Source organism: Ursus americanus, chromosome 33 (genome assembly GCF_024610735.1).
Source record: "Ursus americanus isolate L20-20 chromosome 33, mUrsAme1.1.p, whole genome shotgun sequence".
Taxonomy (NCBI): Eukaryota; Metazoa; Chordata; class Mammalia; order Carnivora; family Ursidae; genus Ursus; species Ursus americanus.
The window spans coordinates 2106466-2331929 of NC_142159.1; the positions used below are offsets into that span (position 1 = coordinate 2106466).

Here is a 225464-nt window from a genome sequence, read left to right on the forward strand (position 1 = left end):
CTACAGGAACAGCACCAAAAACAAAAAACAAAAGTTCCATGGTTTAACAAATACACGTTCATTTCTCTGGGGCAGGATGGACTGTCCAGACGTGTTGTCCCTGGACTCCTCCCCCATGCTCCTCTGGTGAGAAGCCCTGCCATCTGGGTGCCTCCCACTCTCAGGGACACTTATGAAGGACACCCAACGTGAAAACAAATAAAAGTAAATCACCCCATCAGAGCTATAAGTAATAATCAATAATTCAAAGCCTTGATAAAGTCTTGCTGGAGAGCGCTTCAGAGAGAAGGCACGGGCTGAGTTTCATGGTTAATTCAATGTCAATTAGCTGATTGCTAACTTCCCTCCAGCGAAATCGCATGCAGTGCAGGGGAGAGAAATCAAACGTGCTCTCGCTTTAACAAGCCTGGTGTTTCAATCATTCATCTCTGGCCGCGGGCTCAGAACCAACGCCAACAGACGTTCCTTCACAGTTTTATCAACCATTTCTGCGTGTCACTGTGTTTTCAGCTGCCCTTAATTGTCCCAGGACCATCTCTGGGAACCAGGGCTTCTTGAAATCCAAAGTCAGGAGAGCAGCTTTCTGCTTTCTGGACAGCTCCCAAAACTCAGTTTCCCCAAGATAATCTCTTCCTCCAAGGGATACTGTGATCAGTCAGTGTGACAATGCAGGTAAAGAGCAGACAGACTGGTACCTAGTAGGTGCTCAATTAGGGTATTTTTCTTCTGCCCTCATTCAAATCCTGGGGTGGGTACGTGGCTCACCTCCATACCTCCAAGCCCCTGTAGAGGCCATGGCCGCCTTCAGCACCATGGCCAGAGTCTCTGCCCAGAAGCTGGAGAAGGGAGGGGAGGAGCAGGATGAGAAGATGCTGCAGGGCTCAGAGCTGGAAGACCCGGGGGGAAAATCAGTGTGACGGGATCCTGGGAATCACTGAGGCACACTGCTTCCTTTTGCATAGGAGAAAACAGGCCAGAGAGGGTGAGGAACTTGCCCATAATCACAAAGATGCCAGGTCTCCTGGTTCAACATCTCCACATCTCATGCTGTCCTACAGATGGAAAGGTCAGGATTCTGAGTCTCCTTCTCCTTCCTGGGAATCCCTAGAGGGTAGTACCCAGGAGGGGAGTTATTGATGTACAGGGAGACCCAAGAAAGGGCTGCCTGAGGGAACAGATGGCTGCAGGAGACCTGGACTCTCCCTGGGGCTTTAGCCCTGGTCCAGAATTCCTGGAAAGCGTCCTTTGCTTATCTCTTCTCCCCACAGTTCTGAGCTGGAGCTTTAATTGGTCATTCCCATGCCTAGCACTGTGCACAACACTGCAAAGTAGTTAGAAAGGCTCCTGACACACATCCAGCCCCTTCTCTTGGGAGGCAGACATGTATCTCTCACAAGTGTGTAGCATGCTGTGATGGTTAGTTTTATGTGTCAACTTGACCGGGCTAAGGGATGCCCAGGTAGCTGGTGAAACACTATTTCTAGATGTGTTTCTGAGGGCGCTCCCAGAAGAGATTAGCATTTGAATTGGTAGAATAAAGAAGATCATCCTTACCATGGTGGGGGGACATCACCCAACCCGTTGAGGGCCGGAATAGAACAAAAAGGCAGAGGAAGGGCAAATTTTTTCACTGGCAAGCTCAGACATCCATCTTTTCCTGCCCTCGGACATCCATGCTTCTGATGCTCAGGCCTTCAGACTTGGACTGGGACTTCCACCATAGGCTCCCCTGCTTCTCAGGCCTTTGGGTTGGGACTGGAACTACTCCACCAGCTTTCCTGGGCCTCCAGTCTGCAGATGGCAGGCAGGTCATCAGACTTAGCCTCCATAACTGCATGAGCCAACCCTCCTAATAAATCTCTTTCTGTATACCTATGTATATCCTATTGTTCTGTTTGTCCAGAGACCCCTGACTAGTACACGTGTCCAAACCTTGTGGACTGTGCCCAGGTGTGCAATGACTGAGAATGTTCCTTCTGTGACGCACAGGTCGTCCGGACCCTGTTTCCTTCCCCCGAGGTGCAGGAAGGCCACCCTCCCCAATCTCCTCTCTCCCAGGCTGCCCTTGGGTTTGGATCCTCACTCCACCATGTACTAGCTGTGAGATGCTGAAAAGCTACTGAACCTCTCAGAGCCCCAGATTCTTCATGTAAAACATGAGGATCATGATAGTACCGAAATCGTCAATTGTTGAGGGCATTAAATGAGATAACCCATGCAAAGCGCTTAGCATGGTGCCCAGTACAGAGTATGTCTTTCATAAATAGTAGTGACTTTTTTTAGTGAAAGTTTCTCTTGGAAAAATTCCAAGCCTTCAGCGTATCCCAGGAGTCCGTCCACAGCAGAATTAGTATGAAAACACTCAAGGAGCCCCTGGGCCCCAGGCCCCCCCTGGACCAGTGTGAGGCTCAGTCTGAGGCCATGTTCAGGGGTTTAGTGCTGGGCCAGGTTCAGAGCCAGTCCAGGCCTGGGCTAGGGCTCCGTGTGAGGTCAGAGTTCAAGCTCAGGTGGGGCCTAATCAGTAGTCCCCTGCTGACTCATAACACAGCCTTGGGAAAGTGTCTTCCCTATTAGCCTCAGTTCCCTCGCCCATAAAATGGAACAACAATCCTGGCCCAGCATGCCTCACGGAGGTGTTAGGAGGGTGCCATCAAATCTTGCACACAAAGGCTCGTGTAACCTCGGAGATCAGCTTCACTGCTCCGTGTCACCTGTGTTTTTCTGGACCCCAGACCTGCTGGGTGGGAGATTGCTCTCCTTGTTTCCATGCGTCCATGGTGGAAGCCATTCCCAGGATCAGAGCAATAAGGCAGAGGACCGGGGTGCAGGGCGGGGGCACCCCCAAGGCTCTGCTGCTCTTCCCAGGAGCTGGGAACAGAAGGCTTAGAATTCACTGCACACATATTTGCTGACTTCTCTGCACTCTGCCAGCTTCAGGCATTCACTTCCCAGAAGTTTATTTGAGGAGACGCAGATGAGCCGGATTTGGGTTCAGCAGACCTGCCCAGACAAACAGGCTGAGCCTTTTCTCACTCCCTCTCTCACACACATTCCACCTCACTCAGTTTCTCTTTGTCTGTCTGTCTCTCCTTGACGACCTGCTGCTCGGTCTCTCTTGCTCCTGGTGCTGTTTATTCTCCATTTGATCCCCTGCTCCAGATTCAATCCCTGCCCTTCTCAGCCCCGCTCTGTGCCCTGGGAGGCTGACCCCGGCAGACTGCATGGCCCGGGTGCCCCTTGGTGGCGTTCAGTGGGCGGGAGGCACTGGCAGAGATTACTGGGAGGGGGAGGAGGTCAGGGATTCCTTCCCCACTCCCTCTCTCCTGGGCAACATTTTTAGCAGTAGCTACGTTTCTCCATGACTACAGTTTGCAGCAGGCATCCATCCTCCACAGCACCCGCCCTCGCTGGCTGCAAGAGCACCATCTCGCCCCATCAGCCCTAAAAGGGGTTAGGGCTTCAGACTATTGCCAGCCTCTGGGGCCTCACCATCCCCTGCTGCTCCCTAAACTCCACCCATGCCTTGTAAATAATCCATCCAGTACAGTCTCTACAGTAAACCATTTGAGGTGAATTCTGCTTCCTGCCAGGACCCTAACCAAACACTCCTCAACCCCATCCTCACTTTTCAGCATCCTCAATATTCCTCACCTTCTCTCCGTTCAAGTTCTCCTGAACCCAGGGTGGGAAATGTTAAGACTGCTTCTTCTGTCACATCCCTTAGTGGAGGCCACCCCAGGGTGGTCCCTGCCTTTACACACACACACCGCCCACAGAACCAAGAGCCCCTTCTCATCTTCCCAGCAGGTCAGAGAGAACTAAGGACAGCTTGGAACTCAGAGTCAGAAGAGCTGGGTTATAGCACCCCCTTTGCCACAAACCAGCTAAAGCGTTTAATAACCTCCATCTCCTCCCATAGAACATAAAGAAACGCACACTTCTCAAGCTGTTAGAAGATCTGGTGGGCTGACAAATGTGTATGTGGTTTGCAAACTATAACCACGAAACAGCAATGAGAAATTATTACCAAGTCCCCACAAGGAGCCAAAAGGACTTCAGCCTCTGTAAGTGGGGAAAAGGACGGCAGACCGACAGGACAGCCACCATCTGGTGACCATGGCTGCTCCCTGCCCCATGGGCAAGAAGGAGCCACTGCTCTCCTATGGCTAGTGATCTTGAAGTTAAGGTTGGAGCTGGACCAAGCTGCAATTGGGGGTGAGGCGGTGCTTGAAATTCAGGCTGGGATCAGATTTAGGATGGGGCTGAGGTCTGGTTAGTGAAGCTGAGGTCAGTGTTGGATGTGCGTTCTAACTGGGGCTGAGATCCGAATGAGAGGTGGGGTAGGGGCTGTGGCTGGGGCTGGACATTGAGCTGGGTCTGGGGGTGAAGAAGCTGAGACTGGCACCGAGCTGGGGCCTGGGCACGAGCTGCCGGAACCCTCCCTGCCCACGCACGCACCCACAGGGCTGTGGGACTCTAACTGCCCTGCACAGTGGAGATGTGGGTATACTGACAGGTCCTCCTTCCCCACCCCCCACCCTGGGGTGACTACTTCATTCATTTATTATTCCATTCATCCATTCAGTGAAAAATGTATTATTTATCACCTGTTACATGCTGAATACTGTACCAGATGCTGGAAACGCCCTGGTAAGCCAAGCAGATGTGGCCACTACCCTCTCAGAGCTTACAGTTTAAAAGGGAAGAAAGAGAGTAACCTGACAACCACAGAACCGGATATATAATGACAGATGAGCGAAGGGCTATGAATCAAAAGCCCAGGAAGCCATGTGTTAGAGATCACAGCATGTGAAGGGCCATGGAAGGCCACTGAATATTGATAAAAATGCCCAACATCGTTCAAAGTTCATACAGGGGAACAGACGACAGAGGGATTGACTCCAGCCAGTAACCAAGGAATGCTTCATGGAAGAGGCTGCATTGTGCTAGGTTTTCCATGGTCTCCACCATCCATGAAGCTGGGAGGCAGTGTATGCAAGGGATCTGAAGTCAGTCATCCTGGGCTCAAAGCCAGACTATCTTAGGTACAAACCAGTTGAGCTGGGTAGCCTTGGACAAGTAACTTCCCTCTCTGAGCCCCCATCCTATTCTGTGTGGTGGAGACCATAGTTCTGACTTTGTGGGCTTGCATGAGGATTCAAGATGGTATGTGTAAAGTTCCCAGCACGTGAGGTGCTCAGTTAATGTTATCTCCTTCCCCCTTTCCAAGGCAGGGAGGACAGCAGGAGCTCAGTGCAAGCAGCCGACACCCCACTGGCGGCCACTCCGGGTCCAGATCTGCAAGCTCCAGCTGTCACCCTGACAGACCCAGGCGTGATTTCTCCCCAGAGTTCATGCTCCCCAGAGTGCAGGCGTGATTTACACAGCCATCGGGACAACTCCAAATCGGACTAAAACCTAATGACTGGAAACGAGACGAGTAATGAAATTCTACACAGAAAATTTACAGGGGAGATTTATGAGGTAGGTTTTATTTACGATGCTGAGCACTTAGGGCTTGGGGTGGGGTGTGGCATGAGAAGAATAAATACGGTCCGCATACCCCCAGCCGGCTTCACCTCCCCTCAGCTGTCCTAGACTCCTGATAGGTAGGAAGCCTTGCAGCAACCCCCGCACCCACTGAATTCACAACCTCCCCTCACCTGCCAGGCTCTTTCCTGCTTTACGGCCTCGTCTCTGTCCTACCAGCCTCTCCAGCCCCTGGATCTCTCACTATCTTCGGGAAAACAGCTGCATCGTTCTGGGGCAGGTTGTGCCTGGCGGCTGGACCCTGGAAGCACAGAGGGGAGTGGCTGGAAGGCAGAAGCTTCGGCGCTTAGCCCCTAATGAGCCTGATCTTGGAACAAGTCTCCCCTGAGGTGCAAGGTGGCAGGCAGAGCGGGCAGCAGAAACCCAAGGAGAAGGACCGTGCCATCCCAGACCAACCGTGGGCAGGACTTTCTTGCGGTCGGGATGGGGGAACAGCTGGTAGGAGTTTAGAGGAAAAACAGGCAATTCTGTGCTTCATCTGGGTCTACAAGGTGCCAAAAAACCCAGTCAAGACTGCAAGACCGTGGTTAGCTACAGAAAATGGAGTCCTCTCCCGCTGCCTCTCCTCACATCTGTCCCCCTCATAAGCAGAGGGCAAAGTCTGCCCCCTCTTAATCCTCTCTGTGCCTCCTCCTCAAACACTCCCCCCAGCCTTTTCTTTCCTCCACCTGCTTCTCTAGACTCCAATAACTCTGACCTATTTTCCCCTCCATTCACCTTACTCCAAGCACAGTGACCCCCTTGTTGCTCAAACATGCCCAGTAAAATTTCTGCCTCAGGACCTTTGCACTGCTCTTCCCTCTCCCCCAAGAAACAGCATAGCTTGCTCCCTCACTTCCTTAAACATCACCCTCTCCGAGAAGTCTGACGGGTTCCTGACTCATCAAAATTTCAACCTCCTCCTGGACGCTCCCCATCCCCCTTCCCTGCTTTATTTTTTTCTCCTGAACATGTATCACTAAATGCTTTATATTTCTTTATCTTGTTCACTGTATGCCTCCCCCATGAGAACATAAGCTCCAAGAGGACAAAGATTTTTGTCTGTTGTGCTTGCCACTGTCATCCGCAGCTCCCAGTGCAGAGCAGGGCATATGGAAGGCGCCGGTACAAACTTCGCTGGGTGATCGCACCTCGCCCCTAACAACCATAAAGGCCCCTTACGGAGTGCGCAAACAAGTATGTGGTGTGCCGAGCACTGTGCCAAGGAGTCCCTGTGACCTCCTCCATGCGTGGCTGCTCCTGGGCCAGGTCCTGGGGGCACCAGGTGAATCAGACCCAGGTACCGTGCCCAAGGAGCTCCCAGTCGGGGGCGGGGGGGGGCAGGAGAAATCCAGACTTGAGAAGAGCAGCCCCATGTGTTCAAAGCACAGCCCCTGGGAGATGACAGAGGAAGTCAGCCAGGGAGGCGCGGGTGCCGAGACAGCTAGAAGGACTCCTGCAGGAGGCAGCCCCCAACAGCCCTCACAGCCGCGCAGAAGCGCTCTGGGAGCCGACGGCAGCGGAGGCCACAGAGCCAGGTAGGGGTCTCAGCTCTGCCATCTGCCAGCTGTGGGACTTCAAACGCTCCTCCACCTTTCCGTACCTCATCTGTGAAATGGAAACAAGGCAGCGCCTACTCGTTGCATGACTGTGAAGATGAATGGAGTGAGTAAAGCTCTTTGAACAGACTGAGAACATAATAAGCACACAATAAATGCTGGCTGTCATTATCACTGCTTTTAGTATTGTTAATGACAATTGACAAAGTGGAAGAGAAAAGAATTCTAGGGAGCAACCTGAGCAGAGGTCAAAGTCAGAAGTACAGGCATGTTCAAGGTGAGAGAAGAGCCTCCCATGCCAGCGTCAGGACTACGCTGGTAAAAGTCTACCCATGTGCTCTGGAGGTGGGGAGGGGGGCCTGATTTGCAACATTTGCCAATTTCTGTCGGGTAAATGCTCCCACCAAGGCCAATTTCAAACTACCAAGTGCCATCACCAAACGGGAAGCTGGGAAAAAATGCACAATGGGGCCCCGCAGACCCACGCAGGGACCTCAGCCTGCAGAAGCATGGCCTCTATCCACCCCATCCCACCCCAATCCCTGGCAGGGCCGGCTCCATCGGCACCCTGCCCTTGGCCCTGGAGTTAGGCTCTAGAAGGGAAAATGAGGAGGCTCTGGGGTGGGGGGCAGGGAGAGACCGGCTCCGATGTGGCCTGAGGTCCATGTGTGGCTGGACCTGAGAGATGCCTGCTCCAGGGAATCTTGGCAAGCAGTGCATGAGCGTGTGTGCGTGTGTGTGTGTGTAAGACACAGAGAGACAGGAGACACACACACACACACACACACACCCCACCCCTGAATCCTCAGCCCTGAGCCCCATGCCACCTGGCTATGAGCACATCTGCCTCTGGGGAGGCCAAGGTGATTGGAGCCCTTGGAATCCTAGAGGAGGCAGGGAGGGGTCTTCCCAGAGGCCCACCTCCCACACAAATTCCCCGCAGAGGGCCCTGGTCTCCACTCATGGGCTTAAGCTCTGGAAAGCAACTTCAGAGGCTGGGGGCTGGGCCAGCCCCCGCAGAGCAGCTCTACGGACTGGGGAGGGGCCCCGGAGCTCCGGCTTGCCACCTTACTCCCTCCCTCCCACCCCTCCCCAGCAGGTTATCAGCGTGAAAACAGGAAGGCTGGCAGTGCTATTAATAATACATGAAGCCAGCTCTGCCCCCGATCAGGCAGGCGGGCAGGCAGAGGCGGGCAGGCAGCTCCAGCCCCCAGGGAGGGAGAGCGCCAGGCTGCTGGGGGCCTGCCGGGCTGGGCCACGGGGAAGGGTGGGGGGGAGCAGGGGCAGGGGGAGCCGCGCTCTTCCTTCTCCCATTTGCTTTGTGTGTGTCCAACACTCGAGGCCAGGCATGGGCCCTCCCTCCATTTTGCTGACTGTCATTTCCCTCCTCAGAAACACTGCCTCGGTCCTGCAGAATCTGCAGCCAGGGGAGAAAATCTCCTGGTCTGGGAAACAGGAGACCCGGGTTCTGGGACTTGGGAGGCCACAGAGGGTCAGAGGAATAACGCAAGCGCTGGTGTCAGACTGATCCGGATCTGAATCTTGGCCCAAGCCCTCCTACTGCGTGACTTCAGAGAAATCACTCTACCTCTCTGAACCTCTGATTCTTCGTCTACAAGATCAGAGACTACTAAGGAAGTGGTGAGAATAAACAAAAGGATGGTGCGAAAGCGCTGGCTCAAGGTAGGTGTTCGATACACGCAGCTGGACATTATTATTTCTATGCCCATGAACTTGGGCAAGTTTCTTTCTTGCCTGAGCCGTGATCTTCACATCTATAAAATGAGGAGGCTGAACCAGGTGATCTCTGAGAGCCCTAAAAGTGCCGGTGGGATTTCCGTGACTACAGGGTGGGAAACCCCAGGCCAGAGATGGGGTCAGAGGCCCCCAACACACCGCAGCCCTCTGATAGCCCCCTCCCTGGAAATGCTATCCCTGCCCCGGAATGCACCTGCACTAAGACCCAGGATGTCTGGTGTCTGGTCCACTCTGGCCTCCGTTTCCCTGGCTATGATGCAGGGACAGCAATCCTGTCTCAGCTCCCTAAGGAAGAGGTGAGCAGAAGGCAGGTCCAAGGGAGGAGAAGAAAGAGCCAGAATGTCCTGGGAAGACAGAGGCCTTGATTCTGAGTCATCAGCAAAGAATCACAGCGAGCTCAGGGCTCTGGGATCACCAACACTTCCCACCTGCACTCACTCATTCATTCATTCCGCACATACCTCTGGAGCCCCCTCAAGGTTCTGGGAGCAGCTCTCTGCCCTGATGCTCCCTCCGCCTTCTGTTTGTCCCTCTGAGGCTCCTTCGTGAGCTCCTTTTCCTCAACTAGCCCTTTAAAGGAAGGGGTCCTGCGAGTTCTGTTCTTGAGCCTTTCCTCTTCTCACACCCACTCTCTCCCCGGACCTTCTCCTCGCCCACACAGACTCATCTCTCAGACCTCCTTCCCTGGAGTGGATTTCCCTCCAGCTCCAGACCCGTGGATGCAAGTGCCCACAGGCCATCTCCATGCCTTCACCTCCAACTCGGCAAGACATGAGTCCAACTCACTGCCTGCGCCAACCTCTCCCTAATCCGGTCTCTCTGACCGGTCCACCTGCACCCCCTGAGCCCTCCACACACCCCACGCTTCAGCCTCAGGGCTCCCTCCTGCACCACCCGGCTCCCCACAGCCGCCTGCAGACTCACCCCAAGTCTTGCCCATAGAGAAGCAAAGGTTATGTCCCCCCTTGGTCCCATAACGCAAGGGAACCCTGGCCTTGGAATCAGAAGATAAAGGTTCAAGCCTGGCTCTGCGCTTACTAACCCTGCGGCCCAGGGAGCCTCACAGTGCCTCCCCTTCCACACATGGGCATGAAACACACATGCTGCAGGGTCCTCGTGAGGCTGACATGACCAGCTGCGGAGGAAGCATTTCACACGTGCCAAGAACACATCCACAGACGTCAAGTCTGACGACGACGATGGTGGTAGGGAGAGTCTTCTCACTACCGAGCCTCAGGCTGGAAACACAGAAATACACACAGGCCTGGCCCTCGAGGAGCTTACAGACAAGCAGTAGAGGCTGTCGTACAAAACAATAATAATAATAATAATAATAATAATAACTACAAAGCAAGCAATGAATGCTCATACACTTGTAGGACCAATGAGCCATTTGGGTGCTCAGAGGAGGGTGGAACGAACTGCCTGAGAGTCAGGGGCTCTGCACAGGGAGAGGGCATTCGAGCTGGGACCAGAGGGATAGGTAGGAGTTCCCCAAGCAGAGAAAAGACAGACCAGCTTCCCAGGCTCCAAAGGCCCACTCATTCTGCACAAGGTGCCCCCTCTAAGGAATACAGAGGCTAGAGAAACTAGTCAGAGCCCAGAGAGCACTCTTACCCGTGGGCAGATGGGTGGGCAGGTGGGTCAAAGGCAAACTCAGCACAGCCTGGGCTGCCCCAGGTGCCAAAGCAGCAGAGACCCTTCCAAGGTGGCTCACCAGGCAGAGGGCTCTGCAATTTGCTCCAGCCCCCATGTCAAGTTTCTAGGGTTCTTCTCTCCCTTCTGCTGTCTTCCCAAACCTAAGGTCTGTGAGGTTTGCTCTCCTCACTCCAGGTCAGGACCTGCTCCCTGTGCCCCACACTCAGCCCCAGGCACCATGCTGAGCAGTATCCTAGCCTAGAAGCACAGTGCTCTTGCCTGAGCCCTGGGAAGACCATACCTCCATTCCCCTACAGTCTCATTTCCCTCCACCCCTACCCCAGGGTCTCCTATGGGCCTGTGAGTCTGGAAGCTCAGGGGAGGGAACAACCAACAGACAGCTGAGTGCCTGTGCGTGGAAGTCTCCAGCACTCAGAAAATCAGAGAAGCCAGAAAACCAGTCTCCTTCCTCTTCACAGCCAGTGCCCCTCTCCCCAGCGTGACAACTGTGTTTCTAGAATGATGGGACCAAATGGGGAAAGAAAGAGGCTGCAGACAGGACGGGTAGTGAGCAGAGTGTAGATTCTGGCTTCAAACAGTCCTCAGCTCTTCCCAGCTAGGTCCCTGCCTGGCTGTGTGACCTTGGGCACAATTTTATCTTTCTGGATCTGAGTGTTGTCATCGGTAACTTTCAGTCACTCGACCAAGATTCGTTGACCATCTGTTCTATTCTGGGCCTAATTCTAGGAACAGGGACTATTTTGGTGAGTAAGACAGACCAAGTTCTGGCTTCATAAGGCTTACATTCTTTTTTTTTTCCCAAAGATTTGACTTATTTGAGAGAGAGAGAGGAGAGAGAGAGGGAGACAGCATAAAGAGGCAGAGGGAGAAGGAGAAGCAGATTGCCGGCTGAGAGGGAGCCTGAAGCAGGGCCCGATCCCAAGACCCAGGGATCACGACCTGAGCCCAGGCAGACACCCAACTGACTGAGCCACCCAGGCGCCCTGATAAGGCTTACATTCTAGCCGGGAAAACAAACAATCAAAATGTAACCAATTGAATAGGTAATGTAATATTACATGAGGGTAAATGCTCTGCCCAAGGAATTAGAGAGGACCTGGGAGGCATGTGTTTTAGCCAAGGTGGACAGAAAAGGCCACCCTGAGAAGGAGACACTAGAGAAGAAATCTGAATCAAATGACAGAGTGAGCATATGAAGAGCTGGGGAAATCACTCTTGGCACAGGGAACAGCAAGTGCAAAGGCCCTGAGGTAGGAATGAGCTTATTAGCACGTTTAAGGAGTTCTAGGGACGGCAGTGTGACTGGAACAAGGGAACAGGGAATAAGGAGGACAGTAGGATGGGTGTTTACCCCAAAGATACAGACGTAGTAAAGAGAAGGGCCATATGCACCCCAATGTTCATAGCAGCATTGTCCACAACAGCTAAATCGTGGAAGGAGCCGAGATGCCCTTCAACAGATGACTGGATTAAGAAGTTGTGGTCCATATATACACTGGAATATTACTCAGCTATCAGAAAGAACGAGTTCTCAACATCTGCTACAACATGGACAGCACTGGAGGAGATAATGCTAAGTGAAATAAGTCAAGCAGAGAAAGACAACTATCATATGATTTCTCTCATCTATGGAACATAAGAACTAGGATGATCGGTAGGGGAAGAAAGGGATAAAGAAAGGGGGGGTAATCAGAAGGGGGAATGAAACATGAGAGACTATGGACTCTGGGAAACAAACTGAGGGCCTCAGAGGGGAGGGGGGTGGGGGAATGGGAGAGACTGGTGATGGGTAGTAAGGAGGGCACGTATTGCATGGTGCACTGGGTGTTATACGCAACTAATGAATCATCGAGCCTTACATCGGAAACCGGGGATGTACTGTATGGTGACTAACATAATATAATAAAAAATCATTTAAAAAAAAAAAAAGGAGGACAGTAGGAGAGAAGATCTGCAAGGAAGCAAGAGGATGGTTCCTCCAGGGCCCCGAAAGCCATGCTGAGCACTTAGGTTTCACCCTGTGTGCGAGGAGAGCATTTAAAGGGTGCAAGCAGAGGAGGAACATGACCCATCCAAGATTTTAAAGGATCCTTCTGGCTATTGTGGCAACAACAGACTCTGGGGCAGTACCGTCCAAAGGAAATACTGCAAGCACACTTGTAATTTCTAATTTTCTAACTGCCACTGGCCAAAAAAGAAACAGGTGAAGAAACAGGTGAAATTAATTTTAATAATATATTTTATTTCATCCAAAATATTATCATCTTAATATATCATCTATATTAAAAATTATTAGAAATATTTTATATTCTTTTTCTTTTCATACCAAGTGTCTGATATCCAGTGCATACTTAGTACTTGCTGCTTATCTCAATTTGGACTAACCACATTCCAAATGCCCACCAGCGACACGGGGACACTATGAGGGACAGCGGAGCTCTAGAGGGTCAGGAGTGAAAACAGGACGGCCAGGTACGGAAAGGCGGGGCTTTGAACTGAGCGGCAGCTGTGGAAGGAGCTAGATCGCTGGGCTCAGTGCCAGGGGCTACTCCTTAGAACCTCAGTGACCTCTCCTCTCATCGCTTAGAGACCCAAAGAGGCCAGCCCCCGGCCCCCCACGACAGAACCGGGGTCAAGGGTATGATCTTGGAGCAGGCGTCACCTCTGAGACAGTCCCACCCTAAGCGAGCACAGCCCCACTGTCTGCAGATGCCTCCAAGACTGCTGGGACATGTCCGGTCCCCTGGCCCTGGACCCCAAGATGGGGGAGAAAAGAGGTTTGAGCTCAGCCTAGGAACTGGACCCCAGAATCTAGGGCTCCCTCAGCCCAGAAGCAGCGTGTGGCTGTGGGCCGCCCCCTGGGCCGTGTCTGCAAAGCAAGGGGCTTGCAGAGCACGAGTTCCAGGCATGCGGGGCACCACACGAGACCCCTTGCTGACCTAAGGAGCTAACTGCTTGCCTCCCGTGTGTGCGCCTCTTAGACGCGGGCCGTACGGTCGCACCGGACTGCAGGATCAGCTGTTCTTCTACGGAGAACATAAATAATACTTAAGATAGCGAACATTCACCGGCCACCTTGTGTCCCAAGTACTTTCACATATCTGCTAGCCCAGGTCTCCCTTATCACCCAAGGTCACCTGACCGGCGGGGCTGCCATGTGAACCGGGTGTCCGGCTCCAGACCCTTAACCACCCTGCTCTCCTGCCTCTCTGATGACAGCAGACAGGCACCAAAATCATCCTCTTCAAACCCGCTGAGTGCCTCCCCTGTGCCGGGCACGCTGGGGCCCTGGCCCCTTTGAGCTTACCCACAGGAAACAGCCTCCCTGTGATTTTTCTCCTGGGGGTGGGCAGAGAGTTTCTGCCCAGGATGGAGGTGGCTGGACGGTCAACCCCTTCTGCTTCTACTTCTCCCAGATCTACACGGACACCCACATGCAGACTCCAGCCTGGTCCGATGGGGATGAGGATTAAGACAAAAACAAGGCTGTTGGGGAGTAGAGCTGAGCTGCGCCCAGGCTGGAGCCCAATGGTTAGAACTAGCGCCCCAGGTCAGATTCCCTGGAAGTGCTCCGAGGCTCTGAGCTTTGCACGAAGGAGATCTACTGTCCTGTACTCTTGGTAACAACAGTAAGGCAGGAAAGCAGCACCGGGCAAAGAGAGAAACTCCCATGCAATGTACTCACACCACAGGAGAGGGGCGCATGGGGGGCTCTAGAGCTGGGACGGCCCTTCACGAGGGTCCCGAGTTGAAGCAAGGGGACCTGACCTTTGCACGCCCCTCACCAACTGTCCAGCCACTCGATGCAGGCGGCCCCCGGGGAGGGGGCATAACTTCGGCCAATGCGCCCCCTTCCACCAAATCACCAAAGGCAATTCCCAGAGACAGATTCAGCCAGCAGCCATCAACAGCCCACATGACTACAGTCAGGCAGCCTGGGGACAGGAGACAGGGGCCAAGAGAGAGGCCTCCTGACCTGGACGGCTTCTTCCTCCTTGGACGAGGAGCAATAATGTCGTGGTGGCAGGAGCCTCAAGCACCAGCCAGCCAAGTCCGTAAATGGCCGCTGAGCACCACCAGGGAAGCCTCAGTCACTGGAGGGACCCAGACCCCGCCGGGAGCTCAGTCTCTAAATAGCTCACCACCCCCTACCCTGAGGGGCCCCTCCTGGCTGGTCCCAGGTCCTGATCCCAGCTTTGCAGCTCCCCTCCCCCCCTGCTCCCCACAACAGAACACATCCCTGCCCCCATCCGAGTCCTTCTCAGCGGGCTATTGTGAGGCTTGAATGAGCTTAAGCAAGTGGAAAAGTTTTGTTCACTGTCGGTGCTATCCACATGGGAGGGGGCTGCTATGAAGCCCCACACTTCCTGCCTTTGGAAGAGCTGTTCCCCTGGGCCCACAGCTTTCTTCCCTGGCCTTCCCTCCCCAGTCATTCTCCTAGCCCTTCAAATCTTCCTTCTCCCACCTGATTCTGTCTCTGTCTTCCTGACTATCTCCGAACCTCAATCTCTCTATCCCTCTGCCTCTCCGTGTCACTCTGTCCTCCTTTGGGTCTTTGTCTACGGCCCCTCCTGCCACAGTTTCACCTCCAACCAGGGCAGCTCAGAGCCACCCCACAGATGTTTGCCGCCCCACTCTCCAAGCCCAGGTCTGCGGGGGGCAGGGGAATTGGTCTCAACTCTTGGTTCCATAGCAGCTCCGAGCTCAGCTGGCCGCCTCTCTGAGTCCCCACTTCCCCCCTCGGCTCCTGCTCTTACCGACAGGGCAACCAGCCCCTGACCCTGGTTTCCCAGCCTGTTTGTGTAACTACAGTAGTGTGGAGAGGCCCCCAGCCACACAACTTTCCCACTCCCAACGCTCAGGGCTGGCACGGGGCCAGCAGCTCCTGCAGCAGCGCGGGCAGGCTGCCAAGCAGCAAGGCCCCGCCCCTGGAGCAGAACAGCATCCTCTAGGCTGGGCCACAGCGAGGGTCACAAGCCTGGCCCAGCAGGGGTAGGAGCAGCACGCAAGATCCCCCTTCCCCTGGGCCCCAGGGTGCCCAAGCCTGGCAGCTGCTGACAACCCCACAGCCAAGACAGAGCTTTTCCTTATTGGCTCAATAGCAATGGGAGCCCCACTTCTCAAGGAGCTCCTCTAAGAACCAGGTGGGGAGAGGAAATAACATAAACAGAAGGGTCACAAACGTATAAACACTGAAAAGCTCTCCAACAACATGCACTCGGTAAGCATTACTGAGCCAGTGACTGTGCAGGCCTTCAGTCTGCAGTGTGTTGCATAGATGGGGGGTGCGTATAGGCAGGCAGATGAGTGGATGAGGGGACGAATGGGTGGGTGCGTGGGTGAGTGGATGGATGGACGGACGGACCGACGGACAGACGGACGGATGGATGGATGGATGGATGGACGGACAGCTGGGTGAATGGGGGAATAGGTGGATGGATGGTTGGGTGCCTGGGTAGGTGCATGGATGGGTGGGTGGGTAGATGAGTGGATGGGTGGATAAGTAAATGGATGGAGTCATGGTTTGCAGGTTAGCAAGCCCATCGGTATCAGACCTCCCTTTTCCTTCGACCCACCCAGAAAACCCCCTTTGCCAGATTTCTTTATTCACCAAAGACTGACTAAAGCACCAGACTCCCTCCTTGGCCTCTGAATGTCAAGCAACTTTTCTATTTCCTCTTCTCTGTCCCCTTTTCTATGGGAGAGAGTGAGGAGCCCAGATCACAGACACGGGTGGGTGGGTTGTGAGGAGCTAAGAGGCCCACTATGGCTGACGCCTGTACCCTGACTATCTTAAGGAAAGGACAGAGGGAGCCAGGTAGGGTAAGCAGCACCCATGCTGCCTCCAGCAGAGTTAGCAAAGCACACGGAGTGTTTTGGGACGGTGCCATCAGACAGCAGGCATGGACCCTTGTTTTCTCCCTGCCAGGAGCCTCAGCCTCAAGCTGAGACTGGGCTCCCTGAGCAGAGCCCCAAGGACAGGGCTTGAGCTATGCAGGGGCCTGGAGGGAGCCAGGAGCTAAGGGGGGACAGACAGGGAAGATGTGGCTGAGAGCCCCAGGGAGAGGCAGGCCTGGCTGGATGGGATTAACGGAGGCACCCCACCCTCTCTAGCTTCAGTTGGCTGGGAAGCTTCCAGGAAGCTCAGGGCCTGACCCTGAGCAAGGCCCAACCAGAACACGAAAAACTCTGGAGCAGAGAAGTTCTCAGGACCACCCTGCCTCACCCAGCGTGGGGATCCTGGTGTTTGTGGGTGGCAGACGCCAGGTGTCCCGGTATGGCCGGGGGATGGGAAGAGGCTGGAGAAATCAAAAGGAGCCCAACTGGCTTCTCCCCAGGCTTCCCCAACTCTTGTGTTATCGTGGAGATTTAGAAAGTAAGACATGTGAAACACTTAGAAACAGAGCCTGCGCTCAGTAAGTGTTCAGCCGTCAGTATCTAGGATGGTACTTGGCACGGTGTGGGCACTAACTACTTGTTGAATCAATGTATACACGGAAGTAGACCTTGAGGACGTGATGTTAAATACAATAAGTCAGACAGAAAAACAAAAACGAAATGGTTTCGCTTATATGTGGAATCCAAAAAACAAAGCAAACGAACAAACAAAACTCATAAATACAGAGAACAGAATAGCGGTCGCCAGGGGGTGGCGGTGTTGGGGGTGGACAAAATGGGTGAAGGGGATCCAGAGGTGGAAGCTCCCAGCTATAAAATAAGTAAGTCGCGGGGATGTCACATACAGCAGGGGGACTATAGTCAGTAATATTGTCGTGCCTATTTGAAAGTTGCCAAGAGAGTAAAATCTAAAAGTTCTCATCACAAGAAAAACAAATCGTAACTTTGTATGGGGGTGAATGGTAACGAGACTTATTGTGGTGATCATGGCCCAGTATATGCAAATATCAAATCATTATGTTTCGGAAACGAATATGTTATATTTAAATTATGTCTCAATAAATAAATATATATATATATATGAAATTTTCTGTACTCGCCCCTCAAAACAAGTATGAATGAGTGAGTGAGTCTCGCCCCCACTTAGCTACTCTACCTCAAACACTAGAAGATACAAATCAATATCGGCTCTATAGCTACCAAGAAAGATGTACACATTAAGCTCATTCCAACCCCAGGGCCTTTGCACTTGTCCCTTCTGCCAGGAGTGCTTTCCCTCACATCTTCACATGGTTCACACCCTCACTTGATTCCAGTCTCTGCTGCTGGAAATGAGAAAGGGCCCTTATCACTGTCTGCTCATAGAACTCTCCCCTCTCCCCAAAGTTGTCTCTCCTTCCCCAGTCAAGGACTCTCACCAAGCGCACGCGTGCACACACACACACACACACACACACACACACACACACACACACATCTACGCAATCCTAGCTAGAGAGTTTCAGTGCCCCTACCCTATCCAGAGCTAGAACTTGAGCCATAGGGACTCTGGGCTGGCAGAGGATTCCTCCCACGCGCTGGTGACCATTTGTGGCCATGAATGACAAGGGCTCACCCAACCCACAGAGGAGGTCACACTCTGTCCCCAACCACACCTCCCCTCCCAATTAGCCTTGGCAAAAAACCACGGTAGCCTGCAAACAGCAGAGTCCAATGGACCAGGATTTAAGACTCCTTGCTCTACCACTCAAGAAAAAAAATATATTTTATTGAGCACTTACTGTGCTAATCTCTTTATTAGCCTCTGTGCTCATCTCCCTACACACCTGAGCGCATTTAACCCCCATAACAATTAGGCAAGGTGGGTGTTATCTTTATTTTATATCTGGCTGAGGCAGAAGAAACTGGCTAAGTGCTGGGGCTCTGGAATGAGGCAGAGCTGGGTTCAAATCTGTGCTCCTCCACTCACTTGATGTGTGGCCTTGGGCAAGTCACTGCAGCTCTCTGAGTCTCTGCTTCCTCCTCTGTAATGAGGAGATAAGACAGTCACTGCCTTTGACCCTCAGGAGGATCAAAGGTGGTAATGCATGAAAGTGCCGCGTGGTGCCAGGCATGCAGCCTTCAGTCAAGGTTGGGGCCTGCCCTTCCCTCCTTATCTCGCCAGCTCCCCTGCCAAGGTTTGCAGGCTGGGACTGGTCTTCCCCACGGTGCCAGGCACAGGGCTGGGCACAGCCAGCACACAGAATATTCTTGCTGATTGGCAGATTTTCCCAAAGTCTTGACTGCAGAGAGCACTGCCTCTCCAGAGCACCCCAGCAGGGGACTCTAGCCAGGGCAGCACCAGGGGGAGGGACTCTGGAGGGAGGCCCCCTCCCACCTCTGATCCTCTGCCTTGTTTGGAAGCCCTCCACCACCATGTGTCCCACCGTGAACCCCAGATCCTGCCCTAGCTCCTTGGGTCTGAGTTGCTACCTAGAAAGCTTGGCTGGCACCCTGGCTTCTCCAAGACGGTGGCCACCTACAGGTTCACCAATCACTCACCCCAGTGCCTGGAGCTCTGACCCTGCCCCAGCCCCTCAGCCGGACCCTGCCGTATGCTGACAGACACCCCCACTCCTACCAGCCACCCAAATCACCCACTCCAGAACCCTGGGCTCCCGTCTGCCCACGACTCAAACCTCTGGCCTCCACCCACCTACCCACAGCTGTCCCTTTCATCCCACCCAATAGGCCACACATGCACACTCGGAGCCTACACCCAATCCCCACCAGCCATGCCCTCGACAGGACCCTGGAGCCTGGCAGAAAAAGCACTGAGGCACTCTGACATTAATCAAAGACACTCATAAATAAATATGTGCAAATCACATGCAAACCAAGGTGGGAATTTACATCTTTCATTGCTGGGTCAGCATCTCCCAGTACCAGGGAGGCTGCCTGTGGCTCAGGGGCTTTGGAACGACAGCCCTCTCATCTAGGGGTCCACTGAACAATCCCAGATTCACCATCTGAGATTCTCAAACTTCCAAGTCAGGAGTATCGACCACCATTTACTGAGCGCCTACTGCATGCATTCTCCCAGATGCTAGCTCGCGCAGACACCGAGACGGCATGTGAAGTGCTTAGAGTAGCACCTGGCACCCGGTAAGCACCCACCGCATTTGGACGACGATCACTAATACCCTCTTGAAGCCTCAGTTTCTTCTGAGTGCTTTGGTGAGGCTGCAATGTAATGAACCCAGGTAGGAGCACGTAGCACGCACGGTTCCTGTGCATAGTAAGCACTCAATAAATCTTAGCTATTATTATTAAATAACGTGTGTCTATGCAAACACATTCTGGAAAGACATAGCCAGTAGGAGTAGTTATGAGGGGTGAGGCAGAGAGATTAATGGAGGGTTTCTACTTTCTGTTTCATGTATTTCTGAGGTAAAGGATTTTTACAAATGAGGCTGTATTGCTTTTATCATCAGCAAAAACTGTAAAGATGTTCCGGAATAAAAGCTATGAAGGCAAAGACCCTGTCGTGGGGGCATTCACTTCTCAGCTACCTCTCCACCGTTCTGCACCCCTCTCTACTCTCCTGGCAATCCACATCCCTCCAAACCTGGCAGGCGCCAGGTAGGTTTGACCAGGGGGAGCGGTTTGTTCCGGACACGATATTTATATCCTTATGTGACATCCCCCATCTGGCAGGACAAGTGAACCTAGGAACCCTGGAACTTTCCCAAACACCAGCTAAGCCAGGCCTTGGTTCTCCCACCTGCCATCAAGGATTGGGTCTGGGCAGAGGACTCCCTGCTTCGATTCAGTCCCAGCCCCACACTCCACAGAAAGGCTGTTGCGTCTGGGTTCACCTTTGCGGCTCTTGCCCTCTCCTCTCAGCAGGTCACGGACAGAGAACGCTGGGCAGGAGCAGGCCCTTGTCCAGGGTGCCCTGGGCCTAGTACCCAGCACCCCGTAGCTTCAGTCAGCTCGTCAGGTACGAATAAGAAGATACGCCCTCTTCCCTGAAGCCCACTTCTTCTAAGACTGAAAGCCAGTGTCTACTTCCTTCTGATACTAAAAGCCCGAATCCACCACTTCCAAACCCCCCCTCCGCCATTTGCAAAAAGAAGGAAACGAGATCACGGTGGCACAACCACGTGCTCATTCAGCAGACGTTCTTGACTGGTACCACTACAGACCAGGAACTGGGCTGGGTGCTGGAGAGACTGAGACAGAGCCAGCTGCCCCCAGGAGCTCCCAGCCCCGTAAGATGGACAGACGTACAGAGGGGAATGACGGTGCAGACCCGGAAATGCTAACGCCGAGGTGGTCTGCACAATACAGCGTGGAAGGAGGGCCGAGGTCATGACTTTGTCTAGAGTGAGAGCAAGAAGACTTCCTAGAGCATGGGACCCTTGAACTAGAAGTTGAAGGATGGGGGGAGGGGGCATTCCAGGGAGAGGGAACTGCATGTGCAAAGCCAGGGCGCCATTAGGGTCCTGTTTGTTTGTGGGAACAGAAACTCCGTGCTGCTGGATTCAGAGGGTGGGCAGAGGCAGGACCCCTGGGGACTTTGGACCATGCACACAGTAAGGAGCAATGGAAGGTTTCTCAGGAGGCAAGTGACATGTCCAAGTTGCCTCTTGGGGGAGCACTCTGACTTGACTCAACACAGAGACTGGAAGAAGAGAGACTCAGCCTAGACATCCTAGACCAGTCGCCAGACTTTATGACCTATCCACCCCCTTACACATTCTTTCAACATTACGTTCCTGGAGCCATGAGGGTGTAGGCTTTGGCTCTCTCTTGAGGTGCCCAGAGCCAACAGGTCAATGGGCCTACGAATGGAGGTAAACTGAGGCACTCTACCTAAGGGTCCTTGCCTGGTCGAAAGGAGAGCAGGTCTGTGAGTCACATATACTCTTTTCTCAGCCACAAACCAAAGTTGAGACTGGAGGGTGATCTTATCTGCGATGACAAGTCCAGCCCCAGGCTCAGACAGGTATTGTTCCGGGCTCGGCAGACATCCCCAAGTCAGACAGATGTCCAGGGCTCAAACAGACATTGCCCCCAGGCCAGGAAGATGTTGCACCAGGCCCAGGCAGATGCTGTGCCAGGTTCAGACACATGTCCTGGGCCCAGACAGAAGCTGTCCCGGGGCCAGATAATGTGCTGGGCTCAGCCAGGTGTCCCAGCCTCAAACAGATGTTGTCTCGAGCCCAGGCAGATGCTACCCTAAGCTCAGACAGATGTCTGCCACCAGACATACATAAAGATGCTAAGAGGTCCCTGGGAAAATATAATTCGTAAATCCTCCTTCGCCACTTCCACCCTCCACCTGCTACCCTCAGGAAAGCCGAGGACAGCCGGCACTGAGCCCGACCAACTCTCTCCGGAGCCCCCAACTTGTAACAGCCAAGGAGCCCTATCATTCTGTCCCTCCCTCGGACTCCAGGCTAGTCTACTACACAGAGGCGAGGACGGCACACACAGCAGGGCGATGAATGGGGTACAACGCACAGGCGTATAGGGCATGCGTGTGTGCCATGGCCGACAGTCATGCCCAGGCTCCCCGAGCTGATTACAGGCAGAGAGGGTGGGGGGCTAAAGGAAGGAGTAGGTGGATGTGAGGACCAGGCCCACTAAGTCCTACTTCTCACCCACACTCTGAGCCTGGCTGGAGGGAAAAGGTCCCATGACCTCATCCCCATACCCCTATCTCTGCCTGACACCTACAAATGTCATTACTCTCTCATTTGAGGGTAATTACTTACTTCTCCAGAGCTGGGCAGCATTAGGCTAGGGAGAGGGGCGTAGGAGGCTGGGCCAGTGAGGACATAAAATGAAAGACGGTCCCATTCATCCACTTGGTCTTCCAGCTTGGCTGGAAGGATGACCCTCCTCCAAGAGCTCTTCACAGGGGCACCCAGGTCAGGAAGGAAAGGGACCTTTCCCCTCACAACCACCCAGCTCCGGTCAGGACCTAGACTTGTGTGTTCTTCAGCTGTGTGGAAGGTGGGTTTCAGGAACCATGGGGTGCTGGATATTCCTGGTCCATGGGTCAAGGAGGCAGCCACTAGAGGTGGGATGGGGAGAGGTGTTTCAGCGAGATCCTTACCACCCCATTTGCCCCGGAGAGGGTGGGGTGCAGGGCTGGGGGCTCCCTCCGGACTTAGTCACTCAGAGCAGAGAACTAGGGACCCGAGTGGTTCATGAATATGTAAATTAACCTTGAGCCAACCCCCAGCAGGTGAAGGTGGGAGCTTCCTCCAGCTCTCAAGAGCTATGTGGAAGCTGAGAAGGGTGAGGGGCGGTCTTCAAAACCACTCTCACACAGAAACACTTTCTGACACAACTGCAGACGCTAATGCACATGCATGAACGCCAAGCAAGCACAGGCACCCTGCCACAAGCACACAAGTGCGTCAGTGAAATCTATTAAGTACAAACACACGGATTCATCCACATTCAGCCGCCACACACACAAGCACACCGAACCCCCAACACACTATTGTAAACACTGTGCCACACCAAACACAAGGGAACCCCCTTCCTGCCCTGCACCCCACCCAAGCTACCCACTCCCCAATTCAATCAGGGCACAGAGTCAATGCCCGGCCAGGGAGGCACCCCACTCTGCTGATGCAGGGGACAGGGACTTCAATTATCATTCACCGCTCCCACCCCACCCTGTGGTGGTGAATTTTGCAGCCATCCAGATAAAAAGTGTGTTTAAAAAAATTTAAAAAGAGAGAAAAAGAAAGAAACTCAAACCCAGCCCCAGCCTTTCAGAGTGATTAATCCCCGCTAATGATTTACCGATCTGCAGGGAGCGTGTTCTGCATAACCGGATTGTGGGCATTAACACCAGCTCAGAGGCTGCCATTCCCCGAAAAATGAAAGTAAATTTTAAGAGCAACTGACCACCCCTAATTTGAATATTCTACTGATGCACTGGGAGGACCCCCACCCCCACCCACAGGCTTAGGGACTGAAGCAGGGGGAAAAAATGCAAGGAAAGGTTCATCCCTAAGAGATATTCCACCTTCCATCCCTCCTTCCCTTCACTCAGACTGAGAAATAGGGAACCTTAGATTAAATTGGCAAGGCTGCTGCTTCCTCCTCTGCCACAGACAGCAGCGCCCCTCCTGCCCCTCCCCTCCTCTTCACCAGGCTCTCGCCAGCACAGGCGGGACAGAAGGGGTAGGTAGACACCTGGAGGGCTTGAGTACAGAGGGGAAGAGGTGAGGGCTTGACAGCTCAGAACAGTGATCCTATCCCACGTGGGAGAACTTTCTGGATGGTAGCAGGCATCTGTCTAGCTGGCACCAACCTGCACGGAGGCAGCGGATGGACACAATGACGCCAGCACTGCCCCAGGTGGGCAGCTGTGTCTGCAGGACCCTGCCAGACTCTTTCAGTCAAAAACACAATAGGGCCCAGGAAGAGCAGGGTGTGGGCGTGGTCGCTCCTGACACTGCTGAGCAAGAACTGGTTGGGGAACAGGCAGGTTCCGCTCCTGCTCACACCGCCTCTTACTCACCCCAGGCAGCCGGGGAGAAACACCAAGCCACACTTTCCAAATTTCCATCTGGGCGGTGATCTCATCTCGCCTTCACAAGCAACCCACCAAGGACTGCCCTGCCCAGGTTACAGATGAGAGTACTGAGGCTGAGACCGGTCCAACATTATCCAGCAGGCCTGAGTCTGAGCCAAGATGGAACCCAGGACCCTTGACACTCTGAAAACGCAGCATCCAGGGCGTGAGGAGAAGACCGGCAGAAGGGAAAGGAGGTGGCTCTGAGTGCTGGCTTCATCCTGTCCCCCCACTTCCAGCCGGGCCTGTCCCCTACCCCCCAAAACCTCAAAGCCCATGCACACAGAAGGGTGTCCTAAGACACCTGCTCCCCAGTAGCCCTCCCCGTGGGCCCAGTTCTGCCTCTCCTTAGCTCTTCCTGGCACTCGTGACTTACGGTAAGGAATCCAGGGGGAGGGTCCTAGAGCCTGTCTTCCCCCCAGCAGTGAAAGTCCTTGGGACGCATCTGCTCTCAGCACTTCCAGAACTGCAAGTACCCGCTGCCCGAATAATGAGACACCGCACGGGGATTCAGAGGCCAAGGGGGGAAGCAGCCAGACCCAGCCGCCCCCTCTTCCTCCCTCCCAGATCTTGCTCGGGGTGCTGTGGTGTTGGTCCGCCCGTCTGGGACGTGTGTCTGGAAGATTCCAGTGCCCGTGTGGCCGCACAGGTGCTGATGGGGAGTGGGGCTGTCTTCTAGAGGCCATGTCTGAATCTCTCAGGCGGAGTGTGAATGTAGATCACAGAGTTGGTGTCTGTGACTCAGGACTTTGCAGAGAGAACACGTGGGGCTAGAGCTCATCCCTGCAGAGCCTCCCCTGCCGGCGCGACCCCCCACAGTGAGGGCCCCATCTGCTGGAGGCTCGGTGACCTGTGTCAAATGAGCAGGCGCTCGGTCACACTCCAGAGCCTGGAGGAGGCCCACACCGCTCTGGGAAAGCCCGGGCAGCTCCAGGGCTGGGGGCAGGCTGAGCAGGGGCCCCGCTGGGGAGGGAGGCCCATGAGCCTCTAAGACTGGCGGTGGCCTGGCTGGGAGCTGCCCTCCATAGACAAGGAAAGTGAAGAAAAAGAAAAAAAAAAAAAAAAAAGAAAGAAAGAAAGGGCTTCCCTGCTTCTGTGGGACCAGCACTGCTGCTGAAGGGCATGGGCCAAACTCTGAGCTGGGCATGGGCCCTCCTCTGCCTTCTGATCCCTTGTGCAGGATCTGTTAGTTCCATGGGGGGGGGGGGATACATCTATGCGTCTCTGTGATATGCAGGGTTGGCCTCTTTGTATCTGAGCATGGGGTGGGGGGGAGAGTGTGAGTGTGTCGGTGTGTTCACGTTTGCGAAGACCAGTGTGTGCCTATTTGTGGGAACTGGGCTGCCACGTTAGAGCTTCCATGCTTGGGACCCCCAGGCGTGCAGGTCTCCCGTATTTCTGTATCACTGAAGGAATGCCTAGTCGAGCCTACCGCAGCCTGTGCGCACTTTCTGGGTGCGTTTCCTTTGGGATGCACGTCTGTATTTACCGCTGTGTGTTAGTTCGTGTGACTATGACTTCCAGCCCAATGGGATGACTCCATGTGTCCCTACTGTGAATCTGGATGTTTGTCCCTAGGCTAAATTGCATGTCTGTATCTGTGTGTTGTGAGTGTGAATGCACACCCATCTGCATGCCTAAACCATCCGGCGTCTGCGTGGGTCAGGTGGGCATCTGACTGCCGTGCCCCAATTTCTCCCCCGGCTCTCTGAGGGTGGGGCTCCTGGAGAGAGGGGCTGTTGAACTGCAGGCATCCCTGCCGATGGGCATGTCATAGCCCCCGGGGGTCCTACCCAGAACCTCCAGGAACAGAAGCAAGGAGGATGTCAAGACCTCTGGGAGGAGCCTAACTCTCAAATACAAGAAAATATTGACTCCAGACTAAATCCATGCATTGTAGAGGGTCTAAAACTTCCAAAACAAAGGAATGTTATCCTTCCCTAGTCCACACTGCCAGCCCCGAGGGTGGTATCTTACACTAGCACTTCGGAGCCATCCTGAGAAGCAGGCACTGCTGTCCTGTTTTAAGATGACAAAACTGAGGCTACAATTGGCAAAGCAGCCAGCCAAAGTCACAGGGCTGTTGGGGGGGACAGGGGGTGGTGGGGAATTGGGAAGAAGTCTTGCTGGCTGACAAGCTGGTCACTAGGAGCCTGGCTTTGCGGCAGACACCCCTCAATTCAGCACATACCTGGGAACCCAGCTTCAGAAGCCCCAGCTAGCCCTGGCCTGCCCCCAGAGAGCTACCAGAGATGGGGCTGTGGGTTCTCTCTGCTGCGACAGCCAAAGCCACTGCCCCCACTGGCGCCCGCCCCCATCCCACAGCAAGGGTAGCAAGCGCGATGAAGTGTGGGACCTTTGTAGGCTCTGCAGCCTCCGACAAGCTTGATTTCTTCATCTCCACCCTGGGGATAATAATCTCAGGGCCCCTCTACAGGGCTGAGAGGTGCAGGTAAAATGTGAATGAATGCAAAAGCACTCCATAAAGCATCGTGCCCATGGTCACTGTTCTTCAAGCCTCAGTGGCAATTCAAAGGCTGGGCATCGTAACACCTGACCACTGTCCAAACACTTCCCTTCCTCCAGTAGGAGCTGAGAGATTCAGAGACCATCACAGCTACGAGGGACTGAAAGGTCAGCTGGTCCAAACCTCCACCACCCCACTCGACGGATAAGCAAACTGAGATTTGTTTAGAAAAGGGAAGTAACATGCCCGTTCACTGGGCACTCACAATAGAAACAACCAGAGTAAAAGCCCTTCCTGAGAGCTTTTCACCCCCATTGTTCAGACCACCCTCTGACTCCCCTAAGTGAGGGCGGGTGGGCTGCCTATGGTACTGTGAGTCCCAATTTACAGGGAGGAAAACGAAGAGCTACAGAGATTGCACTAGAGTTGTTCTTGCCCAGAAAGATGGTAGCAGATCTAGGAAGGAAGTCCCATGTTGGCCCTACCTCCTGGGCCTGGGGGAGGGGCCAGGAAGGCCAGTGCTTTGTGATCTTATGAAAGCAAGGTGACTCAAGGTGACCACGTCTTGGGCCAGAGTCCAGGAAAGCCAAGCGTCCCTAGCTGGGTTCTGACACAGAGCTCCATCACAGCCCTTGCAGCAAGGGTTGTCCCCGGGAAGACTGCTCAGGACAGTGGCCAATGGCCACACAAGGACCCTGCCTCGTCCCACTCCATCCCCTGAGGGCTAGCCAGAGGCTGGTCTAGGCTGTTCGGGGCCTGGAGGAGCAGTCTATACCCAGGATGACCCCTGTCACTGTGGACTCTGCCCCAGCCACCATGCCCACTGCAGCTGCCATCTGAGCCCCAACCCCCCTTATTCATTCACTGAGGCTCTATTCTACAGTCTTAACTTGCTCAGTATGGTCTAGCTGGTCCCCCAGCTCAGTTCTGTGATCTGGGACCCCAGGGCCCTGGAATCTATGGATCCATTGGAGGTAAGACCAGAGGGGAAAAAAAGAAGTGAGCTGTCAGCTGGAAGACTCCCTGGGACCCAAGCCTCAGTGCAGGAAAGAGGTGTAGGCTACAGCCCGCTACACTCCGCCTCCAGCCCGGTGTGGGGCTTAGAGGCACAGAGCAGCTGCGCTGAGGTCCAGGTCTACTCAGGACCTTTCAAGGAGTCCTCAAAGAGCTGGAGAGAAGAGGTGATAACCGAATTGCACACCTCACCTTTCTAACAAGGCTTCCTCGATCTCAATTCCCTTTTCAAAGCTGGCCCCCGGCAAGTCCGTGAAACTCCAGCCCAGGGCTCCAGGCGAGGCTGGACAGCTCCCGGCCTGCACGCAGTTTCCAAAGCGCCAGCCGCCCTTCCCCAAGTCCATGCCACTCCTCACCTGGAGCAAGTTTCGCGTCCGAGCGTGACCCCGTCATGACCCCGGCCAATGAGCCGGTCACGCAGAGGGAAGCAGGGAGAAGGCGGCAGAGGCGTGGGACAGATACCCATAGGCCCAGGATGTCCACCATCCCCGTCGGCGGCGTTTCCCCGGAGCCTCGGTCTCCACCTCGAGGTCCTCTCACTCGGGAAGCGCGGAACGCGGCCTGGTTACGGGAGCTCGCGTCTACCCGCAGCATCGCTGCCGCCGGCCCTGCGGACCCCGAGCCGCCCGCGCGGTACTCACCTGGTCCGCGGAGCCCAGGAGAAGGGGAACCCGCACGAGGCGGGAAGCCAGGGCCGGTCGGACTCGGCCCGCACCCGACGAGCTCTCGGGGCTGCGTAGGTCGGCGGAGTTGCGACGCTGGGTCTAGAAGGAGAAGAGGGAAAACGAGACGGGCCAGGGAGGCGCGCAGAGGACAGCTCGGTGCCGGTTGGAAGCCGCGGGAGGCGAGGGGGCCGAGGGGAGCAGCCACGCCGGAACCGAGCCGGGACCCGCGCCGCCTCAGGCTTGCAGCCGCCGAGACCCGCGGGAATCCCGGCCCGCCGGCAGCGGCACTGCGCAGGGAGGAGCGCGGGGCTGAGCTGCTTCTCGGAGCCCGAGCGCCTCCCGGAGCCCGCAATCCCCGCCGCCGCCTCTTGGCCGCCCGGGCAGGAGACGGGCGGGAATTCAGTTCGCGTGGAGTGTGGGACCTGCCGGGCTCCGAGTCTCCTGCGCCGGGGGTAAGCGGGGCCCACGCAGCCAGGACGAGAGGGGGTGCGGTCCCAGTGCCACCCCCGCGCCACTCCCCACGTGGCGGCCGCGCCCCCGGGGCGTGAGTATGTACGCGGACGGTAGGGGGGCCGTGAATGAAGCCCCAGCGGCCAATCAGCACGGCCGGCGCGCGGGACCCCGGGAGCGAGGCCCAATGGCGAGCTCTGGGCGGCCGGGCCGGGCGGCAGGCGGACGCGGGGGGCGGGGGCCGTGGCCGGGGGGCGGGAGGCGGCTCCGCGGGCAGCCAATGGGCGGCAGGTGGGGTGGGGCTCCGGAGCGCCAAGCGGGTCGGGGCTTTAAGCCGGCGGAGCGCGGCGGCGGGGCCCGCAGACGGAGCGGAGCGGCGGCGGCGGCGGCGCGGCGCAGGGCGCGGGGCGGCATGGCCACCACCGCGCAGTACCTGCCGCGGGGCCCCGGCGGCGGAGCCGGGGGCACAGGACCGCTTATGCACCCGGACGCCGCGGCGGCAGCGGCGGCAGCAGCGGCCGCCGAGCGGCTGCACGCGGGGGCCGCGTACCGCGAAGTGCAGAAGCTGATGCACCACGAGTGGCTGGGCGCGGGCGCGGGCCACCCCGTGGGCCTAGCGCACCCCCAGTGGCTACCCACGGGAGGAGGCGGCGGCGGCGACTGGGCCGGGGGCCCGCACCTGGAACACGGCAAGGCGGGCGGCGGCGGTACCGGCCGAGCCGACGACGGCGGCGGCGGAGGAGGAGGTTTCCACGCGCGCCTGGTGCACCAGGGGGCGGCCCACGCGGGCGCTGCATGGGCGCAGGGCGGCACGGCGCACCACTTGGGCCCGGCCATGTCGCCGTCCCCAGGGGCCGGCGGGGGCCACCAGCCCCAGCCGCTCGGGCTGTACGCGCAGGCGGCCTACCCGGGGGGCGGCGGCGGTGGCCTGGCCGGGATGCTGGCGGCGGGCGGCGGCGGTGCGGGGCCCGGCCTGCACCACGCGCTGCACGAGGACGGCCACGAGGCGCAGCTGGAGCCGTCGCCTCCGCCGCACCTGGGCGCCCACGGACACGCACACGGACATGCACACGCGGGCGGCCTGCACGCGGCAGCGGCGCACCTGCACCCCGGCGCGGGCGGCGGTGGCTCGTCGGTGGGCGAGCACTCGGACGAGGACGCGCCCAGCTCGGACGACCTGGAGCAGTTCGCCAAGCAGTTCAAGCAGCGGCGCATCAAGCTGGGCTTCACGCAGGCCGACGTGGGGCTGGCGCTGGGCACGCTGTACGGTAACGTGTTCTCGCAGACCACCATCTGCCGCTTCGAGGCCCTGCAGCTGAGCTTCAAGAACATGTGCAAGCTCAAGCCGCTGCTCAACAAGTGGCTGGAGGAGACCGACTCGTCCAGCGGCAGCCCCACCAACCTGGACAAGATCGCGGCGCAGGGCCGCAAGCGCAAGAAGCGCACGTCCATCGAGGTGGGGGTCAAAGGCGCGCTCGAGAGCCACTTTCTCAAGTGCCCCAAACCCTCGGCGCACGAGATCACGGGCCTGGCCGACAGCCTGCAGCTGGAGAAGGAGGTGGTGCGCGTCTGGTTCTGCAACCGGCGGCAGAAGGAGAAGCGCATGACCCCGGCGGCCGGCGCCGGCCACCCGCCCATGGACGACGTTTACGCACCCGGCGAGCTGGGGCCGGGCGGGGGCGGTGCGTCGCCGCCCTCGGCTCCCCCGCCGCCCCCGCCGGCCGCGCTGCACCACCACCACCACCACACACTGCCCGGCTCGGTGCAGTGACCCCGCGGGCCAGGCTCCCGCCGGAGCGCGGCGAGGCGCCGCGCGGCCTGAACTCTTTTTTGTTCGGTTGCTTTGGATTTTACAAAAAGCCCAGAAACTTTCGAACAAAACCAAACACCGGGACGACCCTCTCTGGCGAGCGGCGAAGACGGCCGATAGGCTGCGTCGCCCGAGCCCCGGGAGAGAGGAGCGAAGATCCGGAACACGCCAACTCACCCCGGGCATCCTGCCCGCCGCCTGCTCCCTGCCCCCATCCCCTCGACGACCCCCGCCCCTGCCCCCCGGGCTGTTCGGGGCCGGATCCCGGCAGCGGCCTCCCCACAGCGACAGGTAACGCGGTAAGGGGTTAGGGATTCCCCGGGAGAGAGGACGAAGAGAGGAGGGTTCCCTATCCCTCTCCCCGGCGCGGACTCCCGAGCCTGCGGGTCGAGGGTGGGGGACTGTCGCTTAATTCGCTCCACGCCTCTTCTCTCCCACAAGGATGCGCCCCATCCCCCTTACCCTTCCTCCGGGCTTGGTTTTTTACGGTTTTTATTTATTCATGGAGCCTCCCGGCTCCTGGGGTCCTTCTAACTCCGCCCGCGCCCTTAATTTAAATCGCTGTATACTGTATTTATCGGGGCCCCGGAGGGGAGGCCGCGAGAGCCGCGTCTGTGTATAAAAGCAGGAAATAGCCAAAGCTTTAATCTAGCCTAATTTATTTTTTCCCTTACCTTCCCCTGCCCTACCCCCCCCAAAAAGCAAAACAAAAACAAACAAAAAAAAACTAACAAAAAAAAATTCGAGTGTTCATTTTTCGTTTCGTTTTATCCGAGCTGCGATTCGGTTCCCGGCCACGCGGGAGGGGTCTGCGCTCCCACACACAGCCCACGGGAAGAGGCTAGTGCCCCGCTGCAGACTGACCGCTGCACAGCAGGGCCCCCGCTCCCCGCGGGGCCCTGCCCTCCTGGCCACCGGCAAACGAAACTTGAAAAAGTTGGAGATATTTTTTAACCAGCTGTAGAAATAAGCTGTTCCCCTGAGAACCTTCTGCCTGAATCCCTGCAGCTTCCGCCTGCTCCCTTTCCAGCCCCACCTGGGATGCGGGATGCTGGGGCGGCCAGGAGAGAAATTCCCCAAGTTTGGGGTGAGGTGGGAACCATGTAAATATGTGAGATATGTACACACATTTTGTGCTTGGTTTTTATTTTTGGTTTTTCCGGGCTGCCCTCCATCCCCATCCGAAAGGATTTTGTACACCGAATAATCCGAAAAAAAAAAATATTTTAATATGATTTCCAGATTTCTGACCCATCTCTATTTATTTTCTGGATGTGTTTGGAGCTTCCCCCTTATCCATTTCTTGTTCTGTTTATTACAGTTTGGATTTAAATTTTGTTATTTTTATTATTTTTCGGAACAATGTTTTGGTGCATTCTTTGTATCTTTATTGCAAAAAAAAATAATGTAGACTGGGAAGTTCCCTTTATATTTATGTTATAGTAAATATTTTATTACTCACATAAACATGTACCCCAGGGCTGTGTCCTGTCCTTTTTACTATCAGGGTTGGGTCGGTGTGCGGGGAAAGTGTTGGGATACCCTGGCTAACCTCCCCTAAAGTTCTGGCCACACTATCTTGGAGGAAGGTGACCACGCAGACCTTCTTTCAGGCCAGTATGAGGACTGTCTGCTACTTGGGCAACAGTTGGGCCCCTGCCTCAGGCAAGTGAGCCTAGGGAGGATGAAGCTGCCTCGGTTCCCCTCCCTGTAGACAGACTATCAGGCCCTCCGACACTGCAGACACCACACTGAATTTGGGACAGCCGTTCCTCAGGCACAACTCCACTGCTTCTTGAAGAAACCTGCCTCACCTGGCCCACCAGCCTGGCATCTCTGTATCCCCCACCCAAGACGCCAAGCCCTGGCTTCGGTTTCACTCTGCACTCCATGTGTGGAGTCCAGGCCAGCTCTACCCTTCCAGGTCATGGGGTGGTTGGAAGCAGGGTCAGGCCACACCAGCCTGCCCTAGCGGGCTTTCCACCCACAAACGAATGGTGCCCAGACCCAGCCTGGATCCACTGGGAGTCCTAACAGCTTCCAGAGTGGTCCTGCAGGAATTAAGTGGGCCCGGGGAGGGAGTCCTGCCTGCCTGCTCAGGCAAAGCCGGTCCCACTCCTCTGCAAACAAGCCACCTGGCCCAACTTCCCTCTCGGAGGAGTGAGGGCACCAACAACTATGCCCCCACAAAGCCCTTCCATCTCTCCAGGGGTGGGTCCCCAAGGAACCCCCCACTCAGGGAGTGATGCGTATGCCTAAAGAAAGACTCGTGACTTGGGGGCGAAGACATAGTCTCAGACATCTCCCCACCCAAGCTTTCAGCAGCAACGCCGCCCCCTCCCCAGAGTCATGATGGTGGGGGCAGATCTGAGTTCCAGGGCCGAAGCCCAAGGTTACCTGTGCCCCGTCAAGATCCTCCTTTTTCTTTAAAGCAACTTTTAAAGATACGAACAAAATAGCTCTTCCTGCTTCCTCCCTAGATGCAGTTCCTTTCCCTTCTCGGGAGAAACCACAGGAGGGTTCTCTCAATCTTCGTGGACACCAAGCCTGAAGCAGCACAACCACTTGGTGGGGGAGAAAGTTGTGTCCCTAGTGAATGTGTGTGTATGTGTGTGTGTATGTGTGCGTGGCCCCCTCCTGCCAGGGAAGCAGCCCAAGCCCAGGGCTGGGAGAGGCCTTGGCTCCAGCCGGCGCATCTTGGGCACCCAGACAGGTGTTCCCAGGCTGCCAAGTTGGTGGTCCCCGGCCAGGCTGAGGCTTTAGGATGATGGTACCGTGCTGAGAGTTTCCCGTGACTTTCTGGGCTCTGACCCTCCGTCTCAGGAGGAATTGTCTCTGCAAGTACAAAGGCCGCCAAGATTTTCCAAGGCTCAGCCTCTCACTCACCGCTGCTTTCTTTTTCCTCCTTCCTTCAGTCCAGCCTAGTGGGCAATGAGCCCTGTGATTGGCATCCCAGCCATTGCCCACCCTGGCGGGCCCGTGAGCCTCCCCAGGCTTAAACACCGGGCCGGGATATCACGGCCAGGTGACAGTGTGGCCTCCATTTCCTGCTGCACTAAGTACAGAACTTCAAATCAGTCCCACACTCCCCCACACTCTCTCCTCATTTCTCCATTCCTGGATTTGTCCCAACCTCAGGGCCCTGAAATGGAAGCAAGCAAAGCTCGGAGCTCCCAGCCGCCTGCACCGCCCTGAGCCTAGGCAGGTTTGGAGGTTGGAAAGGCAACAGGGAAGACGGGGGCCTTTCACTGGCCTCTGCCTGCAGCTGACACCATTTGATTGATTGATTTCCTAATTGTCTGCTTAATCCCGTACAAGAGGCTGGATTTATTATTTAAGCAAGTCAACTCAAAAAACAGCAAAACAATGTGGCCTCCCAAGAACCGGTGGCAGCTGAGGAGTAGAACAAAAAAAATGGGGGAAAAAAAAGTGGAAAGCAGGACGGAAGAAAAGCTTCCACTTTGCGAAGATTTTACTTAATGAGACAGCAGCCTGGGATGGCTACCCAGTGACCAACCTGTTGGTCACAGAAGTCACCAGGGCTCCTTTCCCCAGTCTCCAGCCTGGGGTGACGGTAGGAACCGCAGCACTTTCGACTGTGTAAGGAGAAAACACAGGGAGAGAGGATTTGCCCTGGAGTCTTCCTCCCTGGCCAGAAGAGGGTTTAGGAAAGGTCTCTCCATCCTGCAGGGTTGTGGAGCTGCCGGCTCCCTCCCGAGAGCTTCAGGCTCGCCCTCATTCGAGAGAGGCAGGTGGCCCCGGCATCAACCTGCAAGGAAGCCCAAGCGTTCCCCAGCAGATCGGGCCTCCTCTGGCCCCATCTCTCGCCCCTTCTCACGTGAAGAAAATTCTTGTCTATGATCATGTGGCCACAGATTGTGTTCGTTCAGAGAGCGTCACTCTCCCAATGGGAACCTCTGTGTGTTGGTGTGTGGAGTTGTGCGTGGACCACTGTGTCTGCAAATCCAAAGCCACTCCCAGAGACAGGGAAAGGAAGGCCGCGCTGCACCACGAGCGCCCTGAGCCGGGAGAACGCTGGTAGTGTGGGGGTTGGCTAAAACGGGAAGAAGGAAGGTGGCCGTTGTGGTCACCTGGGCTCGCCAAGGCAAACGCAGAAGGTGCTTGGGCCTAAACCTCCAGGACGGCTGTATTCTCCCCTACCTCCTGCCCCAGGAAGTTGTGCCAGCTCGTGTGTGGCGGGGCTTAGGTCCTGTGCAATCACCCCTTGACCCCGGGACCCGACAGGGTATCCACAGGACTAGCTGACTCCCAACCACAGCTACCCGCACCTAGAGCTGTTGGGAATCGAGTTTCCTCTGGAGAGGCTCTGGGCCTGTGTGTGGGAGGGTCAAGATCCCAATGACGACCCAGGCCCAGGTTTTTCCCAGCATGGCTCGAGCTCCAGAAAGCTCCAGAAAGCTCCAGATACAAAACCTACCTGAGCAGGGGTAGGAATGAGAGGAGGTTGGTTATCTGGCCCAGCTGCTCCCCCTAAGTATAGCGAACAGAAGTCACCTGCGTTGGTGACTGAAGCCAGCGGAGCCGGAGATCTTGTTCCTGCCTGGCATATTCGAAGGCACTGGAGCTAGCGTTTGGCTGGCCCTTCAGGGCTCCATGTGGGAGGACTGCCCTCTATTGGTCCCTGAGCTGGGACATGGCCGCAGTCACCAGGGCCAACCTCACAGCTGAGCATCCCCCCAAAGTTCGGCTTCAAGTTGGCTACTCTATGGGGGTGGGGCGATGCCAGGTAGAGCAGAGGCAACTGTCACCTCCAAGAAAGCAAGCCTGCGTCACACACACACACAGGCTTGCCCACACCCTTCCTTCACCCACCACCCCGCCCATTCCCCCAGCCATTCTCAGGCATTCGCCATCACACTCCCTCCTGTCTCTCTCCCACTCACACCCGACCCCAGCCCTCCTTCCCTCAGCCAACTGAAACCCCGAGCACGCCCTTGCCAGCTTGCCCCCTCACCCACATGCTCACACACTCGTGGTCACACCCATAGCACCGTAATGCTGCCCGGCACCGACCCTGTGGTCTCTGGCACCGAGCTCTCCAGAGCTACCTGGCACTTGTAAACATTCAATTTAACACACACAACCATGCTTTGCAGCATTGGACCAGGGCCCTTTCTCTGAGAATTTGCAAGCACTTACCCCACAAACTGCTTTCCAATCCCTGCCCATCATTGTTCCTGGCTCCTCCCAGATCTCTCCTGCTCCCTTCAGATAATTAAAGTTAGGCTGTGTGTTTGTATGTATGTGTGATCTTATTTTTTAAACACACACCCCCACACGTACATATGCGTGTATATATACAAACACACACAGCAATTAGATCTATCCATTCCTGCCGTCGTCCCTCTTATGCAGTAAAACCTCAGCTACGCACATGTCCCCACATCACCACTCAATGGACCATCACCTAGTCATGGGCTCCTGATGTCACTCACTCACACACACACACACACACGCATGCACACACGCACACACGCATGCACTGGCACTTCACACAGTCACACCCACCCCCAGCTCCCTCGTGTTTCTCCAGGGGCACGACCCACCTCCCACCCACCTCCAGGGCATCTGAATGGGCTCCCTTCAGATGAGCTAAGTACCAGGAGGGCTCTGCTTCCACGCCCCCCACGCACACACCCAGTGGACATGTCTTTAGCTGAGCCTGACCAGGGTGGGTCTGGGTATTATTAGGCTGCAGAGACAGCACGGAGGCATATGGTCTCGTACACAAGAAATAATGTTCATGTTAAATCAGACCTCATGCATAATGCATGGTGCCTGATCTCACATTATTTTGGGTGTTCGTCAAAATCAGTGTTCTTTCTTGTGAGGGCTCCTGAAAAGAAGGGGGAAAGACGTTTGCTAATTGCACCCGCAGCCTGGACCCAGGGAGCCCTGAGTGCCCCGGGAGCACCCCTCTGGCCCCACGTCACCCGCCAGTGGGGTCTCGTCCCTCTGTCCCCTCCGTCTTTCCCCTTGGAAGGAGGGGCTGACTGGGGTTTGTAGCAGGCGTGAGGCCCCGTGTTATTTTTATTTCTTTTCTCTCGGCTCTCTGTCCCCAGAGGGTTCTGGGGAATAGCAGTGGCTCTGTCGTTCTCACACCCGATTCATTTGCCATTTTATGAACTCCCCGTTGATTCATCGCCTCCCTAAGTCAATGATTCACTCCTGATGGCTTTTCAGAAATTCTTCTTCAAAGGCTCCAGATTATTCAGCTCTGAACAGGAGCAGACCTGGACCTTGTGCGGCTACTGTTCTCCTTACTTCGGGTAGGAAACTGGCACCGTCCTTGGCCTTTCTCTGGGGCTGGCTGCCCTGAGAGGAGGGAGTGCTCCCTCCATGCGGAAGCTGCTAGAGTTGACGCCAACAGCTTGTGGGCAGACCTGGCTCTCCAGGAAGGCCCCCCTCCAGCCGCTGTGGGTCACCTGCCTTCTCCCATTGTCATCAAAGTCCCTAGGAAAGCTCTCTGCATCTTACGGGAGGCAGAGAGCAGAATGGTGACGCACACAATCTGTAGGACCAGACATATCTGGGTACAAATCCTGGCTCTCCCTCTTTTCAGCTGTGTGACTTTAGGCCAGCTACTTACCCTTTCTGTGCCTTGGTTTCCTGATACGTTGACAAGGGCAATTTCTACATCATAGAGCTATTTTGAGAATTAAGTGGGATGATGTACATAGAGTGCTTGGCATAGGTAGGTGATGAATGAAAGCTGTTTTATTGTGGGGCCTATGCAGGGCATTATACAGAAACAAGTGAACGGGAAAGAAATCCAAAATGTGATGAACTTTGACCACGGCCCCCACTCTGTCCAAGGCATTCTGCCATAATACTTATCCAGCACTTACTTCGTACTTACTTTCATTATCTCTCATCAATTACTCCTTTTTTGCAAATGAGCAAACTGGTGCCCAGAGAGTTTTAGTGACCTGTCCAAGGCAGCAGCTAGTTAACAATAAAAGCTGGAATAAAACCCATTCCCCTAACACCTGGGTCCATGTTCTACTTATACTCCCTGCTGGGGCAAATACAGCATCCTGTGCTTGGGACAAGTGCCCAAAGCAGAGGAGGTTCCAGAACTCAAGACCGGGCCAGAAAGAGCAGCCTGGGGACAAAGAGTGTGGGAGCTAATTGACTAGGATATGCTCCCCTCTCCACCACCTTGCCATCAGGTAAATCCCATGAGGCTCTGGGAAGTCGGACACCTTGCCTGGGATCACCCAAGAGGTCAGGAAGCCCTCCTGATGGGTCCATTCAGAGAGCTGGATCCTGAGCAACCACATATAGTGGCAAAGAAGGTGGGCCCTGGTATCTGCCCAGGCTTTCATTCTGGCTACGCCACCTGCTGCTGGGACCTCGGGCAAGCTACTTATGCTCTCCGTACCTCGGTTTCCTTATCTATCAAAAGAAAATGATAGTACTTGCCTGGCAGGATTGCTGAGAAATTATGTACATAAGCATTTAAAAGAGTGCCTGGCATGTTGTAAGTACACATTAAATGTCAGCTGTAAAATTAATTTTATATGTACAATATATATGACTATATTATTGCTGGGCTGAATCAGTGTGGAAAAAACCATGGCTAGTGCTTTCCCCCCACCCCAGAATTATTGCTCTTTGTTCTCAAAACCACTCTGGGAAGACAAGTTCAAGCTCTTCAATCCCACTCCACAGATGAGGAAACAGAGAACCAAGGACGTTGAGGGATTTGCCCAAAAGGAACCAGAAAATTAGTAGCAGGTACAGTCTCCCAACTTATCCCCCACTTCTGCCTCTTCATGTCCCCACGAATGTGCACTGAGCCCCTTCTAAGGCTCTGTGTAGGATCTGGGGAGACAGCACCCACATGGTCAGAGAAAACCTCATAGATGGTGGTACCATTAATTAAGCTGGGTCATGAAGAATGAATAGGGGTTTGCCTTGGGGCTCCCTGCTCAGGGCCTGGTCCCAAGGAGGCAAAACCACTCAGCCCCAGTACCCTCAAGACCCCATCCATTGCCCCTTCCTGAACCTTCATGCTTCTTGCTGCCCTGCCCAGACCCTTCCACCAGTGGGCTCCCACCTCCTCCTCTGATCCCCACACAGAAGACTCAACTCAGAATTAAGGCCCCTAGACCCTGTGGAGCCACCTACCATGAGACTAAGTCTGACTATAGATCCCTTCAGACCTCAACTCCTGCTTCTACTGCCACCCTACCCAGAGGTTGACCACCAAACTATGCTACAGGGCATCCTAACATCAAAGGTGGGGTCCAGGTCCCTGAGTTCAGGCCTCACTCCACTGTCCATCTTTGGTATAACCCAAGTTGGGTCATCCCTGAAGTTCAATATATGAAGTGGGCATTCCCTCATTTATCCATCCATCCATCCATTCATCCGTCCATCCTACATCCATCCATTAGCTCATCCATTCATCAATCTACCCACCCATTCATCCATTCACCCATGCAACCCTCAACAACCTCTTCAACTACCCACCCATTCATCTGCCCAACCATCCACCATCCATTCACTCATCCAATCATCCAATTTAACAATCAGGCCCTATGTTGAGCACTGGGAACATGGAGATAAATCAGACCAGTACCCCTGTCCTTAAAACACTCCTGGATTAGTTTCTTCCCCTCCCTACCTCTCAGTCATGTAGGGTAGGCATGTGAGGGCCCAAGTGAGATCATTGTTTGGGAGGAAACAATGAAGTCGATTGTTATATCTATGTATCTTGTGTATCAGAGCACCGAGAACCTCCATGCCCCATTCATTTCTTCAGGGCCCCACAGAACACGCAGTCAGTATAGCTTCTGCATGGCCCTAGGAGGCCCTTAGCTCTGAATTCTACTCCAGGGATACCAAATGCTGACCCGAACTAGAGAGATTTCAAAGGAAGTAGAGGACAGGAAGGCGCTTACAAACCTAAGTTCTACAAAGGCCAAAGATCACCACTGGGACTCAGTTTTTCTACCAGAAATAGCAGCAGCATCTCAGCACCAGGCACATATGGAGAAATGTTCTGGTCCCAGGCCTGTCACCACCTCGTTGTGTGACCTTAAGCAAGTCCCTGCCGTTCTCTGGATCTCAATTTCCCCACCAGTGTAATGTAAGGGGTGGTCTACGGGTCCTCTCATCTCTGAGGTGGCCCCTTAAATTATTGCTTCCCTTCTAGCCTGGGCGGGCCTGCCCCTCTGACAATGGGGCCTCTCTGACCGGCCCACACATGAGGAGGTGTAGGGGATGACGTGGTTGGTGTCCATGGCCCAGAGTCCTCTGACTATTCAACACCCGCCACCCCCCCAGACACAAACAACCCTTAGTCGCCTCCCCCTCACACCCCCCAGAATCTGGGCACAGCTGGGGCTTGCTATGCCCTGGCCACCCCATGAATCACCCCTCTATGGTCCCATGGGGGAGTGGTCCAGGGAGCATCCTACGCCCCCCATGGGGTGAGGGCCAGAATCACAGCCCTCAAGTAGGCAGTGTCCACAGGAACAATGGGGGCCTGTGGCTCACAGCAGGAATGCAGCCATTGTCCTGCCCTGGCCCCCAACCCCAAGGCCTCAGGTCCCCAGGCCAGGCAGGCTGGCGTGGGTCGGTGCGTCAGGCACTCGTGTGCCAGGGCCAGGACACACGGCCTGCCGGTTCTCCTCTCTGGGCAGGCGGGTGGGTGGGCCAATGGGCCAGACCCCATCTCCACACCCAGCCTCACAAAGGATCCTGAGCACAGGGTGAAGAGAAGCAAGACAGGGCCCAAAGAAGCCAAGCCAGCCTCCGACCCACCCATCCCTGGGGTACGTGGAGCAGACTCAGAGACGGGGCCTCGCAGCTCTGAGACCCAAGCTATACATCACAGTGGGGAGGGGGACCACATTAGAATAATGCAGGATGCGAGTGGGGTTGCTATAGCGACGTATTAGGGCAATACATCTAGGGAGCCCCGGCCCCTTGGTGATGTATGACTCTGCTTAGCTGAGGGGAGCAGGGGGAGGGGATCTATCGGCCCCTCCAAGGGGAGAGCAGACACCAAACATTCTCTTCACTGGGGGAGAACATCTGCCTTGGACTCCAAAAATAGGCTTCTCAGAATCCTGTCAAGACTGAAAGAGATGCTCTGCCAACCCAACTTCCAACAACCCCACCTCAGTCCACGCTCTACTTGGCTTCAGCTTCAATCCCAGCTCCAACCTCAGCCTCAGCCCCGCTGTGCCGTGTGCCAACCTCGGCCCCAGCCTCTGTCCCGGCCCTTCCAAGCTCTGTCCTTTCTGCTTCAGTGCTAAGGACCATTCCTGCATTACCTCGCCAGTATCCAACGGGATTAGCAGAACTATATGGGGGGGGCGGGAGTGGGGGGGCCAAAAAGGGAATAGAGGAGAAGGAGGTAGAAATGTCCAGAAATGCTCCTCAGCCAAACCACTCAAGGCTGTTAATTTGAGAGATGTCTAGAGAATAAGTCTGAGGTCACACATGCCGTCCCCTTCTCACCCACGGGCCTCCTCCTGCCAATATCTGGACACCCACCCCCCCATCTAATCCCAGGTCTGGAAATTTAACTTGCCTCCACATAGTACCAGGGCCACCAAGGGGGTGCAGGGTAGAGTAGCCCTAGGGAAAAAAATTGTATGGGGCTCCCCACAAAGGAGAGCTCATTTAAAAATCTTCTCGTAATGTTTGTAATGTTATTTGCCAAAGTCAGGCCGTGGGCTCCCTTTCAAGCACTGTATCAAGTCATTTGCAGTGGCTTGCCCCAGCTCAGAGGCCCTGGCCCTCAACCCCTCGGGGACTTCGGGGAAAGACTCTCCTGAGATGGCCCCTTTTGCTATATCCGCCTGCGCGTCTTGGTGAGAAAGAGGACAGATAACCCCATTTAAGAATCAGAGGTGTGCCTGTGAGTATCTTCCTGTCTCTCTCTCTGGACCTTCCCTCCGCATACCCTTGTCTGTGTGTAGCTCTTCCAGTGCACATGTGTACGTGTGGGTGCACACGTGTGTGTGTGCACGCGCCTTGCCTCCTCACTGAATAGTCGTTGTTCGTTAACTCCATTGATCATAATAATGGCTCCACCCAAAAGAAGTCTTCCTTTTTCCTTCGGAAAGTGACCCCCAGGCCCTGGGCCAGAGGGAAGGATATGGCTCCAGTAGGACGCGGAAGATGCTGACCAGGGAAGTCACCCCCTCTCCCACAGGCGACATAGGTCATAGGGCAAGCCAGGGGAGGCAGCATTGCCCTCTGCATGGCCACACGCGTCCACCCCGCCCATGAAGACACCTGCATGGACACAGGCATGCCCACTTTGGCCCGATGCTGGTGTCTGCACAGCAGAAACTAGGTCCATCCTTGACTGGAAAGAACCCACAAAGTGTGTTTCTTCTTTCACTGTCCTTCATCCTCCAGTGCCTCCTTGCTCACGCTCGCACACACATACCTGCTCGCACACAATACACACACACACACTCACACACAAGTGAAGCAAAGAGAAAAGGAAGAGACTACAAGAAGGTAGGTGAAGACAGAGTGTGTGTGCCCAGAGGGCAGTGCCTGGGGCGGGGGTGGCAGGGTGCCCAGGGCACTGAGTGGGCAGGAGAGCTTCATGGCTTCCTCTCTTCCCTAGCCAGCGACCAAAGGTCAGCCCCGGCGGCTCAGCCACGTGCGGTCCATCCACCCCCATCGAGTCATGTGAGGCTGGGACCAAATCCTCATCAACATGCCATTGTCCTACAGGGCCCAACCTTGGACTAAACTGGACCAGCCCCCTCCAGCCAAAGACTAGTCAGTGCCCCTCCAGAACCCATGGTCTCCACCTAAGGGAACCCTTTGAGGGGGGTCTATCAGCCCCTACCTTGAGGACAAGCTGGGTGATGCTCCCCGGGACCCTATCCCTCTTTGGGACTTTCCATCCCCTTCTGAGAAATGGGAAAAAGCTGGCTTTCCATTTGCACTGAGAGTGCCTGAGTGGGAGCCATGAGTAGGGGGAGGAAGGGCCCTCTTTCTCATGTTCCCTCCGAGGAGCACATACACCATCCCATGTCACCCCCTCCCTGCCATTCCCCCAAATGTTCTGGAGGGGAAAGAGAGTGAAGCAGAAAGGGTTGAAGAGTTGCCCTGAAGGTCATCTTGCACGTCAGCACTAGGAGGGGCCCCAGAGCCCCTTGTGCCCTGGCTCCCAGCCTGGACCACAACACTGGCTCCATTGACTCCTGGGCACCCTTTTTCCCAAGATGCATGCAAAGCCGTGGGCTTGTGGTTCCTGCCCACGGGCCCCTGGGCCTACAGGGCTCCATGGAGCCTGGCCCCACAGGACCCACCCAGGGAAAGAGGGCAGGGCTGGCTGGCTGGCTGGTTGGCCGGCCATGGGTGGACGCAGCTCCCAAGGGGCTGGCCTTCTTCCGAAGAAGGAAGGGATGGATACGGCACCAACACGAGAAACTCTGGGATCTGGGCTGAAGGCCCTCATGGCCCACCTCCAGACCCTGTCCTACCCAGCCCGGCACAGAGCCAAAGATATTGGGGACATGGCTAGGACAGATTCTTCACCGGCACCACCTGTACCCGCCCCTTATTCCTTGCAAAAACAGGGAAGTCCTGGCCCCCCACTGAGACTAAACCTGGAGCAAAGCCACCCTGGCCCACCCTCTGTCTCCTGAAGGGAAGTCCAGGAGAGAAAAGATGGTGTGTCTGGGGGAGGGGGATTGGAGGAAAGCTGGGGCCAGGAAGGGGAGGGCTGTCCCAGCAGGATGACAGAGAGATGATTAAACCCACAGAGAAGATTGATAAGGGAGCTGAACAGCTGCAGCTCTGCAAGGTGGGCTGGGGACAAATCTCATCTTGTCCTGGCAGCAGTCAGAGCACTGGGGGGCTGGGCCAGCCGGGATGAGCTCATGACCTCCACAAGCTCCCAGGGTAGGGATGGGGGGCGGGGTCTGCTCCCACCTTCTTCCCCTCAAGGCTCTGATGGTGGCTTCCAGAACCCAGCCCCCATTCCTGCCACCCTAGAGCGCCCTCCCCACTTAACACCCCAGTGCACCTGGGCAGTGTGCCCCTTCTCACCGGCGCCCCCTTCACCCACAGCATCTCTACCACAGCTCTCACTCTCGTTATTATTAGATGTGATTTACAGCGGAAACGCTGAGTCAGACAAACCAAGACTCCCCAGACAGAAGCAGTGGCAGAGGCCAGTCCAGGGGAGGCAGCCCTCTCTGGACAACGTCCTCAGAAGACAGTGAGGAGGTGGGGTCCGGGAGGAGCTGGAGGTTCATCTCTCCCGTTTCTCCCGTCTGCACCAGGCTCAAGATCCTCACTTGGGTCCCTTGGACATCCGGACCCCTTTTCCGACCCCCACCCAGCCTCTTGGCCTAATCCTGTCAGCCCAGATCTGCCTTGGCAAGTCTGAGAGAACCGCCCAGGGATCCCGAAGTCTTAAAATCCAGGTAGTTCTACTGATCCATTTCCTCAAACCAGGGCTCGTGGTTCAGAAGGCAGCCCCTGATTCCCAGAGATAGAGACAGGCAGGAAAAGTGCACTGTTGGGGTCCCAGCCCCCCACTCTGCAAGCAGCGAACACGGGCACGGTGCGTTCATCTGGGCGTCCAAAGGCACAAGAACACGTGGGGAGCACACGCTCCTGCTTCCACCTTGCTCAGAAGAGCTCAGTGGGCAGGTCCAGCTTCACTCCCTGGGTCTCTGACTCCCTGGCAGGGAGGAACTGGGCATTGTTGCCAAAAATAAACGTTCCCTCTCCCGCTCCCTGGCTCTCAGCTCCCACTCATTAGGATGCGTGGCGTTTGGCTGCGGTCCCACACCTTGCAGCTCATTATAAATATGCAGTCGCTGCTGGCGCTACCCCAATCATCTCTGCAATCAGAGCTTTTAATTAGGTTAATTAAATTGTATCAAATCTCGCAGGGACGCAGTTCACTGATGCTGATGAGGCAGCCAAAACAGACCCCAGCTCCTCCGCTAATGAAGGCCGCTGCCTGCCTGCGCAGTGAGGGAGCCCGAGCGCATAATAAACGGGTGAGTCCTCTGGGAAGAGCCGCTGCCCAGGCCCAGCTCTGGGGACCTAGCAGGGGGTCGGCCTCCAGCCCACCGGGCTCCAGCAGCAGCAGAGACTCCCACCCTGGGGACCATCCCCTTCACTTGAGAACTAACTGGGGCAGCTTTGGGAGCCTGGGCAGGTGGGCAGTGTCAGGGCCCCAAGCACCTGCCACTTCTACACGGGAAACTGAGTGTGCCCCCAAGATGCACTGATTTCATCTGAGGTTCCCTCTTTACCTCTCCCCCAGAATGGCCCAACAAGGCCAGGACTCCATCTCTGAAACACACACACACACACACACACACACACACACACACACACACTTAGCCCTATCACTGCCCCTCTCGATTGTCTTATTAGCCAGAGAGGCCAGGCTGGGACTGGAAAGCTCACCCAGCCATCGCTGGCCTGGTCTCCATCTGCCATGGAGGCCATCTGCCCCTGTCAGGGGGCAGGCAGGGAGCAGTTTATAATGCTACCAGCCAGTTACAGGAGGGAGTGGCCCCCCAGTCTCCATGTGCCAGATGGATCTTGCAGCTTCCCACCTACCATTCTACCTAAAGAGCCCTCTCTGAGGGAGGGACTTGCCCTCGACCTCTTGGGATCAAATTAGCTAGAGATGTGAGATGGCTTCCTTCCCCAGCCCCTGCCGCTCCTGAGCTGACCAGCCCCGTCCCTTGGCAATACTATTGGCTCCAGAGCCAGGACTCTGCAAAGACTCTCCCCTGCCTTTAAGCACGAAGGCAAATGCTGCCACCTCCAATGGGGCTGTCCCCAACATTCTACACGCCCCAGCTCCAACCCCCACCTCTAAACCCCTCCGTCACTGGTCTCTGTGGCTGAGCAGCTGAGAGGGGACGGGGAAATTTCCAGCGCTCTCGGGACATGTTTCTGCTGTAAAAGCTGGGTTTTTTTTGGTTTGGAAAGGTTTTTTTTTTCCACTCAGTAATGTAAAAACATGAAACCTGAAACCAACCCCCCACATTTGTCACCTCAAAAGAGAAGCCTTTGGGGTAACTTGGAGAAAGCTGTAAATGAGTCAGGCTGATTCAGGGCAGGGGGGGCTGCCCAGCTGCCTCCGGGGCACCACAATTTCATTAACACTTATGATCTGAGCATGGCCGTCAGGTGACAGACAACAGGAGGAACAGAAAGGGCTTCCTTCCCACCCTTAACCCCAAACACAGCAGTCCCCAGATAAACTCCTCTTGCCTAGAAATAGCCAGGTCCTGGGCTCTGTTCTGGCCCGACGTCTACTACCACCAAAGCAGGGGGCTCAGGACAGTACCATGGTCCCCGCACCAAGCACTTGGTTCCCCTGACATGAGAGAGGACACTGGCTCTCGCCATTATCAGGGCTATCAAGTCAAGCAGACAAGACTGGACAGAAACGACTACGTAAACTTCGGTTGCGAGAGATACAAAGCACACAGCACTCTCCAAACGTAACGATGGTGGGTCCAGGAATGAGGAACACGGAGATTCCCTCCAGGGAGTCTCTGAAGAAGCAGGAGATTTTTTTCCCCTCCTCTTCGACCAGAGCAGTTTAGGAACGAACAAGCAGAAGCTGGACCCAGGCAGCCTCTTGAGCTTCCACACTCTAAGGGGTGGACTTGGGAAAGTCAGCTCTGCCTCTCGGGGTTTCGAAGCTTCTCTCCAATCCCTCCCTGCACTTTCTGAGACAGACCCACGGAGCTGGGTGGGAGCCCCGCCAACAGGGAGGCCCGGTGACCGGCTCGGGGAGAGAGGGCGCACCCTCTGACCCCAGGAGGCAACCGCCCAAGCCCAAGAAACCCGCCGGCTCAGCCCCGACGGTACTCAGGTTCCACCCCCAGTTCCTCCACTCACCTGGGGCTTTGAGCCAAGACTCCCACCCAAGCTTCAGCCCCCCCTTGCCCAACACCCTGCACACAAGGCTGTGAACGGACGCGCTGGGAGAGCTTGAGGAAGGAGGCCAGCACCGCACACCCACTTGCCTCACCGGTTCAAGTCCCAACAGGCCCTGGCCTCACCGGCCTCCACAGGCAGGCAGGGCAAGTCTGCGTCTGCTGGCTGCCTTTCCTGCTGGAGGACGTGCAGCTCTAATTGTTCACTGCCCCACAGCCAGCAGCAGGGGAGTCAGCGAGCTAGACACAAATCCTCACAACTGCACGTGGGGGGACCCCTACCATTTCCCGGTGGAACCACTCTCCACGTGGGACTCAACGATAAGCTTACCCCATGAGCCTCACTAGAAATGTGAGGGGAAAGCCCTTTCCTGCCCAGTCCTTATCTTGGGGACACACTAATCTCAAAGTGGGGGAGCAGGCGTGGAGAAAATCTTTTTTCCCAAGAGTTCTCTCCTATGGCATTAAATCCAATAAATGAATAGGCACTAAGCACCAATGGAGCACAGGATGCTTCCAACAGAACCAAGAGTGCTAGGAGGGTAGACACCAGCACCCAGAGAAATAGCCCCAGCAAAGGGGCAGCAGCTCCACCTACTGGGCCTTTTCCTACCCTGTTGCCAGGAATCACTTCCCTCCAGAGTTCAAAAACATATTTAATCCAAGAATAAAGCTAGGGCTTGACACTCTCCTGCTTGAGTCAGAAGGGCTCAAAGAAGTGGCAACAGAGTAGGACTAAAGCAGGATAGTTGGGTTCTCCGCTGGGGAGACCTGGGTGTTCCACATCAGTATTGTAGCGGATACTCTGGAGACCTCATCTGTACAAGAGACCTGAACCACACAAGTTCTGACTCAGAGAAATGCTTCCCACCTCCGCAGGCTGCCCACATCCCCTTGGCCCAGACAGAGCAGGTTGCCACCAAGACCCCAAACCAGCTTTTGGGCCTGGACGGGTGGATCCTAAGGAAACAAGAGTCTTTCCCCTTCCCAAGCAATAAGCCAGGAGTCTGAGGTCCCACTGAGCCCCAAAGCATAAAGTCCTGGCCTGTTTTCAGGACCCATGAGGCTGGAGCATCTGTCTTGGGTTCATCACAAGGCACAGCCAGTCTCTCCTTGGGCCTCAGAGACAGCCCTCAATGTGACAGCAATTCAGGACACCTAGTGTTATCCTCTTATAGTTCCCTACGTCCAACCTTATGGTACTCCAAGAGGATGGACTTTCCTGCTCCATTTGGCCTGTGCACATGCCTCTTCAAGCCTCACTGTGTACCTATAGCACACGTGAGGACTTCGCATGTCACCTGTGGGACGTGAAACCTTGGTGGTGTGTTCGTGTACCAGAGGGTATATAGATGCGCATGCACCTGTGTTTATGAGGCCTGAGCTGTACGCATCTTGTATGTCTATTAACGTGAGACCCAATCAAGTGTATGTACCTTTGTATAAACGTAAAGTTCAAGAGAAGGCACTGGGTATACTCCTTACCTCCTACCCAGCAGGGACAAGGGATAGAGACAGAGCAGCAGTGCCAAGCTACTCTGTGCCAGGAACAGAGTGCTGCTCGGTCTGCCCACCCCTCTGTCCAACATCCACGGGATAAATCCCTTCCCTGGCTCAGGACTCAAGACCCCCAGACCCCTATGTCATAAGACCATCAACGTTTACTTAGCTTACCATCTCCCCAAGAAGTAAACACACAGACTGGGAAGCACTTCCTTCCTTAAGGCAAAAGCTGCTAGCTTCTATTCCCCAGCCCTTCTTATTTTCCAGGGCTCCCAGATCTAAATCCCACTGGGTACACCCTAAGCAAACAGGCTTTCATTTTAGGCTTTGTACAGGAGCCTAGCAGTCATAGGAACATATTAAGTTTTAATGACGGTTTTTTGTTTTTTGGGTTTTTTTTTACTGTTTAAAATCCAGGCACAGCTGTTCCCCCTCCAGGGGGTGAGGTGTAAGCAAGCCTCCCAGAACCCAGTTCCTCCCACATTTGCTCCAAGCATGCTCAGTCCTGTCTTGACAGCCTCAGCCTACCACCCCTACATGGGCAGGGAAGGGTGAAACTCTGGGAAGAAAGCTGCTACACATGCCCTGGAGTCCTCTCTCGAGGGCAAAGGCCTGTACCAAGCCATTTATAGCCTTGGAATCATGAGTTGGCCAGAAGTGCAGAGGGCAGGAACAGAGAGCCAGATCTGTCTGATTTGAGCTTCATCAATAAGGAGGTGCCACTGTGGGTTCCTAGTCCCAAGGGTTTCTATCTATAGCTATAAAGTGTAAGAGAAAAAATTCCTCCTTGGCTAATTTATGAAGCCATCTGAATATCCAATAAACACAGAAAGAAGGAGAGTAAAATCAGTCTACCCACTAGATAAAACATGAAAACAATAAAAATATTTATTTAACTTTTACTATGAACATATATTACTTTTAAAAAATTTAGTGACGTAACAAAATGGAAGGGCTAATTTAAGTAAAAAAAAAAAAAGAAGAAGAAATTATTTGCTATAATTATAACTACAAAACAAAAAAGTAAAGCAAAAAACCCAGTACATGCCTTCACTGAATGGAGGAAATAAACCAGAACGTTCACAATAATGTTCACCTCCAATGCCCTAGCTCTTAGCACTAATAACTATTTGGTGCTCTTCAGTATTGGGATTAGAGATGAAGACCTTTTTTTTTCCAAATTTGCTGTAATGAGATTATATAACTTTCCTCGTGAAGAAAATATATAGGTATATAAAAATAAGACTGATTTCATACCCAAAAACAGTAAGACAGGGGAAGGGGCTTTAATGTTGTTCACAGAAAGATATCAAATGCAGATCTATAATAAAGTTACAAACAGGAAAAACCATGTCATTCAGACTAATGGAATGTGAAGTTACTGGGGAAAAAACATAGGCTTCTTTTCCATGTGGAATGACAAAGCTTATCTATACCACTTCAACGTTTTCGACGACTCTGGAATTTGTAAATAGCTGGGGAGTTCACTGTTTGTTTCTTCACCTTCACCTTCTGAGTTTTGTCCTACAAGAGAATAAAAAGGTTACCAGTAAATAGCAGGAGAGGGTTTTGTAAAACAAGAAGGTTAACAAACTACGTATTAGAAAGGCCCTAATTCAGCCCTTCTCAAAGTGCAGGACAAAGCCCGTGTACCCTCAAGTATTCCCAGATGCAATGAATCATTTTCTTCCCTGGGAATCTAGAACACTACTAATCTGTAGAAGTTATTGGAAAAACTGAGAAGAGAGGTACTCAAATCATTGGGGGGGGGGGGCATAGTCTCACACAGAACCCTAGCTGAGAAAGGCAGATCTGAATGATCTGCAAAGCCCAAGAATCTGACATTTAAAGGAACAATAAGAATACGAACGGGGCATCGTATAATCCTTAGCTGTGCTATTTAACTACACAATGTTGTCTATTTTTAAACACCAATGAGTGACACACACAGTTTTGTTAACCTGTTTAAATGTTACACATAGCTGCTCATAAGCTATAAAGTTCACATGCTACCTGATCCTCCCCTTTGCTGTCCCAGAGCACTGACTAATAAGCCCCTTATTACCCTTCCTAATCAAGGAACATTTCAACGCTGTCAGAGTAACAGACACTGGCTCAAACCACTGCCCCTGAGGAGCAGACATTTTCACTGGGGTTGATTTACACACAGCAGAAATCCAGTTTCAGTGAAGACCTTTACAAGGGGAAGGGGGGAGGGGGGAAAAAAAAAGGAAGGGCCTAAGGCTCTCTCTCCTCACCAGAAGATCTTTGCGTGTTTGAATTTTCTGTGCAATAACAAACAATTTCTTCTCGCGTTCAATCCGCTGTGTCAGGCAGTTATACTGCTTTTGCCTTTCTCTAGCTATCCGCTGTGGAAGAAACACACATTTTCAATAAAGTTAACAAGATAAAAATGAATAAACTGCTTTTTAATCCACTTAAGTCCAAATGCATAAATGGTTTCAACTCCCTTCTTACTCAGAATCAACACAAGGGACTATAAAACTGTCCATTTTAGGAACACTACATTCTAGAGCTAAAGAGAACCTTGGAGACTTGCCTGGGAACACGTGGTTCACCTGGAACAGAGTCAGAACTGTCCCGCGAGTCTCACGGATCCCAGGAATCTTTCCACTACTACACTAAGCTGTTCAACCCCTGTGTGAGCGTCCCGGTTACCTAAGGCAATGCAGGAATGAGCCAGTCCTGGAAACCCTACACAATGTGAACAGAGGACAGAAAGGCCACTGGACAGTGTGCGGGTGTCTGAGAACCACAGAACACAGAGAGAAGTTCTTTTCCAGTGGAAGCAGACCTGAGAATACTCCCTGCTGAATACTCCTCGCAGGCCAGTAGCCCTAAATCTGGGGGGATCGTAAACCCCTGAGAAACTCATGAAAGCTTTGGATTTTTTTTTTTTTATTCTTTCTTGAAATAAATATGCATGTGTGTTGGCACAAATCTGTGCAAACATATATACCTAATCATACAAAACATCAGTGTAGAAGAGTGTTCACAGACTTCCTAAAGCCCATCCACAGATTGCCCAACACTCCAAGTTACAGGTTAAAAATTCCCTTGCAATCCACCCACCAGCAGTCTTAATGAAAACATTTCTGCTCTCCACAAAACAACTGAAAGAAACAATACCACTCAACAAAAATGGCAAGATCCAAACCTTCCCAACTTCTCAAAACACGTGTTGGTGACTATTCTGTTTGGAGCACTGATCTCTTTAGGGACTACCACAACACTTGAGACGTGTTAGTGACACGGCTAATTGAAAATACAACTAATTGACAAACAGGGTTATCGCGAGAACACTAGTCAGCCGGCTCCTCAGCTGGAAGTGTTATCTACAAGAGAGGACTATTACTGGGCTTCAGATTTAAACAACTCACCAATTCTAGCATAGTCTCACAGCAGTGGTTTCAGACAGCTTTTGTTTTCACTTTATTACACAGACTGTCAAATTTATGGGATTACCCAATATAGTCAAACTAATTAGGGGTATTTATATTACTACAGCAAGTTTAGCTGCCTCTGAGCTAGAGAAACTGCTGTGAAATTAAACATTGGAAGCAAAGCTGATGCGGTGTAAATGATTCAAATCAAAACAGAACAGCTGTCTACTTGAAACACATTGACAGCATTTTTTAAATGAATCAGTCAGAAGTGAGAGTTCAACTCCAGAAGGCTTTGAGAAAAGCGTGTCTTCTGCACAAACCCAGTTCCAGCGATGGAAAGCACCATAAGGAAAAGTCAATACAAAATTTTGGTTACAAATGCATAATATGTAAAGATTTTTTGAGATATGTATTTGCTGCTAAAGGTTCAATATCAGAATATACCAAATCCCTTAATCTTCAGTGTCCCCTCCTCTCTCTGCATCGGTCACAAGCCTTAAAAGCACAAAGCCCCCAGTGAGAGGCGGGATTCAAATGTAAATCTAAAACCAGACCCAAAGCTGCTGACCACTAGGCCACAAGTCCTCCAATCTTAAAAACCAAGGAACCCTCCTCCACTCCCACCCCCATTATCAAATCTTCCTTCCACTTTTCTAAGGGAACTTCATGAGTCATGAGTTTTCCTCTAATTATTATAATAAATGCAGTGGGGGGGGGCAATCAAACAAACAAACCCCAGATTCTCATAAGCTCAGACCCGAAAAACAACGGAGGAAATTACCTTCAATCGAGTCTGCTGGGTAACGCCCTTCACTTTCTCCTTCTGCAAGGTCTCTACTGTGGGTCTGTTAAAGACTCTATCAACTAGTTCCGGGGCTGTTCGCAGGTGAGTGGCGACATCAAACTGCTCAACTGAAAGCCAAGACAATTCTCAAGGCGCCGTCTAACACCGAGCACGGACCAACATGCTGGACTGTCCCGGAAACCCTCAAACATTTCATACCTTCCTTTTTGGTGTCAAAAAAAAACACATGCTTATTCTGCTGCTTCCCCTCGAAATCCAGCAGATGGAGCTCTGATTTTAGTCTTTCAATTTTCTAGAATACAGAACATGATCTCACTTTACATTGGGTTCATCCAGGGTATCAGAAATTAATGTGCAGAAGTTTAAACCATTTCATATCATTATCACAAGCCACCAAAAAATGTGCTTCATTCTTTTAAAAGAAAAAACTAAAACTTACCAAGCACCAATCACATATCAGGTACTGGGCTACATATTCCACAAAACTCACTTATTCCCGTGAGATAGAAATGAGGAACCAATCTCTCAAAAAGGTTAATTTGTCCATAATCCTGGGGCTAATAAATGGCAGAGCCAGAATTCAAACTTAAGTGAGTCTCATTTCCAAACTTGAACTGTTTCCACTCCACCATACTGACTATACTTCTAAATCATTATCATCATCAAGAAGTACTTTAAGTCAGTAAGTGCCAGAAGAAATCAACTTATAATTGGAAAGCAGCGAATTTATATTTCTTTTCTTAAACAACAAAAATACAACAGAACAAATGGTTTCACTTATTACCTTAGCTTCTGCAACCCTTTTCATTTCTATGTATTTGACATCCTGGGTTCTCATCAGTTTCAGTTGTTCTGGAGTTACTTCTTCCTTAGTCTCCTTAATAACATGAACTCCATCCTAAAACCCAAATTTAAAACATACATTCCCTATTAGATTAAAATCACAAATAAGTCATTAACATAGCTCATGACTGGAACAAAGACAACCGAATGCCATATGCAACAGCGGTCCAATGCACTAAGCCCCCGAGATGCATGTTCAATTTAGCACCTTGTCATCCATTCTCATCCACTCTAAGAACAGCTCCAGGTATAAGACAACTCAGATTCCGGAGCAGAAATGCACGCTGTTCATGAAGGGGCAGTTTGCCTTGGATACTGACCAAGAACACCTGGACCAACTGGAGAAGCACTGAATAAAGGCCAACGATCCTTCCTCTCCATCTCTTCCACCATACTTATTTTCTTTAATGAGGTGGAGCTCAGAATACCAACTGATCAATTAGGCACCCACCTGGAGTTTAACCCGAGTCATTTTATAGTAGAATTCATCTGGATTTTTTTCAAGAGCCTTCTTCCGGAGAGCTCTGAGGTATTCCTGCTTTTTCCGGTAGTCACTAAAAGTTTAAATCAGGTTCATAGCAAAAACAAAAACAAAAAAACCCACAATGAACAAACTTTACAAGCATCTAAAGTTTACACAAAATGAACCCAAAAAAGCCAAAGCAATGACCAGATTTGATCCAGACTCCACAGTCATTGACGTTGAGCTACTGTCTCTGTAGGCTCCTCTCCTATCCCAAAACTCACCTGAAATTAACATCTCACATGGTTTAGTGCCATTTACCTCATTACAGGGAAACACCAACCAAAGCAAACATTAAAGCTCTTTAGACAGAGTTCTAGGGGCGCCTGGGTGGCTCAGACGTTAAGTGTCTGCCTTCGGCTCAGGTCATGATCCCAGGGTCCTGGGATCGAGCCCGCATCAGGCTCCCTGCTCGGTGGGAAACCTGCTTCTCCCTCTCCCACTCCCTTTGTTTGTGTTCCCTCTCTCGCTGGCTCTGTCAAATAAATAAATAAAATCTTAAAAAAAAAAAAAAGGACAGCGTTCTAAAGCGAGCTTGGGCACCAAGTGACCAAATTAGATTCACAAACTCCACAGTGCAATATAGCATACTGACTAGAATTGTGGACTCTGGAGCCAGACTATCTGGATGAAAACCCGGACTCCACCACTTCTGGCTAAGTAATCCTGGGTATGTTAGTTAACCAATCTGTATCTCAATTTAATCTGTAAAATGGGTGTGATAATAATAGCATCCTAGAAGGTTGTTGGGAGGAATACGTTTTAAGTGTAAAATTCCAAGTCTCCCAGAACACTGCCTGGTGCAATAATAGCACTCAGTTATCATTATTAGCCTTAAAAACTCTGGGACTCAGAGCAATCCACTTAATCCATCTCCATCTGTACCAGGAGCACAAAAGGACCTCAGCTGACAAACATGGTTAACAAACAATTATAAAGTATTCTGCAAATAAAGTGCTACAGGAGAAGAATGGGGGTAATTGTTTTATAAAATGTTTTCAGAGTTCATTATCACCCACGCTCAGTCTTACGAATCCATCTTTCACATCTCTTCATTCCACACCACACACGCAGTGATGTAAGAGACTCAACAACTGGAATTTTAGATTATATCTTGCATTTCAAGAAAAGAAAGAAAAAGATTCAGCTTTTGGCTCAAACGCCAAGGCAGGAGCAAATCAAAGCCACTCTGAGAAAACTATCTAGAGCAACATAATAAAAAAAAAAATTTCACAACACAACTACAGTTAAGTAAGTTACGCTCTGCCCAAACAAAGAAGTGCAGGGTCACAGACAAGTATGTGACAGGTTGCCAGTTCTGGCCATTTTATCAATGGCAAGAAATTATCCCCTGTCGGACACTTGGGCAATTCAGCTGCAGTGCAGGGAAGCTGTCAGCTTTCTTGGCAGCACCTCTACCAGAAAACTGAACTCACTCTGCACGAAGTTTGTAATCTTTCTTTTTCTCCAACAGGCCCAGATGTTTTCGAAAGCCGGGCTAGAAGACAAAAGGAAAAAAAAAAAAGTGCTTAGTTCCCTCAGCAAACACATACCCAAATCAACATGACACCTGACAGGAACAAGTGTCTCTGGAGTGCTCAGTAAATCCATGTTCTTGGAGCCAACTTGCTACCCTGTTCCCTCCCCTCCCCCAACTGGGCTCTGCCCAAGGATGAGAGGTACCATGCAGACGCCAGAGAGGTCACAAGCACTGCCATAGTAGGTTTCCTGGCCTATTAAGGACAGAGAGAGGCAACAATGACTCGGCACTAAGCAAGCAGTTGCCAGCTGTACTAAAATTACTACAGACTTAATCCAAGGGTTTATAAAATACTATGAAGGGAAAACATAATAACAAGGAGGCAACTGTGGCAAGGGCACTAAATTTAGTCTGGAGAATGGGGTTCAAATCCAAGCTTTACCTCTTAACATCCTGTGACCTTGGGCAAGTCACTTAACTTCTCTGAGCTGCTGTTTCCTAACTATAAAATGAGAATAATAGTACCTGTTATCACGGGGATTAAATGAGCCTCTGTGAGTGGTAGTGCCTACACGTGGCCTGGTATAAAGCAGGTCCCCAGCATACGTTTACTGTTATTATTATACCTTTGGAAAGAAATACGAGAGAAAAAAACCAAACTTTTCCTTGGATAGCATGAAAGGCACAAGGATTATATCTTGGTATTATCTTTCTATAAGCTATTTGTCGAGCAATTAATACATGTCAGTGTCTGTGCTAGATATTTCTGCCCACATCATAACAGGCCAAGCTTATTAAGCACTTACTCTGTTACAAAGCAGGCCAAGTTTATTAAGCACTTACTCTATTACAAAGCAATCTATACAATCTCATTTAATCCCCACAACAAACAAGGGAAGTAGATAAAACACACAACTGTTATCCCAATTTTCTAAAAGCGGAACGAGGTTTAGAGAATGGCTTGCCCAAGAACACAGAATAACTGGCAAAGCTAGAACTAGAACCCATTCCATCAGGGCCACAGTCTGTGTTCTTCCCCAACACACAAGACCACATACTCTTCTGCTCGGAATAATCTCAATTTCTGAAGAGGTGCATACACTTCTCTACGTTTAAACTTGTCTAATAATTTAGATGAGATTTTTAACAGTCACATCTCTTATCCTTGAAATGATGCAATAACTAACTCAGTAATTAAAATAACACCAAAATTAAAAAAAAACAACAACAAATAAAACACAAGAATCAGGAGTTGGTGAGGATATGGAGAAAAAGGAACGCTCCTGCACTGTTGCTGGGAATGCAAACTGGTGCAGCCACTGTGGAAAACAGTACGGAGGTTCCTCAAAAATTTAAAAATAGAACTACCCAATGATCGAGGAATCACACTACTGAGTATCTACCCAGAAAATACAAAAACAGTAATTCAAAGGATCTGCGTTATAGGAGATCTGGCATTGCATCTGAAATAGCTCACCTAAGTACACCTACACCCCCATACAAAACATCTCTGGTAGCTTGCCCACCACTCAGTGAAGGACCTACAGGATAAAGTCCAAACTTGACCTAAATATGAAGTACTCTTGTCAACATGCCCACCCACCTCACCAGCATGGCCTTCTCCTCACCTCTCCCAAAAAGACCCACTATTCGTACTCAGACATGACCATGTCATGCTTATGGCCAGCCGCAGAAGCCCTGTCTTCTCTGTTAATCCAAATCAACTACTTATAACCATGACTTTGGACACACTATTTAATCTCTTTAAGCATCAGAGTCCTCACCTGGAAAATGAGGATAACATCCACCTCACAGACATGCTGTAGATTTAAAAGACATAATCCCATACAGCTGTTGGGCTATACCTAGCATACAGTAAGTACTGGAAAAGCTATTATCACTGCCTTCCAAGTCTAGCAAGTTCCATCGTGATGCTTTCCCTCATCATCTCTACTCTTCCCATTAAAATTCCTCATTTGGCATTTTTCGTGTGCCATCTCTTATTAAGGTGCCTCTTTATTCATCTTTTAGTGGCCCCTGGATTCAAAACATGCGGCCTGATTCCTGGCTTTGCTGCTTGCCAGTTACAGCTTTGCGTCTTTGGGCAAGTTAACCAATCCGAGCCTTAGTTTCCCCATCTGCAAATGTGAGAAAATAGTAATACCTACTTCCACACAGTGTCGAGAGTTAGATAATGACAGTAAAGCATTCTGCACTTTGGCTCTGTCACACAACAAACATTTCTATCATTACTTTTACACAAGTCCACAAATAGGTTCAAACAAGGTGACAAATTACACAATTGCTCCCAGCACACCCCTGAGCACACAGTAAGTGCACAATAAATGTCTGATAAATGCTATTAAGGAGGAAGATCGAACTGCGGTTAAGAGGCCTCAGTTCCATCTCATCAGCCAGCAACACAACTTTGGACACGTCCTTCTCCTTCTCTTCCCCAAGTGCAAAATGAAGTTGGACCAGATGTCCCCAAGGGCCTTTCTGGATCGGTTATGATGTGATTTTTAAGCACAGTGGAATGGATACACTGATTCTTCATATGCTAAACTAATTTCTGCTCAACCTACCCAACACAGACACACCCTCCACAGAAGTCCTGCAACTGTTTATCCATCTGAATTTGGTGTTTGTGACTGGGCAAGTCACTTCAGCTACCCGGGCCTCAGTTTCCTCATCTGTATAATGGGGATGGAAAACATCAACATTACAGTGTGACACCTAAACAAAAAGCGTATGTGGCAGATCTTCATGGGTTTTGCACAAAGCGCACGCCTGACCGTGTTAACAACGTTATCACCAATCTCCTAAATCACAGGCCCCCTACGCAGTGGGCAGGGCCGAGCGCAGCTGGGGGTTCCAGTTCCAGACGGTGTGCGCTTTGACCTCACCTTCCCCCCAGAAGGTCAAGCACTTTACACAGAGCGTCTCACCCAATTCCCTCACTGAAATCTGGCTAGGCAGGCAGTGCTCCTCCCCGAAAGAGAACGACCCCCCACTTCGCCAGGCCGCGAGGCTCCGCCCCAGGCACGCCGGCGTCGTTAGCATACATTTGCGTTTATTTACATGCCCCCCCTCGACGTACAGAACCAGGGCCCGCAGGTGGAGAGAGGGAGGGGGCGAGGGTAGCACACAAGGCCACGGGCCGGCGCTCGTGGGGCCTGTGCGGTCCTACCTGGCTTCGCTCTCGGTGTTCCCGCTGCCGGGATTTAGCCGCCTTCCGAAAAGCTGCCGCCATGTCTGCTCACGCCTGAAAAAGCTCTGTAGACAACGCCCGTCCCGCACCGCCTCAGCCGCCGCGTCCGCTGATCCTACCGGAAATAGGCCAGGGCGCCAGATGCTTAGAACGGCCCACTTCCTCTCCGCAGCCTATCCGACGCCTGCCTTTCCGGAACTACGTCCTCCAGCAGAGGCGTCCAGCCCCAAGCTGCTTCTGGGAAGTGTAGTTTCCCAGGTCTAGTCCCGTGACTCTGCAAGAGTCGGTTCTCATTGGCTAGGACTTGTGCACGTGTACCGAGATCTCGTTTTCGCGCTCGGCTCCGCGTTGGCACCTGGGAACACGTGGCTGGCACTGCCCTCGGGCTGAGCTGTGCTTGGAGTGTGCGCATGCGCAGTCACCTACCTCTGTGCTCCACTTAACCCTATTTACGCGGTGCGTTTAAAGGTACGAGTCGTGTGAATTTTATCGTGTGCCGGAAAGAGCACTCTATAGACAAATGGGAGACCTTAAACCATGTTTGGCTCCGCCACTTACCGGCTGTGTGACTTTTGACAGGTCTTTTGACTTTAATGAGCATCATTTTTCTCGTCCATAAAACAAGGATAATAATAGTGTGCTCCGCTTGCTTCACAGGACCGTCAGGAGGCTCACAGCTGAATGGAGGAGTTCTATCCCGGCAGTAGTTACAAACTTTGAGTCCCTCACACCCTCAGGGGAATGGCAGGCTGACAGAATGAGTGTCAGAGGCAGTACGATGTAACGATTAGGACCAAAAACCATAGAGGTGTGTTCTGATCCTAACTGCCACCAGCCAAGGCAAAATTAGCTTCAATGAACCTCGATCTCACCATCTGTAAAATGGTAGTAATAATACTATACCCACGTAATTGTAAGGATCAAACGAACTAATAGGTTTAAAGTGCTTAATGCTGTGTTCACCCCTTAAAAGAGTTCACAATCCATTGGAGCAATGGTTGTTTTTGTTCCTACTAAACCTACCGGTAAGGATAGAGAGAGGGTTGGGCACAACAGAGCACTTCAGAGGCACTTGGTTTCTTTTCCATCCCATGAAGGTAACCCTCAGCGAGTTCTGTAATCGCACCCGTTTGTCCTGACAGAGCTCACCCCTCCAGCTGAGGCGCTCTAAGGAAATCCTCTCCTCAGTCCTCGGAGGTGCTAGTCCAGTAGACGGGTGGGCATGACAAAGCTGAAAGTAGCTGAGACCTGCCATGTGAAAAGTTTTTTCCTGCCTCCCAGTCTGAGTCTTTTGCCCAACTTGGGTCACAGACATTAACAAACTTCCACCTCATTTGTGACTTAATGAGTCACATTAAGACAAGGAAAGACAAGGCCCTTCATGATTTGGCCCACCTTTCCAGCCCCAGCTCAGTTATGGGGTCCCAGGAATCAGCCTTGGATTTGAATCACACATCCACCACTATCAGCTTGGATTTGGGGCCACATTGTCAAATTCTCTGAGCCCTGCATCCTACTCTATCAGATACTGATAATAATATAACCGACGTATATGGCTTTTGTGAGAACCGAAGGAGGCAATGACTAGCACTTAGCATGGTACCCTGCATGTAGTGGGCATTTAACAGGTTAACTCTTCCCCCCTCCCCCTGCTTGAACCCTGCATACTCTGTGGAAGTCACTCACTTCACCCTCTACACCCACAGAGTATTGCAAGGCTTGGGGTCACGAGAATAGTGTTTCTGGGCAAACTGAAAGACGGTGTCTGCTAAACCATGAAGTCTGGCAGGGGCTATAGGCAGCCCAATGGGTAAGAGTGGGCAATATGCCCAGAGAAGGAAGGAAGTTTTCTCACTGGGGAAAGGAGGGCTTGTGATCACAAGCATTAGGGAGTGATTCAGCACCCAGAGGAAACCATGAGAGGCCTGGCAGTTGTCACTCAGGGCCTCCTTTTAAAAAATACTTCCAAGGTGAGAGAACACCCAGGAGACTTGGAGCAAGCCCCCTTCCACCATGAGATAAGGAAGGGTGTGTGGGGGCTTCCTGGGTGGGCAAAGGGACAGCCAGATCCCACTCACCCAAGACTAGTCATCCAGCAATCAGGCTCTTCTTCCAGCTCCGGCTCAGACACACCTGTTCCCTAGAGAGGGGGGAGGACTGATGGGAAATGGGAACAGAGAGTCCACATGGCTGATCCCTAGACCTCCCTGGGGCACGTAGTCCTCCTGGGCCAACGGAAATGTGAGCCCACTGGGGAGCTAGAAATGGGGAGGGGAAAAGGACATAGCCCCTGCCCTATACCAACCAGCATCCCTCCTCCAGGCTGGGCCAAGCCAGAAATCTAATTTTCTCTGGCCTCCAGACTTCCAGTCCAAGCAGCAGAACCTTAACACTTGACCGTGAAAGGGAATGTGTTGGGCAGGGTGAGGCGCACATTCCCCCATACTCAATACCTACTCTGTACTCTCCTCCAATACTCATGAGAATGCTGTGAGACAGGAAGTCAAACACTCTTCACGGGGGTGAGCTGACTGAGGCATAAAGAGCTTGAGTGACAAAAGAGGCTGCAGGGCCTGCCAGTTAAGCCCTCTTTGGCATAAGGAGCTTTGACATTTGATTATGTGGATTTGAATCCAGCCTTTGCCATTATTAGCTGTGTCGCCCTTGGCAGGTTACTTAGTCTCTCTGTACGTCCATTTTCTCATCCTTAAAATGGGGATAAGAATACACATTTCGTACAGTTGTTGGATAATCAAGTACATTAATATATGCAAAGTGCTTGGCAGGGACTGGTGCAAAGAACTCGGGAAATCCTGGCTCTTATTAAGGCCGTTCAGCAGAGATTCAAGCCATGAGGAAATACCAGAGACCCCAACTCTACCTTTGATCCAGCACCTTCCTTACTCAGTCATAATCCCTCCTTCTCTTCTCGGAAAGCTGCTCATCTTTGCCCTCCCCTCACCCCAGAGCAGACCCCTCCTTGTCATCTACTCCAACCAGGCAATCTTCCCTGCCCAGCCCCAGGCCTAGGAGTCGCCTACACCTATAAGACAAAGCCCAGAGAAAAGGCCCACCTGTGGGCTGGCTGCTCACTCCCTGACTCCCGGTAGCAGGTACCTGTGGTCCAAACTGGGGTGGAGGGGAGTTGAAACCAAAGCAGTGTCTGTCATTCATTCATTCATCAGATATTTATTATGTGCCAGACTTCAGAGTAGGTACTGGGAATGTGGTAGTGAACAAGAAGGACCCAGTCCCTGCCCTCATGGCACTTACAGTCTAGGCATCAAGAACAATAATAAAGCAATTAGTTTGTTTTTGGAAGGAACCCTGCCCTCGAGGTTGACTTGGGACCCAGGAAGGCAAGCATATGATTCAGAGATGGGAGAGGAAGGTATTCAGGAGCCCCAGCCTGGGAAGGAATGAGTCTCTGCTCTGAGAACTTGGTTGGACCCAGCCTGGGGGGTGGGAGAACCTCTGTGGGCACCTGAATCTCGACTCTAGATGCTGAGGTTATTTCTAGGGTTGGTTTGTTGTCTCTTGTTTTGCAAACACCAGGGCAGAGCCTCCTCCTCCCTCCCCCACCCTTCTAAATCGAGTCTATTTATGCCTAGTGACAAGCCTGAGGATCCCAGGGGGGTTGGCCTCAAGGACCTGGAGGGGCCTCGCGTCCCTGGCAGGCGCCAGTCCTCCCTCCCAGGCACAGGGAGGAAGCCAGAGGATTGGAAACTGTAGAGGTTGGAGGAGGAGGGGTTCCCTCCACTTCCCTCCACCAACCCTGCAGTGCCCCATCCCAGCACTCGCTTCACACCCCTCCCTGAGAAACCCAAAAACCATGGGGCCAAGGATTAGGGTCTCCCCTGGGCTTCAAAGGTCAAAACTATTCGTGGGCACTGTGGAAAACAAGGCCGAACTTCTCTGTCCCAGGGTGCAGCTGGAGGTGAGGGGGTGGTTACTTCTGTTTTTGCCACTCAAGAGTTGTGAAACCAAGCCCTTTGAAGGTCAAGGCCCTGTTGGGGGTCCTCTCTCCACTCCTTGTTTCCAGAGAACAACTTGGTTCCCACCGATAGGGCCAAGACAGCAGATTCAAAAGCACCCCCTCCTCCAGGCTTGATTAAGTCCTCTTTTACAAACTCGGTCAAAGTGTGACCCCGGGGGGGTAAGCTGGAAGGTGGGGCGGGAGGGGGAGAGACACGAAGAGGCCATGAGGACTCTTGGTCCCCCAATGGACCTTGGTCGGCTGGGTCCTGTACCCCTTGCTTGAGATCGAATGCAGCAGTCTCCCGCTGGCTGCGGTGGGAAGGGGTGGAGGCAGGGGGAGAGGACGGCGAAAGCTAGGAGGGGACGGGGGCGGGGTTCTGGCCGCCCGGGAAGGTTGGGAGAGCCAGGTTAGACAGAGCCGGCCGAGGGGGCCTGGAGCGGGCTCCAGCCCAAAGAGGAGGGGTGGGCGGGGTCTGGCCCCCGGCCTCTGAGATGCGGGGCCGGGGCTGGGTCCGCACCCCGCGGGCAGGGGCGGCCGGGGGCGGGGTCCGGGCGGGGCGGGCCCCGCGCGCACTTCCTCGGGGAGGGGTTGGGGCCGCGCTCCCACTCGCCCACACAGTCCGTGTGCAGCCGGCACCGTCGCCGGCAGCTCGCTCGGCCCCAGCTCTGCTCGGCCCGCAGGTACGAGCCGCCGAGGGACGCGCGGCCCGCCTTCCCCGCTCCCGCCGCCCGCTTCGAGGTGAGCTCCCCGCCGAACCTGGCTCCGAATCCCAGCTCCCGGCCCGCCGCCCCCTGCTCCCCACTCGGGTCCGGCCGTGATGACCGGGGGGGGGGGGCGCTGGGAGTGGGCGGCGCGGGGGCGCTGAGCCCCGGAGGGCGCCCCCCTGATCGTACCGATCCCGGCCGCCCGGCGGGGCGGGGGCTGCTCCGAGACTTGGGCGGGGGAGGGGGCCAAGTTTGAACGGAGAAGCCAAAGTCGAGCGAGGGACCGGGAGGGTTCGAGAAACTGAGGCTCCCAGAAAGCCCGGTGGAGCGAGACCAAGACTGGGACACGAGCGACAGGTTTAGACAGGAGGCTGCAGGGATACCCGAGGAAGGGAGACTTGGCCGTAGAGTCACCGAGAGGCAGACGCGAGGCAGGAGGACCGACCCAGGTTTTGTGGAGTGAAGCATTTGAAGGAGAAGCATACATTGACCCCAGTGAACACGTTGTAGCGCCCTTCCCGGGGCTTTGCAGGGTCCTGGGCAAGTGAGGGGCCCTGAAGCCTAAGCTTCGTTAGCCTCGTGATAGATCAGCTTCTGTGAGGCCTATAGACCCGTCCAGAAACTGGAGACAGAGACACTCAGGGACCCCTTGGAGACACTCAGATACCAAGATTTGGGTGTACAGAGGTAGAAATCCGCAGACGGGGGCCGTTGGGAGATAACCAGCCAGAGATACACGAAAAACATAAAGACAGCTGAAGTGTGCAGGGACACAGACACGCTGAGTGGGGCAGAGCTGGCTCTGATGGAGGCACACTGACAGCTTCCCAGACAGACCCGGAGAGACTCAGGCTCGAAAGACTGGGAAGCAAGGATGTGGGGAAACAGAAACTCTGGGCCAGCCGGGCCCCTGTGAGGCAGAGGACCTGAGACCAAGATCAAAAAGGAGCCCCAGGCATATACCAAGACAGCCCCAACTTATTTTTAAACTCAAATCTTGGACGCACTGCTTCAGCCCTGGGGGACCTGGGGTGAATGAACTGTTCCTCTCCTGTCCCCAAGGCAGCTGCTGGATCCTGCTTCCCACCCCCCTTCCCCTAAACTGCTCTGACTCCCAGGCCCCATGGGGGGGAGGGAAGGGGAGAAGGGAGAGTTTGGGGTTGGTGTTTGATAGCAGGAGGTGGGGGGTGGGGGGGTTAGGTTTCTCCCCTTAAATCTCCTGTCAATTCCTGGGAGCTGGGGGAAGGGTCTGATCTGATCCTGACTCACAGCTGTGGGGCCTGGCCAGGGTCCTCCTGGACAGTGCAGGGTGGAGGGGGGCAAAGGAGTTGAGCGGTTGGCATGGGTAGTTGGAAAGGCTTCTGGGTGTCTTCCAATAGCAGGGTTAGCAGCTGGGGGAGAAGAGTGAGGTTCCTGTGCTAGGGATATCACCAAGTATCTCCCGTACCCCTGCTGTTAAATGTTGACCATCCCCTTTACCACCGCTGCAGCATTTTTAAAGAGAAAAACAGGAAAGGGCTCCAGGCTGGGAAGCAGGGAACCTGGCCTCTCTGAGACCTGAGTGACCTTGGGCCTGACTTGTCCCTGGTTTCTGTTCTCAACTGTAAGATGGGACTGATACCCTTTCCTGCCTGCCTATGTGAGATCTGGTGAAATGGTGGATGGGATGGCACTTCATGAGGGACAAAGCGGCACGCAGGTGTGTACGCCTGTGCACCTGTGTGAGGGGTCTCACTGGGATCAGGCTGGCCCCACTGATCTCCTCAGCCAGCCCCAGCGCCTGGGCATCTTCACTTCCCCCAGCAGAAGTCGGTGGGAGGGGGGTGTCCCTCTTTGTTCTATCCCTGGGTCTAGCCTAAGAATGTCCAGGTCAAAACCCAGGCCAGCTCCCTGACCCAGGCCTGGCTCCGAAACTTGTCTGACCCCTGTGTGAGTGAGGGGCTAATAATAAAAACGCCGATGGCTACCATTTACTGACTCCTCACTTTCTGCCACGTGCTTTCCAAGCACCAGCCTTTCAGCCTGACAACAACCCCAGGAGTAGGAGGTAGGCTTAGATAAGAAAACAGGCCCAGGGACCTTAAGTGACTTGCCCAAGATCACCCAGCTAGTAAGGGAAGAAGTCAGGATTCAGACCCACATGCCACATTCGGACCTCTATACTCCACATGCCCCAGCCATTTACCCAGCCATTCCGAGCTCTGGGAGGTTCACTGGGATGTGCCAGATATATGTGTCTGGGTCAGGTGTAGGGGTGTGTGTGTGTGTGTGTGTGTTTGTGTGTTTGTGTTGAGAGCCCTCTGGCAGACTGAACAGTCTCCCCTGCACCTCCCCCCGCCCTGACCCCACCAGCCATGAAGGAATATAAGACTGGCTCTCTTTAGTCCCTTAGCCCTGCCAGGGAGAGTGGGAGGGAGGTGGGGAGGAAGGGGGATGGGCAGGGACAGGTGGGCCTTGATAGTGCCCTTCACTCTGTCCTCATTAGAGCCCAGCTGGACAGACTAGGCAACTGGGGGATTCTGGGAAGGAAATAGAAGCCATGCCCATACCCTATTTGGGGCTCCCCTGTCTCAGAGTGGTGACTGCCTCCCAGGGGATGGCCCCAGGGCTAGCCTGGGCCTGGGAAGGTGATGGCTGCTGTGGGCCAAGCCAGGAAGGAAGGAAAAGACTCGGGCACTCCCGGACAGACCATGGCCATGTGCTCCACCTGTGTGGCCCCCTGCTGCCCAGTGGCTAACAGCCCAGGCAACCCTCAGATGTTGGGCCAGAGGAAACCTAGGCCTGACTGGTGGGGAGCGGACCAAGAAAGAGGGCTACCCTTTACCCTACAGCACAGCCCTGCCCCAGAATCACCTCTCTGAAGACCCCAGCTCCCGGAGGCCTCATGGCCTGGCCTGGGGTACGAACTTTGTATCTCCCCCGTTGTACAGAAGGGCAGCTTTGAGTTCACAAACCACCCCTTCAAGAGCCAGGCCCTCCAGGCTTGGGGCGTTTGCTGGCGCCTGGAGTCTGAACTCCAAGCCAGAGCAACGCTTCTTGGCCAGAATTTCCCACTGGGGGTGGCTGAGAAAAGGAGCACTTTTCCTTCAACTCGAGCCTGGGCAGGCTCTGGGGACTGCCAGTCACTGGGGGGTGTGTGTGGGGGGGTAGTGGGTTGGTGGGTTCCTTTGTCCTTTCCGGGCTCCTCTGCAGCTGTGAGAACATCCCCTTCCTATGAGTCCTGGTGATTCCTCTCCACCCAGCCTGGGATCCCAGCCCTTAGAGAGCAGGCTTCATGATGGAGGACGTGGGGGGTGGGGAGCTCTGAATCTGGGGCTAGAGACTGGAGTCAGGGGCAGCAGAAGGGACTGGGAACCCCACTTCCCTGCCCCCCCACTCCCCATGCTCCTGTTCCAGAGGCAGCTGTGTGGATGACCTCATCCCGCAAACATGCTTTGTTCCTGAGAAAATGGAAAGTGTCTGAGGTTTGGTGGGGGCTGGGTGTCTACAGCAGCAGCTCTCAGGGCTCCCCCTTGCCTGACTCCCCACCCAAGAGGGGGCCTGATTGGGGAGAAAATGTCTTCTGTGGCTCCCTCTCTCTCACCCTCCACTCCCCCTACCCCAAACCCTCAGAAACCGGAAAAAGCTGGGGAGAGGCTGTTTCTCCAAGAGGCAGGGGGAGGGAAATAATGACCCAGGGGATTGGAAAGATCTGCCAGGAGTGATGCCTGGTTGGAGATGGCAGGGGCATGCTGCGTAATCCCTGTCTTTAGTTCCCCTCTCCCTCCCCAGGCTTCTCGGTTCCCTTTTCTCTCCCGTTGCTGGCCAAACCTGACATCTGGCCATCTGTGCTGCGACAGCTGTTGCAGATGTGCAGGCCAAGGCTGCCCAGGCTGGTGTGACCAGAGACCCAGCAGGGGCTGCAGGGGGCTGAGGGCAGAGGGTCCAGCTGGGGAAGCTTGGCTGTGTCCCGCTTGCAGGATTTCCTTCCTGCTTAAACCTAGCCTGAGCCTCTGAAGTCCTTGCTTGAGCTGATTCTCCCGGACGGAGGGAGGCCCGAGGTGACTTCCACCTCCACCATTCATGGCCCAACATCCCTCTAACATTCCACTGGCTCTTTGACCGGGAGAGGGCGGGCACAGCCCATTCACACCCCTAAGCTCCTCACTCCGGAGCTTTTTCCATATCCCTAGGGTCCCTTCCTGGGAGTCAGGAGAGGGTGGGAGTGCTGTTCATTTGGGATAGAGAAAGGGGTGGCTCCCTGCCCCTGCTCTTGTCCCCTTGGGGACAGTAGGGACAGTGGAAGCTAAACTCAGGCTGGGGCAGGAAATGAGTCACTGACCCAGGAAAAGCCCCCTCCCCCCAGATCTGCCAGGGCCCAGATAAGAAAACAACTTCTGCTTCCTGATTTTTTCCTGACCCCTTCTCTCCCCTGCCGCACACGTCATTAAATACAGAAATAAACATGCAGGACTCCTGGGTTTCCAGAAGCACCCCTGTCCTCATCGCCTTCTGTTCAAACCTGGCATTTCTTAGGCCTGGTCTCTTGCTCTTTTTTTTTTTTTTTTTTTTTTTTTGACGCAAAGGGCTTTTGCAAGGGGCTAAGCCACAGCCCCTTCGGGTGACCCGTGCCCCACTTTTTGTGCCTGGCAGGGCTCACTCACAGCCACCATGAGCGAGGCCTTTGACTGTGCAAAATGTAGCGAGTCCCTGTATGGCCGCAAATACATCCAGACGGACGATGGCCCCTACTGTGTGCCCTGCTACGACAGCACCTTCGCCAACACGTGTGCCGAGTGCCAGCAGCTCATCGGGCACGACTCCAGGGTAAGGACTGGACCAGACCGGGCAAGGAGTGGGTGGAGGCTGGCAGAGGGGCAGAGGTGCCAGCGCCCCTGCCATGCTCCCTGCAGGAGCTGTTCTATGAAGACCGCCACTTCCACGAGGGCTGCTTCCGCTGCTGCCGCTGCCAGCGCTCCCTGGCCGACGAGCCCTTCACCTGCCAGGACAGTGAGCTGCTCTGCAATGACTGTTACTGCAGTGCCTTCTCGTCGCAGTGCTCCGCCTGCGGGGAGACCGTCATGCCCGGTACGTCCCCAGGGGCCTGCCATGCGCATGCCGCCCAATGCCTGGCCATTGCACAGGCTTCGTGCATGGACGAGGGACTGGCACGTGTACGGTACATCCAGGGAGGCTTAGTATTGTAAAGACCTGCACGCATGGCCTCTTTCTGGAAATCGAGCGCATATGGGATTGGTCCTGCCTGTATGCTCCTGGGAGATTAGCACGCACGGGGACTGGCACGCCCAGGTATACACATGACAGCTTAGCACGTGCTGGAACAGACATGCTTGGTATGTTCCTGGGGGTTGAGCGTGTGCCGGACCTGGTATACACCTGTGGGCTTACCATGTGTGGGCAGACTGACAAGCTTGAGACACACCTGGGCGCTCAGCTTGTATGAACTCCCGCATGTGTGGTACATATAGGAGCAAGGAGGCCGATGAGACCGTCATGCTTGGTGCATCGGGGCTTGGTGTGTGTAGAGATGGACAAACAGGGCCTAACATGTATGGTGACCTGCGTGCCTCCTAGATATCTGAGGGCTGAGGACATGCAGAGAATGACGTGATTAGGAGACACCACGGCTTCACGTGTACTGAATCCATCACATCCAGGGCATTAGACCTTTGTGTGGGCAGAGACTTGCTTGCCCAGGACACGTGGGGTCTTTGTAGGTGCGCTAAAACCATCATGTCTGGTGTATTAGGGCTTCTCGGGTACTGAGTCGTCATGCCTGTGACATGGAGACCTGGTGTATGCTGACACAGTCATATCTGACACACGTGGGGACTTCACATATGCCAGACCCCTGCATCTAGATTATGGGGACCTAGCATGTGCCCAGCCATGTGCATAGCATGTGCGGTGTTGGGGGGGGAGGGTCGCATGTGCCATATAGGTGGCGAGAGTCCTGCTGCATGTGCGTGAATGCCACCCTGCTTAGGCTCAGGGAACAGCGGGGACTCTCCACAGGGGGTAGCAGAGGGTGGCACTCAGGAGCTTGGGACACAGCCTCTGAGTGGGACCCCTGTTCCCCACAGGGTCCCGGAAGCTGGAATACGGAGGCCAGACGTGGCATGAGCACTGCTTCCTGTGCAGCGGCTGTGAGCAGCCGCTGGGCTCCCGTTCCTTTGTGCCCGACAAGGGCGCTCACTACTGCGTGCCCTGCTATGAGAACAAGTTCGCTCCTCGCTGCGCCCGCTGCAGCAAGGTGGGGGCTGGGCCAGTGGGGTGGGGGGTGAGCAAGGCTCCGTCCCGGGGTGGGGATCACCACTCTCCCCTGCTGACAGATGGCTGCCCCCACAGACGCTGACACAAGGTGGCGTGACATACCGCGACCAGCCCTGGCATCGAGAATGCCTGGTCTGCACAGGGTGCCAGACGCCCCTGGCAGGGCAGCAGTTCACCTCCCGGGATGATGATCCCTACTGTGTGGCCTGTTTTGGAGAACTCTTTGCACCCAAGTGCAGCAGCTGCAAGCGCCCCATCACAGGTGGGACAAGGGTCAAAGAAGAGTGTGGGTAGGGTGCAGGCGAGGGAATGGGATCTGGTATGGGGCGAGGCTGAGGGGACAGACCGCGCTCCAGATGTCAGAGCTAACCTCCAGCCTCCCTCCAGGACTCGGTGGAGGCAAGTACGTGTCCTTTGAAGACCGCCATTGGCACCACAGCTGCTTCTCCTGCGCCCGCTGCTCCACCTCCCTGGTGGGCCAAGGCTTTGTGCCCGACGGAGACCAAGTACTGTGCCAGGGCTGCAGCCAGGGAGGGCCCTGAGCCAGGACTCCTGGGCCCAGGGCCTCCCAAACCAGGGCTCCAGGACTAAGGCTCCTTTTCCACACCACCTTTGGGACCCAGCCCCTCCCCAAATTGGGGCTCCTCCTGGGCTCCAGGATTCAGCTTCCCTGCTCCAACATCCCCCAACCGGTACTCCCTGACCCAGGGCCCCCAGACCTGGACCCTTATGGAGCCTCCATGATTCAAATCCCTTTTGCAAGCCTGGATTCCAGAATTCAGCCGTCTCCCCACAGTCTGGTTCCCAGACCAAGCCCTCTTCCCAAATCAGGGCTCTAGACCCAACCCTGCAAACCTGGACTCTGGGACCCAGGCCCCCTTCAATCTAGACTTCTTTCCAGAGACTTTAGGTCTTCTGTGGGTGCCTGAGGAGAGTCCTCAAAAGTGGACTCTCCTCAGGCTTGATCCTCCCCACCCCCATCCCACCCTATCTCCAGGGCTGGGGCTCTCTGGGCAGCAAATCGGGGGATCACTGTTTAAGGGGATCCTAGAGCACGAGGTTTTGCCAGTCCATGTCTGTCGAGTGTTTTCTCATTTCATTTGAGCTCCATTTTGCCCAGAGATGGGCAGAGGGGTGGGATTGGTTCATTTTCCCCCCTTCCCGATTCTGCAATAAAGCAGTGTGAGGAATCGAAGGCCTCTTTGTGTTTGTCTGGGGGTGGGGGTGGCGAGGGTGGTGGGGGAAGGAAGGTTCCCTCGCGGACCGGGAGACTCAGGCTCTTCCAGACCTCCTCCGTGCAGGGCAAAGGAGGAAGCTGCTGGGCCACGGGGCGGGAAATCTCCGGAGAACTGGGATCCCTGCCGCTGCTACCGTCCCTCTCAGGCTTAGCCAGCCTCCCCGCTGCTGGCGAAGGGCTTTTTCCTCCGGGTGGGGGAGGGAGGGGTTTGGGGGAGGTCTCGGACGGGAGTGGAATTGGCAGTGGGTTCCCCCGTACAGTACAAACCTACCCCCTCTTTCCAAATCCCGCAGAGCACCCGGTACGGATTCCCAGTCTGGGCCCAGACCCCCAGCCCCCTTCCCCCTCTTCCCGAGGATTAGCGGAGGCGGCCCGGGATCCGCTCGCGGCCGCACGTTTTTTGCCAAAAAAGGCAAGGATGCAGCTGCACGCGCCGCGGGAACATCTGGATCCGATTCCCGGCATGAATGGGTCACGGCCCCGCCCCCCCCCCCCCCGTGATTCAGGGGCGGAGGCGGGAATGAGCGAGGGGGGTTGTCCCCCAAAGTGGGGAGATGGGGCGGAGCGCTGCTCCCCTCTCCCAGCGTCCGACTCCCGCTGCCCCTGCCCCGCCCTCGGTCCCCGACAGTCTGAGGCGCACCGGTGCGTACTCGCGGGCCGCGCGGCTTGGGGAGCTCCTGATCCCGCCCGCTGCCTCCTGGGGCGGGGATCCGCGCCAAGGTGCGGGTGGACCCAGGCGTCCCCTGGGGGAGGACCCTGGCGTCCCCTGGGGGAGGGGCCCTACGGTCCGGCGGACCCGCGTGATCATCTGTATCTCACACTAAATCCTCCTAGAAACCTTATGGGGCGGGCATTTTTCCATTTCACAGAGGTGGAGACTCCACTTGTCAGTTCCCCAAAATCACCTAGGTAATCACAGGTGGATCCCTTTCAGAATGCCTCTCGGGCTTGATTTGAACCCTAAACTTTCTGGGGCTGTGGTTGACATTTTCAACAAACCTTTACAAATACCAACCATGTGTGCTTATAATGAATAATTACATGTTTACATTTTTGTCTTTCTCCCACCAGCTTCTAGGAGAACTGGGCTCGCGCCTGCCTTGCTCACCCTACTATTCTCAGGTCCCGGCACTTACTACTTGTTCAATAAATACTTGTTGGGAAGAGTAGTCCAAGCGTAGAAAACAGCTGGTGCAAAGAACGGGAGGCCTGAAAAAAACATATGGCGCTTTGGGGAAGCAGCAAATAATTTCATTTGGAGGAAGTGCCAAGAGACTAAAATGGCAGGCAGAGCCCAGGTCACAAAAAATCAAATGCGGAGTTAAACAGACCTCACCCTGCAGGTAAAGCAGCCAGTGGAAATGTTTAAGCAGGGGCATAAGGTGATCACTCTGACTACAGCATGAAAAATGGATTGCAGGGGTAAGATGAGCAAGTTCTGTTGGAAGCTGGTGCACTGGTCGAGGAGAGAGATAAAGAGGCCAGTGGCATCAAGGGTGGAAAAGAGAGGACTTGGTGACTGGTTTGAGGGACTGGAGAAGGAGGTTTTAGGGGAAGGAAGGTGAATGCTTTTGCTTAAGTGGTCCACCCCCCTAAGAGGAAGAGATACACAGTTACCATGTCATTGATTTCAAGAGAAATGTTTTTCAGATTAACATCTTGGAAACCCAGATGCATTGTATAATAGAAGATGTGACATAGTTTAACAATTTTTTCTTTCTTTCTTAGTGGAACATAAAATAATGGAGTTAACATTTGATGGCATCTCATATTTGATGAAATAAGGTAGATCCCAAACCCTACCACACACACACTCGCGCACGCACACACACACGCACACACACGCACGCTCTCCAATCTTGAATGGAGATTTCCCACCTCTTTCTGATGGGGGGGGGGGGCCTCTGGTGAGTTTTGCCAGGGGTGCTCTCTCTAATGTTGAGATCTTGCTTAAATTTTTAGGTATAAATATAACCCTCACAACACCCCATGAGCAGGCAAGACAAGAGTCATTACCCCTGTGTTATTTTTCAAACTTCAAAAAACAAAAAGCAACGCATTCTTATTGTAGAAAAATTGGAGAGTTACAAAAAGTAAAGAGAATAGGTAAATCGCTAATAATTCCTTGACATATTTATAGCCTCCTGGTTCTTTTTGTTAAGCATGCATGCGCATATATGTATTTTCATTTTGAGTTTTAAGTTTATTTTTTAAAATGCAAAAGTAATATATGTCTATGTTAAGAAAAAACCTTTCATGATGGTTATACACAAAGAAAAGTTTCCCTCCTGCACCAGATCTTCCGGGGTATCTCCTCATGAGCAACCAATGTTTACTGTTACTTGGATATCCTCACGGAAATAATCTCTTTGTGCGTCTGTTTCTATACACATCATTACACATCTAAATCTTTTTCACTTTGTGTGGCCATCTTTCCATTGAGCTCATACAGATTTTTTTAACAGCTTTATTGAGGGATAAGTTACATACCATAAAATTCACCCACTTCGAGTGTACAATTCAATTACTTTGCGCAAACTTAATAGAGTTGTGGAACAACTATCACCACAATCCAATCTTAGAACATTTCTATCACCACCAAATTTGCTGTCATTTCCAATCTCATTTCCAGCCACAGACAACCACTCATCTACTTTCTGTCTCCATCGATTTCCCTTTCTGGACATTTCATCTCAATATACCCTATGTCATTTTTTGTGTACGGTTTCTTTTACTTAGCATGATGTTTTCATGGTTTGTCCGTATTGTAGCATTCCTTTATTGTTAAGTGATACCCCACTGTATGGATATCCTACATTTTGTTTAACCATTCATCAGTTAATGGGTGTTGGGGCTGAGACCAGTTTTGTTGATTATAAATAACACTGCTATGACCCTCTGAATATATAGACATGTGTTTTAATTTCTGTACCTAGAAACGTGCTTCATTCTTTTTTTATGGCTGTATAGCATTTCGCTGCTTGGATGTACCATTTATTTAACCAGTCCCCTTGCTTACAAACAATTGGGTTTTCTCCACATGTGCACTTTTTTTTTTTAAAGATTTTTATTTATTTCAGAGAGAGAGAGAGAGAGAATGCGCCCGCTAGCAGGCATGAGGGAGGGCAGAGGGAGAAGCCGACTCTCTGCTGAGCAGAGAACCTGATGCGGGGCTCTTGGGATCATAACCTGAGCCAAAGGAAGAGGCTTAACCGACAGAGCCACCCAGGCGCCCCTCCATGTGAATTTCTTTAAAAAAATTAAAAACACAAAAAAAAAGATTGCTTACAAGGACAACGAGGTCTAGAGGTCTAGAGAAGGGAAAAACGTTGACAGAAGTCACACTGAAAGCTAAGGACTCAAGGTCCAGTCACCCAACTCCCATACAGGTTCTTCAACTACTCCTCAGTCTTTAACGTCCCTGCCTGCCCCGCCGGCCTCACAAAACCCCAGGAAGCCGGCCCCTTAACCTCAGATTCCTGAATTTCTCTACGCCCCCTAGAGGCACCTGGAAATCGCTCTGCATCCCTCCACTACACCTCCGGCCAGCAGAGGGCACCGCTGCCACCTCGATAGCGCAGACTGTGCTCACCTTTTGATGCTCCCTTTTCTTCGAGTCCCCGAGGCACTTCCGGCACCCGCGGAACTTTGGTGCAGCCGGACGCTCAGCGTGGGGCGCGGGCGCGCAAAGCGGCAGGAGTCGTTTCCGGCCGTGTCGGTGGTCTGAATCGAGGTGCAGCGGCGGAGGAAAAATGGAGACAATTCTGGAGCAGCAGCGGCGATATCATGAGGAAAAGGAACGGCTCATGGACGTCATGGCCAAAGAGATGCTCACTAAGAAGTCCACGGTGAGTGGGGCCTGGGCAAAGGGTACGTCGAGACTGGGCCCCATCCCGGGGTCTAACCTCGGAGAGCTTGCTTTGGCCCCGAGACCTTCCCGCGCCCCACCCCCGGGTCCCTCCCTGGTTCCCTCTCTGAGCTCCGGCCTTGGTAACCGCCCCTTCGAGGCCTAGCGCCCGCCGAGCCCTCGGCTGCTGCGGCGGAGACCTGGACGGGTAAGCTCCGCCCTCGGGCGGCCTTTCCACCTTCAGAACTCCCGCTAACGGCGCCTGTGTCACCGTTTGCTTTTCTCCAGCTCCGGGACCAGATCAATTCTGACCACCGCACACGGGCCATGCAAGATGTGAGTGCCCCGTTGTCCGCTTCTCTTTGGGTCGGGATAAGCTGGAAAAGAGAGGGGAGGCGGGGTGCGGGGTCTCAACATGAGCCCTGGCCAAAGGTAGCCAGATGGACCAGTCTCGGATTGTCCGCCTGGAGACGTCCTCATGGCTGCCAAACCCGAGGGTGCTGAACTGCCCTTCCTCGCCTCTGTGAACGGGACCTCTTATTCATACCATTCTTTGCTCATGATGTGCAAAGAATAGTTACGAGGAGTCAGTGGCTCAGGCACAAAAGGTACCATCCCCTCGCCCTCCCCTCCCCAGAATGCTGGGTATTAGTGTTTACCTCCTAGAATACCGTTTTGAAGTATTTTTACCTACAAAACTACCTTTGCTTAGTAATAGTTCAGTTTCTTACTTTTAGGAAATGAATCAAAATACTTACTGCTGAATGATAGGTAAATGAAGGTTCATTATACAAAAATGCTCTCTATTCTTCCATGTATTTGAAATCTGTTTAGAAAGGATTGAAAGACCTAATCAGAGTTTCTGATTTGCAGGAGATAATTAGTATTATTAGCCCCTAGTTCCTTATTTAAATTCCCAAATTCAAAATACTGTGAAAACAAAGAGTTTCTTTGTGGGTTGGGGGGTGTTGTAATTACTTGGTGACAAAATCTGACTTGATCTCATTTGGCAGGAAAACCCTGATCTTAACAGATAAGCTTTTTATGGTCTTTATCCCACTTTGTAAATAATGCATAATTTTCACTGCAGAATTATTAATATGTGTTCCAGATCCCAGTAGGGATGTTACATGATATATAATACCTTTCCCAACTTAAAATTTTTGAATTCTGAAGCAATTCTGGTCCCAAAAGTTTTGAAAAAGGGACTAGGTCCCTGTACTATCTTGAGTTTGAATTCAGAGTTAGCTGTGAGATTTTATTTAGCTTGTGCACTCAGTTAAGCTTTTTCAAGTAGTGAAAATCATCTTGGGCTACTCTTCAATTTTGAGGGTCTTAGGTGGGAGTGAGAACTGCTGTTTAGGAGAGGGTGACTCTTACGTGGCTGTGTAACTCTTCTGGAGACAATTAAGTATCAGTAGTAAATATAGGAACACTCCACCTTTCAAGAGGTGTCACTTAGGTAGTCTTCACCTTGACCTGTTTTAAAAACTAACCAGTACTGTCTATTAAAGTTACCAGAAGCACAGAGACGTGTTTTTTTTGTTTTTTTGGTTTTTTGGTTTTTTTTTTTGAGGAGGGTAGGGGCAGAGAGAATCCCAGGCAGGCTCCATGCCCAGTGCAGAGCCCAACACAGGCTCGATCTTACAATCCTGAGATCATGACTTGTGCCGAAATCAAGAGTTAGTCGTTTAAGCGACTGAACCATCTGGGGGACCCCAGAAGCTACAGGAACTTTTAACACCACATCTCTCAGGGTTTCCCTGGGCTTTGACTAGTGTACCCTGTTGGTTGCTTAGCCCTATAGTTGTACAGATTGCTTTGTTCTGATGGGTTTTGTGTTTGCCTTTCAGAGGTATATGGAAGTCAGCGGGAACCTGCGGGATTTGTACGATGATAAGGATGGGTAAGTGATAGTCACTTCTAGTCCAGGAGTTAGTGCCTCTGAGGAGCCATAATTAAAGGACTGATTTTGTGCACTATGTTCTTTGGATTTTTCCTGAAATTGCAGGTTACGAAAAGAGGAACTCAATGCAATTTCAGGACCCAATGAATTTGCTGAGTTTTATAATAGACTCAAGCAAATAAAGGAATTCCATCGGAAACACCCAAATGAGGTACAGTACTCAAAGTATTTTTTCCAAACCTTCCTGAAGAGCATACTAAAGGAAAGACATAAGGAGAATGGAGATACACCATTCAGATGTCCCTTCAAAAGAACCTGCCGGGAGCATATTTAGCTGACATCCTACAACTCCAATGCTTTCAGTTTCCCCCTCATCTTTAGGTCAAGGCCATACTCTTCCTGGGTAGCCCCAGCCAGTGACTGAGCACAAATGAGCATACTGTGGCCTGGCTGTTTCCATTCAGTGCAAGACTCTTGTAATGAGTAGTCTTTGCTCCACAGCTCCCCGTTGGGAAGGTAAAGGCTTTGTCTGAATCACAGTGTAGGCTCTCCCTGCCCAATCATGCTCTCTCCTGGTTTTTATCTTTCACAGCATTATCCCCAATAAAGTCCTTGCACTCCTAACTCTGTCTTGAAATCTGCTACCTAGGGGATCCAACTCAGAAAGAGGCTTCACTCACTTGCAGTGATCCTCACACCATCAGGGTTTAGCCCAGAGGCCAACTCTCTCATAAAATATCTTTCCTAGTCCACTCCTCCCTTCCAGTGAATCTTTATGATCTGATTGTATTTTATGACCAAGAATGTGTACCCCACTATATTGTAATAGTATAAGGAGCAGGGATTATATCCCAATTATCTAGAAGCCATTGAACATCTTGAACAGCTGACCAGAGTTCAAGGGGGGAAAGGAGTTCTAGGGAGAAAGGGAGCAAGGCCATGGCTGCAGCGTGTGTGGAGAGGGATGGGTCATAGATTATTCTGAGCTTTCATGACTTTGTAACTGGAAAGTTGTTTGTTCCCTTGGGGAAAAAAAAGAGGTAACCCACTTGCAGTGGGAATGAATTTTTATATATGTAGTTTTTCAGGTGATGTTACATAGGTAAAAGTGTCCTGTGAGAGAAGTTAGGTGACTGGGGTCAGGCAAGAGATTAAAAAAAAAAAAAAGCTTATGATTTAGATCTGAGAATTGTCTCATAGACTTGGTGGTTGAAGCTGTGAACCGTGGAGTTCTGGGAAAGAGACAATGCGAAGGTAGACTCAGAGCTTCTCCATGTGCCGTGAGGGTATACTGACGACGACAAGGTAACTTGAGTGAAATGGAGCCTGGGAGTACTTTCATCACAGAGATCTAACGACAGCTCTAGGTAATGTCTTACTGAAGCTAAGCAAAACTGTTTCCGAGAGGAGGCCACTGGCATCAGCTGTTGACTGGTAACTGCCAGGATTGCTCCCTCATTGAAGCAGTGGGAATGGAAATGTGGTTACTGAGCCAAAAGTGGGTCATAGGGAAGCAGAAGTATGGATGGGGGGACAGGTATTTAAAAGCCTGGCAGAGAAAAGGAGAGGCAGGAGGATCATGAGGAAGCTCAGGAAGATGTGCGTGTTAAGGGTGCAGGTAGAGAGAGGAGGAGACTGGAAATACCAGAAATAAGACGTTGAAGGTAAGGGAAAGGAGAAGAGGGTGCATTCTCACGCAGGCAGAAGTTTTCCCCCCTTCGCAGCATCAAGTGTGAAGTCTTTGCTAGCCAAGAGAGTAGACATGAGTACCGTTCGGATGTATTAACCTTATTCCAGCCTTGATAGAAAGGTGATGAGAAATACATTTTAAAAAATGATTGGAAGGCTGCCCAAGATAAAATAAATGAGAAAGAAAAGTCCAGTTATGTGAAAAAATGAACACCTTGCATATGCCTGTATGTGCTTGTACATACGCATATATTTAAATATCCAGAATAGCGGTTTGCAAGTTTTGCGAAAATGTGTTTGAATCCTCCAGGGATTTTTATTTTTTAAAGATTTGATTTTTTAAAACACTCCCAGGTGATCCTAATGTTGAGCAAAAATTGGAAACAGGTGGTATAAAAAGGTCTCTTAACAGTGCTTACCTATTTGCAGCAGAAAGGGGGACTTTGGTTTTCATTTTGTGTTTTTGAGCTTTTGGGAGCATGCGTTACGAGAGGAGTTTTTAGGCAAACAGTACAAAAAAAGGAAAAGAAAACAAGGTAATTGCAGAATAATAGTAGGCTCCTAATGAAAAACCAAGTCTCAAATGTCAGAAGTCTAACTTAGCATACAGCCCATTTCTGCAACATTGCAACTTTTTTTGTTAAGAATTCACCTGACTTTTTCTTTTTTCCCTCAGATCTGTGTGCCAATGTCAGTGGAATTTGAGGAGCTTCTGAAGGCTCGAGAGAATCCAAGTGAAGAGGCACAAAGTAAGTAGGCTCAGCATCTTAAGCACTAACGAAAGGAAGGTTAATGACAGAGCTCAGATTTTGCCGCAGAGCCCCAGAGAAATTTATAGCCAGGTTCTCCCTTTGCTGGTTCTGGGCCGGATTGACATCCTAAATTGGCCTTGGACAAAATATTCATTTTGTACTACCCTTGCTCAAATTCAGTGGTCTGGAAAACAGGTCTGTTCACTTCGTGAGCATATGGGTGACATTTGGGTGAAGAACTGTGTCATGAAACAGAAAACTAGTAATCCATTCGAAAAGCTACGTCCAAGAAAGTGGTCTTTAATGTCTGAATCACTGGTATCTTTGATTCTTTCAGACTTGGTCGAGTTCACAGATGAAGAGGGATATGGTCGTTACCTCGACCTTCATGACTGTTACCTCAAATACATTAACCTGAAGGCCTCAGAGGTAGGGCCAGTGGTGGCGAGGTGGGAGAGGGCACACGAAATGACAATGGTTCTGATTCTAGGGGTGGGTCAGGACGGCAGGCTGGGGCTTCTGGATAGAGAGCAATTAGACTACCTTCCTTGTGTTTTGTGACCATTACGTAAATATAAGGAAGTAATGGGCTTTCTTGGAATGAAACAGTATGTAAAATGAAAGGTTTTTATAGTGAATGCAAGAGCCTTATTTTTTTAAAAATATTTTTAAATTTTTAAAAAATATTTATTTAGAGAGCGAGCACATGCATGTGTGCATGCACACACAGGGTAGGGACAGAGCTGAGCTGAGCACAGAGTCTGACTCGGGGCTTGATCTCACAAATTTGAAATCATGACCTGAGCTGAAACCAAGAGTCAGACACTCAACCGACCGAGCCACCTAGGTGCCCCTATTTATTTTTATTTTTTTAAGTAAACTGCACACCCAACATGGGCCTTAAACTCACGACCCTGTGATCAAGAGTCACATGCTCTATGGGGCGCCTGGGTGGCGCAGTCGTTGGGCGTCTGCCTTCGGCTCAGGGCGTGATCCCGGTGTTCTGGGATCGAGCCCCACATCGGGCTCCTCTGCTGGGAGCCTGCTTCTTCCTCTCCCACTCCCCCTGCCTGTGTTCCCTCTCTCGCTGGCGGTCTCTCTCTCTGTCAAATAAATAAATAAAATCTTTAAAAAAAAAAAAAAAGAGTCACATGCTCTAGGGGGTGCCTGGGTGGCTCAGTCGTTAAGCGTCTGCCTTTGGCTCAGGGTGTGATCCTGGGCGTTATGCGATCAAGCCCCACATTGGGCTCTTCCGCTATGAGCCTGCTTCTTCCTCTCCCACTCCCCCTGCTTGTGTTCCCTCTCTCGCTGGCTGTCTCTATCTCTGTTGAATAAATAAATAAAATCTTTAAAAAAAAAAAAAGAGTCACATGCTCTAGGGACTGAGCCAGCCAGGTGCCACAAGCATACTATTTTATTAACGAATTTTATTGCTTATTAATATAAGCATATTTTGCTTTTATAAACATAAAATAGTGTTTTAAAAAACTCAAAAATACATATCGAGCTCCTGTGTTAGGCACCCGTAGTACTAAGTACGTGAAAAATGTAAAAACATAATCTCTGCCAGCAAAGGCTACTTAGTGTCTTTTATCACAAGAGTTGAGATTGAATGTGACAGTCTCAGAAAGATCACAGGAAGTGTATGATTAAGTTCCTCATGGAGTTGTGAGGAAATGTCCCAAAAGTTCAGTGACTGTACTTTAAGCTCCAAGAGGGCCGGTCCTGTTCCTGTCTTGTTCTCATCTGTATCCATGTACTTGGTCCAGAGAGGCTCAATAAGTGATGGCATGAGTGAACAAATGGCACCTTCAGGACCTTAGCCTAGGATGTAGTGCGTGTCAGAGCCTTCTACCTTGCCTGCAATAGTGTTTGACAAATGTTTCTTTCGTTTATTGTTTATTGATTTGATCTTTATTTTGCAGAGTTAGTTACATGTCTAATAGTCTACGCAGTGCAGTGGAATTAACACCCCAGGTAGTGTAGGAATTAAATCATGGGTGGGGAAAAAAACTAAGACCCGCCGGGCCTTGTTAGTTTATTAGACAACACTCAGTTTTGATCTCATTCATTGGAGACTGTAGTGAAACTTGGTGCAAACCCCTAACTGGCGCTCTTGTCATTTCTCTTTCAGAAGCTGGATTATATCACATATCTCTCTATCTTTGACCAGTTATTTGACATTCCTAAAGAAAGGAAGAATGCTGAATATAAGAGGTAGGCATTGCTAGCTTCCAGGCCTCTCCTGGATTTGATTAGAAGGTTATTTAATGTAAAGATTTCATGGCAGAGTTAACAAATTTTATTGCCTGAAAGGACACAAGTGACTTCCAGGTTTATTGGAGGATAGGGATTTTGAATGCCGTAGTTTTAAACCTTTGTAATACTCTGGCTCTGGAAGAATGTGCATCTTCTGGCACATCTGTGATCTTAACGCCCATGGTGTTCTTAAATTTGTCTCATATAGAAGGTAGTCTCAGGGATCTGTGTCTTTGGAGTTTAACAAGAAAAAGATTAGCATTTCTCTTGTGAGGGACGTAAGGTGCCTGGCTCTGATGTATAGATGGAAAGTTTTGTTTGTGTTTTTATGCCTGTGGTTAGTGATCTGTACTACTGACTTTCTCTATTTTTCTCATTTTCTTTTTACCTAAAATCTTTTATTTGAGTTATTTAAGATTTTAGTATTTGAAATTAGGTCATGAGGATGAAATGAGATCAGAAAGGTCAGAATCAAGATGACAGGAAAAAATTCAGTTGCAAGCTCATTCTAAAAATTAGTATTATTACTTTTAAAAACTGGTATTGCTGAAATTATATTTTACGGGGCATAACAATATATAAAAAATACAAACTCTGCTTTCTCTGTATTGTTCCTCTGTAGATACCTGGAGATGCTGCTTGAGTACCTTCAAGATTACACAGATCGAGTGAAGCCCCTCCAAGATCAGAATGAACTTTTTGGGAAGATTCAGAATGAATTTGAGAAGAAGTGGGAGAATGGTACCTTTCCTGGATGGCCGGTGAGCTCCAGTGGGATTGGCGAGAGGACGTGCAGATCCCTCGGGATCGGTTGTGACTGTGAGGTGTCCAGCTCTGCCACGTCTGTCTGATTTTCTTCCCATGCGTACTTTGGAATGAGATTTGTCAGGGCCTCCTTGCCATTGGCTGAGCCCAGCATTTTCGCCAACTGTGTCACTACTATTGTGTGGTTCCTACTGACCCAAAACTGAAAAGATTATGTGCTAGAATCTCCATCATGTATTTTTACTCCTGGTGATAAACTTGAGTTTTCCTGAACTCTCAGAGAGAGAATGAACCATCTTGTCTTTGGCTCTGCTCTTAACAGGAATTTGATTCATAGTCACGCATGCGTATAAGAGGCCATCTGCCACTTGGTAACATAGGTGGTAGATGGCTCCCTTGTCTTCATTCTAAACCTGGATCTTACTGTTCTTCTTGCCAGAAAGAGACAAGCAGTGCCCTGACTCATGCTGGAGCCCATCTTGACCTTTCTGCATTCTCCTCCTGGGAGGTATGTTTTCTTTAGCAACTGTACTGGTCTCGCCTGTTCATTCCTCAGAGAAACCTCTCAGTCTCCTGTTTCTAATGCCATGGATGTATTACGATAAGACACCAGTTCCTAGAACCAGACATCTACAAAGAACAGGCAAAGGTAAAGCTAAAAGAAAAAAACTTAGCCAACTACTTTGGAAACTGTAAAGTATTTTCTAACTATATTAAACGATAGTGGAGGTAATCACTACCAGTCTGGTTACATACGAACTTGACCACAGGGTCAGTCCTTTAGAGAGGTTGAGCTTAGTGCTAGGTGTTGGCTGTGGAATATATGGTTTTTTCATAGCTTCAAGAACATCCACACACCCGCCTGCAAAGACCTAAGCTTAAGCATTTGTTGTTTCTCAAATCTATTTATATGAAATTGTAACTTGGCTCTTTTTTTATAGGAGTTGGCCTCCCTGGGTCTGGACAGATTGAAATCTGCACTCTTAGCTTTAGGATTGAAGTGTGGTGGGTAAGAGACTTCTTTTTCTATCAGAACTGTCCCATTTTACTGTATGTTTGCACAATAACTGACTCTGATTCCATTCTTTCCATTATCCCACACTGCACAAATACGCAGACCTGTATGGTAAGAGTAACTCTGAAACCCTTTACCCCTCCTATCTCCTTAGGACCCTAGAAGAGCGAGCCCAGAGGCTCTTCAGCACCAAAGGAAAGTCCCTGGAGTCACTTGACACCTCCCTGTTTGCCAAAAATCCCAAGTCAAAAGGCACCAAGCGGTGAGTGGCTGGGGTGGCACTTCTGTGGACAGTTTTAAGATTTTATTCCCATGCAGAATTTTTACCACAGCAACCTGTTTTACTGCCACTATTGATTCAGAGAGATCCAGTGTCGGCACTTTTTCTCTGCATCCGGTGGAGAGCGCCGTCGCTGTTACACAGCAAGGGCGGTCTGTGCTCCGGTCATTGAGAGCAGGTCAAGCCTAATGTTGAGACGGCTCAAGGGACTTTTTGGTATCTTGGGAGGCTATGGAGGCTAAATAGGTTCCAAAATTTTTTTCTAAGTTTATTTTTACTAGTGACAATTTAATCTTCTTTTAATTGAAGTATAGTTGACACACAGTGTTACATTAATTACAGTAGTTTGAGATGTACAGTGTAGTGATTTGACAAGTCTGTGCGTTATGCTGTGCACATCACGAGCAGACCTACTGTCTGTCACCATAGAACAGTGTTAGTGCCATTGGCTATGTTCCCTATGCTGTAACTTTCATCCCTGTAGTTGAATCTCTTTTGAGCCACATGTTTGTACAGGGTTTTTTTTTTTTTTATGTGTCCTTTATAATTCTGAGAAGTAGTTGTTACCCTGATTTTTTGCAGATAAGGACTCAGAAGAGTTATGGAATGTGCCCACTATTCATAGTTACTAAGTAGCAGGTCAGGATTTGGGCCTAAGTCTGCCTGTCCCAGAGCTTGTCTCCTATACCACATTTCCTTTGTAGATTGTAATGATGGATATTTAAGTATCTTGATGTGTTTTTATGTCTTCTAGAATGAGGTCAGAAAGGAAGCATGCATTCCAAGAAATAACCTTAATACTTATGTCAGCAAGTCCTGAGCTGAACAGAGCATTTGTTTTCACAGCAAGACATTTGTCACATGCTTGTAGTTTTTAATGCACCCTTGGAATAAATGTTCCCAGACACAGGGGATGAGGCATTGGGTAAAAGAATCCTTGAGTGATACAGCTTGTTTTCTTGTTTCCAGAGACACTGAGAGGAACAAAGACATTGCCTTCCTAGAAGCCCAGATCTATGAATATGTAGAGATTCTTGGGGTAAGTAATGGACTCTGCTTAGAGCAGTAAATACTACAGGGTATGGGAATCAGAGAAATGTGAACTCGTGGGATTGTTTTTAGGAGCGAAAGAGGAAGGGTAGGCGTTAAACTGGTTCAGCAGAGCATAGGGTTCTCTCAGGCACTTGACCCTTCAGTGAGGTCCCGTTCTGTTCATAGGTGCCTGTTAGGTGATGTTCCCAAGGTTGCCCAATTTCCACAAGGCCAAGCGGAGAGAATAGACTCCCCTCTCAATGCGGTATCCAGAATGGTGTAGTTTCTTTGCGTTCCAGAATATACCTAGAAGTTCCCAAATGTACCTAGAAGATGGAAGCATATACTCAAAAGGCATTAGGAGAAAGTTTGCTCACAGCAGCTTTTCAGGTATAACTTATTACGAAAAGACATTACGTAAGCGTTCAGAAGATAACGAATTTGCTAGGGCTAGAATGTTAGTGGTACAAAGCTCGCTACAAGCCGCTGCTTGAATATTCTTTCAAGAAGGAGCTGAAGGGTGGGTTGGGAGTGGCGAAAGGCCTTACCAGACAGGATGCTTATCTCAGAAGGAAAGGGGGAGGAATACAAGGGAAATCACTCTTTCAGGGAAGAGAAGGTAGAAGAAAGGGCAGCACTCATCCAAAGAAGATGGCCAGTGTCTCTGGGAGTCCTGCAGAAGATCAGCCTTTCAGAGAGTGTCTACTTTGTACAGTGTTCATCTGCTCTCATAGCCTTTCCCTTTATAGATGCTCAGATGGCATTTTGAGTGATGGTTCTGGCTCAGATAGCTTGTTTACATGTCTCTGTCAGTTGCATGGATGTTTTTGTTCTGCCTTTGTGTGAGGACCGTGCGTATAATAGCTATAAAACTAGTCACCTTTTGGTTCCCAACTGCTTTCAGGAAAGGGCTGGCTAGAATGTTGGACACTGGGGGCACTAGTTAATTTCCACAGTGAACTTGGCTGTGCTAGTATGGACAGCAGTCTGGGTTGCTAGTCCTCTGAAGATGATTGGGAGGCTAATTTGTACCCATGACCTAAGATGTACCCTCTACTTTCTCCCTTCTTTGAGAGCACTTTGCCCTCCCTGCCAGGAGGTGGCACCACTCTCTAGAATTCGGCCAGAATGGTTTTCAGAAGTTGCTCCTATTATGCGCTGATAAGACTTTTACTATTATCTCACCATTTATTGATACCTGTTGGTTTCCAGACATTGTGCTCAGTCCTTGGATACGATAGTGAATATGAAATGCCTCTTGACCTTGAAAAGGCCACTTTGTGGTTGGGGAAAATAAATGACCACGGCACAGTCTAATGCATGCTGTGACATACTGAGACTGAGTCTTCTAAGTAGAAAGAGGGAGAAAGAATGTTCTAGGAAGAAGAAACAAGAAGGGTGAAGGTAAAACATCATGGAGAGAAAGTGGATACTAAGAAATAATGAGAAGAAAACCAGTGTGTGTGGAGGGTGCCTTATAAGGGAGGGAATGGTCAGAGAATAATTTGGAGAGTTATGTTGGAGATTTGGACTTTGTTCTTTAAATAGAAGAAAGACGGACGCCTGAGTGGCTCAGGGGCGCCTGGGTGGCTCAGTCGTTAAGCGTCTGCCTTTGGCTCAGGGCTTTATCCCGGCGTTCTGGGATCGAGCCCCACGTCAGGCTTCTCCAGTAGGAGCCTGCTTCTTCCTCTTCCACTCCCCTTGCCTGTGTTCCATCTCTCTCTGGCTGTCTCTGTCAAATAAATAAAAAAAAAATCTTTAAAAAAAAAAAGACAATAAAAAATTTTTTAAACAGAGTGTACCATTAGATGGGGGTTATTTAAAAGTACATAAATTTGGGGAAAAAATGGAAGTTGGCCTGGAATGAGGAGAGACTCAGGGTAAGTTAGAAGGTTGTAATCTTGGTGAGGAAGGAGAATAAAGGACTGGGTAAGGAAGTATTTTTAGAGACAGAAAGGACTTTGTTTTCTGTTGTTCTGCAGTAGTCCGTGGCCTCAGATGAGTATCTTAGGCAAGTGACCTAAAACCTTTGGCTTTTTCCTTCAGGATCAGGGAGAGCCTATTGATAAGGAGTTTTGATATGAAGGCAAGATTTGCCCTTTGTTGTACAAGTAAGAAAACCGTATCCTTGGAAGTGAGGGGTCAGCAAGGGTTGTAGAAGATTGCCCTTCTTGGGGGCGCCTGGGTGGCCCAGTTGGTTAAGCGTCTGCCTTCAGCTCAGGTCATCCTCTCAGGGTCCTGGGATCGAGCCCCACATTGGGCTCCCTGCTCAGCAGAGAGTCTGTTTCTCCCTCTCTCTCTGACCCTTCTCCCTGCTTGTCTCGCCCCACCCCCCTCTCTCAAAAAAAAGAAAGAAAGAAAGAAAAAGAAAATTGCCCTTGTTCTGCACTACTTTCCTCTGACTTCCCTTTTCATCTCTGGAACTGACAGGAACAGCGACATCTCACTCATGAAAATGTACAACGTAAGCAGGCAAGGACCGGGGAGGAGCGAGAAGAAGAAGAGGAAGAGCAGATCAGTGAGAGTGAAAGTGAAGATGAAGAGAATGAGATCATTTACAACCCCAAGAACCTGCCCCTCGGCTGGGATGGCAAAGTATGTGCCAGCATTACCACCTTCCTTCCCATCGCCTGTTCAGGAAGCAGATGCAGACACGAGTCTAATACTGTTTCTTATCTGATTTCTTTTAGCCTATTCCCTACTGGCTGTATAAGCTTCATGGTCTAAACATCAACTATAACTGTGAGATTTGTGGAAATTACACCTACCGAGGTCCCAAGGCATTCCAGCGGCACTTTGCTGTAAGGAACTCAGAGCCATTTCTCCTGGAAATTGAAGCGTGAAACACGCAGCTTTCAGAGAGGAGCACTAGCGTCCAGAGCTTAAGAAGCAAGAAGGAGTGGATCTAAAGTCAAGCACATGGCATTTGACCTTTGGCACCGTGCTAGCCTAGAATAATGCCTAAGATGGTTTCTGGAGGCATTCTGGCACTCTGCTATTTGAACTTCATTTCCTTTTGCTCTTGCTTGTTCATGCATTTCTCTCGTTTTACCTTTCTGCCAGCATCTTAGACCATCCTCTGAATCCTTGCTCACTTCTCTACCCACTGCTAGTACACAGGACCAAAGAAGGGACTGACTGCCTCCTCTTTTGTGTCTTAAATGGGCCTTTTCCTCTTTGAAAAATAGGAACTAAGGGTAACATTTATTAAGTCATTCTTGAGACAAAGCATTATGTGGGTAGTAATCCAGGAAGTAGATTCACCCTTGTTGAGTTTCCCCCTTTGATTCTTAGTACTCGGAAGGAAGTTTTACAAATGGAAAAGATTTGCTAGACTAAGGGTAGAGATCATGTATATGAACTTCTCCCTTCCTCCCTCAGACATCCATATCACTAACTGATCCTGGGTCTTTTCTGTTGGGCCCCTGAGTCATCTCTGAATTTTTCTCAGTACTACCTCCAGTGCATTGAAATTTGTGGGCAGGATAGAGCCCATGCCATTTGCCATCCCCTAGCCCAAACTGTCGTTGTCTGTCCCTGCTATCTTTCACGTCCTTGCTTATACCTGTGAGCAGTCTTCCCCCTTACTTACAGAAGTGACCTGCCATCAGTGATGCTTACTCATGCTGGAGGTGGGGGCTGCGTGGGAGGTCACTGGTTAATTAGAGTTGTGGTGTTTTTCTGTGGTCTTGACACAGGTCTTGTCTGGACTATTATTGGATCTGGATCTTGGTTTGAGAAACCAGCCAAGTGAGGAAAACAATGCAGTGCTGCTTTGAAATAACCACCTCTTATCAGTCGTGGCCAGCTGTTTACAAACGTGAGCCACAGAAGGAATGCTACCATTAGGCGGAGTCTTTTTCAAAGGGTCAGGTTAGGGTTTATGAACTGAATGGAGTTTGTGCTCTGTATGCAGTTATTCCCATTTCACATGGTCCTTCTCTTTCTCTCCTCCCAGGAGTGGCGTCATGCCCATGGCATGAGGTGTTTGGGCATCCCGAACACTGCCCACTTTGCTAACGTGACCCAGATCGAAGATGCTGTCTCCTGTAAGTATGCTTTGTTTACCGTTCCCTAGGCGCTAGATCACGTGGCCGCTCCTACGGCTCACTGCCCGCAGCGCCCTGGCGTACCCAGGTCTCGGGGCAGCAGGCTGTGGAGATGGAAAGGCTGCTACAGTCACACAGTAACTACATTTTTGAGGGGCGTGGGTTGGTCAGCATACTGATTGTTTCCCTCTTGACGAGAGCCCTTCGCTGACTGCAAGACAGGCCTTTTCACTGGGGCCTTTGAGCTCCTCTGTATGCAAGATTTTGAGTGAATGGGTATATATGTTTTTCTGAACTGATTTAATGGTTAGGAACTGCAGATATTAAGGGAAAAATAGAAATGGTCTCAGTAAGCTTTTTTTTTTTTTAAGATTTTATTTATTTATTCGACAGAGATAGAGACAGCCAGCGAGAGAGGGAACACAAGAGCAGGGGGAGTGGGAGAGGAAGAAGCAGGCTCATAGCGGAGGAGCCTGATGTGGGGCTCGATCCCATAACGCCAGGTCATGCCCTGAGCCGAAGGCAGACGCTTAACCGCTGTGCCACCGAGGCGCCCCATCAGTAAGCTTACTTCTGAGGTGACAGGGCAGATGCACGGAAACGGGGTAGCAAAATAGCTTTTGCAGAAAGAACAGAGCAGAGTGCATGTCAGGAAATGTGTTGTTAAAGCACTCCGGGACCTCAGTCATGCTCCCTGTTGGCCTGGCAGCGGTAACTTTTCCTGCCATTAGCCATTATCCTCTAAAACTTTCTGTTTCTTTCTAGTTTGTCTTTTTGTCGTGTTTTCGCTCTCAGCTGGCTAGACTGAGAAGAAAGGAGTACTACCACTCCGGTTTGTGAAATTTTGGGCAGTCCCCCCCCAGGTGCATATCACATTGCTCAGCTGGTTGGCCAGCTGACTCCTTTGGCCCCTTCTCTGGGGTGGTTCACGTCCATTACAGAGGCAAATTAGAAATGACCACCTAAAGCTCCCTGAACAGTGGTGACTGCGCTTACCCGTGGTGCGCATTGAGTGACGCAGAATTGTCGAATCCGTATGTCGTACACCTGAGGCTAACAGCATGTCGTATGTCAGTTATACAGTTATACTGCAGTCGTACCAAAAAAAAGACCTCCCTGATACCGGTTTAACCTGTGGATTTTGGGGACTTTCTTTATTGAGTTTTTTACGTGCAGTCAGCTTTGGGGACTTCCCACTTCGTCTTTCCTTACTCATTTGCAAGTCAGGATCATAGAGTAGCTCCAGTCAGAATTACACTGTGTTTCATTATCAGATCATCCAGTTCACTTCTAATTTACTTTTATTTTTGCCCTTCACTATTTTGGAGGAAATTAAAATAGTAATGAAATGTCTAGAATCATAACACTGTATTTCGAATGCAGTCTCATTTTAAAATGTATTTTCCAGATGTGCGTACCCCTAGTAAGTAGGGTCACAGTTCATGTTTTGTGTATTTTTTATGTCCTGCAGTTGGCCTCAGTTAATTTATTACTTCTGATACCTTGAGATTGGTGTTGACATCATTTTAAGCTTACAGTCATGCCAACTGCTAAAACAAAAGTGATACTTCTCTTAGTTTTGTTTCGTGTTTGTTTGTTTTGTGGATAGTGTCCCAAGCATTTCCCCCAAGTCTTATGTTAAATTAAATAGAAGTAGGTGCCAGGTCATCCTTACCTGGCTGCTGTTTTCAGAGGAAAGGGTGCTTGTACATCTACACTGATGTTAAGATGGGCTCATGGTTTTATTAATCACATTCCACGAGAGACAAGATCGCATTTTTACCACTTTTTCTTTTATTGGGCATCGGGTTAAACAGCATTCCTAGATACTTTCATACTGGTAGATACTCTTTTAACGTAGTTATTTATCCTATTGTAATTCTATTCAGAAGTTTTATATTTATGTTCATAAATAAAAGATGTGCTTCTTGTTTTCCTTCGAATCACTTGTCAGGTTTAGGGATCAAATCCGTATTTAGACGTAAAATGGATGGGATTACACGCTACATTCTCTTCTGTCATTTGAAACTGTTTATATTTAAATAGAGATTACTTCTTCATACAAAGGAAGCAGCCTAAAAAGATTCGCCAGTTAACCCATACAATTTCTTGATTTATTATGACAAAGTGGAAACCAAGTGCTTCATTTCTCTTCTGTTTTCTTTTTCCTGCCAATACTTCTGTCCTCGTAGGGTTTTTTTTATTCCTTTCTTAAGTCTTTAGATGAGAACTTTCTTCTTTTTGTTTCTTTATTCTTTGTAATACAGGCACTTAGAACGTTATTCTTCTAGAAATTCATTAAGTGTATCCATTATTGATATATTATATTTAGAGCTTTATTAAAGAGGTTATTTCTCATTTTTAAGAAATTATTTAAAAGGGTATTTTTAATTATGTATAGTTGATTAACCACCTTTGAACTCTTTTATTTATTCCTATTTTTCTTGGCCCATGCAGTAACATAAAGAATTTCTACCTTTACAGTATACTGTATCTTTGTATCAGGTATATAGTCTGATTCATTAAAGATTTCTGTACATCTGAGAAGGGGGTGCTTCTCTCCACCCATGGGCTATTTAATCTTCTTGCCGTGTTCAGGCCCTTAATTTTGTTCTTATATTTGTTTCACATCCTGATAGGGATATGTTGACATTCTCAGTTACAATTAAATTTGTCTCTTGCATTTCTACCAGTTTTGTGTTTATTTTGTGGTGTTTGAGCCACATAAACGCAATATTGTATTATAACCTTACTGATTACTCCCATTTTCTTTTTGAAATTGCCTTTATCTGATAGCTTGTTTGTTCTCTTGTGATGGCCTTAGAACATTTCCTATTATCAAAAGTTTGGCAGCAGATGTGGCCATTTTCTACCCCGGTCATCAGTACTCACCACTGTATAGGCATGTTAAGGCTTTTACATTTCATTGTATTAATTGATCTATTTGTATTTAACTCCTTTGCTGGAAAGGTTATCTTATTTTTTGTTAGACTGCTCATTTACATGGATTAAATAGTAGACTTGTATCTATTCCTTTTAGACAGATGTTTTCCTAATATTTCTAATTTCAGGTTTTAACTGATAGTTTATTTCTATTACAAATTTTTATTAGCTATTATAAATATAATTTAGTCGTATTATTTATAGGAGTTGATCAGATCTTGATGGCCTGAAGCGCTGAAAATTTTATACTTATTTCTTACTCTCATAATGATCCAGTGAGCAGATTTTATTTTGTGTCTTTGATCTTATCCTGTTTATCAATATTCTTATCACCTTGTTTATAAAAAGTGGCTTTTCTGCTTTCAGATTTATGTCATCTCTTGTCATGATCTTTTACCCTGGGACTTGGTTGATTGATTCTGTCAAGTTCTTTACGTTTTGGTATGTTCCACTTCAAGGGTAAGGTTGGTTCAGAACCACATTCCCAGTGTAGCTTCTTGCGGTGGTTAAGAGTGCAGGAGAGGTAACATGTCAGTGTTCAAATCGTGGCTCCACCACTTGCTAGCTTATGGGACACCGGGCAGGTTACTAACCTCTCTCAATGCCTCCGTTTCCTTATCTATCAAAAGTGGGTGATAATAATACATCCGCTTAACAGAGCTGTTTCGAAATGAGATAATGTAGGTACAGTGCTTACAACCATGGCTGATGACCGTGCAGAGGATACTCTGTGAGGAGGCATAAACCACCCCCACCCTCATCAGCTCCCTTTGGGGGCGCCTCTGCAGGTCCCGAGGGAGGGATCCAGTCACCTTCACCTTTTCACTCAGGGTTTAATTTTCAAATTGCTAGCTACCATTTATCAAGTGCCCCCTTTGTGCCGGGGAAATGGGAGGTATTTTACATTCATTGAACTTTGAGAACAAGCATTGAGGTAGTAGGTCACCCACATTTTCGGAAGAGGAAAGTTAGGTAACTTTTTCAAGGTCCCGTAGCTTGTAAATGGAAAAACGCCAGGGATCGAACCCATGTCTGTCCTACAGCAGAGTCCTTTCTCTTTCCACAATGCTATACTGCCTTTCAATCAGCCTCACCAAGTAGATTTTTTTAGAGTTGACCATCAGGGCACCTGGCTGGCTCTCCGTCAAAAGAGCATGTGATCTCGGGATTGTGAGTTTCAGCCCCCGTTGGGTGTAGAGATTACTTAAATAAATAAATAAATTTTTAAAAAATGAAAATAGTTGATCATTAAGCTGATTCCAGGAAGAAATGCCATGCATTCTCTCCTTGGCCATACCTAGATTTTTATAAAAACTTATTTTTTTCCAGAACATTGTTGGCAGTTTCATCATTCTTCCATTCTTCCATTATCCAAATTATTTTCAGATCTACCTCTTTTTTTTTTTTTTTAGAGAGAGACAGTGCAAGTGCTGGGCCGGGGAGGAGGGTGGGGGGGGGCGTCGGGCAGAAGGAGAGAAAGAATCCTGAGCAGATGCCGTGCCCAGTGCAGAGCCCAATTCAGGGCTCAGTCTCCCGACCCTAAGATCATGACCTGAGCCGAGATCAAGAGCTGGATGCTTAGCCAACTAAGCCACCCAGGCGCCCCCAGAATCTCTCTTCGATTCCGACGTCTCAGTTAATCAATTTCTCTCATACACATTTGATTACTGCCACCTCTTGGATCATTTCCATCCATCATGACTTTTCTTTAATATTTTGTTTCTCTGTGTAACATTTATACTTTTACTTTTATCTCAATATCATTTTGTCCTTTCACTTTCTTCCCCCACCCTCAATAGATCATAGATTTACTACAAATTCATCATCACCTCTCCCCTCTCATTTCCCCAGGCATTGTTCCTCCTTTTGAGTATCCTAGATTAACTCTCCGGCTTCCTTTCAGACTTCCATAGTGGGTCAGTGATTGTACACATACTGGTTCCCACTGGATTGTGACAGGCTTTATCTCAGGTGTCTCACTAGTGGTAAGCAATTAATTACTGAATGGAGGTTAATTCTGTTATGGCGTAGAGTTTCTGAAATTTTTCTTCATTTCCTGTTGGAAAGCTTTTATACTGGATTTACTTGTTGGTTTTTGTTTTAGATCATTCTGTTGAAGTTTTTCTTTTGGAGTTTTTAGACAGGAGGGAGGGATTCAGCACTGTCATTTAAACTATAGTTATTTGTTTTTAATCTAACTTTTATTTTTATCATTATCATTACTATGAGAGAGAGAGCGTGCATGCACACAAGCACGTATACATGCACACACGTTGGTGGGGTGGGGGTAGAGCGAGAGGAAGAGCGAGAATCTTAAGCAGGCTCCGCACATGGAGCCCGATGCGGGGCTTGATCTCAAGACCCTGAGATCATGACCTGAGCCAAAAACACGAGCCAGTCACTTAACCAACTGAACCACCCAGGCTCCCCTATTTTTGTTAAGTTGGAGAAAAAACAGCTAAGAAAGATCCCTGTGAAATTGCCACCAGGGTTCCCCATGAGTTAGGTGGGTGGTCACCGTTGACTAGTATTCACTAGGTATAAGTTTATCTAACTGATAAACTAATAGCATCAAGGTCAGTTACCACCATGTTGTCTACAATAATAGCATAAGAAATTTAAACGTTGTAGTGAACTCTGTGGACATTGCCAATGAGAGCAATGACTTTGCTAAAATCATGATATCCTATGTCTCTGGCTTTTTACTGGGTCAGCTAGCTCATCAAAAACAGGAAATTCAATTCGTTCGCTTCAGTTACCCTTAGTGAATCCACACTGGCGCCCAGAGGTGATCCCATTCTTTTCTAATTGTTTCCAGATCCCTCTGAAAAACAGTATCCCCCTTATTGCTCCAAAATTTTCTACATCCATTTTTTTTCCCTTAAAACAAAAATCATGACAGCCTCAAAAAAAGAAAAAGCAATCACAGCAGCATTTTCAATCTCCAGTATTTTAGTACCAGCCTGATTGAATTCCTGAGTGGCCTGGACATAGACGTGACAAGACTCTGCTCTGGTTCCTTGCAGCACATGATAAATTTTCTGTTTGCTTGTGATGTGCATATTGTCTGGGCCTGAAGCCTTAGCTCTTTTGAAGCAGTGAGCAAGGAAGGAAAGGGTGCTGGGGCGAGCATGTGTACACCGGGCACAGAGCTAAGCACTTCTCATATATCATCTGCCTGTTTCATCCCCATCATAGGATGTAGCTTGCTTTCTGTGGTATTCTGTTCTTGTCAAGTATTTTTTTTTAATATTTCAAGTTTTTATTTAAATTTTAGTTCGTTAACACATAGCATTAAAGTAGTTTCAGGAGTAGAATTTAGTGATTCATCTCTTACATATAATACCCACTGCTCAGCACAATATAATCTTGTCAGGTTTAGAGTTGCTCCACTTGATGGGAACTCTGGAAGCATTTAGAAATCAATATTCCTAATACTGGTAATACTTTACCTCTCTCCCTCAGTGGACCTGTCCTAGCTGTTCTGTGTGGATCTCTGTTCTGAGAGTGCACCTTCTGACACCAGTCTTACAGAGTTAGGTCTCTCTTTCCTGGTTCAGTGCCTGTCCTGCTTTGTGTATGTGTGAAGCTGTGGTCATTTCTGGAAGCGTCTGCTCCCTTTCATCTTTGTAGGGATGCTTTTACTGAACTGTCAGAGTTCTTGTTTTAATATCTCCAGTGTTCGTTGAGCCAGACATCTTTCGGGTTCTTTGGCTGTGATATTTCACCTTTTTTTTTTTTTCCTCCTCTGAAGCTTTTGAAATCTGCACACCAGGCTTTAAATAAACATACTTGACCATGCCTAGTATTCCCTTTCTCTTCTGTAATGAACGTTAAGACCATAAGGTCACTTTCTCCCATAATTCCGTTGGGTTGTACCACATTAACTTCTTTCTTTGAGGGTATATCAGTTCTCTGTTCCAAGAGGTCTCTGGTTATATTTGGTCCAACTTTTCTTTTACAGCAAAGCAAAGATTATGGTAAGTTTTGCCATGGAGGGGGTTTCTGTCTGTAGGTGGTCCAGAACTGAAATTCTAGTGTGGGGCAGGCAAAAGTCTAAAGCACAGGGTCATCCAGGGGGATCTTAATGGGGACGGGAATGTTGTAACACTTGTCTGCCTGATGGATACTCGGGCCAGTCTTGACTGCTGCTCATTTCTCTTCCTGCAGTGTGGGCCAAGCTGAAACTGCAGAAGGCATCAGAACGATGGCAGCCTGACACCGAGGTGGGTGCTCGTGTAGCGTCATGGGAGTGTCAAGTGACTGCTCCCTCACCCTGTAGACGGGAGAGGAAAGGCAGTCCCCTGGTTCACTGTAGTGGCCAGTATTATGTGCCAATATCTGAATTGGCTCTTGACATGGAAGCCTAGTTTATTTGTGATATTACATGTGTCAGACTTGAAATGTGTGTCTTAAGACAGGTTGTATTCTGCTCTTGAAATGCTGAAGCGGCAAGCGGGAGTACCCAATGTCTTGCCCTGTGTGAGGACTCATAGGCTAAGGAGTTGTGAATCCATATCATAGGTTGGGTCTTCTTAGAGGAAAGCATCCAGTGAGAGAGAAGCCTGTCTCATGGGGTGGGGAGGCATCCTTGTTGGTCTAGAGATAGTCATCCCAAAGAGCGGATTTCAGAGATGAGGAGTGACACGTATGTGAGGTGTGGTAACTATCCCTCCCACTTTTTTTTTTAAAGCAGCAAAAAAGCCCTTTACAAACTGTAATGTAGAATTCCGGTATATAAAATACAGGAGAATTTTACTGGAAATGAGGAGGCTCAGCCTTCTTGGCCTCTCCTTTCAACTCCTCAGCAGCCTTGGGTAGAAAGGACAGAAACCTAGGGTCTTGGGAATTTGAGAACTATTATCTTAGGTCACCCTTTCTCAACTAGCGTTCATCATTTTAGACACAGAGAGTGATTGGAACCGACTATTTTCTCAGGTGTCCTAAAGATAGGTCATAAATCGTACCATTCTCGATGCCTAGGATGTGTTGGTTCATGACATACAGTGGATGCCTTAGAGCAGTCAAGTTTGATTCTCTTGCAGAACCCCAGTTGAGAAAGGTTGTCTTAGATGAATGCCGTGAAATCAAGCCAGGGTGAGCTCAGGTACCCAGAGGCTGGTTCCAGACATTTCTCCCAGGAGGCATAGCTGATAGTGTTCCCCTTTCCTTTCAGGAAGAATATGAAGACTCGAGTGGGAATGTTGTGAATAAGAAGACCTATGAGGATCTGAAAAGACAAGGACTGCTCTAGTGTTCAGGGACGTATCTCAGCTTTTGGGCTTGCCCAGGCTTACCTGAAATCTGCTTTTTCTATTTCTCCCAACCAAATGCTCCTAAAGACTCTGCTACTTAGTCTTAAGGTCTAGCGTGCATCTTGTAAAAAAAAAAAAACAACAAGGCATGCTGGCAGATTGCAGGGTTGAGATGTGTTTTATCTTTGTTTTATATTAAAAGATTCTGTCAGAAAATAAACCCAGCCCTTCTTGAGAATGTGTTTTATTCTGAAGCCCAGTATTATGGACTAACTCAGTCCTTTAGTTCTTAATACTTCCCTACCTCTTTCTCATCAATTTAAGTAGCAGCCAAGGTTTGAGGAGCACTGGTTATGTTACATTTATTCTCTTAGGTGGATCTGACCTAACGTCTTTCCCCAGGCCCATTTGCTTCGGTGCCCCCAAAGGCTCATCACCCCAGGATATAAGTCCTGCCCTAGTTGAGTCAGCCAGTTATGCACGTATTAGACAAAGATGGGGAGGGTGAGCCAGGGCCTCTGCTAAGGACAAGATTGTGGCACCAAGATTTGCCTTCTTTATTTGCATAAAGGAAGGAGTTGAGCTGTTCTGGAATGGGCCCCATGCCTCAGCAGTGTGGCGTACAGTGGTTCTATGACCACCTGTGACTTCACCTGCTTGCTTGTTCAGAACAAGTCTTTGGTGATCCTGTCTGTTTCTTCTGCAAGATCCCTACTTGACTAAGAAGTGGCTAATATGCTCGTGTACACCAACCCCTGGTAGCCAAGATTTGGATGGCGTTGAGCAGCTGCCCTGAGATCTGGATCTGGTATCCCAAATGGAAAGACCTAGGGGAGCCAAGGAGGCCGTGATCTGCCCACAGGCACGATTGTCTGAAAGCCGGAGCCTGCTCCGAAACAGGATTTCTCCGGAGGCCTCCTTTGGCCCTCAGCACTCAGACCTTCAATTTGTCTGTCATCTCTCCGCTTGTAAAAATCCCAGCTCCGGAACTGGCGGTTTCCCTCTCGTTCCTGTGTTGCCCTGGTCATCTCCACAGCAGTAAGCTCTAACCACCCCTGCCCTAGTGGCACGTGACTCTGGGTAGGTGTTTTCCCTTCCGGTTTAACCATCCCTTCGGGCAGCTCCTCAGCCATTCGTTTGTGCTTTGACGACTCCTGTTCAAACCCCAGTTAGACAACCTTTCCAGGGACTGAGCTTCTGAAGCACAGTGAGCAGATAACTAAATCTAATGGAGCAGCTAGAATACCAAAAACTGGCCCAAAGTGCAAGGAGACCCTGCCATTTGGGAAGATAGTGGAACAAAGCCTTGGGAGTGGGAAACGTGGGGAGGGCGTGTCTGTCCAGCCTTCCTGTTGGCGCGGTAGCGGCATTGGGGCTCCCAAGGGATGTACCTGCTATTTCCAACTGTCACACCCCTCAGAAGTGAGTGTGCGGGTACCTCCTCCTTAGGGGTGGGTACCTGGATTCCGGGGTCGGTGCAAGAACCTGTATTCTACCGCGTGGAGGGGAGGCGGGACCAGGTTCTGAGGAGTCCTGCCGTCACCCTCGCCCAGGTAACCACCGCCCAGCGAACTGTGCACCACAGCGGCCTTGGAGGAACCCTGGGGCTCTTCCCTATCACAGCCAAGGATTCTTTTCTTTTTTGTTACATTCGTTCAAATATTTCTTTAGTGCCTTCTGTGTCCCAGCTGGGTTTAAAAACCTTGAGGATTGGGTGGACGTGAGACAGTGAGTGGGAGCAGAACCAGAGGTATGGAAGCTCAGTGAACCTGGACAGGGAGAAAGCCCTCCAGCCAACTCCACCAGGCCCGAAGGGCACGGAGCTATCAGCGGAGGTGCAGGCAGACTGGCAGAAGTGGTTCTCCCAGAGGTGACTCCGTAAAATCTGGACTTCAGGGGCTCTGCCGTAGCAAGAACAGGGTTCCCACTCAGCGCCCTGACAAACTCGGGCAGGAGCACATGGTTCCTTCTCGGCTTACAGAAGCAGTAGTCCTTAATTTTTCCGGGATCCTAGATTCCTTTGGAAATACAAAGATAAAAATTGTGGACTTTCTCCTCAGGAAAATACATGTGCACAGATACTTGTGCATACCATTTTAAGGGTTCATGAATGCCCAGAAGTCCATTCGTGGTTCCTGAGTCTTAGAATCCCTTCCTTGGACGTGGGGTCTGAACCTCCACCTCCTGGTGGAGACCAGGGCGCTTCCTGCTGAGAGCAGGTGACTCAGCTCCCCCTTCAAGAAGAAAGGCTGCTCTTCAGGGAAGGAAGGCCAGGCAGGAAGCTGCCAAGGAGTCATTCCTGGGCTTGTCCCCCAGACTGGTCCTGCTGAACCCAGAGACTGATCCTGGGACGAAACTCCCAGAAACAGGAGTCTCCTCAGTCCCACCTCTGAGAGGAAAGCCCACTGATGTGTATCTAGACCCAACTGGCCATCCCTTTCCTCCACTTTCCTTTTGTTCCCTTCCCTGAGGTCAACGTGAGCCGGAAGGCTTCACAGAGAAGAGTACCCTAAGTGTAACCAATGTGTTGGGAAGTGAGGAGCAGACGTAGCGCTGGGATTTTTCTCCTCCCTCTGCATTATTTTATCCTTGGGACGATGGCTACCCCTCATGGTTCAGATCCTGCTAGCAGGCTCGCCTCAGAGTTCTCATGGTGGGAATGGACCTATGGCTTCTCCCTGCACACCACCCTTTCTATTACCAGCCAGCCTGAGTTCTCCCATTCCGGGTGGGTTCTGGAAGGACACGGCCTCCCCTCCTTTCTGTCCCTCCTGAGAGCCCTCTCTACCTGCCAGATTTCTGATCTACACAAATAGGCATGTCCCGCTGGGACCTTGGGATGGGGGTCCTTCAATCCGCCCACACTGCCAGTTGGCTTTAATTTCTCCCTCCGGCTACGGTCTCGACATCCTTCGGCTGTGCTTCCTTTCTGTGTCTGTGGCCCCTGTGTGTGCCCAGTGGCGGCAATGTCGGAAGGAATTCCCAGAGCGGACAGGTGATTCCAGGGGCTGCCTCATGCACACATGCTCCCTGCCCTCCATAGCCTCAGGTGTGCAGCTAGGTCCGTGGCTGGGAGAGTGGTGGGGCACAGGGAATATTGGGAATGTTCTCTCTAGCCATGGAGAGGTGCACAAACTAAAGTGGATGGGCAAGAGCCGAGAGTAATGCTGATTAGGAGCTAACCAGGGAGGCTTTCTGATTCCGCTGAGTGTCTGGCCACTCATACTCTCGAGCTGTCCCACCAGCCTCATCTACCCAAACAGGGAGGAGAAAAAGAGGCTTATGTGGGAGGCCCTCCCTTTCACATGGACAGACGTCTGGAGAGCCTTTGGGCCCTTCTCTTGACCTTTTCACTTTTGGAAACAGTTCCCCTTGGAGAGTTGTCGATGGGGGAACTGCTTCTTGCTTGTGGTTTTGGAAGGGAGGGAGCAACAGAGGGGCTGAGGCGCCTGGTGGTAAGAAGAGGGGAGAGGAGGGGCAGCTGGCTGGCTTAGTACCCAGAGCATGTGACTTGATGTCAAGGTCGTGAGTTCGAACACCATGTTGGGAGTGGAGATGACTTACAAAAGGAAAACAAAATTACAAGGGGTGAGGGAGGGACGTGTGCCCTACGGCCAAGCCTCACGTCAGCACCTTGGACCCCAAGCACTGCCCCATTTGTGCAGCCCTCAGCTGCATCCTTCACTCTCTGGCTCCCGTGGCACCTCAGCAGAAGATGCCTGTGGCCAACAGTAGCCAGGGGACTGCTTTGCTCAGAAGTGGCTGTCCTCAGCCCAGGGACCCCAGTCCTTCCTGGACTCTCCGATCAACCCTAACTCATGACTCGTGCTGGACCCTGGACTACCCCTCCTTTTCCCTCACGTCATAACCTCTTTCACTTGGCCTTTCCTTGACTGTGACCCTTGAGCTGGTTGCTCCCTGCAGTGGTCCCCTCTCTTCTTTTCCTCCTCTCCTGCTGATCTTACTGGTAGCCCAGAACCTGGGGTGAAGTCAGCTGACCCCTGCTCCTGTCCAGGAGGAGAGAGCCTCCTGATGCCTTCACCCCATGGGAATGGAGCCACAGTGGTCACACCTGTCCGCAGATATGCACAGCTTCTACTGCTTCGGAGAGATGTGGTAGCAGGAGGCAAAGTTCTCCAAGCATGCAGCAGAGCGCGGGGAGCATGGCTGCCAGGGGAGGGGCGACTGTGTGCAGTAAGGTGCTGGGAGCGATGCTGAGCAGAGGGAGAGGAGTCAGTGGGGTTGGGGCAGGGCGTTGAGCTTGGTCCAGGCTGGCTGTCCCTACTCCTCCTACACTCCCAGCACTCTCCTCTTCCAGCTGATTCGACTCAGTGCTGCCCACTATGCCGCCCACAGTGCAGCCTCAGTTACGACAGGGAAATAGAAACCAGTCCCAGCTCTTGCCTGCAGGCCAAAAACTGGAGACAGGGAAATAGAAACCAGTCCCAGCTCTTGCCTGCAGGCCAAAAACTGGACCGCCAGCCCAAGCCCTTGCTCTCTGCAGGGCTGCAGTGGCAGCCCACTCTGCTTGGCACTTAATGCTGGGCAGCCCCACCAGCCTGGGGCCAGAGCCCCTCCTCCACTGCCCCGACCCTGACTTCTCCCATTGGCCCCACCCCGCTGCTCCCCAGCCCCCGAGCCTTGCTCACCCACTAGCTCCCAACTCTAAACCCCCACTCTGAAAGGCCCTCAAGTCTGAGCTCAGTTTTCACCAACGTTCAGCCTCTAGCAACACCCTAACCTCAGCCTGGTCAGGCTGACCCTTACCTTTGAGATCTACTGTCCTCATCACTCCCCAGGTCTGTGTTTTGTACCTTTGGTGCCCCACCCCCTCCAGATTCCCCTCCCAGCCCCCCCTGTCCCCCTCTCCCCACCAGCTCCACAGAAGCTGAGCGAGCTCCAGGGCTGGTCCAGGGTGGCAGCACGGAGGGGAGTTTCAGGTTGTGATTGCCCCCCCCACCACACACGAGCCATTTCTGGGGTGGGGGCTGGGACTTTGCAGAGGGGTTCCCACCCCACCCTACTCCCCCTGCAGCGGAGGTGTCACAGCACTTCCCCAGGCAGCCCTGCTCTGCTCCCAGGCCACCCGACCATCCCAGAGGACAAGCTGCTTCCCATTACACTCCTGGTGACCACCACCCTGCCAGCCCCCCAGAGGAACGTGTCTCCTTCACACCTGCCTGCTCTGGGAGGCAGAGGCAGGGACAGAGTGGGGGCCAGGACCAGTGGACAGACACGTGAGGCTCCAGCCTCGCTTCTCCGCAGCATTCACTCCCTGTTCAGTCTGAACAGAGTTCCCCGCCCCTCTGCCTGCCCTCCACTTTGTCTTGCAGGGGAAAATCTGTGCCACCTTCTCCTGCTAAGGTAGTGACTGCTTCAAAGGGCAGAAAGCTGTGACCATGTGTCCTGAGGGCTTGGACTTCTGTGAGGTGAGCCCTTGGAGTGCTCCAAAGATTGCGGTGCTGTCCTTCCTCAGAACTGCATGCCTTTCTCCTCCCATCTGCACAGAGCAGGTCAGCAGCTGAATCTGGCTGCAGTTAGACCTGCCGGGAGCCAGGCTGCTTGGGGTCCAGCATGCTTGGCCCTCTCAGCTCTGCATTATACCAAATCCGGGGCAGCAGATGGGATTTTCCAAGTCTCCATGACATGCTTCCTTGTTTCTGGTCACCCTGTATGTTCTCTGGGGACTGGCCAGCTGACCTAGTGGGGAGGGAGCTGGGGGTCCAGGGAGGTTCAGCTCAGCCTATAGCCCACTTAACACTTTATGCCTCGGTGAGTGGGGGGCAGGGGCAAGTGGAGTATGAATGGTCCCATCTCTTCTTGCAACTGAACTGGTCCAGCTCAGGCTACAGTGCAGGCTGCAGCCACGCCTGCATGGCAGGGACCCCCAGGGGTCCCGGGGCTGTGGCTCAGCCTTGCTACCAGGAGTGCTGCCAAGCGTCAGCCTCAGGCAACTGCCTCCAGCTGGATGCGAATCTTCACTAGGAGCCCCCTGCTCTGGGCCATGGCTGGGGCCAAGCTGCTGCTCCTCCACCGTGCCCTGCTCCCTTCCCACTCTCCTAGCTGGGTCCAGCAGAACCTGTAGGCTCTGCAAGCCCCCAGTCCCACCGCAGCTCTGATTCCCGCAACTACATCTTTAGTGAAAGGGATTTATCGAGTCCGCAGCCTGGGTTCCAGGATCCTCACTTCTCCCTCCCAGGGCCTGGGCCTGAACTTGGTGCACTCCCAGGGGGCAGGACCTCAGCCCCAGTCCCAAGGAGAGGCTGGGGTTCACCTGGAAAAACAGAACCTCCCTCCTGACCCCCATCGAATGGGAGGACTCCAAAGTCTGGCCCCATCCACTTTTCCCAGATCTTCCTCTCCAGCCTTTATCAATAATGGGGCTGGAATTGGGGCTCCCCTGCTTTCCTGGTGACCCCAACCCCTTTATCTCTAAGGGTCTGAATCAATTCACTTTCTCCTCATCCCCCACGTAACTTTGAAACCAAATTCAAATAAACTTGAGCTGCGTTTGAGTTGTGGATTTCTGGCAAAAGGAGAAGATTGAGAAGAAGGTGCTGTTTCTGGAAGATGTTTACATATGTAGAGTTGGACTGGCCATTAGGGCAGCAACTCCCAGCTTAGTGAAAGAGAAGGTGGCACTGGGTTGAGATCACAGTGGTCACTCCTTCCCCAGGACTGACCCTTTAGTTTGGGTCAAACCTCGAGAGAAAGTGTGTTCATTAAGACAATTCATTAATTCACTAATTCAGTAAATACATTCTGAGGGCCAACTCTGCCAGAAACTGTGCTGGGTGATGTCGAAAAAACCAGCCCTGTCCTCAGGGAGCTTACAGGGACATAGCCAATAGGGTGAGCGACTGGTCCTGGACTCCCGTATCGGAGCTGGCCCCTTTTGTCCATCTGGGGCAAGCTCCTTATCTTAGACGCAGAAATCAAAGCCCAAAAGGAGAAAGTGGGTAAATCAGGAGAGGGGGCTTGAGAGCAATAAAGTGCACCCTCAGACTGTCTTGAGAGCTGAGGGGCCCCCTCCCATGTCCTCTCTCCTCCCAGAGGAGGGGTAGAGGGAAGAGGAGAAGGAGGACTGGGTCTCTGCGTCAGTGCACGGGAACAGTGTTACCCCTTTACAGAGCACACTCACATCCGTTGTCTTCAGCCGTCCCATGAGGCAGGCAGGCTCAGGTGCTCCCGTCATGCACACGTCACACATCACACACGGGGAGAAGGGAAGAAAGGTGACCGTGTGTGGCAGGCTCAATGCACAGAAGCTGGAGCGAGACTTCAGCTGAGCCCCGTGTAGCCCCTTGGTAGCTGCAGGGCCTTGGTCACACTGTTTAACCTCTGTGATCCTGTTTCTCCACCTGGGAAACAGAGGCGATGGTTCTTCAACAGTGCTATTCTCCTTTAAGCCAGGACAAGGTAGTTCGGTGCAGAGAAAGCCACAGTTGGCCAGCGTGGATGAGAGGAGTTGAGAATGGAATACAGGAGAAAATGAAAATGCATTCTTTTTTCCCTTAAGGCAGACGTGGCCATCTTCCTTCCGGGCCCTGGGCGGGGAGCTCTGGCCCCATGACTTGGAGGGCCGGGGTGGAGGTTAGAGCAGTCATTAAGAAAACCTTTCCGGGGGGCGCCTGGGTGGCACAGCGGTTAAGCGCCTGCCTTCGGCTCAGGGCGTGATCCTGGCGTTCCGGGATCGAGCCCCACATCAGGCTCCTCCGCTATGAGCCTGCTTCTTCCTCTCCCACTCCCCCTGCTTGTGTTCCCTCTCTCGCTGGCTGTCTCTATCTCTGTCAAATAAATAAATAAAATCTTAAAAAAAAAAAAAAAAAAAAGAAAAGAAAACCTTTCCGGAACCAGTCGCCCAGTGTAGCCCAGGACCTAAGGAGTTAATGGGGGTGGGGAGCCCCCCCCCCCCAGCACCCCTGTGATTGGTCCAGGCATGCTGGGACTTGCAGGCTGGCTGACCATCCTGTGGCGCAGAGGCTGCTGGGAAACGTAGTCACTAGCCAGCCAGGGCCGCGGTGTCCCACAGTGTCCCACGTACCCAGCGGTGACAGCTCAGGAGGTAGGCAGCAATGGCAGGGGGCTGGGAGCAGGTGTGGAGCAGGGAAGCCGGGGAAGGACTGGGCAGGAGTGAGTGGGCAAACTGAGGGCTGAGACCCTCGTCCTGCGGCTGTCAAAACCGGACACCCAAAACCGGACACCCCCTGGCCTATGGCTGATGCAATGAGGCCTGCTGGGCGGGGGTGAGGGCCAAGGAGCAATGGGATGTTTTTTCCTGTCTCCAAGGAGGTGGAACAGGACTGGGGTCCTTGTCCAGGATGAGACACCTCCCTTCCTGAGAACAGGACTTCCCCCCCCAAACCCAAGCAGACACACCACTGACACCTTCCAGAGAGGTGCCAGCAGGACTACTACTGCTCCCCAGGAAAGGAGGCAGAGCCCTTTCCCAGGGGCCATGGGACCGTGTCACCCTCTCCGGTAATGGGACAAGGCACCCACCTTCCGACTAGTTGACGGGACCCCCCTCAGAAACAACTGGATGCCCTTCCAGATGAAAGGTGGTACAATAAATTGTCCATTCCTCCAGGGCCAAAGGGATGGCCCCTCTCCCTAGAAACTAAAAGGCCCATCTAAGGAGGAGGAGGAGGACGGTCAGGCCTCCTCCACCCTCTCCTGTACAAGGGCCCCTCCTCCCAGCCCCCAGTCCTCTGAGGCAGCTCCATCACCTCCTAGGTAACTTGTTGACCAAAGGGGGCTCCCATCTGCTGTCTCCCCAGGGTGTGTCTACTCGGCAGGGCCCAGCATGGACCAGTCCATGGCGATCCAGGAGACCCTGGCTGAGGGGGAGTACTGCATCATCATATCCTTCCCAGCACTGAGCTCCCAGCCCCAGCGCCCGCCCTGGCCCTGGGGGGTGGGATGGACCATGTCTATGTGTCTATCTGCTCTCCTCCCTCTCTCTTTGCTGTCGGGGGAGAAGGAAACCAGTAGTTACTAAGTACTTGCTCGGTACTGGACTCTGCCCAGTGCTTTCAATACTCTGTTGTCCCAACCTCCTGTGACGCTGGGGGTTATTATCCCCATTTCACGGATGAGGAAGGGTCAGAGAGGTGAAGTGACTTGCCCAAGGTCACACGGTGAATCTGGGTGAGCCACGGAAGGGCAGGGAAGGTGGGCTGGGCTGGGCTGGCAGAGGCCTGGCCTCGGGTGTCGTTTTGGTTTCCCTTGACCCTACCCATCAGGCAGTACAAGGTGTGCTGTGCGAGGGAGACAGCAGGCAGAGCCGCCTCCTGGGACTCGTGCGCCACCGCCGGAAGCGAGGTGGCCAGGAACATGCGTAAGTGAGCGGTTTGGTCCTTGCCTGTCGGTCCTTGGGATCGTTCTTCACTGTTACCCTCCAGCTGGACTTCAGCCATCCCTCTGGGGCCGGGTCTAAGTCTTCTAGATTATTTATAATGATACTTAATATTGTTTGAACACTATATGCTAAGCCGTTCATGTGTTAGCTCATTTAATCCTCAAAATCTGATGAAAAAAACTCCTCAAGCGTAGAAGACTTCATGTACTTGTCCAGACCTTGAGTTGCGTGGTCTGGCTGCCTGGGTTCAAGTCCAGGTTTTATTACTTCTGAGCCACATGGCCTTTTTTTTTTCTTTTTGTTTTAGAGAGAGAGCATGAGAGCAAATGGGGCGGAGAGGGGCAGGGGAGAGGGAAAGAGAGAATCTTAAGCAGGCCGCACAACATGGAGCCCCACGCAGGGTTCTATCTCTGAGAGCATGACCTGAGCCAAAATCAAGAGTTGGATGCTTAACCGCGTGAGCCATCCAGGTGCCCCCTGAGCCACATGATCTGAGCAAGCAACCTCTGTTCTTCAGTTTGTCCAGATTAAAGATTAGAGTGAGTGAGTCCATGTAAAATGTTTCAGACACCGTGAAGGACATAGAAAGTTCCCAATATTGCTCATAACGCCTTCATATTACACAGAAGCAGAGAGAGAGAATGAAGACTAATCAAAGGTCTCAGAGCCAGAAGGTGAACCTCACGCTCTCAGAGCTGGGAGGGAGGGGCATGAGACACTTTCTAATCTACCACCCCCACTTTACAGAGAGCAAAACGGTGGTCAGAGAGGGAAAAGGGTGGCTGAGGTGGTGCCGTTGCTGTCACACACAATGGATAGATCGCGCACGTGTTTTACTCACAGAGCAGGGGCGCCCCAAAACGAGACACGTTCAGCTTTGAGGACCTATCTGTAGAATTATGGTCTCTGATGGGCACCGTGGACAGAGAGGGCACGAGGATTGTGCATAGCTGGGCACCACAGCACCATCCTAGGGACCAAGGAGGGAATGTGAGCACCCAAGGCCTCCACAATGGGCCTGAGGGACGGCCAGTGGGCCCTGTCTTCACTGCTGCTTCCTGCCCTTAGTCTCTTCCTGTATACGCACCGGAGGATGGCCATTACGGGGGACGATGTCTCTTTGGACCAGATAGTGCCGGTCTCGCGGGATTTTACGCTGGAAGAAGGTGCCACAGGGCCTGGGTGGTATGAGTCCCTCTCCTTTGGGTCCCTGGGTCATGTCTGCCCTTGCAGGGGCTAGGGTGCTCAGTGGCTAAGGGCCTTTTCTTTTCCCTCCCCACAGTGTCCCTGGACGGCGAACTCTACATTCTTGGTGAGTGGTCCTTTCAGCGTGAGCCCCAGCTGGGGCAGGGGGTAGAGGAGCTGCAGAGAGAAGAATGGTGTGAACTGAGAACACGCTGATGTCCTTCCTGTGGCCTGCACGACGCTGCAGGGTCAGGCCCGCCCACCTCTCTGGCCTAGGTTCCATCGTTCTCCTCCTTGCTGTACTTGGAATCCTCTGGATGGCTTCCATCACCTCAAACATGACACAGCCTCCCCACCGAGCTCCTGCACATGCTGTTCCCTCTTCCTGAAAGCCCCCCCCCCCCCCGGCCCAGCTCCTTTCACTTAGCCAACTCATCCTTCAGGGCTTCAGTTCACACTTTGCTTTTTCCAGGAAGCCTTTGTCGAGCCTCCTGAAACTGTCTGAGCCTCACTGATACCCGTTCCCTTTTCTCAGCCTCTCCAGGTCTCTGTCACTCACATTTTCTGTCGGTGGTGAATCTCTTTAACGCTTATCTCCTTTGCTAGACTACAGTGGTAGTGGCGGTGGTAATAACAATAGAAATGAGTATTTAATCCCTGGTTGTCTTATGCCAGGCCCTGTGCTAAGAGCTTTACAGGCATCCTAGGCCGCTTTCCTCACAACTCCGTGAGGTTATCACCGTTCTCATCCCTATTTTGTGGGTGAGGTAACCGAGGCCCAGAGAAATTAAGTAACTTAGTAACTGGTGGAACCAGGCTTCAAACCCAGAATCCAGACTCTGGAGCCCACACTCTTGATCACTGTGCTGCAGACTGCAGGTCAGAGAACTCCTTCTCTTCCAGCCCCGCCTAGCACTCTTGTGGCGAGGCTTCCTGACTGTTAAAGCCTTGGTCCGCCCCCTCCCCTGAGTGAGGACGTTGTTCATTCGGAGCTCAGGGTGCAGAGATTCCCTTACGGCCCAGTAGCAGCCTTTGGTGAACTGCTTCAGGGCCGTAGGAGCTTTGGGATTTGGGGCTGCTGACTCTCCATTCTGGGGCCACCAGCCGTAGCACTTGGTTCCTGGAGGCCAAGGACTCAGTTCCCACCTCCTCTGTGCAGGCTCAGATGTGACCGTCCAGCTGGACGCAGCAGAACTCAGCCTCGTATTCCAGCTGCCCTTTGGTTCACACACCAGGATGTTCCTCCAAGAAGTTGCCAGGGCCTGTCCAGGTAGGTAAGACCCCAGGCTCTCTGGGGTGGGGTGGGGGCGTTGGCTGGGCACTGACTTACCCACTGCCAGTTGACTTTCCACCCTTTGGCCTCACACCCCACAGTTTCTGTGCCCTCTCAAAGCTGCTGGCATGAGGCCACAGTGCCCTCAGGCTGTGAGCCAACCATGTGTTTGCATTTCTGGTTTCCCATTTCCAGACCTGAGTTTTAGCTCCAGCAGAGCTCCCTTTGTCCTCCTGGTTCTGGGCAGGGCTGCACAGGGTAGGCTGTGATTCTGATGCAGGATCTTTTACAAGTTAGCACGGTCAGCAGCTTCTAGAGGCCCATCTTCCTTCTCTCTGGCAACCACAGCTAGAACCAAGAGAAGTTCGGCACGTGGGCTCTCCTGCCCTTGAACCCTGCTCTCTCCCACTGCAGCTGAGGAAGGAGTCTAGCTTCGGCTTAGCAGTGAGAGGTTAGCAGTTTCTGGGGCAGAATTTGTTTAGATCAGGATTTCAGCCAGGCAGGTAAAGGCGAGTTTGTACAGAACAGAGGGTTAGCCACAGAACATGCAAATCCGAGGTACCAGGTGCTGGGCTTAGGTGTCACCCAACACTATTACGTGTTTCCTTTCCAGCCAACGCCTTGTCTCTGTGGGAATGGGGCGGGGGACACCTCCCTTCCACCGTGGTCTCACCACAGAGACTGAACATGCAGGGGGCTCCAACTTAGCTCACCTGGAATGCCAGGAAGGAGACTGGCTCTGGGCGTAGCCTGGCATAAGTGGGGAAAGGAAGTAGAAACAAGAATACAGAGCCTTGAATGCCTGGTTAAGGGGTTTAAAGTTTGTTCTATGAGCAGGGGGAGATTTGTCTCCAAAGCTTCAACTAATAAGGATAACTCATCTTATGATTATTACTAGTAGGTGCAGGAGGGGTAGTAGAAGTCCAATGCGCTATCCATTGCGCTACAGAGCCTGTAGGAGGGGTAATAGTAAAGAGCAAAGAGCATGGACCTTGAAGCTACACAGCCCCTTGCCTTTGAAACCTACCTTTGCTGATCCCTAGCTGTGTGTGACTTGGGGCAAACCACCTTACCTCTCTGAACCTTGGCTTGTAGACTTGTGTATGTAAAGAATATCTTCCTCATGGAGTTGTGAGAAAGAAATAGCATAACACATATGAGAGCACATAGTAGGAGCTCAGAAACTATTTCTTCCTTCTGTACAAGAGGGTCCATAACTTAGCTAACATTCATTGTTGACACAATGTGTGTTCGACCTCATTCTAGGAACTTTTCACACATTATGTCATTTTCCTTACCGCAGACTTACAAGGTAGGTATTAGCAACATCTCCATTTTGCAGATCAGGAACCTGAGGCTCAGAGAGGGTAGGTGTCTTGCCTAAAGTCACAGCTGGTAAACCATGGAGCCAGGATGAGACAGGATGAGATAGTCTCCTCCAGAGCTTGAGCTCTTATGGGTTTCGTTTGCTTGTTTGTTTTAAAGATGTTATTTATTTATTTGAGAGAGAGACAGCACAAACAGGGGGAGGGAAGCTGAGCATAGGGAAAGGGACAAGGGACAAGCAAACTCCCCGCTGACACAAAGTCCCATGCGGGGCTCGATCCCGCAACCCTGAGATCATGACCTGAGCCCAAGTCAGACGCTTAACCAACTGAGCCACCCAGGCGCCCCGAGCTCTTATGTTTTGATGCAAAATCTTTTACAAGTGCTTCCTAAGCTCATGCCACCCTATCCCATATAAACGGCTCTGTGAAGAAAGACTTCATGGGGGAAGTGATGTGTAAGCTGAGAGCTGAAAGATGAATGAGGTTTTTCCCAGGCAGGCAACAAGGGGGAAGGGCGGTTAGAGGGAAGAACAGGTTGTTGGGTGGGATTGAACGTGGGGTAGGAGGGTATGGAGGGAGCTGAGCCAGGGGAGGCCAGCACAGCAGCCCGGGAAGGGTTTTGAACAACCAACAGGGACCCTGGACTTTGCCCTACAGCTTGTGGGGAGCTGTAGGAGTTTTAAACAAAGCAATGACAAGGTAGGATTTGCCTGTAGGGAAAGTTCCTCTGGCAACTGGTGCTGAGGCGGAGAGCCTAGAGCAGGGAGGTCAGTGGAATTGTATTTCAGGGGTTTAGGTGTAAAAACTTAGGCTTGGAGGGGCTCCTGGGTAGCTCAGTCAGTTGAGCACCTGGCTTTTGGTTTCGGCTCTGGTCATGATCTCAGGGTCGTGGGACTGAGCCCCAGGTCGGACTCCATGCTCAGCGTGGGGTCTGCTTAAGATTCTCTCTCCCTCCACCCCACCCCCACTCAAGTAAATAAATCTAACAAAACAAAACAACAAAAAAAAACCCCTGAGGCTTGGGCTAGGGCCTGGTAATGGGGATGGGGAGGAGAAGGTTCACCAGAGAGCTCAAACTGGAGGAATGAAGGTGCCACGGGGGCAGTGAGTCTGGGCCGTGTTCACAACTTTACCCCCAGTGGTCGGAACAGTGCCTGGCACTTAGTAGATACTTCATGGGTATGTGTTGAATGGAAGAACAGAGCTTGAGGCCGGCTGTGAGTATGGAGAGAGAGGAGTCAAGGCTGACTTCCCTCTTTTAGGTTTAGGTGTGTGTCTATCGGTTGTCTTCCCTGCTCTACCTTCTGGGGCCCCACTTGGGACAACCAGCAGGAACCTGTACTGAATCAAGTTCTTCTCTGAGCAGTTGTCCTGATGTGAACTTCCTCAGGGAGGGGCCCGGGGAAGAGGGGACTCTCACTGCTGAAGGTGCTTGGGTGTCTACCAGCCCAACCCTCGTATTTTACAGATAAAGGGACTGGAGTCCAGGATGAGGCGTGAGGTGAAAGGTGAAAGGAAATAGGTTTTCTCCACCTAGTGCTTGGTGGATAATGTGCAGCACAAAAGGGAGTAGAAGTACCTTGACCAAGAGACCACAGTCAGAGGAAAGAAGTAACCCGAAATGAGCACTTACTACCACGTCTCAGACATTTTTCTAGACATCTAGACAATGCACTCCAACCACGTTCTCCTGTTCTGTCTTTTGAGCAATAATAAAGAGTAGATATCCTGTTTTATAGATGAGTAAACTGACATAGAGAAGGTAAGTAATTTACCCAACATCATTCATCAACTGAAGTCGTATGATGAGGTTTGGAACCCCGGATTCTAACTCATGTCCACGGGGTCCAGAGATTTCAGTTCAGATCCCAGCTCCTCCACCTCCTTGTTGTGAAGGTGAACAATATATATTTTATTTCTTTAGGCCTTGGCTTTATCATTTGTACGATGGAGATATGAACCTGCCCTCTCTACTACTCCAAGAGTTTTGTGAGGATCAGATGAGGCCCAGGATGGGTTAACAGTATGTAAATGCTGAAAAGAATTTAAAAGCCGTGTCTGGTGGTGCCACACTGGGGCCTGGAACCCAAATCTCTTCATTTATGATGCCCTTGCAAATCTAATTCAGTTCGGTCGGGTTCATGCAGTTTTACAAGAGCAGGCAAAAGAGCATAGGAGACCAAAAGCGTTTGGGGCTCAGACAGACCTGCGTTTGAGTGAGAGGCAGAACGTTCAAGAATTTCTAGGAGGGAGTGGCAGTCTGGTTAAGGGGGAACCGGAGGACTTGCCTTTGAGAGGACTTGTCTTGAAGGCATATCTCATAGCAAGCACACTGCTTTTACTTAGCGTGTGTGTTTATTTGGAGTAGTTTACAAGTCGCTGACGGAGGTTATGGGCAATTAAAGCACCCAACCCACTCCCTCCTACTGACGGCTATCAGTGACCTTAGACTTTAGGTCTCTGAGCTCAGCTGCCATGGGGTAATAGTTCCCTACCTGTGAGGATGAAGGAGTAATACACGTATGAAGCACGGACGTTGGCACATGGTTATCACGGAGGAAGGGCACTTCAGTTTTCACATTTGTTATTGCATTTGAATCTGAAACGCACCGAGTGCGCAGGGAAACACGCTTAGAGACTCTCCCGGGAGGCTGAGCGACTTGCTCACCGGCATACAGTCACGCGGAGGTGGAACCGGCTCTTCAAGCCCATGGCTCAGCATTCCCTCCATGTCCCCGCCACAGGTTTCGACCCTGCGACTCCGGATCCTGAGTTCCTGTGGCTGTCTCGGTACAGGTGCACCGGGCCGGAGCCCGAGCCGCCCACGCCGCTCGGTTGGAACTCGCCTCCAGGCACGGGGCCGCGATGCGCGGGAATTGGCGGAGGCAGGTATCCGTCTCGAAAGGGGTGGTGGGGATTGGAAGACGTGCGGCTACAGGGGCGGGCTCGCTTCCGCTTAGGGGCGGGGCTATGGGGAAGCTCGGCCTTCGATTGGCGGAGGTGACATGCGGGGCGGACCCCTCTGGGGGCGGAGCGGGCGGGGCGGTGCGGTCGGCGTGATGAAGAGCTTGAAGAGGCAGGCAGGGAAATGTCCGCCGCCGCCGGCTCTCGGGACTGCGACTCTGCAGGTCTTTGGCGGGCTGTGGGTAGCTGGGCTGGGGCTCTGGACGGGGGCGCGGTGCCGGGACCGGCCTGCGGGTGGGCACGGTCTGCGGTTTGGGCGGTGGACGCTCGGGGCAAAGACCAAGGTCCTGGCCCTTCGCAGGTGGGGACGCTGGGACTGAAGTTCCATGGGGATGTTATTCTTAAACGGCGTGGTGAGGGCAGGCGGATGGCTCTGTGGTACTCAGAAATCTAGAGGCTGGGGTTGTATTAAAGCTCCGTTCCTGACTCGCTGTGTGACCTGGGGCCAGTCGCTGCCCCTCTCTGAGCCTCAGTTTCTCCATCCTGACCTTCCGTGTTTGGCTTGTGTTGGGGGTGCGCTCGCCATGACGGTGTCTTGCTTTGCGGGACGAAGGGTGTGTGTAGTGGGGCTGCCTGGCTCTCTTGTCGGTCTTCGGCCCGTGTGATAGGTGGGGCTATGCACAGATCTGGAGCGGCCACCCTGGCAATGGAGGCCAGGATGAAGTTACAGGTGAAAGGGACTAGATTTTTTAAACCGAGCCCTTAATGGGGAACGTTGTGCAGCACAAAAGGCCAATTGTTGAGCAGGAGGTTTCGGAAAGCCAGAGGCCCAGGGCTGAAGTTTGCGTCAGTCTGGTGCTTTGGGAGGACCTGCAGACCTGGATTTTCTATCCGGCTCCTGGATTTTCTGCAAGTGCTCTCTGGTATGTTCTTCTCCTGGGTGTGCCCATGCGGCTGCAGTTACGTGTGAGCTTTGGCATGACCACTGGTACCCATTCGTGCCCCTTTTCTCAGCCATTTGTGAAAGATGAAGAGTCTGTCAAGTAGCGGTGTAAGTGTGGGCCAGCACTCCACTTGCTCTTATAAGGCTTGGAAACTCTGAGGGGCTGGGGCAAGGGGGGTGGGGATAGCATGTTGCACAAAGTTTGTAAAATGAGAGGAAATTGGGTGAGCAAAGGACTTCCTCAGTGCTCATGCTTTTCCTTCATTGCAGCTGCCACAGTTGAAGCGCCTGATGGGGCTGATAGTTGGCATCTTTCTTGGGCTTATCTCTTCTCACTTCAAGTACTGATCTTGAGACAGCTGTTGCTTCAGTTCCCGTGACATTCTGGGCTGTGGTGCTGGGACTGGTGAGAGCCTACGGTTGAGAACGGGCCCAGTGGCCCCAGGAAGAGGTGGGCTGTGTTTTCGCAGCCAGCGTGCCAGCGCCAGGTTGCTGGAGTGCTTCGTTCCCTAAGTGGAGCGAGGTCTTCTGGGAGAAATCAGGACAGCTCTGAAGCCAGTTGTCTGCCCCTGGGTAATAAATGCACAGGGATCTCAGAATCTTTTGTTTCTGTTCAAAAAACAAAACCTGGTCACATGCTGGTGAGGAATTATTGTCAAGGTTTTGGTTTTATTTTTGGTTTAAAATGATCTAGCCCCATGACAGCACCTACAGAAAGTGGGGTTACGCTCTTCATTGCTCAGTTGCTCGTGTTAAAATTGGTTAAGAGATGGCACCACGCGGGGCGCCTGGGTGGCACAGCGGTTAAGCGTCTGCCTTCGGCTCAGGGCGTGATCCCGACGTTAAGGGATCGAGCCCCACGTCAGGCTCCTCCGCTATGAGCCTGCTTCTTCCTCTCCCACTCCCCCTGCTTGTGTTCCCTCTCTCACTGACTGTCTCTATCTCTGTCGAATAAATAAATAAAAAAAAATCTTTAAAAAAAAAAAAAATATGGCACCACGCCCCCAGTTCTGTCTCTCCTCTCTGTTTCCAGGGTTGCTGTGGCCTCAGAGGAGAGTCACGCTTTAGGCCTCCTCTGGATGTTCTGGACAGTCCAGGCCCCAAGGGAAACAGGTAGTGGGTTTGGTTCTTCCAATATGCATATGATCAAAATACCCACTTCCTGATAGCCTGAGGAACCAGCTCGAGGCACAAGGCTGCTTTAAAATGCTACTGGTGTTGCACTTCAGGAGAAATGGGGCTCCCTGAAGGAGCTGACAGTCTAACAGAGAGGGGTCTGATAGCCCATACATAGAGGTAAGAGAATAGCCCAGCAGGACGGCGGTCCTTGGAGGGTGAGCCAAGGGTAGGAGCACCTCAGAGGCCTACTAGTTTGGGGGCAAGGTGAATCTGGTCTTCCCTCCTTGCCTTTGTCTTGGTAGAGAAAGGAAAGACCTCACTTTGTTGTTTCTCTCTATGTCCATGCTCTGGTTTGTCTCTGCTGCATTCAGGGGTGTCAGGCCAAGTTTGGTAGGCGTTGTAGATTGCAGTGCGTGCTTTCAGGTTCAGAGTGGTGTCTTTGAGCTGAGTTGTGATGTTGAAATGTGATGCGCTGCTGGTGGAGTGGCAGCCTGTTCATCTGATCCTCTCGGGCTAAGGCATCGATCGCACTGGCCTCAGACGAGCAGCTATCACAGGTGGGGGCTTTTCTGCCTTTTCGCTTATTTGCTCTTCTCTATGTAGCTTTTTCTTTCCTTGAAAAGAAATAAGGACAAATGCCTCCTTATTCCTACCCAGCAAGTGAGGGTGCTCTTACCCAGAAAGCCCCTTGGGGGATCCTGCATAGGCCTCCGTCCTCATCCCTGTGCTTCTGTAAAACGTTCACCTGCATTTCATCCTGGGCACATGCAAAGACCCGGAGCTGTGTTCTGGAAGATTCTGAGGTATGCGCTAGAAAGGAAAAGAACTACTCAGAAGTTGGGGCTCTTCGGGGCTGATTTAACAAAGTGGTGATGACAAACAAATTTAGTCTTTTGAAGTGGTTTTCTTATTTCCATGGTTGATTCAAAGCGCGGCAGCTTTGTAGTAACTCAAATTTCAAATGAGATGTGCTGTGAGTATTTTTTCCCCTGGACCCAGGAAACAAAGCAGTAAAGTCTGTCTGGCCTGAGAAAGGAAATGAATGCTATTTATATCTCAGGGCAGCCTAAAGGGTAACCTAGATCACTAGGGTAGAGAATGTTGGAAAAATAGCCCCTGGGATGGTCAGTCCCCCCCAACCCCCTCTCTTTCAGTAAGTAAAATCTGTGTGACCAACATATCCTTTTAATGTGGAGAAAAGGCATTCTCTTAGATGTTTCTGCAGGTAGGAATACCCCATCCTCTCTCTTTACCTTTGTGGGAAGCTCTGTCGGCTCCTAAGCAAATGAGTTTGAATCACTTTGTTTCTTCAAACAAAAGAGAACTGTGTGCTCCTTTTTCTTCCTCCTTTTGTTGTTCACTTCTCCATTTTCCCTCTTTGTCCCATTTAACCTCATGTTTGTTTCTAGAACAGGAGAACCCCCCCCCCCAAGACTTTTCTTTCCCTCAGAAAACAGTTTGTGTTGGAATTCTACAATGGGAGTCTAGAGCAAGAGAAGTGACCCACAAACATTCATTCAGAAGTAGAGCTCTGCACAGAAAAATCCTCAGGGACGGAAGGTTCAGGAAGAGAGGCATCAATATTTATTAGAGGGAAGACAGTGTTGGAATATAGAAGCTCACTGACTTGAATGTTTTCTTTGCTGCTTAAAATATACTGTAACAAATTTGTAGACTTTACCACCGATGATGCTTAGGCGAGCTGAAACTGGATGAATGATGAGGATTTGAAGAAAGTGTGTGGCTAAGTGGCCTGGAATTTTTTTTCCCTTATTGCACGTTGGTACAATATTAGATGTGTCTCTTGACTTTCCTTTCTTCCATCTATACAAGGAGAGCGAATGTTTGCCTCCTAAAAGGTCACCTCTGAATTATTTATTTCACAGAGAGAGTGCAGGAGCAGGGAGAGCAGCAGGCAGAGGGAGAGGGAGAAGCCGACTCCCCGCTGAGCAGGGATCCTGATGCGGGACTTGATCCCAGCACGCTGAGATCATGACCTGAGCCGAAGGCAGATGCTTAATGACTGAGCCACCCAGGCGCCCTACTTAGTTATTTATTTAAAGATTTTTATTTATTTGTGAGAGAGAGCATGCGACTGCACCTGCACAGACACACACACACACACACACACACACACACACACACACGAGTTGGGGGAGGGGCTGAGGGAGAGGGACAAGCAGACCCCGCGCTGAGCGCAGAGCTGGATTCCAGGACCCTGAGATCATGACCTGAGCCAAAGTCAGATGCTTAAGCGACTGAGACACTCAGGTGCCCCTTTATTTATTTACTTTGAAAAATTTGTTTATTTATTTGAGGAAAGGGGAGAGGGAGAGGGAGGGAGAGAACCTCTGAATGATTTAGAGGTGCTTTCATTTGGGAAACGCATTCAGGAATTGCAAATGCCCACTTCCCAGAGCTGAGAAACTGCCTGCTCTCTTCAAGGCCTGTCCTAGGCTGATTTCTTCCAGGGTAACTACCCATCATCTCCCTTCTGCCCTCCCTTTGGTTTCTTTTCTCTTACTGAAAACCTCAGTCATCCTGGACTCTTCCCTCTCCTCTTCTAATAGCCACATTCTGCCCATTCTTTTTCTGCAATTTTAAAATTTTTGGAAAATTAAAAAAAAAAATTGAAGTCCCATAGTTGTGGAAGTAGCCTCTTACCTGCACGAACCCAGTGGCTTCCTTACAAGCCTTCCTAACCTTAAGGCTTCTTCTCCCTAGGGCTCTCCTTAGACTCTAACTTTAATCGTACCCTACTATTTTGTCTGTGAACTTAAATGTTGTGCCACTCCCTGGTGTCCACCGAATAAAGGTCAGATTCTTTTGCACAGCAGTTCAAGTCCTGCACAGCCTGGCTTCAGCCCCCTCTTATCTTATCTAGTCTTGTCTGCCCCAGCTCCCCTTCATTTCCTCTTACTTCAAACTCTGACCGCTTGTAATTTTTGGATAAAGCCCTTTGCATTTTCATCTTTGTTGACTGCTCGTTCAGCTACATTTTTACAAGCTTGAACTTGCTGTTCTTAGCATTTTTGCATCCTCTCTCCCCCCTTCCAAATGCCAGTCTGAATGCCTTGCACATAGGTAGGTGCTCAAAAAAGGTCTGTGGCTTTGAGCTGTAGAGAGCCATGCGGTTCAACCCCTAAAGTGCCTAGTCGCGCGAGCAGCTCCTGCCCCCTTCCTCTCTGGGCATGCTCTGAACTCCTCTCCCCTCCCTTCCTGGTTTGCTCTTGCCCGCTTCTCTTTCAGCTTTATCAGCAGACCACAGACAGGTCACGGAAGGTCCAGCGAAGGGAGACCTGGAGGGAAAAAGTCTGTCACCACGACAACCTGTTGCTGTGAAGTGGTTGCCCTGGAGTCTTCCTCCCGGAAAGCTGAACTGGGCATGGTTGGTCCTTGCCAACCTAAGTCAGATTTGCACAGGGTACAGATGGGAGTTTGAATCCAGGGCTTATCAGTTTGCAGGACGCAGAATGTGTTTTTAGAGAAGTCTAAAGAAAGCAAAGAAAAGAAGAGAAAACTAAGAAGCATGGTTATTCAACTTTTAAGAAAGTAACAGAACTGTTTGGGTGGTGGCCAGGCTGAAAGGGGAAAAATTGATTCTTTCCGTTGTTTGTAATGCTGGGTGCCCTGTGTTATGGGCTTCTCTCCAGAGTTCCCTGCATTGTGCGCTATTTACTTAGCTCCCCCCGCCTTTTTTTTTTTTTTTTTTTTTTCTAAATAGACTCTACACCCAACATGGGGCTCAAACTCATGACCCCAAGATCAAGAGTTGCCTGCTTTTCCAACTGAGCCAGCCAGGCGCCCCTAGCTCCCCTTTATCATAGAATAAAATCCAAACTCTACGTGGTGTTCAAAGTCTTACACTTTGGCCATTTATTACTAGTATATATGTATTACTAACAAATCCTTTAAAATAAAAATTTGTTTAAAAAATGTATTACTGTGAACTATTATTAGCCGTTACCATTTATTTTTATTTTTTTATTATTTTATTTTATTTTTTTTTTTTTTAAGATTTTATTTATTTATTCGACAGAGAGAGACAGCCAGCGAGAGAGGGAACACAAGCAGGGGGAGTGGGAGAGGAAGAAGCAGGCTCATAGCGGAAGAGCCTGATGTGGGATTCGATCCCGTAACGCCGGGATCACGCCCTGAGCCGAAGGCAGACGATTAACCGCTGTGCCACCCAGGCGCCCCGAGCCGTTACCATTTATTAAGTGCTTACTATGGGTCTGTGGGGCTCACATTGTGGCACAAAAGTTCAGTAAGAGGATGTCCATTTCTCAGATGGAGAGACTGAGGCTCAGAGAGGGTGGGTAACATGACTGTGATCACTCACTGGTCTGAGACAGAGTTGAGAATAGAACTCAAGTTGTCTGTTTGAATCAAATGCTTGAGCCCTAAACCTTTTGTATCCCCTAATGCTTCTCAAACAAAACTTTTCCTTTCTACTTGTTTTTTGTTTTTGTTTTTTAAGATTTTATTTATTTATTTGACAGAGAGAGAGGCAGCAAGAGAGGGAACTTAAGCAAGGGGAGTGGGAGAGGCAGAAGCAGGCTTCCCACTGAGCAGGGAGCCTGATGTGGGACTCGATCCCAGAACTCTGGGATCATGACCTGAGCCGAAGGCAGACGCTTAACGACTGCGCCACCCAGGCGCCCCTCCTTTCTACTTGTTTATACTACTTATTATTCCTTTTTTCTGAGGATACCATAATGCCATGTCTTTGTACTGAAATTGTTTCTTCTGCCAGAAATGCTTTCTGAACTTCACATCTCTCCAATAGTTAATATAGTTTCCTGGTTAAAAGCACAGATTCTGGACCCAGACTCCTTCGGTTTGAATCCTGGCCGTGCCATTTACTATCTGTGTATTCTGGGGCAAGTTACTTAACCTCCTTCTACTTACCTTCTGGGTAAAGTGCAGATAACAAGAGCACTTCCTGCTGAGTAGCTGTGAAGGTTGAATAAATGTAGAGTGTTTAAAACCATGCCTGGCATGTAGAAGCCTGAAGTATGCACTATTAATGTCATTCACAGTAGTAGTACTGTCACTGTCATTGACACAGCCTGACTTGGATTCTGGGTGGCTGGATCTGGATCTGTGTATCTCCCTGTCAATTGAATGTATCTCTCGCTGGTATGTGCTGCCCTGTCTTAGGTGCGAGAGCGCATGGCATGGCCCCTCTGTGTGCACAACACCGTGTCACTGGTAAGCACTGACCCACCTCGCTTACTGCTGCCAGTTTGAACCGTCAGGTATTTTGCTCACATGGTTTTGCCGGTTCGTCTAGTGTGCTGGAAATGGAATGCAAAGGCCAGTGGCTGAGAAGATGGGAAGAGTCCTCCCAGACCTGTCTAGTAGATGCTCAGCAAGGGTAGGACATGGTCTCCACCCAGCAATGACAGCCACATACCCACACACCCTGTGGACACCACGGTAGTACTTTTGCTTTGTTATCCAAAGAGACTCATAGAGTACTTACCACTGGGCGTTGGTAGTTTCATTGAAGATGTTGTGCTCGTGCCTGCAGAGGGGGAGACTGTGGAGTCAGGCAGATCTGGGTTTTAATGTCACTTGTGCCATTTACTGGCTTGGTTCTGTGTCCTTGGGCACATCTGGTGCTATCTGCTGTGGGCCTCAGTATCCTTATTTGCAAAATGAAGCCAATAATTGGAAATAACAGAGGAAGCACTTAGGAGAATCCCTAGCAATTAGAGGGTATTTGATGAATGACGGTCTTTATCTTCAGAGCAGGGGGGGATTAGGAGTGTTAGAGTTGGGGAAAACAGTGGTAGAGGGAAAAGAGCTAACAGTTCCTGCACGTCTGCTGTGTACCAGGCATTGTGCTAGGCTCTTGACCCACTTAGATTTCATTTGGTTATTCTTTTGGCTTCTCTGTAAGTTCGGTGGTGTTATCCACATTTTACAAATGAGGAAACAAATTAAGTAATTTGCTTAAGGTTTCATATGCGGTAATGGATGGAGCCAATTAAAGAGCCAGGTCTGTTTTATTACAGAGCCAACGTTCCTTTCCCCCAAACACTCTAATTTCTCTTAAAGTGCCACACAAGTTCTGTGGACGAGAGGACCTTCAGAAGTTGGAGAAATGATGACCGAGGACTAGTGTGGCGGTGGGCGTGGAGCTTCGTGGGGGAGGGCATAGGAGTGGAGGCTGGCCTTTGCAGCAGGGGTGGCCGGCACATGGGAGGAGCTTCCCCTGGAGGCGGGAGTGAGGGTACACGTACACGGTGAGCCTGGCCATTTTATCTGTTTTGATCAGGCTGTTTTTAGGTGGTGGATCGGTGAGCTGGGCCAGGAGGGCCAATTTGCAAAGGGCTTCATCTGCCAGTTCGCCCAGTTTGTATCTTAACCTGCAGGGAGCAGTGCAACGCTGAAAGCTTTAGAGCAGCGAGACAGGAAATCAGAGTTCAGTCTGGCCACGTCCAGACACAGTGTTGGGTAGGGAGAAGATCCTGTAGCAGGAGAGTCTTGCGGTGACAAGCGAGGAGAGGATGGCCTGGTGGAAGGCAGCCGTGGGAACAAAGTCAAAGACATCGGGGGCCCACCGGCTCTGGGGGCCCAGCGAGAGGGGTGAGCGGATGGCAGGATTGCACACTGGGCTGGCAGGGATGGGGCTGGTGCAGGTGACAAAGGGAGAGCTCAGGGAGAGGGCCCGGAAGTGAAACCACAGCTTTACCTGGGACGGATCAACACAGAATGTCTGGCGGAAATGTAGGCAGTAGACAGCGGCAGGACTGCGCTCAGGAAGAACTGACAGCCCGTTTGGAGCGGACTCTGAAGACTGGGGAGTCTTGTAGAAGAGGAGCGTGACCTAGACCAGTACCGCTCACTGTGGCGGCCACATACGGCTATTTACATTTAATTTAGGTAACTAGAATAAAAAGTCCGGTTTCTCGTTCGCTCTAGAAACATTTCAAGTGTTTCAGTGTGGCCAGTGGCTACTCTTCTCAGGCAGTGAAGTTGTAGGACATTTCTGCCATCACAGAAAGTTCTGTTGGATAGCTCTGGTCTAGATCTTGGGGAGTACCTACAGATACCTAGGGAATCTGCAGGGGGAAATGGAGCAAGAGGAGGAGACAGAAGGAACAACTGAATTAAGAAATAGTGTTGCTGGGGAAAAGAAAGAAACAAAGAATTTTGTTGCTTCTCGGATAATTCTCGAAAGAAGTCAGGTACTTGGATTTGGGTTTGAATTTACTTTTTTCCCTTTGTGTGATGCCCTGTTTGAGAAAAAGCCCCAACCCCAAGTCAGTGATAGGCCTGGTTACAAGATATTGACCCACTGGTTTCTCCCCTTCCAGGCTTTCCAATGCGTGTATGTATGTGTCTATAAAATGTATAGGTATATTTATAAACATGTTTTATACGTACACACATACACACTCTAGTCCTTTCTGATGTGCCTAGCTATGTCAGGCCATGCTCTTAACTGCCATCTTCAATCCCTTATCAGCAGTTCTGAAGTCCTAAAAGCTCCAAAGACTGAAAATTTTGTTTTTGCAAGTTTGGCCCAAGCTCAGTTTGGCAGTAAGACTCGCTTGAACTGACATGAGGCTATTTATAGGCTTTATTTATTCCACCACATATTACTACTCCTAAGTTGCACTGCGGAAGTATTAAAGTGATTGATTCCTGGCGTCGCCTCTGACTCTGCCGGGGGTGTTGTATTATAGACAGCGTAGGTAACGTACTAGCTCTCTAAAATCCCTCCAGTTCTGGGGCGCCTGGGTGGCTCAGTAGGTTAAGTGTCTGCTTTCGGCTCAGGTCATGGGGATCAAGTCCCACATCAGGCTCCCTGCTTAGTGGGGAGCCTGCTTCTCCCTCTCCCTCTCCCTCTGCCTCCTGCTCTGCCTACTGCGCTCTCTCTCTCTCATTCTTTGTCAAATACATAAATAAATAATCTTAAAACTAAATAAAATCTCCCACATTCTGAATTCCAAATTACACTTGGCTCCAAGGGTTTCAGATCAGGAATTTGGGGATCTTTTTAGGCTCTGTTGCTGCTTGGGGTAAGGAAGGGGCCTCCAGGGGCAGTGTCATCTATTTAGCTAGACCTGGGAGAGGGGTTTTGGTTCTGTAAGCTGTATGGCGCAATGTGAAGAACTTGCAAGAACAAAAACACTTATGCAGTTTTATACATGCAGACCAAGCTGCTACTATGGTCGACCTACTTCCTCCGTAGGCTCTTACAGGGACATGGTTTCACTTGTAGGCGTGAAAGGTGGTCATCAAGAAAGCACCTAGGGGGCGCCTGGGTGGCTCAGTCAGTTAAGTATCTGCTGCCTTCGGCTCTGGGTCATGGGATGGAGCCCTACATCCTGCTCCCTGCTCAGTGGGGAGCCTGCTTCTCCCTCTCTTTCTGCCCCTCCCCCCACTCATGCCCTCTCTCTCACTCTCTCACTCTGCTCGCTCTCTCAAACAAATAAATAAAAATCTTTTTTTTTTTTTTTTAAGATTTTATTTATTTATTTGACAGAGAGAGAGAGGCAGTGAGAGAGGGAACACAAGCATGGGGGAGTGGGAAAGGGAGGAGCAGACTTCCTGCTGAGCAGGGAGCCTGATGCAGGGCTTCATCCCAGAATGCTGGGATCATGACCTGAGCCGAAGGCAGACGCTTAATGACTGAGCCACCCAGGCGCCCCTAAATAAAAATCTTCAATTAAAAAAAAAAGAACTGAATTTAAATAAATAAATTAAAATAAAAAAAAGCACCCAGAAATGACACTGAAGTTGATCTCTGCCCTGTGGCTGTTTGTTCAGTGTGTGTCTGCTGGCTTCCTGATATGTTCCATAAATTTTGGTAAATCGAGGGCCACAGAGAAATGGATCAACTCCTGCTCCTGAGAAGCTTGTGGTCTAGCTAAAGAAGGAAGAAGGCAAAAAGAGTTAAACACAGTTATGGTTCCATTATGATAAATGCCTTGACAGAGGCAAACCCCATGTGTGTGAAAATACGAGGGCTGAAGAGACCTTTTGAAGGAGGTGAATCTAGAGCTGAGTCTGCAAGGATGACCGAAATTCACCCCCATGAAGGTGGGATTGCGGGATGGTTAGGGTCAGGGGAGGGGGATGTGAGGAGGCAGCATCTAAAGAGAGAAATGGTTTTGCTGTGACTGGATTGGGGGGGGGTGGCAGGAGATGGGGCTGGAAAGGGAGTCTGGGCTAATTACAAAGGTCCTCGTATGTAATACTCAGAGGTTTGGGGTTTACTGCACAGGTGATAGACATTGTGGGATTTGAGGCACAGGAAGGACCTGCTCAGATTTGAGTTTTCTTCTAGATGGTGGCAGAATGGACTGGTGGGGGAAGCAGGGAAATCACTGAATGTGCTTTCCAGAAATAGTAAGGGCCTAACCTAACGCATGACCGTAGGGACAGGGAAGACGGTCAGGTATAAAAATATTTAGAGAGGATTTATAGGACTTAGTGGACAAACATGGGAAGAAAGGAAAAACCCAGATGTCAGCTGTTAGATTGGGTGACAAAGGAATGGAGGTCTGAGGTTGGAAAAAGGGCAGAGTGGGAGTAGGGAAGCAGGAGAGGAGGAAGGACAGGAAGCTGTGGTCAAGAAGGAACCATGGGGCTGCCTGATGGTAAATTTGGTAAAAAGCTGCTAACAGCCAGCTTCCGTGCTAGATTCAGGGGAGAAGAGATTCCGAGAAGACTGCTCTGTGGCTGGAAATCCCCCAAATCATGCCTTAAAGTTTCCATGCACAGAGTGAGGAATGAAGATATTCTTGTCCTTGCTGGACTGGGTCCTGCGGCAGACACAGTGATGTAGGTCTGCAGGGCGATTTTCCAGTCCACTCATGGACGGAAGCTGAATCCATAGGGACACACCACTTGTCCCCAGGAGATGTCCTTTCGGTCTGGCTGTTAGTAGGAACTGCCCCCCCCCCCCCAATAAGATCCTTAGAAAGCACTGATATAGGGACCGAGCTCTTACCTTTAGTCCTTAATTTGCCTTTGCTCATCATAAAGCCCCATGAGATATTTATACTGAAGTCCCTACTTTGTAGATGAAGAAACTGAGGCCCAGGGGCGCCTGGGTGGTGCAGTCGTTAAGCGTCTGCCTTCGGCTCAGGGTGTGATCCCGGCGTTCTGGGATCGAGCCCCACATCAGGCTCCTCCGCTGTGAGCCTACTTCTTCCTCTCCCATTCCCCCTGCTTGTGTTCCCTCTCTCGCTGGCTGTCTCTCTCTGTCAAATAAATAAATAAAATCTTTAAAAAAAAAAAAGAAAGAAAGAAAAGAAACTGAGACCCAAAGAGAAGAAGGAACTTGTCACACAGGAAGATAATGGTACAGCTAGGCTTCAGCTACGTTTCCTGATACTTGCTCACATTTAACACATCGAGTACTTAATATAAGCCAGGGGCTGCTCCAGGTCCCCAGGAAAGAGCATGAAGACAAGACCCCTGCCTTCCAGAGCTTACCTTTCAGCGGATATAGCCTCCAATTATCTGAGGAATACTTATGAGATATAATATTAAATGGTATTAGTACTAATAGGAAAGCTGTAACAAGACTGTGGCTCTCCGGCGCTGTGCAGGGAATTCCCGGGCACGGTGGGACATTTCAAAGTTCAAAAGGAAGTACAGAGATACTTGTCAGTCTGCTGGAACACCAACTCTCTGGCTCGAGGTAGTTCACAGTTTCAGCATTAGATGGTGCTGCATTCCTTTTGATGACCTAGTATCTTTGCGAAGCTGGGTTTTGGGTGGTTGCTGGGATCAAAAACAAGTACGGGGGTCCCTGGGTGGCTCAGCCGTTAAGCATCTGCCTTTGGCTCAGGTCATGATCCCAGGGTTCGAGCCCTGCATCGGGCTCCCTGCTCGGCGGGAAGCCTGCTTCTCCCTCTCCCACTCCCCTTGCTTGTGTTCCCTCTCTCGCTGTCTCTCTCTGTCAAATAAATAAATAAAATATTAAAAACAACAACAGCAAAAACAAATACCATGCAAAAGTCAATGTGACACATCGTATGTGGTGTGCCGTCGGATTCCAAGGTTTGCGAGGGTGCGCAGTACCCAACAGACACACACATCTCATTAGCCGGTAATTGTGGTTATATCAAATGAAATAGAAATAGTATTTTTCCTTCTATTTATGGGTATTCATTTTCAAATTGCTACTTAAGTTGTTAGGACTTAAACTTAGTGATTTTATTTTGGCCCTAACTACTCTAACGGCCCTGGTAGGTATTTCTTCTGACCTAGAGGCTCTTTGGAAAAAATCACTGAGACAGGGTGCTGTGAACAGAGGAATTTAGGGAGCCCTGGAGTAAGGGGATAGAGTGACGTGGGGGTGGTGGGGGGCTGTTTAGATAGGGTGGTGAAGCCTCTGACATCTGAGCAGAGGCCTGAACAAAATGGAGTGAGTCATGTGGAGATCTGAAGGAAAAGCATTCCAGGCAGGGGGACCTGCAAGAGTGAAGTTCCTGACTTGGGAACGAGCTTGACACGCTCTGGGAACAGCAGAAAAGGAAGGATGGCCAGAACAGACTGAGTGAGTTAGAGCGAGGTGTATGAGGCCAGGTTAGGGAGGGCTTTATCAACTCTCTGAGGGGGCCAAATTTCATGCTGAGGTGTGAGAAGTGCCTTGAAAGTTGTAAGCAGGGAACTTAATTCATGTGGTGTAGGGATACACCTTCTTTTCACTGTAGCTGCTCTCTGGGAAACTGAGGACAGGAGTGTGTAAGCATGGAAGTCAAGAACAGTTAGGAAGCCGCTGTTGTGAGAAATTCCAGGTCTATTTCTGAAGGTAGAACTTGGCTGAATTGCTGATGAATTAGGTGTGGGAGTAAGGGGAAAAAAAGAGGAGTCACAGGTGAGTTGTGGATTTTTCTCCTGCGCAGCTGGTCCAATGATGGTGCTATTTACCGAGTTGAAGAAGCCTAAGCGGGGAAGCCGCATAGAACAACCTGGAGCTCAGGTGAAAGGTTGGAGCCTGGAGATTGGGAGTGGTCAGCATGTGGGCGGTTTTTAAAACTTGAGACTAAGTGAGATCACCTAGCTGGGAGAGAGTGGAGCTGGAGAAGCAGTCTCGTGCCAGGACTTTGCCTGGACTCATTCCCGGGGGTGGGGGTTGGGGTGCGCGGAGAAAAAAAGGAGCCTTCAGAAACTAGGGGAAGTGTTTACGAGGGGAGAGAGCAGTTTCTATCAAGAGCTGCCGAAGAGCTGCAGTGGACTTAGCCGAAAACTGGGAACTGACCACTGGATTTGGCAACATGAAGGTTATCAGTAACCTTAACACAGCAGTTGCAGAAGAGTAGTGGGGAGTTAGGCTCCACCTCTTTGAAGGCAAGAGTATTCACCTGCATTATTTGGAATTCTTCACAGGAGATTTGTCTTTTTTCCTCCATTTATTCTTTTTTTTTTTTAAGATATTTATTTATTTATTTATTTCACAGAGAGAGGGAGAGAGCACAAGCAGGGGGAGAGGAAGAGAGAGAAGCATGCTCCCTGCAGAGCAGGGAGCCCGATGCGGGGCTCAATCCCAAAACCCTGGGATTATGACTTGAGCTGAAGGCAGACGCTTAACCGACTGAGTCATCCAGGCGCCTCAAAGCAAAGAGTGATAGTGAAGTGATAGTACAAAGCTCCCGAATTCGGGTCAGGGGACCCAAGAGGGTTGCCTCCATTTATCTTTTTACTCGATTATTTATAGCAGTATGGATGGTGGATATTTCTTTTATACTTTGAATTATAATCCAGTAGTGCTTTATTCCGTTGCTCAAATTGTTCCAGCTGTGACCATTGGAGCTCTTTCGGTTGGCTCCTGTGTCCGTTTGACATACCCTCATCATTGTGGGTGTTTTTATTTTTGGGCCTTTTTTTGAGTACTTTCTTGTTTTCTGGCACTAGAAAATGCTCCATCTTGTATATTTCCTACCCCAATTCTAAAATCTCAAGGAGCCCTGGTTCCTTTTATTGGAGAATGGTATTGGAAACCAAGATTGGGCATTAAAGAGTGGTCCTTGCTACTGGTGTGTCCTTGCTTCTAGGCCCTCTTAGCTGATGGAGCAAGGAAATGTATGTGTGTGTACTTATTTGTATGTATCTCTATATTTCTGTATGTAACCATATGTATCTATATTAGGTAAACATGAACTCATGCTGACATCACCATCTCTAACCCATTACCACATGGATCATTCTAGCCTCTTCCCCTTGTTTATCTGGAACCTCCCACTCCAACAATGAGAAACCTGGTTCCCACAATCCACTCTCCATTTTCTCAAGTGTTAAATTCCAGGATCCATGTGTAGTGGCTTCAGAATTGTTAACCCATATCCCTGTGGGAAACGTTACCAGCTAGAGTATAGTGCTTGCCAGCAGTTCATTTTGCCTTTAGTCTTACAGATTCCGCTCATTTCCCAAACTATTTAGGTCAGCAGTTTTTTCTTCTATCCCCCCTCAGTGAGGCTGTTTTCATACATTTGTAATATAGTTAGATTCTTTTGTCATTTTCTGCATTTCATTCCAGGATCCCTTGATCTCCAAAATGATTTTTTTAAAAATTTGCATACAGTACTCTGTTCCAAAAAGTTCTGTGGGTTTTGAAGCCTATGGATAGTGTCAGGTATCCACCATTACAGCTTCTCACAGAATGGTTTCACTGCCCTAAAAAGTCCCCCGTGCTTCACTTACTAAATCCTTACCCACCCACTGAACACCTGGCAACCGCTGATCTTCTTACCGTCTTTTTACCATCTTTAACCATAATGTTATATAATTGGAATCCCACAGCATGGAGCCTTTTCGCGATGACTTCTTTCACTTAGCAATATGTATTTAAGATTCATTCATGTCTTTTTGTGACTTGGTGACTCATTCTTTTTTATTGCTGAATAATATTTCATTATACAGATATACCATGGTTTGTTTATCCAGTTATCTATTGAAGGACATCTTGGTTGCTTTCAGTTTTTGATGAGTATGAATAAAGGTGCTGTAGGGGCCTGTGGGTGGCTCAGTCAGTTAAGCATCTGACTTCAGCTCGGGTCATAATCTCAGGATCCTGGGATCAAGCCCCGCATCAGGCTCTGCGCTTAGCGGGGAGTCTGTTTGTCCCTGTCCCTCTTTCTCTGCCCTTCTCCCCCCTCATGCTCTCTCTCTCTCTCCCTCTCTCTCTATCAAATAAATAAATAAAGTCTTTTCTTAAAAACAAGTGCAGGTTTTTATAGGGACATAAACGTTCAGATAGATAAATATCTAGGAGTGCGATTATTGGATCATATGGTAAGGCTACGTTTAGCTTTCAAGAAACTACCAAACTGCTTGCAAAGTGGCTGTCCCATTTTCCATTCTTACAATCAGTAAATGGGAGTCGCTGTTGTTCCACATCCTTGCCAGCAATTGGTGTTGTCAGCTTTTTGGATTTTAGCCCTTCTTAAGTGTTTCCTAGTATGCCATTCACTAACACAAGTACCTTGGTTCTCTAAGCTTTAGAGTTCAGTGAGAGTAAAGCAAGAGAGGTAGAATATAGTTGGGGATTTGGTTCTCAGAAATAATTCGGTTAACCATGGAGCCGTAGAATTCTAGAAGCAAGTTCTGCCTTTCTTATTTCTGTTGGATGCTGAAGACAATGGGAGAATGGCCTGAAACATTCCAAAAGAAGGCTACAGACTTGAGCTTCGATGTTACGTATTTATATAAGACACATAAGGAATCCATGTTCATCCAGTATTTTCTATTGAATTGTTGAGTGATTGAACTGCTTATTATGTGCTGGGTGGCGTGCTGGATGATGGGGATGCAATGATGAACAAATCAGACATACTCTTGTCCTCAATAAGCTTATAGTCTAACTGGGGGACAAACATTATAATACACAGCAGGTGAGGCTATAATGAGATGTACAGAGAGCTGGGGGAACACCAGTGGCAGGGCATCTGATCTGATCTAGGGGGAGTTAGAGAAGGCACCTTGGAAGAAGTGACCTCTGAGATGCGGTCTACAGCAGGGCTTGGCTAAGTACAGTCCATGGGCCAAATCCAGCTCACTGCCTGCTTTTTTACAGCCTGCAAGCTAAAAATAGTTTTTATAGTTTTAAATGTTTGAAAAGAATTAAAAGAGATTCATGTTTTGTGACATTTAAAAATTATGTAATCTTCAGATTTCAATGTCCATAGATAAAGTTTTACTGGAACACAGTCACGCTCTTGGCTCCTTTACGCTATGACAGCAGGGTCAGATCGTTGTGATAGAGACAGTACGGCCTGCAGAGCCTCGGACATTTACGCTCTGGCTCTTTGCAGAAAAGTTTGCTGACCCCTGGCCCTGAGATGGATGGGAGTTAGCCGTGTAGAGCAAAATGAAAAAGAAGCAAGTGGGTTTCTGATGGGATTGCGGTATAACTGCAGTAACTTTAATATACAGACTGTGGCATTCAAGGGGCTGGGGAGCCAGAGGGCTATGTTGAGAGATGCAGGTGGGCAGGTGGGCTGGATCTAGACTGGAGGGAGACTTGGCTGCTATACTGGGAGGTTTGAGTTTATTCAATGGGAAGCTTTTAAAGGTTTTAAGTGATGTGATTAGCCTGCCTTTTTCAAAAGAATCCTCTGGCCACAGTGTAGAAATTGAGTCAGAGATGGTGGGCCAGGAGATCAGTTTGAAGTCATTCCAGGGAGACATTGGTAACGTGGACTAATAGGGTCACATTGGAATATATTGATTTGAGAGGCATTCAGGAAACAACATCGATTGATTGGAGGCATTGAAATGTCATTATTTTCATGTTTCAAATTTGTGTGTGTTGTGTTCAGGTTCCTGTAAATGCATGGTTGAAAAATCCATGTTTAGTAATCGTCTTCAGGGCAGAATTCTTTCGTGATGGTTCATGCCTGCAGTGCTCCTTGTAACTTGTGTGATGAAGCAGCCCCTTTCTGTGGCCTCTCCGTGCTGTTTTCCGTGGACAAGAGATTTGGCTTTTAAGAAGCAAAGAAGCTATTGGCAGATTACTTTTCCTTTTCAGGTTTATCTTGGTTTAACAGCTGTCCTGAAGTATTTATTTATTAAAAGTCTTTGGTTTGCTCTTTGGTTTTGGAGGCAATTGGTTAACAATGACAAGCACTCCCCATTCTCTAGAGCACTTAGACCCTTTCCAGTGTGAGATCTCTGACCCTTGCCTCTTTCCTCCTTGAACTTGAAGTCCCACTTGGAGTAAATGGAAATGAGATCACTATCTTACATTTCATAATATGCTGTATGGCTTCCAAAGTGCTCATTCACATGTCAACTATTTGATCCCAGCAATAAACCTATGAGAAGGGCAGGGCAGGTCAAGTCACCGAGCTAGAGAGAGGTTGGATGACTTGTCTGAATCAGAAGGTCAGTAAATAGTGGGGCTGGTGATGGAATTTAGGTCTGCAGATGGCACAGTTTTATTCTTTCTGTAATGTACTGTCTCTAAGAAAAGGGAGTCAGACCAGCTAGGATAGTTACTTTTTCAGAAGTAAAGATCTCTGGATGAAATGCTTGGTTTTTTTTGCCTTCTCTCTTGTGCTCTGCTTAGACACCACCATCGACCTTTCCTCTGCTTTCAAGCACTATGTGCACAACCAGGGATTCCTAGACAACAGTTGGAGAAGCTGTGGTCTCTATGTTAAAGTCTGTGTAAGCATGTTTTCATTCCTCCCTCCTCCCCTTAGGTGTTTCTGACTTTGATGATTCGAGGTCAGATAAGAGAGGCCTGCTTGTGGACCCAAGCTCTTGGGGTCAGGATACACCAGACAACTTGCTCCCAAGGTAATGCAGCTGTCCCTTCATTTGTACTTCATAGGACCGAAGTTTTCTTCAGTATAGAACCGAGACCATTAGTTTACATGATGTAAGCTGTCCCAGGGTAGCTGGTTTAAGAAATGTTGGACATTTATTGAGCATTTACTGTGTATGCCAGATGCCATTCTCTTACCTGGGTTATCTTATTTTAACCTGAAAGATAGGTACCATTATCTTCTTTGTTTTACAGCTACAGAAACAGGTGAAGAAAAGACATTACATAATTTACCCAAGATCCAGAACTAGCCAGTAGCCCATCTAGGATTTGAAACTGGCAGTCTAACTCTACCTTAGAAATGTAGATTAGAAACATTTTTATTTCTCCCTCCCATTTTTTTAGGAGTTTCCTGACTCTGAAGATACTTCTTTTTTTGTTTGTATTTATTTATTTATTTATTTTCCTGTGGAACTATTATGTTTAGTCTGTACGCCAGTGCCCCCTACTGCTCATAGCCAGAATCATCTGGTCAAGATAAAAACTTGCTTGTTTGTCAGTATTTTTATGAATTAAGCAGCAAGGAACAACCCCTGAACTTTAAATGTAGCTAGATCTGTCCTTCTCAGTTCACTTTGAGCCTTTTTGGTAGACAGAGATACATTTTTACATAGCTGTAATTAGTATGTACTTGATATAATACCAGATACTTATGGTCTTTGTTCAGTGCCTGAAGTTGTTGCAAGGGCTTCATATATCTTAATTCATTAAGTAATGTTCAACAAAAGTTTCTCGCACTTTTATTAGGATTCTGTTAGATAAATGTGTCAAATTTTAGATAAATGTGTCAAATTTTAAATTTTAGATAAATGTGTCAAATTTTAACTTTAAATGTTGGCATTTAAATAATTTTTAGTTTGACTATTGAAACTACACAAATAATGAAATATAAACTTTCGTTGCTCCTCTTTTATTTCAGATTATTCCTGTGGAATAGAGATATAGTAGAATTGTCAAGTCAAAAGATCTGGATAGTCTTACAGTCTCGTTACGTGAGGCAGTGGGGTCTAGAAAGAGTACTGTCAAATCTGTGTTCTAATCCACACTCCACTGCTGTCTGACTGGGTGGATCATTGATGATGCTAGATCTCATTTTTCTTATTTGGAAAAGGAAGGGATTAGACCAGAATGTCTTCAAGGTCCCCTGTGATCTGAGATCTTTATCAGAAAGTCTCCGGACCAATGTGCTATACAATCGACAACATATAAGTTTACTTAATTGCACATAGACATAGTGGGTTTTTAGTAAATACATTTGACTTTGGCCTCCGTTCGTCTTCTGGGACTCAGACACTTGTGTGTGGAAACCTCTAGCTTCGCCTTCATGTATGTTGTCATGGGGGACTCATCAGAATATGATAAACTTTTGTCCGTTTGTTTTTCTAGACAGAATAAATCCAAGTGTGAGATCACCGACATGGTTCGCTCCTCCACTATCACGGTATCGGACAAGGCTCACATTTTATCCATGCAGAAGTTCGGGCTACGAGATACAATAGTGAAATCACGTCTCGTGCAGAAAGAAGAGGATTATACCTATATCCAGAACTTCAGGTAGCTGACTGGGCGGACTGTTTTCAAAGCAAAATGATCATTCAGCTCTCTGAAATTTCAGCACTTCCGCCCCATACCCTGGATTTGGAAGCAGATCCTTCTACAGAATCTCACCCATCATTCTCTAAACGATCATTTCCTTTCACTCTTCATGAGTAGCCATTTATTCTGTGTCTTTTCTGGCCAGGCACGGTGGTAGGTGTGGTCTAGCGGGAGTCACACAACTTGCAAATAGTTATAGCAATATTTGAAGGGATCTGTGGGGCAGAAGGAGGAACGATATCCTGAAATTTGTGTATCTCTTAGTCATTCTTCTGGGCCTTTGAAGAAAGTCATTTAAACTGAAGTTAATGAAGCGAAGTTAGTGTTTGGTAATCTTTTCAGACAGGATTACCAAAAGTTAAATGAATAGAGGTTGTAGGATTCTTTTTTTTTTTTTTTTTTTAAGATTTTATTTATTCGACAGAGATAGAGACAGCCAGCGAGAGAGGGAACACAAGCAGGGGGAGTGGGAGACGAAGAAGCAGACTCATAGCGGAAGAGCCTGATGTGGGGCTCAATCCCATAATGCCGGGATCACGCCCTGAGCCGAAGGCAGACACTTAACCGCTGTGCCACCCAGGCGCCCCTCTGCTAGATCTTTTTAAATCAGTGCACAGGGACTGTAACACAAAGTGGCATTGCTTCCAGGTGTATAAACAGCCAGTTATGGTGAACACTGCTGTTGCTTTCCTTCTGAAGATAATTACCAAGGTACTTTTCATTTTTCTTTCATTTCCCTAGCACACACAGGGTAAGGAATCATTTTGTGGTTTATGGCTCTCTAATGGCTGCCAAAGCCAAATCGGAAAGTTCACAGTAGGCTTATAGTGTTTGAAGTTATCACAAAAGCAGCGGATATCATGGCTGACTACAAGTCACCCTTTGGTGCCATGGTCCTCGGTTGAGGTCAGGTGTGACATTTCTTAGGTCTTAAAATTTGACTCCAAAAAGACTGAAACCGAGCAGAGCCAGCATAGGATGCCTTCCCCTGTCATCGCCATCGTCCTCCCAAGTGACTGACCAATTTTCTTTGCTGACAGGTTTTTTGTGGGAACATACAACGTGAATGGCCAGTCCCCCAAAGAAGGCCTCCAGCCCTGGCTAAGCCACGGCACCCTGGCCCCAGATGTGTACTGTGTGGGGTAAGTGCTTCTCTTCTCACTTCTGCCTCTCCATCTCTAGAAAGTATAGCTGGGTGGAAGGGACAGGGACATGAATGTGTAACTGAGTCTTCACAGCAGGTGAAGGAATTGACAAGCGTGTGCATAATAACAGCTTCTTCTCTGATGTTCTTCCTCGAAGTAAACAAATTTCTGTCACCATTAAAGTGACGTGCTTGGCATTTAAATGCTATTATTTAATTTTTAGTGCAGCCCTCTGTTAAAATCACTACACCTCGAGCTGACTTTTATCACTCAGACATTCAACACTTTGGTCACAAAGCAAAAATATCTTTTGCGAGGGAAGGAAGGTTAGCTTTATTTATTTATTTTAAAGATTTTATATATTTATTTGACACAGAGAGAGCACAAGCAGGGGGGAAGAGCAGAGGGAGAGGGAGAAACAGGCTCCCCGCTGAGCAGGGAGCCCGGTGTGGGACTTGATCCCAGGACCCTTGGGTCATGACCTCAGCCAAAGGCAGCCACTTAACCGACTGAGCCACCCAGGCGCCCCACCTTTATTTTTTTATTGATTTTCAAAAATTATTTATTTAATTTAAAAAATAAAAATTTTTTTTTTAGAGAGAGAGAGCATGCGAGTGGGGAGGGACAGAGGGAGAGAGAGAGAACCCCAAGCAGGCTCCATGCCTAGTGTGGAGTCTGATGCGGGGCTTGATCTCAGGATCATGACCTGAACGAAAATCAAGAGTCGGGCACTTAACCAGCTGAGCCACCCAGGTGCCCCAGAAGGTTGGCTTTAAAAAAGAAAACAAAAAGCTCTATCAGTCTGTCATTTTTTTCTTCCATACATATTATCTTCCTACCACTGTCCTAGGCACTGTGAATGGGGAGGAGGCAGCAAAGGAGCCTGTATCGTAAAGTGGGAAGGGCCTAGAATTTGGAATTTATATAGACGTAGGCTTGGCCCCCAGTTTGCCATTTGGTGCTTGTGTGAACTAGTCATCTCCGGTGTAAAATGGAGATGCTTCTGACCGCTTCATGGCTGGTTCTAGAGAGGAAATGGGGGGCTGCTTGGGAAGGCGCTGGTGGTTCCTTAGCATTTAGTCCCTTGGCTCCACATATTGATTTTTCTCCCCTCTCGACGGCCCTGCAGTTTAGCTGGAAAGCGAGGATATACGTGCCTAACCCAATCTGAGGACGTGTGGTCGTGCACATTATTCTTCTCTCCCCTCTGACTGCTTGCTGCTTATTATAGGTTTCAGGAGCTTGATCTGAGTAAGGAGGCCTTTTTCTTCCATGATACCCCAAAGGAAGAAGAGTGGTTTAAAGCTGTATCAGAAGGTCTTCATCCAGATGCCAAGTATGCAAAGGTACACGAGGGCTCAGTGACCCTTAATTTTATGTTGCTGTGCAAGGAGATTCTAAGACCTGTGACCTTTATCATAAGCCTGTCCGAATTTTGTCAATTCCAAGTCCTGCGGAAGAGGTGCTCTGGGTAGGAAAGGTGCAGGTCTGGGCACCGGTAGGCCGTTCGGGTTACCGCGGAGCTGCGCAGGGGATCACCGTGTGTCCTGCTGCAGAGAAGGAAACATGGTAGCGTCCTCAGCCAGCTTTGAGACCGCTTTTCCTCTGGGATATTTCTTCTTCCTGTTTTCGATTTCTAGCTCATGCTGTGACCGGACTGTTTGGCTCTGTTGTCCAGGTGAAGCTCATCCGACTGGTCGGGATCATGCTGCTGTTGTATGTCAAACAGGAGCATGCAGCACACGTGTCCGAGGTGGAAGCTGAGACCGTGGGGACGGGCATCATGGGGAGGATGGTGAGTTCTTGGTCGGTATGCCTGATCCCTCAGGGTTTGTTTGTTTGTTTGTTTGTTTAACATTTTATTTATTTATTTGACAGAGACAGAGAGAGAGGGAACACAAGCAGGGGGAGTGGGAGAGGAGGAAGCAGGCTCCTAGCAGAGGAGCCTGATGTGGGGCTCGATCCCAGAATGCTGGGATCATGCCCTGAGCTGAAGGCAGACGCTTAACGACTACGCCACCCAGGCGCCCCCTGATCCCTAAGGTTTTGACCCTGCCTCTTATGATACCGTGACTGCGTGTGTCCCAGTTGGAGGGTGCTGGGGTGACAAGATGAACGGTGCCCTCAAGCAGAGCTAGATGGAGCGGACTGCTTAGAAATCGTGTTTCAGGGAGCTGTGGCTGATTTAGCACATATCCCTGTGTCCACGCCACACCAGAGCCTCCAGCTGATCTGCCTGTTTCACCCACAAAATAGGTTGCAGAAACTATGTTGGGAAACCGAGATAAAGAAAGAACGCAGATAATAGGTTTGCAGTTTCCTCTTCTTGAGGCTCCTAAAGTCCTGCTTTTAGGTTCTCTTGCAAGAGCTTCACTTCCCATGTGCTTTGCCTGTGATTTAGTGAAAAGTGGACTCGGCTTTGCCATGGACTGGCTCGTCACTCTGCTTTCTTGGATTTGTTTCCCTACCTGTTAAAATGTGGACAATATAGGGGTGCCTGGGTGGCTCAGTCGGTTGAGCATCCGACTCTTGATTTCGGCTCAGGTCACGATCTCAGGGTGGTGGGATCCAGCCCTGCGTCGGGCTCTGCGCTCAGTGGGGAGTCTGCTGGAGATTGTGTCTCTCCCTCTCCCTCTCTAAAAAAAATTTTTGAATAAATAAAATACGGACAGTAGCACTGCTCCACTACTGTTGGGATTATTTTGAAGAGAAAACTTGTTGAAAGCATGCAGAATTAAATGGCTGCCACAGTGAGGTTGTGAATTGGATTCTTTCGGGCTCTCTTCCGTAGGGTAACAAAGGAGGCGTGGCCATCAGGTTCCAGTTCCACAACACGAGCATCTGCGTCGTGAATTCTCACCTGGCAGCCCACACAGAAGAGTATGAGAGGAGGAACCAGGACTATAAAGACATCTGTTCTCGAATGCAGTTTTGTCAGATTGACCCAGGCCTTCCTCCTCTCACCATCAGCAAGCACGAGTGAGTCTGGGCTCAGACCCCAAGCTGTTCACCGCTCTCTTGCTAAGAGAGTTGGGGCCTCTCTGTTTTGTCAGGGAGGTGGCTGGGGGAGGCTTCCCATTGCCTGAATGGGAAGTGCAGCCAGCGTTCACTTACACGCAGATTATGTCTCATGGAAATATTCCGTTTCCTAAGTTTCTAATCGGGCAGACCTCTAGAATGTTTCTCACATGTCATTTGTCCCCAGAAAATGTATAAGACTTATTTTAACGTGGGTCTGCCCTGATTAAACATCACGAGGAAAGCAACCAAAGAGTGAGCATCTCAAGTCCAGGTTTCAGAAGTATATTTTAGGGTAGTATATGTCTGTTCTTTCCAGAAGCACATGTGATTGAGATTTGGACTCCCGGGGTCCGCCTTCACTTAGTCTCTTCCACCTCTTGAGTCAACATGACAAAGCTGCAGTGACAGCTGCTCGGAGCGTCTTGTGCTAATCTTTTGTTTTCTTTGTTTCATTTATCTCTAAAATGTTCTGTATGTCTAAAATCAAGGCATATTAGAACTGCAGACTTTACAGTAACACTTGAAGCTTGTGCCACTTCTTTTAGAAGAAGGAAGAAGCCGCTGAGGCCGTGGTGTCTGCCAGGGAGTACACAGATGCAAGCCTCTCTCCTCCCACCTGCCGCGGTGGCAGAACGGTCTTGAGCTCACTGGTGCTCTGGAAGCTGACAGGATGGCTTTCCTTCTCCAGGGAACCTGGCAGGGAGTGTGTCTTCCGTTCTGCTGAGCCGCGAGCATCCTCGCTTGGGAGGCCGCCGCTTGCATGTCAGTTTGTCCGCTTCTAGCTTGTGGATGCATTTATTTTGGTGCGTGTATTCTGCTGTGCAGGTTCTCGAATGACCTGTCTGCTGGCTTCAGATAGCGCAGTATTGGACTTTATGGGCTGTGCGCTGTCGTCTGGAATGTTCAGTTACCCTTCTCCCGAAGCAGCAGGTGTGATGAAACACCTGTCACACTTTGCAGAGAGCGCCAACCGATGATACAGTACAGACTCCACTGTACAGGTTGAGCTTTGTTTCAGAGGAACTCAGTTCTAGAAACAAGGGTTGAGAGTGTGTTTTGTGGACTGTCATGTGCATGGAGGCGACATCATGGCATCATCTGGTTTGGGGTCCCCGAGTGATTGACCTGACTCCCAATATTTGATCTTTTGTGCCTCTTCCCAGGAATGAGGTAAATGGTTGTCTTGCTTTTAGATCTTCTTAGACTGTCTTTCCAACCATACAGCTTAAAACAGTCCAGGACAACTCAAGGCTGTTTTCTGATGAACCTGGAGCAAAAGGTCAGAGTAAGCAGCATGTTAGCCATGACGTGAAATGGGTGGCAAGAGAAAAGATTTCCCAAACAGCAGAGTCACTTCCTTCCCAGCTCCCAAGAAGCTGAGCCTCAGGGGTCTTCTGTCAGAACTACGCTGGCTAGGATGAGTGAAGTCCCTCCTCAACCTGTGACCTTTGTGTTCTGTCCTCACAGTGTCATCTTGTGGCTGGGGGACCTCAACTACAGGATAGAAGAGCTGGATGTGGAGACAGTAAAAAACCTCATCGAGGAGAAGGACTTTCAAACCCTGTATGGGTATGATCAGGTACAGATGGCCACCCGTGCCTTGTTCGGCAGCTGTCCCCCCACTGTGAGGGCAGAGGAAGGCCTGGCTTCCCAACCGTCGGCCTCTTCTTCCTTCGCTGGGTAGGCTTGCCCGGGGAGCTGATGGCCAGCTGTTTCTCCTTTCATCTGCATTCCCTCGTCCACGGCGGTCCTCCCGTGGCTCTTCCCTTGAGGTGCCACGTCCCCCTGGGGGCCAAGAGCATGTGTGTTCTCTGTCTCAGTCTCCCTCTCTCTCTCACCCCCTTTCCCTGGTGCTCATTCATTCATTCATTCATTCCAGTAGGGGCTGAAAGGGTACTGAGCTTCTTATAAAGACACTTGGTATGTTTAAGATGATTTGTTAATTGTTTTCTGAGTGAGCCTGCCTCACCCCCTCCTGCTCTCACCAGACTTGTCCGGGGTAAATGCCCACTCTTTTTCCTGAGCGGCTTTCTTCACGTCTGACAGGAACCAGTTCTGTCCGCTGCCACTCTCCACCTCGGTTTGGGTGTTGCTCAGAGCATTTGCCACAGGACAAGAGCAATCTGTCTTGCTGACTTTCATCAGGCTACCCCTTTCAGTCAGTTTCAAAACTTCAAGTGGTCAGGATCGTTCAGAATATTAAATTCCCTTTTCTTTTTAGTCTGTAGCCCCCTTATTGTCATCAGTCTGAATCTTTCTGTTAACCTTTTTGTCCCCTGGTGCACATCAGTCAAAGGGATCAGTCAAAGGGGAAAAAAACTCTCAACTTTGTTACGTCTTTCTTTATGGAATAATCTCTTTTTTGGCCTATTTTTCTCGCCAGTTCCTTTCCTTGGTAAATTACCTTTTTTTTTTTTTTCCTCTTTAATCCCCATTTCAGCATTAAGCCAGTCTGCTCTATAACTGTCTGTTTATTGCATCTGTATTCTGGAGTGAAGCATTCTGACTTCCCTGATGGTTTCATACCCACCTCCTCTTGCCTTCTTTTCTGGTCTTTCTTCAAGTAACAGTACCTGTTTGGTGTGTTCTCTACTTCCCAGATGGTTTTAAGGTCTACATATACCGATTTAAGAATCATCCTACGTTAATACCTACATTTTTATTATTTCTGTGGCTTTTTCCTTAATAGTTTTTCTTTCTTTTTTTTTTTTTTTTAGGAATTTGTATTTTGGGGAATTTGGCAACTCTTGTCCCCTGAGTAGCTGCCCCCTGTCTCCAGTGGTAGCTGACAGTTCTTCATCAGTCCACACAGGGCCGAGCTTGGTCCTTCAGGGAGGAGGAAGGAACACCTGTGGTTGTTAATCTTGCTGCGAGTGTGATCTGGAAGGCGCTCCCAAAATGAGTGCAGTAGGAAGAATGCTGGCTATTCTCAGAATGTGCCAGGCGCCATTCTAAGTCGGCAGTGCTTTCCAACAGTCCTGAGAGGCAGATTCTGTTACAAACTCAAAATTTACAGATGGGGGAGATCAAGGCACAGGGCTTCCCCTAGTTCGTATACTTCACTTGATAAACTCCTTTAGAAAATTGTTTAAATTTAATTCAGACTTGTTCTGGTATACTTCTGCCACTTATTTTTAGATACCTGGAAGTTCCCCCTTTGCTTTTTGGACTGTATCTTCCCAGGCCTTTTTCTGCGTAGTTCTCTCTCTGTACAATGGGAACAGCTGTGTTACACAGATGAAATAGATACCTGGAAGGAAAAACTCTTTGTCTGATGGTGTCTGATCCTCTTAGGGACATCTCACCAAGATGGTACTCAGGCCCCGTGGATGCAGGTATCCTCTTTTAAAAGAGCCTTAAAAACTGTACAATAGGCAAAGGAACGGTCAGCTCACTCCCCTTCCTGGGATTTAGTTCTCGAGATTGTACAGGATAGCTTTCTCATGGGCCTTTCCCTTTGGGTTAGGGTTCAGATTCCAGATTGATTTTCTTTCCTCTGCTAATTCAAGGTTTGACTTTTTTATTCTGAGGTTTTGTTTTGTTTTGTTTTTTCCCCCTCCTCTTCCATCCTTCTGCATAGCTGAAAACTCAGATGGCTGCCAAGTCTGTCTTTGAAGGCTTCATTGAAGGCGAGCTCACGTTCCAGCCCACCTATAAGTATGATACTGGCTCCGACGACTGGGATACCAGGTAGGTAGGGGCTTGCTTCAAGGGGGCTGAGCAAATGGAAACCTCAAAATTTAGGGAAGCACTTGTCCCCATGGGCCTAAAGAAGGAGATAGGATTCCGTGGACTTCCCCGTAGGAGATAGGATTCCTGTGACTTCCCTGTGTTTCGCACTCTGGTCAGACATTTTCTGTCAGTGTCTGCTCATTCAGCAGCTCTGCCTTCCTACATGTTTTTTTTTGACCGCCTTAGCCTTTGTTCCATAATAATTTACTTTTGAGCTATGCTTAGGGTGATAGGATGATTCCAACCCGTTTAGCTTGTACTTGGTCATTACACAGGTGTTTTACCACTTTTCTTGAGTGCTTCTGGTATGCCTCACGTGATTTCATACACTTTACCTCTGTTACCTCACTTGATCTTCTCAACTGCCAGCTGAAGGAGGTGGGATTTATTATCCTCAGCTTTTATTTTTATTTATTTATTTATTTATTTAATTTAATTTTATTTTTTAATTTTATTTATTTATTTGACACAGAGAGAGACAGCCAGCGAGAAAGGGAACACAAGCAGGGGGAGTGGGAGAGAAAGAAGCAGGCTCATAGCAGAAGAGCCTGATGTGGGGCTCGATCCCAGAACACCGGAATCACGCCCTGAGCCGAAGGCAGACGCTTAACCGCTGTGCCACCCAGGCGCCCCTATTATCCTCAGCTTTTAGATCGGGGAACAGAGGCATGCAAAAATTAAAGAGCCTTCCAAGGGGCACCTAGCTGTCTCAGTTGGTGGAGCGTGCAACTCTTGATTTGGGGTGGTGAGTTCAAGCCCCACACTGGCTGTAGAAATTACTTAAAAATAAAAAAATCTTAAAAGGAAAAAATAAGAGAAAGACCTCCCAAGCAGGCTAGTATAGAACCAGGATTATAACCGAGGCAGTAGGAATTCAGAGCCTATTTCAAGCACCATCTTTTAAGGACCGCAGAGCACTTAACTTCCAGATTGCCTTTTTCAGCTCCTCCCCATAGGAGGCTAAAGAACAGAGTCATTCTGAACAGTGTTTGGCTTGGAGCCCTCATGGCTGTTTTGGGTGATATGCTCAGGGTATATCCCATCCCCTGGCGGGCCCGCATCACCGTGCCTTCTTGGACCCCTGGGGCCGCATGGGCTTGAAGGCTCTGCCCCGCCACCCCCCAGTGGTGCCGGGGTGCTGGCCAGGGCAGTGGGGGCTGCTGTGGCTGTGCAGGCCCCCAGTGTGGACTTTGCATTTCAGTGAGAAGTGTCGTGCTCCTGCCTGGTGTGACCGGGTCCTCTGGAAAGGGAAGAACATCACTCAGCTGAGTTACCAGAGCCACATGGCCCTGAAGACCAGTGACCACAAGCCCGTCAGCTCCGTGTTTGACATCGGGGTAGGTGGGCAGCTGACACCTGTCGTGAGCACTCTATAGGGAATTGGTTCTCATAACCAAGACCACTTTTGTCGTTCTGGTCTCCTCCCCTTCACTGTGTGAGAAAGCTTTTAAAAATTGTTTTTGGGGGCACCTGGCTGGCTCAGTCCGTAGAGCATACAACTCTTGATCTTGGGGTTGTGAGTTCAAGCCCCATGTTGGGCATAGAGGTTACTTGAAAAAAAAATTTTTTTTAAGTTGTTTTAATTTAAATGAAATTCATAATTATTTTGGCATACTTCTACTATATATTTCTATGTCTGGACGTTCCCCTTTGCTTTTTTGACTGTATCTTTCCAGGACTTTTTCTATGCATTTACAAACATGTTAGTATTCCATATACAACATAGAGGATGTTTTTTCTTTTTGTAAAGAGATCATAGTATACCTATTGTTCTGAGAGAACATCTTTTTTTTTTTCCCTACTGACTATGTCTTAGGAGATCTTTCCATGTCAGTAAAGGTAGAGCTCCCTCCTCCTCCCACTTCTGCCAACTGTATATAAGCTTGTTTCCCACACCCTGGCTAATATTGGATTTTACCCAGCTTGAATTTCTGCCAACCCAGTGAGTTAAAGAAAGAGATCTTTCATTATTTTAGATCACATTTCTTTGATTGCTAGTGAGGTTGAACATCTTTTTGCTTACTCTCTCTTCGCCTGTGATTTCTGTTTCTTTATATTATACATTCTCAAGGGGTCAGGAGGAGGCATATCAGAATCTGTGAGGGTGTGAGCAGCTTGAAAAAAGCCTAATGAATATTACAGAGTTTTGTTATTGGAAAGTGACAAACATTGTGTTTATAACTCACAATACAGAAGGGAAACCCTGACAAAATCTTGGCCGATGGAGCACAGGTTACAGAAACTTGAGAAATGCTATTTGAAATCAAACCCTAGAGGTTTCTCGCCGCAGGCCTGTGGATAGCAGTAAGCAAAGTAGAGCTAGTCACGGGGCATCTTTCTGCCCTGGGGCTGCGACCGGGCAGAGCTGCCCACCAGCCGTGCACCCCTGCATCTTCTCCCTGCTCATCAGGAAGCGGTTGACTTCATCACAAGCTCAGCCTCGGGAGGACCCCTTCCGAGTCTGTCGTTAATTCATGAAATCTGTTTTGTCTTCACTTTCTGTGTGGCCACCAGCTGCTCTTGCCCAGTGCTGTGCATGTCCTCTTTCCTGAAAAGGAGGAAATGGGCAGAAGGTACTCAGGCTCCGATATTTCCCCCCCAGGTGAAGGTGGTCAACGAAGAACGTTACCGGAAGACTCTAGAGGAGATTGTTCGCTCCCTGGACAAGATGGAAAATGCCAACATTCCTTCTGTGTCCCTTTCTAAGCGAGAGGTAGGAAGGACATGCTGAGAAGATTGGCAACAGGCTCTTCTGTTTGTAGAACTTAAATTCCATCTTTGAGGTCTCGGAAATCCATGAGCCCCCTGTCTGACCCCTGGACTTCAGTCTTTTTGACAGGCCGCCCCTAGTTACAGTGAGGCTGCTGGTGTTAGCTGAGAGGAAGGGGGTTGTTGGTTTAGATTGTGTTCTCCTCCTGCTCTTTTGAATCAGCAGCCTTGAACCTTTGTGGCCCATGGGTTTCACCCACACATGGGCATTCATGATTTAAATGATGGCACAGATGAGCCCAAAGGTATTTTGTTTGATTTTAGTGTAGCTGGTCTGTATTCTTACAGGGGGTTGTCTTCCTCCCGATGTTGTGCTTTGATCAAGATTAAGTTGAGTCAGAATTTCTTGGGTACACAGGTATTGGTGGGAGGGCAGGCAGTGTAGACAAGGGGTGGGCAGTGGGAGAAGTCAATTAGGGCAGAAGATTTTTCATGGAAGAGCTTACAGCATGGATCGAATGACCAAGAAGCCAATCAAATGGGGATTTATGGTGTGGGTATTTTTTAATGCCCTAGATGTCCAGCCACTTGGAAGGATGTGCTTGGTCTTCATGTTTGGGGGTGGAATTTGTAAAGGGTATTTTGGAAATGGTCTTTGGGTATAGAAGATAGAAGGTTCGAACTTTGATTCCTTCAGGAAATTTACTTATAAAACAACCTCAGTTTTGGGTTTCTGGGTTAAACACAGACCTTGGGTCTTTAATGGAGCTGCGGCCTCCCAGGTAAATACTTAAAGCAGAAACATGATTTGAAAGAGGTGGTCCTTCATTGTCTTTCCAGAAAAGGCAAAGATGGCCCCGTTGGGGTGGCTGGGCGGGTCGCCGAGAAGAGGGCACTGATCTGACTGGTCCCGGGCCTATCCCCAGTTCTGTTTTCAGAATGTGAAGTACATGCAGTTGCAAGTACAGTCCTTTACCATTCGTAATGGGCAAGTTCCCTGTCAGTTTGAATTCATCAACAAGCCTGATGAAAGGTCTTACTGTAAGCAGTGGCTGAATGCCAACCCCAGCAGAGGCTTCCTCCTGCCAGGTGAGGCCTCCGTTCCCAGGTTCCTGGTTGCTGGTTTGGGGAATGCTCTACCCCGACTGCTTATTTTTCTCAAGTAAGCTTTTTTTCTTTCTGAGTGTTTGTTGTCTGATCGAAACTTCTAAAAGCCCGGTGGGGGAACCATCCATAAATAAGATATGAAACAGGAAGGGGCACGAGTTCAGCTTGAAAAGCTTTCTCAGCCACGTGTGTGTTCCATAATTTCACAGAAAGAGAAGACAGAAGACCGCTGGGAAGCAAGCACTGCCCTTGAAGGTCCCATTTTCACTGTCTGCCTCACTATAATCCGCTCCCAGCGTCTGCTCTTGTAGGGAAAGATAACGGGGTGGTAATCCAGAAATTCTGTCTGGCCCTGGAACGTACCGTTCGTGTCTTTCCCCTGACTTCTTTGCACTCTGCGTCATGCTGTGTGGCAGATGGATGAAGCCTGTTCTGTGGACAATTCACAGGCTGATACTTGCATTATATTGTCTCCTGGATCAGGTGTCTTCATCTGACCTGGCCCGGGACAAGCTCTTTGATCCATGCCTTCTGATTGTATTAATAATTCTAACTTGTGCTGTGCTCCTTCGTACTTGAATTTCATTGCAGTTGCCTCTTCACATGGTTTTGTTTGTTGTTTTCATGTCCCCCCTTGGACTATAAATTCCTTGTTCATGTGTCCTCTCTGAGTGCGGAGCACCTACATCCTTGTTGGTTGGCTGATACCTCTGATGCCCTTTCCCAGCCCTTTGTGCCTGATCCTTGTCCCTGCTGTCCTCTTTCCCCCTTTTCCTCTTGGCCTCCCACCAGCCAACGTGACTTTTCATGTTTTTCTTCAGATTCTGCCATTGAGATTGAGTTGGAGCTATTTGTAAATAAGACCACAGCTACAAAGCTCAACTCAGGTGAAGACAAAATTGAAGACATTCTGGTTTTGCACTTGGACAGGGGAAAGGATTACTTCTTGTCTGTGTCTGGGAACTACCTGCCCAGCTGTTTCGGATCTCCCATTCATACATTGTGCTACATGAGGGAGCCGATCTTGGACCTGCCACTGGAAACAATTAGAGAGCTGGTGAGTTACATGCCGTATACATGTCATATGGAAGCATCTAGAACTATAACAGCTGAGCCAGTGAAGCAAGGTATTCTCAGTCTTTCACACATGGTACATTAGAGAAACTCAGCCATGGATACTAAGATATGAAGCTTCCCTGGCCCATGATTTTATTCCTGTTTTTTTGTTTTAATCATCACTTGGTCATCATCCTGAACTAAATTTTCTGAGATGTAAAAGACTCCTATGGGGACAATTTGAATACAAAGACTCTACTTAAGAGCGAATTTATAGTAATATGCATATCTCCCCCCTCCCCCGCCCCTTTCCAATGTACTTTTTAATTTAGGGACTCTTGATTTCTATCCTCTCTGTTATGTAAGATAAAAACAGAGGCCCAGTAAGGAGTGATTGGTCACAGGTCACAGGTGCGTTAACAGTGGACCTGGCCCCTACATTCAGGTTTTTGGACTCCCAAGTCTCTGCCCTTACCGCACCAGACCACACTGTCTCCCTATTTCTGACAGTGAAATGCTGTTGGCAGGATGTTTTTTCAAAGAAGATGATGCATATTTCACCTGATTTATTGAAACTGCTTGCCATACCCACTCCTAATTCTCAAAATCACCTTCTGTACATTGACTGTGCCACCTAACTTCATTTTTTTGCCTATGGGATGTTTGCTTAGGGGATTGAAGTGCTTCCCCTCCTCTGCGGGTTTGCTGCCCCCATTACCGTATATTCTCCCGGAGCCAGCCCGTCAGAAGGTCCATTGGTGGGCCTTCGTATTATGCTTTTTATTTCTTTTCAGACTCTGATGCCCCTACAGACTGAAGATGATGGGGTTCAGTTGGAGAACCCCTTGGGAATCCCCAAAGAGCTCTGGATGATGGTTGATTACCTGTACCAAAATGCCATCCAGCAGGTGGGTGGCACTTAAGCACTAAGACCTGACTGAGGCCAGACTGCCTTGGGGAAGAGCATCAGCCCCAAGAACTTTTGGTGTAAGAAGCTTTTACCCCAAGGAATCTGTGGAAAGCTGTCCCCCAGGGAGTGAGTGGGGGACAGATAGGTTCATGTTTCACACCCCCATGAGACCTTGCTGTTACACAGAGCACTTGCTTACCCCTAAGGGAAGCAGCCTTGCATAGGATGGCCTTCGAGGCACAGCATGTTCCCTCCCCTGGCCTCTGGGGTCCTCCAAGTAGAAAGCCGTCTGGATTCTTCTCAGGATGTCAGCCTGTTAGCCTTGCCAGTTTCTGGGAATGGGAGGGGCTAACTTGTTGATAAGCCAGACGGAGGCTGGAGACCAGATAGAGCCCCCAGGCCATGAGTCAGGAGGCCTGATTCTCGAGTGATTTGGGCAAGCTTCATGAGATCAGATCAGTCAGTTTCACTGACTCATTCATATAGGGAGACTAATACAGACTGTAGTCTGCCTCAGCTCTACCGCTGGGGAGCAACATATGTTCTTACGACATTCTCTTTCTACTCCCCCTGCCCCCCACACTTATTATTACAGTGTCCCAAACACTATTCTAAGTGTTTAACAGCATTGCCTCGGTTCATTCTCAGGATAGCTCTCAGATGAAGAACCGGAGGTACAGAAGGCTAAGTAACTTGTCAAGATCCCAAAGCTGATAAATGGGCAGGACAGGGATTTGAACCTAGGCCATCTGGCCGTAGAAGTCACAGGGGCCATGCTAATCTCCTCTGTATCGTCCTAAGCGAGCACAGCAGTCCCATTCTTCAGCACTGTGCTGGTCGTCTACGTGCTCCGCAGAGCTCCTTTCAAGTGTAACTTGAACAATACATAGAATATTATTATCCAGTTATGTGGCATTAAGTCATTTAATAAAACAAATGAATATAAAGCATGCCAAGGGGGCGCCTGGGTGGCACAGCGGTTAAGTGTCTGCCTTCGGCTCAGGGCATGATCCTGGCGTTGTGGGATCGAGCCCCACATCAGGCTCCTCTGCTGGGAGCCTGCTTCTTCCTCTCCCATTCCCCCTGCTTGTGTTCCCTCTCTCGCTGGCTGTCTCTCTGTCAAATAAATAAATAAAATCTTAAAAAAAAAAAAAAGCATGCTAGGACTAACAGAAATACCTTTATTGCCATTATCTTGTTTTCACAAAACAGGGTGGTGTCTTTTTAACTTTCTCCATCTTATAAATGACAAATTTTCTTCACGTTTTTCTTTTTCCAGTTAATCCTCTCACAACACTGCAGGAAACATAGTTTTAAGTTTTCCTTTATTGTTGTGAGTAGTATGCCCTACCTATAGTTTATAATAGATGTTTTATCACTTTAAAGACGGGTCATGGGAGCATGCTCGGGAAGTCCTGCCAGGTGAGTTAGCCACATCAGCCCTAACTTTATCAGCTTGTTTACCAGTTGATTCAAAGGCCTCACCTCACTGCTCCCTTTTTGCACCTTGGTGGTGATCATATTTCTAGGTTAGAAGATCATGGTTGATTTTCTGAGCATGTAATTATTTGGTGACTTTCTTTTTGCAGGAAGATCTGTTCCAGCAGCCAGGCCTGAGGTCGGAATTTGAGCATATCAGGGACTGTTTGGATACTGGAATGATTGAAACCCTCTGTATCCTCAGATGTTCGTGCGTGCGTGCGTATGTGTGAATATGATTAAGAAGTGACAGAAAACAAAGAGTATTATTTTATGGCTCAAAATCAGATCTGTGTCTTCAGCTATCATATTTTTCTTACTTAAAGTTTGCATAGAGAAGACTTTACAACTTTAAGCAACCAATACGCAGGAACTCAGGGGGGCTCAGCTAAGCTGACAAACAGCTTGGCCCCTTCCCTATGTCAGTTTGGCATCCTAGCTCTCAGCAGCGAGCCTTACTGGGCAGACAACACGTCTGGCATGTGCTCGCTCCTGGGCCTTTTCCTAACCACGGCACGGCATCACCAGTTCCTTAACGATGGGCCAAAAGCCGCCAGCAATCATTCTGTAGCTGAAGCCTTGCTGCTTTTCCTGGAGAGCCTGCCAGAGCCTGTCATCTGCTACAGCACCTACCATAACTGCTTAGAGTGTTCTGGCAACTATATCGCGAGTAAACAGGTGAGGAGAAGCGTTGAGCATTCACATGTTGTAGCCCCGGGCCTCATGGGGCCTGAGGGAACAAAGTGGGCGCAGTCCCTCAAACGCAGTGTCCTAGCAACTCAGCTCCACAGCTTTCCTTCCCAAACCTGTTCTTCCTCTCGTGTCCCCTTGTCTTTTAATGGCTTCACTGTGAATTCCAGTGACTCAGCCCAGAAACCTGAGTCATTTCTGAGTCGTCCTCTGCTTGCCTCCCACATGCCGAGTTCCCTTGATCTGTCACCCGTCTTCCATTCTCATCTACTCACCTTGGTTCCAACCCTGCATTCAGGCTCTCCCTCTGCTCATTTTTTTGTACACTGCCATCAGACCACATGCTCTAAAGCTCTCATAACATCACTGTAAGGTCAAAAACCACACTTGGCTCTCCATTGCCAGTTAATGATCTTCTTGAACAAATATTCAAGACTTTGAACCATCTGGCCTAATGGTTCACACATATAACAGGCCATAGCAAAATAATCTAGAAAACTTGCTAATAATACAGGTTCCAGAGCCTCACCCCACATCCCCAGAATTAGAATCTCTCTTGGAATATGTCTCGTACAAGCTTCCTAAGTGATGGTGATGATACGCAGATAGCTGGAGTACTCATTGAATTCTAGCCTGACTGACCCCTCCAGGCTTAGTGCCTGTTCAAACAGGGGCGCTCCTGCTAAAATTGACTTCTCAGTGTGTTCTCTCTCCTTATCTCACGGTTTTTCTTCTCTTGCCTTTTTTACACCTTCTTTTGCCCTGAATGCCCTAGTCCTTACCTCTGCAAGTCCAGTCTTGTCTTATATTCAAGACCCAGCGTTAAATGTCTTCTATTCCCATAAACCTTTTGAGAACACATAGTTAGGCTATTGAGCTCCAAATTCACAGAGCGCTTGATCTGTGCTTCTCCTTTGACACTTGTGCCAAGTGGTAAGCGATGACGATTTCCTCTGCACAGTCTTACTCATGTCCTTGGATCATGTACTCAGCTCCTGGAATATAGCAGATGTCTGACGAATGAATGAATGAATGAAGAGACAAATCCCGATTCTCCCTCTTACAGGTCATTTCTACCCTCCCTACGTTCCACCAAAATGTCTTCAACTACTTGATGGCGTTTTTGCGAGAACTGCTGAAAAAATCAGCAAAAAATCATTTGGATGAGAATATTCTAGGTGAGCAGTCAAGTGTCTGTGGAAAGCCTCTCTGCATACTGAGAGATTCATTATGGGAAATATGCTTGAGGAAGGCCCCAAGACCACTGCAGTGGAACTAAAGTATCCAGCTCTGGGCCAAGTTTACCCTCACATAGCTTTTTTCAAGCAGAAAATAACGCTTTGGGGCACTCCTCCCATCTCAACAACACAAGAGTAAGTAGTTTCTTTTGCTGAATCATTTGTCTTCTGTGTTTTTCATGCAGCTAGCATATTTGGCAGCTTACTGCTTCGAAACCCAGCTGGTCACCAAAAGCTCGACATGGCAGAGAAGAAGAAGGCTCAAGAATTTATTCACCTATTCCTCTGCAGCTCACCCTGAGCCTATCTCCTCTCCTATTTTACTCGAGGCAGCCACTTACCAGCCCCACCTGTTTAAGATCAAGAACTACCACAAGAAGATGCAAGGCCTCTTGGAAGCAAAAGCGGCAGCTGCCTGTTTCCTGAGCCCTGACATCCCCCACCATGGCTGTCACAGTCCTGTCACTCTGAGTTCTGAAGACATGGGGGAAATCCGCCACAATAAAACTGACAGTCAATGTTCAACTTTTAGTTATTTAACACAGATCTATTTTTTTAAACTTTAAAGATGTTTAAATAACTGTATTTCTTATGCTTACTCAGCCTGCCTACGGGTATAGTCCGTGCCTTCCCTGTAGCCTGGGCTGAGCTCCCCATGACCAGATATTTGAACAAACTTTGGGGTCCTAAAGGGAGAATGAATTGGACAGCAAGAATGCAAGTGGAATCTGCTGAATAAACAGGTCACAGCCACCCCAGATGCTTCCAGTGCTCTAAGGACATGTTTGTATGTATATATAAACCCTACCACCTTTCCTACTCAGATGTGGCTCAACAACTCTGGGGCTGGCCACTCAGCTTCTGAGGGCAATACAGTGGCTTGAAAATGAAGCTACCGAAGAAAGTGGTGTTTGGTGAAACAAATGGGATTTTCTGGGTCAACAAATCCTCCAAACTGTGTATGATGCATTCCCTCTCTCATATATGTAATATATTTTAATGATAAATGTATTTTTAACAGTGGTGGTTTGTATGTTTTTATCTCTTAAGAGATGGCTGCTGGACCTTTTGTGGCTTAAGCATTGGGGCAGCTGGTCAGGGGACAAGGAGGTAGTTGGCTGGCCGTCTGGTGGGTAACAATCACTATTCATCGTTTTCAAGCAAGAGATGTACAGGCATGGCCTGAATGCCTTGACCCTGATCTAGTCTCTGGGAGTTGTCCCACTGAATATTTCAGAGAAGTTGCTTATGGGAAAATCAGGCAGTGGCTGCTGGGAGATTCTAACAAATTTAACAGTCATTTAAAAAGAGAGGGACGCCTGGGTGGCACAGGTGGTTGAACATCCCACTTTTGGTTTCGACTCAGGTCGTGATCTCGGGGTCATGGGCTAGAGCCCCACATCTGGCTCCTGGCTCATGGGAGAGTCGGCTTGAGATTCTCTCCCTCTGCCCCTCCCACTCATGCTCTCTCTGAAATAAATCTTAAAAAAAAAAAAAAAAGAATAGGAAGGCACCTACAAAGTCGCTTCTTGGGCATTGGGACACCAACACTGCTTGGCAGTATGAAATATGACTCAGATGCAGACTGATAACGAAGACAACGTGAACGGTCAAAAAAGGAATGGCAAGTAGGTGGCGCTGACTGGCCCGGGAGGGAGTCCCGTGGAAGCCGGCAGTCCTCTGCAGGGGGAAAAGTTGGAACCGACAGCCCGGGCAGAAGAGTGAGGAAGGAGTGGAGCGTCTTGTGATTGCAAGTTGGCGGGGGGTGGGGAGGGGAGGCGGCATCTTCTGGCTGGGACTGGAGTACTCCTTGGTTCTGCCATTTGGATCCCATCTTCCTTTCTTGACCCCACCTGCTACATTAACTTTGGTTGGTCCCAGCTTCCCCTCATCCCAAGAGGGAGAAAGCCGGGAAGGTCACAGTCTTGCAGGCTCCCCTTGAGAGTCCGAGCTGCAATTCGGATGGCTAACTGGGGTCCTCCTTCCCGTTGCAGTTGTGGCTGCCGCGGCGAGGGCGGCCAGCGCAAGTCGGGCTGAGGCTACTTTCGACTGACTAGTGGTTGGGGAGTTTTGACCCCTTTTCCTTGCGTCTGGCGCCACAGAGCAGACGCCCGACAGCCGGCCGACAGCGGCCGCGGCGGCCGCTTCTCAGCGCGGGACGAACTTACGGCCCCGCGTCCTCTCGGCGGCGCCCCGCCCCTCCTGCTCGCCAATTGGAGGCTCGAGCTCAGCCCCCACACCGCTTAAACCAACTAGAAGCGCCAGGGAGAGGCGGGGCCGGGATCTCCTCCTTCCTCCGGAAAGCGGAAGCGGAAGTGACGTTCGGGGAAGGTGGGGGCAATCATGGTGCCGCTGGGGAGGGGAGAAGCAGCCGCTGCCGCCGTTGCCGGGAGCCGCGGAGGTAAAAGGCGAAACTAGACGCGGTCTGGGCTGGGGGCTTCCCGGGGGGCGCGGGACTTAGGTTCCCTCCTGAAGCATTTCGCAGTAGAGACCCCAGTCTGGTCACCATGGGACCCCACCCCTCCTCCGTTTCCATGGGGATGGGTATCCAGCCCCCCTTCCCTGTTTCCATGGAGACCCGGACCCTGCCCCTCTTCGCCTGGCTTGGAGCCCCCCAGCCTGTCTTCAGATTTTTCTGTGTAGTCCCGTGTGGGGGCTATCCCAGTCAGGTTCCTTTTCCCAGCCTTCTCTCAAGGGTGCTCCGTTTGTACTCCTCGTATGCCAGCCTCAAGCCTCCTGGTCTTGTTTGTTCCGGACAGTTGGTCTCCGCTTAGCCGCTGATGGTGCCGGGGAAGCCCTGTGGGGCCTCCGGTGCTCTTATCTCTCTTCAGATGCAGCGAAATGTGCATCTACCGGGTTGCGTAAGCCAGAGCAAGGGGTCGGGCCGGTTCCTCCCGCATCTGATCCCTTGGCCTGTCTCTGCTAAAACCTCTCTGTCTAGCCGCCCCATCTAAGTAAAGGTTCACTTTCTAACCCAGGGCAGAAGAGAAAAAGTGCAAAGCCAGACTGGAAACTAAAAGTGGTGTGCTGATTATTTTAAAATTCTGTCCTGCCTGCCAAACCCACATTTGTAGAACCTGTGTGTTTGCAGCTAGTCCAGAACAGGAAAGGTTCAAATTTGGTATTTTCCCCAAGAGAACATATCTTTCCAAGAGAGTATGTCTTCCCAAGAGGGTATATCAGCAGGTGTTTCATTCATTTAGCTGATATCTCCTGAACTCTTGGGGTCATTGTATTGTGCTAGGGACAGTAGAAACAAAAATCAGATTGACCATTCCCTCACTGCAGAGAGCACACTATGCAAGCATAGGTTCTAGTAGACACCACATTGTTTTAGAAGATTAATGGATATAATGATCTTCATTGAATATGCCTGACTAGGGATCAACCACCCTACCCAGAAGCTGAAACATCTGTTCTAGGAAGGAGGGAATGAATTCACACTTGTTTTCCCTATTATTATCAGACTTTGCGCCTTGACATACATTATCTCTTTTACTCTGTGTAACAACTTTGAGGGAAGGAGCTACCAGTCCCACCTTACCCATAAGAAAAATGGTGCACAGAAAAGTTACCCGAGTTGTAAGTGGCAAAGCTGGGATTTGTGGGTGGGTGACCCTGCCTCCAAAGTTCTACTTCCGCAAAAGACTGCACTGCCCCATGGTCTAATCTGGGGGATATGTGACTGGGGTTTTCTTACTTTAAGACTTAAAACAACTCAGCCTTGAAGTAGTTTGCCCTTTTATCCCCTTCAGGAATTGTTTGGTAGTAAGGCATGTTTGGAAGGTCTTAAGAACTGCTACTTATTTCTTCAGTGTTTTTTGTTTGTTTGTTTGTTTGTTTTTTAAGGCATTGCTTTTCCTTTAAAATGACTTGATGGTTTCAAAGTTAAACTTAAAAAAATTATTCCCAGGGAAGACGATTTTCATTTATTTTGGCCTAATCTTCAAGTCAGAGGAAAAATGAGCCCTGTGGTTACTGAGGAGGTCCCTGGGTATGACTCTAACTCTGGCTTTGTCCTGTCGCAGACAGGTCATTACCTTTCCATTTCTCACAATTGGGCTGAGCACGATTGAACCATGGGGGAACACAGTCCAGACGACAACATCATCTACTTTGAGGCAGAGGAAGATGAGCTGACCCCCGATGACAAGATGCTCAGGTTTGTGGATAAAAACGGACTGGTGCCTTCCTCATCTGGAACTGTTTATGATAGGACAACTGTTCTTATTGAGCAGGACCCTGGCACTTTGGAGGATGAAGATGACGATGGACAGTGTGGAGAACACTTGCCTTTTCTAGTAGGGGGTGAAGAGGGCTTTCACCTAATAGATCATGAAGCAATGTCCCAGGGTTATGTGCAACACATTATCTCACCAGATCAGATTCATTTAACAATAAACCCTGGTTCCACGCCCATGCCAAGAAATATCGAAGGCGCAACTCTCACTCTACAGTCGGAATGTCCAGAAACGAAACGTAAAGAAGTAAGTAAAGCTGTGGGTGAGGGCCCGGTTTAGCTTTGGAGAAAAGTCCTTACACGACTTGTGTTCACAGTTGTAGCAGGGGAATAAAGGAGTCCCTGGAACGAGTACCTACAGTGGCTTTGCTTGTCAACAACACATATGCTTCATGTTTTGTTGTGACTGCTTTCTGGAACTTTGAGTTTGTATGGCCACATTGAAATTTGGGGAAAGCTAAATTATAATGTTTCAAATTTTCCTCCCCAAATCATAAATAGAATAGAAATTTCACTGAGGTAAGTCCATGTTTCTGTTGCTAAAATAACTAGATTTGGCTTGTTTCTGAGGTGTGGATAAATGATTTGTTTTGGAGATGAGTATCTGCTAGAATATGCTTTATTTTCATAGTGACTATTTGGTGAATAATAAGGCCTCGCTTTCTCTCATGAGAAATTCAGGCAAGAGACAGTAAATGAGAGCAGGTTATCTAAAATAAGTGTTCATGCTCATACTTAGCTACTGTGAGTAAGGTAATGTATGTCACGATAGTTGGAAAACCGTAAAGCATCGTACAAATTATACTGCTGTGGTGATCATTAGCAGAATGAAAGATACGGTTTAAAGGTAGTGATAGACATTATCTGGGAGTTGATTACAGGTCAATTAGAAAAAAACAGATCCCTGGTAGTTGCCATGTCAGGGACTAAATTTAAAATGTTCCCAAACAGACATAGGGTAAATCGTTTAGCAAAATATTTCTCTCTTACGCTGTAATTAAGGTCTTGGAATTGGAGAATTTTATTATTTGTGCCATATGGCTTTTCCACTGCTAGCCACAGAATCTCAGAGCTGGAAACAACCTGAGAGAAACCATCTCATCCTACCACCCACCTCAGGCAGGAATTTCTCTACGGCATTTCTGATATGAGTTCATCTGGTCTCTGCTTGAACCCTTGCAGAATGACGAGAGCATGGTGTTTCACCTCCCAGCCTCATACATTTGTTGGCCAGCTCTGATTGATAGAAAGCTTTGACTTGTACAGAGCCAAAAACCTGCCTTTGTGCAGCCGCTGCCCACTGGTTTGGCCTCCCTGAACAAGAGCAAGTTAAACCTTCCTCCGACAGGACAATAGATATTTAAAGATCATGGCTTTCTCTTTATCTTGTACAGACTAACCACCTTGATTTCCTTAAATACTTCTCTGTGACATTCTTCCCTAGTTTCTCATCAGTCTGGTCGCTTTGGATTGTATGAATTCCAGTTACCCACAGTCTTCTTAAAATTGAGCACAGTTGAGCACAATCTCCCAAGTGTGAGGCAACCTGCACTGAATACTGTTCGATTCTTATCTCTTAATCTGGACACTGTACTACAGTTGCTGTATAGTTTATATTTTATTAGCAGTGATATCATACCCACTCTTAGCTTGCACTTGGAAATCTCTAGAATAGTGATTCTTAACTGGGGGCAGGTTTGTTCCCCATAAGACATTTAATATGTGTGGAGACATTTTTGGTCATCACACTGGGGAAGTGCTACTGGAATCCAGTGGGTGGAGGCCAGTGACCCTATAAAGCATTCAGCAATGTATAGGACAGCCTCCTGCAACGAAGCATGATCTGGCCCAAAATGTTGATTGGCTGTTTTCCAACAAAACTTTATTTACAAAACAGGCAGTGGGCTAGATTTGACCCACTGCCTGGAGTGTGCCTACTCCTGGACTAGAACATAAGGAGCTTAGGGAGTAGTTGAAAATAAGGATGGAAATGTAGCAGAGATCCAGACATGGAAGGCAGTGATAACATGCTAAGGGGTTTGGACTGTGTTCTCGAAATGGTGGGAAACCATCGAAGGTGTCTGAGCCAAGGAGTGATGTGGTTCGGGTAACATTTTAGAAATCCTGCTCTGGTAGCAGTGGTAGCTTGATTGCCAGTCAGGAGGTAGTTGTAGTTTAGATTTGGGGTTTCATTTAAGTCTGATGAAGGATAATGGCCTTATAAGTGGAAAGAATCCAGAGCTTTTGTTGAAGTATAAGAGAACTTCGTATATTACTGGCGTTTGAAGAATGAGCCATGAATTGGGTATGATTCAAAGGATTCATCCGTTTTTCCAACTGTGTCAGGTTTCTTCTCTGTCTTAGCTCAGGGACCACGCAGAGGATTGATGGAGGTTCAAGACTAGGAAGCATGTTGAGTAGTTAGAGTAAACTGTGATATGTACTTTCACAGACACCTGTTTAGACTGCTGTGTCAGGCTGAGGAGAAAGCGGTGGACTCTTCTCACCTCACTGTCTGGGAATGGTGAGTTCATTAGAGGAATCAGGAAGAGGAGAAAGTTTGGTGGGACAACTGATGAGCTTGTTTGGAGTATAGTGAATGTATAGTCCTCGAGGAAGAGTGAAGTGAACAAGTTGAGAAGCTCATTGGAAATGTGGATCTGAAGTCGAGCAACTGACTCAGGATTCACGAAGGGTTCAAACCATGGGCAGTTTCCTCAAGGGAGGGGCCGGAGTTGGTCTCAGAATGTAAAGGCTAAAAAGATAAAGAGGAACCAAAGATCACACAAAGAGATGGGTGGAATATGGTGTTGTGGAAGGCGAGGGAAGAGTGTCAAGGGAGTGTGACTGTTCCTCTGTGACCCTGCAGAGGGATCGAGGGGCTGAAGAGAAGCCATGGTTCTGGTATCTGTCCATTGATCACACCATGAAAAGACTTTCTGTAGAGCACTGGGGGCCGAAGCCAGATTTGCAGTGATGGAGAAGTGAGTGGGTGCTGAGGAAACCGGAGGCAGGAAGTGTCAAGTTGGTTTGTGTGTGTGTGTGTGTGTGTGTGTGTGTGTGTTTACTATGGTATTTGGAAGAAGAGTGATGAGGTAGTAGCAACTCAAGGGGGTTGAATCATTTCTTCACAGAAAATGTGAACATGGCTTAGAGTCTAAACTTTAAGCCGTCCTCAGTTAATGATTACTGTGTGAAAGTGCTTTGAGAGCAAATGTTTGGGAAACATTAAGTTGAATCGAGACAGAGGCTTATTACAGAATTTCTCAGAGCTTTTGATGTGTTAATAACTGTGAAGGAAGCAGATGCAGACTTCTCCAAATATTTTGAACTCGGGAAACCATTTTCAGGTGTCATTTCCAGGCTCAGTATTTTGTGGAACCCATTTTGGGAAATGCTGATCTAGGCAGGAAAGGAGGAGATGGTAGGGAGGGGGGATTGTGCAATCGCTTATATGAGCTGTCACTTTCCCACTCCGTGCTCCAGATCTCCTTGGCTCATGGTGCGGTTATGTCTCTATAAACCCATCAGAAGTTGAAAATATCATGGAAAGTGCGTAGAGGACACCTAATCTGTCGATCTCATAGCTTAGCCCAGCCTGCCTTAAACATGCTCAGAACTCTTACATTAGCCTGTAGTTGGGCAAAATCATCTAACACAGAGCCAGTTTGGTAGTAAAGTGTTGATCAGCCTATGTAATTGATTGAATACTGTGCTGAAAGTGACAAACAGAATGGTTGTATTGGTACAGAATGGCTAGCAGTATATAGGTTGTTTACCCTCATGATGATGGGCCTGACTGGGAGCCATGGCTCACTGCTAGTGCCCAGCATCACGAGAAAGTACCCTACCTCATATCGCTAGCCCGGGGAGAGATCCAGATTCACAGTTTGAACTACAGTTTCTCCTGGATGTGTATCGCTTCCTCACCACTGTACAGTCGAACCATCATTAGTTGGGGACTGTACTCGGAAGCCTGGTTTACCATTCATGGCTTCAGGTCTTGATAATCATATTGTGTAGATAATGTCAAGGGTACTGTAAACACCTTGTTCAATCTACTATGGATTTAGCTCACTGCACTTTCATCCCACCATATCTTTCCAGTCTCTCCATGAAACCTACATGGAAGATTCTAGAAACTTTAAAAAATCAGTTGGTATGGAGTTTGTTGGAGATTGAGGGAGAAGCATCAGTGGCTTTTAGTCTTTGAAAATGTTGCTTAACGTCTAGGCATTCAGGAGACTTACCTTCCTGAGGCACCATCTTACCTTAGCTTTTGCTTTAACAGTGATTGGGGTGGGGGTAGGGGCACTTAAATCCATTTAATTGGCCTGAAGAGCCCAGTGTTTATGACTGTTTGATAATACTTTTCATGATTTCTGTACGCCCTCTTTTCCCCTTTTTTAAAAACCTGGTCTTTTCCCTCCATCTCCATGTCCAGGTGTTACTCTTGAGAAATTAAATCATTTGATAACTAATTAGTCTTTTTGGCTTCCCAAGCAGCTTATTTTCTGAGTCAGATTTTAGCCTGATTTTCCTGTTTACCCTTGATTGTTCTATTGTTTCCTATAGTGTGTAGTTGGCTTACCTGTTACTTCACTTTCTTCCCTTGTGCTTGTCTTGCGTAAAAATAAGCCAGCCAGAACCTTGCTACAGATACTGTCTTCTCCTCCTTCCACAGGGCCACTGGTCATTCTGACTCTGATTTCATGTCTTATTCTCAGACTTGCTGTCTTGCCACCATCCACCTGCTGGTAGCTTTGAGAAATCTCCAATCAAAATCTGTCATTCTACACAAGATCAGCATTCTAAAGGGGGTTGCTCCTTTAATGCCCTGCCCTGGGTTTCTGAGCAGCTGTGTTTCCTTTAGTTGGTTCATGTAGCCCACGATTTCCCAAACTCTCTTCACCCATCCCTTCCTGAGAACCTGCCGGGACTGTCTAGTTTCCTGTGCATCCACGTCTGTACGAACCACACTGGAGAACATAACGTACCCCTGTGGCTAACTGACCTCGCCACTTTTCTGCTCAGTAGTTGGCCAGGAAGTATGAAGGAAGCCAGGAATCCCTACCAAGTATGTTCTTCCTGACGCGCCAGAGAACTCCGGTGCGTTGATTGGGAAAGAATATCTCTTTTTTCCTACCAAGAAGCATAGTTACAGAGATACTTTGTGGATTAGGCTTCTTGCTATATTAGTCAGTGACACTCCAAGAGGAGTTTTGTGGGGGGTTTTTTCCCCCTTAGTGTGACAGATTTTAAGTATAAGAATAAAGGGAAAAATTTGACTCTAGTGTTTTGCAATCCGTCCTTTACTTTGGGAGACCTAGTTCCAGTTTCATTCCTCATTATCAGCCCCTCAGGCAGTGGAATGATCCACTCTGACAAACCTGGATATTGCTGACTCTCCCAGAGGGGCCCTACTTGCTTTTAGTCTTTGCATACTGTGATTACATTTCCTCCCAGGCTCCCTTCTGAACTCCCACGGAATTGCCATTCAGAACTAGGACTGTTGCTGCTTGAAATTCTGGTGTTAAGGATCCATTCACTCTTTCCACAAGCTTTAAGCTTTTACTTAGGGAGTACCTACTTTTGTCAGCTCTCAGGAAGGACAAAGAAATAGTCCCTGCCCTGAAGGGCTGGGATTCCAGCAGGGAGACTGCTAGAGGCTTTATGTGCTGGGGTCTGTAGGAACCCAGCGCAGGAAGCATTCTCCATTTGCCACGGGGAGAAGCCATTTATGCTCTTTCCCGCATGGCTGCCTGCATGTTAGTACCTCTCCATAGCCGTCAGCACCTCCAAAACTAAGGTCCCCTGGCCTGGAAGAGGGACAAGGTGCTTTTGTGTGTATATTGGCTTTATACCATGGTGCTGCAGGAGTTAACAGGTCTCAAATGTACATTTTATATAAGCTGTACCTATTGGGTATTGCTAACATTTTGGTAGTGTAGGACATTGGAGAAAGAGCCCAAATTTTAATGTTTTTCTCTTACTTAAATCAAGCCTGTTCTTGAAATTGTTTCTTCTGTGATGTGCAGAGGGATAATTTAGACTTAGGTTCCATCTTTGCTCGTGCTTATTCTGTGTGGCCTTGGACAAGCTGCTCTGTTTCCTCTTCTGTAAAATTGAAATAAAAATATCCGTTGCATTTCGTGAAGATTAAATGAGGTTTGTTCCTACACAAATACACAACAGTATGTGCATAAAACATTGAGCACAGTGTCTGGCTCACTGTGCTTGTTCAGCGAGTGCTCGTCTACTCTCTGTCCCTTGTAGGCCCACGCGGTTCTTGAAGGAGGTTTGGAGGTAATCTCCTGTTTAAGAAGAGGTTAAAATGGCCTTTGTTAGGAACTCTTTGGGAAGCATTTTCTCCTTAAAACAAGATTATAAATTGTGGTTGGGTTCCAGGACAGCCTGCAGAAGTCCCAGTAACCCCCAATGAGCTGAGCTGCTGTATTAATATGGCTGTGGAATGCGAACCACCATTTATAATCAGGACAACATGTTTGTAGTTCTCTGGGGTTCTATGAACACCAGCCCTTGCCACAGGTAATCTGTTCCCTTTGACTTCCTTAGCACCCGGCCACTGAAAGTTACTTCCATTGGTGGGCAGTTGGAGCACCAGGCAAAAGCTGAGGGCTCATTTAAGAAAACACCACCACCTTTTTTACTGAGAGATAATCGACCTGTAACAGTATATTAGTTTCAGAGGTACAACGCAGTGAATCAGTATTTGTGTGCCTTGTGAAATGATCCCTACAATAAGTCTTGTCACCACACAGAGTGGCAGGTCTTTTTCTTATGATGAGAACTTTAAGACCTACTCTCCTAGCAGTTTTCAAATACACAATATGATACCATTAACTGTAGTCATCATGCTGTGCGCTACATCCCCATGACTTATTTAATTCATAAGCCCAGGGCCCTTAGAGCTACAGAATGAGGACTCCGGATATGCTGGCAGTGGTGAGAGGGTAAGACGGCTAGCATCCGCTGAGTGCCTGCTGTGTACCAGTCACCATGTTAGGGGCTTCAGCATAGCTTTGTATTCGATCTTCATAACAATTTATAAAATAGGTACTGTTAGCCCTCATGTTACAGATGAAGAAAACAGGCTTAGAAACAGACAACTAGCAAGTGTTAGAAATGAGGTTTGAACTGAGGATGTTCTGGATGCCAAAGCCTGTGCTGTTCTGACATTACACACCACCTTTGTAAAGACAGAGGGGAGACTCAGCCACCGAGGCCTGTTAGCCGTGGAAAGGGGCAGCAGGATGGCGTTAGTTCTACGAGTGTAAAAGGCTGAGGTGTGTGAAGTGCTGTGTGACCCCGGCTCTGGCGGTGGGCAGTGGGAGGCCTGATGAAGAAATGGGGTCAGTCAGAGCTCTTAAATGTCCACTTTGAGCTCTGTGGCTGCACATTGTAGAGTAGAAGAAATGAGATCCCTGCCAGCCGGGGAACAGAGTTGGTATCGGGGAGAGGGGTGGGAAGTCTCCGGTGTTGGGGGGAGGAGTGGGCAGCTCCCACAGCCATCGAGCGAGGCCAGGCCAGTCACTGATTTGTGAGAAAGTTCATGCACTAGGTGTGCAGGACCACAGACCCCCCTTCCTCCTCGAGTATGGGGCTGGTAAGGAGGGTCAAATCTAGTTCTCTTGGGCTCTCTTTCTCCTCCTGCAGAAATCCAGCCTTTTTTCTTTTCTGAAAAAGTTTAAGCTTTTTGTCTCCTGGAGCGCAGTGTTTAATTTTCTCATTTTTGCTTGTCTCATTTGCCTTTCTTCTCTGATTCTGCTGACTTACCCAGACAGTCATCTTTGTTAAATATTTCTCTATTCCAGAACTACTCAATACCTTGTAAACCAATATCAGTTCTCTGAAAGCTCATGCTTCTTGCCCATTATAACATCAGGCCCCATCCTCAGTGAGCCTCCCTGCACCCCCTCGGTGCTCCTTTCCGTAGTGATCAACAAGTGTTAGAGACCACACAGGAAAGTTAAAGTGAGGCAATTCTTCCGCTCTTCCAGAGAAACACATTCTTTGTTATCCAGTGGAATCGTCAGTGACATTCTATTCATATTATACATAATGCTAGGTAATTTTGAGAGGTGAATTATATGTCACCTCTTTCTCAAGTTCTTTCGATTCAGCTTGAGCATAACCTCCTTTGAGAAGCCTTGCTCAGTGGTCCCCAAGTCTAAGTTAGATGGGTTTTCCCTGTACTTCTCTTCTCGCATCCATTATCAGCACTTCTCCTACCATATTGGTCTTGTCTGTTTGCTTGATTCTCCTCTTGACATTGAGCCCCTTGAGAGCAGGCACTGTTTTTTCTGTATGCTGAGCACCTTGGACAGTATAAACCCTGAGACATAATTTTTTGAAAGCATGATAAACTTTACTTGTATTTAAATGTACCATGTGTTGCAATACCTCTTCTCTGTAACCATGAAAACTTGCGTGTTTTTTGCAACTTCCTGTTCGGATCCAGTTTGAGGAGGTTTAGTTTTCCCTTTTGTGAAATTTGGTGCTATTTTAAAACGATTCTTCTCCAGTCTATGTCCTCTCCCAACTTTTTCTCCTCTCCCTCTTTTCAGCCACGTTCCTTGGAAGAGTAGATATATTCATGGTCTTTAGTTCCTTGCTTCCCCCCGAATTCTCAGCCTGTTACATTCTGGCTTCTGGTCCTGCCCCTCCAATGAAGCTAATCTCGCGAGGATCTGGCGAGTCATGTGAACCCAAGAAATGCCTCAATAGTCATCTCTGCTCCATTTGACCTAGTTGACTATCCTTCCTTTGTCATTTGTCACCCTTTGTCACTACTTTCCTCAGCATTAAGTCCTGCTGGTTTGTTTTTGTTTGTTTGTGGTATCATTCCTTCATTCATTCAACAAATATGAATGTGGTGCCACTCCTCCACGAGGCTAGTCCCTGAGGCTGTGACCGAGATGGACATGGGCCTTGCTCTCATGGAGGCTACTGTCCACCAGGAGAGTAGCCATTCATGCATTTAACTCAGCAAGTATTTATTTAGTGCCTCATGTTTTCCAGCTACTGCCGTGCCCACCAGCTAAAGAGGTAGTGATGTAAAACAGTTCCTTGAGGAAGGAGCTTTGAATGGAAGCTCGAGTTGGCCACGTGAGCATCCTGGGCGGGAATAGGGGTTGGCAGGGCAAGGAGACAGGTTAATGATTGATTGCACTGTTCCTTATAAAGTGATCAACTGCTGTCGCATCTTGGGAATGAGAGTCTGCTCTTATCAGTCGCCATTGTTGACGTGCTTTGATTGAGACACGCTGCTCTTTTACTGCGGCAGCCACAGTCCCGCTTCTCCTTCCTGGTCAGTGACTATTTTGAAATCTCTGCCTGGTAGAACCAAGGAGGTTTTTAGTCGTGACGGGAAATCAGGATATAGGCACGAGAGGATAATTAACAACACAGGCTAAGTGCCAAATGAGTGGTATAGTTTAATATGGTGGGAATTCAGAGAAGGGCACTGTCACTTGATGTGTGGTTGATCCTGGAGCGCCTTGGAGGTAGCGAGGCCTGAATAGAAGGAAGAGAGAGACTCAGAAAAGCAGAGAAGGAAGCAGGCATTTCCAGCAGAGAGAAGGGAGAGAGCAGAGGCAAGCGAGTGGGGATTCCGTGTGGCAATTAGGGAAGGGGGTCCTGTTGCCTGTAGGCTCAGACAGAGCCTTCTGTTGGGGTGGTGATGGAGTCACGTGGGAGAAGGTGAAAGAGGACCTACGGGGAGACCTTGAATATCAGGCAAAAGGACCTTAGCATCTGAGCGTAGAGGTGGCATGTGGAGAACACCACTGTAGAACAAATCTGGCAACGACTGGCTTCAGACCTAGGCACTGAGACATGAGAACGCCGGGCTGGTGGGTCAGTCATTCTGTTCAGCAAATGTTGACGGAGCCCCTCCTGTGTGGCAGTGGGAAGGCTGCGAAATGGAAAGTGAGAGAGCACTTGTGCAAGATTGTGTTGGGGGTGGCACAGATGAGACAAGGAGTGGGAGAGGAGACGGGAGGAGTTAGGGCTCCTCCCTTCCCCACACCCACAGGTTTTAGGGTTTGGCAAACTATGGCCCACAGGCCGAATCCATCCATATGCCTGTGTTTGTAGAATGGTTTTTACATTTTTAAGTGATTTGTTTTAAATCAGAAGAAGAATAGTATTTCGTGATATATGAAAATGATATGAAATTCAAATCCCACTGTCCATAAATAAAGTTTTTCTGGAGCACAGCCTGGCTTGTCAATTTATATATTGTCTATTGTTACTTTCACATAATAGCAGCAGGGTCGAGTGGTTTAACAGAGTCTGCATGGCCCACAAAAAATATGTACCATTTGGCTCTTTAGAGAAACCTTGTACCCCCTTTTTTTTTCTTAATAATAATTTTTTATTAGGTTATGTTAGTCACCGTACAGTATATCCTTAGTTTTTGATATAGTGTTCCATGATTCATTGTTTGCGTATAACACCCAGTGCTCCATGTAATACGTGCGTGGGGGATCGTAGGGTAGCTCTATTTTTAACTTTTGAAGGGACCTCCACACTGTTTTCCAAAGTGGCTGTACCAGCTTGCATTCCCACCTCGTACACCCTTGAACACATCTGTCCTCACCTCAGTCCTGTCCCTCTTCCCACCTGAGGCTTTCCCCTCCACCAGCCTTTCAAATACCCTTCTCTTATTTATATTCCTCTCGGATCCTCAGCTCCTCTTTTTTTTCTGGGACCTTTTTCCTTCTAAATATGCTCAGGACCCCCTACTCAAAAAAAAAAAAAAAAAAGAACTCCACATCAACTCGGAAGCCCATGCTTGCTGCAGCTGTCCGTCTCTCATCTCTGCCTCCACTTCACCTTTGGTTTATTCACCTTCTTCCAGACTTTGGGCCCCAGCAGTCCATTAAAACTGGCCTTGCTAAGCCATTAGTGATTCCCAGCTGCTGGATCCAGGAGTTTCCTCCATCCTGTCTTCCTTGTTTTCTCGGACATTTCATGTTTTGAGCATTCTTTTTCCTTGAGGTCCTTTTTCTTTTGGCTTCTGTGCCATCGTTCTCCTTGGTGTCTCTTCCTGTTTCCCCCACCCCCGCTCACCCATCAGCGGCTTCTCTTTTACCAGGACCTTACACATTGGTGACTTTCCGAGGTCTAGCCTTTGTCCTCTTACAAGAGCTATTATTTTATTGTATACCTATGATTGGTCTGTCACTGTATTTAAGTACTTCACACACATTATTCCTGATCCTTACAACAAACCTAAAAAGATAGGTTTTGTTTCCTCCATGTTATAAATAAGGAAAGTGAGGCTTAGTGTGCTTAAGTAATTTTCCCAAGGTTACACAGTAAGTGGCAGAGCTGGGCTTGAACCTGAGCCTGCTTTGATATATAGGTAAAGTCAGCTATGTGTACCAACGACTCCTGCTGTAGGCTTCCCTGTCAGTTTGCAGCCTGTATGTCTATCTACTAGAAGTTTCTGCCTGGAAGTCCTGGCAGCACCTCAAAGCCAACTCATCATCTCTTCTCCACCCTCCATTGAGCCCCAACTTGGTGGTGTGACCATCTGTTTAGTCATTCAGGCATACTCTCAACCTCGACTTTGCCTCTCCCTGACCCCTTCTCAGCACCCAGTTGCCACAACAGCCAGTCATTCCTCCCCCTTTAATTTCTCTGAAATTCATCTCTCATATTGTCATCTCTCACTTCCCCGTTCAGGTTCTTCTCATTCCCCTCCCTCCTGGACTGTTGTCCCTCTTCTCTCAGTCTCCGTGCCTTCTTCTGTTCTCTTACCCTTCCAGTCCACCTTCCACTAGGCTACCAGAAGGATCTCTCCTAAACTGCAGATCTGATATGTTGCTCTCTTGGTTGAAACCCATTAGTGAGTCCCCATTGTCCTATTCCTCTACTCTGTAGCTTGACTAAGGAGGGCTCGCCTTATTTTTCTAGATCCTTCTCCTTCCAGCCTCTTAACATACTGCAGGTATGTTTGTGGTTCACTGTACCAGCACACTTAGTCCTCTTTCCATGTAGTTCCCAAGGTGTCACCTCCTTTTTTTTTTTTTTTTTTTTTTTTTGAGGGGAGGTTGCAGATGGAGAGGGGGAGGGAGAAGCAGACACCCCGCTGAGCAGGGAGCCGGATGTGGGGATTGATCTCACAACCCTGAGATCATGACCTGAGCTGAAGTCAGATGCTTCAACTACTGTGTCACCTCTTTCTGGAATGCCCTTCTCTTCCTGCCTTGTCTGAGGAACATGTTTTCAGTTTATCCCTAAAACAAACAGACAAATGAGAAAACACTTCAGAGAGAGAACCTCAGCTTCTGAGCCTTTACCACATCCAGTTTTTCCAAGAAGGGTTAGGTTTCCCTTTTTTCTATTCCCCAGGCACCTTGGGCACATATCTGTTGTTGGGCTCAGCACAGTTTATAATAATTTGTGCACGTCCACCTCCTTAAAACTGGCACTCCTTAAAAGCAGAGATTTTTGTCTTGTTCACTTGTTTATCTGATACGGTATCTAGCTTGCTGCCTGGGACTGATAGTTCAGTAACTGGAATGAATACTAACAGTGTAGTTGGAGATGTGGACTGAGGCTTTGGAGTGAGGTCGGGTCAAAAGATGAAGATGTTCACGAAAGCTGAAGAGTAAACAATACTTGCACCCTGGTGTGTACAGCATCAGATCATTTACCACGTATTTTCACAAGTGTCTGATCTCATTTCGTTCCACTCCACAGCGCCATGGGAGAGGCAGGGCAGGCATTAATATCATTTGAGAAATAAAGAACTGAGGCTCAGAGAAGCAAAATGACTTGCAGAGAAGGTCTTGAACATAAGTGCCAGAAATGCACTCTCCTCCCGCCACGTCTAAGGCTGCTTCCCCTGCACTGGGGCAGGCATGGGAGGGCCTGGGAGGGGAGAGATAAGTTCCACAATAAACCTACATATCAAGGTGAAGGGAAAGGCGTGGCTCCGGGAAGAAGATAAACAGAGCCCTGTGGAATTGCTGTATTGTGAAGGACAAGTTTTCAGGAGGGGAGGGCATCACCAATGCGAGAGTTTTGCGAATAAGTAAAGGCACATGGAGGAGGATTCTGGAAGGGTTTGGCCACTGGAAGTGCAAGAGAATCATTTCCTGCAGTGAAACCAGCTTGCCAAGTTGTTAAGGAATATGTGGGCATCAAGGGAGATGGAGGCACACATGTATGCCACCCTCTTAAGAAGTTTGGCGGTGAAAGTGAAACCGAGAGGCTGGCATTTTGAGAAATGTCATACCAGCAACTACTCCGAGAAATTCATGATACAGTATTTTCATTTCGTAGACTTGAAACTTCACAGTGGAAACTATGCTAGGGAGATACTGGTTGATGACTGAGTGTATCAATGTCAGGATGTTTTAGGCTCAGTTCCATTGGTCAGTTCCAATCAAGGTGGGGTGCCATGAGGCAGGGTGTTTAATCAAGCCTTAAAACAAAGCCAGGGGACGCCTGGGTGGTGCAGTTAAGCATCCAACTCTTGCTGTCGGCTCAGCTCGTGATCTCAGGGTCATAAGATCGAGGCCCGTGTCAGGCTCCGCGCTTAGTGGGGAGTCTGCTTAAGACTCTCTCTGTCCCTCCTCTCCCCCACACACACAGTCTCAGTCTCTCTCTCTTTTTAAAATAAATAAATGAATCTTAAAAAAACAAAACCAAACCAAAATGTTATTTCAGTATAGGTAGCTGTAACAGTATGGGCCCATCTTTAGATGCTAGATGTGTACTAGAGTCTGAAAATCCCCTTATTATATTCATTTAGGATATTCATCTGCCAACAAGCTTATCTCATCCCCGTGACTTATTATTTGTTGTTCCGGCGTGACGTGATCAAGGGGAAGATTTCCCCGCTTTGTTGTTAGAGCTTGTTTTCTGTGTTTGTGATACGAACCTGTGTGTGTCGTCCACATTTCCTGGGAGCCAGGCTCTGGGGGGAGTTAGGCCCTCGGCAGCTCTTTTTTCCTGTTGATGAGGTGTGTTTGTCTGCCAGGTAAAGCGGTACCAGTGCACCTTTGAGGGCTGTCCCCGTACCTACAGCACAGCAGGCAACCTGCGCACCCACCAGAAGACTCACCGAGGAGAGTACACCTTTGTCTGCAATCAGGAGGGCTGTGGCAAGGCCTTCCTCACCTCCTACAGCCTCAGGATCCATGTGCGAGTGCACACGAAGGAGAAGCCATTTGAGTGCGACGTGCAGGGCTGTGAGAAGGCGTTCAACACGCTGTACAGGTTGGCCTCTCCTCCACCCTGACCCTGACCTTGTGATTGCAGAGCCCTCTCCTTGCCCTGTGTAGATGGGCACGTCCAGCGCTTTAAAGGGCACAGCTTGGGCGGGGCGGGGGGCGCCTGGGTGGCTCAGTCGGTTAAGCTTCCGACTCTTGGTCTCAGCTCAGGTCTTGATCTCAGGGTCGTGAGGTCAAGCCCCGTGCTGGGCTCCGCTCTGGGCATGGAGCCTGCTTAAAAAAATAAAATAAAAAAATAAAGAGCACAGCTGTGCTCTCGACTGTTTAAAATGCACTGGAGGAACTTGTTACATATGTGGGCTTGGTTAAAAAGAATAGATAGGACAGGCGTGCCTGGGTGGCGCAGTCGTTAAGCGTCTGCCTTCGGCTCCGGGTGATCCTGGCGTTCTGGAATCGAGCCCCACATCGGGCTCCTCCGCTGGGAGCCTGCTTCTTCCTCTCCCACTCCCCTGCTGTGTTCCCTCTCTCGCTGGCTGTCTCTCTCTCTGTCAAATAAGTAAATAAAATCTTTTTTAAAAAAATAAAAAATAAATAATATAAAAATGAAAAGGATAGTACAGTCACATTCAGATCTGTTTCTCCCGGAGTGACATACTGGCCTGGGGATTTTAATACTCGCACTGTTGCCTCCCCTTGGCTCAGAGTCTTGTGCGGAGGCTGCTGTCATTTTCTTTCCTTCTTCACCTTGAAGATAACTTTTTTCCTACCACTTGTTAGCCAGTTCTCTTTTACACCATTTGAATCAGGAGACTTCTATTAGTCTTCAGCTTTGGGTGTAAAATAAGAAAGGTGGCACTAGCTGACACTTCGGAAGCGCTCTCCGTGTGCTAAGCACTGTTCTGAGTGCTAATCCTCACAGAGCTGATGGGTAAGTGGAAGCACAGAGAGGTTGTGTAACTGGCTCGAGGCCCCCCCATCCAGTAGGAAGTGGGCCCAGGATTGGAGTCCCAGGCAGTCTGGCTGCACAGTCACACTCCTGCCACTAGGCTACATACTTCTCTGAATTTCTCTTCAAGCAAAACACTGGGGATACTAATACATTGTGGATATAGAATTCTTATGCACTGGATCCTGAAGCACGTGAAGCCGACACGGGAGCGGAGGCTCTGTCGTACATTATGCAAATGACAGAGGGACTTTTTCTCTGGAATATCTCGCAGGCTGAAAGCACATCAGAGGCTTCACACAGGGAAAACGTTTAACTGTGAATCCGAAGGCTGCAGCAAGTACTTCACCACACTCAGCGATCTGAGGAAGCACATTCGAACCCATACAGGAGAAAAGCCATTTCGGTAAGTCTTATTGTTTCCTGTTTGTTGCCGACCAGGTTGCAGCTGGGCGTCTTCATGTGCCCTGACATTTTTCAGAGCGGAAAGAAAATTCCCTCCGCTAGTTCTTTGGCAGCTACAACCAGCTCTTGCACACAGGAGGAGTGGTGATGGGTTCTAAGAGCGTCCTTACTCTGGACTCTGATGATGGCCTTTCTGCCTCAGGCTTTCCCTTTTTCAGTGAGCATCTGTTGAAACTCACTTAAGGTGGGAGGCACTTTTATCGGTGCTAGAGAAACACTAAGACACACGCTCTTCTCTTGGGTACGTAGTCTGGTGAGAAAGCACCACAGGTAACCAGACAGTACATGAGACCAAGGTGCCCAAACGACTTTGAGCACAGTGGAAGGGAGGGCTACCGAAAAATCGAGGTGGGGGGAGGAGGAGATGAAAGGGGAGCTGAGGGGTAAGAATGCAAGTATTTTATCTTGTTGCTTGTTTAGTTGTTGCCTTGTGTGTCTATTACACACACGTGTAGGAGCATCCATTTTTGTCTGCATTTCAATCTATATATACATGTGCATGTATGTATACTTAATACATCCACGTGTAAATGTGTAACCTCGAAGGAAGGACTTGTACCATCTACCTTCCTCTCTGCTCATAGCATAGAGTGTGGTTCTGGGCATCTAGTAGGGGTTCAAGGACAACTTTGGGATGATTATATGACATTTTTTTAGTAAGATAATCAGTTTGTAAGGATTCCCCCTGGATGTAATATAAATGTATTACTGAAAATTGCCCATAAACATTGTCTCTGAATTGTGGCAGGAGAGACCTCTGTTATGTATATGGCATCAAATATGCTACCTTTCCCCTCTCGAGTCACTCGTCTCCTTATCATGATTCTTAGACGGTGCCCCTGTCCTCAGGGGCAGTCACTCTTAAACATCAACTGAATGGAATGGTGTTTTAAAATTAAAGTTTCATTCCTGAGTCATAGCACATCTAACGGCAAGAGCAGTTAGTTAGTAAGTAAATAAGTAAGCTGTACCCCCAGCATGAGGCTTGAACTCACAACCCCAAGATGAAGAGTGGTATGCTCTACCAACTGAGCCAGCCAGGCACCCCAAAAAGCCAGAGTGTTTAGATTCTAGTTGGTTACTCTCCAGGTTCTGCGAAGCTTGGGTTACCTTTCCCCTCATAGGGCTGTCGAGGGGACTCTTAATTTCTATTCAATCACATGCATTTTTTTTGATGATTAAAACTGCTAATTTTTGTTGAATATTAGATGGGACTTTAGACACATGATTATATATAATTACGAAGTAAAATGCTCCAGAGAAGCTTTCTATTTAAAGAAATGAAGTACTTTCTGGGGCGCCTGGGTGGCTCAGTCGTTAAGCGTCTGCCTTCATCTCAGGGCGTGATCCCAGGGTCCTGGGATCGAGCCCCACATCAGGCTCCTCCCCTGGGAGCCTGCTTCTTCCTCTCCCACTCCTCCTGCTTGTGTTCCCTCTCTTGCTGGCTGTCTCTCTGTCAAATAAATAAATGAAATCTTGAAAAAAAAAAAAGAAAGAAATGAAGTACTTTGGCTTGCAAGAAGATGCATTCATTCATAGAGTTATTGAATGTGTGCTGTATGCAAGAACCACAGGGACGTAAAGGACTGCTTGGACCCTGCCCTCAAAGAGTTTATAATCTAGGAGAACAGATAACAAATGTATACACGTAGAGATAAAGTAAGATTAGAAATGACAGATGCCATAAAAGAGGCACATAGATAAATGCCTCAGGAGTTCTCAGGAGGGAGAGATCACTTCCAGCTCTGGTTATCAAGAAAGTAAAAGAGAAAGACGTGGATCTTGACACTGAAGATTATAAATAAGTCAATACAGCCATTATACATTATATATTGTACGGTCAACATAGTTGGGACTGATTTTGTTTTGGTGTTACATTTTAGGCTCCTGCCTCTGTGCCCACTGTTGACATTCCTAGTATTCCACTGGCAGTAGATTTTCCGTATCAGCTCTCAGTCAATAGAATTCTGTTAAGTAATTCATCAAAAGGCTTTTATTGTCAGAGCTCTCAACATGTGACTTACTTGTAGGACAAGAAATATTTATCCTGGACCATCAGTTCCCTCTGTTCCCAGATCTGTCACTTTTTCCAGTGACCTGTCTTCATTTCCCATCTCTAAAACCAATTTCCTCAATCAGATCTCAGTGTTCTGAACTTGTGTTTTAGTTTGAGCTTGTATTTATAAGAGATGTTGAAGATAAAGACCTGTTTCCCTAATGACTGCTGTTTCTTTTTGCTTAAACAACATCCGTAGGTGTGATCATGATGGCTGTGGGAAAGCATTTGCAGCAAGCCACCACCTTAAAACTCACGTCCGTACACATACTGGTGAGTTTAGGCTGATTCGTAGTTTTTATTTTAATCTTCATCAAGCCAGTAAATATCTGTGTTTCTCTTGGGACCTGTGGCGCTTCGTGGAGGGAGCAAGCCTAATCAGCTTAGCCTTCACCTATAATGTTTGAGTTTCTTTCAGAGGCAAAAGGATCTAAAGGTTGAACTCAGGAATCCAACCTTAAGAAATGAAACCAGTGCAGAGATTCTCAAAAGAACCTGGGGTGTGGGGGGGGGGAACTAATCTTCTCTTTAAACTTGCCAGGGGCAGGCTATGTTTGCTCTACATTCCGTTTTAGGACTGAGATGGTTAACATGTAATTTGTCCAACTTATAACGACTCTTCCCCGAACCCTCATAGGAATATTTACTTCCGTCTGTTAAGGAAAAGTAGATGTCTGAATCCATTGCAATGACTAAGGACATATTAACACTGTTTGTTATTCTTGCAGGTGAAAGACCCTTTTTCTGCCCCAGTAATGGCTGTGAGAAAACATTTAGCACTCAATACAGTCTCAAAAGTCACATGAAAGGTCACGACAACAAAGGACACTCATACAATGCACTTCCAAATCACAATGGATCAGAGGTGCGTGGTGTTTTGTCTCTTGTCTTGATCTGGGCAACATAGAACAGCAACAGTTGTTTGTGTGTCAAAATAAAAGGTCAGAACGTCTTCTCTGCGTAACCGTCAGTGAGAGGGAAGAAATCAGGTCAAAATATGTGTCTTTGTGACGGCATGGTGCAAGCCAGAAATTTCACCAGGCGCCCTGTGCTTCAGCTCTTGATTTGGCTCTGCCTCCTTCCTGTCAGATATGGTGCAAGAAGTGCTTTGTAACCAGAGGTCTCAGATGGGTCAGCCAGATGCTCTAAAAGGGTCTTATTTTCTCATTTGTGTTGCGTCTACGAAATGGTACATCTGTACTTGAGTTTGAAACACAAATTAATGCTTTGCTTCATACATATGTTTAATCTATCATTGGAGAACCAGACAGAATCTGGAAGGTTCCTTGCCCTTTTGAATTGTCTGTAGGCCAGAAGGTTTGAGAGCCACTGATGGGGCGTGCTGAACCACAGAACATTCTTCTGCAGAGTTTTGGACAGTTGGTTGGTTCTTTGCCAAGCCCCTCTACCATATTTCCCTCTCCTGTGCAGCTCCATTCTGGAGAGGTCCTGGGAGAAATTTGCTGTTTTTACTTCTTCTTCTTCTTCTTTTTTTTTTTTTTTTTTTTAAGATTTATTTATGTATTTGAGGGAGAGAGAGGGAGCACGGGGAGGGGAAGAGGGAAAGGGAGAGAAGCGAACTCCACTAAGGGTGGAGCCCGACACGGGGCTCAGTCTCATAACCCTGAGATCACTACCTGAGCTGAAATCAAGAGTCAGGTGTTTAACTGACAGAGCCACCCAGGCACTCCTACCGTTTTTACTTCTAACGTATTGGGCACTTATGTATGTCTCTTAAACCTAGAAAGTGAGTATTACTATTATCTTACTTTTTCATAGATAAAGGAACTGAAGCGCACTGACCTCCTTTTGAAAAATGAGGTTTTTCCTTAATGTAGGTAATATGATTTTGATTTGGGGAGAGACAGCATACTTTAATTCTGTGGTTTCCAAGTTTTAAACAGCAAAGGATCCCTTCAAACAGATTCTGCCTCTGTATCTTATTAGTAATAATAACTAACATTTGCTGAGTGTGTACCTTGTGCCAAATTCATGCTAAGTGCTTTTATATGGATTATCTCACTCACAAGAGCTCTGTGAGGTCAGTACTGTCATTAGCCCCCCATTACTGATAATGAAACTTTTGAGACAAGGAGAAATTAAATAACTTGCCTGAGTACCCAGAGCTTGTGATCACTCTAATTTAGACAGGCAGTTTGATTCCAGAGCCTGGCTCCCGACCCCTGTGTTGTGAGAGGTAAACTAAGATGAGCTGTGAAGGCTGTGCCCTATGGAGCTCAGCTGCCTGGATTCAGATCCAAGCCCTGCCACTGATCAGATGGGTGCCCACAGGCAAATGGCTTCTTTGTGCCCAGTTTCTTCTTCTGGAAAACCAGATACAAGTATTAAGATCTGAGAGTCTTTGTCTGCTAAGCTACCTGTATTAAGTCGTGATCAATCTTCTCATTCATGTGACAATCCAAGGACACTTTAATTGGTGACAGCCCCTAAGCACTGGGATGCCCCAGTGCATGGTGCTCAGGTCTTGTCTTCTCTGGGTCGCAGCTCATTCCCCACTGGACGGAAGCTCCTCTCATCACAGGCTTTCAGTGCCATCTAGATTGCCTCTGAGTCCTAAACGAAGATCTCCAGCCTGGATCTCTTGCTGAACTCCTAGACTTGCACAGACAGTCCCCACTTAGGATGGTTTGATTTTATGGCTGTGAAAGTGATATGTATTCAGTACAAACCATACTTTGAATTTTGGTTTGGATCTTTTCCCGGTCTAACAGTAGGCTAGGCTGTATGATCCTGTCTTGTGATGCTGGGCAGTGGGAGCGAGCCACAGCCCCGTCAGCCCTGCGATCACAAGGCTAAACAACTGATAACACTTCCAACTATTCCAGACCCATTCAACTGGTCTGTTTTTTCCCCTCTCAGTACAGTATTCCATCAGTTACAGGAGCTAGTCAGCACTTTGTTATAAAATCAGCTTTGTGTTAAATTACTTTGCCCAACTACAGGCTAATGTAAGCGTTCTGAGTACATTCAGGTAGGCTAGGCTAAGCTGTGGTGTTTGGAAGGTTAGGTGTTCAGTGCGTTTTCGACTCAGGCTGGGGTTATCAGGAAGTAGCTGCACTGTCAGAGGAAGATCAATATATTCAGCCTCCCTCTTCAACCCAGAAAACCTCGGTGTCCTCAAATTTGATTTGTCCAAACCTCCTCTACCTCCAGGTCCCCACCTTAGTAAATGGTACCTCTGTGTTTTTAGTGGCACAGGCCAAAAGTCTTGGAGTTGTTCTTGAAACCTCTTTTCTCCCCCTCATATCCCACATCTGCCAGCAAAGTCTGTCAGCTCTACCATGAGAATACACATAGAGTCTGATCAAGTTCTGATAACTTTGTAAGGCTGCTGTCACCTTTGGTCTGGATTACTGCAGTAACCACTAGGCGATCTTCCTCACACCTTCCCCTTCTCCCTACTCCCACCCTGCCCTGATGTAGACCAGTTTACATATTTCACCCAGAGCCGTCTTTCTAAACCATAAGGCAAGTGTCGTCTGTCCTCCGTTCATAACTCTGCAGTAGCTTCTTGCTTCACTTAGAGCAGAAGTCAGAATCTTCCAGTGGCCCATAGGGCCGTATAGATCCTGGTCTGGTCACTTCTCTGGTCTCATTTACTTCTTTTCCTCTCACTTTAGCTGTACTGCCCTCTTCGTGGTGCCTCAGACGAGGGAAGCCCATTCCTGCCTCTGGGCCTTTGTACTTGCTGATCCTTCTGCTTGGAACACTTACTTTTCCCAGATTTGTGCATGACCCATGCTCTGTTTCCTTCAGGATCTGCTCAAATGCCAGCTTATCTAAGAGGCCTCTCCTGATCTAATAAAAGGGCATCTCCTGGCCCAGCATTCCCTATTCTTATCCTCCCTAGCACTTAGCATCATCTTGTATTCTTCAGGGATTTTGTCACCACTGCCCACCCCCCCAGTGTAAGCTCTATGGTGGCGAGGACCTTGTTTTCTTCATTATTGTATCCCTGGGCCTGGAACAGTGCCTAATACATAGTAGACGCTCCGTGAATATTTGTTGAATGCATGTATGAATGGAAACATCTGATCCATGAGGTAAGCAGGTTACCACTTAAAGCGTGTGAATGCAGCTGGCATTCTAGGAATCCGGAGTTCAGAGTTAGCCTAGGCAGTCGTATTTGAAAAGTAAATCCTCAGTACTGCTGAGTGAGAAAACCTGAGATGCTGGGGACACAGTGAAACAGTGGAAGATGGAGTTCCCATCAGAAGCACTGGGTTTGTGTTCTGCGAATTAGCTCTATGATTTCGTACGAAATCATAGAGCTAATTCGCAGAACAGTGTTAGCATTAATTTTCTCATACTTGAAATGGGAATATAAAATAATACTTCAGGTTCATATGAATAGCAGATGAGGTCATGTGCAGTTGCTTTGTACATGATAAGACCAATTATACAACTATTACTGATTTCATATTATTACAGTTTTGTTACTCTGGAGCCTGAGTCATGACATAATTCTTAAACTCTTTTATTAATCATCTTGAAGAAATATAAGACAGTTTTCTAAGAATATCAGGATTTTAAAAATTAAAATAATTCACATAGCCCTTGCTTTGGATGATTTTTACCGCTCCGAGTAACAAATCTTGACATTTGGAACTGTAGGGACATTGTGATCAAGTGTTTTATGACATGCTGTGCTACTGTGATCCTGATTTTTAATCCTGATTTTTTTTGTTACTCAATTAGAATTTTTTCTCTTTCACAGGATACGAATCACTCACTTTGTCTGAGTGACTTGAGTCTTCTGTCCACAGATTCTGAACTGCGAGAAAATTCTACAGTAAGTGTACCTGCAATATGTGTGTGAGAAAAATAAGTGCAAGAATTGAGCACTCCCCTTGGGTGGGAAAATCGAGGGAGGCCAGCCTTGCAGTCTTCCAGATTTGGTTGTGTCCAATTACTGACCATTTAGGGCTGTTTTGGTTTTCTTTCCCAATGGAGCCCCCATGGGAGTGGTTGTTCTCTCTGATGTCTAATACCTTTTCACCAGTGTTGCTCACTTGATAACCTCTGGCTCCAGAAAATTTCTTTCTTTTATTCATTTGGCAAATATTTATTGAGTGCGTAGTCCATCAGGCAGTGTGCTGGTGCTGAGCTTGTAGTGGTAAAAAAGTAGGTGTGGTCTGTCCTTGAGGAGCTTAAAATTCGTCTACTATAAGGGGGCAGGGGGCAGAATTCACCACAATTCCAGTTTGCAGACTTTCTCAAGCCCTGCTGATCTGACTGGAGTCCAGCTCTGTCTTTCTTTGAACTCACTGCATTGGGGTCCTGAAGGGAACCTTCTCTCTAAGCCCTCTTCTAAAGGACAACCCCGCTGTCTCTTGATCTGATGGCTTCAGTTCACTCTGTGTGGAATTTCCCGCCATTCCCATGGCTCCGTGATGTGTCTTGCAGGCCACTGCATGAAGCCTGAGCTTACGCTCCTCCGTGAGGATCTGTGCTTTGCTACGTCACCAACACTGGTTGTTAAGGGTGCCTTGTTTGTTGGTTTTCTGTGGTAAATAAACATAGCTTAAGTTAGAGTGTTCTATGAGTATACGCATAAATAAGAAGGAAGCAACATGACAGGAAGTATTTGAACAGAGATGGAAAGACTCAGGAATGCCCTGAACCGTGTGCTGGTTCTGAGTGTGATCAGTGCAGCGTTGCTGACCACGTGGCTTCTTGGGCCTCACCCCAAGCCTGCTCCATCAGTATCCTCTGGGAACGGCATCTGACACTGCATTTTTATCTAAGCACCCCAAGGCTTGGGTTCTTGTAATGGCAGAGTTGCTCTTACCAGCCCAATCCTCCCATAGAAAACAGCTCCTTATGCCGGCAGACGATCAAGAGCAACTGCGTGAAGGCACCAAAGAGCAGAGGAAAAGCTTGGAAGAAGGAGCCACGTGGACAATGGCAAAGGAGCTGGACAGGTTTTCAAGTTTTACGGCTTATCAGCCTCAGGGCAAGCCTCAGGGGACCTCCCGATGACACGGCTAAAACTCAGTAAACATTCAGGCTCCCCAGCTTGAATAACCAGAGGACAGAGTTCAGAGCTACCACAGCGGCACCTGGAAAGTGAAGGGGCATAGCCTGGAAAGTAAAGAGCCACAAAGCGGGAGCCCCAAGCTCAGCGTATAAACCATTCACATCTCTAGTTGGCCCCTAAACTGTGCATGTGTGAGACAGACCCTAAGCAGCCCAGCCAAGGCTGAAGAGCTGGCCAAAGAGGTGGCTGCTATCCCCCGCAGGGAGGACCGCGTTTGCGGTTGGGCACAGCCAAATCAACACAGTAGTCAAGCCGACAAACAGACACTCTTCCAGGAAGTGTAACCGAATCCAGAGTCTCTACAACCTATCACTTCCAATGTCCAGGGTAATCCAAAACTAGTAAACATAAGAAGAAAGAGGAAAACATTATCCCTACTCAAGAGCAAAGGTCATCTTGGAGACCAGTCCCAAGATGAGGCAGATGTTAGAATTCATAGACAAGGTTTTTTTTTTTTAAGTTTTATTTATTTAAGCAATCTCTACACCCAGTGTGGGGCTTAAACTCACGACCCCGAGATCAAGAGCCACAGGCTCCACTGACTGAGCCAGACCAGTGCCCCAGTAAACAAGGATTTCTAAGTAGCTCCTTTATGCTCAAGGATATAAAGGAATATGCTTGTAATAACTGAATAAATAGGAAGTCTCAGCAGAGAAATAGAAACTACAAAAAGTGTACCAAATGGAAATTCTGGAACTGAAAATGTATCTGAAATAAAACATGTACTGAATGGGCTGAACAGCAGATTGGAAATGACAGAAGAGAGAAGCAGTCAAATTGAAGACAGAGCAATAGAAATGAACCAACTGAAGAACAAAGAAAGACATTAAATAGGCACTTCGTATGATTTTTTTATGCCTATTTGCTGTTCAGAGCTAGTAGTCTACAATGAAATTTCTATACTGGATGGCCCCGATGCCCTCTGAGTTATGGAACCTGAGATTTCTGGGTGTAATCTCTCTTTAATCTCAGCGTTGTATTAAGTGGTTTGTTTAGGAGTCCGTTCCCTGGCCAGGGCCATGACCTAGGACTAAAGAGCTTTCTGGAGCCCTGGGGTCATCAGGTAAGGAATCCTGGTACGGAGGGACATGAAGTACTTGTTTAAAAAAAAAAAAAGAAAGAAAGAAAGCCTTTTCTACCACAACTGACATCAGCAAGAGAGAGGCTCTGTCCCTTGGGGTCAAATTACATGGTGTGCCCTCACCACCCATCATTTATTCCAGAATTGGAAATAGTCTCATTTTTAGTCTTTCATTCTAAGTCTGCAATTCCTTGAAGTAATAGAATTAATTTTGCTTTGTTCTGCTTTTAAAAAAAATGATGAATTGTTAATGCCAAATGATACATTTTGATGAGGTCATCCTTTTCTAGGTTTCTGAGCAGCCGTGTGTGTGTGTGTGTGTGTGTGTGTGTGTCTGTCTGTCTGTCTATTTCTGTCTGTGTGTGTCCCAGAAGTGAGTTTCGGTTTGCTAGGATCTTTTGTTAAAGGAGGGTTGAAGTGGCTAGGGAATAGTCCTCTGGGCCTCTTGGCTCTTGAGCTGCAGGATCCGTCTTGGTCCCAGAGAGCTCCCAGGGTTCTTTGTCTCTCTGCTCTAGGCCCCAGAGGCTCAGTCTGTTCTGGTCTCCCCTACTTTGGGGAGTGGCTCAAACTCACTCTGTCCCCAGGTTTGTGCCCTGAAGCCTGGCAGTGGCTGTCACGGTCCCTTCGGCACTTTTTTTTTTTTTAATTTAAAATAGTTTTTATTGAAGTATAATATACATACAGAAAAGTACACCTATCACAAATGTACAGCTTACTGAATGATCACAATTTATCACATCCGTGTACCCAGCGCCCAAATCAAGATATAGAACATTCCCAGCATCCCAGAATCCTCCCACCCTCCATTCCTAACAGCTATTACCTCTCCCTAAGGATAACTCCTATCCCAGCTTCTAACAACCCAAGATGGATTTTGCCTGTTTTTGTGCTTTGTACAGTTGGAATAATGGCAGTTGTACTAGTTTGTGCTGGCTTCTTTCTTACAACATCATGTTTAAGAAATGACCCATATTGTTGCATAGTTGTAGATCGTTGGTTCTCCTTGGTGAGCAGTATTACACTAAGCGAATGTACCACAGTTTGTTCTTTCTACTTCCCTTGGGCATTTGGGTAGTTTCTAGCTCGGAGCCATCAGGATGGTGCCGCTGTGAGCATTCTGGTAGGTGATCTTTTGGAGTCACACAGGCTTATTCCTTTTTAACAGTGTGACTGCTGATATTTCGTGAACAGGTAAAATAGAAATAACCACCAGGAGGAAATTGTAGAGCTGACAGCTTAGTGGAAGTTGTTAGCCCACTGCTTTTCGAACTGAGTTGCGCCTCTCCATTGGGTTATAAAGTAGGGGATTATGGTCATCATTTTAAGAGTAAGAGCATCAGCACAATAGAGAGTATCAAAAGGCATTGCGTGTAGTAAGGCTTAACCCTTGTTTCATAGACTTTTGTTACAGTTATGCATATGGATAGTTGTGTAATGTGAGGGACGTATGTGCTGCGTATATATAAAATGCATTTCTTACTTTGCATCATGATGAAAAGTTCGAAGGCTGCTGTCCTGGCCTGTGACCCTTACCTCCCTCTGCACTGTGGAAGCAGCAGGCCTCGTGTAGATTGTGCCTTCAGCATGTGTCATGCTGGCAGTCACATTCATTCAGCTTCCAGTCCATGGAATCATGGTAGAATAATTGGCCCCTCTTAGCTCAAATGGGCAGTTTCATCTCGAGGACCTCTAGGCTGCTGGACAGTTCCACTCACCATTCTTGCACAGGCCCAGAGTGATCCTTCCCCCTCCCCGAAGCAGAGTTGTTGCAGAATGACCTTTAAACACAAGTTGGCACGGACACAAAACATGGCCTGAAGATGGGTTTTGTTTGGTCTGTACAGTGCTTTGTTTTCAGTTACTTGCTTTTAATTACAAATCAGTAGATTTCCCATAAAAATCCAAATTGTAGACCATTCTTGAGCTCTGGAAATCCCCAGTCTGCACATCACAGGGCAGCGTTCCTCCGAAGCCCTTTAGGATACGGGGGGGGGGGGCTTTCTGGTTTGCCCCAGCCTCCTGTCCCCGCCGCCCTTGCTTCATTACTTCTGTTTACCTGCCTGCTGTCCTGGAGGCACTGGCTTCTGTCACTCCTGCCCTACCACATTTGCGGTAGAGGCAGACTGGAGGTAAAAGAATTGCTGTCCCTTCCCCCTCACCAAAGAGAAGCCTGGAGGTGGCCATTTTATTTGGTGCCTATCCGGAGTCAGACCCTCACGGTATTATATGTTTTTTTGGCTTTTCCCCCCACCTTTTACCTTCTTTAAAGTGCCTCTGATGTTTTCTTAATTCTTAATTACAAAGAAACTTGCAGTGACAAACAATAGTGAGTATAAGGCGATAACTACTGCCTCTCATGAAAAGTTTCTTTGTAGTGTTTGACTTGTTACCATGCATACATGTTAGACTATCACAGATGTTCCGTAATGACCTTGAAGGATACTCACAGTGTATCATTATTACATGAGAAAAGCAGGTTGCACGTAATAAATATTATACAATCCCATTTTTAGGAAGGATTTGGTCTTCTTTGAGGGCAGGGGTCAGGAAGCTGTTTTTTTGGAAAGGGCCGGATAGTAAATATTTTTGACTCTGCCGACTGTAGAGTCTCTGACAAAACTCAACTCTGCCGTCAGAGCATGAAAGCAGCATGGACAATAAATGAACGAGTATGCATCTGTTCCAGTAAAACTTTATTTCCCAAAACAGGCATGCAGCCTACAAGTCATGGTTTGTGGGCTCCTGTCTTAGAGTATCTGAGGACCCCAATCTCTAGTGTCTGAGGTTTAGGGAAATAGATGTCACCTTAGAATGGGAGAAGGTAGAAACAGGAAGCATATCAAAAAAGATCATTCTTGTTCTGCTGCTGTGTGTTCTCTCCCGGTGAAGAATTGGCTCAGGATGACAAGTCACGTCTTTGTCTCTGTCCGTCAATTACAGGGCCAGGACCTCAGCACAATTTCACCAGCAATCATCTTCGAATCCATGTTCCAGAATTCCGATGACACGGCAATTCAGGAAGATCCTCAACAGACAGGTTTGTGTCCCAGACTCTCTTCCTTCTCACGGCTCAGCACCGGGCAAGGGCGATCCCCTCGTTGACACACCGATGCAGGCGCGGTGAAGTAGATTTCAGTTCCTTTGAACGATGCATGCGTTTGGTGAGGGGTCCGGGAAGTATGAGCCTTTTGTTCAATTCCATCTTTTCCTCTCCTTCCCTCAGCAAGTCTGCTTGAGGGCCTACTGTCCGTAGCCCTTCAAAAGGAGAGGGTCTCCTTTTCCAAAAGTTCTTGTTGGCTTTCAAAAACGAGAGGAGCTGTGAGCTCTTTCTTCTTCTGATGTGATACTGCACTCTTGAGTGGGCAGGATCCACGAACAGCATCAGATGCATAGATCCTTCTGTGTTCCAATGAAAATCTGTCCCTGAAGCTTCACAGTAGTCAGAAAGTGTGTTCTCTGGTTATGCCAAAAAGGGATGTCTGGTGTCTTTTCCAGAAAAGCCTTGGAATACGTTTTTTCTGGTGAAGCCCATGCTAGCTAGCTCTTCACATTTAGAAAGTGAGGTCGGTCGTGAAGCCTGGCGCTTTGACCTGAGTGGTCGTTCAGTGGAACGCAGAAAGCCAGCCTTCTAGGAATGAAACTGTTGGCTCTAGCGGACTTCGGCTGTCTTTGGTATCGCCATGATGACTGTGTTTGTGTGGCTCATGTGAGGCTTGGGATGTGTATATATATTTCTATTTCTTTTTCTTGCCAGCTGCCTTGATTGAAAGTTTTAATGGTGATGCAGAGTCAGTCAGTGATGTTCCGCCATCCGCAGGAAATTCAGCATCTCTATCTCTTCCACTTGTACTGCAGCCTGGCATCTCCGAGCCACCCCAGCCTCTACCACCAGCCTCAGCACCGTCTGCTCCTCCGCCTGCTCCTTCCCTAGGAACTGGTTCCCAGCAAGCTGCATTTGGCAACCCCTCTGCTCTCTTACAACCTCCAGAAGTGCCTGTTCCCCACAGCACACAGTTTGCTGCTACTCATCAAGAGTTTCTTCCGCACCCCCAGGCCCCACAGCCCGTCGTGCCGGGACTCTCTGTCGTTGCCGGGGCCTCGGCGGCGGCACCAGCCGTGGCAGCACCGCCCCAGTCACAGAGTACTACTGAGCCCCTGCCGGCCATGGTCCAGACTCTGCCTCTGGGCGCCAACTCTGTCCTGACTAATAATCCCACTATCACCATCAGCCCGACGCCTAGCACGGCCATCCTTCAGTCCAGCCTAGTCATGGGAGAACAGAACTTACAGTGGATCTTAAACGGTGCCACCAGCTCACCGCAAAACCAAGAACAAATTGTAAGTACTCTGTCTAAATGGATCCAGTGGGGTGAAGTGTATTTACATAGGTGACATGTTCCCCAGGTTTTGCTTCAGAAAGGAAAATGGTTATCGTATCTGCCCTGAAACCTATGACTTGGCCTCTTGTCCTTTTCCCCATGGTCGAGTGGTAGAAATCCAGGGAATGCCATGATGCATACCTACAGTAGGGAAGCAGAGAAAGAGCCCCCGTCCCGTTCTGCCAGGTAGCAGGAGGCCATCTGCAGTGTCCCACCACCCTCAAGGACAGCAGAGCAGTCAACAGACTGCGGAGGCCCAAGAACGATTTAGGAAAACGGTTTCTTCTCCAAGGCAGAGTCAGACTGATGTGAGGGGATGGTGGGACCCCGTCAGGTGGAAAATACAGCAGTGGCCAAGTCAGAGAGAGAATCTGCGCTCCCAGGGCCTCGTCGAGAGCCAGTCTCTACAAAAGTGTATGGTCTCGATGACAAAGGAAATGACTTGATCATTCAATTAAATATATTTTGAGGGCTTCGTTTTTTTTTTTTTTTTAAGATTTTATTTATTTATTTGAGAGAAAGAGTGAGCAAGAGAGAGAGCACAGAGCAGAGGCAAAGGGAGAGGGAGAAGCAGGCTCCCCTGCTGAGCGGGGGCTCAATCCCAGGACCCTGGGATCATGACCGGAGCCCAAGGCAGACGCTTAACTGACTGAGCCACCCAGGCTCCCTGAGGGCCTGGTATTTACCAGATACCATGCATGATACTCTTGGGGATACAGAAAAGTAGAAACCATGATCTCTTTTTCATAAAAACTTACATTCTAGTTAAAGAGGCTAAACTGCCTCAAAGAAAGTTAACATTTAATAGAGGTTAAATCACCAGTAGGGAAAGTGCCAAATAACAATAAATGGTAATAAAAAAAATAACAGCAGTGATTTATTGAACCCTTACTATGTGTAAGGGCTCACTGTGCTGATGAAGAACTCTTTGAAATTGAGGGTCTAACACGTGCCAGTCATTATCTTATGTACATTATTCTTAGATTACCTTTTTTTTAGATTTATTGAAAAGGTGGTACGGAGAATTTCCATACACTCCCTGGCCACCCCACCACCACCACCACCACCACCACCCAGTTTGCCCTGTTAGTGACATCTTTCATTAGTCTGGCGCATTTGTTACAACTGATGAATCAGTATCGATATATTATTACTAACTAAAGTGTATGGTTTACATCAGGGCTTACTCTTTGTGTGCACCATTCTGTGGGTTTTGACAAATGCATGATGTCATGTGTCTCCCATTACTGTATTCAGAGTAGATTCACCACCCTAAAAATCCCTATTCTTCCCTTACTCATCCCCTCCCTTACCAGCCACTGTTATTTTTACAGTCTCTAAATGTCTGTATGTCTAAATGTCACCCACTTTGCTAACTAAGCACTTTTCAATGCTTTGCTCATTTAATCACAACAATCCTTGGAGGTAGGTATGGAGAGATGAGGCCCAGAGAAGTTAAGTGACTAGCTCAAGGTCACACAGCTCATGAGTGGCAAAGCTGGGATTTAAGCATAAACAGATTGATCCCAGAGCCTGTGCTCCTGACTGCTACATCATGCTGCCAGATGAGGGGTGCAGAGAGTCGGGGCTTGTTGGGTAACCGTCCGCGGCAGGTGAGCCTTGAAGTATGAGGAGGACGTAGATGGACTAAGTAGGAGAATGTCTGGGTGGATGTAGGACGCGGTCAAACTGGAAAGGTAGTCTGAGGCTCAGCAGTGAGGCCAGAGCGTTCAGATTCCATAGATCGGGCTCCAGCCACCTCGGGGGGCCACCTTGGTTTCACGTTCAGATAGTCAGAGTCACTGGAAAGGCCTTTTTGGTGTCGTAATCCAGTCTGCTCCATGTCATTTTTATCATTTTTCTTCTGGATCTGCCCTGGGGAGCTGCATGGGGCAGGTGTCATTCCTTTTCCATACACTTCATTTTTGTGTATTTAAATATGGCTCTCGCTCTTCATTGTTATTTAATGTGTCAGCTTCTGTAACTTAGCCAGAAGCTTTCACATTCCTCCTAGACCCAGCCTAGAGGGACCTTCCCCCCCTTAAAGGGATAAAAGACAAAGCCTTTTTAAGATAATACTTCAAGAAAGCAGAAATCCTGTAGCGAGTGTAACAGGAAGTGTTAGCACAGTGAAAGGGGTGATCTCCGGGCCGCACTCTATGGTCCGCCTCATAGTAACATGAGTAGCGCACGTTTGCTGCGGGCTCAGCATATGCCTCAGGCTCCACACGCCTCCTCTCATTTCACCCTCACGGGGCCCTCTGGGGGTGGTCCTTTGGTTATCATCCCCATTTTACAGATGAGGAAACTGAGACTCTAAGAGGTTAAATCACTTGCCTGGCCTCAACAAGTAAGAGGTGGCGGGGCTTGGACTTGAGGCCAGGGCCTACCATTTAGCTGCTACCCTGTGCGGCTTACAGCACACCTCACGGGGCTCTTCTGCCAGTGAGAGGAAGTCTTCTCCGGTCCTTAGCATGCAGCTTGATCCTTGAGGAGACAAAAGAACTTTCCAGCCTCACAGAAGTATTGGGGTGTGGCGGCAGTGGAGGGCTTGTAGGGAAGCTAGTCCTGGGGATCCCTGTGAGAAGACCCCAGCTTAAGCAAAGCAACCTTGGCAGAGCCTTTGGGCAGACAGAACCTACTAGATTGGGCAGCTGGGAGACAGCCAAGTAGTAGGGGACAAAGCCGGCTGCATCGTCAGCACTGAATGTCAAACAGTGCAGTGACCTCATGTCAGAGCACAAACAAAACATCACTCAGTGCAAAAATCCTTGAACACTGAGGGTTTTCTGTCCTCTTGGATGACCAGTACAATTGGGCAGGCTTCAGGTCCTTGGAGATCTGCCATACTTGAGTGGCCATAAATGTGATTTTTTTTTTTTCCCCCAGCAACAAGCATCTAAAGTTGAGAAGGTGTTTTTTACCACTGCAGTACCGGTAGCCAGTAGCACAGGTATGTAATTGTGTGGTTGCTTTAAAAGCAAGTCAGCTCTCTGGGCCCCTTGAGGCACAGTTCATTGTTGCTTTGCCCCAGTTTTTAAAACCGCAAATTTGTCAGAGTGTATTGTTTATTTATTAGAGTATTTCCCATTCTCTCGACTATTGCAAGTTAGCACACTTACGGCATAAACACCACATTTAACATTCGTTAAGGAGTAATGGTTCTTTCCCTCTCAGATACAGCTTTTAAATGTAACCAGAAGAAAGTTTGACTCACAGTTAATGCCAAAGAGGGCAGCTGTTAATCCACTGGACTCTTTTCTAGTTACAGTAATGAAGAAATAGCATCTGGGCCAGAGACTCATAGAAAGAGAAAAGTTCCTTTTTTTTTTTTCCAAACTATTTTATAGATTAAGAGACGGGGCCCTGAAAGATGAAATGAGTCCTCTGAAGTGCTAAGTGAGTTTGTGACCAAGCCAAAGCCCTAGTTCTCAGGCTCCTGACTCCCGCTCTGTTCTCCTGCCCCCTGGTCTGTAGCTTTTTTGAGACACACACAGCCTATCTGATTTCAGAGTGTGCGTGTGCAGAGCACACAGACACGCACGAAAGAGCGGGAGAATGCGTGAGCACAAGGCTGGCAGCGTAAAGGGGGATCCCACCCCCCCGACTATGTGTCCGAGACTGGGGATGCAAGTGTCAGCAGGAAGCTCTGTGGGACCTTGGTCGTGGGCGGGGGGACTCAAGCCCCACGGCCCACACAGTGTGCAGAGCGGTGCGGAGGGAGGCAGTAGCTCGGTGCACCCAGACAGGAAGCTCGTGGGCCGGCTCTTCTCGGGCCAGACCTAGGTGTGAGCCTTCTGGAATCCCAGGAGAGGAGGGGATGAACTGGGTCTTCAGAGACAAGGCCCAGAGGAACGAAGAACAGGTCAGGAAAAGGGAGGCATCTGCTGTCGCTGGCATGGAGGGTACAGGGGAGAATGGCTGGAAACGAAGCTGGAGATCCAGGGTCACGTAGTTGGTGTGTGTGGCTTTCTGAGGAAAAGGGACTTTGCCTTGGAGGGGATGGGGAGCGTCAGGCAGAACAAAGCCTGGAGCGTGGCATCCTCCCTCCCCACCGTCCCTGCCTTCACGGCCCTCCCTCGGCGCTCAGTCGTCTGTACCCCTGTCCCTCAGCCCCTGCCGGCGGCTACTTGAGGAGCAGTGTCTCTTGCCTCTCTCGCAGGGAGCTCGGTACAGCAGATTGGCCTCAGTGTTCCTGTGATCATCATCAAACAAGAGGAGGCGTGTCAGTGTCAGTGCGCGTGCCGGGACTCTGCCAAGGAGCGGGCGGCGGGCAGGAGGAAGGGCTGTTCTTCCCCACCCCCTGCAGAGCCGATCCCCCAGCCTCCTGACGGGCCCAGCCTGAAGCTACCACCGCAGACTTTTTCCTCACCCCCCGGCCCCCTGTCGTCCTCCTCCGCTGTACCCTCTTCCTGTGAGCAAAGCAGGCAAGCAGAGACTCCTTCAGACCCTCAGACAGAAACGTTAAGTGCCATGGATGTGTCAGAGTTTTTGTCCCTCCAGAGCCTGGACACGCCATCCAATCTGATTCCCATTGAAGCACTACTGCAGGGGGAGGAGGAGATGGGCCTGACCAGCTTCTCCAAGTGAAAGGGCCGCACGCGCTCACCTCCAGGAAAGGGGGGCGAGCGGGAAGCGTATGGTGCGGTGCCTGCCGTCATGGGGGGTCAGCAGTTCGAAGTATGAAGAAATCTACTGTTTGAAATCCTCACCTTTCAGACGTATTTTCTTTAGTCATATCCCAGGAGCATCCATTTTAAGGAACTGATCTTTGGAAAAAAAAAAAAAAAAACCAACAAAAAAACCCACAAAAAAAACAAAAAAAGCTAAGTTATAAATGAACTGTTTGGCTGCACTGTATGTCACTTTTGCTTATTGTCATGTGAACTTGGAAATTAAGGTTACTCGTATGCATAAACATTCGAAATGAAAGGGCGTGGCTTCCATCAGTCTGATGCTGCCCGTCACCTGCACTGGGGTCTCTGTGGTTTGGGCAGCAGAGTTCAGAGTGTCAGGTATTGCTCCTCCCTGTGCGTCTTTTGAGTCTGAGGCTGAAGCTGGCCCGGAAGGCCAGACCCTCGCTCCATCAGAGGGGGACGTGGCCGAGGCAGGTCAGACAGCTGTGAGCCGGACAGGAACTGGGTGAGGTGGTTTTGTTGTTTGCTCTTGGTGTCAGTGGAGCTCAGGGCGACTGTGGCAGGTGTCATCCAGCAGCCAGCTGCAGCATGATGGGTAGCTAAAAGCCTGGCCCGAGGCTGTGTGGGTGATTGGGTCTGTGGGGGCCCTGGGCGAGCTGTTGACTGCTGTCTGTCCGTGCGTGTGCAGAGCAGGCTCTAGCCACGTTATCACAGTCTTTGCCTTCCAGGTTCTTTCCCTCTCTCAATTGGCGGCCAGGTCTTGCAGATCGCAGTGAATTTTTCTTGGGGAATGTCTCTGTTTTGTCCTAGAGTGGACATGTGGCTTATGGCCAGTGGCGGGGTGGCGGTCTGCCTGCCTTTAATGGTATTTTCTTCCTCAGAGCAGAAGAGCTGCATTTTGCTTATCGGGAGAAGGTGCAGCTTTAGGGGAGTTTTTTTGTTTTTTGTTTTCTTTTTTAAGGCGGCATGTAATTGGCAGGCTAGGTGTCCTGGTTCCAGGTTCTAGCCAGGCTTTTGGTTGCCCCTTCCATCCCCGCCTCTCACCCCTCTGGATTTTGCATACAGTCTAGTACAGTGCAAAGAAGGATGTGACTTGCTCAGCTTAGTCATGTGATTTCTCAACAAAAACAAAAAAACAAACAAACAAACAAAAAAAACACCACAAAACGATGATCTTCTACTCAGGGTAAAACAAAACAAAACAAAAATCCCCCTTCCACCAAAAAGCCTGAAATGTTGCAATAAGTTATCTCATTTGGAAAGTTTCATTGAGTTGTGTTATAGGGAAAAAAAAATTTTTTTTTTGATTTGTGTATAGAATTATATCCATCTGTCTGCCTTTGGCTCCAAGTCATTGCCTCTTTAAAATAAAACCTAAAATACGATTCACACTAAATTGGAAAGTTTCTCTCAACTGGCTATATGAACGTAGTCATGAGTGCTCACCAAGCTCCTGGAGCTGAGAAATGAGGCCTGGCCCAGGCCTCTGACTCCAAGAGCCCCTTCCCTGCCCTGAGCAAGGAACAGGGGGTCCACAAACAGGGCTGCTCTTCTGGGTCAGCAGGGTCAGGCAGAAAGCAGCCATAATTTTGCCTTCTTTTTCCATTCCCTAATGTAAAGAGATCTGCACGTGTCACTCTTCTGTTCTCTGAGCTATTACTCAGGGCCAGCCAAGAGAGTATCCAGAGCTGATCATTTATCTGGGGGCCCAGAGGCCCTGCCTTTGACAGAATTTCAGGGACGGAGTTGGACAAGAGGGCAGAGGTAGTAAATGTTGTTACTGCCATGAGGAGAAAAGGACTTTCCCCCAGGTAGCTGGTCGTTTCTCATCCCAGGAGTCTAGTGCGGAGAATCCCATTTCATTCTGATCTTCTGCACTCCCTTCCCCCAAAGGGTGGTGGGTTCTGGTGACCGCTGACCTCAGCAGAAGTTGATAAGGGGGGAGGAATCTTCTATTACCACAGTGGCTTAGTCTTCCTGGAAAACCAGTTGCTGAGTGTGGCTTGTCCTTGGCTGTCTCTGGGTCTTGCTCCCATAGGAAGCTTTGAGGCAGGAACCTCGCTGTTTTCTCTACAACTTCTGGCAGAGCAGCGCGATGGGGTCCCAAAGGTAGCTCATATCAGAAGGCATGAATGACCTCCCCACATACCAAGCCTAGGGGGGCACCTGGGATTCGGTTCCCTGGGAGCTGAGGTGGGAAACAGGAGCCCAAGGAAGGCCATTGGAAGTGTCCGTGGTTTCATGATCTCTTCTTTCTAGTTAGCCAGGACTGTGCTCCTATTGGGCCTAGCTAGGTCAGTGGCTTTTCTGCTCTCCAGAGATTGGGGGAGGGGGGAGGGTGATGAAGAAGCATCTTAAAACAGTATTTAGGCTGACAGATTTTTCTAGTTAAGTATCTGCCTTTTGAGAGCAACTCAAAATTATAATGGGGATTATCAGAGCCAATTAGCTTTTGAAAAATCAGGAATGTGCTTAAAATGCTAGCGAGTGGTTGTGAAGAGCAGGTCTTTTCCACAGGGCAGGCGGTCTTACCTTCCTCTTCCAGAGCTCTTTCCCTCCCATCACCTCCTCCAAAGCCTGGCCTCTGGTGCCAGGGACCTCAGGAAAGAGCAGGCCACTGGCTAAAGTGGAGCTAGAAAAAGAGCCTTCGTGGAGAGTGTGCTTTCCCAAACCCAGGAATGAACCTGTGGTGAGGTTAGGGAAGGGCTGCAGACTTCGGGCAGGTGAAACCAAGCCTTTTTCTAACCATGGTAACCCTAACCATTTCCACCTGGTAGATGTAGACTTCCAGCTCCCACCAGCATCTCCAGCTCCACCGCCCCTTTACAGGGTGTCGTCAGCACCAGGGACTGGAGTTCTTGGACTTAGGAAGGGCTAGGAAACCGGCAGGTACCCCCAAACTGCCTTAGGGATGTGGGCCCTTCCCCAGCAGGTGGGTGGGACATGGAGGGGGAATGGCCCTGCCTCTCCTGGGGGTCTGGCCAGCCTCATGGGGCCTCACTAGTTTGGTGACAGGAGTTGGTGTCATTTATTAAATTCTACCCCTTTCCCCGTAGAAGGAGATCATGGTACAATGCCCAGGAGGGGCCTTAAGGTGTGAAGACCTGTCTGGGTAGAAGCCAGGGACTTCTCTCCACCAGCTCTGGGAAAGTCAGTAGATTGGAGTTTTACCTTCAGGGTCAAGGCAGTGGACTGATGGGGATCATGGAGGGTGGGTGGATTTTCCTGAGAGACTTTGTATAATGCTGAATGTGTCCAGAGGGATGAGTTTGCAGAACCTCATATTGGTATATTAAAGAAATAATAAAATAAAAAAGCACTTTAGGTTATTTTATCTTTAACCCAATTGCTGCAATTTCTTTTGTGTATATATATACATATATATACTTTCCACAAAGTTTTATTTTTTGCTCAGAATAAAAAGTTAAATTGAGGTGTGAAAAGAAAAGCACTTACCTTGGTGCAATATGTGTAGCTTGACGGTCGTTGTCCCATGTGGCCCTGGCCTGGCCGCGTTTTTCTGCTCAATCAGCCCTGTGCTGTGAGGCTGTCTATAGGGAAACACTATTATGCATTCTCAGCAACTGCTCAATCTATGCAAGCCTTCCCTGTGTGCCCGAGGGCGCCCCCTCAGGCTCTCTGAAGAACTGCTGCGGGTCCTGTTTTCTTCTGCTGACTGTTGAGGCCCTTTCTCATCACTTCTTGGTCCCTTGCCATCTTGCCCCGCCTTCGCCATTACAAAGTGATGCCTGAAAGGAAGGAACAGGTTGTTCCTAGGTAGAAACCTGGCACCTTCTAGACTTTTCTATGTGTAATCACGTTCATTGTCCTTAATCTTAAAGACTTCTCCAGAGTCACTGAAACCATTGATTTGTGGAACTGCAACAGTATTGCTAGAGTTTACATTTTCCTCCACCACCAATCAGAAATATGTTTGGGAGGTGCTGGTGGTAGTGGGGGAGCGGGCAACATGAGCCATTTCCCTACTGCTCCCCTCACCGCCCATGTTGGCTCTTTAAGAAAAAAGGTCTCCAGCCTTCATTAAATCCAGTAAACAAAGCTGTTAATAATCTGCCTTTATCGACTTTCTTCCTTCCCCCATATTCCCTTTTTGTCTTGGGGGGTGGGGTGGGGAGGACCCCTCCCCCATTTTATCTTCAATTCTCAGGCCTACCATAGAATAGAGAAGTTTTGAAAAAACACTTCAGCCAAAGCAGAAGGATTTCCACAGATCAATATGCAAATGGTCCTGCTGTGACATGGATGGGAAATTGTCTATTCCCTAATATTGGGGGTGGGGTGGGGGGAAGCGACAAAAGGGAATTTTGCATATTTCTGGTTGGTAGTCAGTTTAGCTTGTTTCCTCTTGCATATTTTTGGGGGGCAGGGAGAGGGTCCCTTGTTTCTTCTCATGCCCTTTGGGGAAGCCGATGATCACTGTTTGAGCATTTCTCACTGTTATTCCTGTTCCAGAGGGCTTCTCAGTCTGCACTGAAAAATGCAAATTAAACTGGATCGTATGTCAATGTGTACATAGTACAAGCTTTTTTTACTGGAAGCAAAGTTTAAAACCACACACTGCCCTTTTGGTGGTGTGCCTGCTGGGCCAAAAATTGGGTGATAATGTAGTGTCACTTTCTCAGCTCAATGCAGTTTCTACTCTTTTTCTTATGGGAAAATTTTTCATAAAACCTTTTTTCACCAAAACCCAGGGGTGTTTTTTGCAATATCCTTGTTATCCTCGTAGTGGTGCCAAGTCAGAGGCCTCTCTTGCCCTTCTCCCACATCCTTAGGCCTCCCCAGAGCGCCTTTGATTCAACAGTCTACAACCTTTGTTGTGTTTTGGAGAATGTGGGGGTGGGGGGTCAGAGTTCAAGGTGGCTGTTACCTTTCCCTGTCAACTCCTCCTAGTCCCTTTTGGGGAAGGTGGCTGGAAACAGGTTTTTGCTGAATTTCTAGCTCACATCTGGTCAGGAAAGGCAAGACCCACAGAGAGCCTTCTTTTCTGACACGCACTAGTAGTCATTGGCCGGAGGTCTTGGTGACAATTTTTAAAATCTCAAATGGTTTTATTTGGATTATGTGAAAGCCTATCAAATTTATTTAAGTGTGAAACATGGGAACAACGGACTTCCACTGAGCGATATGAAAACGTTACAGGTTCAGTACTTCCAAAGGAAGAAACCTCCAAACCCAAAAAAGAGTAAATATGAATTTGTATTTTTGAAGAATGTGAAATAATGGTGTTTGCTTAATTGCTCATTTTGTATAAACTTAATATTGTACTTTAAAATATCTGCTAAGAAGTGAAAATTTAACTTTTTGGAATTGAAAAAGCAATATTAAATACTAATGAAATCCTAATTAAATGCTTATTTAAATCTGGTAGTATCTGTGGCATTTCTTCCCAAACCTACCCATGGTTGACGATTTTCCACTACTTACCACCCCACCCCACCCCAGCTGAGTCTTAGGGGACAGAAAGGAAAGGTCGGTCACCAGGAGAGTCTGCAGGTTTCCTTTTAATCAAGGCTCTGCTAAAAGTGTTTTGTGGGACTAGGAGCCCCCAAAGCATGAAATGGACATGTAACACCACCTGGATCCCCCAAAGCAGGCCAGACCACTCTGGAGAGCACTGCTGGTCTGCCCAAATCCGGGTAATCAGACTGGGTATTTGTTGGCTACATTTCAAAGCTCAGCACTGCCTTCAGCCAGGATGAAGTGGGAGTGAACCCAGCTGCTAGCAGAGCTGCCACCCCAGGCTGAGAGCCAAGTACCAGCCACTGCCAGTGAAGACTGGCCCCTTTATTGAAGGGAGTTGTTCAGAGTCCAGCCACCAGCCCCGGGAGGGATAGAAGTCAGGGCGCCCATCAGGGATGGTCAGGGCTCCGCAGCTCCATCACCAGCATCCTTTGGAATGCCACCTCTGGCGGAGACAGCTGGCTGGGGAGGTGCTCCGGATTTGGCTGAGACGTTCTGGTTGGAACAGAAAGGAAAAGTGAGGCTGGGAGGAAAGGCCTTGGATTAGGCCCCGCAAGGATATGGCCACTTGGCATTCAGATAGCACTTAACTTTTCCAAAGCCTCTCGCCCAGATGAAAGGAGGTTGGGGGATAAAGCGGTGGGGGACACTCTTCCACCCTCCAGGGGAAGCTAGGGCTTAGCAAGTCCAGCCACAGGGCAGTCCCCACCTCCCAGGCCCAGCCCGGGGTGGGCACTGACCCCGCCACCAGCCGGCTCCGGGCGCCGGCGGCCCAGCTGCCGCAGCATCTCCTCGCAGGCGGCGATGGTGTCCAACAGCTGCCGCTGCCGCTGCTCCACCGCGTCCAGCAGCTGCTGGGCGCGCTCATCCCGGGGCGGCTGCGGGGGTGGCCTCCCGCCGAGCCCCAGCCCCGCCTTCCCACGGTCCACGCCGGCAGCCTCCCTGCCCGGGAGAGAGCGACAGACACACGGTCAGGGCCGGCGCTCGCGCGGGGTCCAAGCCCCTTCCCCCCGCCCCGACGGGCCCCCTCTCACCCCCGTGACCAGTCTGAGCCCGGGCCCCATTCCATCTCCGCCTGCGCGGCCCGACCACCGCCCCCCTTTCGGCCGCCCCCCTCCCCAGCGCTGCGCTAGGGCTCCGCAAAGCTGCGCCCCGCCCCGTCCCCACCGGTCTCCTTCAATCCTCCTGGGGGTCGCTGTCCCTTTAAGCTGCCCGGCGCGGAGGTGGGGCCGAGCCTCCTCGGCCGGAAGCTGCCTGAGCGCGTCACTTCCTCCCGGAAGCGGGCCCGGGCGGATGTCTCCGGCGCGTCCGTGCAGGGGGCTGAGGGCCGCGGTGGCTGCCAGCGTGGGGTTGAGCGAGGGGCCGGCCGGCTCCGCCCGGAGGGGCCGCCTCCTCCGCCCGCCGAGCCCCGCTCCGGCGGCGCCCGGGGCCCGGCTGTTGCGGCTCCCGGGGAGCGGGGCCGTGCGGGCCGCGAGCCCGGAGCGCGCCGGCTGGACCGAGGCGCTGCGGGCCGCCGTGGCCGAGCTGCGCGCCGGCGCCGTGGTGGCAGTCCCCACCGACACGTTATATGGCCTGGCCTGTTCGGCGAGCTGCTCGGAGGCACTGGGCGCTGTGTACCGCCTCAAGGGCCGCAGCGAGGCCAAGCCGCTGGCCGTCTGCCTGGGCCGCGTGGCCGACATCTACAGGTGAGGCCGCCCCGACCCGGCCCCGCTGGGGGCGGCACCGCGGGAGGGGCTTCCGGTGACAGGCTTGGGAGACTGAGGCGCAGAGAGCGGGAGGGGCTTGTCCAGGCTCACCCAGGAATCCGGAACTGGAAATGTGTATCGAGCACTTAACGTCTTTCAGTCCCTGAAAGAGATGCTAGGGCGCAGCGATGAATGAGGCAGACAGACAGGGTCCCTATTGGCGCTTTTGCGATAATGAGGGGAGGGGGTCGGGATTCCTACGGTTTAAAACAACAACAACAACAACAACAAAGGAAACAAACGTGATAGCTGAATTTAGTAGGGGATACCTGGAAGAAAAGGAAACACGTAGCGTGATAATGGTGCAGCAGTTGTAGTCTCGGAGACAGAGGTATGTGGGCTCCAAGCCGAGGGTGGTCCTCTGGTGCCCTACCTTCTCAAACTCAGGGAGGTGAAGAGAGAAGATAGATCCCATTGTAGTCCCCAGCGTTCCCTTTTCTAGATCTGCCTACCGTTTGGAATAAGACCAGCAGCGACCCTTCATTCTTGGATGGATTTGTGCCCTCCCTGTTTTCCAGGTACTGCCATGTGAGAGTACCTGAGGGACTCCTGAAAGACTTATTACCAGGACCAGTGACCCTGGTGTTGGAACGCTCAGAGGAGCTCAATAAGGACCTGAACCCCTTTACTCCTGTGAGTCAGATTTTCTCTTGTGTCCCCAGACTCCTGCCATCTGGCTTTCACTAGGATCCAGGCCAGAGCCATTCTCCACCCCTTCCAACCTTTCTGACTATCCTCTTTCCCCTTGCCTCCTAGCTTGTAGGCATCCGGATTCCTGACCATGCCTTCATACAGGATTTGGTCCAGGTGTTTGGGGGACCACTCGCTCTCACCAGTGCCAACCTTAGCTCCCAGGCCAGTTCTCTGAATGTCGAGGTAAGTTACCCAGTCCTCCCCCCAGAAACATCACCAGGCCAGACACAGTTTCCTCTGAACCGGTGGGGTTGATGGTTCACTGGAATGCCTTGCAGGAGGCTCACCCATTTAGTCTGATGGTGGGAAGTCTGTCCAGTTGGCAGGGGTAGGGTAGCGGGGATCCAAATTAAAGAATCTTGGAAAGGTTTAATTAAAAAGCTTGAGAGGTGAGGCGGAGAATTGTTTTTTCCTGTTGTCTTTTTAATAATAAGAAACATCATGGTAAATGTAACTCTTTCCCCCTTTTTGTGGTGGTAGCTGTCTGAAAATCTAGTTAGGCAGTAAGTCTTTACAACAGTGCTGTAAAGAAAGTGAAGGCTCTGAAAAGTTAAATCACTTGGCCCAGGGACTCCTGACCCTGTTCTTTTCCCTGGTCACTAGCCAGGTCAAAGAAAGGATCATCATAATTCTGTCTTGACTGCATAGCTTGAAACGAATGAGGACACAAAGAAATGTCACTTGCCACACATTTTTCTTCTTCCTGAACTTAAATGTAAAACATAGCACAGTGATGGGGTTTTCCATGCCCAGACCTAGAGAGTGGCTTCAGGGGCCTTAGAAACTGAGAGCCCAGCATGCTTTCTTATTCTGGAACTGCGGGCTTTACCTGGTGGCTTATGCCTGAGGCAGTGGGGATGGGGGTAGGGGTATTCTTGTCAGCAAACAATTGACCCATCCAACACAGTGACTGGTGGTTATGCTTCTCCATCCCAAACGCCGAGGCCTAGCCACCATAGCAGGGTTTTCATGAGTGGTGGTGGTGGGGAGAGTGGGCAATGCTCTAACCGCTTAACAATTCAGGCCACGGATTTCGGAGGGGGTATCCTTCCTGCAGCCCAAGGATTGACTGCTGGTGGTGTGCGTATGCAGGCCCCACCCTGTCTTCCTCTCCCTGCCCTTATCCAGAGTTCTCCTGAGATCCAGGAAATGCCCTGGATGAAGTAACTTGCATGTGGTGACACAAATTGGGGCGAAAGTTCAGGGTAGAGCCTACATCTTTGGACACCCACCTAGGACTCCTGTCCTTGTACCTGTATGTCCCCAACAGAAGCGCCGTGTGGAATCTCCTCTTGGATAGCTAGATTTTCTTTAAGCTCTAGATGGGTGTTATTTGAGGTGCTAACCTGGGGTGGTTCCAAACCTCATAGGATGCCATGTCCTAGGTCCTAACTGACCTTAACTGTATGAGGTTCCTTCCTCTGCTTAGAGGAAGATGCCTCCTGTTTTAGAAGTGTGTGGTCTTCGTCTTCTTATGAATGCTGCGTGCAGTGTGACATCATTGCAGATGCCAGGGGTAGTATCCATGCTCTTCCTCTCCCTCTTCTCAGGAGTTCCAGGACCTCTGGCCTCAGTTGTCCCTGGTCATTGATGGGGGACCAATTGGGGACGGCCAGAGCCCCGAGTATCGCCTGGGTTCAACTGTGGTTGACTTGTCTGTACCTGGAAAGTTTGGCATCATTCGTCCAGGCTGGTGAGTCTCTTTGCTGTGGCATGGGGATAGAATTTTAGGAAGGCTGAAAGGTGCAAAAAACAAAACAAAAAAAACCCCCCAAAACCAAAAAACCTTAACAAAATAAAGATTGGCACTCCTATCTTGTCCTGAGCAAGGTGGGCAGGTTTGGAGAAGTGGTGGATGGAGGAGGGCTAAGTTTGCTAGTGTGTGCTGGCTTTTTGAGGACTCAAAGGATTCATCACGGGTTTGGTGAAGAGAGCATAGTTAAGATCAGAGGGTTTAGAGGTCGCTGATCACCAGACTCTGGTGGGCTCAGAGCTTTGAGAAGTCGAACTTTAACTGCCCTCCATTTCTTCCTCAGTGCCCTGGAGAGTACTACAGCCATCCTCCACCAGAAGTACGGGCTGCTCCCCTCACACTGACCTGCTTGTGCATCTCGGGAAAAGGGAGGGCCCGAGGACTGGTGCTGGACACTGTGTGTCTGTCCACTGGGGACTGGCCAGGCCTCATTGACAGAGGCCACTGGGACTGCAGCGTCCCTAGTCTGACTCATTAAGGGAGTGTGTCTCTCTGAACCCTGTAGACCAAGCCCCGGAAGCTGCTGGTTTCGTCTCACACGTGGTGGGGGAGGTCATAGTTATTATCTGTAATTTCATATATCAGCCAAAAGCTGACTTAGAGACTTTGAGAACATTCCTAGGATGGCCTTGTTCTAATAAGTTTCTTTTTAAAAAATCTTTTTTGAAAAATAATTTGAGGAACAGATTTGGAATCCAGTCGGAGCCGCCTTTCTGGGGGGTAGGGCATTTAAGGTCCAAAGCAGCCACAGCACCAGCTGGTGCTACTCAGGTCTCCAGTGACCAGAGGCATGTACTTAGGCACCTGAAGCTGGAACCAGAGTAGGATAAAGATTGTTGAGCCACAGGCCCAACACTGTTTACTCTGAACTGGAGAGGCCGGTGGTGTGGTTTGCGGTAAGGCCTGGTGAAGAGAGTCAGCATTTTGGACTCATGGTGGGCAGTGAGCTCAGTTGGCAAGGGGCGGAGAAGTCCAAATCAAAGAATACTGGAAAACAAATCTCCACTATTCTTTTCAGCCAGTGGCTTTTTTTTTTATTTATTCATAAAATAAATTATAATGAGTTATGCCTCTAGTACCTTTATTTGAATCCAGTGTGTACTCAGAGCCTTTATCTTTATTTATATGTATACCAGCTGTGAAACAGAATTATTCTTGGCTATTTGAACCTTGTTTTTCTTTAATAGAAAATGTTTTGTAAATAGTTTATATTTCTTTTTTTGAATTATTTCCTTAGGGGTAGGATTACAGGGTCAAAGTGTATGAACATCTTTATGGCTCTTGCTACAGATGAGCCTTTGAAAGAACTGATCAAGCTGCAACGAATGAGAATTACTGCTCCTGGCCCCAAGCTTGCCACACTTTTAGTACTTTTCAAACCGTGTATGTGTGAAATGAAGCCTCAGGGTTTCTCCCTTCTGTAACGTACTGCAGGTCGCCATCCAGCGCTGTGCTCCTGTCCTCATCGGCCCTGTCCATCGGAGGCATTCAGTGCCCATTACCTAACTGGAGCTCCCATGGTAATCCATAGGCCCCCATCTCCTCCCCTCCTGCCTTGCACCCTAGTCCCACAACTGGGATTCAGGCTTGAGCCCATAAAGTAATGCACGTATTTCCAAGTAGCTCCTAAATCTTGCCAAGAAGGTGTTCCAGGGCCTGCTTTGAGGGCCCCAACAAGTATATTCGTTTATTTGTAAATAAGCATGGTTAAATATCCCCTCTAAAAATCTCGTTTGCACTCCTCGTTTCTTAAAGCATCCTCACTCTTCCTTGTGCAGACACTGGCCAGCCCATCTCACATGTCAGTTTGTCACAGCATTTGAAGGAGGGCTCAGAGTTCAGGAAGGCTTGAAGAGAGCAAAAGGAATGCTTACTTGAGAAGACCATGTCATATTTAATTAATACAAATCACAGTAGCACTGAAAATGGCTCTACTGAGTGGGCTTCATTCGGTTTAGGCAGCTATAGGGAGGGAGGATGTCCTGGTCCTCTCCCTGGAGCTAACTGGTCATCTGGGGAAATGTGGCCTCTGGGGCACAGAGGTATTTTCTTAGAGGAAAAAAGAACGGAACTGCCAGCACTGGACAGAACTGCGAAAAAGGAAAATCTGTGCTCAGGCACTACCTACAAGGCCACGCCAAATAAGGAAAGCTGGATCCTGGAAGCTTCTGGAAGAAAGGAACCTTTCCGTGTGAAGTCTCTCCCCGGTGCCTAGCACACAGTCAGGTGGTCCGTTAGTATGGCTGAGTGAATGTACGAACGCCCAGGGTTATTTCCTGATCGCTGTGTTCAGGAATCTACTGGGAAGGGCTTAAACCTAGAATTTCTCTTTTGGGAGGTCTCAGAGGTGGTTCCCTCACTTGGAGAAGACAGATGCTGTGGGAAGGACGCTGCAGAGGGAGCAGGGCGCGTGCTTGCCCGGAGCCCTGACCCCTCCTAAGAGCAGTGCCCTGGGCACTGCTACGCAACACCAACCTGCTGAGTTCTAAGCTCGAAGGGATTATTTTACGACAAGATGTGGAGCGGCCCTGAGCTGAGTCCAGTCACCTGCCAGCCTCTTTGTTCCCCTCTCTGGAACCCTGCCTCACTTCCTGTCCCTGCAGAGCACCCCAGCACCACATGCCCGAGGAACAAGCTCTGTTCCACACGGGCCCAGCCTGATGGCCCAGCCAGAGGCGCCCCGCTGCCGACTGGGAGACTGGCGAGTGCCTCTAACCTCAGCTGAACCCTACACGGTGACACCTTCCAGGGAGGCCAGGACATTGGCACCTCGTGGCCAGGCTCCTCACATCAGCCATTGCTCCTTCTCTTTGATGAAGTGCTCTGCCCAGCGGCGAGTCAGCTCCAGGTACAGGCTGGGCCGGTGAGGCAGGTAGTCCAAATACAGACGTGTTGGCGTCTTCTTGGGGATGGCCTTCTCGATCTGGGTGCCCTCGTGCCACTCGTTGAAAGATGTGATGGAGACGATCTCGGGCCTCACGGTCAGGGCTGCCTGCAGGGCTGTCTCATAGTACTTGCCATTGACCCTGTTCCGAGTATTGTGGTTGTTCCAGGGCCGGATGCTGGTGTCTATGTAGCCAGGCCCCACGCTGGGGATGAACATGAGGTTGTTGGCATCACAAAAGCTCTTCACGGCTTTCCAGTTCTGATGGGAGGAGCCGAAGGAGAAACCATTGGAGGCGAAGTATGTGTACATGCCATCAAACCCGGCAGCCAGGATGTCGTGGGTGTGGCCCTCTTCCACCAGCAGTGCGATGAAGACCCCATCATAGGGGGTGTTGCGTATTGAGTGGGGCCCGTTGGGTGTCAGGAGGTGGGCCCAGGCCTCCGGGGATGTCAGGTATGAGTCGTAGATATAAAAGAGTGGGAGGCTTTTACCCATGCTGTTCTTATAGCGGTAAAATGCACCATGGGAGCCATACCTGAGGAATGGAAGGGAGAAGAACCTGAGCTGGTGGCCTAGGAGGGGAGCAGCCAGCACAGCCGTAGGACAAGCCATGGATCTGATCTTTCCTGATGTCCAAGGGTGATTTGGGATCCAGCCAGTCCCTACGGTTGTACTCCTCATGCCTCTAAGCAAGAACCTAGTTCCCACCCTCCTCTCCCCAGCCTCAGCCTCCCTTCATTCAAGCTTCACTTCCTTGTCCCACACCACGGCATCCTTCTCTTCCTTTGGGACCGCAGCAGCAGCCAGCTAACTGGTCTCCAGGCTCCCACTTCTCGTTCCCTATAATCCACTCTGAGGCACAAACCAGATCTGACTGCTCCTGACTGAGACCTGCAAGGCTCCTGCTACTTGATCTGGCCCTGCGCACCGCCATCCCTGCTATTACCCCATCTCTACACACCCGCTACACTGGCCTTTTATTCTGCTGTCAAGTTCGTCCCGTCATGGGCCTTTGGATCTGACAGCCCTCTGCCTGGAATTTTCTGCCTGCCCCAGATCTTTGCAGAGCTGACTTGTCCTTCAGGTGTTAGCTCACACATCCTCTCCTTAGGCCCACTTGACCACCCGTTCTCAAGTCTAGCACCCATTCTCAGATGTGCTCTAACACAATACCCTGCTCTATTCTTTATTATTACTTTCTCATAGTATGGGTCACTATTTGATTTTTCATGTGTAATTACTGTCTGCTTCACTGCATCCACACACTAGAATTTAAACTTCGCTAGTCCTTCCCATGACTGTACAACCGGGGCTTGGGACAGTGCCTGGACACCTGAAGGCACTCCAAATATTTTTTGAATGAATGGATGAAACCTGCGAACACTATACAAGCCACTTTCATGTATATTAACTCATGTTAATCTCACAAGATTGAAGGTTAAGAGGCTGGCATCAGATCACAGATCGGAGGCTGCGGAACTGGACTTCAGACCCAGGTTGCTGACTCCAAGCCCAGTACTGTGTTTCTGTGAAGTAGCTGCTGAGGCACCGGCATGCTGCCCTGGGGTCTCTTGACCTTCCCCTCTAAATCTGTCCCCGCCCCCGTTTTGATCCCCATCGAAATCAGGCCCCACAGCAGCCTTACGTGTCAATGATGTACTTGATGTTGTCATGCAGAGTGATGTCATCCCGGCCCTTGTAGGGTTGGATATGGAAGGCCACCTGCCACAAACAGAGGAGGTACTGGTCAGGGGAGTATAAGGCTCATGCTCCACCAGGGCTTGGAGGATGCCTGGCAACAGTGGGCATAACAAAGATAAAAGCAGCCACTGGCCTTAGGGCCAAAAGAGGAGGGGCATGAAGCCTGACTGCCTCCCACAGCAGGGCATCTGGGAATCATTCTGACAGGATGTCACTGGATGGCTAATAGGTTTAAGCTTATGTGCCGGCTCCATGTGATTGGCACCAGCTGTCTGAAACCATGGGAAGAAGTTTGCTGAAGCTGTCAGGCAGGGTGCTCCGATCTGTTAAACGTGTCGGTGATGGGCTCAGGAACAGGGGTGGGGCTCCTCTCTGCTGTTTCTCTTCCTTCACCACAGGAGAGGGGAATGACTTATTTGGTTCATTTGGGGGAAATAACTGGACATGGTAGCTCCTCTCCATCATTCCTCTTGAAAGTGTGCCCGCCTACCTGTATCTACTACTTGAGGCTCAGCACTGCCTCCCGCCAGGAATCTGAGACATTCAGTTTCTGGGCCCGTTTGGCACTGCCTGCCCTCTATCCAGAGTCAGGGTCTCCAACTTAACCTCTGTCACAGGGATACTTATTCAGTCTTCCATTTCTCCTATCTTTAGTTTTCCCAACCCCCCCCCACAATTCAAGAAAATAAGAGTGATAGGCGCTATTTATTAGAACACCCCCCCCCACACACACACACACCACACTTGATGTGTATTTGCCATACCTGGGCGAAAGCCAAAAACGAACCCCTGGGGGCAGAGAAGGGGAAATCTCCAGAATGGGCCAAAAAGCGTCTGACCTCTTCTTGGACACTCACCTGGATGTTGTACTGATGGGCCGTGTCGAGAATGGCAGGTACCAGGTCGTCTGAGGGTTCCCCGTTATCATCAGCCATGCCAGGTGGGTACCAGGACAGGACCAGGACGCCTGAGACATACAGAAGCTACTTCAGAAACACACAGTACCCCCGCAACACAGATGCGTTTCCTCCCAAATCGTCTCCAACTGCAAAATGGTTTCCGAATGAAACCTTAAGCGAGGCTCCTGCCAGGTTCACTTCCTGCAGATCAGATCCCAGAGCCTAGCGTCCCGGAGCTGTCCACGCCCACGGTGCTGAAGCTCAGCGGCAGCGGGAACCTTTGCGCACCAGGCGGGGAAGGAGCCTGAGAAAAGCCAGTAGGACTCGAGCTTCCGCTTGCATCCGCAAGAAGTAGAACAAAAGGAAATGAGTGGATAATGCCACACCCATCTGGAAGCCACGGTCCTCTCTCTGGAGAAGAGGGGTACCTCTAAGTTCCCACAGGGAGAAGAGCCCCACGCAGAGGTTATCTTATGCTTCCTGAGGGAAATAACATTTGTCTCGGCTGCTTCTTTAGACTAAAATCCTAAGGGATAGCCTCTGTGTTATTTATCTGGTAATATCTCCCACCACTGTCTCTGTCATTCAATTCCCCCCACCCCTTCACTAACCATCTCTAGATAAATTGAAATGTGTTCTAAAATCCAGGAAATTCAGTGACACGATCTGAAAGAAGTGAGCCTCTCCACCAGAGCTTCTGCCTACAAAAGAGGCTCCCAGGGACCTCTTTCCAAGCAGAGTACTTGAAGAAAAGCTCCTGCCCCCCTACTGTAAACAGCAAGGTCCATCATGCAACATGGGCAAACTTTCCTTTCTGCAGCTAGCAAAAACTGGAAGGGTTGCTGCCCTATCCTGTATCTGGTGTGAAACCATTGGCCATTCCAGGCGTCGCTTCTCTGAACCCCACACCTGCAGGGCCAGGATGGCCAGTCCTCGCTTACCCAAGCCTAGAAGCCCAAGAGACATGAAGACTTTCTCCCTCTCCTCGCTATCCCTCCTTGGGACGGCTCGGAGCAAATGCCTTCTTCCACTGGCCCTCCCGGCAGCTCCGCCCTATGAAAGGGCCCTGCTGTGAGGGGTCAGATGGCAGAGACGGGGGAGTCTTAATACTAGGAGGTGGGGGGCCGCGCTGCGTGGTAAGAGCTGAATGAAAATAGAAGGACGGGAGTAAGAAGCCAAGCGGAAGGGTGAGTGGGACCAGAGGCCCGGTGACAGGACCAGCGGGAGTTGGGGTGTAGAAAGAATGGTGAAGCTGCGGAACAGGGCAGCCCGGGGGTGGGGGGAACTCACCGATGGCGGCTTCCTTGAGCTGGGTCATGTGCTCCCGCAGCACGTCGGGGTCCCGGGAGCTGTAGGGCCCCAGCTCTGGGTAGAAGCTGGAACCCAGGTCGTCGGGAGGACTATGGCGGCCGCGGGGGTAGCTGGCCGAGATCTTGGGGTCCCAGTGCGGCACCATGACGTGGTCCCAATGAATGTAGTGGCCCTCGCGCCGCGGGCTCCCGTACCACGAGTAGTAGAAGGCGTGCAGGTCCGAGTAGACGCGCAGACTCTGCCCGGGGACGGGCTCGGCCTCCGCGGGGGCCGGGCCCGGGGGACTGCCTGGGCCAGCGGTGCGGGGCGGCGGCGGCGGCGGGGGCGGCGCGGCGGGGGCAGCCGGGGCCCGGGCGGCGGGCGCGGGGGCTCCCTCCGGGCGTCGCTCAAAGGGCGCCAGCTCCAGGCCCGGGCCCAGCGCCGGGAGTCCGTCCGGAGCCTTGAGCGTGCGCAGGCCCATGAGGGTGCCGAAGGCGAAGAGCAGCACCAGGAACAGCGCGATGCAGGCGCGGCGCCGCCGCCGGGCCATGGCGGCCCCTGCGCTCCCCGCGGCCCGCCCGGCTACCGCCCCGCGCGCCGCGCCATGGCCGCCCGCCCGGCTCCCGCGCGCCGCGCAGCCCGCGCGCGTCCCAGGGAGACGGCGACGCCGAGCGCGGCGTGGGCGGCTCCCCGCCTCTCCCCCGCAGTGCGGGCGGGCCCGGCACACAGAGAATGCAGATGGCGCCGACCAAGTGGTCAGGAGCCGAGGGGGGAGTGGACGAGAGGAGAGGCGAAGAGTAGCAGAACTGCGAGTTCCCGGGCCAAAGGAGCAGGGGCCTAGTCAAGCTGCGTGGCTCGCGGAGCATTTGTCGCCTTTCGGCCCGGGCCAGTGGCGTAGAGGCACCCAGTGGGGGAAAAGGAGTGTCCTCGTTCCGGAGCCCAGGAGAAGGTCCGGGCAGCGGCGGCAGAGGGCATGGGAGCAGAGGGCAGGGTGGGGAAGAATGCGACTGTCAGTGTCCGTCTCTCTCTCCAAGGATTTCCTTACCCACTGATCCCTCTTTACTGACTTCACTAACAGCCTCCGTTCTGATCTCAGTGACCTCCCTTCTTTGCATTCGCCCTCCATCGCTCGGACCCCCTCTCACACCCCAGGCAGCCTCTGAAGCTTGGGGCGCCGGGGAAACCCCAGGGGTCAGACGCTGCAGACACTGGCTAGAGCGTGGAAGGACGAGGGAGACCGTGACTTGCACAAAGTCACACGAACATGGCCTAAACCCAAGGGTCAGGACTGGCTGGAGGGAGCTCTTGTCACTGGCCAGACTGCTGGGTCTCAGGCCTGTTGTCCAGAGCTGTTTGTCCTTTCGCGAACTCCTAGAATCGGTGAGGACTGAATGAGATAGTTACCCAAAGGCACTTTATACGAGGCCTGACAAAATTAGCACTCAGTCCATGTTCGCATTCTTTCTGGACTCAGCTCCAGAAGGCAGGCCCTGGGTGATTATTTACCCTTCTAGATTCAAGGGGGGCTGCAAGAGCAGGGTTTGACACTCAGTTCCCAGGTCTGTCTGCTGCGTGAATACCAGTCTCTGGTCTGATACTCTATAGGCAATGATAACTTTTTCACTCAACACTGAGTTCCTACTCTGCATTATTCGTTATTTCATTTATTCAGAAAACAGTTTTGTTTATTGTCTGCCTCCTTCACTGGTCCTCGAGGACAGCAATCTTGTTTCATCAACTGCTCTAGCTACAGTATCTACAACAGAGCTTGGCATAATCGTAGGCACCTGATTCTTCTTTCTTACGTGAAAGAATTGTAGGAAACCCAGGAAGAGGAGGAGCAAAGTTGGGAAGTGTGGGTAGGTCTGGAGCCCAGGAAAGAGAGTTTGAGAGAATTCATAGTAGTAAGTGTGAATTAAGTAGGATGCCTTCATCTCCAAGTAGCAGACACCTGATTCAAACTGGCTTATGCAATATGGAAATGTATCATCTCACAATGCTGGAAATCGAACGGGAGGGCAGAGCGAGTAGATTCCCTGGTTCAACGTCATTAGGTTCCCGTTGTACCAGTCATGGACACCAACCTGAGATGCTTCGTCTCACTGCTCTGCTGTGCCCACCGTTGACTACATACCGAAGCTGGCTCCCCTCATATCACAGGATGACTGCTGGGGGCAACTGAGGCAGCATGCTCCCCTTTCCCATCCAACAGGCAGATTTCTCTTTCCTAGAAGTCCTAAGCAAGCTTCTCCTGAAATCTCACCAGTCTAAGCTGATTAAGTCCTGTACATCCCAAACAAATTGTTGCCAAGGGGGATGGAACTGCCCTGACTAGATTAGATTAAATGTTTGGAGAGGATTAAACGCTGGGGAGAAGACCATGCCGTCTACCATGGAATTAGATGACTCTGGAAATGATTAAGAATGGGAAGAGAAAAAGAATAAGGAAGGAACTTTCAGGAACAGCAGCACTTATGCATTGGGCAGAGGTAGGACAGCATATGAGGGAAGCTGAGGAAGAATCAGGAAAGAGGAAGTAATGATGAAGTTTTTTATTTTGGGTTTTTTTGGGGGGGGTTGGAATGTTGTTGTGTGTTGGTGGGGTCCAGAGCTGATGGTCAAGAAAGAATTCTTGAGACGTTTAGGGTGTAAACTGGTGGTTTTATTGAAGTACAGGGACAGGACTCATGGGCAGAAAGAGCTGCTCCCTGAAGCTCCCTGCTGCCCCGGGATTGGGAGGGGCAGTGATTATATACCTTGGGGGTGGGGAAGTAAAGATAAGGGAAGTTCCAAAAGGACTTTCCTATGCTAAAGAAGACTTGCAGGATCCTGGAGGAATGTTACAATCTGCCTATCTCAAGTAGTTGTCAATGGGCTCCAGGTTATGTGGACATTTAATTTTATCTTTATTTTCGTCTGCCATTGTTTCCCACACCAGTAAGAGAAGTGAGAGTGGATGGCAATGGTTTTAGAAAACTAGTGGAGCTTTCCCCATCTCTTAGTCATTCCCCCATCTCTTAGTCATTCCCCCATTTCTGGGAATGCCCTGCAATATAATGGTGGCTTCCACTGGCCATGCCTGGCGTCCCTGACACTACCGCCCAGCCGTAATAGTTTGAAATGGGGCTAGAACACTGACCCACAGGGAACCAATGAGAGTGTTCTGTTTCCCATTGTACCAGTCATGGACACCAACCCAAGGGTCATCAATTACAATCCTTCTTTGGGATTTTTCTCTCTGGTGCTGAGGGTAGATTCAATCTTTCTCTCTAAAAGTAATACCATTAGGGAACGAACAAGGAACAGAGAGGGACTTCGTGGTATTGGATCCCTGATTTCAGTTTTCCCTGAGGCCTGGTTTCAGTGTGAAACACTGAAATAATCCTCCAGTAAATTAACCTTTCGTTCTGAGCAAGATGAGTTCGTGGAGTCGACTTTACTGGTTGCCTGTCAATCTCAAGCAGAGATTGATAAAGGGACTTTGGAGCAGGGCAGGCATTTGGAAGGCCATCGTAGGAAGCAAGAGCAAGGAATTGAGGAGAATGGAACAAAAAAGAAAGAAGAGGCAAACATGTGAAGGGTGCACCATGGTGGTTGCTGCTACGGGGGCTTTGAGTCTGCCTTCTAAGACGCGTACAAATGCCTCCCAGAATTAAAATGTTACAGCTAAAGCAATTATCTGCTGGCCCCCATCATCCCCAAGTTGAGTGTTTTCCTTAGGGCTGTTAACTTCCTCACCCTTCTGGTCTCCTTTGTGCCAGGCAGGCTCCCGTGATGTCAGAGAAGGTCCCGAGGCAGGCATAAAGACAGAAAGACGCATCGTAGGTTTGAAGGGGGACGCTGCCCATGAGAGGTAAGTCCGGGCGTAGCACAACTGTCCACCCTAACTGTTCTGTCCAGAAAAAATGACTACAGACTTAGCAGCTTAAAACAGCAGGGAAGTGTCCTATCTCACGATATCTGTGAGTCAGAGGTCCAGGCTCAGTGTGGCTCAGCTGGTTTTCTGCTTAGTCTCATAAGACCAAAATCAAAGTGCTGGCAGGACTCTGCTCCTTTGTGGGGGCTTTAGGGACAGATCCGCATCCCAGATGGCTGGCATAGAACCTCAGTTCTGTGCAATTGTAGGACTGAAGTTCCCACTTCCTTGCTGGCTGTCAGGTGGGGGGTCTTTCTCACCTTCAGGAGGCTGCCTGCATTTCATGATTTGTGTCTGCCTTCCTCCATTTTCAGAGCCAGCAACGTCAGGCTCAGTCCTCACACACTGAACCTCTCTGACTTCCTCTGCTACTCGGAAGAGCGCAAGCGATCGTGTGATATATTAGGCCCCGTTAGGTGCGCCAGGATAATTTCTCTGTTTTAAAGCCAACTGATTAGCAACCTTAATCCCAACTGCGAAGTCCCTCTGCAGCGGTAACTGTATTAGTATTGGGAGGAGTAGCCCAAGGACAAGAACCTCAGGGGCAGGGACATCTCCAGAATTCTTCTTACCTCGGAAACTGTTGCCGGAATCAAAGCAAGCCAAGGGCTTGTGACTTGAGGCTTCAAGGTTGTCGGCTGCACCCACCGTATCAGTTAGAAGGTGTTTGGCTGTAAATAAGAAGGGAGAGAGCTAAATATGGCTAAAAGGAGTGCGTCTCCAACTTTAACATCGTATCAATCATTTGGGGGTTTTGTTAAAATGCAGATCCTGATTCAGGGGGCCAGGAGTGAGGCCTGAGATTCTGCATTTCTTTTCTTTTTTTTTTTTTTAAGATTTTATTTATTTATTTGACAGAGATAGAGACAGCCAGCGAGAGAGGGAACACAAGCAGGGGGAGTGGGAGAGGAAGAAGCAGGCTCATAGCGGAGGAGCCCGATGTGGGACTCGATCCCAGAACGCCGGGATCACGCCCTGAGCCGAAGGCAGGCGCCCAACCGCTGTGCCACCCAGGCGCCCCGAGATTCTGCATTTCTAATAAGATCTCAGGTGGTGCTGATTCTGGTGGTCTCAGACCACATTTTCATGCTTAAAGTATAGTAAGCTTATGACCCCACATTTTGAGGAGTCTTTAGATAGGCTGGTTTTAGAGATGGTTAACCCAGTGGTTCAAAGACACCGGGGTATCATATTGCCTTATCTGTGGTTTCTTTGGCCTTCCCCTCATGGTTGAAAAAGGATGGAAGCAATCCCCAGCATCGCATTCCCTCCTGACAATATCCAGATGCAGAAGAGGAAATGGCTGTCTTACTTTTTCTTTTAGGAAGAAAAAAGAAGTGACATGCCCCCAAGGATGTGGATTAGAATAGCTCTGGGAGCCAGAAGACAGGGGAGAGTTACCTCCAAAACTCTGAGGGAGAATAACTTTGAACCTAGAATTCTATAACCAATTTAACAAGTGTAAAGGGAGAATAAAGACATTTTTAGGTATCCAAGGTCTCGGTTTTTTTTCCCCATGTCTCCTTTCTTAGGAAGCCACCAAAAGATATAATGAGAAGGTAAATTTTAAAAGGTAAGGGGAAACTTGGGATTTGGTAAAAAGGAAATCTAAGAAAGAAAAGCTTTGGGGAGCCCAGAATGACAGCTGGGCAAGTCCAAAGAACGGTCTGCCCCCAAGGAGTGGAAAGATACCCTAGGGCAGGTGTGTCCAGGGAATGACTGAAATTGATAGACATCCTGATATACAACCCAGTCCCAACTTTCCTCTTCTGTGACTGTATCGTTATTTTAGGTTAAAATCACTAGTAGATACATTATGATTTATAATACTTTCCACTCTTGAACCAAATGTGAACTACGATTATACTTCCTTCCTTGTATAATTTTTGTTTCTCCTGGAGTTAATAATTCCCCCTTTTCCCATTATTTGTTTACTGTATCTTTATTCATTGTCTCTCCTAAACTCTCCAACACAACTATAGACATTCTTTGAATACTGTCTTCTACCTATTTCTCATATGAGGATGTCTATCAATCAGTGAATAAGGAAGAGTGATCAGATGATGATAAGGGCTGTAGAGAGAAAAGCAAGCCCGGGTGGAGGGAGGAGGGCCAGGGTGGAGAAGTTTTGTAATTTTTGTAGATTGGTCAGGGAAGACCTCACTGCAAGGGTGACCTGAAGGGAGAGAAGAAGGAAACCATGCAGACATTTGGAGGAAAAGAGTTCCAGGCAGACAGAGCAGCAAGTTCAAAGTCTTGGTATAGATCTAGGTACTGAACATACCACAGTGAAACAGGCATGTCAGCTTTATGCCTTGGTGGAGTTTGCACAGAATGCGGTGACCAGAGCAGCTGCCGGGGCAGGCGGAGGCCTCTGGCAAGAAGAGGCATCTCCATTTGCTGCTGCCCAGTTTGGTGCAATGGAATTAAATAAAAGACATGAATTGGAGTGCCTGCTCATTCACACACACACACACACACACACACACACACACACACCTGCTTAAGTGGCCATTTTGTTCCCTTGATCATGGCTTTTGGACCGGTAACAGACACCTGACCCAAGCTGGACAATTAGATTCCTCCCCCAAGAATTTGCCAAAATTGGCTGTGGGGAGGTAAGTTGAAAGGTCATGCAGGCTCAGGGACACAGCAGAAGCCAGAGTAGACATGACAAGTCAGGTAGACCATGAAAAGCCAACGTCATGGGGAGACCAGAGTTTAAGAGCAGATGCCATGAGGAGGCTGAGGTGAGCACTGTCTACAAAAAGGAAAATGCAGCAATTATGCTACGAGAAGAAGAAACTAGAGATCATTTGACCTCAGGGGGAAAGAGGAAGAGAGAGCAAGCAAAAGAGGGTGTTTTTTTTTGTGTGTGTGTGTGTGTTTTTTTTAAGGAGAAATCAGCTGTCTCCATATCTGGCAGCTTTCAGACCTGCTTCATTTGCCACCAGGTCGTCCGGTTCATTCTTGGTAGATATTTCCATCCACCCAGTAAGTCTTCTCTCCTACACATGAGTGGATATGACTCTTTCCGTCTGTGGTCCCCATGATTCCTGTCCCCTGGTGTGCATGTCCTTCTGAAATCCTCTCCCCTGCGTGTGCGTGGTACCTGTGACTTGCTGCAAACCAGCAGAATATGCCAAAAGTGAGAAATTCTGTAGATGTAGTTACGGTCCCAGATCAGTTGAGTCTGAGTTAATTAAAAGGGAGATTATTCTGACTTAATCATGAAAAAGGCCCTTAATGGAAGGACTAGGTGCCCCTGAGGTGATAGATTCTTACAGCTTGATGAAGTGATCAGCCACTTTGGGAAGCTCATATGGCAAGGAGCTGTGGGCAGCCTCCAACCAGCAGCCAGCAAAAATCCAGCCTCCTCAGTCCTACAGTCATAAGGAAATGCATTCTGCCCACAAAGTGAATGAGCTTGGAAGTGAATTCTTCCCTAGTCGAGCCTTTGATGAGAATGCAGCCTAGCGAACACCTTGATTGCCGGCTGTAAGACCCCGAGCAAAGGACCCTTCTAAGTTGTGCCCAGAACTGACCCATGGACAATGTGAGATATTATTATATGTATTCTCGTAAGCTGTCAAGCTTGTAGTGATTTGTTAGTACAGCATAGAAAAGTAACACACTGTCCTTCCAACCAATTTTGACCAAACAAATAGGCTTGAAATTTTTAATCAGGATGCGCAGGTTCTAGTCTAAGCTTTGCAGAAGTTTTCTTGGACCCAGGCAAATGTCTTTCCCTCTCTGGGCCTCAGGTTCCTCATCTGTACAATGGGCGAGTGGACTAGTGGAGCTCTGATGTCCTTTCCAGTTGCAATGTTTTGGATGTTGTCCCTGACCACTGGCCTATTGTGGAGTGATGTATGTTGACTCCATTTCTTGTCTCAGAGGGCTCCAAAACACAATTACTGCCCTCATCTGAGGGTGTAAATCCTAACTCTTTGTTTGGTCTTCCAATTTTGCCACAGTCCTTTTGTGAAACCATGCAGCCTCCCCTGCTGGCCCTATTAATATTAAAATGTTTGGGGGTAAGGAGTGAGGAAGGGACTGTGTTTGAATTGCTGTCTGTAGTCTATAGTCGAAACCACATTATATGAAAGGATACAGGTGTTTCTTTTAACCCTGGATCACCATAGGACCTCTTCCAGGGGTTTTGAGGAAGGAATGTTTTGAAGCTAAGGAAGATGCTATGTGGGAGAGAAGGGAAAGAAGAGAGCAAAGGAAGGAGACAGAGACAGAAACAGATACACAGAAAGAGAGAAATGGATAGATGCTATTTTGTTTTATTTTTGTTTTAAGATCTTTTTTTTTTTTTAAGTAATCTCTACACCCAACATGGGGCTTGAACTCTCAACCACAAGATCAAGAGTTACAGGCTGTACTGACTGAGCCAGCCAGGTGCCCCGGATAGATGCTATTTTAAAGATAAAACAACTGAGAGATTACTGGGAAGGTAGAAAAAGAATTTTTTACACCATTGTCAAGTAATGGCATACATCGGTAGAGGACACAGTTGACTCTTGAACAGCACGGTTTGAACTGCACGGGTCCACTTATACATGGATTTTTTCCCCCAATATATGTACTGGAAAACTTTTTGGAGATTTGTGCCCATTTGCAAAAACTCACAAACCACATAGCTTAGACATATCAAAAAAATTAAGAGTTGGGTATGTCATGTATTCATAAAACATGTGGATATTAGTGTATTTTATCATTTACTACCGTAAGATATACACACACCTATTATAAAAGTTAAAACTTGGGGCACCTGGGTGGCTCAGTCAGTTGGGTGACTGACTGTTGGTTTCAGCTTGGGTCATGATTTCAGGGTCGAGTCTGCATGAGATTTTTTTTTTAAAGATTTATTTATTTATTTTACAGAGAAAGAGAGAGTGCAGGTGAGAGGAGGGGCAGAGGGAGCGAATCTCAGGCAGACTCCCAGCTGAGTGTGGAGCCCATCCTGGGGCTTGATCCCAGGACCCTGAGATCATGATCTGAGCTGAAAACAAGAGTTGGCCACTTAACCGACTGAGCCACCCAGGCACCCCATCTGCTTGAAATTTTCCCCCCTCCCTCTCCCTCTGCTCCTCCCCGCCTCCTTCCCTCCTCCCTCTCTCTCAAATGAATAAATAAAATCTTTTTTAAAAAGTTAAAACTGGGGCACCTGGGTGGCTCAGCTGGTTAAGCATCTGCCTTTGGCTTGGGTCATGACCCAGGGTCCTGGGATCGAGCCCCGCCTCAGCTCCCTGCTCTGCAGGAAGCCTGCTTCTCCCTCTCTTTCTGCCTGCCGCTCTGCCTGCTTGTGCTCTCTGTCTCTGTCAAATAAATAAATAAAAATTTTTTTAAGTGAAAACTTATCAAAACTCACACAAACACTTACAGACCATATGTGACACCAGAGAAATGTAAGCCAAAGTAAAGAGGCAGGAGAAGTCATAACTGCGTAAGGTTAACTGCAGTGCGTACTGTGCTACCACGGTAATTTCGTAGCGACCTCCTGTTGCTGTTGCAGGGAGCTCGAGTGTTGTTAGTGTCTGCTTAAAACAGCATGTTATCAGAGAATACACTGGTGGCTGCCAGAGGAGAAAGAGGTGTGGGGACGGGTAAAATGGGTAAAGGGGAGTGGGAGAGAGAGGCTTCCAGGTATGGAATGACTAAGTCAAGAGGATGGAGGGTACAGTGCAGGGAGTATAGTTGGTAGTGTGGTAGTGGCCCTGTGCGGTGACGGATGGTAGCTAACCTGTGCCGGGCACAGCGTGAGCGTGGAGTTGTGGAATTGCTGTGTGGTACACCTGAAACGGGTGTGACACTGTGTCACCTCTACTTCAAGTTTTAAAAAGCAGCACGTGATTGATGCTAATCATCTCTGAGTGAGAAGCTGGTCTCTCCAGTAGGCTGGGTATTGCAGTGAGAAGTGATCTCTCATGGTTCTTGTGTTTTGCGGTTAGTACAATACTGGGAACTTTGAATATCACCGAGGGACCCATGTGAAACGCCACTAGTGATGCTGGAAGTGCTCCCCAGAAGCAAAGTCATGACATTACAAGAAAAAGTTGAATTGCTTGATATGTACCGTAGATTGAGGTCTGCAGCTACGGTTGCCCTCCATTTCAAGACAAATGAATCTGCTGTAAGTACTGTTGTAAAAAAAAAAAGGAAATTTGTGAAGCAGTCACTGCAGCTATGCCAGCAAGCACAAAAACCTTGCATTTCTTGCAGAGTACCTTTTTATCTCATATTGAAAGTGCAGCTTTTTTGTGGGTGCAGGATTGCTCTAAGAAAGTTATACCTATGGACTCTAATATGATTTGAGAAAAAGTGAAGTCATTATATGACAACTTAAAGCAAAAGGAAGGTGAAGGATCTTAAGTTGGAGAATTTAATGCCGGCAAAGGATGGTTTGATAATTTTAGGAGGAGGTTTGGCTTTAAAAATGTCAAGATAAAAGGAGAAGCAGCGTCTGCCAACCAAGAGGCAGCAGACAAGTTCCCAGATGCCATTAGGAAAACCATTGAGAATAAAGGCTACCTGTCTGAACGGGTTTTTAATGTAGATGAAAGTGCCCTATTCTGGGGGGGAAAATCCACGAAGGACATTTATTAGTAAGAAAGAGAAGCAAGCACCAGGATTTAAGGCAGAAAGGGATAGGTCAGCTCTACTGCTTTCTGCAGAGGCAGTCAGGTTTGTGATCAGGACTGCCTTCCCATATAAAGCTGCTAGCCCCTGAGCCTTGAAGGAAAAAGATAAATCCTGGTTGCTAGCCTTTTGATTGTACAATAAGAAGGCATGGACAATGAGAACGCTTTTTCTGGACTGGCTTCCTTGATGCATTGTCCGGAAGTGTCTTGCCAGTAGGACTGCCTTTTAAAGTTCTTTTGATATTGGACGATGCCCCTGGCCACCCAGAACCCCATGGGTTCAATGCCAAAGGCATCCAAGGGGTGTACTTGCCCCCAAACACAACATCTCGAATTCAGCCTCTAGATCAGGGAGTCCTAAGGACCTTTAAGGCTCATTACACATGGCACCCTACAGAAAGACTTGTCAGTGCTATGGAACAGAATCCCAATGAAGAGAATGTCATGCAAGTCTAGAAGGGGTTACACCACTACAGACGCCATCCCTGTTATTGAAAAGCTGTGAAAGCCATCAAGCCTGAAGCAATAAATTCCTGGTGCAGAAAACTGTGTCCAGATGTTTTATATAACTTCACAGGATTTACAAGAGAGCCAGTCAAGGAAATCATGAAAAAGATTGTGAATATGGCAGGGGCGCCTGGGTGGCTCAGTGTGTTAAGCGTCTGCCTTTGGGTCAGGTCATGATTTCGGGGTCCTGGGATTGAGCCCTGTGTCAGGCTCTCTGCTCAGCAAGAGAGTCTGATTCTCCCTCTCCCCTCTCCCCCTACTTGTGCTCTCTCTCGCTCTCTCTCTCAAGTAAATAAATAAAATCATAAAAAAAAAGATTGTGAATATGGCAAAAAAGGTGAGGGGTGAAGGGTTTAAAGATATGGATCTTGGAGGAATTCAAGAGCTAACGGACACCAGACCGGAAGAGCTAAGAGAAGATGACGTGATGCAGATGACTCCTTCCGAACCGGGTCCGGACAATGAGGGAGACACGGAGGAAGCAGGGCCAGAAAACAAACAGACATTAGACGATCTGGCAGAAGGGTTCAATTATTCCAGACTGCTTTTGACTTCTTTCATGACATGGATCCTTCTATGCTCAGGCACTGAAACTAAAGCCAACGGCGGAAGAAGGATTGGTACCGTACAGAAACATTTTTAGAGAAATGAAAAGGCAAAAATGGGTTAAACAGAAAAGACCATGTGTTTCCAAGTTGCACGGAGCGTGCCTGCCTCTCCTGCCTCCCTGCCCACCTCCTCCACCTCTTCCACCTCTGCCACTTCTGAGACAGCAAGACCAACCCCTCCTCTTCCCCCTCTTCTCCAGCCTTCCCAGCATGAAGACAGTGAGGCCAGAGACCTTTGTGATGATCCACTTCCACTTAATGAAAACAAATCATCGTCACGCTCTATAGTGAATAAGCTGACCTGTTGTGTACGTGTGCGCGCGTCTCCGTGTGAACATCTATTAACTGTACGGCAGGAGACGGTCTTTTCTCTCCTTGTCATAGACGTTTTGGGAATGAAATCCTATGTTTGATTTTTGTGTCATTATCACCATCATCACCTAAGTATTTGTCACATAGAACTCTGTGTACATAACTTGTGTGGAAGTGAGTTGTATGACCAGTGATGTTTAATACACAATTAATAATATGTTAGTTCTCATCCCTCTTTTATAACTTTGCTCTCAAAGAATTACATTACTGTACAGTATGCCTCTCTCTCTCTTGTCATTGGAGAAACTGTATCAGCTTATCACCATAGGTAAGTGAGTTTTTAAAAATGTAACCACGTGTCCAATAGTGTATTGTGAATATGACTGTGGTACTGTATGCCATAAAAATTTTATAATGATTCATTCATTAGTGTATAGGCGAGGCTACCATGAAGCAATCGTATCGATCACACTAGGCTACCATAAACTAATCATATTGCCACTTCCTCATCATCAATGCACGGATCATTATACCAGTAAATAAGCATGAATGTCTTTTTCACATTATCCTTCCATTTTTGATGTCTAGTGTTAGTAAAACATACCATATCTACAGTGCTTGTATCATGTAATAGGGTATCTATGTAGGTACTCACAGATGATTCGCCTTGTAAACAGACAACATAAACTTACAGTGTTGATAAATACAGTACAGTTCTATAAACATATTTTCTCTAGCTTATGATTTTCTTAACATTTCTTTCCTCTAGCTTACTTTATTGTAAAAATACAGTATATAATACATATAACATACAAAATATGTGTTAATCAGCAGTTTGTGTTAGGGCCCCTGGGTGGTGCAGTCGGTTAAGTATCTCACTCTTGGTTTTGGCTCAGGTCCTGATCTCACGGTGGTGGGATCGAGCCCACAGTGGGCTCCACACTCAGCGTGGAGTCTGCTTGGGACTCTTTCTCCCTCTCCCTTTCCCCCTCCCGCCGCAAAATAAGTAAATAAATCTTTAAAAAAAAAAAACCACTTTGTGTAATTGGTAAGGCTTCTGGTCAATAGTAGGCTATTAAGTTTTTGGTCCAAAGTTATACACAGATTTTCAATGGTACAGGGAGTTGGCATCCCTTATGCCAGCATGTTCAAGGGTCGACTTATTTTCCTCTAAGGATCTGGAGAATTCCTGTAACAAAGAGAGTGTCCACCAAATATTCCATGTGTTCCCCTATATTTCTCATTCTCCTTGAAATAAGAATAGAGCCATGTGAATGGACCTAGCCAATGATCTTTAAGCAGAAGTGATTTGTGTTACTTCTGAGCTGAGATAGTTAAGAATTTTGTGTGTCTTGGGGCATCTGGGTGGCTCAGGTGGTTAAGCGTCTGCCTTCGGCTCAGGTCATGATCCCAGGGCTCTGGAATTGAGCCCCACATTGGGCTCCCTATTCAGCGGGGAGCCTGCTTCTCCCTTTCCCGCTCCCCCTGCTTGTGCTCGCTCTCTCTCTGTCAAATAAATAAATAAAATCTTTAAAAAAAAAAGAATTTTGTGTGTCTTATACACCTCCCTCTTCCCCCATCACATGTTCCTGATTCTACAGGGTCAACATGTTAAAGCTTCTGTCAGTTTCTTCCCCCAAGGACTGTGAATGAAGCAGAGTCCCTACTAAGCCACCCTGAACATGTAATGAAAGCTAAAAATAAATTTGTTGAATTAGGTCATTGAAATTTGGTGGGATTTATCTGTTCAGAAGCAAGTAGTTAAATATACCAAGCGATAGTCTTTTGTGTGTGTGTGTGTGTGTGTGTGTGTGTGTGTACTATTTATCTTTATTTTTATTCATTTTATTTTGATTTAAATTTTAGGTAGTTAACGTACAGAGCAATACTGGTTTCTGGAATAGGATTCAGTGATTCATCACTTACATACAACACCTAGTGTTCATCGCAAGTGCCCTCCTTAATCCCCATCACCCATCTAGCCCATCCCTCACCCACCTTCCTCCATCAACCCTCAGTTTGTTCCCTATCATTAAGAGTCTCTTATGACTTATTTCCCTCTCTCCTTTTTTTCTTTCCTCCCTTCCCATGTGTTCATCTGTTTTCTTTCTTAAATTCCACATATGAGTGAGATCATATGGTATTTGTCTTTCTCTGACTTATTTTGCTTAGCATAATACACTCTAGCTCCATCCACGTGGTTGCAAATGGCAAGATTTCATTCTTTTTGATGGCTGAGTAATATTCCATTGTATACAGACCACATCTTCTTGATCTATTCATCAGCTGATGGACGTTTGGGCTATTGTTGATAATGCTGAGCAATACTTTTGTGCTATGTTCATATCACTGAGTGCACTCTGTCTTCCACGTTCATTCTTTTGCCCAAGTTCTCCTTTCTTGGATTCCCAGGAATCAGTTTTTATACTGCAGATGTGGAGGTGTGACGTGATGTGCTTTTGTATACTTTAAAGCTATGTTACTAGGTGGATACAAATTTAGAATTGTTGTATCTTCCTAATTCATTGACATTTTACTCATTATATAACATCGAATAATGCTTTTTGCCGTAAAGTCTAATTTGTATAATAGTTTTGCTTCACTGATTGTCTTTTAGTTACTATTTGTCTTTTCTTTAGCATATCCAAGTCCTTACATATAAGAGTTTTTGGGTTTTGTTTGTTTGGTTTTTTTGTTTTGGTTTGGGTTTTGTTTCTTGTTGTTTTTTTTTTTTTTAGAGTGGGGGGTGTGTTTTTTAGAAGGGCAGAGGGAGAGGGAGAGAGAGACTCTCAAGCAGGCTCCATGCCCCACATTGAGCCCAACACAGGGCTCAATTTCACGATCCTGAGATCATGACCTAAACCAAAATCAAGAGTCCAACGCCCAACCAACTGAGCCACCCAGGAACCCCTATATATATGATTTTTTAAAGCAGTAAAGAGTTGCTTTCTAAAAACCAATTTGACAATTTTTGTTTTTTAATAGGAGTATTTACTTCACTTATATTCAATAGCTATTTATACATTTGAGTTTCAAGATATTATAGTATTTGTTTTCTTTTTCTCCCACATGTTTTATGTTCCTTTTTCCTCTCATCTTTTAAACCTTTTTTTGAGGGGCACCTGGGTTGCTCAGTTGTTTAGGCATCTGCCTTTGGCTCGGGTCATGATCCCGGGGTCCTGGGTTGGAGCCCACATCCCATGCAGCTCCTTGCTCGGCGGGGAGCCTGCTTCTCCCTCTCCTTCTGCTTGCTGTTACCCCTGCTTGAGCTCTCTCTCCCTATCAAATAAATACATAAAATCTTTTTTAAAACCCACCTTTTTTTGGATTTGTTTTATTATTCCATTATTTTCCTACAGTAGCTTGTTAGAAATATATATATTTACGATTTTTCCATGATTACCATGGTGATTACAGCATGCATTCTTGTCTTGTTAAAGTTTAATATAAGTTAATTCTTTTACCATTTCCTGGACAATGCAAAGATCTTAAAATACTTTATTCACCTGCTCCCACAGTGTGTACTATTTCTGTGGTGTGGTTTAATTTTACATTTGCTTAAAACTCCGCAAGATATTATTGCTTTATACAGTCGTTGATTCATTTACTTTTACCCATATATTTATCCTTTCTGTTGCTCTTTATTTCTTCCTGCATATTCATGCTTCCTTTTGGTTTATTTTCATTCTGCTTGAAAAAGTCCCCTTAGTATTTCTTTAAGTATGGCTCTATGGATGAAAAATTTTCACAGGTTTTGATTGTTTGAAAACATGTACTTTTCTTTCATTTTTGAAGGATGTTTTCACTGGGTATAGAATTTTAGAGTAACCATATTTTCTTTCAGCACTTTAAAGATGTTATTCCATCATTTTCTTTGTTTTATCATTTATGTTGGGGAGTTAGTTGTCAGTCTTAATGTTCTTCCTTTGAAGGCAATGTGTATTTTTTCTCACTCTAACTGCTTTTAGGTTTTATTTTCTTTGTGTTTGGTTTTCAGCAGTTTTATTATGAGGTGTTTAGGTGTTTTTTTCTTTGCATTAATCCTGCTTGGGATTGATGACACTTCTTGAGTATATGTCTTGATGTCTTTCATCGGTTTTAGAAAATTTTCAATTACCCTCTCTTCAGATATTGCTTCTTTCCCATTCTCTCTTTCCTCTTTCTAATTCCATATATTTAGACTTACTCACCATGTCCTGTATGTCTCCTAGTCTCTTATCTATAATTTTCTCTTCTTTTCTCTCTCTACACACTTCAGTATGGATATTTTATACTGACCAATCTTCCAGCTTATTAATCCCAGAATTAATTGTGTCTAATCTTGTGTTAGATCCATCTATTGTGTTACATACAGTTATTGTATTTTTTAGTTCTAGGATCTCAATTGCATTCCTTTTTAGAATACCCAAGTTTGGTGATTAGCTAATACTCTACCACAATCCCAATGCTAAATGTTGCTGTTGTATGCAGATCAACCTCATTCAATTACACAAATAAAATAGTGTAAATAAAACAAATAAAACATCATTTTTGTTTAAGCCAGTTTTGGTTAGGTTTCCAGTTACATACAACTGAAAAATCTTAAAGTATTGAGCTCTCTCTCTTCATGTCAAGACAGCTGCAGCAGCCTCAGGTGTCAGATGCAGACATGACCTTCAGAGAAGAAGTGGGATGTTGCCTGTTATGCAATTCTTTTTTTAGGAGTGAAAACCTTTCCTAGAATTCCTATTTCAGAAGGCCAGGGCTGTATCACATACCCATGCCTACACTAACCCTGACACATGGTATGGGATAACGATGACTAGCCAACAACAATCTTTATTCATCCCTGAACTTGGGGAGAGGGTCATCTACTCTGAGCAAAGGATGAGAGCAGATGAACATCTAAACAAAATTGGGGCTTTCTCAGCAATAAAATATGAAAGGGAAAAGGTATTGGGTAATCAACAGTGTTTACCTCACTAACAGATATACTTATTTTCTGTAAAAGTGTGTGTGTGTGTGTGTGTTCATAGAAAATATCAGGAAGGGTACGTATCAATCTGTTTACACGTTTAAAATTTGAAATAGGACTATATGGGGTTGGTATAACTTTACTTTTGGATATCTTTATGGATATCTTTGCTTTTTACTTATAAAAATTTTTATGAGTTTATATTACTCTGGTCGTTTAAATTTAAAAGGGCTGCTTCAATCTTCAAATGAGCTCCTCAGAAATGAAATCAGGATTTAAAAAAAAGTCAGAGAAGCATATGTTGATAGATCCCATTCCAAGCCCTGGCCCTTAGTACAGTCACTGAGGTGCCACTGGCAGATTTATCCCTACTGGGAATTTGGAGGCACAAGGCTACCAGAGCCTGATGCCATGAAATATTTAAACCATCCAAAGGCCTCCCCTTACACTCTCAAAGCAGGCTTCACATCATAAATTGGCTTCCTGTGCACATTTTCCTATAAGGGAAGAATTTGCTGGACATGGCAATGTGAGAATTCTGGCTCCCTTGGCAGTTCCATTTCTCATTGTGTATTAATTCATTGGTTCTTTGGCTCAGATAGCAGGGTCAGAGCTGAGTTAGTTATGATCTACTTTGCGACCCTCCAACACATAGGTTCTTTATTAATGCTTTTAAAGTCAAGTTTATGATCCTGGACTATGATTAATTCACCAAGATAAGTGTCACCTTTGAGGCCACTTGGCAGCTGGCCAGCCAGCCTGCCCTCATGACACTCCTGTCCCTTCAAGCACATTCCTTTCAGGCTCTTGTGCTTTCCAGCCACATTCATCTCAACAGACTGTCTCCTTCTTTATCCCTCATTATGTCTTTTCCTCTATGACCGTCTCCCTAATTCTATCTCTCTCTCCTCCTATCTCACCATCTAACCTTCCTTTATCCTTTCCTTTTTTCTTTCGGTTTTTCACTTTAATTAACCATGAAGTTGAGTAATAAAATATACCAGAACTCTGTGCCAAGTGCCATGTGCTGGGCCATACGAATAAATTATATTCTGACTTCACAATAACTCTGAAATGTTTTCATTCTTATTTCACAGAAGAGAAAGTAGTGGATCATAAAGTCTAAATGGTTGTGTTTGATAATGAAAGGTTTTTGCTGCTTAATTTTCAAAGTCAATAAATGTTTTATATTTCCTTTATCTTAGAAAATTACAATTCAAACATTTGTATGTGACCTCCATCTTATTTTTGCCTATGAGTTTATTGTCCTAGAAAAAAATTCACCTTGGATGTGTTTATTTGTTCTTAAGCAGAGGAGTAGGAGAGAGAATGGAAAAGGAAAGAGACAAATTGGAAATGTCCCTTTGAGCAGTAGAGCTCACCAGTACGCTTTGCTCCCTCCTTGTCCTCTTTGTTGAGGACAGACCTTGACCCTGATTTCTCTGAATCAATCTTAGTCTTCTCCATGGAGGAGATGGCCTTCTCTGTCCTGCCATACGAATGTACTTTCTGGATTTGTGCAAAAGGAAGAGATAAAATTTTCAGCCCCTAAATTTGTAACTTTCAGTAACTTGGAGATGGAGGTTTCAGTAAAGTTGGGTCTGCTCCCTGGAAGACCACTTCTAATTATTTGGATGTTGAATTAAGCTGCTCAACTCTAGCAGGTGTTCTCCCTATCAGTCTGCAGATAGTGAGGTAGAGAAGAGAGAAGGATCCTTTCCACACTACCTCATATGGGGGTTTGGGAGGAGCAGAAGAGAAAACAGGAGTTTCCAGATGGTTTCCAGGCCCCTCCACTCCTACTCCATGGAGTAAAGCTGCTTGTCTTCTGGGGGCTCAAATCACTGGATCTGGGTTATAGGTTGGAGGAACATGCAGCAAGTCCTGGACTGAGGATTGGAGTGGGGCAGCGGAGATGTCCCAGGTCCGGTTGAAAATGGAGGGTCCAGACTTTAGTGGGTTCAGCACCACAGACAGAAAATGTAAAGGGCTGAAGCTGGCCCTTGGGCTCACTCTCACAGTTCAACACCATACCAGGACCCCACCCGCACCCTGAGCTCCCTATTCCAGGAAAGGATCTAACCTAGCCCTTGGTTGACTGGACCCCAGCACTTAAAGTTCACAGTAAACCATGGCTTAATTTCCTTCTAAGGCCCCTTTGACTATCTTCACTTAGGTGTCTATTCCGTAGTCACCTGGTAGAGTGCAGTCCGCCCTCGAGTAACTCTTAGAGTCTTGTTGATTTGCATACATCCTCATACACTGAGGCTTCTCCGTTTCTGGTTTTATTATAAATGAATTGTTCAGAGGAAGAAAGAAAAGCATTGTTTCAATTTTTCTTTTCCTCTTCTTTCCAATTCTTCTTTCCCCCATTGCTAGGGTCTCAATCTGGCAATGTCCCCAAGGCCCAAGGAGCTTGCACGTATGTGTGGTGGGAGAGGGGGGATCCAGACTCCCAACAGCCAGGGGTTAGTTGGGGCATTCTGTATGGCTTTCCCCAGATAATTTCCCCCATATGCTTGGCTCCTGAAAGATCCTTTCGGAGGCTCACAAGAAGTTTGCATTTTGTGTTAGCACATAAGGGTCAGAACCTCTGGGTTGAAGTCCCTGGAGGTAAGAAGCCATGACTGGCGCCTTATGACTGCATAGGGGATGGGACCCGGTTTTGAAGAGAAGGGTGAGGGGTAGTGGAGTGAGGACTCATTTTGAAATGAAAGGAGTCCTGGGTCTCTAAGCAGCTTCTAAAAATACCAACTCCCAACGCTGGGGGTGGAGGGGGAGGGGAAAATCGAGCGTGAGAAGAATGAAGATGGAAAGAGGTGGGGGTGTAAGAGCCCATCTTCAGGTAGGTCTGGTTTCAAAGACCCCGCCTGCATCCAAGAACCCCCCGGACGCCACACCTCCTTCTGTTTCCTCAGCGGGCTTCAGGCTCCTGCAGTGTCCGAGGCCCAGCCCCTCCTGATGACCTTTCTTTCTACGGGCAAAGGAATCCAACTCCTCCCAGCCACTCCTCCTATTGCTGCCATCCAGCGAGTGTATCTGTGAGCCAGCAAGTGTGCGTATACCCATACTAGACGCGCGTGGACACACACACACACACACACACACACACACACACACACAGAAATGACACAGGAAAGAGGCTTGTAAGTGAGCAGTATTCTACGATGCCATGAATTTTCGTTATTCTCCGTGCTCAAGGAGGTATGGACTGTGGCAGAGACAAATTCACCCAGATATTTTCAGCACAGAGCATGGCACTCAGGGAGTGTTGGTTGGAAGGGTAAGGAACACATACATACAAAACGCACAGTCAAGCCACGCAGGTCATGTAGACACAGGACGCATTCATTTTCAAGGGTTCTCCAGCTACTTTAGCTACCAAAAGCAGAGGGGTTGGGTCCCCCAAGAAAAGAGCTCTGAAAAGCTACAGGGCGGGTGGAGCTTCGTCTGCTCAAGTTCAGCCCAGATGGTGGCGCTCAATAGCCGCCTCCCTCGTCCTGGAGGGCTTCAGCCCTACCCACCACCAACGCCTTAAACCCTCAGCTTGCACATAAATGACCTTCACTAGATAGAGGTCGTGTTCCACGTTTCCTTGCAGCTTCTCCAGCGCTGGTCGAACTCTGTATTGGCCGCCTCTCTCGCAGACGTCTCGGAGTCCCGGCCGCTGAGCTCCTCACCAATCCCCTGGGATGGACGGAAAGGGATTATCAAAGGGGGGAACTCCAGGCTCTGAGCAGACTGGGGAAAGGGTAGTTGTGCGAGAGCTGCCTGTGTCCTGGCAGCAGAACCCGAGGAACCAATCGTTCATGCAAAATCTATCACCAACCCCATCCTGACGTCCACATGGTTTCCCAACCTCGGAAGCGCTGCTGGTAGGGTGAGACTACGTCTCCCACCTCGCTCTCCTTCCTCGAGTAGCTCCCAGGGTCGGGCTTAGCCCCTTCCTCCAGCCGGGGTGTGTGTGTGTGTGTGTGTGTGTGTGTGTGTGTGTGTGTGTGTGTGTGGTGTGTGAGGAGGGCGGGGAGAGAAGGGGGCGGGATCGAGCCAGGAGACACCAGGAGCCGCAGACATAGGAAGAAGCCAAGAGCTGGGAGATAGAGGAGCTCCCCAGAGCTTGGGGTCAGGACATCAGGCTTCAAAATCCTTTGCAAGTCCTGGGAACAAGGGAGCTTCCAGGCTAGCTCAGAGGCTGCAAGTGTCGCTGTCTCCCCGAGGTTCACCCTCCTTAAGCCACGCCCACATCGTCTGCTTCTCGGGATTGAGAGGCTAAGGTTTTGCGCTCTGGGCCATCGTTGTGGGCGCATCCT

General features: G+C 49.2%; 9 protein-coding genes across 17 annotated transcripts; 6 read left to right on the forward strand and 3 right to left on the reverse strand.

Annotated features, from left to right (window-relative positions):
• The first annotated feature begins 28963 nt into the window (after positions 1 to 28963).
• On the forward strand, positions 28964 to 31873 carry POU3F1 (POU class 3 homeobox 1). The gene has a single exon (XM_045782398.2). The coding sequence runs from the start codon at positions 28997 to 28999 to the stop codon at positions 30353 to 30355; it is 1359 nt and encodes a 452-aa protein (XP_045638354.1). The 5' UTR covers positions 28964 to 28996; the 3' UTR covers positions 30356 to 31873.
• Positions 31874 to 49099: 17226 nt separating this feature from the next.
• UTP11 (UTP11 small subunit processome component) lies at positions 49100 to 58225 on the reverse strand. The gene is made up of 8 exons (XM_045782437.2): positions 58078 to 58225; positions 54844 to 54905; positions 53336 to 53438; positions 52826 to 52939; positions 52240 to 52333; positions 52018 to 52148; positions 50088 to 50198; positions 49100 to 49353 (listed from the first exon to the last, which is right to left on the reverse strand). Exons 1-8 carry the CDS (start codon positions 58138 to 58140, stop codon positions 49270 to 49272), a joined length of 762 nt encoding a protein of 253 aa, XP_045638393.1. The 5' UTR covers positions 58141 to 58225; the 3' UTR covers positions 49100 to 49269.
• A 4455-nt stretch (positions 58226 to 62680) lies between these two features.
• On the forward strand, positions 62681 to 70245 carry FHL3 (four and a half LIM domains 3). The gene is made up of 6 exons (XM_045782534.2): positions 62681 to 62815; positions 67414 to 67587; positions 67674 to 67848; positions 68865 to 69034; positions 69130 to 69316; positions 69442 to 70245. Exons 2-6 carry the CDS (start codon positions 67432 to 67434, stop codon positions 69594 to 69596), a joined length of 843 nt encoding a protein of 280 aa, XP_045638490.1. The 5' UTR covers positions 62681 to 62815; positions 67414 to 67431; the 3' UTR covers positions 69597 to 70245.
• A 3694-nt stretch (positions 70246 to 73939) lies between these two features.
• Positions 73940 to 96321, forward strand: SF3A3 (splicing factor 3a subunit 3). The gene is made up of 17 exons (XM_045782337.2): positions 73940 to 74139; positions 74427 to 74474; positions 75992 to 76044; positions 76150 to 76255; positions 78410 to 78482; positions 78823 to 78914; positions 80620 to 80702; positions 81367 to 81505; positions 81949 to 82017; positions 82451 to 82518; positions 82679 to 82786; positions 83774 to 83843; positions 86267 to 86431; positions 86527 to 86637; positions 87795 to 87885; positions 94999 to 95054; positions 96005 to 96321. Exons 1-17 carry the CDS (start codon positions 74044 to 74046, stop codon positions 96080 to 96082), a joined length of 1506 nt encoding a protein of 501 aa, XP_045638293.1. The 5' UTR covers positions 73940 to 74043; the 3' UTR covers positions 96083 to 96321.
• A 7737-nt stretch (positions 96322 to 104058) lies between these two features.
• INPP5B (inositol polyphosphate-5-phosphatase B) lies at positions 104059 to 150703 on the forward strand. Of its 8 annotated transcripts, XM_045782238.2 has the most exons (24): positions 104061 to 104148; positions 104864 to 104946; positions 105329 to 105423; positions 106513 to 106610; positions 106727 to 106756; positions 107789 to 107899; positions 111975 to 112115; positions 130873 to 130969; positions 132384 to 132551; positions 133634 to 133735; positions 134970 to 135084; positions 135417 to 135533; positions 136530 to 136717; positions 138227 to 138338; positions 140340 to 140449; positions 141693 to 141828; positions 143094 to 143204; positions 144127 to 144289; positions 145129 to 145364; positions 146158 to 146271; positions 147863 to 147947; positions 148303 to 148430; positions 149509 to 149620; positions 149866 to 150703. In XM_045782238.2, the coding sequence occupies exons 2-24, from the start codon at positions 104890 to 104892 to the stop codon at positions 149979 to 149981; spliced, it is 2742 nt and encodes a 913-aa protein (XP_045638194.1). In that variant the 5' UTR covers positions 104061 to 104148; positions 104864 to 104889; the 3' UTR covers positions 149982 to 150703. The 8 variants fall into 8 exon arrangements, 7 of the variants coding, with proteins under 7 accessions (XP_087714600.1, XP_087714599.1, XP_045638194.1 ...); XM_087858471.1 differs by lacking the exon at positions 106513 to 106610 and having other exon boundaries at positions 104864 to 104945; positions 105335 to 105423; XM_045782239.2 differs by lacking the exon at positions 106513 to 106610 and having other exon boundaries at positions 104088 to 104148.
• Positions 150704 to 151924: 1221 nt separating this feature from the next.
• On the forward strand, positions 151925 to 193139 carry MTF1 (metal regulatory transcription factor 1). Its single transcript, XM_045782084.2, has 11 exons — positions 151925 to 152081; positions 153709 to 154167; positions 167941 to 168179; positions 169354 to 169485; positions 171800 to 171873; positions 172329 to 172465; positions 176339 to 176413; positions 181683 to 181779; positions 182497 to 183080; positions 186011 to 186074; positions 187284 to 193139. The coding sequence occupies exons 2-11, from the start codon at positions 153760 to 153762 to the stop codon at positions 187709 to 187711; spliced, it is 2238 nt and encodes a 745-aa protein (XP_045638040.1). The 5' UTR covers positions 151925 to 152081; positions 153709 to 153759; the 3' UTR covers positions 187712 to 193139.
• Positions 193140 to 193260: 121 nt separating this feature from the next.
• On the reverse strand, positions 193261 to 194931 carry C33H1orf122 (chromosome 33 C1orf122 homolog). Of its 2 annotated transcripts, none has more exons than XM_045782090.2 (3): positions 194407 to 194931; positions 193980 to 194181; positions 193261 to 193734 (listed from the first exon to the last, which is right to left on the reverse strand). In XM_045782090.2, exons 1-3 carry the CDS (start codon positions 194916 to 194918, stop codon positions 193639 to 193641), a joined length of 810 nt encoding a protein of 269 aa, XP_045638046.2. In that variant the 5' UTR covers positions 194919 to 194931; the 3' UTR covers positions 193261 to 193638. The 2 variants fall into 2 exon arrangements, with proteins under 2 accessions (XP_045638046.2, XP_045638044.1); XM_045782088.2 differs by lacking the exon at positions 194407 to 194931 and adding an exon at positions 194274 to 194400.
• A 352-nt stretch (positions 194932 to 195283) lies between these two features.
• Positions 195284 to 197774, forward strand: YRDC (yrdC N6-threonylcarbamoyltransferase domain containing). Its single transcript, XM_087858709.1, has 5 exons — positions 195284 to 195297; positions 195503 to 195617; positions 195741 to 195860; positions 197228 to 197370; positions 197714 to 197774. The coding sequence occupies exons 1-5, from the start codon at positions 195284 to 195286 to the stop codon at positions 197772 to 197774; spliced, it is 453 nt and encodes a 150-aa protein (XP_087714835.1).
• A 1530-nt stretch (positions 197775 to 199304) lies between these two features.
• On the reverse strand, positions 199305 to 204819 carry MANEAL (mannosidase endo-alpha like). Its single transcript, XM_045782085.2, has 4 exons — positions 204208 to 204819; positions 202876 to 202985; positions 201963 to 202039; positions 199305 to 200852 (listed from the first exon to the last, which is right to left on the reverse strand). Exons 1-4 carry the CDS (start codon positions 204755 to 204757, stop codon positions 200216 to 200218), a joined length of 1374 nt encoding a protein of 457 aa, XP_045638041.1. The 5' UTR covers positions 204758 to 204819; the 3' UTR covers positions 199305 to 200215.
• Positions 204820 to 225464: the final 20645 nt, after the last annotated feature.

What these genes read in the sequence shown, in the direction of transcription:
- UTP11 (XM_045782437.2), bottom strand. Translation starts at nt 58,140, where the DNA reads ATGGCGGCAGCTTTTCGGAAGGCGGCTAAATCCCGGCAGCGGGAACAC. An exon ending in GATTACAAACTTCGTGCAGA is followed by an intron (nt 53,439 to 54,843) that starts GTGAGTTCAGTT and finishes TTAAACTTTTAG; the next exon opens with TGACTACCGGAAAAAGCAGG. An exon ending in AAACACGCAAAGATCTTCTG is followed by an intron (nt 49,354 to 50,087) that starts GTGAGGAGAGAG and finishes ATTCTCTTGTAG; the next exon opens with GACAAAACTCAGAAGGTGAA.
- FHL3 (XM_045782534.2), top strand. Translation starts at nt 67,432, where the DNA reads ATGAGCGAGGCCTTTGACTGTGCAAAATGTAGCGAGTCCCTGTATGGC. An exon ending in TCATCGGGCACGACTCCAGG is followed by an intron (nt 67,588 to 67,673) that starts GTAAGGACTGGA and finishes TGCTCCCTGCAG; the next exon opens with GAGCTGTTCTATGAAGACCG. An exon ending in CGGGGAGACCGTCATGCCCG is followed by an intron (nt 67,849 to 68,864) that starts GTACGTCCCCAG and finishes TGTTCCCCACAG; the next exon opens with GGTCCCGGAAGCTGGAATAC.
- MANEAL (XM_045782085.2), bottom strand. Translation starts at nt 204,757, where the DNA reads ATGGCCCGGCGGCGGCGCCGCGCCTGCATCGCGCTGTTCCTGGTGCTG. An exon ending in CCCATCAGTACAACATCCAG is followed by an intron (nt 202,040 to 202,875) that starts GTGAGTGTCCAA and finishes TGTTTGTGGCAG; the next exon opens with GTGGCCTTCCATATCCAACC. An exon ending in ATCAAGTACATCATTGACAC is followed by an intron (nt 200,853 to 201,962) that starts GTAAGGCTGCTG and finishes TCCATTCCTCAG; the next exon opens with GTATGGCTCCCATGGTGCAT.
- YRDC (XM_087858709.1), top strand. An exon ending in CCAGTTCTCTGAATGTCGAG is followed by an intron (nt 195,861 to 197,227) that starts GTAAGTTACCCA and finishes CCCTCTTCTCAG; the next exon opens with GAGTTCCAGGACCTCTGGCC. An exon ending in GGCATCATTCGTCCAGGCTG is followed by an intron (nt 197,371 to 197,713) that starts GTGAGTCTCTTT and finishes TTTCTTCCTCAG; the next exon opens with TGCCCTGGAGAGTACTACAG.
- MTF1 (XM_045782084.2), top strand. Translation starts at nt 153,760, where the DNA reads ATGGGGGAACACAGTCCAGACGACAACATCATCTACTTTGAGGCAGAG. An exon ending in TCACGTCCGTACACATACTG is followed by an intron (nt 171,874 to 172,328) that starts GTGAGTTTAGGC and finishes TTATTCTTGCAG; the next exon opens with GTGAAAGACCCTTTTTCTGC. An exon ending in CAAATCACAATGGATCAGAG is followed by an intron (nt 172,466 to 176,338) that starts GTGCGTGGTGTT and finishes TCTCTTTCACAG; the next exon opens with GATACGAATCACTCACTTTG.
- SF3A3 (XM_045782337.2), top strand. Translation starts at nt 74,044, where the DNA reads ATGGAGACAATTCTGGAGCAGCAGCGGCGATATCATGAGGAAAAGGAA. An exon ending in GCACACGGGCCATGCAAGAT is followed by an intron (nt 74,475 to 75,991) that starts GTGAGTGCCCCG and finishes TTTGCCTTTCAG; the next exon opens with AGGTATATGGAAGTCAGCGG. An exon ending in TTGTACGATGATAAGGATGG is followed by an intron (nt 76,045 to 76,149) that starts GTAAGTGATAGT and finishes CTGAAATTGCAG; the next exon opens with GTTACGAAAAGAGGAACTCA.
- C33H1orf122 (XM_045782090.2), bottom strand. Translation starts at nt 194,918, where the DNA reads ATGTCGGCCACGCGGCCCAGGCAGACGGCCAGCGGCTTGGCCTCGCTG. An exon ending in AGGAGGATTGAAGGAGACCG is followed by an intron (nt 194,182 to 194,406) that starts GTGGGGACGGGG and finishes TCTCCCGGGCAG; the next exon opens with GGAGGCTGCCGGCGTGGACC. An exon ending in CGGAGCCGGCTGGTGGCGGG is followed by an intron (nt 193,735 to 193,979) that starts GTCAGTGCCCAC and finishes TGTTCCAACCAG; the next exon opens with AACGTCTCAGCCAAATCCGG.
- INPP5B (XM_045782238.2), top strand. Translation starts at nt 104,890, where the DNA reads ATGGACCAGTCCATGGCGATCCAGGAGACCCTGGCTGAGGGGGAGTAC. An exon ending in CGGCGAACTCTACATTCTTG is followed by an intron (nt 106,757 to 107,788) that starts GTGAGTGGTCCT and finishes TCCTCTGTGCAG; the next exon opens with GCTCAGATGTGACCGTCCAG. An exon ending in TGGAAACAATTAGAGAGCTG is followed by an intron (nt 145,365 to 146,157) that starts GTGAGTTACATG and finishes ATTTCTTTTCAG; the next exon opens with ACTCTGATGCCCCTACAGAC.
- POU3F1 (XM_045782398.2), top strand. Translation starts at nt 28,997, where the DNA reads ATGGCCACCACCGCGCAGTACCTGCCGCGGGGCCCCGGCGGCGGAGCC.